This window comes from Acanthochromis polyacanthus, chromosome 18 (genome assembly GCF_021347895.1).
Source record: "Acanthochromis polyacanthus isolate Apoly-LR-REF ecotype Palm Island chromosome 18, KAUST_Apoly_ChrSc, whole genome shotgun sequence".
In the NCBI taxonomy this organism is placed as follows: Eukaryota; Metazoa; Chordata; class Actinopteri; family Pomacentridae; genus Acanthochromis; species Acanthochromis polyacanthus.
The window spans coordinates 32,022,788-32,311,145 of record NC_067130.1 but is presented as its reverse complement, the minus strand read 5'-3'; the positions used below and the strand labels follow the sequence as shown (position 1 = coordinate 32,311,145).

The 288,358-nt window shown below is 38.4% G+C and overlaps 5 protein-coding genes and 1 long non-coding RNA gene across 10 annotated transcripts; 3 read left to right on the top strand and 3 right to left on the bottom strand.

The window, feature by feature from the left end:
- The first annotated feature begins 25,994 nt into the window (after positions 1 to 25,994).
- On the top strand, positions 25,995 to 27,828 carry LOC110969481 (uncharacterized). The gene is made up of 3 exons (XR_007937473.1): positions 25,995 to 26,073; positions 26,309 to 26,489; positions 26,731 to 27,828. It is a non-coding gene; the product is annotated as an uncharacterized LOC110969481 (long non-coding RNA).
- A 42,962-nt stretch (positions 27,829 to 70,790) lies between these two features.
- LOC110966005 (WD repeat-containing protein 7) lies at positions 70,791 to 196,389 on the bottom strand. 3 transcript variants are annotated; one of them, XM_022215222.2, is made up of 31 exons: positions 196,207 to 196,389; positions 194,077 to 194,248; positions 193,880 to 193,986; positions 192,700 to 192,778; positions 192,203 to 192,377; positions 191,842 to 191,918; positions 191,484 to 191,603; positions 190,245 to 190,390; positions 190,052 to 190,154; positions 179,874 to 180,021; positions 178,017 to 178,132; positions 177,272 to 177,404; positions 176,648 to 176,868; positions 175,730 to 175,925; positions 171,032 to 171,246; positions 161,534 to 161,767; positions 160,664 to 160,957; positions 159,401 to 159,597; positions 151,694 to 151,791; positions 143,919 to 144,038; positions 139,496 to 139,614; positions 138,723 to 138,846; positions 129,788 to 129,901; positions 106,592 to 106,819; positions 98,349 to 98,535; positions 88,154 to 88,271; positions 87,749 to 87,898; positions 87,538 to 87,620; positions 86,103 to 86,202; positions 75,667 to 75,771; positions 70,791 to 73,684 (listed from the first exon to the last, which is right to left on the bottom strand). In XM_022215222.2, exons 2-31 carry the CDS (start codon positions 194,233 to 194,235, stop codon positions 73,481 to 73,483), a joined length of 4,470 nt encoding a protein of 1,489 aa, XP_022070914.1. In that variant the 5' UTR covers positions 194,236 to 194,248; positions 196,207 to 196,389; the 3' UTR covers positions 70,791 to 73,480. The 3 variants fall into 3 exon arrangements, with proteins under 3 accessions (XP_022070914.1, XP_022070915.1, XP_022070916.1); XM_022215223.2 differs by having other exon boundaries at positions 191,857 to 191,918; XM_022215224.2 differs by lacking the exon at positions 143,919 to 144,038.
- A 10,637-nt stretch (positions 196,390 to 207,026) lies between these two features.
- On the top strand, positions 207,027 to 239,565 carry taf1c (TATA-box binding protein associated factor, RNA polymerase I subunit C). Of its 3 annotated transcripts, none has more exons than XR_007937454.1 (16): positions 207,027 to 207,473; positions 208,332 to 208,443; positions 209,693 to 209,742; positions 209,962 to 210,057; positions 210,993 to 211,060; positions 211,131 to 211,375; positions 212,854 to 212,982; positions 213,065 to 213,182; positions 214,247 to 214,318; positions 214,409 to 214,544; positions 216,354 to 216,482; positions 216,895 to 217,084; positions 217,335 to 217,472; positions 218,890 to 220,277; positions 221,777 to 222,135; positions 239,459 to 239,565. XR_007937454.1 is itself a non-coding variant. In XM_051938300.1 (15 exons), the coding sequence occupies exons 1-15, from the start codon at positions 207,357 to 207,359 to the stop codon at positions 222,032 to 222,034; spliced, it is 3,246 nt and encodes a 1,081-aa protein (XP_051794260.1). In that variant the 5' UTR covers positions 207,027 to 207,356; the 3' UTR covers positions 222,035 to 224,057. The 3 variants fall into 3 exon arrangements, 1 of the variants encoding a protein (XP_051794260.1); XR_007937455.1 differs by lacking the exon at positions 239,459 to 239,565 and adding an exon at positions 228,689 to 229,523; XM_051938300.1 differs by lacking the exon at positions 239,459 to 239,565 and having other exon boundaries at positions 221,777 to 224,057.
- ccng2 (cyclin G2) lies at positions 226,224 to 235,277 on the bottom strand. The gene is made up of 8 exons (XM_022213481.2): positions 235,145 to 235,277; positions 233,561 to 233,719; positions 233,341 to 233,478; positions 232,968 to 233,218; positions 232,490 to 232,568; positions 232,256 to 232,354; positions 230,546 to 230,745; positions 226,224 to 227,096 (listed from the first exon to the last, which is right to left on the bottom strand). The coding sequence occupies exons 2-8, from the start codon at positions 233,663 to 233,665 to the stop codon at positions 226,964 to 226,966; spliced, it is 1,005 nt and encodes a 334-aa protein (XP_022069173.1). The 5' UTR covers positions 233,666 to 233,719; positions 235,145 to 235,277; the 3' UTR covers positions 226,224 to 226,963.
- A 999-nt stretch (positions 239,566 to 240,564) lies between the features above and the next one.
- Positions 240,565 to 266,474, top strand: ccni (cyclin I). Its single transcript, XM_022213474.2, has 10 exons — positions 240,565 to 240,813; positions 243,236 to 243,395; positions 254,874 to 255,008; positions 256,928 to 257,002; positions 258,159 to 258,299; positions 259,776 to 259,904; positions 260,188 to 260,289; positions 262,383 to 262,512; positions 262,783 to 262,991; positions 264,994 to 266,474. Exons 2-10 carry the CDS (start codon positions 243,282 to 243,284, stop codon positions 265,201 to 265,203), a joined length of 1,245 nt encoding a protein of 414 aa, XP_022069166.1. The 5' UTR covers positions 240,565 to 240,813; positions 243,236 to 243,281; the 3' UTR covers positions 265,204 to 266,474.
- A 7,737-nt stretch (positions 266,475 to 274,211) lies between these two features.
- On the bottom strand, positions 274,212 to 288,004 carry LOC110964683 (ankyrin repeat domain-containing protein SOWAHB-like). The gene is made up of 5 exons (XM_022213476.2): positions 286,193 to 288,004; positions 284,032 to 284,259; positions 282,738 to 283,141; positions 281,192 to 281,382; positions 274,212 to 278,644 (listed from the first exon to the last, which is right to left on the bottom strand). Exons 1-5 carry the CDS (start codon positions 287,922 to 287,924, stop codon positions 278,173 to 278,175), a joined length of 3,027 nt encoding a protein of 1,008 aa, XP_022069168.2. The 5' UTR covers positions 287,925 to 288,004; the 3' UTR covers positions 274,212 to 278,172.
- Between the last annotated feature and the right edge of the window lie 354 nt (positions 288,005 to 288,358).

Sequence of the window (288,358 nt, the reverse complement as noted above, 5' to 3'; positions counted from 1 at the left end):
AAACTGAGGTGCAAATGGACAAATTTAATCAAATATTGGCAGTTCTGTATTTGTATTTTTGACTCAGGTGAGGCCTTCAACCCAATCATCATTCATCAGTTTGTAGTTACTTTGTGACACATCATGAAACTGAAACTTTATAGTCCTAATTGGAACTTGCACTGATACTCTCAATTAGTAATAATAAATATCAATTCCACTTAAAGAAATCCGCTTTAAAACCATGATTTTTAAATGCACAGTTAAAAATGTACCGTCTGCTAACCACCGCAACGGCCTGCAAACACATGACTTGCTAAAAGTAAGTGGATTGGGCTGCTGTCAGTAGTTAGTGTTTTATTTATTTCCCGTTTGAGTGCAGATGTCAGCTGAGCGAGTAAAGAACAGAGCGAGTGTAAACGACGCCTCGGCTGAGTGTCCAAGGTCACATTGAAGAATCCAGTTTCCACATTTCATAAATCACGATCCCAACCTCGAAATTGAACCTGTTCCTCTCCGAAGATGAGGTGTGTGTGTGTGTTTGTGTAAATGGACTCGGATGCAGTGCTTTGTTATGTCCACTGTATCGATGGAGGACAGCAGATAGACTGTACATCACTCATAGTTCAGACAGCAGATGGCAATGGACTCTGTACCTCTGTATATTTATTTATTTATTTATATATACGTGTGTGTGTGTGTGTGTGTGTGTGTGTGTGTGTGTGTGTGTGTGTGTGTGTGTGTGTGTGTTGCTGTGCGTTTGCGTCTAGACAGCGTTTGATGATGGCACTACGAAGCCAGATACATAAATTGACCCCAGTTTGTTCATGTTGTGACTTAAATAATGAGCTTCTCATTTCAAAATCTCTCTTGTGTCTTTTTAAAATTCCTGTAAAGGATCAAATTGTGGCTCTACAGCACCAAAACTGATTCCACAACAAATCTGAACTCAAATTTCAATGTAGAAAACAAAACGTGCGTCCATAATAATAATAGTAATAATAATAACTTTATTTATAAAGCACCGTTTATACAAGACTGCACCTCACAGGGCTTCACAATCATAAAATACAAACGTTAAAATCAACTAAAACATTGCTATCATAGTGAATAAATATAAAAGTAGGAAATGCAATAATAGAAACAACAAACAACAATACAATAAACAGTTTTAAAAAAGTATTTAAGAACAAATAAAACAAATTAAAATAATAAAAGACCTAACTATAAGCCTTAACAAATAAAAAGGTTTTAAGCCTGGTCTTAAAAATAAAGACGTTATCAGCCTCTCGAACTGAAGGTGGGAGCTGGTTCCACAAGAAAGGAGCCTGCAGCTGAAGGCTCTGCCTCCCATTCTATTTTTTAAAATTCTGGGAACCTCCAGTTAGCCAGAATGCTGGGAACAAACGTTTCTGCAGGGATGGTATGGGGTTATCAGGTCTTTAATGTATGATGGGGTTAGGTCATTAAGCGCTTTGTATGTGAGAAGAAGAAATTTGAATTCAACTCTGGATTTTACAGGGAGCCAATGAAGAGAAGCCAATATGGGAGAAACATGATCTCTTCTGCTAGTTCTTGTCAGTACACGTGCTGCAGCATTTTGGATTAGCTGGAGGCTTTTCAATGAGTTATTAGGACATCCTGAAAATAGAGAGTTACAATAATCCAGTCTAGAAGTGATAAATGCATGGACAAGCTTCTCAGCATCTCTCTGAGCCAACATGTTCCTAATTTTAGCAATATTTACATAGCTGAAGAAAGGCAGTCTTGGTGACAAGACTGTCGCCAAGGAACACTGTATTTAAAATAAGGAGGAGGTCAGGGTTGATGGATGGGTTGACAAAACATTGGGGGCACTGCTGTTTGTTTCCTGTTTCAGTCAGCTGGGGTCAAAGACTTTATTAAAAGCATTTTAGTCACAAAATACTGGGAAACACTGAACTTGTTTTTTTTGTTTGAGTTTTTTTGGACATGTTTAGGTTTGATTTTGATCCTGATTTTAGACCTTTTTAGGATTAGTTTCAGACTGTCTTGGGTGTTTTTTCTTTTAACCCCATGAACACCAAACCTACCATCCAGCATGGTGGTGGCAGTATCATGCTCTGTGGAACTGGAGCTTTACTCAAAGTAAATTCAAAAAAGGAAGGAGGATGATTACCTCCATGTCCTTCAGGAAAATCTAAATCCATCAGCACAAGGTTGATCTTGGATACAGTTGGATGTTTCAACAAGACAGTGAGCCTAAACACACATCAGACGTGGTAAAGAAATGGTTCCATCAGGCTAGAATGAAGGTTTAAGTCCTGATTTAAACCCATCAAGAACCTATGGACTGATGAAGAAATGAGTCTGAGACAACAAATTTAGTTGAACTGCACCAGCCATCTTTCAGTCTCAGACTTTAAAATGATAGTATAATGATACCACCACCTCCATGCTTGACGGTAGGTATAGTGTCCAGAGGAGTCAAAGATAAACCAGAAGTTTGAAACCAAAAGAACCAAACTGAGGTGAAAATGGACAAATGTAACCAAATATTAGTTTGTATATTTCTGACCCAGGTGACACCTTCAACCCAAAGAACACCAAACCTACTGTCAAGCATGGTGGTGGCAGTATCATGCTCTGAGGCTGTTTTGCTGCCCATAAATCTATGAAGTAACCAATATTCAGGATTTTTTTTGGTGACAAAGATTCCAGTGTTTTCTAGAGTTCTAGGAGTCGTTGGAAACTCTCGACTGTCATGATTATACGTGGTCTCCAGCCGGCTGAACTCGGCCTCTGCAGGGCTGAAAGGTCAATTTCTTTCTATTTGGGAGCGAGCAGAGAAGATAAATGGGAGAATTAGAGGAGCGGAGATGGTCGCTGTGCTGCAGAACGTACACCCCTTCCTCCTCCTCATCGCTCCAGCCTCCCATATTTTATCCCCTCCGTCCGTCTGTCGTTCATCTTTTTCCTCTTCCTCCTCGCTCGCATCCAGCTTCTGTTGCCAGGCAACCAGTGTGGAGGAGGGTGCTGGGGGGAGGAGATAAAGGGTGGAAGGAGGATGATGATGAGGAGGAGGAACGAGGCGGCGGTCACTGATTGCAGGAGTCGCTCCGGCCAATCAATAGCAGCAGAAGCGTGACCAGAGCTGACCAGCATCAATCACAAACACAGGGAAGGAAAAAGTCATTCATTACTGGGCGGTTTGGGACGGGAACAGGAAGAGGAGCAGAAATAGTGATGGAGGAAAAGAAAGGAGCAAGGAGGACGGTTTCAGATCAATGTGAGCGTCTTAAAATTTTACTGCTGTCATCGAGCTGAACGCTGCAAACTAATTCAGTTTATGTTTAATCAATGGCAGCCATAACTATAATACAGTCTGCATTAATAATCAGGAAGAAAGAGAAACATAAAGTTATTGGCAGGTCGTAGATGTACACTCTAAAAACATTACTTAAATTTTTTTTTTTAGAAAATTTTCTATTAACTTCAGAGATAACTTGCAAAATCACCGACAAAATTATTAATTTACTTACCAAAATTGTAAATAATAATAGTTGCTTTTGTTTTTCTATACAACATATGAGCATTTAATTATCTGTTTTTACTGTGTTTAGATCAGAAAAAAATTGCCAGGTATTTGCCAATATTTGAAAGGAAAATTATGTATATTAGCAATTGAAAAATGCTATTTTAAAATCTAAAATGGTAAAAAAAAATAATAATAATAATAAGTAAATAAATTAAAACTGTGATTTTACAGGTTTTGTCTGTTTTGGTGAATTAAAGGTAATATTAAGTAAAATTACTTCAAAAAATATGTATAAATTTATATATACACACGTGGACAAAATTGTTGGTACCCCTCAGTTAAAGAAGGAAAAACCCACAATTCTCACTGAAATCACTTGAAACTCACAAAAGTAACAATAAATAAAAATTTATTGAAAATTAAATAATCAAAAACAGCCATTACTTTTGAATTGTTGATTAACATAATTATTAAAAAAAACAAACTAATGAAACAGGCCTGGACAAAAATGATGGTACCTCTATAAAAGATTGAAAACTATTTGACCAGAGTGACATGATTAACTCAGGTATGTCATTTAATTGACATCACAGGTGTTTCCAAACTCATAATCAGTCAGTCTGCCTATTTAAAGGGAGACAAGTAGTCACCCTGCTGTTTGGTGAAAAGGTGTGTACCACACTGAACATGGACAACAGAAAGCGAAGGAGAGAATTGTCCCAGGACATCCGAAAAAAAATTATAGACAAACATCTTAAAGGTAAAGGCTATAAGACCATCTCTAAACAGCTTGAAGTTCCTGTGACAACAGTGGCTCATATTATTCAGAAGTTCAAGACCCACGGGACAGTAGCCAACCTCCCTGGACGTGGCCGCAAGAGGAAAATTGATGACAAATTGAAGAGACGGATCGTTGGAATTGTATCCAAAGAGCCCAGAGCAACCTCCAAAGAAATTAAAGGTGAACTCCAAGGCCAAGGTACATCAGTGTCAGATCGCACCATTCGTCGTTGTTTGAGCCAAAGTGGACTTCATGGGAGACGACCAAGGAGGACACCACTGCTGAAAAAAACTCATAAAAAAGCCAGACTGGAATTTGCAAAAATGCATGTTGACAAGCCACAAAGCTTCTGGGAGAATGTCCTTTGGACAGATGAGACCAAACTGGAGCTTTTTGGTAAGGCACATCAACTCTATGTTCATAGACTCAAAAACCAAGCATACGAAGAAAAGAACACTGTCCCTACGGTGAAACATGGAGGAGGCTCAGTAATGTTTTGGGGCTGCTTTGCTGCATCTGGCACAGGGTGTCTTGAAAGTGTGCAAGGTACGATGAAATCTGAAGACTATCAAGGCATTCTGGAGAGAAATGTGCTGCCCAGTGTCAGAAAGCTTGGTCTCAGTCGCAGGTCACGGGTCTTCCAACAGGACAACGATCCAAAACACACAGCCAAAAACACCCAAGAATGGCTGAGAGAAAAGCGTTGGACTATTCTAAAGTGGCCTTCTATGAGCCCAGATCTGAATCCCATTGAACATATGTGGAAGGAGCTGAAACATGCCATTTGGAGAAGACACCCATCAAACCTGAGACAACTGGAGCTGTTTGCTCATGAGGAGTGGGCCAAAATACCTGTTGACAGCTGCAGAACGCTCATTGACAAATACAGAAATCGTTTAATTGCAGTGATTGCCTCAAAAGGTTGTGCAACAAAATATTAAGTTATGGGTACCATCATTTTTGTCCAGCCCTATTTCATTAGTTTGTTTTTTTAAATAATTATGTTAATCAACAATTCAAAAGTGATGGCTGATTTTGATTATTTAATTTTCAATAAATTTTTATTTATTGTTACTTTTGTGAGTTTCAAGTGATTTCAGTGAGAATTGAGTTTTTCCTTCTTTAACTGAGGGGTACCAACAATTTTGTCCACGTGTGTATTACTCAGAATAAAAACATGGAAATAATGTCTACATAAAAAAATCTGTATTTTTCTCAATATTAATTTGGTATTTTTCAGTTCATGGCTCTATTTTACTGTATGTACATCAGCTAAATATAATTAATTTTTAATTACAAAATTATTATGAAAAATTCTGAAAATAATTTATATTGATTGAAAATGGTAAACATTTTTTAAAATGCAAATTAAAAATAATATTCAGTTTTTTAAAAACTAAATATATAAATATATAAATATTTATTTTTTTGTACTGAGAAATTACAGTTTTACTGCATTGAAATCAGATATTTACTGTGAATTTCACAAATTTTAGTGCAGGTAGTTGCAGACAGAGTAGTTCCAGTAACAACAGGACCAATAGTAGAAGTCAGTAGGAGCTACAATGTGAACCAGACTTGGTTCTTTAAAGTGATTCCTGATATAAAGAACCTTTTAGAAAGAGGTTCTTTAATGACACGTTCACATTACACAATATGTGAGTCGATAAGATGCTCACTGAGTCAGATCTGGTGATTATAGTCATAAATTCTTGCTGTCAGACGTGATTGTTTGCACACCGTCTAATCATAACTCACTGTTCTTCATGGTCAGACTGAAGTCTTTGGAAATAAAGTGTCCAAACTGGTTCATGGTTTAATACTTGGATATAACCAAGAGAATAATATGGACTGACTGTGTTGTGTGTGGAAAAGAAGAGAAGCTAAAATAAAATCTGACTTCTTCAGATCTTTGTGAGGCGTCTCAGAGGTGACATCGGTTTTTGTCCACTATGATCCACTACCTGACCTGAATCAATCAGTTTATGACCCAAACACTCATTCTGGGTTCCTCCATCCTTCAGGTTGGACTATTTTCATGATGCAGTGTGAACCTAATCTGGAAATTTAGACTTAAAGAACCATTAAAATGGTCTTTATTTTAACCAAAATCCTTCAGTCAAGAACCTTTTAAGATGTTCTGCAGTGCTTCAGCAGGTAATAAATGATTCTTTAACAACATGTACACACGTGGACAAAATTGTTGGTACCCCTCAGTTAAAGAAGGAAAAACCCACAATTCTCACTGAAATCACTTGAAACTCACAAAAGTAACAATAAATACAAATTTATTGAAAATTAAATAATCAAAATCAGCCATCACTTTTGAATTGTTGATTAACATAATTATTTAAAAAAACAAACTAATGAAATAGGGCTGGACAAAAATGATGATACCCATAACTTAATATTTTGTTGCACAACCTTTTGAGGCAATCACTGCAATTAAACGATTTCTGTATTTGTCAATGAGCGTTCTGCAGCTGTCAACAGGTATTTTGGCCCACTCCTCATGAGCAAACAGCTCCAGTTGTCTCAGGTTTGATAGGTGTCTTCTCCAAATGGCATGTTTCAGCTCCTTCCACATATGTTCAATGGGATTCAGATCTGGGCTCATAGAAGGCCACTTTAGAATAGTCCAACGCTTTTCTCTCAGCCATTCTTGGGTGTTTTTGGCTGTGTGTTTTGGATCGTTGTCCTGTTGGAAGACCCATGACCTGCGACTGAGACCAAGCTTTCTGACACTAGGCAGCACATTTCTCTCCAGAATGCCTTGATAGTCTTCAGATTTCATCGTACCTTGCACACTTTCAAGACACCCTGTGCCAGATGCAGCAAAGCAGCCCCAAAACATTACTGAGCCTCCTCCATGTTTCACCGTAGGGACAGTGTTCTTTTCTTCGTACGCTTGGTTTTTGAGTCTATGAACATAGAGTTGATGTGCCTTACCAAAAAGCTCCAGTTTGGTCTCATCTGTCCAAAGGACATTCTCCCAGAAGCTTTGTGGCTTGTCAACATGCATTTTTGCAAATTCCAGTCTGGCTTTTTTATGAGTTTTTTTCAGCAGTGGTGTCCTCCTTGGTCGTCTCCCATGAAGTCCACTTTGGCTCAAACAACGACGAATGGTGCGATCTGACACTGATGTACCTTGGCCTTGGAGTTCACCTTTAATTTCTTTGGAGGTTGCTCTGGGCTCTTTGGATACAATTCCAACGATCCGTCTCTTCAATTTGTCATCAATTTTCCTCTTGCGGCCACGTCCAGGGAGGTTGGCTACTGTCCCGTGGGTCTTGAACTTCTGAATAATATGAGCCACTGTTGTCACAGGAACTTCAAGCTGTTTAGAGATGGTCTTATAGCCTTTACCTTTAAGATGTTTGTCTATAATTTTTTTTCGGATGTCCTGGGACAATTCTCTCCTTCGCTTTCTGTTGTCCATGTTCAGTGTGGTACACACCTTTTCACCAAACAGCAGGGTGACTACTTGTCTCCCTTTAAATAGGCAGACTGACTGATTATGAGTTTGGAAACACCTGTGATGTCAATTAAATGACACACCTGAGTTAATCATGTCACTCTGGTCAAATAGTTTTCAATCTTTTATAGAGGTACCATCATTTTTGTCCAGGCCTGTTTCATTAGTTTGTTTTTTTAAATAATTATGTTAATCAACAATTCAAAAGTGATGGCTGATTTTGATTATTTAATTTCAATAAATTTTTATTTATTGTTACTTTTGTGAGTTTCAAGTGATTTCAGTGAGAATTGTGGGTTTTTCCTTCTTTAACTGAGGGGTACCAACAATTTTGTCCACGTGTGTAGTGGAAAACAGGGACCTGAAAATAACATTAAAAGGCATTTTATTGGTACATATTAATCAAATATGTTCCACAAAATCAGAAAAAGAGCACAAATACTTGTTATTGTTGGTGTGTACACATTTATATGTTACAATTCTTATGCTGCTTATTAGTTTTGCCAATTGAGCTTTAATAGCCATGCAGATTACTGTCTTTTTATCTTCATCTAATGGAAAACCAGCACAGAAAATACAGTTTCTACACTATTGTGCTGTTTCTAGAGGGTCTTTAAGAGCATAGAAAGCAATGCATAACCTGCACAGACTGGAATTTACCTTCAGTTTGTCACACTAATGTCAGGAATCAGACATAAACACTCATTTCAAAGGTGAAGATATCAGGATTTTCCCTCCAACTTGCAACCTTCTGATTTCTGGTCAAAGTTGTCCAACTATATCTTCTACTGACGGGTTGGAACTTTATGTTTTTATTCCGGTTGGCTCTTGAAATTTTAAAATCTCTACAGTTGTTGAAGAGGAAATACTTTCAACAACAAGAAGCTAAGTACCCAAAGGCAGTAGTAGAAAACAGAGCTGCATCTAGAGCTAATTTTCAATAATAACATGAGGTTTTTCGGTTGGAAATCAACGAAATCGGTACAAGAAACCCATTTTGTACTGTTAGGATGTGAATATTTGCAGCTTCAGAGTCGTCACCTATTAAATTAACATCTGGATTGCCATTATTAACCATTTTTATTATCACTTTATTTACATTTAACCTGTACAGACGAGAAAAAAAGATATTCAAAGTAGGATTCCTGTTAATTGCAGTGGTTACAGTGGTCGTTTTGCATAATTTGCCAAATTGAAACTTCTTTCTGTGCATAGTTGAGTCCATTGCAGTTTAAAATTGTACATAAATATCCTACAAACAAATAGAAGAAATCAAATTCACCAGTAAGTACCTGCAGACTCAGAGTTGCAGATAAAAGTTCTTCCTCTCCGTCTGTCTCCGTCTGCATCCTTCATTAAACTTGAGGCTCCCAGACATCAGAACTCGCCGGTTTTACTGATCAGTCTGTCTCTAAACACTATTGATCGGTCCTTATACGAGCCGCCATTGATCTGATCTGTTAGGATGATTTTACCCCATGAGATGAACACTGTAAAATATGACAGGAGTCACAAATCATTTTACTTCATCTCAGACTGTAGTCAGACTGTTAGAGATGTAGAAGACGGAAGCAAACGCTCCAAACTGCCTCCAAAAGTTGGGTTTCTCTGGCTGTATGGTGCATTTGAAGTTATTTGGCGGCGTAAAAGGCTCCTAAAACAAAAATCCAATTCATTTTTGGTCATTATTTGGTCATTTTAAGCCTTACATGAACAACTGAAGGGAAATAAACTCCAACATCCAATCAGAGTCTAAAACTGGTTTAATCTCAACCTGAACTCAAACCTACAAGACCGTTAATAATGGAAGATTAAACAATTCTATTATGACAGTGTCTAAAAAATGGCAAAGTCAGTAGTTTCAGGTTTAAAAGAGGTCAAATCTATGCTAAATAAAGTTTACGCGGTGGAACTATGTTCTTTTTTTGCCAATAAATCCCTCGAAAAGATCAAAACCACCAAAAAGATTGTCCTCGTTTTTTATGCAAGCAGCATTTCGCAACTTATCCTCATATTTTAATGTTAAGTGGCCTCTAGTGACCACATAAGGGAAGTGCAATTGTTTTACAAAATGCCATAAAACAGCAGATATTAGCATTGAAGCAACAGCACCCTCTGGTTCTGGTAGAAGGAACTAAGGGATTGAGGTGATGTTTAGGGCCACAAATCCATTGTAGGGAGGGGATTGGGGTTGATGGATGGGTCATTTGGGTGACTGCTGCTAATTTCTGGCTTCAAATTGAGGTTCAATGCTGTTGTTGAACCAATAATAAACATCCATGGCTGTTCTGTGTTTATTGTTGTGGCTATTAAAATAAAAGCACTTATTTTAACAAAAAACTACTTGTTTTTTGCCAATAAATCCCTCAGAAGGACCAAACCATCAAAAAAAACTGTCCTCGTTGTCCACGCAAGCAACATTTCACAATTTATCCTCATATTTTAAAGTTAAGCGACATCTAGTGGCCATGTAAGGGAACTGAAATTGTTATGTAAATGCCCCAAAACAGCAGATATTAGCGTTAAGCAACAGCGCCCTCTGGTTCTGGTAGAAGGACTGAGGTATGTTGTTACAGGGCCACAAATCATTGTAGGGAGGAGATTGAGGTCGATGGCCAGGTCATTTGGACTACTGCTGCTAATTTATGGCTTCAAGTTATATATGTATTTATTTATTATTATGACTATTACAATGAAAGTAACAAAAAAAGTGCATATTCTGCAAAAAAATCTCTTTTTGTACATTCCTTCCTTACCACAAACAAGTAAACAGTTTCACAAACTATCCTGCTGCAGTAAACACCCACTAGAACACCAAAAGTAGGTTATTTCTGAATTTATGTCAGAATTTCTTTCTGTTTTCGGTAATTTTTGTTGAAAAAATGGTGTCACCATCTCCACTCTTGCTATTTACTGTATTTGAGTGGTTCATTTTTTTTTTTTACAGTGCTGTGACTTCAGAGGCCATCAGGTGGAATAAACAGGGACGGTCCAACAAATGAGGCAGAGTGACGGCAACTCAGTTCATCTCAGAAAATGTAATCTGGGATGTGATTATGAAATGATGGAGGCAAAAATGGAAGTAAAATGTGATTGAGAGGGGAGAGAATGATTCCCGGGAAAATAGATGGTGGCAGAGACACAACAGAGAGGAGCTGAAGGCATTCAGTGATTCACATTTTGTTAAATTTGCTTCATTTCCATCGAGTATTACCCAGAATCCCAGAAGAAATCCGGTCATATTACAAGATGCAATCAATTTCAGTTTGACCAGAATACATAATAGTTGATTAAACGGCTGAATTAATTTAAATTGTGCTACAAAACCCTGCATCTTTTTACAGTATTACCTCATAAATACAGAAAGATACTTGTGCTACTTGTACTCAGGGGTCTTGGTGATTTGTTTTTGGTTAAATTAAACTATTGGAGTTTTCATCACCACATGCAATGTAACTCACTCACAGGGTAACTTCTATTTGCTACAACTTTTAGCTAGAGCTTGGAGTTTGGTACTAAAAATTGCAGCCGTTAATTAAAGTGAAAGTTGCACCACAACCACCAGGATGAAGTATGTTTGTGGTATAATCCAGGAAGCAAATATAACAGATTGGAATTGGTGTATTATCCTTAATCCTACATGTTCACCATCTTGGTTTAGAATGCTAGCATGCTATCATTTGCTAATTAGCATTAAGGAGACAAACTACAACTGAAGCCAATGGGAATGTTCCAGATGTTCCAGTTTGAAGATATATCATTTAAAATCTGGACTTTTTATGTCAACCAATATCCAATATGTATCAATATTTTGCAGATTTGTGGACGCTACCTTCAAAATGGGAACTTCGCAAAACGTTTAACCATTTCTTTACCACGTCTGATACGTGTTTGGGATCACTGTCTTGTTGAAACATCCAACTGTGTCCAAGATCAACGTTCTGCTGATGGTTTTAGGTTTTCCTGAACAATGTGGAGGTAATCCTCCTTCATTATTTACTTTGTGTAAAGCTCCAGTTCCACAGAGCATGATACTGCCACCACCATGCTTGATGGTAGGTTTGGTGTTCTTGGGGTTAAAAAAAAAAAGTCTAAAGTCCAGCATACAGTCTGAAACCAGTCCAGACGTTCTTCTAGAAAGCTCCAGAGCATGATACTGCTCCCACCATGCTTGATGGTAGGTTTGCTGGTGTTCTATTGTTTCTAATATAACTTAATTCTGAGACTGGTGATCTTTTGTCCATCTCCGGACATAAACTCTGGTCTTCAGGGTGAAAGTCCAGTTGCTGGTTTATGCCTCCAGTCGTCCATTCAACTTCCTAACTTTTGCTTTGTCATTTTTTCAGACTGGTTGCCTTTGACACCACATTGCAGGTCACAATTTCCGTTTATTTTAAAACATCGTTGCTTTGTTGCTAGGTTGCTATGTAAAACTGTCTCTATGAACGCCTAACCAAATATGTTTCCATACCGCTAAATGGATTTTCACAATGTGGTCTGTTCTTTCCTCAATTTTAATTGAATGTTATAGAGGTTACCGTATATTGAAGACGCTTTCAGCTACGTATTTATGTCCTCCAGTACACTGACGTCCTCAGAGGCCTCGTCAGCCCGGAGGTTAGACATCACAGACTGTGGGCTGCAGGATGATTGAGAAACAGACGTATTAATCATCTTCAGAGGAAATGACCTGTAAAAATGACAATCAATATCTCTCACTGCTTGGACTCCCAGACTGAACTGTTTAATCATTGACTCGACTCTGCGGCACATTTTAAGTGGATTTCACTCAGAGTTTGTCTTTTCTGTTGACTCACACACCCTGCGGTAGATAGTTCCTGGGTTCCCAGTTTAACCATTGATGTCCGGACTGTTTACTGACTATCACTGTCTTCTAGAACAATGGACAATGGTTCATCTATTTTAGATCCACTGTGGCTCTACACTGACAATATCTCAGGTCAGGGCATTGAAAATGTGTTTGAAGATATTTAGTTTAAAGTTTTATCGCTGTTTTGGTGACGGTGAGCTTGAAAACCATCCAACTATCCAACCACAGACTCAGATATCAGAAGGAACGATGAGAGGTCGACTTGAAGGCCCGAGAACTCGACACTGTGACGGCAGGAGGATGAGTTCAGAGGCGCGAGTGTAAAGAATTTCCTCCAGTCTGGCTGGACGGACCATTGTCCTGAAACATTCATTGACCCAAACAGGCAACCCGTCAAGCAAAGCTTTTATCAATGACAGAAACTGGAGAGTCTCAGACCGAACATGTCAGCCTGAAACTCTGCAGAAAACAACCTGGAACAAGAACAAGATCTTAAACATTTAGTTGTGTCAGTGGATTGTTGACTGGATGCAGCAAAGAGCAATGCAACCAAATGTCATAAAAACTTTATCACCTCTTTGCCTTTTACGTATGCTCATCAGGAAAAAGGAGATTCTTGTATAGAATGACAAAATGTTCGGACAAAATTAGTTTTTAAAAAGCTCTCCTTTGTCTATTTATTGTTTTTTTAACCTTAAATCCAAGCCCAAAGTAGCAAAAAATCCAATTTAGTCAACTGTTAATTGCTTTTGGAGGGAACTTTACATCAGTTTAGCATCTACATTCACCAGAAACAGTATCTTCTTCTTGATTTCTTTTTAGAAAAACCGACACCATCACAGCAGTCATGTGAACCGAATGTTAATTTAAAGATTTTAGTCACAGCTGCTAAAGACTTGAAATGCCTCTTCTAAAGTGTTTTCTGTGTTTATTGTTTATTTAAGCACATGAACCTTAAACAGTCAAATTAAGAGACATTTTTGACGTCCTAACCTTTGTTTTGGTCCTGTAAATTTGTTTTCAATGTTAAAAAGCCAACTTTCTGTCTTCTGACTCTACTTAGCATTTTTACAGTCATTTCTACAGTCAAGGTGTTGTCATTTACAGTATTTTATGTCTTTGTTGTCATGATTGCTGCATGAACCAAGGATGGATTACAAAATGGCTTTACTGGATCTTCTGGTTCTCTGTCAGGAATGACCACTGATATGTTAGTTTCTGTGTCTCGACATTTTCTCTCCTTTTCTGTCTTCTGTTTTTCCACCTCTCCTCTCGGTTACTTTGATTTCTCGTCCACACTTCCTCCCTCTGCTGCTGCTATGTAGTAATATGTAGAGATGATGACCTATTGATTTCTGCTGGGGGGATGTTTGACAAGCAGGCGGTAGCTGGAACACACTCGGCTTGTAATCTCACTTGTTCAGTAATTAGCGGTTGACTTATTACGCGGAGACGGAGGCGGTGACTGCAGAGCTACAGGCAGCTTCTGACTGATGGCTGCTTGTTTATTTTATTTCAATTCTGGAGATGTAAGAAAGGAATCCGTGGCTTCGGTCTATAGCTTTTAATTCTACAAAAAACACAAATTACCCCAATAAAAGATTCCAAAACTCTCCATTGAAACCCAGATTACAATGCTACGGCTACAGTTATACAAATACTGTCACAAGTCCTGCTTTTCCAGCTCCGGATAGTTACTACTGACCATGATTTACTGCTTTATTCCACTACTTTAATGTATTTTACTTATATTAAAGTGATATTTGTCAGTTTAAGTCAGTTGAACCACAACCAGCTCCTCTGTTAGCATTTAAACAGCAACAATCATCTGATGAAGGTGGAGCCACTCAATAAAAATTAATATTGCACTAAATCTGGATGTGTTTTGGTGCAGTTTCCTGTTTCAAATCAACATTTTAGTGTTTTTAAAGGCCATGCTCCTTCCAAACTGCACTCAAGTCCTATAAACTGCTTTGAAAAGTTTATCATCGTTGTTGCTATAATTGGATCTTGCAGGATAACAATAGAAATATGTTTTCACCAAACTTTTGTGGACACCTTTTGGATTATTTTCAAGGAAAAGACACTAAAAAATACTGAAAATTTCACAATTATAGATTTCTAATCAGACACAATCAGTCTCTAAATCATTTTAAATTAACTGAACTTCGAGAAACCTTAAAATTAAGCATTCAATCGTGATAAAACATTTTGCAACTGAATTTTTCACCTGATGATTGTTGTTTCAGGTAAATTTACATTTATATTCAAAAATACAGGAATATAGGAACCAAACTTCTTTCTGTCTGCTCCCTTAAATGTCAGCCTCATGGTGGCACTAGAGGAAAAAATCTGGAAAAAGTCTAGAAGCCAGTAATGTGTGTCCAAAACCACACCAGATGTTGAAATATATTGACCCAGATAAGAAAACGGAACAAAAAATGTCATTTTTCTCCTTTAAAAACACATTTGCTGTAGCATTGTAGTATTATTTGGACCGCTGCTGCTGCTGCTAATAGACGTAACTTCAATTTACTGTAATGTTGTGTGTGCGATCTATTAGAGCGATCTATATAAAGTGATGAATAAAACAGAGTCCGACCACATCAAACAGAATCATTAAAGTCATTACAGCCTCTTCATTGACAATTAGGGCAGACTTGTTGTTAAATTAATGCCGAAAATACATTATGGGATTTAAATACGCCATCGAGTGAGAGTTTATTCTCTGAAAGCAGAACACAGTGTCTGTTACTGATAATTAGACACATAAATAAGAAACATACAGGAGGTGAATCTGAGAGGAGTCGAGCTGTGAAGATGAACATTAAAGTGACAAACGGAGTCACGCCAGCTGCACGCTCTTCATTATTAATTTATACCTGATCCTGTCGGCCGAAACTCCAGAGACCGACACACATAAATATATATATAAATATACAGTAGACACACACAGGGCTGAGATTAAAGCGCAAACCAGCAGGAACACAAAGACACTGTGTGTGTTGTCCAAGAAATCTGAATTTATTGTTCAAAATCTGTATTATCAGATGGTTTTGCTCAACACTAGCCAATAAAAGGGCTTCATTAACTCATAATAACAGTACAAAAGCCTCATTTTTCCCTGCTATGAACATAAAATATTAACAAACTCATTGAAAATCCCTGAAACTGAGGCAGCTAAATGGAATTCAGCCATTATTTATTCTATTATTTACACCCAAATCTTACTTGTACCAGAAAAACAAACTGAATTATGACTTTTATTGATTTCAGTTATGTAAAGTCACATCTACAGTCTAGTTCAATGCTTTTTACCTGTTTTACTGTTTGTAAATACAAGAATATAACATATTTACCTGTTTTATTGTTTAAAAAACAGCTGAAATGTTGGTTTTACTGCCAAGAATACAACATATTTACCAGTAAAATTGGAGCAAAAATGGATTTCTGCTGATATTGCGTCATGTAGGATGGATTCATCTGAATATTCACCCAAGATAAACTGTTATTTCAACATGTAATGCAAAAAATAAATGTTTTAGGTTACCTTTGGACTTCATAATTATGACTTTTATTGATTTCATTTATTTAAAGTCACAACTACCGTCGAGTTAAATGTTTTTTACCTGTTTTGTTTGCATGTGAGATGGTGGTTTTACTGCCAAGAATGCAACATATTTACCAGTATTATTGGAACTAAGGTGGACTTTTGTTCATACTTACTACAACGTGTATGGCGTGTAATCTGGAGATTGTGACATCTTTTTATTTGAACATCCACCCAACAAACGCTTAAAAAAAAGTTTTTTTCCAGCATGCGATCCAAAAAAAGACGTATTTTTAGGTTACCTGTAGACATAACAATTAAGACTTTTATTGATTTACGTTATGTAAAGTCACAACTACCATCGAGTTAAATGGTTTTTACCTGTTTTGTTGCTAAAAAGCATGTGAGATGGTGGTTTTACTGCCAAGAATGCAACGTATTCATAAAAATGGAAAAAGAAAATGGACTTTTGCTGATAATTACTCCAACATGATTGTAGGTTACCTTCAAGTGAAAAAAACTCCCTTGTGGACATAAGAATTATGACTTTTATTGATTTCAGTGAGGTAAAGTCACAACTACAGTTTAGTTAAATGGTTTTTGCTTGTTTTGTTGTTAAAAACATATGAAATAGTGATTTTACCACCAAGAATACAACACATTTACCAGTGTAGTTGGAACTAAAGTGGACTTGTGCTGCTGCCTGTAGTTTCCCCGTCGCAGCGGTTGGACTAAATCATGACCACCGCACTAATGACACATGTTCACGTGCACACCAGACAGTGCATGTGTGTGCTCTAACTAAATGGACGGGTCTAATCACCTCAGAGGGAGGAACCTCTTCCCCTTCCGCCGCCTCTTAACATTAACGGATATTAACGGCCCCCAACGCTCCAGCAACGTTTCCTACTGAGAAATGAAATACATCACTAATGGTTTATCACAAACACGGCTAATGCTTTACGCAGACATCTTACCATTAATAAATGATGGCATGTAAAGGAGGGGGAGGCTTGGATCGGTTTCAGATATTAAACAGAAAAAAAAGAGGGAGCGCTTGATTTGTCTCGTTTTGTGGCAACGAGGTGATTAAATCTTTTTCTCTCCTCGGTGGCTGCAGATTTTTTTTTACAAATCTGTGGAGAATTCATGTAAAACTAGCATCACGTCTGATTTATGAAGACAGATGGTATATTAGTATCATTAAATCAACATGTCAAGTTGCATTTCCCTTTAATTACCAGGATGACTGTGTTTCATATTTTTCAGAACGAGGAAAACTGTTAAAGAAGGAATTTGGTCAAAATTAATTGAAGATAAAAAACTAAATACATTTGAGTCTTGTTTAATGCTCGTAAGGAGCAGAAAACTCCAAGAAAATGTTAATCTGAGGTCAAAATCATCAAGATCTTTTTATTTTTTCACCATTTACCACAAAATTGTCTCGTTCTTGCTTGATCATTTCCCCATTTTTATGCCCAACTTTACGGTTTGGTTTCTTGTGTTTTACATGTTTTCTTTTTAAATTTATTTTAAAAACATTAAATCCATTCCAAAATTGTTTTTTATGTTACCTTTAAGTGAAAAAAGCTCTCTTGTGGACGTAAAAATTGTGATTTTTGCCTGAAAAAGTTGTTAAAGAGTAACAGCCCATGTAAGGAGGAGGTTGGGGTGGATGGATGAACCAACAAAACTCCTACCAACAGTCAGTATTGGTTTATATGAACCATTTGGTCCAACTGTAATATCAAAGTTAATATAAAAACAGTGCTGACAAGGCTGTAGTTACTAAAATGTTTCTTTAACACTCGTCTGGCTGGTTTTGCACCTAAATGTCACCAAACTGTACTGTATAACATTAGTAGATGTTCCTAAGTAAAACTTCCTCTTTTTTTGTTTATATTTTGGCAAATAGTGACCTGGGAATTAATGTAGAGCCATTTGAACACAATATTTCTGACACCAATCTTGCATTTATTACAGCCCGATCTCACGAGGATTCGTGAAACTGTTACGTAAATTTTTGTTTCGGTTTCGTGCGCACCAACACGATTTCGTCATGTTTTTCGTGCCGCTCACCACGAAATGCACACCAATGTATTTTAAACGGCGGACTTTTCGTGCCACCCAGAACGTATTTCAAACGAATGTGTGTATTATATTTTTAATGTAAAACCATGGCGAATCCAACGCTATATTTTGCATGACATCGTCCCTAACCATAACCCTAACCATAACCCTAACCATAACCTAACCATAACCCGGTGGTACACTTACCAATTTGCATAGGAATTTAAAGAATGTCCGGCGGCCGGCGGCCGCAAACGCGATCACACAAGCAGTATACGCCGATGGACAGCTTAGATCGTCATGAATCCGCTGGTATAAACCACTTTCAGCTGTGATTACCACAGCGGGTTTCGTTGTGAGCAACACGAAAAACATGACGAAATCGTGTTGGTGCGCACGAAAAAGAAACAAAAAATTTACGTAACAGTTTCACGAATCCCCGTGAGACCGTGTTGTTTATTAACATCTTCCATAGTTTTATGTCAAAAAAACTAACTTACAATCATATCTTAGTATATTTTTTTACCACAAAGTTACAAAAATGGCCATAAAAAAGAGCTTTAAAAAATAAAAGAAACAGTGAATGCAGATGTAAAGTGTCAGCACATCCTCAAGGAATTCCACTAAACAATGCTGCCATTCATCTCGAGGCTTTAAATATACCCAGAGTTGTTTGAGATTTTTCTAATTCTGACAGAGTACATTGGATGTGCCTTATTTTCCATGAGCCACTTGATCAAAATACCGAAGAAACTCGTCCAAACCTGTACAGTTTATCAGCATAATCGGTGAAATCTGTGAGAGAGAAAACGTTTTATTCTATTGGGGTGGTTGAGAAAAGATAAATAGTCCATCTATTGGTGCCTCTTTACCTTTTAAACCATCTTTAGGGTGGTTTAAAATTCAGCAATGAGTCAGTTTTACTTTGGAGGGTCATCAAGTTACTCATGGACGAGTTAGTGATGATCTGAAGACTAAAAGAGAAGAAAGAATGGAAACAACATCACTGAGCTGAGATCCTGTCCAATCTGTTGAAATCTAGCTCAGCTGTTGTGAAAAGCATGGAATCTGTCCAAATAAATGCAGCTCTTATCCTGGTGGAGCTGGATTTTGTGCCCACACAAAGACCCCGTTTGGCTCGGTGTCCAGCTTGCTCCCCAGTGTCCTCATTAACCCAACCTCGGAGGCCGCCATTCATCTCTGGGCTCGCTGTAATAACGTCCTCGCCCCGCCGCCTCGTTTAACTTTTTCAATTAAAAGAGGAGGACCGCTCTATTAACCCCGAGCCTCCTCCCGCAATTTTTCCGCTCTGACGTTGTTTTGGAGAGGGCCGCGGGGACGAGGACGCCGGCAGTATTTCACCGATAAACCGACGTGGGTCCTGGCGAGCTGACAGCAGGCGGCAGGCGTGGAGGTGAGTTATGAAGGCCGGATGGAAAAAGGGCAAATCGTACGATGGAGCCTCGTCCTGGAGATGAAGGACGACGGGAACATGAGGAGACGCTGCAGAGGTCAACATCTGGACCCGCTGCCTCTCCGGTCCGTCCACTGCTTCCGCTTTTACTGCTTTTCTTTCTTACTTCACCTTTGAGTGTTTTTTTTCTGACTTTTCTGAGCACATTTCTTCACCTTTTAGGCCATTTTCTCCTCCTGTAACCTTGTTTTTCCTCATTTTCTGTCAATTATTACAATCTGCAGCTGTTTTTCTTCAGCTTTCCTTTTACATCTTTATCTTCTCTGCTACAAATTGTGAGTCTGGCTTGTTTCTTTACATCACAAATGTAAGAAAACATACTAGACAACAAGATGTTCTTCAATAAAATAAACACTTTTTCATTTAACGTTTCATCGAATATTGACCTAGAGTCACGATTCTGTTGACAGAAAGTCGTATCCTCTTTTTTTTTCAGAATTAGCCTTTCATTTAGTAACATCTCCAATATTGTTGAAAAAAGTTCCATAATTTAACAGTTTTAAAAAACAGACTCACAATCACATCTTAGGATGTTTTTTCAACTGCTTGTCAACAAAGAATCTTAAAAAAAAAGATTTATAATAATAAAAACAACAATAATAAATAGTTTTTTTACTCTTCACGTTTACCACAAAGACACAAAACATCTTGAAAAGGTGTAGAGACATGAAAAAACTATAAAGACACAAGACAACTACAAAAACATGCAGCGCAAGTACAAAAAAAACAACTAGAAAGACTCAAGGGTGCTAAACAGAGATGCTAAACAAGTACAAAGACTCAAAACAGCTCAAAAAAAGATGCTAAACAACTTTTTTTTCCTGTTTTCTATGATTATCTTGCAGGTTTCTTGCATTTGTTCATGTCTCTCTTATTTTTTCTGACTTATTTTAACACGTTTCCTCTCCTTTCGAGTCATTTTTTCCTCTTCCTTGTTTTTCCTTCTTTTCTTTCATTCATTACAATCTGCAGCTGTTTTTTTTTCATCCACTTCCTTCTTCCTCTCTCTCTTTCTCGGTTACAAATTGTGGGTCGAGCCCGAATATCTGCGATGAGCTGCAGTTATTAAAAACGTCACCTCGCAAATTACCTCTTTCCTGATAGATGACATCACCGTGACATCACCATGTCTGACGGTGAAGGTCACCTTGTTTCGCTTTGGACAAACTGTCTCATTTCTGCAGCAACTATTTGGAGCGACAGAAACCTCCTGATTCAGCTCTGAAGGTCGCTGTAAAAACTCGCCTTTTGCTTTTATGTGGGGGGGAAAAAAACACATTTATGAGGCGTTTAAAAACTAGACGCATGTAAAAGCAGAAGCATGCCATGCTGGTTTTATGTAAATGGTTTTAGTCAGATTTAGATTCAAATGTTTTAAATCTGAACGTTTTTGGTATATACATAAAATCCCAAAAATACAAATCTGCCTCTCCTGAACATCTGGAGACAAAAAGTTTGTTCATTTTCATCACATATTAAGTTTTTCGAGAGTTAAAAGGAAACAAAGAGCATCACAGTAACTTAAAGAAGTTTCTTCCTGGTGGTTTCAGCCTCCTGTTACACCACGGCAACATATGAGATGATAGAAAAAAGAAAACAAACATTGCAAAATTTATTAAATGAATCTAGTGCTGGTTTAGAACCCAGGTTAAAAACTGTTCAGTGACACTTTTTAACCGACAGTCAAAGTTGAAACAGCTACAACAACACAAACAGCTATACAAAGATGCAAAATCATGACTGATACACTATGTTGCCAAAAGTATTTGCTCACCCATCCCAATAATCAGAATCAGGTGTTCCAATCACTTCCATGGTGGCCATGGAAGTTTGATTTGATACACCATGGAAGGTGTATCAAATCAAGCACCTAGGCATGCAGACTGCTTTTACAAACATTAGTGAAGGAATGGGTCGCTCTCAGGAGCTCAGTGAATTCCAGCGTGGAACTGTGATAGGATGCCACCTGTGCAACAAATCCAGTCGTGACATTTCCTCGCTCCTAAATATTCCACAGTCAACTGTCAGCTGTATTATAAGAAAATGAAGGTGTGTGAGAACGACAGCAGCTCAGCCACCAAGTGGTCGGCCACGTAAACTGATGGGGCGGGGTCAGAGGATGCTGAGGCGCATAGTGCCAAGAGGTGGCCAACTTTCTGCAGAGTCAATGGCTACAGACCTTCAAACTTCATGTGGCCTTCAGATTAGCTCAAGAACAGAGAGCTTCATGGAATGGGTTTCCATGGCCGAGCAGCTGCATCCAAGCCGTACATCACCAAGTGTAATGCAGAGCGTGGGATGCAGTGGTGTAAAGCACGCCACCACTGGACTCTAGAGCAGTGGAGACGCCTTCTCTGGAGTGACCAATCAGCTTCTCCATCTGGACATCTGATGGACCAGTCTGGGTTTGGTGGTCACCAGGAGAATGATACCTGTCGGACTGCATTGTGCCAAGTGCAAAGTTTGATGGAGGGGGGATTATGGTGTGGGGTTGTTTTTCAGGAGCTGGGCTTGGCCCCTTAGTTCCAGTGAAAGGAACTCTGAATGCTTCAGCATACCAAGACATTTTGGACAATTCCATGCTCCCAACTTTGTGGGAACAGTTTGAAGCTGGCCCCTTCCTCTTCCAACATGACTGTCATCCATGTCTTTATGGACCTTGTTTTGTGCTCTGGTGCACAGAGTGTGGTGTGGATGAACTGGACTGGCCTGCACAGAGTCCTGACCTCAGCCTGATAGATCACCTTTGGGATGAATTAGAGCAGAGACTGAGAGCCAGACCTTCTGGTCCTCACAAATGAGGTTCTGGAAGAACGGTCAAAAATTCCCATAAACACACTCCTAAACCTTGTGGACAGCCTTCCCAGAAGAGTTGAAGCTGTTCTAGCTGCAAAGGGTGGACCGACGTCTTGTTGAACCCTATGGATAAGGAATGGGATGTCAGTTATGTTCATATGAGAGTCAAGGTAGGCGAGTGAATACTTTTGGAAATACAGTGTACAAAAAGAAAACCCACAGAGAGAAAATAATAAAAAACTGCAACTTTGCAAAGAACTCTACAAAAATAGATACAAAACAACTACAAAAAGAAACAAAACTGCAACAAAGAGATGCTAAATAATTTTAAAATATGTACAAAAAGTAAAAATAGAAAACACTATAAATAGGGATGAAAAACTACAAAAAAGATGCACAATAATTTAAAAGAAACAAAGCAACTATAAAAACGCAAAATAACTACAAAGAGCAATAAAATGGCAGCAAAGAAATGCTAAGTAATTTTTAAAGGATGTTAAACAATTACAGAGACACAAAACTTTCAGAAAGATAGGGGGAAAAATACAAAGGGAAAGAAAACAACTGCAAAAATGGAAAGAAACTACAAAAAGACACCAAACAACTACAGAAAAGATGTTAAAAAAATCTACGACACAAAATAACATAAAAAAGGGGCAAAACAACTACAAAGTAATGGAAAATAATAATAAAACAATTCGAATACCTTCAATGCGATGCAAAAATGACCACAAAAGAGAAGCTCCTGCTGCTACAAGAGACTAAATGAATACAAAACTGAAATTTTAACATAAAAATTAATTCAACACATGTTTAAAACAAAATCACATGAATTGCTTTGTAACTTTTGCTTAATATCTTTGCTTTAATTAAACTTGTTAGTAATGCTAGTAAAAAAATATTGATTACAGCTGTTTTTTAATGTTGTTGTTTTCCAGTAAATCCTATCTGAAGAAGTTCCTTCATGACGGGATGCAGCAGAACTCTCCATATAGTCTGATTTTACCTCCACAGGTTGTTTCCTGTGAGTTTTACTGCAGTAATTTAGTAGAAAAACCCAACAGAAACTCTTGAGTCCAACATAAACACTCTGTTCTCTGGTCGTTCTGAAGAGATTCTCCTCAAACAGTGAAATACTCCCACATCGATGGAAGTAAAAGTACACAAACCCCCATCCGTACTGTGTATATTCACAGTTAAAGCTGTATTTCTGCTCTCAGACCCAGTTTGCAGCTGAGAGATGCAATTAGGCGTCAGATCCATAGTATCTGAGGCCGTATGGAGCTCAACATGTTGTCTATTGATCCTGCGGTGAGAACAGACCAGAGGCCATGTTCAAGAGTGAACCGGTTCATGAAGCAGCAGAGATGAAGGAGGAAAAACACAATCATGTATGAATAAAATGCTGCCGTAAATTCACAGACAAACTTCCTGTTTATGTCTCTGATAAGACTTTCACTTTGTGTTTACTCTAAGTTCATTCACTGGAAAAAACATAAAATCTATTAGAAAAAAAATGTCAGCGAGGGTCATAAAAACATGTTTAAACTGGTAGATTATGTTATAAAAACGTCACAGTTTAGTATGTTGTCCAACATGTCACAAAAACATCATAGGTTCGTATGTCGTTCAACATGAAGAAAAAACGTCATAGTTTAGTATGTCGTCCAAAATGTGGAAAACAAACATCATAGTTTAGTTTGTGGTAGAAAAAGTGCCACGGTAGCTCTACCTGGCTCCTAATCGACCGTCAAAGCAGCCCATTTCTTGCCAATCACAAAATTCGCCAGCTCCATTTCTTACCAATTCAAACAGTGCTGTCTGTTCCGCCTTCCATTTCTTGCCAATCAAACGAGACCCCCTCTGCATTCCTTACCAATCATGAAGCTTGGCCTGCCTTTCGCTTGGTTCGACCAATCACATGGCTGTTGCTACCTGTTTCTGTCGCAAGCTGGGGAAGTGAAGACGGTCAGTATACCGACATCTTCACGGTGAGTAAATCAAAAGTCATTTTGTTTATTCGTAGTTTCTTTATGCAAATCTCTGATATTAAACTCTTCAAATTGTAATGTAATTGATTTCAAGTGTTTGCCTGTGCTTCCCTACAGTTAGCTAGGAACCCGAGGGCGACTTTACAACTTAAACGTAACGTAACGTTATTGTAATTTATCGCAGATGTACCGCCCTGCAGTGTTTACATTTTTAGTTCCTAGTTGGACCTGTTTAAGGGACGGACCAGTTCGAGCAACAGCAGGGAAATCATAAACGAGTCTTCTTCATAACGGAGTTTGGTCAAATCTCTGATATTAAACTCGTCAAATTGTAATGTAATTGATTTCAAGTGTTTCCCTGGTTGTCCCTGCTGAGGAGATTCGCCTCTGATGCTGGGAATAGGTAGCCTAGCCGCGCTAGACAACCCACGGCAACGAATTTAATTCTCTGCCAGGGTGGGTCTTGTTACCCTCCATAAGGCTCGAGGTTGGATTCTCCTAAAACTGGCCGGACCAATCACCATGAAGTGTAGAGTCAGAAGACGGGTGTAACTAAGTGACGACAGAGGTGTGACGATTCTGACAGAAACAACCGGAAACAACTAGCCTAGCCGCGCTAGACAACCTACGGCAACGAATTTAATTCTCTGCCAGGGTCGACAACAAAAAACGACAACAGTCGTTGAGCTCCATTAGCACCGACTCTGAATAATCTTTCTGTTAACATGTCTGTAATATACTTGAGCTTCACCCATTGACTGTATAAATAAGGCTTCACCGAACTACCGTATCCTCTGATTTCCGGCGCTCTAGGAGCCTATTCGTTGCGCTGATTGGTTGTATACCTACCCAATTGCTGCAGAGTGATTTGATAGACAACCTTTTAGCCCGCCTCCCCCCCGTCGAGTGTGCCTAGAGCCTTGCGTCTTCAAAGCATGGGTCTAGCGCGGCTAGGCTCGGGAATAGGCCATCTCCCAAACAAAAAAGTGGCATGACCTGTGTCATAAGGTATAGCTTTGTGACAGTATCATCAATTAATGTCATGTATTCTAGTTTTTAATTTTTATATTGATTTGTTACAGATAGAAAAGTGTCCACTGCAGCATGGAGGGCAGATGTCTCTGTTTGGTGGACCACAGGTTTGCTCATGTGGATTTCACATCAAGAAGGTAAACTAAATTGGGATACTTTAATGATTAAGCTAAACAAAGATGTTAATATACACCGTGAAGTTTAACTTATATTCATGAGAACGGGTTGTGTTGTTGTTGTTTATTTATCAGACGGCACCACCCACATCTGGTTCATCAGTGTGTTTAGCTGCAGCATTTCCTGCCAGTGGTGCTGCCGGTTCTGTTGGTCAGGTTGTGAAGCCAAAACTCAGCCTTGAAATGGTATGAAGCATTATGTGTAATGACAGATCAAACCAAAACCCACAATCTGCAACCCCTATACATCATGTCCCACACTAGGTTTTTCATGTATACTGCTTTGACCTTCATTTAATTTCTGACATTTTATCTTGATCTAGTTTGCCAAACCACGATTTGGTGGCTCACTGAGCTCAGCAGTGAAGGCAAACCTCAGTGTTGCCCGAAAACCCACTCAGGTATAATTCTGCTATTGTTTGTTTGTTTCAATTTCTATGAATCTCAGAGTGGTTTCCCTTCATTTGATCATCGCAATTCCATCTCTCCAGTGACATAAATGGTGATAGATATGATAAAAAACAATGTTGAGGAACTAAAATTATATTTCTTTGTGAAACACATTTGTTTGATTTTACTTCTGTTTCTCTTTTTATGTAATACTGTATTGTACATGTCATTTCTCTTTTCTTTCAGCTTCTTTCCAGCACAGTCACTGCCTCGTCTGACAGTGTGAATATGGCCACTCTGACTATCCCTGCATCCACATCACCAGTAATGAGGACCATCTCCCCTCTCTCTCTCCCTCCTCCCTCCTTCCTCTGTGACCATCACCAAGCGTCCCAGCACTGACATTTCCCCAAGTCCTCCTGTCTCTGTAAGTTTATATTATTTCTTGATTCATATAGTAGAGGCTTTTATTTTCTTATGTCTCACCACACTTTGTTCACTCATGCCACCTCTTTCACATCACTTCCTCTCCTTCACCCCTTTACATGAACAATAATTCACTTTCTAAAGTACTGAAACTGATTTGCACTTTCTTGCTCTCCCTCTTTCTCTTTTTGTGTTTGTCTGTTCCACTTTGAATTTGGATGAAATTGCCTCACCTGTGCCAGCAGTGCCTTTGCCTCCATTCAGTAATCCACCTACAACCAGTCAACACTGGTTGCCGGAAAAACTTAAAAAAACTCTTCCTGTCCAAGATCAGCAGTGGATTGCTGCTGCATTATGGAGGAACCAGCACCTCCGTGACGACCTCAGTTTGTGGTATGAACCACCAAATCCATCTTTAATCTCCCACCAGGTCCCCACTCCAGAGCACTTTTTCTGCCACCGGCTTCTTTTGTGGATGCCATACCACCTCTGGAGGGTTAGAGTGTTCTGCCCCAGATGCAGTGGGCACCTCACAGGAGGGGGTGTTCACAAAAGAGCACGTCAGGTGTTGGACATTGACAGGAACTACATAATGATCACAGAGACATTGAGGTGCAGTAACGCTGGATGCAAGGCATCCTACCTGTCATCTACCAGTGCTGGACTGGATCAGCTGGACCTTCCTCATCGGTCGGAGTTCAGGATCATAATGACACGCAAGTGAGCTGCTGTCATCACATTTGATCTATGCACATATTTGATTTATCCCAAATTCTTTTCAAATTCTATTCACACACAAATTTTGTGTCATCACTAATCTGCTGTAGGAAGATTTTACTGGATATTAGTCATAGTGGATATTAGTCAAACACATATGCAGGTACACTGTTGCCCCTCTTGCCCCAGCAGTACCTCCCCCTCCTGCCAGTGCTCAACCTGCCTCAAAGGCTAAATTCAACAAAAGGAAGGTTGAGTTTAATACGTGAAAATGTGGACAATTTAGGACTGCTGAGGCTGGGCACAGCCAGTATCGTGGCATTATCTACTGCCCAAATACAGAAACGGTCACGAAAGAGGTCTGGTTGGAACAGATCAAAAAGTCCTGAAGACATGAAGTGTAAATATTACAATGCATGTAAATAAGTTGACGTTGTAGTGTGAGTGTGTATAGTTCTTTTAAAGATTTCTACTGTTTTCTGTTTCAAGCTATTTTTTAAATTAGTATTTTCATACTACAATAAGTATATAATTTTGTTTTGTAAATATCTAATACCAAGCATGTAAATAAGTTGTGATGTTGTACTATGTGTCGATGTAGTGTTTTAAGGATTTTTAAGGAGTTTTCTATTTGTTTTTAAGCTTGTCTCACTGCAAAAAAGTAGTTTATTTTGTTCAGAACAATAAATAACTTAATGGCAGTATACAGATTCAGTCTTTGTCTTTTTTTTCAGTCTGTGTATTCTACACAATATGTTGCAGCAGAGACTGTGCATCTACTGATTCTAATCTACATACTTACCATGTCATTCAGATTTCAATGAAATGAAATATTCCCTTGTGGTCATATCACAGTTTATCATACTAATGATAAAAGCCTGGGATAGATATCTTTAAAACAAGATGTGTTTACATCAATATAAACTTCATTGCTATATATAAGAAGTGTTATAAAGTGAAGATAAAATTTATTTAGAATTTGTTAAACAGCTTCAAAATGTAAATGAATACCTCTGTTCCAGGTGGGAATCGAATCTATGACCTTCAGAACTGCATCACGTACCAATTTTTATCTAAAACTGTACAATTTGGGGAATTAAAACTAAATTCCACTACTTAGCAGCTATGAAACAGTTAAATTTAATGCAAACTTCAGCCTCGCACTCATCTTTTCTCCTTTTTTCCCTTTTCCTCATTTTCCCTCCCTTTTCTCTTTTCCCCCTTCTTCACCTTTTTTCCTTTTCTTCCCCCCACGTACAGACTATTGTTCCCCAGCTTATCAAGACCCACCACTGGCATTTTTCTTTCTTTGTCTAAGTTTTTCAAAAAAATTAAGAAGGATCTGGTCTTGAACCAGTGACCTGCAGCTCCATAGGTAAACCCTTAACTCACTGAGCTACAGATCAGATAAAAAGAATAAACCCGTCGTCCCTTTGACATCGTAGTTTCTGTTCATAATAAAGTGACCACATGGGTGGAGCCAAGGCGGAGTCTGGGTGAAGTCAGGGTGGAGAGTAGGAGGGGAGGTGGGTGGCGGCCTCCCCCCTCTACCACCCACCACACCTTCCCCCGCCGAACAGTTTTTCGAAAATCCGAGACTCGACGGGTTTTCCCGAGTTTTTGGAGTTTCCACCAGGTCGGAGGCAGAACAAGTTGTCATGAAGAGGTGTTGAAGTCGGCGAGGATGGAGTGACTTTTCACAGCGACTAGAAGGAAGACGACTAGAAGAGCAGGTCTTTAACCAGCATCCCTACAATCCATGGAGTCGCTCCAGAGAAATGAAGGGAGGTCAACTTTTATCAGCCTCCACCCAGATGTTCAACTTGATATCTTTACTTTGACATTTTTAGCTCCACAAACCTTTAGTATCACACTTTATGATCATTTATTAGGACTTTAATGGAATCCAGCAGCAGATTTAGTTTTTATTGACAAACTTTATTCTTGTCATCGTGGGACCTCATGTTTATGAGTTTTAGTGCAGAAAGTTATTTTAATTGTCTTTTAAAGTCTCTTAAAAACCAAATAATGAATTGGATTAGTCAAGAGGTTTAAATTTCTTACTTTGTCATATTTTAAATATAAAAAACAATGTAAAAAATAAGGGGTCTTGAGACAATTTGCCCTGTAATTTGCATTCTATTAAAAAAAAGAATTTAAATTGTATGCATCTTGTAATGTTGGAGGAATTCAGCCATATATGTTGGAAAACACATTTTCTTTGTCCATTAATCTGTTGACTGTTTTCTCCAGTAATTCATTTCTTGTTTTGGTTTATAAAATGTCAAACCCAAATATATTCAGTTTACTGTCATAAAAACCAAAAAGATTTGCATTCATGATGCAGGAATCAGACAGTTTTTCACTTTTTATCGTAGTTTAGTCACAAAGATAGTTGATAATGTGTGAATTGTTGCAGCTTGTGAGCCGTAAAAGGTTTTAATCTTCCTTTCTACTTACCTATTGAATAAAACCAACAAAAGGGCCCAAAAAAAGTCAAAGGATGTCATCCAAAATATGGAAAATAACATCATAGTTTAGTATGTCGTCCAAAATGAAGAAAAAACGTCATAGATGTCAAAAAATAAAACTACAGACAAAACAATGACTTAAAGATGCAAAATAGCTGCAACAACATTGAAAACAGCTATAGAAACACACAAAATGATGCAAAACAACTAAAAAGAGACACAAAATAACTACTAAAAGACACAAAACTATTACAAGAAGATGCAAAACAACTGCAGAGACAACAAGAATTACAAAATTATGCAAACCAGCCAAAAAAGACACCAAACAACCAAAAAGACATAAAACAATGACAAAAAGATGCTAAATAACAGCGAGGATACAAAACAACAACAACAAAAAGATTTTTGTTTAAAAAAAGGATTTTAAAAAGATGCAGTACAACCACAGAGACACAAAACAACACTAAAAAGTTGCAAAACAACTACAAAGAGCCACAAAATAATTATAAAAAGATGTAAAACTTTTACTAAAAGACACAAAACAACATCAAAAAGACATAAAAAAATATATAACTACAGACAAAACAAAGACTTAAAGATGCAAAATAGCTGCAAAAACATTGAAAACAGCTATAAAAACACACAAAATATCCACAAATGACACAAAACAAGTCAGAAGAGACACAAAAGAACCACATAAAGATGCAAAACAATCACAAAGACAAACAAAACAACAATGAAAAGATGCAATAAAACTCAAAAAAGACACAAAACAACAACAAAAGATGCAAAACAACGACACAAAATGACTAACAGACAGACACTGCAGGAGGGTTAAAGAGATGCAGCAGCTTCCTGATGATGATTTTTAGTTTTAACTTTCATCATTCTTTAATGTTCATCAGTTAATGTCGACTAGTGGTAGAAAAAACAGATCACGGATTAAACCGAGCTCACATTTACCCCTTCCTCCTGTATGTTTGTCCTCAGAGAATATGTACGAGCAGTCAAGTGTTTCATGGAGGAGAATCTTTGAGTTTTTTATTTGTTTACACGAGTTTTTTTAACAAGTCAGAGTGTTTTCAGAAAGATGAGGCATTAGGAGGTTCAAATGAAGGCCTGGACGGAGACAGAAGCAGAAAACAAAGGAGGAAGAAACCTGCAATAATACCATCAGTGTGTGTGTGTGTGTGTGTGTGTTAGTGCGTATAGAGATGGGCTGAAAACAACAATGGATCAATAGGTTTACTGTGGCCTCTAGCCAGCGGCTCTAACACTCTGCTGCTGTGTGTGTGTGTGTGTGTGTGTGTGTCTGTGTGTGTGTGTGTCTGTGTGGTTTTTTTGTGTGTGTGTGTGTGTGTGTGTGTGTGTGTGTGTGTGTCTGTGTGTTTTTTGTGTGTGTGTGTGTGTGTGTGTGTGTGTGTGTGTGTGTGTGTGTGTCTGTGTGTGTGTGTGTCTGTGTGTGTGTGTGTCTGTGTGGTTTTTTTTTGTGTGTGTGTGTGTGTGTGTGTGTGTGTGTGTGTGTGTGTGTGTGTGTGTGTGTGTGTGTCTGTGTGTGTGTGTGTCTGTGTGTTTTTTTTGTGTGTGTGTGTGTGTGTGTGTGTGTGTGTGTGTGTGTGTGTGTGTGTGTGTGTGTGTGTCTGTGTCTGTGTGTTTTTGTGTGTGTGTGTGTGTGTGTGTGTGTGTGTGTGTGTGTGTGTGTGTGTGTGTGTGTGTGTGTGTGTGTGTGCGTTACATCAATACTTCCATTCGGTGGGCCCGAGGGCCCCGGGCCCCCCCACAGTGATCACATTTATTTTTAGAGGCCGACAGAGTTTCTCTGCAGGCTGATCAGAGCTGCATGTTTGTTGAGCAGCTGGACTTTCTAGTCGATGGACAGAAGCTCTGACGTGTTCAGAACTGGATCCATGTAGAGGAGAAGGAAAATCAAGCTGAGAGGAGGACAAGGTTCTGACCAGTCCCTGGTTCTAAAGGTCATTGGACGGGATCAGAATGGCATTGTGGACAAATTTCAATCAGGCTTCAGGTCGAGACATAGCACAGAGTCTGCACTGTTGAGGGTCCATAATGAGATCTTGGGAGCTCTGGACAACAAAAGTTCTGTCGTCTTGGTGTTGCTAGATCTAACCGCTGCCTTTGATACTGTGGATCATACCATCCTCATTTCCCAACTTCAACACACTGTAGGCCTGCAGGGTTCGGTTCTCAGCTGGTTCTCCTCATATCTCTCAAACAGGTCCTTTGCAGTACATATAAATGAGTTCGCCTCTTCTGTTGCTCCTCTCTCGTCTGGAGTGCCTCAAGGCTCCATTCTTGGTCCCATTCTGTTTTCACTGTATATGTTGCCACTTGGTCAACTCATCTCCAGTCACAACATCCAATTTCATTTCTACGCTGATGATCTCCAAATCTATCTTCTGGTTATCCATAATGATCACTCTGCGCTAGACCCTCTCAATAACTGTCTCCACTCCGTCAAACAGTGGTTGTCCCAGAACTTCCTCCATTTGAATGAGGAAAAGACTGATTACATTCTCTTCAGTCCTGACCCAACCCGTAGTTCCCCAGATTTTGGTTCATTCACACCACAATTTGCTTCTGCTGTGAGGAATCTGGGTGTAATTTTTGACGAGGGACTTAACTTTGAGAAGCAGATTAGTTCAGTTGTAAGGATGAGCTTTTTCCAACTAAGGCTCCTGAGCAGAGTTAAGCCATTCCTGTCCCGGGCAGATCTGGAAAAGGCTGCTCACGCTGTCATCAGCTCAAGGCTTGATTATTGTAATGCCCTTTACGCTGGACTTTAATCACTCACTCCTCCATAAACTTCAGTTGGTTCAAAACACAAACAGCACACCTCATCTCCAACTCCTCAAAATACTCACACATCACTCCGGTCCTTCAAGCGCTCCACTGGCTTCCGGTGCGCTTTAGAGTCCAGTACCAGGTCCTGTTGTTCGTGTTTATGGCCATAAACGGGCGTGCCCCCGCCTACATCTCAGAGCTGTTGGCAATTTACCAACCTGTCAGGACACTATGCTCCTCTAGCCACACCTCCCTGGTTGTCCCCAGGGCAAGATATAGAAAGTTTGGTGACCGCTCTTTTGCCGTTCTTGGCCCTAAGCTCCGGAACTCTCTTCCATTGCACTTACAGTCCATCTCTGAACTAAATGTTTTTAAATGTCGTCAGAAAACGCACCTGTTCCGTGTAGCGTTTGAGGCTTAGCTTCTTTTAGAACTCTGTGTTTCTTAAAATGCTTTTACTTATTTATTTTATTTTACTCTGTTAAGCGCCTTGTGCTCCTTTTGGCGGTTGGAAGGCGCTTTATAAATAAAATTTGATTGATTGATTGTTTGAATGAATGGTCTGACCCACAAAACATGCAAACTGATATAATTTTATCAGAGTGGTCTAACCAGTAATCCAAACATAGCGTAACAGTCGAATGTTAGACCATTCTGGAAAACACAGATTTTTATCCAAAACTACAGAAGGTGGGTCAGACCGCTCTGCTACCAAACCGCTATTGTCCAAGACGCTTCAACAATGATCCAATATGACTCAAAATCTGTTCAACATGACTTGAAGATGACCCAGAATGGCAGAAAAATTTTCCAGAAATGATCTAAAACAACAAAAATGTGTTCAGAATGACATGAAAACAGTCTAAAATGACTAGAAAATATTCCAAAATCAGTCAGAATTTCTCTCAAATGCTTAAAAATGAACCAGAATGACTGAAAATTTGTCCAGGATGTTTTAAGGATCGTCCAGAATGACTCAAAATGATCCAAAATTGCAGAAATATCCAGAAGTACACAAAAGTTTTCAGAAATGACAGAAATCTTCCCAAAATGACTCAAAAATTGTCCATAATTACTTAAATCTGTCCAGAATGAACTGAAAATGACTTTAAATGACTTAAAACATTGCAGAATGACATAAGGGTGTTGGAAGCAGAGAGGTCTAACCCACAACAATACAACGTTACAGTGGTGCTTCCAATGTCAGATCATTCTTGAAAACACAAATTTTCTCAAAAACTACGGAAAATTGGTCAGACCACTCTGCTTCCAAATCCTTATTGTCCAGGATGCTTCAGAAATCATCCAAAATTATCCAAAATGATTCAGAATGTGTCCAAAATGACTGTAAAATGATCCAAAATCAGTCAGAATTTTTCTTAAATGATTTAAAATGATCCAGAATGACTCTAAATTTGTCTAAAATGACTTGAAAATGATCCAAAATTGCAGAAAATTGGTCCAGAATTGCACCAAAGTTGTCAGAACTGTCAAGAATCTTCCCGAAATGACTCAAAAATCTACCAAAAATATTTATTAGTTATGAAACGAAACTAACACGTAAACAAGCCTAATTTGCATTTTCCTTTACTGTTTTTCTGGTTTGTGTCAGCAGTTAGTTTTAAATTTGTCTGACAATTCTCATAATGGAAACTCAGTCATAGTAAAATGTTCTAATACAGAGTTTTTTGTTTAAGAGGTTTGCATCAATTCCCCATTTTAGTTGAGAAGATTATGTTTAACCCTTAATGCTTCATGTGAAGGCTGTTTTTGTTGAAGATTGCTAGGAATAAACATTTAGAAATCTGTTTTTCTAACATAAAAACACCAAACTTGTGTGGACAAAATGAGAAATGAAGGTTTACAGGCTGCAGATTGTGAGTTTAGAGGTTGTATAAGTACATAAGTTTATTCATTTTACCAATTAAAAATAACAGAAACTGTATGAACTGGTGGAAACACGGTGATTCAACAGCATTTTAAACTAATTTAAAAGTAAAAGCAGACCAGTTCACTCTCCTACATTCTGACTTCCACACAGCGACGGCCAGAGTTTCACCCCGAGTGGCTCAGGATATTACCTATCAACTGGAGCTTGATTAATTAGTCCTTAATTGGTTGTCATGTCACTGACCAATCGTGTGACAGCACCCCCGAGGGCCGGGTGAGACAGAGGACAGAGAACGGGGGAGACAACGGGGGAGAGAGGGGGAGTAAATGTGTCCTGAAGGAGGATAAAACAGCAGCAGCACAATCCTGATGCAGAGCGGACTCAATAGAAGCAGAAGAAATTGAAACAAAAACTGTTTTATATAGAAATAAAGACAAGCTAACGTCGTACAGGAAGACTAAAACCTGTAATGTAGAGGTGAAATGAGGGGAATAAGTCGCTCCACAAGTAGTCTGAGCTTCCTTAACTTCAGCTTAACTTCTCCAAAAATCACTTTAAACATTTGTTTTTGAGTCTGTCGGACAGAGAACACAGAAGGGATGTGACGAGGTGTCAAGATTTACTGGGTTTCAATAAAAATACACAATACTAACATGCTAAAAAGGACATTTAATCTTCAGTCTGCAGTAAACTGAACATGGTCCAGTCTTAAAACAGAACAATATGTTATTTACTGCTCCATGCATCGTCATAAAGAACGAAAAGATGTCAAAAATGTTGTTTTGTTGGTGAAATATGTGTCAGAGAAGAGCAGATTGTTTCACATAAAATGCAATAAACAAAATCTATTGGCAACAACACTTAAGTACTTCTGGTATACAGAATATTCCAGCTAAAATCATCCCATTTTTGGTCCACCAGCTCTGATTTGTTCGAAGTCATTATAGCATTAAGTTTACATATTTATAAAATTAGCTGTGAAATTTTAGCTTCATAAATCAAACATTTTGTGAGATAATCTACTTTATGGATCTACTTTCAGCCATGTTTCCCCCTCACATTGAAATCTGAATCTCTTTGAACAACAATATCTGAGGAACTATTAAAGATAAAAGAAACTTGAAATTTTCACTTCCTGTTTCATGGTGAAACATCCAAAATGGCCGCCATTGATGCTGCTTGCAGAGTTGAACAGGCCCTGACCACCAGGCCGTACCATGACTGTGAGTGTATTTCAGCGTATGGACGTGATGAGGGTCGGACTCTGATCACACATGCCAACTTTGAGGCAGATTGGAGCGTTAGAGGCTAGTTAGACAGCACTTCCTGTTTAATGGTAAAACATCCAAAATGGCCGCATTCCGCCGGTCACCATTTCCACACCCTCAGGCTTATGTGGAGCATTCTGATGTACATCCTGGCCAAATTTGAGCTCTCTCTCAGGGTTACTCTGTTTGAGTTTGTAGCTTTTAAAAATGTCCAAAAATAACAAAAAAATGTCCAAAATATGAATCATAATTAAAAATGGCCGACTTCCTGTTGGGTTTTGGGTATTTGTGCAAGAGGCTTTTTGTGCGTCCTGATGAGGTACATATGTGTACTGAGTTTCATAGCTGTAGGTGAAACGTGGTTCGGGGGCTGAATTTTCATAATATTGCATTGAGCCATTTTCCCCTAAAATAGCAAGTTTTTGCTGGTCCTGGCACGTGTGCAAATTTTCACGCATATTTGAATATTTTCAGGGTGTCAAAAATGTATTTCTTTCATCCGTAGAATAAAGTATAATAATAATTCCTTGCGTTCCAATAGGGTTCTCACACCAACACGTCATACCAGCAACCAAAATTGGACTCTTTATTACAAAAATCCCACAATTTATTGCAATTTTAAATCCATATTATCCCTTTTATGATAAATTCTAAACAACGCCAACACATGAGGCTTGAGAACATGCAGGTGAAAGCAGATAAACCACATGAGGAACCTGCTCAGTGCACCGTCCAGGTTCAGTTTATAAGACTGATGTCTATTTTTTGTCTTTAATCAGTGTTTTTATGCCTGTAATGAAAATGGCCCTGCAGGGAGACATAAAGTCTATTGACCTGAATTGAATTGTTCTTCTCTGCGATCTCTGGCTACCAGGCACAGACAGGCCGTTAATAAAAAGGCTATTTGTCAGTCTGTCAGCGCTTCACTCCTGCAGTCAATGAAGCCTCGCCGAGTCTGTAGACGACAACAAAGCAAAGACGAGGCGGCGAGAAAACAACCACAAACACCCAACACAATCACCTTTCCTCACAACCGAACAGCATCCTGAAGGGAATGTTAGTTTATTTTGAAGTAACCGTTATTTGTGATGTTTATTCTGGTGGGAAATGCCAGTTTGAAGGAGCAACAAAGACCAAGTTAGAAGGTTTTAGGTGTGATCTTCACTTAAACCAGAGTTTAAACTTTCTCCCAGATGACTAAAGTGTGTTTCTTCTCTTCTCTCAGTATTTACTTTCCGTTTTCACCCGCTTTCTGGTTCAGTTTAGGAAAATATCACTCACTGTTAGAAATTTTTACATGCTAGAAGCTTGGTTAAGGTTTGCCACCAAATTTACTTGTTAGGGATCAGAAAAATGTGATGTTTTGGGTTAAAATACAACTCTTTCGCTACATGTTCTCTGTTTTTTGGGTTTCTGGCAAAGGGACTAGTGAGGAAATCCAGCAAGACAGTGTAGTTGCAGTTCATATTTAAGGTAACGTTGTGGAGACTGAGTTGTAAGAAAACGAGGAGGCCTAAAGAAACCATGAAACTTTGTAGACAACAAAGAGGAAGCATGGAGTGAAAACATACAAGAAGAAGACAACATGTATGGATCAACAATGAGGAGTAAACAAACAGAAGAAGTCAAAGACAAAACAAGGTGGAGGTTACAGATAAACAACAAACAAGAGACGTCAAGGTTGAATCAACAAGTGGGAAACAGAGATGAGGAGAAAACAAGGACGAGTCGAACAAGAAGATGGCAACGGGAATAAGAAAAACAAGCACAACAAAACAACAGGTCACAATCCTGCAGCATCAGGAAACGAGCCAAACTAAAACAACTTCCCCCTCCGTCTATACAAACTACACACTGTTAGGGTGGATGATGGGTAAACAAAGTGCAAGACTTCAATGCTACACAACACAGGGCTTTGTTTTCTATGTTGAACTGACACCATCATAACATCCTGTCAGTGCCTAAACGTGTGATTCAGTGGTATTCAATTCAATTTGATTCATTTTTGTAATATAGCGCTAAATGATAGCATGCTATATCAGGAGAGTTCACACAGTAAAATGAAGACTTTACAGACTTTATTACAGAGAGACACAAGAACAACTGAGCAGCACTTGGTGACAGTAGGGGGGTTGTTTTGTTCAATCAAAGATAATAAGCAGCAAAATCATAGAAAAAAGTAGTAATTGACCTGTTACCTGTTAAAAACTAGCAGAAAGCTAATGAAAGGACGAAGCCTGTTAATAGCATCTTCATCAGAAATGAGTTCTGTTGCATTATTTGATTGTAAAACTGCACTGCTTTTTACTGTAAAACGTTTAATCAGCTAAAACATAACTATTTTACAGCTACTACAGGTATTAAAAAGAAAAATTAAGTAAATTACAGGAAATATTTAGTGAAATCACAGAAAAAAAAGTATTAATTTATATGTTGGCTGTTAAAAGAACAAAAGAAAGAAACAAAAAACTAATCAAAGGATCAAACCTGTCAAAAACATCCTCATTAATTTTTTTTACTGTATTTAAATCAGCAAGAGTCTAATTGAAAGAAAACCAAAGATAATATGTAGGAAAATCAAATTAAAAAGTATCAATATACACATTGACTGTTAAAAAACAAGACTGTACAAATTCTACATTAAAACTTCTTATTTTTACAAATAGTACATGTGATCGTAAAATTACACGGTTTTACTTTAAATAAATCAGCTAAAAATATCATCATTTCACAGATATTTGCTCTTATTTTGAAAGTTTTGACTGTTTTTTGAATGTTACAGTGTTTTAACTTTTCTCCTCTTTCATCCTTGCTGCTAGATTTTCACTTTCAGCATTTTTTAAAACACAAAAACTGAAGCAAAAGCAAAATAAATGTGACATTAAGTCTCATGAATGACAAATGTGCAAATGTGTTGAAAGTGACAGATTTCCAAATTGGATTTTTTTCACAGTTTTATGGTTTTTATACAAACTATAAAACCAAATATTACGAGGAAATATGACTACAGGCCTTAAAATTGAAAGAAATCAGAGCTTTAAAATGGAGAGAGATGAAGGAGGAAGAGGAGGAGGAGGAGGAAGAGGAGGGGGGGGGTGTCAGCAGAACAAACTGAGGGAACGAAATCCCAGGAAGACTTTCTCTCATAATTAATAAATGAAAGATGTTGTTAGTGCATCTGATCAATAGAGTTGTTAGGGAGAGGGAGCAATTGATCGGACTCCAGGATGAAGGATGGAGGGATGAGGGGGGATGGAGGTGATGGAGGAGGAGGAGGAGGGTTATACGCTGTTCGCTCTTGTGGCTGTTTCGAATTTTCACCCTCATTGAGAACAAAGGAGTCTCCTGAGCCTCATCAGCACTGATAGACACTTAGCACCATCCTGACCTTAATAGGAGGGAGGCGAGGGAGGCATGGAGGGGAGGAAGAGGAGGGGAGGAAAACCATGGAGAGAAGGGAGGAAACACCGAGAAATCGAAAGGAGAAGTTCTTCTTAGAAAGTGTAAGAAAAAGAAGGAGAATAGAGCGAAAAATGGTCGCAAAGGGTGAAGAAAAAAGCAGGGAAAGACAGAAAAGGAAGATGGGAAGAGGAGGAGGGAGAAGTAAAAACAAAAGAGTAAAGACAGAGAAAGGAGGAAGAAGACAAAGGACAAAAAGAACAAAAAAGTATGGAAAGGTAGTAAACAGTGATGAGAGAGCTGATAAGGAGGAAAGACAGAGAGCAGGAAGATGGGAGGAAGAGGAGGGAAAAGGAGGGAAAAGTAAAAACAAAAAAGTAAAGACGGAGAAAGAAGGAAGAGTGGGGAAGAAGACGGAGGGCAAAAAAGGAGGGAAAATGGCAAAAAGTGATGAGCGAGATGGATAAGGAGGACAAATGAAAACTTAGAAATCAGAAGGAGAAGTTTTTCTTAGAAAGTGTAAGAAAAAGAAGGAGAATAGATTGAAAATTGGTTTGAAAAGATAAATAAAAACAGGGAAAGACTGAGGAGAAAGATGGGAAGAAGAGGAGGGAAAAGGAAGAAAAAGAAGAGGCAGTGGGAAAGAAAAAAGGAAAGACGGAGAAAAAAGGAGGAAGACTAAGGACAATAAAGAACAAAAAAAGGATGGAAAAATTGGTCAAAGGTGATGAAAGAGTTTCGATGAGAAGGTGGAATGAAATCCGAGAAATCAAAAGGAGACTTTTTTTTTTTTAGAAAATGTAAGAAAAAAAGGAGAATAGAGGGAAAATTGATTGGAAGACAAAGTTGGAAGAGGAGGGAAAAGGAAGTAAAAGGAAAAACAAAAAAGGAGTGAGGAACGAAGAAAAAGTAAGGATGGATTAAGAAGGAAGAATGAGGAAGGAGACAGAGGACAAAAAATGAGGGAAAAGTGGTAAAAGGGGATGAGCGAGATAAGGAGGTAGATGAGAACCAAGAAATCAAAAAGAGAAGTTTTTCTTAGAAGAGGTAAGAAAGATAAAGACAACAGAGCAAAAAATGGTTGGAAAAGGTCAAGAAAAAGCAGAGAAAGACAGAGAAGGAAGATGTTAGGAAGAGGAGGGAAAAGTGGCAAAAGGTAATGATAGAGATGGATAAGGAGGCAGAATTATGTGGAGTAGAGGAATCAAAGAAGAGGAGAGAATGAGAGGGAGTGGGGGAAGAAGGAAAGAGATGTGGAAAATGGAGGAACATAAAGGTAAAGTGGGAGGAAGAATGGAGACAAAAATGGAGGCAAAAGGGGATGAAGGATGACGAGAAAGATGGAGGAGTGTGAAAAATGATGTGGAGGAGAGAAATCAGGGGGAGGAAAAGGGGAGAGAGGAGAGAAGAAAACTAAGTGAAGAAGAAGAAGAAGAAGAAGGAGGAAGAAAAACTGAGAAAAGGGAGAGAAGAGAGAAATCAAGAGGATGAGACAAGATGATATGTTTTTCTTAGAAATTGTAAGAACATTTGAGGATAGAGAGAAAATTAGGATTATAAAGGAGGAAGAGGAGGGATGGTGACGAAGACAGGAAAAAGACTAAATGAAGGAGAGAATGAAAGAAAAATGAGGAGGAAATAAAGGGGTAGAGGGAGGAGAGAGAGTAAGACGGTAAAAGGTGAGTGAGGGAAAACGACAAAGGAAAGTCTGAGAAAGAAGGGAGAATTGGGAAGAAGACAAATGACAAAAAAGGAGGCAAAAGGGGGCAAAAGATGATGAAAGATAGGACAGAGGTCAAGAAGGAGGTGGAAAGAAATTATGTTAAGGAGAAAATGAAAGACAAACGGAAAATGATAGAAAAGAGAAAAAGTGAAGGGATGGTGGAAACGGGAGGAAAGCTGAAAAAGACTGAAAGAAGGAAATGAAATGAAAAAGAAACGGTAAAAAATATAAGATGAGAGGGCATGGAAGTGGAGGAACATAAAAGGAGTGATGGAGGGATGAGACAACGGAAAAAGAAGATAAAGAGAATGATGGGAAATTGGGGAAAATATGAAGGAGAAAAAAGGAGGGAAAATGGGTAAAAGGATGAAATCTGGAGGAGGAGGTAAAGGGGGAAACAAAATTAGGGAGAAAAGGCAGGAAGTTAGACAAGACAGGGTAAGTTTTTCTTACAACTTGTAAGAAAAAAGGAGATTCAAGGTAAAATTGGTTGGAAGATGGGAAGACGGAAGATGGGAAGAAGATGAGGAAAGACGAAAAAGACAAAAAGATGGAGAGAATGAAAGAGAAATGGGGAGGAAATAAAGAGGTAAAGGGATGGGAGAGGAAGATGGTAAAAGGAGTGACTGTGGAAAAACTAAAATGGAATGAGGGAAGATAGCAAGCTAAAGTTGGAGAAAGAAGGGAGAATCAGCGAAAAGACAAAGGAGAAAAGAGGAGGGAAAAGGGGGTAAAGTATGATGAGGAGAGGTGGAAGGAAAGTATGTCGAGGAGGAGAGGACTGAAAGAAGATGGAGAGGAGAAAGGGAAAGGGAGGAAGACAGACTGAAAAAGAAGGAAGGTGGAAAAAGCAAAGGAAGGGGAAAATAAAAAATCAGGTGGAAGGAAAGAGGTAAAAGCTTGGATTGGGGAGAAAACAAAGGAGAAAAGAGGAGGGAAAAGTGTGTTAAAGGGTGATGAAACAGAGGGGAGAGAATGTGGTGAAGGGAAATGATGGGGAAGAGAGGTGGCATGTAAAAGGGATGAAGAAGGGGAGAAATACTGGAAAAGGCTTCATCTTCATCTCTAAAAACCAGAGATGTGATTCTGAGGTTCCCAAATCAAACATCATCCTCAACCTGGCAGCACCTTGAGATCTGGTCCATGAATGTAACAAAGAGAGACAAAGGGCAGCTGTGACAGAGTCCAAAACCCACAGGAAGCATGTTGGTGTTGAGGATCGGATGGTTTGTAACGGTCAGAAGAGTTTTCCAAGTTGAAAAACTGGAAGGGATGAGGACCTCAGAAAGTCTCTGGCATCCAGGTATGCCCCAGAATGGGAGTTACTGCACTCTAAATGTGGTTTTTAAGTTAAAAGTGACTGTGTTGACAAATAATGCAAGAACAATCTTTATCCTGTGGGGAGGTCGAGAACGTTTTGTTCATTTTGGTTCATTTCCTGTTCTGTTTGACATTCCCTGTTCTTGTGTGTCTCCTAGGTTTTGCTCAAGGTTTCTTACTGCTAAAAGGGAGTTTTTTTCTGTCGCCTTAGGGTTTGCTCTGAGGGTTCAGGCCATATGGGTTCTGTAAAGCGTCTTGAGACAATCTGAACTGTAATTAGTGTGATAAAAATACAATTGAATGGAACTGAAATAATTGTTGTTTTACTTCCTCCCTTTGTCTCCTTTTCCCTCCTCTTTTTGATTGCCATGGTTAGTTTCACCTGTGTCTTTTCTCCAATCAGGGCAGTTGAAGAGGAGGAGGGAAAAGGAGACAAAGGGAGGAAGTAGAACACAGTAATAGTAACCACCGGAGGCTTTTTGCACACATCTATTTTGTATGTAGCTGTCCAGAGAAGGTCCAGCACCAAACAAAAGTGGAGAACCGCTGGGTTAGACGTTCATCCTTCGGCCCTGCGGGTCAAAGGGAGAGAGTCTGCAGTGTGCTTGTGTTTGTCCATTAACAGCTAATAGCAGCTCCGTTTCCCCATTATCACTAATGGATGGAACCCTGTCTGCTGGGACCATTACTTACTCTCTCATTCCCATGCTGTCAAAATTAGCCATGCAACATAAAAACTGCACACAAACACACACAGCTCTCTAAACGTCTCAGCGGGCAGGAAGTGAGGGCGTTAGGGCAAACAAGGAAGTGTTTCCCGCGGCAACCAAAGAGCTCGGTGTCTGGCCGTCCGTCTCACTCCGCCTGTAAACGACGAGCGTGATGTGATGAGGAGATGCTGCCGAGGGAATCCAAAGTGCCTGTTGACTGTTTTAATTGTCTTCTCACCTCCTTTCCCTACGGCATCCATCCATCCATCTGTCCATCCATCCATCCATCCATCCATATATCCATCCAGTTCTACTACATCCATCCATCCATTCATACATCCGTACATCCATCTAGTTCTGCTACATCCATCCATCCATCCGTCCGTCATCCATCCATCTATCCACCTATCCATCCATCCAGTTTTACCACATCCATCCGTCTATCCATCCATACATACATCCATCCATTCATCCATCCATCCATCCATCCATCCATCCATCCATCCATCCATCCATCCGTCCGTCATCCATCCATCCATCCACCTATCCATCCATCCAGTTTTACTACATCCATCCATCTGTCCATCCATCTGTCATCCATCCATCCATTCATCCTTCCATCCATCCAATTCTTTGACATCCATCCATCCATCCTCTCATCTTTCCTTTCCTTCTTCACACCTCTTTATCTCTCTTTCCTCCTCTCTAAATGCTTCCTTCTCTTTCTTTCTCCATCATCCTTCTTTTTCCTCTGTCGCATCTCCATCATTTATCATTTATGTTTACTTAAAATACCACCAATTGCCATTTCCAGGATTTAATTGTAGTAGTAAAAGTGTTTTGTTTTTCAGTTGTATTTTATTGCAACCGTTAATGTTTAACTAATTACAATAGAATATGAGGTTTACTGGTTAATACTCTAACTTTTACAATAATATATTGTGTTTATATGGTGTTAAACTGTAATAAACATTAACTGTGTCTTGCTTGTATCATTTTGTGTCTCCTTTCTTGTTGTTTTGTGTCTCAATTTTGCCATGCTGTGTCGGATTTTTCCTTTGTGTCTCATTCATGTCATGTTGTATCTGGTTTTTGTTGTTTTGCATGTGGTTAGTCGTTTTGTGTCTCGTTTGTCTTCTGTGTCTTGCTTGTATTGTATGATTTGTCTCCTTTCCAACGCCTTGTGTCTCATATTTGTTGTTTTGTGTTTTATTTTTCTCTTACATGTTCTTTGTGTCATGTTGTGTTGGGTTTTCATTGTTTTTGTATCTGGTATGTTTCATTTTGCGTCTCATTTCTCTGGTTTTTCTTTTGTGTTTTCTTTGTATTATTTTTACGTCTTGTTCTTCCTCCTTTCTACCATTTTGTGTCTCATTTTTTTTGAGCACCTCACTTTCCTTGTCGCATTTGTGTTTTAGTTGTTTTGTCGTTTGACTGCTATGTCTTGTTTTAAACTGCCATTCTTGTTTTTTGGCTCCAAAAACAAGCGTTGGATTTTAAACAACAGAACGTCACTGTTAGAATTTATAATATGTTCAAAAAAAGCAAAACAAAACACTGTAAATTATTGATATTTATGTCCGTGAAGTTATCAGTCCTGCAAAGGTTTCAGACTGCAAAATAGAAAATAATGCAGTTTTCAGTCATCAATCTAAATCCCTGATTTTAGAAAACAACCAAACACATTAAAACACAACCTTAAGGACTGATTTTTGTGTATCTGTCACAGTTTGTAAAAGCAGAGTAGGAAGAAGTGCAGAAAGGGCCAGTCAGACAGAAGCTGCTGATGGTTTATTTGACGGTAAAATTAAGGTTTACAAGCAGGCTGGAAACAGAAAACCAGAAGAACCAAACAACAAGAGTGAGTGATGAGCTGCTGATGGATGACGGCAGTCTGGCGGGTTTAAACACACCGAGGTTCACTGGGGAATAGAGAACAGGTGAGAGTCAGCTGACAGGAAACAGGAAGAACATCAGAGGACGGATGAGGAGAGACAGTGAAAAGTGAAAACGAAGCCGAGTTCAGACAGAAACTGTGACAGCTTCTAACTCCTTTAATCGAAGGTCTTAAACTGCTGCAGGTAAGTTAGAATTAGTGGTTCTGTTAGACGCAGGCGTCTGTAATGTACTGAAACTGTTGAGTTTAATAGAGAACTCTGATCATTTAGGATGAGGACGACTTTCAGATACGTTAACCATCAACTGAGGGGGGAAAAGTGCACAAAAAAATCACATTTTTAATGTACTTGAAACAAATTCCTGACCAGAACGATTCATATCCAAACAGGAAGTTGGCCTTTAGGATGATAATGACAACCAAGATGACAGTCTTTCATTTGTGAGTTGCTGTAAGGCTTTGTGATTTTCTTTGGGTTTGAGCACCTTATAGAAAACAACGTCCACTTTGGTTGCAGTATACGACTGCGGCAACAATGCTTCTTGAAGTGATGAAAAAGAATTTAAAACGGCGGCAACAGAGATGAAGAACTGTACACAAAACAGTGTCCACTGTGGTTCAAGAACTTGAAGACTTAACGGAGGAAAAAGCTAATAACATCCACGTTTGCGGTGACATTTCATATCTATTAGGAGTTCTTTGCTAATTAAAGCTATGTTTTTGTTGGTTAATTGAGCTTTTGAACATTCATGCTAATGGTGTGCTGGTATCACAGCTGCAAACTTATGGCCACGGTTTGAGCGCTGTTTCTAGAGATCTTTACTAATGGTTTCACAACAAGATCTCTGTTGTCTTTCACTAGTTTGGTGAGAAGACTTTCCACTCAGCCAGACATGAAGAGACTGTTGGTATCTAGGCTTACAAAAGCTTAGATACCAACAGTCTCATGCTTCAAACCAACACAAGTGGTTGGTTTGAAGTGGAGAGACTGTTGGTAAAGTTTACAATATCAGGATACACACGTGGACAAAATTGTTGGTACCCCTCAGTTAAAGAAGGAAAAACCCACAATTCTCACTGAAATCACTTGAAACTCACAAAAGTAACAATAAATAAAAATTTATTGAAAATTAAATAATCAAAATCAGCCATCACTTTTGAATTGTTGATTAACATAATTATTTAAAAAAACAAACTAATGAAATAGGGCTGGACAAAAATGATGGTACCCATAACTTAATATTTTGTTGCACAACCTTTTGAGGCAATCACTGCAATTAAACGATTTCTGTATTTGTCAATGAGCGTTCTGCAGCTGTCAACAGGTATTTTGGCCCACTCCTCATGAGCAAACAGCTCCAGTTGTCTCACGTTTGATGGGTGTCTTCTCCAAATGGCATGTTTCAGCTCCTTCCACATATGTTCAATGGGATTCAGATCTGGGCTCATAGAAGGCCACTTTAGAATAGTCCAACGCTTTTCTCTCAGCCATTCTTGGGTGTTTTTGGCTGTGTGTTTTGGATGGTTGTCCTGTTGGAAGACCCATGACCTGCGACTGAGACCAAGCTTTCTGACACAAGGCAGCACATTTCTCTCCAGAATGCCTTGATAGTCTTCAGATTTCATCGTACCTTGCACACTTTCAAGACACCCTGTGCCAGATGCAGCAAAGCAGCCCCAAAACATTACTGAGCCTCCTCCATGTTTCACCGTAGGGACAGTGTTCTTTTCTTCGTATGCTTGGTTTTGAGTCTATGAACATAGAGTTGATGTGCCTTACCAAAAAGCTCCAGTTTGGTCTCATCTGTCCAAAGGACATTCTCCCAGAAGCTTTGTGGCTTGTCAACATGCATTTTTGCAAATTCCAGTCTGGCTTTTTATGAGTTTTTTTCAGCAGTGGTGTCCTCCTTGGTCGTCTCCCATGAAGTCCACTTTGGCTCAAACAACGACGAATGGTGCGATCTGACACTGATGTACCTTGGCCTTGGAGTTCACCTTTAATTTCTTTGGAGGTTGCTCTGGGCTCTTTGGATACAATTCCAACGATCCGTCTCTTCAATTTGTCATCAATTTTTCTCTTGCGGCCACGTCCAGGGAGGTTGGCTACTGTCCCGTGGGTCTTGAACTTCTGAATAATATGAGCCACTGTTGTCACAGGAACTTCAAGCTGTTTAGAGATGGTCTTATAGCCTTTACCTTTAAGATGTTTGTCTATAATTTTTTTTCGGATGTCCTGGGACAATTCTCTCCTTCGCTTTCTGTTGTCCATGTTCAGTGTGGTACACACCTTTTCACCAAACAGCAGGGTGACTACTTGTCTCCCTTTAAATAGGCAGACTGACTGATTATGAGTTTGGAAACACCTGTGATGTCAATTAAATGACACACCTGAGTTAATCATGTCACTCTGGTCAAATAGTTTTCAATCTTTTATAGAGGTACCATCATTTTTGTCCAGGCCTGTTTCATTAGTTTGTTTTTTTAAATAATTATGTTAATCAACAATTCAAAAGTAATGGCTGTTTTTGATTATTTAATTTTTAATAAATTTTTATTTATTGTTACTTTTGTGAGTTTCAAGTGATTTCAGTGAGAATTGTGGGTTTTTCTTTCTTTAACTGAGGGGTACCAACAATTTTGTCCACGTGTGTATCCATTTGTCGGTAATAATCCTCCACACAGTCAGACGATTTTAATGTATATGAATCAAAGCCACAAACTTTACAGAGGAGTCCAGACAATCATAACATTTTGAGAAAGTCTTGCTGCACTAGATGTCATTTTGGATTCGCATATCATCCAACATGCCGGTAGCTTCTCATAGGAAGGAATGGAGTTCAAGTTGATTCGTATACAAATGAAGAGACAAAGTTTCACAGTTTCTTACAAAATGTTTGTACAGTTTGGCATTATGTGCCTTTTGACAATTTGTTTTTGGGACATGATCTTAAATTTCAGCCTGTTTTGCAAAAATCTGCAGATACACTGTGGTGTTTGACAGATTTAAGGTATTCTGATGTCAGACTGCATCTCTGATTTGACATCAAGTACAACTTCACAGTAACTGAATGAAAAGTGGGCAGTTTTTGTCGGGCCTCAATCTCTCTCAGCCACTATACTTCATTCTGTGGCTTACCAACAACCACACATTTGTAATTCTGAGGACATAACGTGCCCTCTGGCCCTTCACCCCCATTATACGTCACATAAAACCGTTAAACTTTAACCCTCACACAGCAAAGACCACCCAAAATGTCCCCACTTTCCTCAAATGTCCCTCTAAAACTGAGACTGCCTCTCACTAAAATGCAAACACACACACACACTCGGTCCTTCCAGTCCACTGCTTCTTTCTGTCCGATCAATGCAATATTAATGAGCCACAGCCCTGCTGGATGAACACTGGATGTGTGTGAGCGACTGTATGTGCACGTTTTCATCTCTGTGCAACAATCTGTATGTGTGTGTGTGTGTGTGTGTGTGTGTGTGTGTTTATGTGCATTACCGTGCACTACACACTCATGGTTGTGTGCATGTGTTAATGTGTGTCTATGTGTTTGTGTTCATGTGTGAGTGTTAGTGTGTTTGTTCCCCTAAGCTAAAGGACAGGCCTAAGGCTAGAACTCTGTCAGTGTCAAGGTCACACACACACACACACACACACACACACACACACACACACACACACACACACACACACACACACACTTTGTATTCCTATCCTTGTGGGGACATACCATTGACTCCCATTCATATCTAACCCCTAACCCCTACCCTAACCCTAACCTTAACCCAGACCAAAACAATGCCTAACCCTAAAGAAACGTTTTTGCACTTTTACTTTTTTCAGTAACAACAACATGGCGAAGAAAAAAACACTGTTTCCCCCCGTGGGGACCCAAATGAGATCCCCATAAATGACATTTCTTTTGGTTTTCCTATGGTTGTGAGGACATTAGGTCCCCACAACCCCTATAATTACCCGCCCACACACACACACACACACACACACACACACACACACACACACACACACACACACACACACACACACACACCAACTCTTAACTCCTTTTCCTGTCTTTTGTGTTTTCAGTGTCCAAACTGCTAAAAACAAACACACACACACACACACACACACATATGTACACACACACACACACACACACACACACACACACACACACACATATATATATATATATATATATATACAGTATAAGATGTGGACGTTTTAAAAAGTCTAAGGTAAATCCAGAGTTATGTAAAATGGTCCAAGAGCACCGTATTATCATTCTACTAGAGACTTGGAAAATTGATCTGGATTGTTTGTGTTTCTTTAAACTGATTGTAGTCGCTTTGGATAGAGCTCAGCCCAGGATGGAGCAATGGTGCCCCTCCAGAATAACATCAGTGACTTTAAAATGTCCACGATTAGTCAAGTTAAGTGAAGATAAGCTAAGATAAGATAAAATAAGCAAAACTAAGTTAAGACGACCCAGGATAACCAAAATAAGCTAAGCTAAGCCTAGATGAGATAAGACAAACATAGCTCAGGTATAAGCTAAGATACAGTAAATTGAAAATCATTAAATTCCACTGGAGAAACAACAACACAAACAGTTTATTCAGATATTCGTATAGCATTCATGCTATCTCAGAAAATATCACACATTTAAAACAGCTAAAGTTCACTGCAGCCTTGACTTTATCTTCTAGGATTTTTAATGACCCAACCCTAAATCATTCCTTCTTTCTGTGTTTTTCTTTTTTAAATTTTTGCTCTACATGTTGTCTAAAATTTGATTTATTGGACCTTTGTGTCAAAACACAGAAATTAGCAACCTGGACTGGACATTTACGTTTATGGCAGAACCCAGTAGAGATCTCCATGCAACCAGCTCTTAAAACAGATAAATCCATCCATCCTCTATACACCGCTTTATCCTCATTAGGGTCGCGGGGGGAGCTGGAGTCTATCCCAGCTGACTCAGGTGAAGGCAGGGGACACCCAGGACAGGTCGCCAGTCTGTCGCAGGGCTACATACACAGACGAACACTCACACTCACATTCACACCTACGGGCAATTTAGAGTACTCAATTAACCTCAGCATATTTTTTGGACTGTGGGAGGAAGCCGGAGTACCCGGAGAAAACCCACACATGCTCAGGGAGAACATGCAAACTCCATGCAGAAAGATCCCAGGCCCACCCCGGGATTCGAACCAGGGATCTTCTTGCTGCAAGGCGAAAGTGCTAACCACTACCCCACTGAGCAGCCCTAAAACAGATAAATGTAATAGCTAAATAACCTTAATGGTCGGTCTAAGAAACAAACCTTTAAAACGATCCACGTAAAAGTCCCATTTTTAACCCAATGTTTGCTGTTTTGTGTGACCTGTTCCCTCCAAAATTCAAAGATAGAATCACCTACTGAGTAACAATAAACACATTAATGAGAAATACAGCAGCTCAGAATAACCCAGAATTATCCTTTAAGTCCTGAGAGCAGCAGATCATCAGATTTTTAAGGATTATCCGGACACTAATCCAATTAGAACACATGATCCCCTTTCACTCGGGTTTGAGGGTCACTTCAGTGGGATCTTGACGACTAATAGCTGATACCATGAAATACGAATAAAAGTAGCTTTTAGAGCATCTTTATCTGGATCACTTTTGCTTGAATACATTCATGAAGTCTACAGGCCTCTGAGAGTTTACATTTTACTTCTTTTTCATTTTCTTTGGTTCCAAAATTAATAACTTTCCGTTCTAACTTTAATTCTGGATGACATTATCCTCCGTATTAAGAAAAATTGTCGAGTTTTTCTTTCTAAACAAACAAGAAGTGGTGCTAACATCTCAAGTTTTCCACTAAAACACATGATGCTTATCCCTGATGTCTAAAAAATGTGTTGAATTTTAATTGTAAAGTTGCATTTTTTAACCATGCTAACTGGCAGTCTACCTTTTAATGTCACCTTATTTTATTGTTTGGCAAGTTGTCGCCATCTGTTGATTAGTTGAGTAAATGGAAACACAACTACCACTCTGTCTATTGGATGTTACATTCATGTATAGCTGAACTGTTTTGCTCAATATACTGTAATCTGGAACTGAAGTCGCTCATTAAAAGTTTTCAAACTACTGATTTTTGTTGAAGCTGTTTTGGCAGCAGTTCCACCTTCCAGTGTTCTTGGGTACGTCACTATACGGGTTGTTTATCTGTATCTGGACAGTTTATTACATTTTTCCGGGCAAATCCTCTCCAGCTCAGTCGGATCGAATATAAAGTGTCCGTAAACTGCCATGTTTTGGTCTCTCCACTGACGTTCTCTAGGGTTTAATTTGGAGCTTTACGAAGTTAAAAATGGCACCTTCTTGGCTGACAGGTGAACCATCACCTCAGTCTTGGGTTGCTGCACTCTGGAGAAGGTTCTATTGAAGAGTCCCTCTGTTTTTGGCTTCATTACTTCAAGTCATTACTGCTGAGAAACACTCCCAGAGCTGATGATGATGCCGCCGCCATGCTTCACTGGAGGGATGGCATTAGCAGGTGAAAAGCAGTGCATGACGTTCCACAGATACTGCTCCTAGAGTTCTATCCAAAAAGCTCAGTTTTGTCTCATCAGACCAGAGAGTACTTTCCATTTTTTTTAGTTTTTTGACTCTCATTTGGTAAATAAGTTCTTCTGGCAGGTTCTCCGATTTCTGCAGAAGACTCCTGAAGCTCTGACTGAGAGAATGTCGGTTTCAGGAACAAATCATTCATCATTATGGAGTTTTAAACAGAGTTTTTGGGAGGTCATGGGTTGAATTTACTGCTATGTGGTGTGAATTGTGGGTTTGTTATGCACACGTCTACAAAATGTTTTAATTAGTCACTGATGGACTCAAGTCAAGTTGTAGAAACATCTCAGCATCACTGAAGGAAGCAAAATGAGCCAAGATCACAATGTGGGCCCACAGGAAAGTTCTGAAAACTCTCAGATATTAAAATAATAATATTAAACATACGATCAAAAATAATGTCAGATAAGAGAAATGAGGTATTAAAAGTGGAAAAACAAGAGTAATATGTGACATTTTGTTGGCATTGTTTTCTGTGAACATTTTTGTCCTTAAGTAGTTTTTTTTTCTAATGTTGCACTGCCTAAAAATATTGTTGGTGCTAATCATTAACACATACCGGACAGTGGTTGACAAAAATAATTTTCTATTTAGCACTGTAATATGAAAAATAATTATTTTTTGTGTATTTGTCATTTAAAAAATTAAAACAACCCAATGTAATGCAAACCATATGGCTTTTAAAGGGTTAAAAACCTGAAAACTAATGAATATTTGGTTGATATGATCACAACAGATGGAGATTAAAAGAAATAAGTCATTGAAAAGGAAAAATAATAAATATTTAACATTTTGAGGCTTTGTTTTGGGACATTTTTGTCTTTAAGGTCGTGAGAGTCACTTGTTTAAATGGACACCAGATTGTTAAATGCTGTACAAAAAGAAAACTTTATCCATTTTAAAGCAACAACACAGTAAAGTCTGTGTGGATTCATTCTAAGTTACATGAAACTCTGGAAAATCGAACTTCACTTCAACTCTTCAGGTTCATATTTCTTTCTCAGACTCTGCCAGCCATCAGAACTTCAGAAAGAAAAGCGAGGCGATAGAGGAGAGTGACAGAATTCCTCCTGCATCTCCTTTTCCTTTGTTCCTGCAGTAATCACACGTCTGTCCGACGTCCAGCCCTCCGTCCGTCCGGGCTCCGAGCTCATCGATCCGTCCGCCCTCCAATCTCCAGCCTTAACCAGTCGATGCTGCTGCCGGTCACATCCTGCCGCCTCCTCGGCTCGGCTTCCGGCTCTAATAGACCTGAGGAATCTGGTGTGGAGGCGATTTACGGCCGTCAGGTGACCCGGCTTCGTCGTCTGCTGTTGTTTGTCGAAGGTGGAATTGGATGTGGTGGCATCACTTGAATTGACATTTGACATTTAGCGGAGAGGAAATGAATCTCTGCTTCCTTCTGGAGCTCCTTTATTGTCAGTATCTGTGATGTTTCTCACCTGAAGTTTTTACAGCAACTTTAAACGTTCAAGTCCTGCATACAAACATCCATCCATCCATTCTCTATATACCACTTTATCCTCACTAGGGTCGCGGGGGGTGCTGGAGTCTATCCCAGCTGACTCGGGCGAAGGCAGGGGACACCCTGGACAGGTCACCAGTCTGTCGCATACAAACATGAGACGTCTTTAATGTTGCATAACAGGCCTCGAATTCTCGAAGAGAAGTTTGAAATGGAAATTAAACAAAATAGAAAGCCTTTTTATTATCATTTAAAAAGTACAGGGGAATTTAAAGAACCACACCAACAATATACACAATAAAACTCTTTAAAACTCCTTAAAACACTAAAAAGACACAACTGTAGTAGCAGCAGTAATATATATTAAAATATATATATGGTGAGTTGGGTGGATGTTTGTGAAAAACTTCTGTCGCTAAAATACAAAATGCTCCTTTAAAGCTCGTGTCTGGAGTTTGAATCGCAGCGTCTCCCAAAACACTGTTGGTCCCTCCCTCTGATTTCGCCCCTTTATTTGTGCACGCGCGCAGTACATGAGAGGAGTGCCCGGAGTGCTGCAGCATCTCACCTGTTTTGCTGTTTTCCACTCTTCTACATTTAGTACATTTAGTAAATAATAAAGGAATTACGTTAGAATGCTGTATTGAGTCTAACTTGTCCTAATACCAAAATAACATGAATCTGCTCGGACGAACGAGTAAAGTTTCAATATGTGATTACACTCGTGTATCCCTCTGGATGACGTTGTTTATCAAACTTAGTGCATTTACGCGTGTATATGTGTTACATTGTTTATTTATTTCTATCTAGAGTTCAGAATTGCATGACTCCTCTGACGAAGAGTATGTCCCAGACGCCCCAACATCTTCCTCCAGAGGTCGGGCATCTAAACGAAGCCGTCAGGCGGGCTATGGAGGCCGTGGTCGGGGAGCGACGCGAGCACCCCGAGCCAAAAAACGTCCTGCAGTCTCTTGGCCTGACAAGCCGTGGGATTGGTAACTTTTCTGGAAGTTGCTGAGCCCTGATGCTCTCTCCTCCACAAGCAAAACAAATGTGCGCGCGGTTGCGTAGCACGTAGCTCGCCCACCTCTGCATGGGCTTGCTTGCTGTGTGCGCAACCGTTGATTGACAGCATGACAAAGCTGAAGCTCGAACTTGATTGGTCGGCAGCGACCGGCGCTTTTTGGAATAACATGGGGGTCTATGAGAGGAAGGCGGAGCTCAGGAATAAATTTTCATATCGCGTTATACTAACTTTATATTATAGTATCGAACTAGACTAACACATTTAAGCTTTGTTAAACAATGATACAGAAATTGAAAACAAACGGAAACTCCGGACACGAGCTTTAAGGTGCAGTTTCACATCACATTTCTCGCACAAAGTTGCTTTCCTAATGTTGAATGCAATCTTTTTTATTGTCCATTTTATTCATTTTCTTTAAAAGGAATTAAAGATACAGTAATATTTTAACCAGTTTTTATTGTTCCTGGCAGCGTCCACCTTTCTTTTCATTTCTTCAACAACATATCCTGTGGAGGTGGAAAAGATGTTAATCTTCTCAGAAGGGTCAAATTATTGGCCTGCATCAAGCAAAGAAAACAACTAAGGAGATGAAACAACTAAAATCAGGTTAAGAACCGTCCAACACATCATTAAATCCTGAAGAATAGTGGAGAACCATCATCTCTGAGGTACAGATGCGATCGGAACAAACTCTTATATGATCGTAAGAAATCTTTAGTAAAACTTTGTGTTTAAAAGTGAAAGTAGGAGCATTTCCACACTCACAATGTGAAGGGAACTCAAGGGATTGGGACTAAACTGCTGTAGCGCTAAGAAAACCACTGATCAATGAGGGTAATCAGAAAAGAAGGCTTCAGGTTACTAGGTATCATAAAGACTGGACTCCAGAGCACTGAAATGTAATTGATTGGATTCGGAAAGTGAAACGAAAATGGTACTACGCCCAACACAGTAAGATTGCAGGTGCAGCTTTTATGACAAACAATTCAGACATGAAGCTAACATGTTGAGTTGCCTGAATGCAGATCTGAAAGTGGTTTTAGGTAATGAGAATCAGACCTGAATCAGTGAGCAGCTCTCAGGTGTTTGGTTTTTCCACTCATGAAACCAACTCCAGTCTGAATCCAGTTTAGGATCAGGACTTCTCTTTGCACTCTTTGTTAATGATTCAGATTAGAAACTTAGTTCAGAAGTTTTGCTTCTGAGATGTTATAAAGTCTTTTAGGTTTCTAAGCTGATCTGCTTTTGAATCAAACATCCTTTACTTCCTGTTTAAACTGTCAAACCTCCACATGAGTCCTCTGACCTCCAAGGCTTTAACCTCTGACCTCTGATCTGAACACCACTGTGAGGACGAAGACGAGGAGTTTCAGGAAACATCCCATCTGTCCCTGTGAGGACACACACGTCTCTGTGCTGTCTTTGTGAGGACCGTTTGGACATAATCCTTTAACCGGAGCTCAACCCAAAAAAAAAAAAAGTTTTAATCTTCAAGAAGCTCTTTAAAAAGCAGGAAGTGCTTCAGTTTTGCATTTTTATACACTCTAAGGAGCATTTAGATGAATTAATGTAACCAAAAATACATTTAATGCTCCCAAAATGACAGTTTAATGTGTGAGCTTCATTGGTAGTCCCTGTTTCAAAAAGGCTTCTTTGTTTAAAATGTGTTTAAAAGGTCAGCCACGACTCATAATTAGGTGGTGCTCATTGTGAGGTATTTTACTGGGGGTGTAACGAAATGGTCAACTCACAAAATGATACGAAATACGAAACAGGGCTCACGATACGAAATACTCACGATACGAAATAAAGATTAAAGAAAATCCCCAACAGTAGGAAGTATGCAAAAATCTCATTTTCTTTATTTTCTTCCTTATGCAGACACAAAAAATAATGCTGCATCAGGACAAAATAAATAACCGATTTATTTGACAAAGGAGCGTCGGTTAATTCCTCAGCCTCGTCTTCCTTCGTTTTGAAGCGAGTGTTTTGCTACAGTAGGAGAGGAGGGTCAAAAATCATCAGACTCAGTGGTGTGCGGCGCCCCTTCGCGTTTTTTATTTTGTGCGTCTTTGAATTTTATTTCGTCAATTTTTATTTCGCGAAATTTCGTGGCACAAAATTTTGTTGCACCCCTAATTATTACTGTATTTTTGCACATATTTATAATATTTACTACAGTTTGGTCAACTCAGGTTGCTTTAAAATGTATTAAATTTGACTAGATTTTGTCATTCTAACGATGTGATTATAAGGCATATTTTGCACTCCAGAGTATTTTGAATAGTTTATTCATTTAAAAACGCTGTGCAACATCAATATTTCTACATAAATAAGAATCTGTGCAGTATCAGTATTTCTTATATCAGTGTTTCTGCCCATGGAACAAGAAGAACCTTATTAATATCTATATATATATATCTATATATATATATATATATATATATATATATATACATACATACATATATTCTGTTAATTTTCATTTTTTTAATCTACTAATGTTCCATACATGTTTGCACTGCCCTTTTAGCTGCTTTTAACTCTGCAAATTTCCCCACAGTGGGATTAATAAAGGCTTATCTTAACATATCTTATAAGGAATACTTTAAAAAAAAAAGTACTGAAATTCCTTTCTAGTAGTAAAACTGCTAACTAAAACCATGTAATTAATGGATAAAAACATCAAAGAAAACCCTGGCTTTGTCCTTTAATGTTCCTTCTGGATCTTTTGTTCCACATCTGTGTTTTAAATTCAGTCGCGGGATTAAAACTTCTCACCATTTGCACGTCTTTATCCCTACAAACAGTTTTAAGTAGTCCACTTATCCCGCTGCATCTTTTCTTCCTGACAGCATCAGCATCAGAGCCTTCAACCTGCTAAGTTCCCTTTAATCCTGAGAAAGTATCTGCGCATACTTAAACGTGGGACAAAGTCCTGCGGTGTCAACGCTTAAAGACAAATACGAAGGAAAGTCGATGTTAAGTGCGGCAGCGAAGGGGAGATCAAAACCGGGACGATGTGTGTGTTTAGCTCCGACAAGCCTGGAGTTAGTTGGAGAAGTTGGCAGAGATGGAGAGAAAAAAAGGTGAAATCTGGGGTTGGATCACATCTTAAACAGATCGAGGTTGAATCCACACTAAAGACATGCAAGCAAAAAATAAGGACATTTAGTCTGATCAGGTTGTTTCTAAACTTGAATTACAACCATACAGTGTTGTATAATGGGGCTTTAAAACTCCATATATCAGGTCTGAAGCCTCCAGGAAATAGCCATAGACCTGCAATTAAAAGTCCAACATACCACAAGTGTCCTTTTATTTCGGATCTGTCTATTTGCTGGAAATGCCCATTTACCCCAAAGAGTCCAAGCATGTTTGTAGCAGCTGTTTACTGGAAAAGACTTTTTTCTTTACATTGAAATGGGGAGAAAAATGGCCACAGATTACTTAGAATAAAGCATAGTAAATAAAATAAGACTAATGTTTCCAGACTCTACAGCTTCAACTATGATAGCTATAAAGAAAATGTTGCTTTAGGTTGAAAGAGGCGACATTCAGATCTGAAAATGTTCACAGGACTTGAAGGTTAGTTTGTTGCTTCTGACTGTTTAGGATTATAGAATTCTATATGTTTAGTTTTGTATTACTGTGACCTGCAGCCACCTGTGGTTCAGAAAATATCACTCGTTGACTTCTGGATTATCTTTTTTTTTGTTAAAATTAGCTTAAAGATGGAATTTTTTATCACTGACTTCCTTTTTTCATATTTCAGCTCAACCATAATCATAGATTATTTGATCTACTGTTCAATATTACAAATTCTGAATCAATGACATGACGAGAAATTACAGCAAAAATTTCAGGTTTTTATCTTTAATAGTGCCTCAGATATTGTTGTTCAAATGGACTCAAATTATTCAAAAAATGTGCTTAAAGTTGGACGCTCAGTTTTTAAAAATACATTGATCTCAGAAAGTATTTGATGTATTAAGTTAAAATTTTACAAGTATCTTTAAAAACATCTGTATCTTATGGTATGAAATTTCAAGCAAATCAGAGATGGTCGAGCATAAATTGTTCCAAAAAGTTGATGATAAGTTAGGATGGATGCTAACAGCTAAAACACTGTCTTCTTAGCCTTTCCCTGCAGAATATGTGACTGAACGCTGAATCCTTCCTCATTGCTGATGAGTTCTTCTGGATAAATAACTCTTCAAGACTTGTGGAAGATGTTTTCCTCTTATCTGACAAATTTGTCTCCCCTTAAACAACATTTTCAACATCTTTGTGGACTTGCATGTAGCAGTAAATAACACACTGTGCTGTATTTAGACTACACATCACTAAACCCTACAGTGAAGCATGGTGGTGGCAGCATCATGCTATGGGAGTTTTCAGGTTAGAACTAAGGAGAAGGATGACTGAAGCCAAAGATATATCCCAGAAGACACGAGCTCCTGTATGAACATGCTGTATGGGTTGCTATGGTGACAAGTCCCTCTAATGTATGACTGGTTCCCTGTCAAAGATACATTGATTGGAAACGTTACAAACTAACAGTAAGTATCTTTCCAATTGAAAGGCGGTTTAGTTGTAGGAAGGTCAGTTTATCAGGACTAAGTTGGGGATTCAGAAAGTGAAAGTGAATTAATGATTATATTCCGACGCTGCAGCAGCTTTCCCTGAGCAAACCACAGACACTAGAACTTGTTTTCCCATCAGAAACGAGCAACAACCTTCCATTTCTGTGTTTACATCATGCTCCGCTTCGTGAACGAGATCAATAAGTTCTCGCGTTTGACGAATTCTGCTCTTAACCGCCGTGATTTGTACACCGGAGGGCATAACTGATTGATCACGTTTCCAAACTAAGAGCCGCTCGGTAATAAATATTTCATCGGCGCGTCCGTCGATAAACGACTCCCTAACAAACGTAAGTCGCTGTGAACTGGACGCTGCCTATCGATGGACTGTTTATGGGCGGCTGATGGGAGATGAATTGGTTTTGTGGTGCGGCATCCGCTCACTGCTGCTCATAATCACATCTGGATGACTGACAGGAGGCGTCTTCAGTCAACTAGAAGGAAAATACATGAAAACACTCCAGTTTACAAGAGTTCTGGAAAATATGTGGAGGCTTTAGAGGCCTGAAAAAAGTAGTTTGAGTTTTGTCCAGTTTGAGCGAGTATTGACATGAATATTGATATATTTTGGAAGAAAAATACAACATAAGACACTTTGACATGTACATTTTGTGAGTTCTTTACTGTAAAAATAACTTTATTTATTTAGAATGTTTTCAGACAGAAAGAACAGGAAAAGACTCAGGAGGACCATCAGTCCAGAGAAGGAGACGCTTGAAACGTGTTTAGAGTTAAAGACTCCTATTTTATCCCTGAAATAGTATTTTTGCGACTTAACTTTAACCAACATAACAACATGTGAAAAAGACGGATATTTTCCTGAACTGAACCACATAGTTTCGGTGTCTAAACAGTAAATTACATCCACATAAAAAAATCTGCATTCTTAAAAATCATGATTTGTTTGTTTACAATGTGTGACAGTAAAACTGAGCTATTTCAGTGAATTTAAATCTGTTAATTTCAATCAGTTTGCCTGTATTTTCAGATTTAAATGTGGCAGTATTCTACCATTTTTAATGTTTTTGTTTTTAGGATAAATGCTGCCAGATTTTAATAGTTTTTATGGGACTTTTCATCTCTTTGAACAGCATTAGAGAGGCTGTGGTTGATGATTCATGGAAAGTTGATAATAAACAGATGAAGAAACTCCACAAATAAAGGCTCAAAACAGTTATTACTAATAAGATTGGTTTAATATTAGTCATTAAATATTTTTAGAAGGCCAAAAATGCCATTTAAGTGCCATTTTTAACACTTATTTGCAATATTTAGTCGATAAATTAGGAATAAACATGTACTTTCTTGTAATTTAGTCATTCTAAGGATAGTTTGTAATTATATACTCCTTTGAGAAATACACAACTCATTTTCTCTGTCAGGTTTGAATACAGTTTGATGAATAAATTGTGGAGGAAACTCAAGGATGCTGTAAGAAGTTCAACATCTGCACTAGAGGAAAAGTCCAACTTTTTCATTTTCTCCTGAACTCGATGTAAGAAAAAGAAGCGCAGTAGAAGCTGATGAACTTTGGTTTCTGTATGATAACTAACGAGGTCAGGAAGATAAAAACTCCTCGACGGGAGGCAGCGCTGCGTTCGATGGAGAAAAGCCTCCACGCCGGCTGATGAAAGGAATTAAGCGAAGCGGAGTGAAGGAACGAGGCCGAAATTTGCTGCAGAAGTAATTTTCGATCAATAAGTAACATTAGAAAGTTTGTTCTCTGAGGCGCTGCTACCTTTCATCATGAGAAGAGTTCATCAGTGTGGACGGTCAGAAGACTGTGAGAAGTGACGAAGTTCAGAGGTTTGAACCAAAGTGAAGATCACAAACATCTGGATTTTAGTCCTGAAACACCTCATTTTAAAGGACAGATCAGACAAAAAATAGTTTCATTCTAGAACTTAGATGACTTTATGAAAAATTTTCCATGATGGGTTCATTGAAACACGAGTCTTTGTCACAAAAAACAACCACATATTTTGGTTCTTGCACAGATTTACTGTAAAACGTCTGGCTCAAAATATACATACAACTTCAGTAATCAGTTTTGTTGGTGTAGAAAGTTCTGTTAATCAAATTTTCTTAGTTTCGTGGCCTTTTAACTTCTCCCGAGTGATTATGTTTGACTACAGCTGCTGACTCCTCCTTGTCAGAATAAAGTTCATGGTCCAGTTGTGTTACTGCCACCATCAGGAAGAAAACAAACTATCACCTGCTGCTGAGAGACCATTGGTCAGGATGGTCAAGAGTCAACCAAGAACCATCGGAAAGCAGGTCTGAATGAATGAGAAGCTGCTGGAACACAGCCGTCAGTGTCCACAGGGTTTGACATCAATATGAGCTGAGAGGATCCATGAAGAAGGAAGTTCTTCCTCTAGAGCAGAACCTTAAAGCTCCACTCAAGTCTGCTGCTGATCACATGGACAAAGAATAGACCTTCTGGAGGAAAGTTCTGTGGTCAGATGGAAGAAAAGTGAAGGTGAGGCCTTTAACCCCAAGAACAACCATCCAGCATGGTGGTGGCAGTATCATGCTCTGTGGAACTGGAGCTTCACACAAAGTAAATGGAATAATGAAGGAGGATCACCTCCACATTCTCCAGGAAAACCTAAAACCATCAGCAGAAGGTTGATCTTGGACACAGTTGGATGTTTCAACAAGACAATGAGTCCAAACTCACATCAGACGTGGTAAAGAAATGGTTCCATCAGGCTGGAATGAAGGTTCTAGACTGGTCTCCCCAAAGTTCTGACTTAGAACCATCAAGAACCTGTGGACTGATGAAGAAACAAGTCTGAGTCAGAAAGACGACAAATTTGTCGTATTTCTCTCTCATTCTTGAGTCAAGTAAGTTGATAGTATAATGATACTGCAACCAAACTGAGGTGGAAATGGACAAATTGAAGCAAATATTAGCATTTCTGTTTGTATATTTTTGATTTGTCAGATTTTGTCACATTTCCAGAAGACTTTTAATAAATCTATAAAAGAACCAGAATGCAGGATTGTTTTAGCACGACAAAGATACGTGTTTTAGAAAATCTAGAGTTCTAGGAGTCTACAGAGGTCTGTCTAAACTGTAGACGTTGATTAGAACCACATGTACTCTAGCAAAAAGTATGTTTCCCCAAAAATGTCAGATAAGAACACAGATTGAAAAGGAGTTACAATTTGAACCCGTTTTTTCTTTACCTCCCGTTCTGTTCTCAGTTTTCAGTCAACGATCGGAGCGTTAAATCGTCTCAAGGCCTCATAACTTCTCCGAGTGTTTCCTGATCTCACTTCCATCCCTAAACCCCGGCGTCTTTACCTCCGTTAGTAACCTTAAGCCGGCTCTAAGCTGCAGCGCGGCTCGACGCTGAATTGATAATTGAAAAGTAAAGCGGCGGCGATTAATTTTTGACAGCGTTGTGGGTTGTTTTTTGTGTTAGAGGCGGCAGCCCCCCCGGCTCATGCAGTGGATGTGAGAAACCCCGGTGAATCAAAGCTCCGGCTGGACTCTGGGGGGCTTCATCCATCCATCCGTCCGTCCGTCCATCCATCCATCCGTCCACCGCTCGGCCGGGTTTTAATGCCCACCTGAGGGACCGGAGGGGAGGGAAGCCGAGGTTCTCTGACTCCACATCGATACTTTCTCTCTCCAGCTGAGCAGAATCACAGCCTCTCTGCTCTTAACTAATCGAAGCCTCGACTCCCCTCCTCCATCCTCCATCCTCCATCCCTTCGTCCAACTTCTCCAACTAACTCCAGGCTCGTCGGAGCTAAACACACACATCGTCCCGGTTTTGATCTCCCCTTCGCTGCCGCACTTAACATCGACTTTCCTTCGTATTTGTCTTTAAGCGTCGACACCGCAGGACTTTGTCCCACGTTTAAGTATGCGCAGATACTTTCTCAGGATTAAAGGGAACTTAGCAGGTTGAAGGCTCTGATGCTGATGCTGTCAGGAAGAAAAGATGCAGCGGGATAAGTGGACTACTTAAAACTGTTTGTAGGGATAAAGACGTGCAAATGGGGAGAAGTTTTAATCCCGCGACTGAATTTAAAACACAGATGTGGAACAAAAGACCCAGAAGGAACATTAAAGGACAAAGCCAGGCTTTTCTTTTCATGTTTTTATCCATTAATTACAGGTTCTCAGAAAGAAGTTTTAGTCTCTCATCTAAAATAGCACCTCGTGTAAGTATTCCTCTTAAGACATGCTAAGCTAAGCCTTTATTAATCCCACTGCGGGGAAATTTACAGCATGAACAGCAGCTATCTGAATTCAAAACTAGAAAAAATATTTATTATTCTAATAAAACTCTAACACTTATGAAGCTCTTGGGATTCCAATGGCCTGAGAGTATAAACAGGTCTACAGTTGGAAATATTTCAGGTTTTTGTGTAATTTCTGTCCGTTTTAGATTACTACACACATATTTGAACATTTTGGAACTTTTTCTGATATTTTCTTTAATTGAAGAAACATTCAGGAAGAAAGTCAGTCTTTTGCTCTTGTATGGTGCGTTTGAGGACTCGTTGAAACTCACAACTTAAGGATCGTCTGACAAGGTTTAAGCACAGGTTTACCAGAGACACACACAATTAGAGCAGATTTAAAGTTCGAAAGTCATTTTTAACAAACTTTCTTAATAATATTACAGGTTGACAGAGTCCTTTGAAGCTTTATTTCTCAGACAAACTTTCCATCCAGCGGTGCTCCACTTTCTGTTTCTGGGTCGTATCAAACCTTTGAGTTTTTATTCCGTGTTTTTGCCCTGAAACTCTCCCGTCCAGCTGTGAGATGGCATCGATCACAAACAACTGCGGATCTTTTGATAATCTTTTTATCTTGAGGAATAAAATAAATAAGTAAATAAAAAAATCACTGGCAGCCAAAACGCAGGAACTTTTGGGAACATCAATAATGGATAAATACACGAAGCTGCAACGAGACGAGTTTCTGATCTCGACAAAACTTTCACATCCACGGCAACTTAAAGAAAGAAAAAAACCCAGACCGATGGGAAAAATACGGTCTGATACCTTTTACAATAAAAGCTGGGAAATGACTCGGATTTGTGTTATTTCTTTTGTATAAGGACGAAACAAAGAGCGATGTAGTAAAAGGCTGTGAAGAAAGAAGTCGACCGATCAATAAGAGAATCTGAGACCAAAGAAACTCAACCTCCTGCTGCTTTTTACACTTTGCTTTTTTCCACATTGACCCTGAAGGAGGTTTGTGGACAAAAGGAACAAAAGAAATGTTAATAAAGTCAGTAAACAGTCAGACTTGTTGCCCGGTAATGAGAAAATACATTAAAATACAGAAGAAAGCGCTGAATAAAATATGTTCTACAGTAAACCTAAAACACCTGATTTAGACTTTATCAGCTCATTCCTTTATAACTGCACGTATTTACTGTACAATATGAAAGGACAAATCACTAATTTGACATTTATTTTGCTTTTTAAATTCTATCTTTTTCACTGCATTTGTGAAATACATTAAAATACTAATAAAACTTCAAAAACAGATCCCAAATAAGATGTCCAGTGATAACATAAAGAAATACAATCTATGATATATTCAAGCTTAAAAATCATTTTATACCCGTTTAAAAATGATTGAATAAGGGAAATGCAAATCAACTCATTTTTACAGTTGGTGTTCCAACTTTTAAACAGTAAATCGATTCAATTTAGAGTTTTTTTTGGGATTAAAAAGCTGTGAAATGCACAAAAGTTTTCTTTAAAAGTTACATGTAAAAGCTCAAATTACACTTAAATGATCCAGAATTAACATTTTATTATTGTAATTATAATGATGAGTGTATAATAACGGCAGTTTTCCTATTTTTAAAGGCGGATCATTTAATTTTACATGTACTTGTGGATGTACTTGTTTTAACACTTAAAATCGGTTAAATAAACAAGATTTTCATGTAAATGTTTTATGTAAACAGCCTTATTGTCTAAATTAACAGTTTGTTATTGCAGTTATAATTATAAATGTTTAATAACGGTGGATTTATACATTTTCGACGGTAAATTAATACATTTTACAGAGGGACATACTGTTTTTAAACAATAAAAATCTGTCAAATACACAAGATTTTTATGTAAAGTTACAAACTGACAACAAATATAGGAGCAGGTTCTTGCCGTTTGAATCCAAAATATTAGTTTAGCAGCAGCATGTTAATGTTTCTTTACAATATATTTAATGGAAAATTATTTAGAGCCCAAAACCTGGTTTAGTTTCAGGCTTTAAACGTGTTTATTTTTGCTGTAAAGTTGAACTTTTTAACATTAAGCTCTATGGGGACCGACTGTCTTTTGTAAACAGCCTCTAGTGGACATTTGAGGAACTGCAGTTTTTAGTTTTTTTCTTATTGGCTTCATATTTCAGCCCAAAAGATTCCCATTTTAGGAAAAAGAAGAATTACAGAAACAGGTAAATATGTGTAAATAAGTTGATGTTTCTTCACAAGTTTGTTTTATAAATTAAAGTTCTGTTGGACATTTAGTAAGCTGGAGCAATTTTTAAAAGTTATTTATCATTTTTAAAAAGTCTTTCTAATGTAGTGTGCAAAGTAAAAACTTCCTCAACTAAAGAAGTTGAAGTGACAGAATTTTATCACTTTCTTTCCTTGAAGGCGTCTGAAGAGTCACGAGTCAAAGAAGAAACTTTTCCTGAAGCAAAGTTTTCACTGTTTTCAAAGAAAAATGTTGAACTGTGACTGAGATTGTAGCTCTGGATCAATAGCTGAGAATGTTCAATATGAAAACCGATTAAAGACACTAAGAGAGGAAGAAACTGAGAAATCCTGAGAGTTGTGAGAACAGTAAGACAGCAAAAGACACAGACTGATGGTGTTTCTGATGGAGCAGCTGGAGGTTCAATATACGGGAAATAATGGAGAGGACTGCAAAGAAATAACGATATTAATACAAAAGAGACAGAAATGACAGTTCTGGACTGTTAAAAAATTAAGGTTTTTAACAGTTTTAACCAAAATTTAAGACAAGATAAAGCTTTGAGTCCTGAAACATTACAGAAAATAAAAATACATAAGCTAAAGTAATCTAGAATAGAAAAGTAAGAATACGAGCAATGACACTGAGATACTAAAGTAATGTTTAACATGGTAATGAAATGTTGCACACAATTCACAACGTATTTCTTATAAATGTTCTCTGATGTTTTGATACAAACACTAAACATGTTCATTTATCTTCTTCAAAAGTCAGATGGGAGCAGAAAAAATGAAGAATAAATGAAATTTTCAAAAGAAGAATAGAAGTGTTGACGTCTATGTGTCATATATAAAGCATCATCATCTGCAAAGAAACGCACAATCCTGCAAAAAACAGAAGACAAACCGCAGCTGTTTGGAACATTTCAAATAAGTTTTAATAAAATTACATTAAAAGGTAATAATTTACATGCTTTTCATTAAAAAGGACCAAACTGTAGCTAATATTCACATCAGAAATCTTAGAAATGTTAACTCCTGACTGAAAAATTACATTTTTTCTTTACTGAATTTAAATCTGCAAAAATATTATTTCACAGATATTCTTCATTATTTCAAATAAAAACGTGTATAACAACAGTTGATAAATGATATATATATGGTATATATGGAAGCTTCCATAATTATTGGCACCCCTGGTTAAGACGTTTTCTTCAGCTTCTAATAAATTCATTTTTTTCTCAATAATAAACGACCACAATGAAAAAAAGAGGAAAATTCAGCCTTTAATTCAAGTCCATTTATTCAGTGGGGAAAAAATCACACATTAAGAAATAACTATTTTACATCAAATCATGTGTGCCACAATTATTAACACCTCTGATGTTAATACTTTGTACAACCTCCTTTTGCCAACAGAACAGCACCTCAACTTCTCCTATAATACATTTTTCTACAATTTTTATTGTGGAAGCATATTTTCAACACATCTAAAATTTTTAACTATATATAATTTAACTATATATATATATATATATATATATATATATATATATATATATATATATATATATATATATAGTTAAATTACAGATAATCTGAATAAACTGCTTTTCTCCATATTTCATACACGATTAAATCTGACACTTCAAAGTATAAAATCAGTCGAGTTTTATTATGAAAATTACAATTTAAACTGAATAAAACATTTTTTTCAAATACATAAAACTAATAACTTTATGAAACGCTGCAGTTGTATGAATCCTGAAACCCTCCAGAAATCTGCTGTTTTAATTTGTAGATACGAGACTTTAAAATGTTAAAAGCAACAAAACAGAAAGAAACTGAGATGAGTCTGTATTTAATTGCTGTTTTTACAGATTCACTCTTAATGTTTGATACCACAGTTAAAAGTGAATTATTGAACACACAGTTAAGTTTACATGCAGAACTACAACTTTAATAACCTTCCGCCCCTAAATTATGAACGCGCTTCATGTTTTTAATGTGGAGGAGATGAACACATGAGGCTGAGCTCGACTTTCAGATGGATGGAAACAGAAAGTGTCAGATAGTTACAGAGAGCTGAGATTAAAGGAAGGAATTGATCTGCTGCTCGCACATCAGAGGCTCATTAAACAGAATGGTGGTAGTTAAAATACAGCGTTTCTGTGGTAAAAGAGCATCTAATGAGTCTAATGAGGGAGATGAGCACAAAGAGATGATGTTCAGAATTCTGTGGCTGAATTTTAGATCAGGATGTTCACACTTTTTTTTTTACTTTAAATCGATCATTTTTACATTTAATTAAAATTTTAACTCTACATGTTTGAGATTTACATCTTATAAATGTCTTCTATTATTGTTGACCTGCATGTTTTTAACAACAGATATTAATGCGTAATAAGGTATTCAGTGATTATCTCTACATACTAGTTTTCACCTTTTTGTCTTTAGTTCAAACTGCATTTACACAGAAGCTATTTACAGGAAAATACAGGAATAACTCACTGAGACACAGAACTCATTTACTGAATATGTACATTTATCAGAATTAAAGCAAGATGGGAGCAGAGTAAATTAAAAGAAAAGCTGCAAGAAAAAGAGAATCGTTCCCACCTACGGGTCAAATATAAAGCGTTAACATCCGCAAAGAAACACAATCCTGCTAAAAACTCATGTTTGGAACATTTCCTTCATATGTATAAAACTTAGATTGTTTTTTACATCTAGAGGAGGACAGAAACTCCAGAGAAAGCAGAAATAAGTGATAAAAGAAGTGTTTCATTGGGGGTTTTGATGGATTAAACTAGTTACTTCTTTAGATCGTATTTTCCATTGTTAGCAGTAGAGTCCAGCATGCCCACGAAGAATTCAAAGTGCCTTCACAAGCATTACGAATTGACAGGAAAATACATCAAACAGGATTACAACTTACATCTATGAGTCAAATATAAAGCATCATCATCTGCAAAGAAACACACAATCCTACAAAATTAGACCTTGGAAGATTTCCTTCTACCCAAAACTATTCAACACAAGATTGTACAGCAAACCTACAGATGTAGTCTCTCTATGCTACTCAAATAATAAATAGACCCTCCTGAAAAACGCGGGCTAAATCCTTGATTATGGGGGCTAAAATCCTTGATTATGGGGGCTAAAATCCTTGATTATGGGGGCTAAAATCCTTGATTATGGGGGCTAAAATCCTTGATTATGCGGGCTAAAATCCTTGATTGTGCGGGCTAAAATCCTTGATTGTGCGGGCTAAAATCCTTGATTATGGGGGCTAAAATCCTTGATTGTGCGGGCTAAAATCCTTGATTGTGCGGGCTAAAATCCTTGATTGTGCGGGCTAAAATCCTTGATTGTGCGGGCTAAAATCCTTGATTGTGCGGGCTAAAATCCTTGATTGTGCGGGCTAAAATCCTTGATTATGCGGGCTAAATCCTTGATTATGCGGGCTAAATCCTTGATTATGCGGGCTAAATCCTTGATTATGCGGGCTAAATCCTTGATTATGGGGGCTAAAATCCTTGATTATGGAGGCTAAAATCCTTGATTGTACGAGCTAAAATCCTTGATTGTGCAGGCTAAAATCCTTGATTATGCGGGCTAAATCCTTGATTATGCAGGCTAAAATCCTTGATTATGGGGGCTAAAATCCTTGATTATGCGGGCTAAATCCTTGATTATGGGGGCTAAAATCCTTGATTCCGCGAGCTAAAATCCGTGATTATGCGGGCTAAAATCCTTGATTATGGGGGCTAAAATCCTTGATTATGGAGGCTAAAATCCTTGATTATGGAGGCTAAAATCCTTGATTGTGCGGGCTAAAATCCTTGATTATGCGGGCTAAATCCTTGATTATGCAGGCTAAAATCCTTGATTATGGGGGCTAAAATCCTTGATTATGCGGGCTAAATCCTTGATTATGGGGGCTAAAATCCTTGATTCCGCGAGCTAAAATCCTTGATTATGGGGGCTAAAATCCTTGATTGTGGGGGCTAAATCCTTGATTATGGGGGCTAAAATCCTTGATTCCGCGAGCTAAAATCCGTGATTATGCGGGCTAAAATCCTTGATTATGGGGGCTAAAATCCTTGATTATGGGGGCTAAAATCCTTGATTCCGCGAGCTAAAATCCGTGATTATGCGGGCTAAAATCCTTGATTATGGAGGCTAAAATCCTTGATTATGGAGGCTAAAATCCTTGATTGTGCGGGCTAAAATCCTTGATTATGCGGGCTAAATCCTTGATTATGCAGGCTAAAATCCTTGATTATGGGGGCTAAAATCCTTGATTATGCGGGCTAAATCCTTGATTATGGGGGCTAAAATCCTTGATTCCGCGAGCTAAAATCCGTGATTATGCGGGCTAAAATCCTTGATTATGGAGGCTAAAATCCTTGATTATGGAGGCTAAAATCCTTGATTATGGAGGCTAAAATCCTTGATTGTGCGGGCTAAAATCCTTGATTATGGGGGCTAAAATCCTTGATTGTGCGGGCTAAAATCCTTGATTGTGCGGGCTAAAATCCTTGATTTTGCGAATAAATATGCAGGGTTTTTATGCCATTTTATGCAGGGAAATTGCGGAAAGTTGCAAAGTATGAGAATAGTTGTGAAATATGTAAAAATATGGGCGATTCATCTGCCGTCTGGCCGTGGAGTGATGTGTCCTCTAATCAGACACTGGGACTGCTGTGGGGTTACTGGACTGACAGCCTGTGCTTTGAGAGGGGGAGAAGCTCACAGCAGCACCTGATGCTTGTTGAAAACAGTAACTGCAGAATGATCAGAGTTTTCCTGTCAGTCTCCAAAACGGCAGAAAAAGTGGCTAGATTTGTGGCGAGTCACTTTAGACAAAAAAAGTCGCTAGGAGCTTTGGAAAGTCGCTAGATTTAGCAAAAAAGTTGCTAAGTTGGCAACACTGGCGCCGCGCTCCGCATCAGCTCGTGCTTCCAGTGTGTGTGTGTGTGTGTGTGCGTGAATGCGCGAACTGATGACGTCAGGCCGGGCGTCACATAAAAAACTCACTCACAACTCCATTTATATTGGTTATATTTTTCTCATTTTATGCGGAAATTGTGAAATCAAGCGGGACTCGCATATTTCTCTTTTTTTTCGTGGAAATGTGAGATTCTTGCGGGAATTATGCGCTGTTTAGCGGGGATTATGCGGCCTTTTGGGAAATAATTGACCCCCGCATAATCAGCGGCATTTTGGTGATTAATGCGGGAATTCATGTGATCGCATAATCCCGTTTTTCTGGAGGGTCTAAATAAAGGATAATTTCATTAAACTCAAAGTCACACATTTAGTCTTATTCTTTGAGCTACTTGGTGAGGTTTTAGGAGCAAGTCAAGAACAAATACAAAAACATTCAAACTTAAGTGCATTTACTGAAGAAGTACGGCTTTATCAGTCTCTGTTTTAGGGTTCTATTGATAAATAAAGGCCAATAGAACAATGAAGTGGGTTTGAAACCCCAGAATTATCCCTGAACTATTTCAATAACCTAAAATCCTTCTTTGTATTACAGACATCTGGACTCTACATTTACCCACCTAAACCGAGCTGACAGTTTGGAATGAACTGGAGCGTAAAGTGAAGGAAAAACAACCAACAGATGCTCAGAATAAGAAGGAAGTTCTTCAGGACTGTTGGAAAACCTAGTAGGAACCTCAGTACATAACTCAGCGTCTTGATGTCTTCGGTTTTGTTGAATAATGTTGAAAATACATAAAAGTCCGTATTAAGACTGAACTGAATCCAACATTTCTATCTAAACAACCTTCATGTGGGTGAAAATGCTGTAAAATGCATCAGAAAACAGTGAATAAAACACAGATTCCCAAAACACACTGTCTCACTTCAACTTTATTGGACACAAAGTCAACAACAACAACAACACGTTTCAACACAACACACGTTTATGATTCAACCTGCTCTGTGTAACATCAAGGGAAGCTCATATACATGCAGTACTTCACTTAAATATGTAGACTGAGGTTACTGTAAACAATAAATACAGAAAACTAAAGCAGGAGGTCCTTAGCGATCACACCGAGTACGAACAAAACGAGGGAAAGGGAGCTAAAATCAGTAAAGAAAAAAGTAAAATCTTGACATGAAACAGCTTCTTAGTGTCAGAAATAATTGCAGATCAATTTGCAGCTTTGTGGATGTTTTCAGGAACTGCACCACTTGTTGTCTGATTTCTTTTTTGTTTATCCCCTGAAGGTACTTTTAGACATTTTGCTTCACTACCTCGACCACAGCAGCGGCTTTTTTTCTGGCTGGATGAGCCGATCTTCCTCACTTCTTACTTACTCTTCAGCTCTCCCTTATTTTTTCTCACCCTCCCTCCCCCGGGAGGCTGCCAAAAACATCTTCTCGCAAACCGTTAAGGGTGGCGGAGAAAACGAAAGATTAAGATCTCAGAGCTGTCAGGAAGCCGTCGGACCGGACGTGTTTGTGTGCGTGTTCTCAAAAACCCTCCCGATGAGACGTCGGATGTTTTTTTCTTTTATAAGAGAGGAAGAACTTGTGAAAAGCTTTGACACACTCGGGCTTACAGGTGTGTAACGGTGTTAGAAGCTTTCTGACAGCACTAATGAAACTGACAGAGGAAGGACGGACGAAGAAACACGGACGCAAAAGCGAGGGAAGAGCCGCACAACATCACATTTGATTTATACTTTATATATAACTCTACATAATACTCTCTGCATAAAACTCTGCTAAAGCTAAAATTTAAACTCGAGACCAACATTTAAGGGATAATGTGCAAATATGTGTCATCAACCGTGAAGAAAAACGCATCAGTAAGCTAACAGCGCATCGACTGCAAAAACAGAATGTTGTTAAGCTGCTTTTTAAACAGATGTTTAAACAGATGTTCCTCCTAAAAACGATGGTTCAAGCCTGGTTCTACTCCTGTTGTTTGCTAGAGACTAATCAGTTCTAAGAAATGAGACAAATAATAGAAATCTGTCCCTTCTAGAAGCCTTTCTTCAGCTATTTTTATTGTTATCGTCATTTTGGCTTTTTAAATTAGGCCCACTGATACTTCTAGTTGAAAGCAAACTTCTCAATTTCCAAGCAACTTGACAAAAAAAGTCCCTAATAGTTTGAAAAAAAAAAAGAGCTCACACAGGTCTTATTATTGATGTAATTTCACTCCTCTGAAGAACTAGTCGGTGCCAGGCAGACGGCCAGCAAACCGGATCAGAGCTCACTGTACAAGATGAACACACTGCATACATTACTTCAGCTGAATGTGGACATTTTTAATTCCTAAAAGACACATGAATGAAAGAGAAAAGCTGCAGGAAGAAGAGAAGTTTTCACATCCATGAGGCGAATAGAAAGCGTCATCGTCTGCAAAGAAACAAACAATCCTGCAGAAAAATGGGAGTTTGGAGAATTTCTTTCACATGTTCGAACCTCCAGGAGGTTTTTTAGGCCCAGAGAAAGAAAGATAACAAAGAAAAGGCAGACATAAGTGGCATAAAGATGTGGTTCATTGGGGAGTTTGGACTTTTTGTGGGAAAAAAAACAACAACACGAGTTCTGCAAGTTTACCTCTAAGGCTGAATAACGCTGATTTTCTAATGTACATACAGGTCAAAATCAAGATTTAAAGGACTGCATACTATGAAAATGCACTAATTAGACTGATATTAAGAGAGACCAATGCATTATTAAGCATTATTATGGCTAATCAGTGCATCTAATGGGAACTAAACTGAGCTGAAGTCGCTTCTTTTTGATTCCTGTGATGATCAGTGCTTCACAGCATCCAGTTTAATTATCCAGAATAACATCCCTGTGTCCCCTGGTGACTTTTCTTCATCTCTGCACTGCTTCACCTGCAGCATCTAAAGGCTTGGAGCTTTTAGGACGAGCAGCCTGAAGTGAGAATGTGTGTTTAACAGTGAAAATACACTTGGGTGCAAACACATCTGTGTGAAGCTCAGAGGATGGAAAAGCTCTGAAAGGTGTGACAGAAGTAAAGGCAAAGTACCCACACACACTCACATTTATGCAGTTTGAAATGTGGAAAGCTTGTAGTGGTCGGAGCAGGAAGTCACCACAAATGATTGAGTCCAGCAAAGAAAAGACGGAAATTTACACGTAGCCTCCAAAATAAACACAACTATGTTTTAATCAGTGTTTCTGCAAATTAAATCCTCAAATTACTGCGATATGTAGAAAACAATTAAAATGTTTATATAGAGAATCGGAATAAACTAAAAACTAGACGAGAAGCCAAATGATTGCAACTACTTGAGAAGTGTGACGTCCAGAAGAACAGCAAATAAATAAGAATGTCAGGATGGAAGGGTCCAAAAACACATCAATGCAAATCAGAATGTAAACAAGCCTTCTGTCCTCACAGTGGAGGTGAAACTCAACCCAAACCTGAGCCTGAGCTGGGTTTTTACCTCTCCGTACCACTGATCAGATCCAGCAGGAGAATTCAGAACCTGCTTCAGAGCCAAAAACCCTCCACAGGCCCAGGTCTGTCAGTGGAGATGAGGTGGAGCTCAGACCATGAAGCGATGCTCTTTGCCGTCGTGGGCCATCAGGATGACGTTGCGGTTGGAGGTCCAGATGAGTCGGGCCAGTTTCAGGTGGTTCTGGGAGCCCGGAGACGCCGGCTGGACCGGAGGAACCTGGTAGGTCTTAATGCAGCGGAGCTGAGGAGCCGAGTTCAACATGCCGATGCTGCCCAGCAGACTGGTGTTCATCTGAAGACCAACACATCAACGTTATCTGTCAGTACTGGGGTTAATCAGACTGTGAGGGGAAAAACCTGGAAATGAACCGGCAAAAACATCACAATACTGTACAACTAATGAACTAAAGCACCTCAAACCTGGACAGTAACATACCAAACTGTAAAACATCTTAATATTAGTGTCAAAATTCAGAATATTAACCCACATCGCCAAAAACTTGGAGAATAACAAATAAACCGTCACAGGCCTCAAGATGAACACAAAACTGTCAAAAACCTAAATGTTTACACAAAAGAGACAAAATCCTGGACATGAACACACAAATGTGACAAAAAAACTGATGTAAGACACAAAAATGTCAAAATCCCAGAAATTAAAACTAAAAAATGTCAAAAGCCTCGAGTTTAACTCTCAGAAACCTCAGAAACCTCATCTATTAGCAGACAGAAGGGAAACCCCGGATACTGGATCATAACAGTGTCAGAATCCTGAATATTAACAAACAAAAGTGACACAAACCTGGATACGAAGACACAAAGGTTTTAAAACCTGAAAATTAACACAAAAGCCTCAAAATGCAGAATTTTAACAGAAAATGTGTCAAAAAAAACTGATTTAAGACCCTTGAGTGTCAAAAACCTGAATATCAGCATTCTAAAGTGTAAAATCCTAGACGTCAAACAAAAGTGTCAAAAACCTGGAAATGAACACACAACAGTGTCAGAAACCTCATATTACCAGACAAAAGTGTAAACCTTTTAACATTAGAACACAAAAGTGTCAGAATTCTGGATATCATCACTAAAGTGTCAAATCTGAGATAATCAACAAAACAGTGAAAAACCTAAATATTAACAAACGCATCAAAAACTTAACATGAACACACAAAAGTGTGAAAAACCTGAATATTAATGAGCAACATTTTAGTACATCTGGAGTTCCACTGAAAAACTACGTCTACACATTTATAACTCTATTACTATTTATGACCACGTATGATAATAATTACATTTTGACTCAGTATTTTCTAATAATGCTTTTATTTTTGGACATTTTTCTATTTAGATTCATTTCATATTTTTGTTGTTCTATTACATTTTGTTTTGAAACATCCATTTAAAAAAATTCTCCATAAATAAAGATTTTTGTTGTTATTAACGCTGATGAAGACGTCTGCTGCAGTTTAACCCCCGAGACCTCCGAGTCCAATGACGACGGCCTGAAACTGGACACAGACACAGTGTGTGTGTGTGTGTGTGTGTCTGTGTGTGTTGTGTGTTGTTGTGCAGCAGAATCTAGATGGTTTCCTGAGACGCCGCTGCCCCTCCCTCCAACACACCGACAGAGCGTCTGCCAGCTCATTACCACAGCAGCCGTCCTGCCGGCAGCTAGCAGCGGTTTATGCTTACAGTAATGCCATTAGCATGTGTGTGTGTGTGTGTGTGTGTGTGTGTGTGTGTGTGTGTGTGTGTGTGTGTGTGTGCGCGCAGACAGTCGTGTCAGAGGTCGTAAAGACCTTTCATTCAAAATAACAGTTCTGGGAAGCAGATAAGAGGTGTGTGTGTGTGTGTGTGTGTGTGTGTGTGTCTGTCTGGGTGTGTGTTTATCGTTTACACATGTTGTTGTTTATTTAGATGCTAACGTGTGTTTGGTTTGTGTGATTAAAAAATATCCAGCTTGTGTTTGAGCAGCACAAAGTGGGAACACACAAAAGTGTAACAATCATTTTATGAACCTAAAATAGTGCTTAAAAAACCTGGATATTAACACTATCAATACTATCAAAGAAATGGGACATTAAGACAAAACAGTGTCAAAAACCTCAATTTAAAACACAAACATGCTAAAAACCTGGATACTATGCGATGAAATCCAAAGTGTCTGTTCTTCATGACATGATTAAATCCATGAGGTAAACCAGAAGTAGTCATAAATAACCATAGGAGGTTCTGTTACTTTCCCAGAGTTCACTGTTACTGAGAGTTTCGTACCTGCCAGAAGGAGATGTGGCTGTCGGCGTTGGAGTAGGTTGCTAGGTAACGGCCATCAGGGGCGAACGACACCGCTGTGATCGGACCTTTATGTCCGTGGATGTTCTGCAGAGAAAAGAGACGAATCAAACGACTTCCTGCAGGAGATGAGCTCAGCTGTTAACAGAAAAGTCCTTTAACGGTTCTCTAGTGGGGCTGAAACTAACGACGCCTCGACGAGTCGTCTGAGCACGATACGTCATCAAAAGCAGAAGTGAGCGCGCAATACAACAGAAATTCCTTTCCGACCGGAGCGCGGAACATGGACGAACGGATGTCCGCGTTCTATCGTAAACATGGATGTCAGCGTTTACTATACAGCTGTATCTAAACGTGGAAGTCTGCGCTGCAGCATGCAGACATAATACATGCACGATGCAGCGCCGACGTTCGTCCGTGTTCCGCGCTCCGGTCGGAAGGTGATTTCTGTTGCATTGCGCGCTCACTTCCGCTTTTGATGACGTATCGTGCTCAGACGACTCGACGTGTCGTTAGCTGGAGCCCTATTCTCTAGAAACGTTTTCTTTCAAATTAAAGCTTTTTTGTGGGGAAAAAAAACAACTTTCAGCAAAAAACAGTGAAATGAAGCAAAAACAAGAAGGAGGCTGAATGCTTCAACTGGAGAAAAGAAATAATCAGATGTGGGTGCAAAGGTGAGTAACAACTGGTGTGATTTTAATCATTAATGAAGTATAAACTGATCAATACTTTGATCAGAACTGATTTGGATTTAAATGCAGAAGAAGTTTCTCTGAGAAAGTGTTAAAAAACTTTGACATAAAGAGTAAAAATATTTAAAATTAGCATATAGAAATGTTAAGTCTGGACACAACACCAAAAGTGTCAAAACCTCTGTACTAACACAAAAAAGAGAAAAAAAACCCTTGAGATCTATCACACAAGTGTTAAAAGCTGCACATTAATGAGCAAAAGTGTCAAAAACTTGGATTTCAACAAAGGGTCCAAAAATTGGACATTAATGAACAAAGCTGTGACAAACCTCTAAATTAACACGTTAAAATGTCAAAAAGCAAGATATTATGTAAACGAAAGTGTCAACAACCTGGATATTAACACAAAAATAATTTTAACCCTTTACGCTTCAGTGCGTCGTAGGTGTACCGCCGGCGGTACACCTACTAATTTGCATAGGAATTTAAAGAATGTCCGACGGCTGCAAACACGATTATACAAACACTATACGCCGATGGAAAGCTTAGATTCTCATGAATCCGCCGGTATAAACCACTTTCAGATGCGATTACTACAGCGGGTGAGAAAAACACATTTGTCCGACAAAAACGAATATCCATCCATCCGTTCTCTATACACGGCTTCAACGCACACAGCGCGACTCACATTTCCGGGTTCATTATTACACACAAAAAAAAAGATTCCACAAAAAACGGTCATAATCCAACCTTTTACATCAGATGACACAAGCCAGGAAACTATTTTGTCCAAAACATGTCCTGAAGTCGTATAAAATCCCTGAATCGGTCATTTTCAAGGAAATGCACCTCGTGATGCCCGTCCAATATTCCCCGTATTTTTCGTAATTTTTTTATTTAAAAATAGAATATTAGCGATTTTTTGTACTGAAAACGGCTGGAATTGACTGAAGCTTAAAGGGTTAAATAACAAAACTGTGAAAAACCTCGATATTAACACATGAAATTGTCCAAAAGCTGCATATTATGTGAATGACAGTGTCAAAAACATGGACATTAACATGCTAAAGTGTCAACAAACTTGGATAATAATGCAAAAGGTGACAGAAAACTGGACATTAATGAACGAAAGGGTCAAAAAACTGGATATCAACACAAGAATGTCAGAAACCTCTATATTAACACACTAAAGGCTCAAAGACCACGACATTAACACACAGAAGTGTTCAAATCCTGGATATGAATGAATGAATGTGTCAAAAAAAGTGTCATAAGTCAACAACACCCATATTTTTCTTGGGGTATGTCAGTCTGTGCAGCACTTAACCCACAAAAACGATCCATTCCATCAGTTTGTTGGGTAAAGCAGAGTTATTGTTTTACAGCAGCGGCAGCAGGCTGAACAAAGCACCACTTTAAGCTATCAAAGTGTTTTTATCCAGAAAAAGAACCCCTGCAGTGTCTGTGAAGCAGCTCCAGATCCTCCCTCATCACCCTCAGCAGCTACAACGAGACTCTTCCAGGCGGTTCGTCGTCAACAGCTGCAGCTTCGACGCCACTTCAATAAACTCTGTGATAAAGTGCGATAAGCCGCAGACTAAAAACAAATTTCAGGTCCAAACTCGTGGCGTTTGGTCGGGACGAGATAATTCCATCAGATGAGTGGCAGCTTCTGGTCCAACAGATGCTGCCGCTCGCCTCCAGAACTCAGGGGACAGAATATATCGCCGCGCGTAACGCAATAAACCGTCCCACCAGATGCAGGCTGTGTAACGCAATAAACGCCCCCCTAGAAGAGCCGCCGCCTGCAAGTGGGATTACAAACTCTCACCTCCAGATGAGATTAAGACGCGTCGCCTCGGGCAGCGAGACCCTCAAATAATAACCCGTCTGTGGCGATTAGAGCTGGAAAAAAAAGTAATAACACAATGAAATGAAAATTTCATCTTTTTAATTCGCTCACTCCCTCCTCCTTTTAGGGCAAATCCTATTAGATTCCAGCAGTTTTGGCTGAGAAGAAAAAAAAAAAGCTGAATTATTTGGATTTCTTTCCAACCATCCGTCCCCGTTTTTCTTTCACCTTCTTTCCATCCTTCACCTTTGTCTTTGTCCTCCATTGTTTTCTCTTTGGAGACATCCCAAATCTCATTTCCAATCAGCCGTTAAAGGGAAAAATGATCAGAAGGCCAACGGAGTGGAGACGGAAAACAATCATCAGCTCAAACTAAAGAACCCTGAAGGAGGAAACACAACAGAAAACATCCAGTTTCTAAGAACCTTAAACACCCTTTTAAAAATCTGTATTCATTGGAATAAGTTGGTTGATTAATTTGCCAAACATGGACACTGCAGTGTCTTCTTGATGGCAAAAACTTCTATACTAACACATGAAAGTGTCAAAATGAATGAAGTGTCAAAATCCCGGATATTAACATAATTGAATACTAATGAACGAAACTGTGAAAAATCTGGATAAACCAACAACAACCAACCAACTTTACCATCTAAACTGCTGTTTGATTTTTGTGGATCTTTATGAATTCCTTTGACAGCCAATGAACAGAAGATTTTCATTCTTCCAGTCAACAGACTATTCCAAAACACATAAAAAATGGACATTCAGAGCTTCTGTTTCTGCTCTGCGGGTTGAATTTGATGCTTATAAAAAAACCTTTCATATTATTTAACAATTCAATACAACTATTAATTGATAAATGAAACAAAGAAACAGCAGAGAGAACTATTAACAGGAACTAGGGATGCAAAATGTAACTATTTCTGTTAATCAATAGTCAATATCAGTGCATACAGTAGGTCCTCGGTTTACGATGTCCTCGACTTACGGCGTTAAATGGTTACGTCGCCATCTTCCATAAATGTATTAAGAAAGTCTTGTTCCATCATTCTGAAGTACGGCGTTTAAAAAAATTTGGGTGGGAACTAGTTGGCAAGCGGAGCGGATGAATACATCGTGACATGGCGCTATATGAGGAAGAAAGCTTTTTTATATTCGCCAGTTGTATGCCACATTGGACTACATTAGTTTTCTTTTGTTTGTGTTGTTTTTGGAAACTTTTGTCCTTCATTATGGCTCCCAAGTGTAAGTCAGACTCTTCTGATGGCAGTGCTTCGAAGAAGAGGAAAGCCAGTGACATCGGTACTTATGTACACAAGAGTTCCGCCTCACAGTAAAAAAAAAAAATCACCTTACGTTGCGCCGTAAGAACCGAATATTGACCTAAGACCCCTGTAATCGATTAATCATCAACACAAATGAAGCCCAATTTGCGGCATGTTGGTAGAACTACTTTAAATCAAATAGATAATACTGATCATAAGACTCATCGGCTGCTTAATCAATCATCTCATCGTCAGATTCGCTAGAAGTCATTAACCACCCCAGAGGTCTTTGTCATGGTGCCCGTTGACTTTTTACATGTTTAAAATTCATGTCTTGGTTGTTCCTCCAAATTGTTGGTAGGTTCCTGGAATCACCAATAGATTTTTATCAGACTTTTGTTTGAGACTTATTAAGGACAGGACAACACAATTTAAAACTATATATTTGTACATGAGTTTATGAACGAACCACTTAAAAACAAGGAATTTAAATCAAATTAAAATGAACTACAATTTATTATTTCTGCATAATTTAATCGAAAAATCAGAAAATGGAACTGTCTTTATTATTCATAGGAAGTCGGGATGCAAAGTTTTACTCATTTTTCAATCAATAATCAATCAATCGTCAACACAACTAAAGAACAGAAGGTAATCTGTGGTATGCTAGTGAAACTACTATAAACCACAAATACCCAGAAACATTTAACAAATCCGTGGATCCAGACTATAAGCCGCATCGCAGCCAAAATCTAATCACTTGGTCCTTGTGTCATTTCTGATCTTCACTTGAGTAACGGTGCGAACAGACCGAGACCAGCCAACACTCATCGTCGCATAACTCCATTGCGTTCCTTTGCGGAATAATACTTGTTGTACACATGTACTCTAGGCTTTAGCGAGTTTAATAATAAACCAGTTAATAGCAATATCAAATTGATAATCAATATACTAGTTTATTAGAAAGAAAGCTTATGATTAAGATAGTAAACAAAGCTGCTAAAGTGCACATTAAAACAGTTTTATAGACGGAGGGCAGGTTTGTAACAGCATGCTGAGAGGTCTGTGAATGAATTTCTACATTTAATTATATTTACAGCATTTAAGAAGATTAAGATTTAAATACTGTCTTGACTTTGCAGGGATCTGACAACAACGTGGTAAAAACACAAAGTCAAAACAGAAATAAAAAGCCTCCATAGAGAGAAACAGGAGTCCAGCTGTTTAATGTGCATTAAACATTGATGCTTTCATATATATTATGATCAGTGTGTGTGTGTGTGTGTGTGTGTGTGTGTGTGTGTGTGTGTGTCACAGTGCACTGCATACCAAATCAATCAGCCTATCAGAGAGCAGTGAAGCAAACTGAAACCATTTACAGCACTCTGTACCTCCATACACCTGACGCCTGGGGACTCCACTGTGTGTGCTATTCAGTGTGTGTTTGTGTTTTTGTGTGTGTTTGTGCATCACACAGATGCTTCATCCCAGTTTATTTTCCCATCTCCTCTATGCCAAGACTGACAGCTCATAAACCCCGCCTCCTCTGAGAACGTCAGCCAACAGAAGTCTTTTATTCACAGGAAGTTGACTCATAATTTTTTATTCCATTTTTTGAGATTGCATTTCTGCTTCCACCATTAGGAGGCGCTATAACAGCAGAGTCTAGTCTGACCAAACTTACAAACATCCATTAAACCACCTGCTTTGGTTTTATTCAGCGATGACATCAAACATCTATAGTTCTGAAAGGTTTGGCTACTTGGACCTGCCTTCTGATTAGCATGATGGCAGCTTTTTGCTAACACATGTGGAAGACCAGTAAGCAAAGGGCTGCATCTGACTGAACTACACAACATTAAAACCACTGACAGGTAAATTTACACAAAACAGCAACAGCAAACCCTCTGTTCACCATAACTGCTGTTTTCTATCATGGTAAATAAAAGACACTAAGTAGGGATGCACATCATTAGCGTTGGAAAACGTACAATTCTGTTGGAAAATATTAATAATAATACAGATAAATTCTCTACAATGAGGTGGAAGAGGCACGAGAAACTGGCCAAAATATCGGCATGTTGGTAAAATCCAATAAAGTGGAACCCTCAACTTAAGTATCATAAATCCAAAGTCTTGGTGCAATGAATGGATGAAACCATGTGCTTGGCTAAAGACCTAAATAAGCAGTTAACATCTTGCACCCAGTCTCCACAGAATTACAATCCTCTACAGCTGAACTGCAATCCAAATAACACTTTAAAATGTAATTTCGTTTTGAAATGAACGTAATTTGTGAGTTGTGACGCAGTTGGAAACAAAAGGCTGGGCTTTCGCTCAGAAAACCATAGTTGAGACCATCAGTCACAGAATTAAATTACGTTTTCTGTTTACTTTTGTTTTTAACTCACTTTCTGGTTCAGTTTAATCACCAAAACCATGTGGTTTGGTTTAACAAATTATCCCACTTTGTTCTGCAGCTTTACATGTTTGAAGTTGGTTAAGTGTCTGCTCCAAAACTGCTTGGTTAGAGATTGGAAAAAAGTCATGGTTTGGGTTAAAATAAGAGTCTTTCGCTACATATCTGAAGCATTTTCTCCATTTTTTGGGTTTCTGGGAAAGAGGCAAGGGAGGACGACCACCAAGACACCTATGACTCCCTCCAGAAGTTGGGAAATGGTAGTATTCACAAAAATGTTTTACGGATGCTTAACCCTTTAAGCTTCAGTCAATTCCAGCCGTTTTCAGTACAAAAAAATCGCTAATATTCTATTTTTAAATAAAAAAAATTACGAAAAATACGGGGAATATTGGACGCGCATCGGGAGGTGCATTTCCTTGAAAACGACCGATTCGGGGATTTTATACCGACTTCAGGACATGTTTTGGACAAAATAGTTTACTGGCTTGTGTCATCTGATGTAAAAGGTTGGATTATGGCCGTTTTTTGTGGAATCTTTTTTTTTGTGTGTAATAATAAACCCGGAAATGTGAGTCGCGCTGTGTGCTTTGAAGCCGTGTATAGAGAACGGATGGATGAATATTTGTTTTTGTCGGACAAATGTGTTTTTCTCACCCGCTGTGGTAATCACATCTGAAAGTGGTTTATACCGGCGGATTCATGAGAATCTAAGCTTTCCATCGGTGTATAGTGTTTGTATAATCGCGTTTGCACCCGTCGGACATTCTTGAAATTCCTATGCAAATTAGTAGGTGTTCCGCCGGCGGTACACTGAAGCTTAAAGGGTTAAAGTGTGTCCTCAATTTTCTTGATTTTTGGGAAAAAGACTAGTAAGGATGACCACCAAGACACATATGACGTCCTTCTGAATTAGTTACAAGGTAGTATTTACCACCATTCTTCACAGATTTGTGAAGTGTCTCCTCCATTTTTGTGGTTTTTAGAAAGACATAGTAAGGATGGCTACCAAGACAATTATGATTCTCTCCTGAAGCACGTAGGCGATGGTATTCGCTACTATGCTTGATAGATATTTGAAATGTCTCCTTCATTTTAGGGTTTCTGGGAAAGAGACCAGTGAGGACGGCCACCAAGACACCTATGACTACCTCCTTAAGTAGCTACAGGCTGGCATTAAACACCAGTCTTCATGGATGCTTGAAGCGTCTTGCCATTTTCTGCATTTTAGGGAGAAAGACGAGGAAGGACAGCCACCAAGACACCAATGACTTCCTCCTGAAGGAAGTACAAGCTAGTATTCACCATGAGGTTTCATAGATATTTGAATTGTGTCCTCCATATTTTTTTGTTTCTGGGAAAGACACTAGTTAGGACGACCACCAAAACACCTATGACTTCTTCATGAAGTAGATACAAGCTAGTGTTCACTACTATGCTTCACAGGTATTTGAATTTTCTCTCCATTGTCTGGCGTTTAGGGATAAAGACTAGTTTGGACAGCCACCAAAACACTAATGACTCCCTTCTAAAGAAGATACAAGCTAGTATTTACTAGGTGTCGCCTCCATTTTCTGGGCTACCAAGGCGACAAGTCCCTCCCCATCTTATATCTGATTGGTTGGTTGTCAAGGAGCTCCAGTGAAGCAGTAAAATACATGCTAAAGGTGCGCTGATTACAAACAGTGTTGTGGTTATTGGTTTCAGGTTTTGTGTTGTTGGGTGTGTTTTACTTCCCTCCGTTGTCTGTGTTTCCCTCCTCTTTTGATTGCATTTTTTTGGTACAGACAAACGTAGCCGAGAATGAAGGTCAGCTGTATAGGAACATAATTTTCTAGAGACTGGGTTTACTATAGTGGTTTTATTCTGGCGGGACGTTCACCAGGAAGTACAAACTGTGAGGCAGAATTTCAGCTTCAGGATGTTTCAGTGGATACAGGAGGAAAGAAAAATGCAGAAAAAAGAAAGATCAGTCAGATTGTTTCTTTGTGTTCAATTAGTAGAGACTCAGTAGAGTCTGTTAAAGAAGGAGAGCTAGCAGCTGGACGCGCACACACACACACTTATACAAACACACACTTACACACCGTAATGCTGCTGACAAAGGGCTGTTCACGGAGGCTGATCAAAGCTGTGGCAGATGGTCATGCAGGCACTAGCTAGCTATGGTTGAAAACACACACACACTCACAACGATGGATTATGAACAAAAATTCAACCTCATTACTTCCATTTCTTCTTCTCTTTATCCTAAACTTCCCATTTAAAGAGCCATAGAGTCCATCACCTTGAACCTTGTCACTAATACCAACAGTCGCCCCTATCAAGACACAAAGGTTTAAATCAAACTGCTCTTTTTGGGTAATAAATGTGCTGCTGACTGAAGATCAAGATGTTAGTTACTCAAAAGTTGCGAGACTGGTTAGGTAAGTTTCTTTACATTATTTTCAAAAAAGACAAACTGACACCTGACGTTTAAAGTCTAGAACAGGCAAATATTAAATAGATTTTGGATGAAGCATCACCAATAAGAAAACTAACAGAACATTAAGTAGGAATAAGAACATGCTTCGAACAACAGTAATAACATGGTTCTAACAGCCTTTTTTTCCACTTAGTGTTGTGTGTCAATACAGTAGCTTGGTGTACAATGAGTAGAACTGGTGACCAAGATAAGAAAATTACAGGTTACAGAACAACTTGTTCCTTTTAGGAAAATAAATATTGGTCCAAAATTCTGCGAAAACTTCAACTTTGAAAGTATTCTGTTTGTATTTGGAGGTTGTAGCTGGTGACAAGTCACATTATTAATCAAAATCAGATCAAAAACAAGCAACAACAACAACAAAAAAGGCTAAAACTCATAAAATCAATTCGTAAAACCAGAAAAAAGTGTAATAAGGTGCAAGAGGACAGCAACTTGTAAGATATAATCCTAAAATAAAATAAATCGGCAAAAAAACATTGAAAACACGAAAGATTTAGTGGCATTTAGCTGCACATCTGCTAATAACCACATTTGTTTCTTGTTTAATGTAGAAAATGCAGTAAAAAAAAAAAAAGCCAGATGCACAGATTTAATTACAGCTCCAAGAATAAATAAATTATAAGAAAGAGTGCTCTGCTATGACTGTAATGTTGCCTAAATGCTGATATGAGGTTTGGCCACCATTTCAAAGAAGCTAAAAGCTGATAAACATGTTTTTTTCAGCATGTTTTCTGGCTGAAGTCGACACTTGAAGGCAGAAATAACCATAAAGTGGCAGAATCAATACGAAGAATCAGACCTTAAAGATTTTGGACTCTATTAATTAAGACGTTATTTTACATTTCTATCCTGTAAAGACACTATCTATTAAATGTTAATTACACGCTGAAGTCCACATAAATGCCCGACAACCACACATACACTCGCTCCCAATCCAACCAGATGTTGGGTGAACCGGGCCGAGCTGTTATCAGATATAAATGACCCCCTCCACCAGACTAGACTGCTCAGGTTACTGCCAATCAATACGCTGCAAATTACCAACGCACACACAAGAAAGCAGCGACACACAAGCAAACACAAACGTGGCCTCAGACAAAAACACCACGAACAGAGTCGTGGCTTCATCATTAATCAATTACAGAGGGGAAAAAAAGTCGAAGCTACAGAACTCGTCTCCTCCTCCTCTCTTTTCTTTCCTCCTCCCATCTTGTTTACTACTCTCATTCACACCCCGCTATTTTTTTCCTCTCACGTCTTCTTCTACTCTATTACAGGTGTTTCCTCATCATGGAAGAAGGAAAAAGTAAAGATAAAGAAGGAAGAGACTAAAGGAGATTGATTTGATGATGAAGGACTGGTGGATGGATGGATGGATGGATGGATGGATGGATGGATGGATGGATGGATGGATGGATGGATGGATGGATGGATGGATGGATGGATGGATGGATGGATGGATGTGGAAGAACTAGGTTGGTTGATGGATGGATGGATGGATGGATGAAATAGCAAATAATAGACAAAAATGGGTGAATAAACAGTTGAACAGCTGAAATGTATAACGTAGTCTGGAGAGACTGAAGGTTGGATGGAAGGAACATTGGTGGATTAACTGATTGAAGGATGGATCATGGATTGAATGAAGGGTTACGACTAACCAAACAGCAGAGCAGCAGAGATGCAGTTCCAAACTTACCTGGCATTTTCCAGTACGAACATCGTAGAGAGCCACTGAGCCTTGGCGAGCTCCAACGGCGATGCGATGACTGCGATCACAGTAACCAACCATGTAGAACCTGGACAGGTGGACAAGAAGACATTCATTAACATTCAACAAAGTGTAACTCAGTTAATCGGCAGAGAATGAAGGAAGATGTAACAAGACAAAGAACTGAATAACCCTGCTGTTACCTATAAGCACAACCAAACTGACATCAACTTAAATTTACACAAGTATTTTCTAGGATGGAATCACTGAAACACGTCGTCACAAAAAACAATCAAGCATTTTGGTTCTTTTATCGATTTTTTTTGAAGGTCCACTCGTCTTGACAGGATTTGGTCAAATAGGATTTTTTTTCAACTACATGTCTTGTCTTTCTGACTCAGACTTGTTTCTTCAGGTTCTTGATGGGTTTAAGTCAGGACTTTGGGGAGACCAGTCTATAACCTTCATTCCAGCCTGATGGAACCATTTCTTTACCCCGTCTGATGTGAGTTTGGACTCATTGTCTTGCTGAAACATCCAACTGTGTCCAAGATCAACCTTCTGCTGATGGTTTTAGGTTTTCCCAAAGAATGCGGAGGCAATCCTCCTTCATTATTCCATTTACTTTGTGTGAAGCTCCAGTTCCACAGAGCATGATACTGCCACCACCATGCTAAAATCAGGACCAAAATCAAACCAAAACCAGTTCAAAAAATGTTCAGAACCAGTCAAAAAACAGTCTGAAACCAGTCCAAAATTGAAACTGAAACTGGTTTGAGAAACAGTTTAAACCAGCCATAAAACAGTGAAATACCAGTACAAAATGGGGACAAAGCCAAATCTAAACTACTCCTGAAAAAGTCCAAGACCCGTCCATGCTTCTAGAGAAAGAACTTCCTTCTTCATGGATCCTCTCAGCTCATGTTGACGTAAAACCCTGTGGACACTGACAGCTGTGTTCCAGCAGCTTCTCATTCATTCAGACCTGCTTTCTGATGGTTCTTGGTTGACTCTTGACCATCCTGACCAATGGTCTCTCAGCAGCAGGTGATAGTTTGTGTTTTCTTCCTGATGGTGGCAGTAACAAAACTGGACCATGAACTTTATACTGACAAACACCGCTACGAAGAACAAAGCTCACATCTAGTACAGAAGTGTCTTCATTGTGTGATGTTGGGATGTTCATATATTTTCATGCTACCACAAACTGACTTGCTGCAGTTACTGATCTATCCTCCACACAGATTAAGCTGGTTCATCCACCAGTCTTCTGCCTGCGATTTGTCAACCTCTGACCTTTGACATCATCAAAGAGAGTCAGGGGTCAACTGGCCTTAACTCCTCCCACTTCACCCCCTGCTGACCTCATATGGAAGCAGCGTAGGGAGATAGGGGCTTGTTATCACTTTCTAAACACACTTACTTGCAAATAGCAGGGAAACACTCCTGCAGGCCTTTTTTCTTCACCAGAGAACCTTCAATACAGTACATGATGATGTCCATCACCTGAAGAAGAAGAGAAGAAGAAGGAGGAGACGACTCTAGTGTTGTAGTTTTTGGTAAAATAAGTAAGTTTGTCTCCTTTACTGGGTGTATTAACAGAAAACAAAAAAAAAAACATCTGGTTTGTTTACTTCAACCAGCAGATCCACGACATCTCCAGGCATCTTCTCGATCAGGATGTCGATCACTCGCAGGATCTCGGTTTTGGCTCTGGCCAGAGTCGTGGTGTGAACGTTTTGCTGCGACTGAGAATTCGCCTGGGCGGCATTGAACCGATGAACCTGGAGAACAAAAATGTATTTCTGTTAACACTGAAGCGTATGTCTTAGCTAAGTTTAAAATTAGTCATTCCAACTGAAAACAATTTCAGATTCCATTCAAAATATTTATAGTTTATGATTGAAAAAACAAGCAAATTAGAGATGGCCGAGCAGAAGAAAACCCAGATGATTAGAGATGGAATAACTTATTTGTGGAGGACTTTCTGAAGCTGCCGTTCAAATGTTGGTAAAGATATCTGAAAGTTTTCATCTCACCTCTCTGGCGATGGTGGTGATGAAGGCCGGAGGTCTGGCGGTGGCGATCAGAGAGAGGGCATGGCGGGCAGAACGAGCTGAATCTGCCGGAGGATTGAGCGGCAAACCCATCGTGATGCTTTGGAAGGTAGAGAGCAGAAAAGACATCTAAGTCAAAAACCCTGAATCCGAAATACAGACAGAAACGGAAAATTCAGAAACAGAGAAAGAAAAAACTGAAGGTAAGACAGAAAGAACAAGGAAGAGTAACATCCTCTGTTGCACTTACTGCAACTAGATAAAAACTTCAACCCTGACATAAGTTTAGCATTAAACTGAAATTACTGCCTCACTGTTGGACGTCCCAGCTGGCAAGCTAAGCTACAGTTGATGTGATGTTTTGTAGACGTAATTATCATGTGGTTTCTTGAGTTATCGTAAACAAGGTGTTTCATGAGGTCACGTTGGTGCCAAATTTGAGGAAGTTCCCTCCGGGTGTTGAGACCTCTTGCTCATGAACCTGAAACTAAATGGACTCCAGCCTTAAATAATAAAATCTTGAGTCTGACAGAAATAAAATTCAAGGCGGCTCAGAATAATGAAGTTTTTCTGAAAAACATCAGGGAAAAAAAACGTAGCAAACTTTACTGAAACAACAACAGAACAGAAGAAGTGAAAGACGTGACTTTATTGTCCTAAAAGTCACAAGTGAGATTCAAATGTTGGCGACAAGATCAAGATCAGTATTAGATCAAGACCAGAATTAGACCTAGACCAGAATTAGACCAGGCCAAGACCAGAATTAGACCAAGCCCACACTTAAACCAAGACAAGACCAGACTTGGATCAAGTTCAAGATCAGAACTAGACTACGATCAGAATTAGATCAAGATCAGAATTAGACCATGATCAGAATTAGACCACAATCAGAATTAGGTCAAGACCAGAATTAGACCACGATCAGAATTAGGTCAAGGTCAGAATTAGACCACGATCAGAATTAGACTATGACCAGATCAAGACTAAATTACATCAAGACCACAAACAGACCAAGACCATTTTAGCCCATAACCAGAATTATACCAGGACCAGACTTGCATTAAGACCAGAATTAAAGACCAAGATCAGACCTAGACCAGAATTAGACTAAGACCAGAAACAGATCAAAACCATTTTTAGCCCAAAACCAAAATTAGACAAAGACCAGAACTATACGAGAATTAAATCAAAACCATAATTAGCCTAAAACCTAAATTAGACCAAGAACAAACTTAAACCAAGACTAGACTTCAACCAAGACCAGAAACAGACCAAGACAAAGACCAAAATTAAACCAAGACCCAACTTCGACCAGGACCAGAATTAGATCAAGACCAGAATAAGTTCAATATCATAATTAGACCAGACCAGGATCACACTTAGATCAAGGTCAGGATAAAATCAAAACCAAACTTCAACCAAGATCAGAATCAGACCAAGACCACAATTAGACCAAATCAGGACCAGAATTAGACCAGGACCACAATTGGACCAGGACCACAATTGGACCAAGACCGCAATTAAACCATGACCAGAATTAGAGCAGACCAGGACCAGACTTTGACCAAGACCAGAGTTCAACCAAGACAACACATAGACCAGAATCAGATTAAGACCACAAAGAAATCAAGACCACAATTAAACCAAACCAAGACCAGTATTAGATGAAGACCAGATCAGACATGATTGGTTAATCCCACGGTGGGGATATTTGTCATGCAACAGCAGCAAAGGGAAAAGTGGAAAAACGGCGGAAACGTCTGTAGAAAAAATGAACAAAAAGTATACCTAGGTGTTGATTGTGCCACATATGGATACTCAGACGCTGCAAAGATTCCTCTGGATGTGGAAACAACAGCATTATATCACACTGATTAGAACGATGCTGAAGAAAATAAAGTTTATCTGCTGCAAACCTCTGTTTATGTTGGAGAGTCCTTTTTGGATTCTGTGCATTTATTCAGCAGCAGATTCAAGCAGGATTTACATTAAACTGAGTCCAAATCTCAGATGTGTGTTGTCATGGCAAATAGAGATATAATAATGCATATCTGCCCACTAAAGCTTCTTTCAGTCAGATATATTCATCGTTGGTTTGAGTCTTTTCACCAGATCTGCTGACAATAAGAAAAACACACAACATCAGCGGGCTTATCCTTGAAAGGGAGATTTTTTTATTTAAAGAAAAAAAACCTTAAGAGGCGGTGAGACATTTAAATGGAGCACTTGAGGGAGAGGCGAAGAAAACGAGATAAATCTGAGGAAAGCAGCGCAGAGATTGAGTCTTACTAATATATGGAGTGAAGAGATTAGCCAGCAGCTTATAATGTCAAGGCCGAGTCAATGGGAGCCATTCACCAGACCATGGCATAATGGACTCCCACAATGCAACAGGAATTAGACACACACACCCCAACAGCTGGCCGCACACGCCTCACTGTGTGTGTGTGCATGCGTGTTGGTGTGTGTGTGTGTGTGTGTGTGTGTGTGTGTGTGTGTGTGTGTGTGTGTGTGTGTGTGTGTGTGTGTGTGTGTGATGGAGAGAGAGCGAGCAACAAAGACGGAGAGGGCGAGCGAGGCCACCTTGTTAACAAACGACTCTGGGGAGGCCGAGGGGAGGCGGCGACGGCTGGACGAACGGCCGAGCTGCACGATCCATCTCCTCTGATTACCCACGGATACGCCAATTAATACCGGTAATATATCGGCAATACATCAGCAATATTGGAATGTTTAATTTCGCTCCGAGAAGGCGGCCGTAATTGGAAACAGTCACGGCGTTGATATAAGGCGACGGGAGAGCAAAGAGCTAATTGCACCAAGGCCCGCTGAGGTTAATAACCGGCGTTTGGAACATGTAATGAAATAATCTAGATTATCATTGGAGTCACCGAGGAGCAGAGACACTGTTGAGTGACACATTAAACTGTTAAATATCCCCTGCAGGCCTGAGCAGGAAGATTCAAACTCAGTGTTCCAGCTTTATTAAGAATTATCAGTCTGGACCACAGAAATACACAGAAATCTGAGCCAAAACAAAACTAAAAACTAGTCTTTTAATAGAAAGTAAGAATAAATCTGCATTAAAGTGGTTGTTCTGAATGGATTAACAGTTCCGGTGCTGCTGTGATGGACTTTCACTGCTAAATGTGGAACCGATGAGAGGTGGCTGTAATTGGAAACAGTCAAAATGTTGATGTAAGACAGCAGGAGAGCAAAGAGCTAATTGTACTGAGGTCTGCTGAGGTTAATAACCAATGCTTAGAAGATGTCATGAAACACATTAAACTATTAAACATCTCCTACTGACCTGAGCAGAAAGATTCATACACTGTGTTACAGATTCTATAAGCAACTATGTTCAGTTTGATCAAGACTCCACAGAGATCTGGGCAAAACTGAAACTAAAAATTCCATAGTCCCTACTAAATAAAGATAAATCTACAAAAAAGGTTGTTCTGGATGGATCATGATTTCTGATTTAGCTGTGATGGATTTCTTAAACTGTGTGAAATTTGACCAACAATCCACAGAAATCTGTGCAAAACTGAAACTAAAAACCTGTTGCTCCCTTTGAAAAAAGGAATAAATCTGTGTAAAAGAGTCTCATCTGAATGGATTATGAGCTGTGATTCCACTGTGATGAACTTTTGCTGCTGAAAGGAAGCCAGCTCAGGGTTCAGTGTGTGTCAGTGTGAACCTGGCAACACGACTGCATTCACAGCCAATATCACGCTGACATTATCCAGTCAATACTGAGTCACACACAGCGAGGACTAGAGCTATTGATTTTAGTGTGTGAGGGAGGAGTGAATAACCTCAGTCACATGATGAGAGGCTCTGCTGCAGGAAACCAACGCTGTGTTTACGGCTGGCTGGCTGTTCAGGGACCGACCGACCTGCTGATTGGTTTTTCTCGCCGAGCTGAAGACGTGGAAACGGCAAGATTTGCTGACGGGCTTGAAGGCCAATTTACTGACTGGTTTTCTCCATTTATACACCCCATGCTGGCTGATGCACAGATGGGAATACCTTTAAAAATACCCCAAGTGAAATCTGATTTCTACAAAGTAATTAAAAATATAATGTGCTTGCATAAGTACTTACCCCTATGAAGTGACTAATTGAATTGAGGAGCAGCCAGTTGGTTCTAGAAGTCGTCAGTTAGTGAAATAAAGACATCTGAGGTCAGTGAATGTGTCTCAGTGAATGTAATTTAAAGACTCCCGGATCTGGAAGGTCCAGTCTCTGGTAGATCAGAACTCCTGGACAGAACTAAACCATGAAAACTACAGAACACTCCAAGAAACTCTGAGAAAAGGTTGTTGAAAAGCATCAGTCAGGACGATACAAGAACATTTCCTGAAGATCTATTGGAGTCCAGTTAAATCCACCATTAAGAAATGGAAGGAAGATGGAACATGAATAAACCTGACTAGAGCAGGACATCCTCAAAAACTGAGAGACTGAAAAGAAAGACTAGAGAGGGAGGCCACCAAGACTCCTATGACTCCTATGAAGGAGTTCCAGCTTCAGCAGCTGAGATGTTAGAGACTGTTCATCCAACAACTGTTGTCTGTTCTTCACCAGTCAAAGCTTTATGGAGACAAAGAGAAAGACTGATGGAAAAAGCTCCAATTAAATATGGACTAGAGTTCACCAGAAGACATGTGGAGAATCTGAAGACACCTGGAAGAAGGTTGTTTGGTCTGAGGAGACCAGGATGGAGCTTTATGTCCATCAGAGTAGATGATATGTTTGATGCACATCAAACACTGAACATCATCACAAACACACCATCCTCATTGTGAAGCATGGTAGTGGCAGCATCAAGATGTGAAGCATGGTGGAGGTATCATGATGTGAAGCATGGTGGAGGTATCATGATGTGAAGCATGGTGGAGGTATCATGATGTGAAGCATGGTGGAGGTATCATGATGTGAAGCATGGTGGAGGTATCATGATGTGAAGCATGGTGGAGGTATCATGATGTGAAGCATGGTGGAGGTATGATGTGAAGCATGGTGGAGGTATCATCATGAGGTGAAGCATGGTGGTGGTATCATCATGAGGTGAAGCATGGTGGTGGTATCATCATGAGGTGAAGCATGGTGGTGGTATCATGCGGTGAAGCATGGTGGTGGTATCATCGTGAGGTGAAGCATGGTGGAGGCAGCATCATGATGTGACAACTGATTGGAATCTGGTGAGTTCTAGTTAAAAATGGTCACTGAACTTTTAACAGACACACATATCCATGCATACATGTGCACACACACGTGCACGCCTCCATAGATCGGACCAGCAGCGGCTTTGACCTGCAGTTTTCTGATTATTGTTTTTCTGTGTTGAAACATCCCGTTGGCTTCATGGTGACGACAACATGGACTTATCACCGCACGGCGCTCAGATTACACAAACATTCATTCAGCTCTGCATGACGACTGAAAACACAACATAAAGAGATGTTTATCCCTGCATGTCCATCACAGCCTTTATTATGATTATTATGTTTATCTCTGTGATGTCTGCAAACACATCACACTCTGATTTGACAAACACAGGGAGCAGGAGGGAATCCAGAAGTCGTAAAGTTTTCCAAACCCTTTTCCAATATTAGCAGTTTTCTTGCAAAACATGACCAAAGCAGATAATAATATGACCCCGTTTACATTTATTTTTGAATTTGGGAAAAGAATCTGCATTCAAATACCAAATACGAGAGTTAGAAACTAATAACAGTTAAAGATAAGCTTCGGCATTCTGGAAAACTCCGTTTCTGAAAAAAAAAAAGACAGGAAGGTGGATCTCAACCATGTATATGTTTTTTTTTTTTTTTTTTACGGCGGCTGACATTTGGCCTTTTTATGATTATACTTACTACTTTTATCAACAGATTATCGCTAAGCACTTTGGCTTTGACATCACTAAGCTAACGCTATGAGGTTTTCTATTTGGAGTACCGCAACATCTTTCCTAAAGAAAGATTTAAACCATCGCCAATAACCGGCACGTTAGCCTCTTTCACAGCGGCTAAAGCTAAGCTAACGGCTAGCGGCTAAGCTAGGAGGCAGCACAGGAACACCAGAGATGTATTCGTTATTTAACCGTTTATTTTGGCTCCATTGGGGTCGACTCCAACTATGTCTGAAATCAGAAACATACATTACTGTAGAAGTTTCTGTTATTTGGTTAATTTATAGTGTTTAATGGTTTATTACAGAAATCTGATGACGATTTGACAAGTGTGTTTTAATTTGTGCAATTAGAGTCTTAAAGCTAATTTCTCATCATCTAGTTGACTTGTAGCTTCTCATACAGCGATGACCTTCACGTACAACCAACCAGGTTTTTATCCAGACAGGAAGTGAACAGGTAAAACTGATGTCATGGTTCTTTTTAAGGGGTTGTTGCCTCAAAAACTGTGCGCCGCAGATGGAAAACTCACACTGAGAGCATTAGTTTGTGTGTGAAGTGTCAGAATTTTGAGTTTTTTGTCAAATCTCTACCTATTGAAAAGGGATTATCACACGCACACACAACAGACACGCACATGGCTCGGTGAGGAGTGTATTGACGACTGGTTGGGTGCAAAAAGCCTCTCTGCAAGTCAGCTGCATGGAAATACATCCTGTGTGTGTGTCATTGATCAGCCCTCGTGCTGTTTACATTAACAACACCAGGAGGCAACAACACACACCTGCAGCCACACAACATTAATTATACGTGTGTGTTTGTTTGTATAAATGTGTGTGTGTGGTTCTAGAATTTATTCACTTATGAGATCAAAGACCTGACTGTACTGCAGCACTGATGCTATTAATATTACTACTTGTACACACACAGTATTATCTCATCATCGTCACTTTGCGTCTTGTTTTTGTCGTTTTGTGGCGTTTTTGTTGCTTTATCTCTCAATTGTTTTTTGCATCTTGTTTTTGTTGTGTATTGTTTTTGCTGTTTTGTCTCATTTTTGTTTTGTGTTGCACTGTATCTCGCTTGCATCATTTTGTGTCATTTGTATTTTTTTATGTCTAATTTGTGTTTTGTGTTTCCTTCGTATTGTTTCGCATCTGTATTTGTGTTGTCTTTGGTTCTTCAGCATTGTCACGATATTTTTGCTATTTTATGTCTCGAGTTGTGTCTCATGTATTACTTTGCATCTCGCTTGCGTCAATTCTTTTGTCAAGTTCGTTAGTTTGATATCATCAGTTTTTACAGCAGCCTGTTAATTTTTATCCTCATTTCAACATGAAAAAATATTCAAATTTTACCGTTTTTAACCGTGTTTAGGAGAAGAAAAAACACACTGCTGTTAGGAAAGAAGAAGGAAACTGCTGCAGGGTCTGACAGGTGATGAATGGAAAAAACAATCCACCGATTCCAGTATTTTTATTTGTTTTTACAGTTATGGGTTCTCATGTTTACACCAGACGCTGTAACTCTGTTGTTCACTATGTTGTGTGAAGTTCTCTCGACTTTCCACTAAAATGTGATTGTGTTGTTTTTTTTTCTGCGCAGCGGCAGCAGCAGACATATCTATACTCATTTAACCCGACTGGCTGGGCTCCAGTTTCAGCCTTAATACGATCAGCTGGAGGAGGACACAACAACACAAACATGAGGAGAAGCCACTGATCAGCCTCCTAATGTGACCCGGAAGAAGAAAAGACGGCTGTGATTCGATGAATCCAGCCGTGACCTCTGACCTCTGGCTCTGCTGGTGTGGACGTTTGTGGTCAGACGCCATCTTTAAATGGGTCAAATCGCCGAGTCACTGTTTAGCGATCGATTTATGCTCAGCTGGTCACTTTAAATGTGAAAAACATGATGATTATAGTAAGCGCTACTGTTTGTGTTGTTTTGTGACTCATTTGTTTCATTTTGTGTTTTGTTTTTTGCGTCTTAATTTGTGTCTTAATTGTTTTATCTTTGTTCTGTGTCATTTTTGTGGCTTTGCGTCTCAGTTTGTGTCTCGTTCTTGCCATTTTGTGACTGTTCTTTAGTTAGATTAGTGTCTTGTTTGTGTTATTTTTTGTCTGGTTTTTGTCATTTGGTGTTTCGCATCTCATTCTTGTCATTTTGTGTCTCATTTGTGTCATTTTATTAATTTGTTTCTATTTTGTCTTGTTTTTGTCATTTTATGGCTTGTTTGTGTCAGGTTTACATCATGTTCACATTTTGTGCGATTTTGTGTCATTTTCTGTCATTTTTGTTGTTTTGTGTCTGAATTTGTGTCTTATTTTTGCTGTTTTATGTTTGAATTTATGTCTTATTTTTGCTGAGAAAAGCTAATTAAAAATTTTATGAGTTCATCCTCTGAGGAGCCAGACAAACTTCCTGCTTGTTTTCTGGATAGAGATGAGTCCTTTATTGATCTGGCAGCAGGGAAATTTTCAAATGGAGCGACAGATTTAATCAAAAACTAGAAATAAATTTGAAAATAAAAGATTTTACGGCAATGCGAACATGAGACAAACACTACATGAGCACACAGACAGAGGACTCATGTCATGACAACACAGACGTCGTTACATCACCATAATGTCTTGTAATCCGATTACTGCCGGACCTCCATAACTCACCGAGTCTCTATAATGTCTAAGTCTTTCTGTATACATCTGTTTCTATAAGGAGGCTGCTGTCTGCATGGAGGAATCTGAGACGAATGACTGAACAGACCAGAATAAATTAACTGGAGAACACAGCACTGGTTGCTTCTATGGGTTTTTCTGCTTCATTTACCTCAGAAAAAGCCTAATTTTAATGACATATTCTTCATTTACTCGGGTTAAAGCAGGTCAGAACCTCAGATTTAAATGTTTTTGTTTTCAAATTCAAAGTGTTGAATCTTGTTATTGAAAATTTCAAGTCAGATTCTTGAAAGTCAATCCAAGTCTACTGCAAAACGAATCGAGACAAAACCAAGTTTCAAGTCCTCAATAGTACAATAGTACATCAAAAAACAGAAATGATCAAACTCCAGTCGGTTAAAGACTAGATCTGGGGCTTGACTTGGTCCATTTTAAAGCACCAGAGCTAGCTTTTAGTCTGGTTAAACGTCCATCAGCCTTAAATCTTTGTTAAAGTCAAGACAAAGTCAGGTCAAATTTCAAGTCCTTGAATGAAAATCTGTGTTTTTTTTTTTCTTTCTTTCTTTTGTTGTTTCTGATTAAATTTCAATTTCAATGAATAAATTTGAAATTTATTTTAACAATCAATAAAACAGATTGTTAAAAAAAAAAAGAGACTGGATTTTGGGGTTGAATTGATCCATTCCAAAGCAACAAAGCCAGTTTCAAGTCAGGTCAAATGTCTTTCAACCTCAAATTAGGACAAAGTCAAGTCAAGTTTCAAGTCCTTGAATGAAAATCCAAGTCAAATGCCAAGTTAGTCAAGATGAAACAAGTTTGAAGCAAGTCCTAAGTGTAATTACAGATAGGATAACACATAAAAACTGACAGTGACCAAAAATGATCAAACTCAAGTTGGTTAGAGACTAGATCTGGGCATTGACTTGGTCCACTCTAAAGAACTAATGCTAATTTCAAGTCAGGTCAAATGTCCTTTAGCCTTAAGTCTTTGATAAAGTGAAGTCTGCAGTTTTGTCAAAGTCAGTCTCAGGTCAAGTCTCTTTACGCCTCAAGTCACTGACGGCAGGTTCAAGTCAAATCTGTAAGTTCATCAAAGCCAGTTCCAAGTAGAGTTCCGAGTGTTTCACTCTGAAGTCTTGATAAAGCAAGTTCAAGCCCATTTAAGACAAAGTCCAAGCTAAGTCTTCAGTTTTGTCAAAGCCAGTCTCAGGTTAAGTCTCAAGTCCATGGCGGCAAATCCCAATCACGAGTCAAGAAACGTCATATCCTAGTCATTTGAGACCAAGACAGACGACTAACTCAAGTCTTCAGTCTTGCCAAAGTTAGTCTCATGTCAGGTCTTAAGTCCTAGAGGGGAAAGCCAAGCCATGAGTCAAGAGAAGTCATATTCTAGTCACTTGAGACCAAGATAAACATCCCATACAAGTCTCAAGTCATTTTCTCAGGTTTTCTTTTACATGTGTTCTTATTTATAAATGCGTTCATAGAATCTGAACAGGGTTAGTTTGTGAAACCGGTTTGTAATTAAAAAAAAAACCGCCACATTTAACTCCGTATGGATGTTTTTTTTCTGTGGACTCACTTCGCCAGCTGCTTCTCGGCGTCGGCACAAAGCTCCAGAAGTCCCATGAGCACCGCGGACACGTCCATATAAGGCTCCCACACGGTGAAGCCTCGGCCAATCAGATCGATGGCGGTGCGGCGGATGGTGCTGTGGGGGGGCAGCTTGGGGCTAGGGGGCTGCAGCAGCAGGAAGGTCAACGCTTTACCTGCAAACAGGAAGTCAGAGTGGAATTAGGTGGAGATTCACCTGGAAACGAGCAGATCGAACATCCAACCAATAATCTGTTTTATTTATCCATTAATTAACTGGTAGGAGTGAATAATATCAGGATAAAAAGGGAATTAAAGTGTGATAAGGTTCTTTAGACAAGTTTAAAACAATAAGAAATATTAATTCTGTATTTTGATATTTTCTTTATCCCATAGCCATATCAGTACTTTAAGTCTTCACATATTCACAAATGTTCATAAATGTGCAGTATTTATTCATTTTTCATTCCTCATTCTTATATATAATTGCCATTACAATTAATATCGTTACTGTACATATGGTTAGTGCTGCTCTGAAAGATTTTTGCTTCTGTAACAATGGAAAATCCCTGACGTGGCGAGTAATAAAGAATTATCTTATCTTAATATAGGGAAGTTTGTCTACTGTTTTTATTGTTCTTAATACTGAAAATAATCTATACTTGTGTTTTAATAGACTATACTTCTACCTAAATAGAATAGAAACCACAAATAGAGAAAAATGAGCAGAAATATCCACTAAAGTAAAGCAAAAAGAGAGAAGAAAAAGATATGCAAGTACAAAATGCACAATAAAGTGTAAAATATGCTATGATTAAGGTGAAAAATGAATTTAAAGTCATTTCCTGTTTTCCTACTAGGCTTCTATGTTTGATATCTACACATTTCTTGCTGTACTTTTATAAAAATTTCTGTTGTGAAGTTGGCTTCAAACACCATCATAGAGAGTCAAATCCAGTCCCATTACTACTACTATGAGGCTGCACCGAGGGAATCATTAGAAACAAAGACATTTTCCATACAGAAATCATATCTTCTTATTAAGAAAAAGTAATAAATCCCAACATCGCGAGGGTGGAAACGATCCAACTCTCACACCGGGAGGATAAAGACGGCAGGCAGGATGGAGGTCACTTCATAGCCGACCTGACATTTGAGCCGGTCTCTGCGGGGACGGACTGACCATTAAGACTCCAGAAAATATCCCCCCACCCCTCAATAACACCCTCCTTCACCCAACACACAGACACCGCTTCCTGTCTGTCTCTCTTAGCCTGTCTCACCCACAGAAGCCTGAAATCCATAGATTCAACACAAAAATCGTCCATTTTTGATCAAACTGCATCATAAGGTTTTTTTTACGCATTCGGTGTCAACTGAGCTACTTGGAGACTCAAGATCGATACATTTGGTTGTGTTTTCGCTCTAAACAGTCCTAACACAAAGGTACGCATGATCCAAAGCAGATCATTTGCTTTAGTTAAAACCTCACGGTGGCTCTAAAGGTCCTCCGGTCTCCAGACAGATAATCTCATCACCCGGATCTCCTGGCATTTCATCATCAGCCCGCCTTAAATGGCAAAAATCCCCCTTGTCCTTATTGGTTTATATCCACACACACAGATACAGCCTATAGATGGGGATATGAAAGATACTGCTCGAAGCTAACCGTGTTAGCATAAAGTGGCAGTGACAAACAGAGTGGTAACCACGTTAGCATCGCTGCGCTAGCTTGTTAAAGCTGCCACAGACTGGAAGAAACAGGAAAAATGACTAAATGACTAAAAAGAGACATAAAATAAACACAAAATGATGCAAAATGACAAAAAATAGAACAAAATGAGCACAAAATAAGACATAAAAGGACCAAAAAACCCAGAAAAAGACCACAAATTGATCCAAAACGATCAAAAAGAGATAAAATTATGCAAAAAGACCAGAGACATGAAAAGACCAAAACAAGACACTAAATGACCACAAAATGCTACAAAATGACATATAAAATGACCAAAAATAGACATCACTACAAAATGATGCAAAAGTACCAAAGACACACAAAATGATCTAAAAGAGACACAAAATGTCCAAAATTAATCCAAAAATGATAAAAAAAATAGCCACAAAATGACCACAAAATGCTACAAAATGACCAAAATTAGATATAAAATGACCAAAAATAGAGACAATGTGACCAAAAAATGATGCAAAAACACCAAAGAAACACAAAATGATTAAAAAGAGACAAAATGTCCTCAAATTGATCCAAAAGAGAAAAAAATGACCACAAATTGATCTAAAATCACCAAAGTGAGGCACAGGCTGCCTTAAATGACAAAAATCATCCTTTTCCTTATTGGTTTATATTCACACAGATACAGGCTATAGATGGGATATGAAAGATATTGCTCGAAGTTAACCGTGTTAGCATAAAGCAGCATTAACAAACAGAGTGGTTACTGTGTTAGCATTGTTGCACTAGCTTGTTAAAGCTGCCACAGACTGGAAGAAACAGGAAAAAAGCAGGTTTAATGTTGGCAAAAGTCTGCAACATGCAAATGAGGCGACTTGTTAGCATCTTGTGACAAGCTGAACTCTGACCCTCAACACCAACAAAGCAAACACTGGTCCGAGCTAAAATCAATCATGTTTTTGTTGTGGGCATCGATAAACGAACTGACAGTGGATCATAAATATCTGCAGCAGCATGAACTCTGACCTTCACTCAGTTATTACCAATCAGGACCACACACAGATCAATTACAAGCAGTTAGATCATTAATTTAAGCCTTTTCTCCCCTCTGAATACTTCCTTATTTACATGCATGTTCTGCTTTACTGTCTCAGCTTTGGTTTTTGAACATCTTTCAATTAAATTACCTATAAACATGAAGATATTAAGTAAAAATAATAGCTAAAATGAAGCTTGTGGACAAAAAGTAACTCCATGTCAAATAAAAACAAAAAAAAACCCTAAACATTCCCAGAATGATGCTGCACTTTTCAGAGTCCAACAAGAAGTTTAACCCAACAGTTTGCCTAATTTTTTACTGTTTATGACAACTTTTAATAAAATTATGTTCAACAAACATCAAATTGAGTTCAGTGAGCTTTAATTATCACCTATTTAATGATTTTGCAGGACGAAAAGCAGTTTTTAAGTTGATTACTCATAAAATTTAAGCTGTTCCAGTTAGCATTTCCATGGTGTTTAAAGGGAATGTTTAAGTGTAATGTAACAATTAGTGTTCAGGTGGAAGAGGAAAGGACTTGAAATCCTGACCTCGAGGTTAGAAAAATGTAATTAAGTCAATTTGAATTAGCTTTAAATAATTGAATGCACAGTTTTTAGTTGACATCACCTGCAATATTAAATTGATGCAACATTATTGTGAAAATCTCATTATAAATGATATTTACAACTTTAAGGGTTCATCTAAATCATGAGACTTGCATTTTTATCTTGCAGCCATGCATTGAATTCAATGGGAATAGGTTCCGTCTTATGAATAATCATGTTTTCACACACCGAGCTGTCGACACTTTAACCCCCAAATGTAAAACAGCTTTCAGGGGTCAAGAGGCCAAAGTTTGAAGGTGGGTGGGCGGATTGTAATGAACCCGATGAGAGTTTAATCTGACACATAACCTCGTTTTTCCTCTTCTACTTTTATTTGCTACACAATTAAAGACGGCCATTAGCAATCAGTGCCGCAATTGGCTGGAATCGAAATTCAAATTTACGGCCACTCCCCCTTCATCGAAGCTCCGGTGCTCATTCCTCTCTGTGGACGTTTTTGTTTAAAGGCGAATGAAGCGATAGCTATTGACAAAGCATCAGTGGGCCTTAATGAGCTGTTAGTTAGGGCAGTAAACACGTCACGTTAACACAGCGAGGGCGATTACAGCAGCAGGAGGAGGAGGAAGAGGAGGCCCAAAAAGGAAGTAGAGAGTGTGAAATAGTGACAGATCGGTGACGTCTAAAGTCCACCAGGCCGAAACCACCGCCAGCCGGCCGGCTTTGTGCTTCTCTTTTCCACCATCTGCCCTCCACTTTCCTTCCTCCTCTTCCTCCGTTTGTGCTTAAATGAGAGGTGAAGGTAAATCAATGCCGGGGACTTGGTTAGTGGATGAGAGCTGGATCGGACTGGCTGCAGAGCGAGGAGGGAAAAAACAATAGAAAAGAGAAAAAAAAAACGAGGAAAGTAGGAGTGTTTTAGTGAGGAGAGAGAAGAATGCTGCGTGCTCTATGTTTCTATGGAAGAGGAATCTGACGCAAACATGAAGAAAACTGGTGTCATTCACAGCTACCAAGTTAGCTAAATTAGTGAGCTGTTGTATTGTTTCACCCTATAACAATTCTGACTAATCTGCATGTTTGTAGGAGTGTTTTTAAGTGAAATGATCAAAAAAGGACTAAAAATAGCCATAAAATGCTACAAAATGACCAAATATAGACACAACATGCATACAAAATGGTGCAAAAAACTCTAAGATACATAGAATGTCTAAAATGAGGCACAAAATTATCACAAAAGGATGCAAAATGACCAAAAAGAGCTAGAAAATGATCAAAAAGAAACCCAAAATGATCACAAAGACAAGAACGTTGCCCACAAATTGATCCAAAAATGACCAAAATGAGACACAGAATGATGAAAAACTTTTAAGGAAATGGAAATCACCAAAGGGGAAAGGACCAAATTACCTAAATTAGCAACACTATCACAATGCATTTCATGGTAGCTAACACAAATTTAAACTTAAGATGATTTCTCATTATGGTCATGAGCCCTAGCCCTAACATTTAGGGCTAGGGCTCATGACCAAATTACCTAAATTAGCAACACTATCACAATGCATTTCATGGTAGCTAACACAAATTTAAACTTAAGATGATTTCTCATTATGGTCATGAGCCCTAGCCCTAACATTTAGCTAATTCCTTCAAAGCCAAAAAAATTGTCAGTCGATGCTTCCTGCAGTTTAGAGGAAAACAAGAATCAACTCGACCCCGTTTTGCTATTTAGTGACGAAAATGACCAGGAAAATCAAAAAGAAACATCCAGAATCTGTGTTCTTTTTAGGTAAACAACGGCTAGCTCAAGTTATTCTCGGACGTTTCTGAAAGGGCTGGATCACTCTCGATGTTAATTTGGAAGAAAAATGTTATTTTTTGCAGCGTCCGCCACCTGCTTTTCCCCTGTTGATTGTTCAATAAGACAAAGTAAAACTCAATTTCCAATCAGCTCTCATGAATGTTTGAAAATGCCACGGTTCAGACCGGCAGGCCTCGGGGTATTTTGACATTTACCGCCGGCTTCGTCGTCCAGAGACCAAGCGGCGACGTTCAGTTTCTCTCGTTTTATCTGCCCGGCAGCATCCTCCCTTCCCTCCGTCATCATCCGTCCATCCATCCATCCTTCCTTCCTTCCATCCTCCAGCTCCATCTCCTCCCACATTTCCCCCCCTCACTATATGAAAACATCAATCCATACTCTGCTGTATAGACTACTGTACCGTCTGCCTCTCTGGGCGGACAGCTCTCATTCATCACTCGCCGCGCTGGATGCCAACAACACCGATCCATCTTTCAATTTCATAACAGAGTCCAAGGGGTTGGAGGAGGGGGGAGGAAAGAAAAACAACAAACTGAATGAGAGCAGGAGAGAAAAAAACCCAAGGAGGAGGAGAAAGAGAAGGGAAACCATGCAAACGGAAAACAACACAAGCCTTTTACAATCATTTGTAATCGTCCGTTGGAGGTTTTTATGAAGCTGTAACACGTTTTAAAGGGTTTAGGGAGAGATTTTTAGTTAGCAGAGACTCTCCTAACAGAAATGACACTTGTTCAAATGCCTAAACATGACCTGTGTGTGGATTAAAAAGGAAAATGACACTAGGACAAAGGCAGGAGTCGTCTAACGTCATAGCCTCGAAATCCTATTAAGGAGGAGGATGGGGTGGATGGATGGGTAAAAAAAAAAATTGGGTTATGAAACTGAAATCTTTGCTGCTTGACCAGCTTGGTACTGCTTTTAACTTGCTTTTATCATGAACTATGGATATGTAAAATGGAATCTGAAATTTTATATTGATTTATCAAATATTCTAAGACTTTTTTGGAAACTTGCACATTAACCTGCTTTCAACATTTTTTTTGCGTATTGGAATTTAATGCTGTTTGTTTTACTTGACCTCAGAAACAATAAATGATGATTGAGGAAAAAAAACTTTGTTATATTTTGAGAAAAACCTCACTATCCTAACAGATTCATGCATTTCGTCGTGGTTACATTAGAATGCCTAAAATTATAGGGAATTAATTAGACCCTAGAACTCAAAAACGATGATGTCTCAAATGGATTCACAGCATCAACACTGGACTGATTACGGTGTTTTGATTAACAGTTATCACTGACAAACTGGTGATGAGATCATAGATAATATTCTAAAACCAAATGTCCCACATCAGGACAATTAAAATAATTCTTTTTCATTTACAGATGATGAGTTTTAAATTGTAAGTAATTGTTAAAACTGATCTAAAATCCCTTCAGAGATGCCAGCGGTCAGTGGAGCTCGAGGGAATCAATTAAATGTGGAGTTGTTTCCATCTGACGGTATCGGCTCGGTGTTTTCTGGTGTGTGTACTGACACAGGTGAGCCGACTGCTGGGTTCAGGTCCGACCGAGAGGCATCACGCTCCACGGCCTATCAGCGAGAGCACAGGCCCTGTCGCTGGGCGGATTCCCCCCGGAGGCAGCCAATCAGATCTCAGGGGCAGCGGGACGGAAGAGCAGCTCCGCTTAGTGCAGGTTTGATGCCCGCCGAGGCCCGGTGCTGCAGGCACAGCGTGGTACCGGCTGGGTGGGTGGAAGTTGGTGCCAAGCTCCTTAAGGTGTCAAGCTTGGCGGGTGAAAATCGATCCCATCTCTCTGCTCACCTCTAATCCAGAGCTGAAGTTTCTACTTTGTTAGTTATGGAGTTCTGAGCTTGGAAAAACGACGACTCGGGACCAAAACATGAACCTCTGAAGGAGTTTTTAAAACACCAACAGTCCTGAGAGGCTGCAAATACTCCATGAAACCAACATTAGCATGCTAATCTCACTAATAAATGAGGTAGTCCATGTGTGTGTGTGTGTCTGCGCTTCACTTTGCTAGACAGATGCTCATCTGATCTATTTTAAACTTGGCTGGTGTGTTGTTGGGAACATAAACAAGTGCAGTGTTGAGTGTGAAGCCATTAGAATCAATATTCTTCTAATTTTGGCTTTAGTTTTTGCAACTCAGCAAAAACTTATCGCTCTCATGAAACTTAATCTTTGGCAACTATCACCACTATCACTATCTGTTTTATCACTGCAGAGTCAATGTCTGTTTCTGAGTCAAGCAACAAGTTAGCATTAGCTTGGTTAGCACTGGCTAAACTAACTAAGAATACTAAGTACTATGTATAATATCCAATAATGCTATGTGTGTATGGAACGAAACAGCTGAATCCAGACTGTTCCCTTATTGCTACACAAATGTTCACGAACATTGTTGTAAAACCTAAAATATGTATAAATATAAATATAAGCATGTCAGAAAATATCATCAATTAGTTGTAGTATCTGGTTGTCTTTTACTTTTTAATACTGGAAAGACCCAAGGAGACGGTTCATGAGGGCAATCAGAGAGCATTGTGGAAGTTTAGCTAGCAAAGGGGCACCATGACAAAGACTTCTGTGACTATTACCGACCTCCAGACAGAGCTAATGTGATCAGGAGGAGCAATGATTGATTAGCAGAGTGTTTCTAAGTCACAGTGGAATATGTAACAGATAAATGGCCACAGTTTGCTGCTATTAAGTTATTAATTATTGATTACTATTGAAGAAATTGATTCAAAATTTGCACCTTCAGCATCCTGTGTCTTTGCCTTTATAACATGTATATGGCAGCGGACATAAACAAAAGATCAGGCTGAGACTTGTGCTGATATTTCCATTCTAGAGGTAATGTTTTGTGTATCTTTCATGTTGGTTTAGCAGGTATAGCTCTCTTACTCGTCCAATTGTGAATTCATATATCTGTAGTTCTGGTATAACTGCTTATATTGCAATTTCTATGGTGAAAAAAAAACAAAACACTTGTGGCTCTCCAGAATGTAAACATGAATGGTTGAATGAGATCTCTATGGTTTCTCTCTTCAGAAAATGTAGGGTTTATGTCTTTTTGATGTACTTACAGGTGTGTCTGGCCAGTGAGTAGTTGGACGACCCTCCGCTCGTCAGTCCGAAACCTTCAGGCGCCTGGCCACCAGCTCGGGCCCGAGCGGAACCTTTAGGAGGTTCGATCTCGGCGCCGAACTCGGCTCCGATGACTCCCAGCAGCACGATGGCGGTGGCCTGTTTGCGACGCTCCTCGTACGAGTTGGAGATCTTCTTGGCGTTCGGTGGAAGGTTGGACAGACAACCTGTAGAACAAACAAGATTTTAACATTGACCCAGTTATTCCTTCATTACCACACTTAAATCTCCTCCATGACAACTCAGATGAAACCTCTAGCAGTTGCAGAACAGTGGTTCATTTTGCCAGTCCATAATTAAACAACTATTCTCACGCTTAACACCGAAATAAACCTGATAATCGCTCTGCTAAAGCTCTGACTCACAAGCACAAATGCATTTAGAAATATTGTTTTCTAAAATATCACCCTACTGCCCTTTAAACCCAGGACTTTAGGGCTTCTGGCTTTGATCCTTAAACAGTATTATTAAATATTTGGACAAAAACACAGTGTTACCATCCGGTTATAAATGATCATAAACCAACTGTCAGATGCATTAGAGAATGGAACCATAAGTCTGAATAAATTTTGGACATAAGCTGAAACATTTTGGGCAAATTCACAGATTTTTCTCACAGATTTTGCAGATTGTGCTTTTATTTCTTAAAGCATTGGTTCAGTATTTATTCTATAATAGATTTAAATCATGTCATGAATAAGTACCTTTTTAAAACAACAGGATGAGAACTTAGCAGATCCTTCCACCACGTATTGATTATACTTTCTAAATTGGCAACAAAGATATAAAAGCTGAACTGTTTTAAGTTTAATTAAAAACACTAATACAAAAAGTAACATTTCACAAAAGAGAAACTTTAGGTGAATTCACACTGATGTTACATGAAAATAAGACATAATAAATATAATACTGGGTCAAACTTATATAATAATTATATTATTCAGAACTACTCAGAATTTGCAAACTGCAACTTTCAAAGTCGAAATTTGTCATCTCTTGATATATTTTATATAACTAAAACAGATTCTAGTACATTTAAAAAACAAAAACATCTATTATGCTGTAAAAGACTGACTAATTTCATTGCAAATTACAATGACGAAGATCTTCTCTTCGATTCTATTCCAAGCTAATGCAAACTTTAATAAAAGTTTAACAGTGGAACGTAAAATAAAATTAACAACAAATTAGCTTATTTTGATCAAAGTGCACAAGTTCTGTGCTTCTCCATTTGCCTTAATTTCCAAATCTGTCTTTTTCAAACATGAACCATGAAAAGTCAAAAATAAAAGTTAAAAATAATGACTTAGTGCCTGTCATGTGATAAAAAGAGTCTTTTAAAGTTAATAAAAGGAAGCAAATGTGTCTTTCAACACACTTCACTGCTTTATTCAGATAGATTACTTAAATTACTTTCCGTCCTGATTTTCTGACACATTCAGCGATGTTTAAGATAAACAGAAAAAGAGTTTGTTGTGTGGGGAGAGGGGACTTTTTTCCTTTTCTTTTACTTTCCATTTCTTTCTTTCCAGGCTGAAAGGTGGTTTAAAAATCAAAAAAAAAGAAAGAAAAGAAAGAACAGCAGCAGGCCTGTGAGTCTCCAGTGAGCCGATAACAAGTGAACGGGCACACTTCTATTGTCCTGGTATTAATCATCGCTCACACACACACACCGACACACGTCTTATTGTCACGCTGAAAACCTTTAGTCACACTGCAAACACATTTACACACAGACGGCCGTGTTCACAGACCTTTGCAGGGATTTTGGACACGTGCAACTGTACAAGCTTTTGTGTGCACGAGCGTAAGTGTGTGTGTGTGTGTGTGTGTGTGTGTGTGTGTGTGTGTGTGTGTGTGTGTGTGTGCGTGTGTGTGTGTGTGTGTGCGTGTGTGCACGAGTGTGGGCGTGTCCACTTCATTGTGTTCACAACACGACCCCAAAATAACCTCCTTTGTTGGCGCTCGTGCGACACGGTCGACTCAGTGGGGAGCTGCTGAGTGGACCTCGTGTGTGTGTGTGTGTGTTAGTGTGAGATAAAAGTGTGTGTGTGTGTGTGTGTGTGTGTGTGTGTGTGTGTGTGTGTGTGTGTGTCGCAGTAGGAGATGAGAGTCCACACACACCTCGGATCAAAGGCCCAATAAGGACGACATAAAGGCAGAGTGTGTGTGCTGTCGAGCCTCCCAGAGTCTGATTTCTGAACGAGGGATTTGTATTGCAGGAGGGAACACACACATCTACACAATAAAGGACACACACACACACACAAAAGGATGCACACACATTTGTTGTCATGAATGGAGCATCTTCTTCCTGTTCACACATCACCTGATCTCTGATAATTATTTTTAAAAAACAAAGAAATCTAGATTAATATCTAAAATCCTCCTCTCCATCTAGTCACTGCTATACAGAGAACTACTGGAGCTACGTTTGTTTTATCAGTTAGGTCTCTGATGCTCAGTTCTCATGGATTTGTCTCATGCTACACACGTAAAAAAGATATGTTTTGTAGAAAATACAGACCTCAATTGGCTTTCTTGTCATTCTCCAATGCATGATGGTTCGTATTGTTTGGTTAGAAATCTTTGACTGTACACTACTTTTCCTGGTGCATTGTGGGAAACTTTGAGGGTGTAAAAACTGGAACTTAACATTCAGGCAGCGACTGATTTCAGACTGATTAGAGTGTCTACGTCCTGCTCCTGAAGATCATTAAAAGCCAGATCAATCCATAATACTGTTTAAAATCCTCCACTCACCTCTGTCTAGTTACTACTACAGTCAGCTATGTCTGCTAATATTTTAGTGATTGTGGTACAACTTCCCATCAAACCTGCTCAATCAGTTGCTTTCTTTTCCATTTTTTTTATGAAGTATTTGCTATTAAAGTATTCTACATGTTTAGTTTTGTATTATTGTGACCTGCAGCTACATTTGGTTCAGAAAATATGACTAGCTGACTTCTGCATTTCAGTTTTTCTTAATTTGAGCTCAAAGATGGAACATTTTATGACAGCTTCAGTTTTTTTCCTATTTAAATTCAGCCATAATCAGAGATTATTGATCTACTGTCCAATATTACAGACTCCAAATCAATAGCATGATGAGAAATAAGAGAAAAATTCAGGTTTTTATCTTTGATACTTCCTCAGATATGGTTGTTCAAACAGACTCAGATTACAATGTGAGGACAAAAAAAATGCTAAAAGTGTGTCGACGGGTGATGTTTCAAAAAGTGTTAATCTCAGGAAATATTTGACATATTGGGGTAAAATTTCACAAATATCTTGATAAATATCCACATTTTATGCTGTAAAAATCTCAGGCCAATCAGAATTGGTGAAGAAGAAATTATTCTAAAAGTCAGCTGATTTGAGATGGAATCAAAAGTCATCTGAGCTCATTGTAACTGCATCCAAGAAGCATCTAAAACGTTGAAATCCAGCTGGTGTTTAAATTCTTCAGTCTTTTTAGGGAAGCATCAATGATCTTTAAACATCCTGAATGTAAACCGTCGGCCCAGAGTTTATTCGATGTGAGAATGGAGCTGAAAACACACTGAAACCAGCCGTTCGTCTCGGTGATTTAACCACATTTGATGGATCCAGGAGCTTTAATGTGACTCCTGATCAGCTCCGGGTGTTTGAGAGTTCATAAAAAGACTCGTCCTCGCTTCTCCATTGTGTCCGTCCCATCGGCCTGTCCCTCCCCCGCCCCCCATATTTCCATACTATACCCTGGTGCTCCTTATAATGAGATTGCTAAAGGCCAGCTGTCATTTGGAAGAAGGCCCAGCGGCCGGCTCTGATAAATGGATTACAGATGGCATCCATCCCCCGGGCCAGACTGGGCCAGTAGATAACAGAATTAGAGATAGACTCCCCAACCAGAATCACTAAAAAGTTCAGATTTACAGAAAGTGAAAGTAAAAGACGGAGAGACACGCGGGCTATCTGGAGATGTCAGAAGAACACAGGTCTGATTAGAAGTGAAAGTTCTTCCTAAAGTGGCAAACGACATAAATCAAGGGATTTACTAATTATTGCAGTTACAGAAGTCAAGCTGCAGTACGTGTCGCTGGTGTTTTCATGACCTCAAACACTTTCTGACATCTGATTGGACGAGAAGCGGATGGCTGGTTGTAACTAAAGTCAAACAGAAATACACTGGAGGACGATGGCGTCACAAACTGGATTTTAGTTTTATTGATTGATTTTTTCAAAGAAGTCGAAAAACAAAGAAAAAATGGTTTATTATTTTAATGCTCTCCACTATTTTGTTAAATTTGATAATAGAGTAAAACTATTCAAAAACTAACAAAAACATTAATTTACACACCAACAGTGAAAATAAAGCTGAAAATTGTAAACAATGTTGGCATAAAAAAAAAGATTTTTAGAACTTGTAATTAATTCTGTTCCATTTTTTATTCTATTCAATTTAGAAACATATAGCACTATTTTAAACATTTTAGTTACTATTTGTAAAAAACTTTTATTTTAGTGATTTAACCTGTTTTGATCAATTAAATGCAATTTCTAGTAAAATTACATAAAAACAATCAAAAACGATATTAATTTACATGTCAACCCTAAAAATAAAGGCTAAAATTGTAATAAACAAAAAATCTGTGTGTGTATATATAATTACTTTAAAGTATATTAAGCACTTCCACTTTATTGATTTACTCTTTTTTGATCAAATAAAGATAATATTTAGTAAACTGTTTTATGATATAGTGAGAGGATGTAAACAACGGAAAACCCAAAAGTTTGCATTTTTGTAAATAGTATTTTATGTTCCAACATTTGCCGGTAAAATTACTCTTACTGTATAAGTCTGCAAAAATATTATTATTTGTCAGATATTGGGTATTATTCAAAAGAAAAATATATGTGTTAAGAAGTGAAAAATAGAAAATAAAAGTGTGTTTTGGCTTCTATTTGTTACACTACAAATAATATCTAGTAAAATCACAGAAAAGAAAGTATTAATTTACATGTTGACTGTAGAACAGAAACAGGAAAAATGTTCATAATACATCAAGAATCTGCATTTCTAACTTTGTTGTGTACATTGTGTGTGACTGCATTTAAACTGGCAAAAAAAAGTTGAATTATTTTACAGAATTCTTCAAGTTTTGTTAAATTAAAAATATGCAGTAAAGTGTTTCATGTTTTGGTGAAATATTTTACAAAATGTTGTAAAAAGGCCAACACTGTTCAAAGTTGTAACATTACACTATTTAAAACAGCTACAAATATATTTTACAAAATGTAACAGTTTTGAACGTTGTAGTATTCTATCGTTTTTAAAACAGTTTTCCTGCCACTCTTGCTGCCACATTTTCAGATTTTTTATCAGATTTTTTAAAAAGTACTTATTATTTTCAGATCTGTTTGTAACAAAGTTTTCTGCAACTACACTTTTGTCTGTTTGTTATTCATGCAGCTGGTATAAACAGCCAGCTTTAAGAAGATCGTTTAATATCTAATTCTACAACTGTAATATAAAAAGCAAATACAGAAACAGAAGACAACAATTCTACTGTTTTAATATCTTGATGACTGAAAAATGGTTTTATAAGTTGAATTTTTTTCCTATTTTTAGCAGTGATTTTGAAGTTTGACACCAAAAACGTCAGGATAAATGATAATAAAGTGCAGAAACAGAAGTGCAAACACTAAAACACCTCCTCTTTGGTCCCTTTAGAGCCTCTAAACTGAAATCCTTCCTGACAGGTGAGGTTTTGTGCGGACAGCCGGCAGGTAGTGTCGTCATCTCGATTGATTTTTGAAGCTGATCGATCGGCTTCCTTGGCGACCGGCGGATCTATCATAATTTCATTGTATCTGAATCCTATTTGTTGCTCCCAAACGTAACGCAATAACCTAAAGAGGGGCCGGCTCCCCTTCGCCGCTCGGCTGGATCTTCATAAAAACCCAGAAATGGACGGAGATAAAAAGCCTCTCCGGCTGAAATGACATTATCCAGGAGAGGAGGAATGTATGAGAGGAGCAACCTGTGGAGTCATTAGAGCATTAAAACAACAGAAATGTCAAAGCAGCCGCAACCTTTAAGACCGAGCCTCGTTTCAGGAACAACAGCTACAAATATCACCTAAATGCTTTTATTTTTAATCACCCGTGACATTTTTTAATGTATGTTCTGGTTTGTGCTGCACTGGAAGGTCCGACTTCTTGTAATTAGATGTAAAGATTTTCTCTTAAATAAGTGAATAAAAGAGGGATGATTTATGACAGAGCAGAAAAACGAGGACGGAAAGAAGCACAAATATAGAAAAGTAAAGAGAAGAGGCAAAAGAAAAGGTGGAAATGAAGAAAAACTAAGAAGGATAAAGAAGTCAAAAATAGATGATTTTTGGTGTTGAAAATTGGAATTAGTTTGTAAATCTGCTACATTTTCAGGTGGTGCAGCTGCTAAAAGATGTTTTTATTGCTTTAAAAAGGAGCTCAAAACCACAATTTACAAATGAACAGATCCTCACATCTAGAGTCAAATTCAGACGGATAAATGAACAGTGAGCGGAATCAATTCAAACCAGCAATTTAATTTACTCATAGCTACATAGACAGAATCTGGAAATATCTGCACCTTTTGCATCTTTAACACTAAACCCTCACATTGTACTTTTCGTACACGTTCAAAAGTTTGCAACATCAGGAAGTTTCACTGCAGTATTTTTGTTCTTAACACAACAAAGAATCTGTAACTGTTTTCAAAAACGTGCTCCTACGTATCATTTTTCTAGCATATTTTTATATTTGTATATTTCTTACAAATAAATATTTGATTTTCTGTGGATTAAATACTAAAAGTGACTAAATACGGAGTGAAGTGAAAGATCAGAGAAACGAAAACAAGGAATTTTAGAAAGAAAGAAAGAAAGAACGAACGAACTAAAAGAAAGCAAGCAAGAAAGAAAGAACGAAAGAGAGAATGAATGAAAGAAAGAAAGAGTTTTCCAGCTCACTTCAATTTGCAGTTTTCCAGATAATGAATCTTTTTCATTCATCCTAAATATTTAATTTCATTATTTATTAATTTATATAATAAATAAAATCATTTTAATAAAAGTTTTCAGAATCAGAATTTAACCTTCATTGACAAAGCACTCTGACGGTTTCTTAAGATTGTGAACTCAGAAAACAGCCAGATGGAGTTGATTAAAAGTTAAATTACTGATGAGAAATGACAGTAATTTGAATTTAATGTGGAAATAGTTTAATTAATGACTTCTTCCAGTCAAGCAGCTGATGTTTAAACTAATAAAATCTAAATTTATCTGACAAAATCTTCATCATTTGGTCAATTATTATTGTCATCAAGCTGCAATTAATGCTAGATATAACATTTTTATTATTTTATCCACTAAAATTCACTGACGACTAATTATTAGTTACAGTAAACATCAAATATATTATTGTGTTATGAATGAAAAATAGATGAAGTAAGCTCGATAAACTGCATTATTTTGGGGTATTTATGTCTCCATCTGGATGATAAAAATGTATTTTATTTCTTTATTTCTGTGGAGGAAATCAGCCCCACCACCTTCCCATCATGCACCTCAGCGCTGCCTCCATTGGTAATCAATGGCAGACTGGTAAAACCCGATCACCGGGGACCGAGGGAGGCGATCGATAGCAGCAGGAAACCGTGTGAGAACGAAGGAGAGTGTCGGTGGGAGAGAAGATTTCGACCCAAAAACCCCCAAAAAAGAAGCAAAAAACTGCAGCGAACCACTTCATTTCTCTACATCAGGAATAAAAGTTGTGGTCGTCGGAGGAGGGAAAGAGGTGAAGCGTCGTCCTTACAGCAAATGTCAGGAGACAGAAAATCTGGGGGGGGAAATAATTGAAAACACAATTAAGTTGATAGAGAAAAAAGATTTGAGTCCCCAAACGGTGGCTGCCCTTCCAACAGCGGCGTCCATCTGAAGGTTAAGTGTATTTAGCGTCTTAAGACAGACGGAGCTCAGCTATCGGAGCTCAGCGGGAACACCGGCCTCGATTAGACGACATGGACGAGGTCAGGAGGGTCCAGGAAGACACCGCAAATACAGCTGGACACGAGTTTATAAAAGAAAACTACCAGAAAAAAATGCTTTTGCATCCAGATTCTACATCTCTGATCAGCAGCCATCAGTTTATACGTCGTTTTCCTTCCATCACTGTGCAAAAAAAATAAATAAATCACAGCTTCCCACAATAAAATGAACACTATGGGCAATGAAAACAAAGGTAATGTTATCAACCCTTTAAGCTTCAGTCAATTCCAGCCGTTTTCAGTACAAAAAAATCGCTAATATTCTATTTTTAAATAAAAAAAATTACGAAAAATACAGGGAATATTGGACGCGCATCGCGAGGTGCATTTCCTTGAAAACGACCGATTCGGGGATTTTATACCGACTTCAGGACATGTTTTGGACAAAATAGTTTACTGGCTTGTGTCATCTGGATGTAAAAGGTTGGATTATGGCCGTTTTTTGTGGAATCTTTTTTTTGTGTATAATAATGAACCCGGAAATGTGAGTCGCGCTGTGTGCTTTGAAGCCGTGTACAGAGAACGGATGGATGAATATTTGTTTTTGTCGGACAAATGTGTTTTTCTCACCCGCTGTGGTAATCGCATCTGAAAGTGGTTTATACCAGTGGATTCATGAGAATCTAAGCTTTCCATCGGTGTATAGTGTTCGTATAATCGCGTTTGCACCCATCGGACATTCTTGAAATTCCTATGCAAATTAGTAGGTGTACCGCCGGCGGTACACTGAAGCTTAAAGGGTTAAAAACATATTAAAATAAGTTTATTTTGCACAGATTGATCTGTAAATTGAACGTTGGTAATTAGAGCATTTCAAATGGAACACCTCCCTGTAAAGTGATCGTATTTAACTGGAATTGCCACTGTCCGAGAGGCAAATTTAAGCTAAATTTTGACCTACAAATATGCACCTTCGATCAGTCAGAGAGTTCAAACACTGAAAGTTGCTGCAGTTTATTAGCCACGCTGCACTGTCCAGTTTTAGATAATTTATTGGTGTCGGATTAGTAAAGTCTTTCACTAAAGAAACTTGGTTTATGGCAAGGTATGACCAGGAGACAACAGTAAACGGAGAACCTATGTTCCTGTCAGCAACCAAGCTAGCAGCAGCAGCTGGAAAGTTTTCTAACTAGCTAACAGCTAAGTTGCTAGTTAATAAGTTTGTAGAAAGAAAGAAAGACTGACAAAGTTCAGATCAGAGAAGTGAAGAAAAAAAGCAACTTTAGATGTGAGAGACAGACAAATTAGAGACTAAGAAAGAAAGAAAGACAGAAAAAGACTGGGGTTAGTTAGTGGCTAGGTTGCTAGCTGATATGTTTGCAGAAAGAAAGAAAAAAACAGGAAACGAAAGAAAGCAAGAAAGAGAGGAAAGTTACAACGAAGAGACTTCAATAAGCAAAGATTCTTCACAAACCTATGGACCTGTTAGCAATAAAGGTAACAGCAACAGCTAGCAAGTTTGCTAAGTAGGCTAATTGCTAAGTTGTTAGTTGATAAATCTGCAGAAAGAATAAGAAAAAAAGATTGGGGTTAGCTAACTAACTCCTTCAGAGGGAGTCATAGGTGTCTTGGTGGCCTCCCTCATTAGCTTCTTAATTTCCATACCCACGTTCCATGTTCTTTCCATATCTTAATGTTAGATTTAACTGGACTCTGAGAGGCATTCAGTAACTTTGAGTTGCTTGAAGTGTTCTTTTGTCAAGGGGGTGAGTGTCTTTCATAGGCACTGTTGAAACCTAAAAATATGCTTGGCTTAATGTCTTGTTCTTAAACTTCGAACATCCGAAAAAACAGATAGGGTTCATCCGAGTGATTGTCAAAGTGAAGAAGTACAAGAAGCCAACACCAGGAACGAGAAACACCATAAAAATCTGTCTTTTTTCCCAACTGAATGCTTGAAGACGATTCTCTTTCTGACACATTCTCAGTGGACATTAAAACGACAAAGCAGATGTAACCGAGCTGGAACTAAACCAGAACACGATACAACTGGAGCACTAGCGTTGCTGCGCTACTTCCTGTTGATACTGATCCTTTAAAAGGCTTGATTTAAATATAAAATGCAGCAGCATGTAGAGCTGAGCACAAAGTTCAGCTACTGAGGTTCATCTTAAAACAGATAAAACAAATGCCTGTGGTCTTTAATGAACTCTTACAGGGTCTTCTGGCGTCTTCATTCAGTCTTCTCCTAAAGGTGTTTGAGTTGTTGAAAGTTGTAACTTTTAAATTTTTCTGCTCAAAAAATATCCAAAAATCAAAGTGGGCATCACATTTTCCATTGAGAGCACACTGAACTACATATTTCGGTGCTTTTCCTCCATCAGAATAATGTTATTATTGCCATTTTCCGACGTTTAATCCTCAGTGTTTTTCTTCTAATAGGCTTCATTACAGCAGGAATAGAAGGCGGCTGCAGAATAAACACATCAAGGAGGACTTCTGCCTTCAATCACATTCATTTTTCTGCGCTTCATATCACAGTAATCCTGTGTGAAGGCACAGCTCGGCGATATTGAAAGCCTGAGGTCCTATTTTTTTTCTATCCTCCGTTATCTATTACGTGTTTGTTTTGCAGTTTAATTTACCATCCGACAGGTTTTAAATACAGCTAATATTTTCGGCTGTCGCATCGGTGCTGTTAATGGAGCGACCTGATAAATGACTCTGGATGTTAATTTCACTAATGCAGAGGCGGCTTCTTCATGAAGGGGGAATTATTTGTTATTAAAGCCACCGTGGTTTAGTCACACTCTCCTCTCACTGGCGGAATCACAGACATCTGACAGAATTAGATTCCAACTCTGGCGGCAAATGAAAAGCATCACAACTCTAGAGTGAGAGGCGAAACGAAATGGGTTTTTTTCCAACAAAAACAGAGAAAGAGAAAAGAATTTGAGGTCAGGAGGGATGAAAGAATGAGAGGTAAAGATGGACAAACTGTCAATAAACAGAAGAATTTAAAAGACAAATTTATATTTAATGCTCAACTTCTAACTCATTAACCCAAGATTGTACAAATTGTTTACGCAAGAAAACCTTTATTTAGGTTCTTATGAAATGCATTCTGTAATAGTCTCCTACATAGTTTAATCTTCTTATAAACTGTTTGCTTGTTTTTATGAAGTCCTGTTTGGCATGAAAAGTCCCCTTCCAATCAACTTCTTTCAAAGAATAAACTCGAAACAAGTTCCAACAACAAACTAGGGTTAACAAATCCACTTCTAAAATGAAAATCTAGTTTAAAGGACATTTCCAGTGTAGTCTAACTTGGTGTTATTCCCATTATTATGGCTCAAGGGGTTAAAATAGTGTCACATTTTTAACTTTGCTGTAGAAATTTGAGAAAATGGGTAAATATTCTAAATGCAAAATGGTCTCACTTTGGTTTCCACAGTCTGAGCATCATATCCTCACATCTCCAGACCTAAAACATCCACAATAAAACTTGTTCTTATTTTTTTAATCCATTCACAACAGTGTTGGGGCAAAGGTAAGCCCGGGATGGAGCAACGATGGCCCACAACAGGAGGAGCTGAAATGGAAAAATGGTCTTATTTGGGTTTCCAAAGTCTCAGCACAGCAGCCTAGCATTTATAGACCTAAAACATCCTAAATAAAAGCCTGGTTTTTATTTCATTTTATCAAATCACAACTGTTTTTGGAGAATTTAAGCCTAGGATGCCCCAACAAAATCATGACAGGTGGAACTGAAATGCAGAAATGGTCTCATTTCTGAAGTCTGACCATTGTAAGTTTGCATTTTCAGACCTAAAATACCCTAAAATAATACCCATTGTTTGAATTTCTTTTATCGATCAGAAATGTCTTAAAGGGGACATATTATGCAAACCTCACTTTGTGAAAGTGTTCTTATAGTAGTGTGTGTTGCAGTAGCCTCATTATAAGGTTCGAATTTGAAAACTGTTTCCTCCCTGCCTTGCTACACCACATTTTGTGAAAATGCCTGCTCAAACATCCGATTTTGATTTGGGTCCGCTTATGATGAAATAAGCGGATTTAACTCCTCCCCCTGACTGAATTTTTCGACCGCTGAAACTCCGAACAAAGGATGATTTTGGGGCGAACAAACTTAAATACTGTGTTTTTGGGCTTCTGAGACCTATATGACGTGACTGAAAAGTAGCATAATAAGGGACCTTTAAGAGGAGTCTAGCCCAGGAAGCAGCAACGGTGCCCCAAAAAAAATCACCACGGGGAATCGCAATACAAATATGGTCTCATTTGGGTTTGCAAAGTCTGAACATTGTAATCTTGCATGTTCAGATCTAAATACCCTAAAAAAATGCTCCATCCTGTTTGTACTTCGTTTGTCCCAATCACAATCGTTTTGGGTGGAGTTAAGCCCATGATGCAGCAGCGGGGCCCCAAAAAATCATGACGGGGGAATTGTTCAGGTGGAACATTTGTAAACCCGCTTTCTTCACAGCGGCCATTTTGTTTTCTCAAAATTGGCCAATTTCAATGTGTAGCTTAGTGTCTGGAGGTTGTTTTTGTTGTGAAAGCGATTTAAATAATGAAAAATGCATCAAATGTATTTCCAGAATGAAAATAAAGTTTATATCTGGGGAATCAAACCATCCCGACTATACTGTTTGTGATGACTTCTCCATGACCTCCTTACTGGACACAGAAACAGTAAATCAGCTGTATATTACTTTTGTAGAGGGGAGAAGAAGCATTTTGTTTCCATAAATGCCACCGCTAAAAGAGCTGGATTGCTGCCGGATCGCCGAGAAACGGAGCAGAAATAAGAGAAAAGCTTGATGACAGATTTATAGTTTGTTGTGTCGACTCTAAAGCACTGAATCAATTCAAGACGTCTGACGGTTTATCCGACCCGATTCTCACAACAAGCAGATGCGAGCGGTGAAAACATGAATTATCCGGGAGCGCCTGAACTCACCATTGTCCTGAACTGAATCACTGCTGACAGCAAAGCAGAAGAAGCAGAGAGACGAGAGAGTGAAAGTGAAAGTAATGGACAGCAGTAAAGACAGGACAGTGAAGAGGAGATATAAACACTGATGGAGGAGGGGCGGCAGATAAAAATGAGCTTTTATAGATTTAAAGGGTTTTCAACACTGGGGAAGAAAAAAAACAGGCAAGAAAGGAAGCAACTCTAAAAGCTGCTCAATTAACTGAAGTGCAAACATTCAAGAGGACTAATCAAGTACTTTGGAAGAGCATAAATTCTAATATGAGACAATAACTAATTCAGGTCATTTAACCCTTTAAGCTTCAGTCAATTCCAGCCGTTTTCAGTACAAAAAATCGCTAATATTCTATTTTTAAATTAAAAAAATTACGAAAAATACAGGGAATATTGGACGCGCATCGGGAGGTGCATTTCCTTGAAAGCGACCGATTCGGGGATTTTATACCGACTTCAGGACATGTTTTGGACAAAATAGTTTACTGGCTTGTGTCATCTGGATGTAAAAGGTTGGATTATGGCCGTTTTTTGTGGAATCTTTTTTTTTGTGTGTAATAATAAACCCGGAAATGTGAGTCACGCTGTGTGCATTGAAGCTGTGTACAGAGAAAGGATGGATGAATATTTGTTTTTGTCGGACAAATGTGTTTTTCTCACCCGCTGTGGTAATCGCATCTGAAAGTGGTTTATACCGGCGGATTCATGAGAATCTAAGCTTTCCATCGGCGTATAGTGTTTGTATAATCGCGTTTGCACCCGTCGGACATTCTTTAAATTCCTATGCAAATTAGTAGGTGTACCGCCGGCGGTACACTGAAGTTTAACGGGTTAAAAGCACAAATGTGAAATTTAAGAAACGGAATCTTTAATTCAGGGCACAAATTAAGTAATTTCTATGCATTTTTAAGGTTAGAAATTAGGTAATTCAAGACCAAAAATGTATTTAAAATCCCTATTTACGAAATAAATTCTGTTCGGTTATCTCTGATTTGTTTTTACAGCATAAAATATGTTTATTTATGAAGACTGTCTGAAACACACGTTTTTTTCTCTGCATTTTTGCGCTGTGCATTTTGTAGCCTAATTATGTAATACCAAGGCTGAGTTAAGAAAAACTTCTGCAAACAGGCAATAAAACCAAATAAAACCCTAATAAACACTGACTTTTTGGGGCAATTTTTACATATTTTTATTTCCATGTGAAAAAAAACCATTCATTTTTGTGGTACAACTTGTCAAACCTACTCAACCAGTTTAAAAGTTCAATGAAAACAACTTTTTTGTATTTTGTGACCAAGAATTTCTAATTAAAGTCTTCTATAGGTTTAGTTTTGTATTATTGTGACCTGCAGCTACATGGAGTTCAGAAAATATCACTAGTTGACTTCTGGATTTGTATTTTTCTGCTAATATGTGCTGAAAAATCACATTTTTTCACAGTGGCTTCAGTTTTATTTCTGTATATTTTAATTTGCTCATTATCAGAGACTATTTAATCTACTTGTCTAATATTAGAATATAGGGACAGAACATCGGCAGAAAAAGCGTTCCAAAACATATTGTACATTAGCAGTAATATCTGGTAGAAGAACGGAGCCGTTGTCCAAATCTTAACGTACAGGAATGTATTTCTAACATCATAGCACTGCAGAATGTGAATCAATGACACGATGAGAAATAAGAAAATTTCTGGTTATCTTTAATAGTGTCTCATATTGTTGTTCAAACAGACTCAGATTTAAATGTGAGAGAAAAAAACCCAGCTGAAAGTGAGTCGACGGGCAGTTTTTAATAACTTTATCTTGTAAAGTATTTGATGCATCAATCCAAAATTTCACAGATACCATTTTAGATATTCATAGTTTGAGTATTTGAAAAACAGCTCCAAGCAAACCAGAGATGGTCGAGCAGAAAGCTGCTGATGATTTTGAGATTAATAACCAATTTTGACCCGTCCATCCGCCCCATCCTCCTCCTAACCCAACACTCAAACCACTCGACAAATCAGCCAGAAAAGACAGAGAGACGGTTATTCAAGAACCAAGCTGCTGTTAGTAATCAAACAGGAAGTCAGGAATTCGGACGGCGACCCAGAAAACGGCTGCTAAACTGGTCGGTCAGTCACTGTGAGCAACACACACACACACACACACAACAATACACAACAACACACACACACCCCAAGGCCAGCGCTTTATCTTTGTGACACATTCATAAACCCCGACACACACAAACACACATGTACACACTGCCCAACCCCCCCTACATGCACATTATCACACTGTCCATTCAACCACAGGACACATGTACTACACAACACGAGGACATTAGGTTCCTAAATACACTACAACACTGGGAGAATATAAGATAATTCATTAGACCGACTGTCCTCAGTAAATCACGTCAGGATACAACTAAACTGTAATTTCTGTTAGGTTTTGGGGAGATTTTGTTTTAAAATAAACATAATTTATGCAACATGTTGGGGAGAGTGTCTAATTTGAATGAAAGTCTCATATTAGGGGTCATTTTCTCTTGACGTTTCTAGTTCAGTTCAGGCACCAAAACTTGTTGCTTTGACATTTTTACGGTTATGTTTAGAGGGAAATAACACAATTACACAAGATTCTGTTGCCATTGCAACGTACAGAGACTGGGCTGAGTAAACACGAGGTATACTGAACATTACATCGCATATCTGTCAATAGTAATTTAAGCAGAACAGTTTTTCAGTAACTGATACTGTAAAATCTTGAGAAAGGTGTCTTATTTTGACAAGCGTTTGCCGTACCTTAGATGCCATGTGGTTATCAGGATGTCACCAAACTCAAGCAGAGTTTACATCCTTCTGGGGGCTAGCTAGAACCTAAAAAACTTAATTAACCCTCCTGTTGGCCTCATTTACAGGCATCAAAAAATAGTGTTTGCCTGAAAAAAGAAATCAAAAGAATTAAGCCAAAAAATTCCCTAAATTTCTTAAAATTTGCAAAAACTTCACAAAGAAAATTCCAATAATTTTATAAAAATTAAAGGATTTATTCAAAAAAGAACATTCTTGTAAATATTTTCAGAAAATGAGTAAAAATCTTGCAAAAAAAATCCTAAAAATATCTAAAGTGATCACATATATATCAGTAAAACTTCTAATATTTTCTTTGAGAACATTCTCCAAAAACAAAAATCTACCAAAATCCTGTGAAATTTGCTGGATTTTGGTTGATTTTTTTGGTGAATGTTCTTAATCATTTTTGACATTTCTTTTCTCCACCAAAAAATGTTCAAAAATTTCCCAAAAATGTTGAAAATCTGGACATGAGAGGTTTCACTGTGAAAATATTGTTTTCCCCCACATTTTCAAACTTTAAAACGGGTCACTTTTGACCTGCAGGACAACATGAGGGTTAATCATTAACATTCAGTATGCTATCATAACAAACCATTCAGCTCACCTTACCAAACCATACACTGGTCTATACTACAGCACACTGTCCTACTGTCATTTTGCTGTTTTCTGTCCCAGAGTCACCAGAAAGACATTCCTGTACATTATTAACATTTGTTCAATAGCTCCACTCTCCTACCTGTAATACAATAATATTCCCATACACCAGCTGGGTCCCTCACGGTGTAACTTGGCAGAAACACAATCATGTGGAACAATCAGAGCGTTTGGAGTCGCGGCTCACAACATTTATCTCTCCGTAAGTTCAATCTGTTCTGAGGAGAAATGTGATCTGACCCAAACGACCTCCGGGCCTCGGCTATTAGATTAGTGATGGAAGCTGGCGTTTCAGCTAACCAAATCACAGCCGGGCTAATGACACGGAGAGGTGAGGGTCAGCGTGACCTTTGACCTCCGACCCCCGACGACCCCTCACAGCGGGAGAGACGCTGAGATGAGGCAGGAAAAGAGGAAGGAAGAAATTTATGGATGCAAAAATATTTTATAGGATTGCTTCTTGTTGTGGAAACACACAGGAATCTTCTGATATCATCTGCAGGAACCTTAAAAGAGACATATTGCTTCACTGTCACTCATTTGCTGCCAAACCAATCACATAAGAAGAGGCGGGACTTAACTTGTCGGATACTCTTACCCTTTGTCTGTTTTCCCTCTTTTAGAAAAAATCCTCATTAAAACATCCAAGTCTCGACAAACCCGTGTTTTTATACAACTAAACTACGTATCACAATTACATTTCAAATCAACGCATCTTCTATCTTATTGTTTCTGTCACTACTTTTCAAACAACCAATCACATATTAGAAGAGGCGGGACTTGGAAACTTATCAGATACTCTTACCCTTTGTCTGTTTTCCCTCCTCTTTTGGAAAAAATCCTCATTAAAACGTCCAAAATTGTGTTTTTAAACAGCTTCACTGCGTTTTCAACACGTATCAAAATTACATTTCAAATCAACTCACATTTTATTTTACCACTTCACTGTCATTCCTTTTCAGGCAACCAATCAGAAATTAGTTGGACTTGTCACCACGGTAACCCAAAAATGGAGGACACACTTCAAACGTGTATTTTAAACCTAAACCACAACATCTTCTGCTGTACGTTTGGTGTTTTAACTTAACCAAGCTTCTAACATGTAAAAGTGTCTAACATTGCTGATGTTTTCCTAAATCTATAAACGTAGTTTTGGTGTCCAAATCAAACCAGAAAGCAAGTTAAAACAGAGTCAATAACAACAAAACACTTAATTTTAAGACATTTGGTCTCTTGTCCGTCATGGGACAAACTCTGCTCCTTTGGTGGAAAGCTTGGTCATTGAAAGCAAGAATCCCTCCATTACTTCTTGAATTTCCGGGCTTTACTTCCTCCCTACAAAGAGAGAATTACTAAAACTAAAGCTTGTGCTGACTCTGTGTATTGGCAACATTTAATTAAGTTCTTTAGACAGGCAAAACTCACTGATTCATAAACTGAAAAATGTTTAATAGATCTATTAATCATATATTGGATATGTCACCATGGTGACCCAGAAAATGAAGGGGAAGCTTCAGATATGTCGTGAAAAAGTCAGATTTTTGCCAAAACCATGACATTTCTCCAAACCCATGACATTTTTTCTCAAGATAACCAAGTAATGTTGGTTCACCAAGCTTCTAACATGTAAAGGTTTTGAACAAAGTGTGATAATTAAATGTAACTCTGGTCTTCTAGATGATAGTCTGGTCACCGTGGTAAACCAGAAAATAGAGAGAAGCTTGAAATATGTAGTGCACGAATTGTACTTTAAACCAAAACAGGATATTTTTCCAAACTTCAGCGAAGTAATTTTGGTGTCAAACCTAAAAATAAGCTTCTAATGTGTTAATGTGTTGAACAAAGTGGGATATTTTTATGAAATCAAGCAATGCAGTTTTGGTTTCTAAACCGAACCAGAAAGGAAAACAAGGACAGAAAACGAAACTGAATTCTGAGACTTTGCCATCATCCTCCAGTCCTGCATACAAACGTGGACTCATTCTGTCAAACGAGGTGCTTTTACCACCACATGACATTATTTAAACTCAAAATAACATTCCCTTTTTTAAAAACTCTTTATTTCCATGGCATCCCTTCGTCCCTACAAACCAATTACTGCAACTAAAGCTCTCTTTCACAAAATGTTCAGGAAACTCAACTATTATTTCTTGTGTTGATGTTGAGAAACCGGCAAAGCTCAGTGATTCATAAACCTAAATCTATCGTTCGCACTGATTCATGTTGTGTTATTTCAAACCTGGATGGAAAGAATCAGCTGGTATTGTCTGCAGGAATCCTGAATGAGACAAAAAATGCCTTACAGTGTGAAGAAGGGGGTTGTTGGCTTGTTGGGGTTGAGTCTAGCAGAGACCTTTGACCTCCCTGAGGTTACCTTCCTCCATCAGAGGACTGAGGAGGTGTTTGGTCTGCTGATGGAGGTAGTCTTCACTCTAGTGTAGAACCACATTACTGTTCCACAGATATGATCATATTTAAACCAGGAACCTGCAGGATTTATACTGAAGTAGATGACAGCTACCAAGTCACCAAAACAAAATGCAGAGTGCTTGTACCCCTTTAAATTATTTTAAACAAGAGGTTATCTGTAATTTTGCACTTTCAACAGCGAGTTCTGGTACTTGATTCAAACACCAGAGATAAATTTAAGCCAATAGAAAGCAATAGCCCAGTGCAGCACCTAATTTTAACTAAATATAAGAAGAAACTAAGAACATTTGGGCTTTTTACAAAAAAACACAACAATAAAACAAACAGAAAAATGTATTTTTCCCCAATATGACACATAAACCAATCAACTACTGCTGTGACATGCAGAGGAATTTGCCACATTCTTAAATAAATGGCACTGGACTGATTGTATTATTTTCTTCATTGTAGATTAATACTAGAGATGAACACTTTTTGTTTACAACATAATTCCATCTGTATAAAGTTTTGATGCTTTCAGTATCAATTTACACTATAAAACAGTTAAATGCAAACCAAATGAATGAGAAGGTGTGTCTTCTTCTGAATAGTCGTGTACATGTCCTAAAATAATTCACTTTGATCCTAATAGCTTCCTTCAGAGGTGGTTGAGCAGAAAACGTTCTAATGATTGGACCCTCTTAGTGTTTCTCATTTATCTCCATCCATGTCTCTGTAATATCTACCAACACTTTAACTGTTTAGGAGCCTTTTTCCACTGAAACGTCACCAACCAGCTGAATTAGAGTGTGTGTCTGGGCGTGTGTGTGTGTGTGTGTAGTAGGAGTGTGTTGTGGATCCTAATGACATCCCCTGACACTGCCATGGACATAATTACAACACACACAGACACACACTCGGAGCTTTCTACCAGGGAGCTCTGGTCTGGGAGGTTTTGCAGCTGTGGCACCGAGCAACAAATGTTGTCACCTGCACATCCTCAGCTCAGTGTGCGTCGGTGTGTGTGTGTGTGTTGCCGTTGTGTTGGTGTGCGACAGGGGAGACGGCAGACTGATGTGATGAGTCTATCGCCGTGGAAACAGCCTGCAGCCAAGTGATTCTGTGGCTGTCGACATCTTTTTTCCTTTGTCTCCTTGTTCCTTCTTATTTTCTCTCGTCCTGCGAGGCGCTTTAGTCTCATTTTAACAAAGACTTTCCTCAGATAAACATCTAAAACTAACATTAACCGAGCCCCTAAGAATATGTTAGTGACTGTTTTAATTCAGTTGGTCCTGATGCTGACAGCTTTGGGTCAACTCACTCTAGTGTGATAGTCTTCATTTTTGGTGAGTTTTGGAATTTTAAAGTGTGTATGTGGACAGATATTTATGTATTTTCATTCCTAAATTTATGTTTTTTATGGTTCTTTTACTTGAGCTGATTCATTAAAGGCACTTTTTGGGGATTTTTGTGGGGATTTTATGGCTGTTATTGATCCACAAGTGGGATGTTTGGCTTCTTTTGTTCAGTTCAATCTAAAATAAGATTGAAAACAGGTTTAAAAATGCTTATTATATTTCACACGTAATACTAGTTTAAATAAAAATACAAAAACCAAAGGGACTCTTCACCTATCTATTACATGAGGTAAATGAGATTAATTTGCCAGATTAAAGTTTAGCATCAAAATGTTGTGTTAATTAATCTATTTTTCAAAGTTAAAAGATGCAAGAATCTAATAAAGAAAAAGACAAAGTGATTTCTCTTCATGTAAATAGATTTTTTATATTTTCTTTCTTTCTTTTTGGGGATTTTTGTGGGGATTTTATGGCTGTTATTGATCCACAAGTGGGATGTTTGGCTTCTTTTGTTCAGTTTAGTCTATATAAGATTGAAAACAGGTTTATTTTTCAGACCATTTTCAATATCTAGGACTTCTTTAAACAGAAATTCAATCATTTATCGATCTAAATGTCATTTATTCTCTGTCAGCAGCTTCTACAGTGTCAGAATTTGCTGTTTTTTCCATTTAACATGACTCAAACTTGAACTTATCGTAGCCGGGCTGATTATCAGGTATGACAGCCAATATTTTACAGTTTTTGGTTTCATTGTTTCTGAAAAATGAAACCAGTTAAAAAATGCTCTGCTGTGGCTCTGATGCATGTTAGTTTCAAATATTGGTTATCTGATTGATTACTGAGAATCTGGATCGTTATCGACAGTGAAACACACATTAATCGGTTCAGACGTGTTGGAGTTTTGGTTTGTCCTGATAGTTTATGAGCTAAAGAATCTATTAGTTTTCAAAAAAAATATGGAATAATCACTTGCAATAATACTAATTACTGTCAGATTGAACTCTGTTTTTATTGAAATTATGTTTTTTCCCCCTTGAAACAAACAGTAGTAGCGCTAAGGGTACATTTCTGTTGTGTATTTCACACAACAAGAACCTACAAGCTCAAAATTTGATATTTTGATTTAGAGAGCGTAAATAAAAAAGACCTGATCAGCTTTATTTTTAATTTGTTGGGGAATTTAAATGACAGTGATTGCCTCTTCACATGCAGATGTTCAAGTACAATTCCCCCTAAAAGCCGTTTAGTGGGGCACCATCCCTGTATCCTGGGCTGAGCAACGCCCAAGACAACGGCGATTAAAGAGTGAAGTCCAAACAATTCTGGGTTTTTTCTTCCACTATATCAGAACAATGATAAGGTGAATTCTCCAGCAGTAACACAGTGCTGAGGAGATAGTTCTGGATGTGCAAAACTGTGAAAAAACCCACAACTGTTTGTTAAAGTTGTGACTCTTTAGGTTTCAGGTTGGAAACAACAAGTAGAGCTCAACACTACCGCTGTTTACAGCTTATAATATGACGCAGAAGTGCATTATTCTATTTATATTAGTAATAATTTCAGATTCAAATGTGGTAAAATGGATTTACCAGAAAGAAAAGTTCACAATCAGTGAAAACTTGGAGAAGCTTCAGACTTGTGCTCAGTGTTTGAGGTGTCTGCTAACAGATTTAATACTGCAGAGACTGAATGGAGGGAAGAAAAAACATCACAGTGCTGTCAATAGGAGAAAAATGAGCTGTGAGGAATGATAAATTGTCAGACACATCTGTGATATTGACTGGTCTGAGAGAAGGATGGAAGCAGGAGGAAGGAAGGAAGGTGATGCAAGAAACAGCCAGAGAATCTTAGAGGCTGTTTAGCTTCACATTTACACAAGAATTTCCCTTCAGGCGCAGATTTTTAAGTGAATCTGGGATCGACCAACCGTTTATAACTAGAACCGTATACAGACATGATCCTGCTATTATAATGAATAATAATACATTTAAATTTAATGAAAAATGTGCCTCTTTGAGTGCAGAAAATCTGTTTTTGTCACAGTTAAACTTTCAGAAGAATGTGACAAAGACCAGTGGAGTGGAAATGATGTCATGTGTGATTCTACCTGCACAGGTGTCAGTCTCTCTCACCTAGAAGACAGTAAACTGCTTTTAACGCCACACTCTGCTGTTACACTCCGATTAGAGAAACCACACTCTGTACTTAACCCACATTCAGACTCGGAGCAAAACGCCTTCATTCAAAATGATTCCTTCATTTTACACAAAGACGTTTCACAGCAAGTTCAAGGAGAAATGTGACCACAGAGGTAAGATTGTTTCAGTGATTTGACTGATTCCAGTTGGTTTATTCCACCTCAAATCATCAGGTTCAATCTGCTCAACAAGCTCTGATTTGATAGAAATTGTTACAGCAAAAATCTGGATATTTATAAAGATAATTGAGAAATTTTTGCTACATATATGGAACGCTTTGTGGGAAATAAAACTTTTGTGTTTTTAACACATTAAATCTGAGTCTGAACAAAAGCGTCTGAAGAACCATGAAAGATAAAAACCTGACATTTTCTCTGTTATTTCTCATGTCACTGATTCAGAATCTGTAATACTGGACAGCAGATCTTTCTGTATGTTCTGTTTGCAGAAATATGTAGGGGAAAGCAGCAAAACTGATCCAGCAGAAGAAAAGATTCCGGTTTTTTCTTCTTCTCTGACAAAACCTACATTACCCACGATGCAACTCATGTCCACAGCCACTGATTTCGTTGCAGATTTGGGTTTGGTACGCTAATTAAACCCAGATTCTGTCATTTCCCGAAGCTTTCATTGGTCCTACCTGCAGTGATGTCGTCGTCGGTCACGTCCATTTCCTCCTCTGGAACTTTGGTTTCTATTGGCTGAGCCTCTGGAGGGGGCGGAGCCGGCGTCGATGGCTCGGTGGACGCACCAGCTGGAGACAAAAAGAAGGAAAACTGTTGGTAAATATTAAATAATCAGCCTGTTTGGCTGCTGCTCCTCGTTATCGGGCTAACCGTCCTGCTTAAGCAGCTAATAAAGCTTTACTGGGGCTCCTCGTTATCTGGACAATTAATGGAGGCACACAAATAACACAGCTCCCCTCTCTATATTTAGTGTTTTCATTTCGCCCCTTATCTCCAAGTTGCCAATTAACGGTGGCTTTTCATTAGCGGCTAATGAATGGCGGCGCGCTAATGAATGCGGCGGCTAAAGGTAACGGGGGCTAATCTCAACACTTAATGGATTACACAAACATCCTCACCGCCTCCCTGTGCAGAAAAAACACACATTTTTAGAAATTACAAGCAGTTCAAACAGGAAAAACCCACATAGAGGGTCATACATGTGCCAATAAAGCAGCGTAATCACGGCGGGTGTAATTACATTGATTAATCCTGGTTACCATTGTGCTTCATGTTCCAATTAACCTGCTCAGCTCCACATAATGACTTTACATCACACACACACACACACACACACACACTCTGACAGGAGGCCGATAGCAGCCCAATGCTCCATTATACGTCTCAACATTACAGTGATAAAAACTTAATTGGGCTTAATTAAAACATAACTGATGTTTTTAGGGTTGGAGAACAGTCGGATGCTTCGGGTCCACAGATTAAACGGGAAGTTATTTGGTGTTTAATTAGCCAGATGTGGACGCTGTGGCTGATAACGTGCCAAAAACAAAAGAAAGAGACAAGAACGAAGCTTGATAAAGACGGTTTGTGCATTTAATTCAGTAAGAAATGAGCTTTTTTATTTGTAAACCACATATTGCTTTATTTATTCTGTCAGTTACATATAATACGTGCATCAGAGCTGCTGTATTTGCATGTGCTGCTGCAAAAATATGGAAACTCATCCATGTGTTGGTGGTATTTTATAGTATTTTCTGTCTTACTGGTTAATACATTTGGAATTGGTTAAATTATTATTGTAATTTATTATTACAACTTTTTATCTAAAAAGTTGTTCAGAGCAGTGCTGGTAGTGGTTGTGCTCCTCTCTTCTCTCTCAAAAAAGGTATTTTGTGTTACGTGTACGTTGTAAATGAGAACATTTAATAATTATTCTCTGTCATTTGCATAAAAATTTAATTGAACCAGTCTAAAAAAAAATCTAAATTAGGCAGAATTTAATTGCTTTAAGATCAAAAGAAGAACAATCTGAACGAGTACTTTTGGATATGTTTTGTTACGTGGCAGAGTAACAAAATATTATATAACGGATTTGGATGAAATTTTCAGGGAAGGTCAGAAATGACAAGAACCAAGTGATTAGATTCTGGCAGTGATGCAGCTTATAGTGTGTATCCATGGATTAGTTAAAGATTTCTGTGTCATTGTGAGATAGCGGCACAGCATCACTGTAACCATGACAACAAGTGAACACATCAGCTGCCTGCTGACGATCACATGATTGTATCCTACTACAAATCCACCGCAGAGGACTTATCCATCGGAAATGAAACGACGACTGAGCAGCCTTGGAGGAGTCCTGCTCTCTGAGTGTTTTTCTTGTTCATCATTATTTTGCGACTGATTTTTCTTGAATGTTTGCACTATTGCTGCTGCTGCTGTCAAAACACAAAGTCACTACTGTAGGACTAATAAAGGCTGATTGTAACTCAACACAATGTAACATAACACAACACAATGAAATGCAATGGAACAAACACAACAGAGCAGAATGGAACATAATGCAATTAAGGCAACGCACTGCCAGTAACGCAATGCAACTAATACAACGTAGCACAACGTGACATAACAAAACTAATGCAAAGCAACTAATGCAATGCAACCAATGCAACACAACACAATGTAACTAACAAAACAGAAAGGAACACAACGGAAATAACGCAACGGAATGCAACGCAATGAGCATGACAATCCAACGCAATGGAATGTAACACAACTAACATAACGCACGTAACCCATCTAACACAACAGAACGGAATGCAACTAACATAACGCAAGTAACGCAATGGAACGCAACAGAACACAACGCACAATGTTGTGCTACGCTACGTAGCATAATGCAACATAGCATAACACAACATACTGAAACATGTGTAGTATTCCACTTTCCTGTGCTGCATTTTGGTGTCTTTTAGGCCGCTGACTTCATAGATTAATTGCTTAACCCTTTAAGCTTCAGTCAATTCCAGCCGTTTTCAGAACAAAAAAAACGCTAATATTCTATTTTTAAATAAAAAAAATTACGAAAAATACAGGGAATATTGGACGGGTATCGCGAGGTGCATTTCCTTGAAAATGACCGATTCGGGGATTTTATACGACTTCAGGACATGTTTTGGACAAAATAGTTTACTGGCTTGTGTCATCTGGATGTAAAAGGTTGGATTATGGCTGTTTTTTGTGGAATCTTTTTTTTTGTGTGTAATAATGAACCCGGAAATGTGAGTCGCGCTGTGTGCGTTGAAGCCGTGTATAGAGAACGGATGGATGAATATTTGTTTTTGTCGGACAAATGTGTTTTTCTCACCCACTGTGGTAATCGCATCTGAAAGTGGTTTATACCGGCGGATTCATGAGAATCTAAGCTTTCCATCGGCGTATAGTGTTTGTATAATCGTGTTTGCAGCCGTCGGACATTCTTGAAATTCCTATGCAAATTAGTAGGTGTACCGCCGGCGGTACACTGAAGCTTAAGGGGTTAAACTTTATTCTATATTTATATCGTCTACTGACCGATATCTGAAACGAAGCACCCAACTAATCTTTATAAAACCAGTATTTTCTGTCTGAACGCAGCAGATTTCAGGTTTGCTCTTGTTGGGTTCCTCTTCACACATACATGGACACCATCAGAGCCGATAACCCATAACTCAGCTGTCCTGGTGGATGAAAGCGATGGAGATGCAGGAGCTGAGGGAGAAGAAGAAGAAGAGGAGGGGAGGAGGCGTTCTGCTTGGCTCCAAGGTCAAGCTTGTCATGTCAGCCATGACACATAGCTCCCAGCATGCCTTGTTAACCTCCAGGACCTCCTCCTCCTCGCTGCTGTCTGCTGCTGTTTAAAACACATTTCCTGTTCTTCAAAGAACAGCAGGGTCTCCTCTTTTTCAGTTCGCTTTCATTTTAAACTGTTCTTTAGTGCTGCCTTTGTATGACTTTATTCAAGTTTCACAGTTTCATTAAAATAAAGCCTTGTTATTTCAAGTAATTTCCATAAAACATGAGGAAAGTTTTTTATGTCTTTATTATTTGATTTCAATTCCTTAAAAATGCACACAGAGCATTTTTACTTTTCTATTCAACCTTCCATCTGTCCACTATCTGCGTTTATTAACATAATTCTACCATGTCAAATCTTCATTGCATGCTTCTTTTATTTAGTTTGTATGTTTTATTCTATTTATTTAAAAACAAACTAATGCATAAAGTGCTCAAAACGTTCAACTTTACCACTCAAAGCCAGAAGAACAAACAAAATGCTGCCTCTATGCAGACGACACCCTGATATATCTTTACATTTTTTTGGTTTTTCTTTTGGATGGAACAAAACATTTTTCTTTCATTCTATTTATTCTTTTTTTTGCTCTTTTCCCGTATATCCATTTTTCCCTTTGATGTGTTCAGGCATTTTCAGTGTATTAATTTATTTATTTCTATAAATGAATGGTGGTTGTGTGGATATATATTTATCTTAAATTTCTATATTTTGCATAATTTTTGCTTTTCTGCTCCTTTTCTTCTGTCTTAATGGCTTTCCTCCAAAAAAAAAAAGTGATTAGTCTATCAAACTATTTTTAGTGCTACTGATGAAGGTTTTGTTTTTACGTATCAATCATTTCACTACCCAGGTATAACTACTATGTTTGTATTTTATTATTTTTTAAACTTTTTTCCAACAAAATGCATTCATTAAAATAGTTTTTGGCTGATTCATCCTCCTCTTTCCTTCTGCATTTGTATCTGATCTACCTGAGAGGTCATTTTTTAACCGTTTCATTTTTATTTAGCTTTGTTTTTATTCACTGTTTTCTTTTTTCCTTAACTATACAGGATTTTGGTTCAACTTTTGCTGTTATTAAATGTGCTTTATAAATTGATGTAAAATAGTGAAAAAAACGGATTTAATTAAAGAAAGCATTAAAAAAAGTTTCCTGTGGGAGTTTGTCATTCTGAATGTAATTTTTACTGCAAACCTGCAGATATTAGTCCTATTGATGACTAATAATCTTTACTGATATCAGCCCTGATGAGACTTCGTACTAAAACAGAGCTTCTGCCTCCTCGGCTGATAAAAGGTGAGAACGATGCAATAAAAGGATGTTTAACGACAGCAGGTTGACGATGGGATAAAACCCACCAAAGTGGGCGATCGACACTCGGCTAAACGCAGAGAAAAGAGAGCGAGGAAGCGGCGACTGCTGTTCAGTGATCAAAGAAAACAGCTGCTTCACACATTTAGAGGCGACCCTTCAGATTGTGTGATCAGGCGTGTGTGAGGGCGAACAAAGCTGCTGCTTAATCGACTGTGTGCGTGAATATGAGCGTTTCAAGTGTGTGGTTCTTCCTCCCATCGCAGCTCAGGACGGCCAGGTTTATTGGTAGAAATGCTGCAGTTCTACAGTCAACTACCGTGTTCAGTTTGTCCTGAAACGCTGCTGCTTTTGCTTTTCCTTTTCCTAAACTTACAGACATGAAGCTGATAACTCGTATCTTACAGGAACAACGTAAATGAGATCACACTATAAGAAAATTACTGTTGACAAGTTTTTAAACACAAATATTGAACAATCTACTGTTTTAATTTTTTTAGATTTTCCATGTTTTGTCTAATCAGATATCTGATAAAATCATTGATAAAAAATATTCATTTACAATTTTGCAAATTTTTCCTGTATTGTACCAAATACTAAATATCTACCAAAATCACTTTTAAAAAAAAGCTTAATTTCTGTGTTAACAAAAAAATAAAGATGAGCTTTTAAAAAATGGTCAAAGTTGTAAATAATCTGTAAAAACATATTTTGTATATTAACATTTATATTTACATAAAATAATAGTCATTTAAAAGAAAAAAGACTTTTTATTACCAAACATATACATATAGTTACTTTACAGGTCTTCCAGTTTTTGTTTTTTTTTAAATGGGCAAAACTGTCAATAATATCCACATCAAAAAATCTGTATTTTCATAATATAAATATATGTTGTAAAAATATATATTTCTACAAATTACATAAATAGTAATTTGCTCTTTCACAATGTGGGACTGAAAAATTTGACTGTTCTATTGTGTTTAAATCAGCTGAAAAATGAGAATTATTTTAACCCTTTAAAGATATCTGCTGTTATTTAATAGAAATTCAAACAACAAATACATATATCAGGAATTGGAAAATAAATAATTTCTTAATTTTCCTATTTTATTAAATTACAGACAATATGTAACAAAATCAAAGAAAAAAACATTAATTTTTATGTTGACTGTCAGGAAAGCAGAAAAAAATCTGCAAATAATGTCCATATTTCTGACACAGTAATTAAAATATTAGTATTTTTTTTACAGGTATTTGCTGTTTTTCTACAGCTGTTGAAAGTTGGACCATTCCTTTATTTTTCACTGTTTTCTTACCAGATTTTTTCTTACAGTGTGTTTCCCAAAACTCTAAAGCCGTCCCTTCAGGTATAAATCAGATAATCAGACTTGCAGCAGTGATGATGGAGACGGTGAGGACAGTTTACGACCCTCTCTTGCTCTGAGTGGAGGTTAACAACTGCCGTTTCCTTTGTGTTGAAGCCTTTTAAACACCTCCAGGAGAGCTGAAAGGTCAGCCGTGGCCACCGCTGTGTGTTGTCTAGTCAGCCCCACGCCGCGACTCGGGGACTCTGCCGCCGGCTCGCCTCGCTGACATTTTCTCGGCGCTAAAAGCTAATGGATAAATACAGGTGTCTTTCTTCAAACGGCAGCCACTCTGCCGCTGGAAAGCCGGAGGAGAGAGAAGCTCCAGAGGACGGCTGAGTGGATATTTGATGTCGGTGTCAACAGTGTGAAATAAGTCCAATCACTCCACTTATGCTACACTCGGCATCCCACGAGGAGGACGACTCAGTGAGAGGTGTTGTAATGTAGAGAGCAGGACTGTATACAGACAACCATCAGCCACAACATTCAAACCTGCATCATGGTGTGTTTAAGCCACAGACTTCTGTAGATGTCCTATAGCATCAGACAAGAGTAACGTTGATTTTCTGGGTCAATATTTGGCATTTCTATTAAACAATTACAGATAAAATAAAAGAAATTCACTCCTTTAACTCTTATGTGGCCTCTTCTTTATCTGTAGTCACTCTGTGGACACAGACTGCTACCAAGATACAGTACTATTCAAAAGTCTGGGCTCACTTAGAAATGTCCTTATTTTTGAAAGAAAAGCAGTTTTTTTTTTCAATGAAGATAACATTAAATGAATCAGAAATCGAGTGTAGACATTGATAATGTGGTAAATGACTATTGTAGGTGGAAACAGCTGATTTTTAATGGAATACCTCCATAGGGGTACAGAGGAACATTTCCAGCAACCATCACTCCTGTGTTCTAATGCTACATTGTGTTAGCTAATGCTGTTGAAAGGCTCATTGATGATTATAAAACCCTTGTGCAGTTATGTTAGCACATGAAAAAAAGAGTGAGTTCTCATGGAAAACATGAAATTGTCCGGATGACCTCAAACTTTTGAACAGTAGTGTACATTACCCACAATGCAAAGCCTATTTGGGTTTGTTCTGCTAATAGCAGCTACTGCATCATAGGCAGCCTAACATGCAGGAGGACCAACCATGCTTGTTGTTGCTCGAAGGCTAATTATTAACGAGGAAAAGCATTGACAGTAGGTAAGAAATCAGGAGAATTTTGTGAAATGTTGTCATGCTCCGTTTCAAAGGGAGCAAAAAGTTCGACATCAGAAATTTTGCGGTAATCACATATTGTTGTTTAAACGAAAAGATCCAGCGTCCAGAGGGTTTGATCACATCTGTGAGCTTCCCCGAGATATTCCAGGATTTCCAGAACCAGCGGGAGTCATCTTACCGCCTGTTCCAGTCCTGCTGTGCAGCACACGGATCAAATTCAATGACCCTTTAACCTCCCTCTATCTGCCTCCCCCTCCGTCCCCTGAGGTCACCGGTCCATCATTCCCTCCTGCTCCTCCCCCCTCCTCCCCGACCTGCGGTACTGCCGTGGTAACACAACACTGACCGGTGCCCGTTTCCATGGCAACCGTTCCCCTGAGAAACCCCCCAGCATCCTCGGCAACCACAGGGCGACTCCCGAACACACACACACACACACACACACACACACACACAGAGCGTTTCAGAAGGGCTGCTTCTTGTAAAAGAAGGTGGAGATTCACCTTTCTTTCCCATCAGCAGGTCTAACTATAGCCGGAGAGGAAGGCCGAGGGAATAGACAGAGCAGGAGACAGACGGACACCAAGAGGAAACAAAAACAAGCACCGAGCCGAAGAAAGAGAAATAATAGATGCTGGGTGTGCGTTTCTATCTTTATGAGGACCGGGCTGGGTTTTAGATGATTCTCACGTTCCTTCAGAGGGCGGTCTGAGGGTTCAGACTTTGTTTTAGGGTTAAGAGTATAACTGGGTTTGGGTTAGGGGCACGAGGCTGGGTGAGGTTTTACGTCAAAGAAAGCCAAACATGCATTTGATGTGTGGCAACGCTTCCCTCCGAGACAAATGAGCGGTCAGAGGTTTGTATGTGGGATTCAAAACAGCAAACATTGGTCAGAGAGCTTCCTGTCTACATCCACAGCTATGGTGAGATGGACGAAGCTGTGCAGACTTTTCTAAGTCGCCTTATAGATGTAGTGTAATAGCAAATATTGCAGTTTATCGAGCATTCGAGCTCCTCACGATGAAAGTAAGTGCTGAAGGTCTGGTAAGCTCACTTCCTTCACACAGAAAATGAAATATTCTATTTATCTTAAAACTCACAGTTTTTAGCCCAAAATGACGCTAACTTAAGTGGCATCACTTGCAAACATCTTGCAGATTTTACAAAGCTCCCTCTTGAGACTTTGTTTCTGCGCACTAACACTCCCTAAGACCTGGAGTGTAGCAGCAGAGAACTGCAAAGCTAACACTGCTAGCCCTATATACTGCAGTCAATTCCACCTGAAATTTCTACTGATGATGTACCCAAAGTAAATTGAATGCTGTTCTTGAACTGCTTGGAGTACATGCATGGTTCTGGTGCCTTTTGGTTCATCGGCACCTGTCCTTTAGCCATGGTGAGCTCCTTGTGGAGGAGGAAGGCATTCACAATGGCGATGTCCAGAAAATGATAAAAGAATGTCTTGTACCACTTCCTGGTTTTGTGGAGGACCTTGTAGAACCCTATGAGGGCATCCGACAGGTCCACTCCACCCATGATGTCTTTCACTTCCCACTGTTGTTGTGCTGTTTACGTTATTTGTTGGACAAATGTGTTTATATTACCCGCTGTGGTAATCACATCTGAAAGTGGTTTATACCGGCGGATTCATGAGAATCTAAGCTTTCCATGGGTGTATAATGTTTCTATCATCAAGTTTGCAGCTTCGGTCAATTAAGCAAAATACTTTTGCACATCTCAAAACGGCCCGAATGCGGGCCGCTGAAGTTTAACGGGCTAGCATGTGCAGAGTTAGCATGTTTCAGAGTATTAAACAGAAACTATCACATTAGAAACCAGTAAAAAGCAGCAGTGTGAGGTACTTACGGGAGCTGACTGTATCCACGTATTGAGGCAGGTAGGGAGCCCACATGTCGATGGTGTCCTTGCGTCCTGATTGGCCGATCCTTCTCAGCTCAGCCAACAGAAGAGCTTGAGCTGCTTCTCGTACCTACATTAACAAAGAGGTCAAGTTAGGTCTACACATGTTGTGCTACACATTTTTTAAAGACTTCAAGTGAGCAGCTGTTTTCACTTCAACAGAAATGAACAAATTGTCAATTTTCATGTAATTCAATTCATTATTTTTATATCAAACGCACAAATTACAATTAAACGTACAAAAAAGGATGAGTAATTATAGAGTTTAGTTTGCAACTAATAATTTAATCGCAAACTGTATTAATAATCTTTGCATTGGTTTCAGTCACTTTTAAAGACAGGAAGTTGACATTTTTTATTTTAGCTTCTTAAATTTGAATGATTTCTGAATATATTTGGTTTGTGGACAAAACAAGACATTTGACGATTTATTCTTTGGTTTTATGCAACACAGACTTTTAACTATTCTATGACATTGTGTAGACCAAACCATCGATTATCTTTCAACTGAGAAAGTAATTGACAATTAAAACAGCTTTTAGTTGCATCCCTTAGTAACTGTAGGTAAAATACAGATCGTGCATTGACAATGAAAAACGACTCAATAATTACACTAATTGAACTGTTTCCTTCATATATTAAACAAAAATGTATTCAAGGCTTTAGGAGCCATGAGAGCCATGGCTGATCTAAAACACCCATCCTGCAGCTGTAGATACCTCCAGACAGCGATCCTGCCACCTTCTCGCCAACATCTCCAGCAGCGGAGGTCTGAACTTGTCCAGTCCGAGGAGGTCAGGTAGCATCACACAGTGCATGGCTGCCAGCTGACTCCATCCTGCACATACACACACAAAAATATAGTCAGAAAACACTACAAAAAACAACAAACGAGTCTACACACACACAAAAAAAATCTCTCATTCTCATACACCAGCCTTGCTGCCGTCACATAAAAACACAGCTTTTAGCTTCATGGTGCATCTCACAGGATGGAGTTTTATTAATGTAGGTTCTCTTAAGCTATAAAAAAAAGCCAGTTTTGCTTTAACTCTCACGAAACAAAAACATCCCGACATGAATTTAATATAAATCTTTTCCAAGTGCTCATGCTATAAAGTGCATTTTAAATCACCATCGTTGCACATTCAGGCTGAAAAATGTGTTCTTCAGTGACTTTTTCACATCCTCGCACATACATACTGACTTAAACAGCCCCCGAATATAAAAGTCACACTAACAACAGTTAAACACAGGATGGGAATATTACCGACACGATTCATTCTGCAGTCTTGGTTAGAGCAAAGTTGTAGTTTCTGCTAACCAGAGTCTGTTCAATGGTGTTTAACAGGTAAATGACAGATAAACAGCACTGCCAGGTGGGTCGACAAAAGCCTCACAACGATACCTTGGCATGATGAATTTAAGTGTTTTATTCATTTACCGTACCAACACTGTGTGGGTTTATACTTAAAAACTGTAGAACAAACCAAGTAGTTGTCAGGATAACTGACACAGATGGTTTTTTTCTGTATTATCCTGAAGATGAACATTCAAAATGTCTTGGTATCGCTTTAAAGGGCCTCAAACCTGAGCAGAAATAACGCCATAGATTTATATCTTACACTAAACACCAGAGAAATATACACCAGCTTTAACATGTCACTGACAAACGATGCACTGAGATACTTATTCGCCGATACTCAACATAAACCAAGCACCTTATTCACATATATTAGTTCAATATATGGTTTCCAGAGGAGATGCATGTATGTGAAATGTACTTGTGTGATGGACACTGAACAGCTTTTAGGCAAGGAAAGAAATTTCATACAAATTTCTTTGCCGGGGCACCATGTAAACTTACCTCCGCCAGTGAAACACACAGAGAAAACTCAAACCGTTAGGTGTTTTACAGGATTATTCTACATAGAAGTTGACAGATTAATTGTAATCGTAGATCTTAAAACCCAATTTGTCTCAGCCAAATAATCCATCAACCTCTACTTGCAACACTTGCATCACTGTCTTGCAGAAACCTCAAATATCAAAAACAGGAACGTGAATGAGCCATTTGTTGTAGATTAGTTTTTGAAATCTCATTTTGAAGTGTTACCTTCCTACACCAATGTTACTGTGGGGTAAAAACTGGCACTTTGCTTTTGAAATTCATACTGGGGAAGGACAGAAAACCAGTCAATCCAGTTTACAGCTATTTTTCCAGCTGCTATAAGCAACTACTACGACGACTGATAACAAGTATGTCTGCTAGAGGTTGTACAATTTTTGATGCTATATGCTAATTCTGCAGCTGGTTCCGCTAACAGCACCCACTACTACCCATAGACATAATAAAGAGCAGACGCCGCATCGACCGCTACTGCCTATTGGGGCTGATGAGCGGTGGGGCCGCCATCTTGGTCCGGTCAGCTGCTCCACTCAGCGCTGTTTGACAGTGCATTTAATCCATCTTAACTCTGAATATTAAACTGATTTTCACGCGTTTTTTATTTTTATTCATAGTGGGATTAACAGTAATAGAATATTCTGATATTAAGCTCGACTGTAGACAGGTATTTTGCAAACACTGTAAACACACACACACTAATATATGTTAGAGAAACAGATAATGGCAGTAAAGTTAATTATTTTAATAATTTGAAGAGACAATATATGATTACGCTATATATACATAAACAAAAGACTGACTAATGAACACATATTTCTATTTAAAACTATAGATAGAAGTTACATATCAGAGAAAATTATTATATATAAATCATATATAGACTATCAATATAATTCATATATTATATTAAAAAGATATATCAGAAAATGATTTTATATATAATATATATATATATATATATATATATTATAGAAATATGTGTTCATTAGTCAGTATTTTGTTTATATATGTATATATAGCGTAATCATATATTGTCTCTTCACATTATTAAAATAATTGACTTTACTGCCATTATCTGCTTCTCTAACATATATTAGTGTGTGTGTGTTTACAGTGTTTGCAAAATACCTGTCTACAGTCGAGCTTAATATCAGAATATTCTATTACTGTTATTATTATTATCTATTATTCCCGCTATGAATATTAAAATACGCCGAACCATTTGTTCTGTATCATAGCTACATGTATGACGTTTGCAGCAAAAAGATAAAAATAAAAAACACGTGAAAATCAGTTTAATATTCAGAGTTAAGATGGATTAAATGCGCTGTCAAACAGCGCTGAGTGGAGCGGATGACCGGACCAAGATGGCGGCCATGTTTCTCGCTGCGCAGCACCCCGAGCAGCGTCTACTCTTTATACATATCTATGCTACTACCTGCTAATACTATAGCTGCTGCTAATAACTACAAAGCAGTACAGCTGGTAGCATCTTATACAGCTATTGCAACTATTTAATTATTGTTCCTCCCACTGAGATGCGACCGGTTTGAAAAAGAACCCAAACAATTAGCAACACAGCCATATGCATTTAGCATGAATTTTTGAGACACATTTCCCTTCACTAATAAAACATTATCACTTTTAGAACAACAAGCAGCCAACAATCAGGAGACTTTGGTTTCTGCAGGGCAGTGTTTTGCGAATAAACAAATCTACTACAGTTGCTGTTTACCGCGACAAAAAATCAGAGGTAAGTTTAAATATTCCTACATGTACTGGAAAGGAATGAATCTCTGTGTGCATGCTTGCTGTTTCCCATTACAACAAAGAATAACAAAATCCTGAACAGCTCTGTTCTAGTCCCTGGAAACTAAAGGTCATCAGCTTTGGAAGGCACTTGACTCCCCTACAGAAACCACAAACGTGGAACTGTTTCCATAACCTGAGAGCACATTCATTGTAAGTTTGGATGGGGCAGCAAGCCTCCAAGGTAAAAGCAACGTCCTGTTAAAAAAAAAACAGTTTGTAACAGAGGAGGGAAGCAAGCATCGGGCTCCAAGACCGACAACAAAAAGTTAGAACAATTACGCTTCATCACTGATTTTAATAAAGCAATTAATACAGAACGGTATTAAGTCGTCTGCAGGTAAAACAAAAGGACAGCTACATTTTAAACAAAGGACACGTTTCATTTGTTGCTAAGCACATATTATTATTATTATTTTGGACTTGGTTGGTTTAAATTGTTTTTGTTAGGCCCCACCCTCCACAGTGACACATTCAGGTGGAAATAGCAAGCATGCAAACAGTGAGCACAGAGACACTAAAACGTCAGGACAGACAGGTAGACAGAAGAGACAGGGCAGGACTGCACAACACTGCCAACAAGTGGAAAAAAAGACAAGAGACCAAGGTCTAAGGACTGCTGTCAGTACACTCTCAAATGCATCAGCTAAGTCAACCTGTTTGCAGACGACACTGTTCTTTATATTGGCAAATTTAGGAAACTGATCCCAGGTGATCTGGAAAGTTTCAAAGTGGAAAGCTGCTGGTATATTAGGCAATCCAAAAGCATAGAGTATTTGTTGTAAATATCATGACCAGCAATCATTCAATTTGCTTTTTACTTGTGCTTGTACCTCATAACGTTGTATTGCCAGATTTTTTAAACACATTTTAGAAATATATTGGAAATGAAGCAAAACTTTAGGATTTGTTTAACTCAGAGAGATTTTGTAAATTCTACTCCATCAGTTCTGCAGAATAAAATTAAAAACCATCCATCTCTTCAACTGACAGGACTGAAAGTGGACTGAAGTCAGCGATGACAGACAAGACAGATAAACAAACAGCGCTGTAGACAGAAACAAGGACAAAGACACTGCAATAAGACACCTGAGATGAAAACCTAATACCGGCTGCAGGGAAAAACAAGACAGATGCAAGAGAAGAGAAAAGAGGCGACCAGATCCAAGGAGGAAGGAAATGATGAACAGGGGGAGGAAGTCAGGAGAACATAAAAAAAAAAACAGGAAAAGAAAAGTATAGTGTAAAAATAAATAAAACCAGAAGGGTGGGATTGAGAAACAAAAAGAAAATGGAAGAGAAGAAGGTAGTAAAGAAGATCTAGGAACCAGAAGATCTCCAAAGATAAAGTTCATTAACTGAAAGAAGAGAAAGAGTATGGCTGCGAGACTTTTCCTAAGTGAACCCGTCAGTTCAGTCTGTACCTTCGTTGACTGAGGGGATGCTATGGGGGCCGGGGGAGCCAGGGGCCCCCTGAGGAGGCATCCGAGGGGCCCCCGGAGCCCCAGCAGAGGCAGCAGTGCCGGTGCTGGCAGCTACAGCAGCTTGTAAAGGAAGAGAAGGAGAGAAATAGTCAAGAAGGAAAGAACAGGTTAGAAAGATTTTAATATATACAGTACCGAATGGAGAGAGGAGAAAAAAACATGTAATTATAACAGAAAGAAGAACAGAAAAGCACAAAATGAAAGAAAAAAATAGAAGTAAGATGTTAGAAATGAACAGAGAGAATTGGCTTTTTAGAAAATGCAGTCATGTTAGGTTTATACCAAACGTAAATAGAACATGGACACATTTCAGTTGTCAGTAACGACAGAAAAATCAATGGCAGAAAGAGCAAAAGACCCAAGAACAGAGATTTTAAAACGTTGAAGGAACTGTAAGGAAAGCCCATCATTGTCTACCCACAGCAAGCTGTTTTACCATTTAACATCCAGACTGGATTAGTATACATATTCCAAGTCTAAAAGAATATCTCAGATCTCCATAACATCTTCATTCCAGGACGATGACTTCACTTTAACACGGTCTCTCATTGAAGGTAGCTACAGCTCTGCTGCACGTCTACTGCAACTAATTTCAATTCAGTTCTGATTTGACATAATTGCAGTTTAATATATTTTTAGCTATCCTCAATTCAAGATATTTCCATTGTCTTGATGAGATATCGTTAATTTTTTTATGACTAACTCTGCAATGTAACTTAAAATGCCGTTGTTTTCTGACTTCTGTTTTTGATCTTTTTACTGTTCTGACCTTTTTTTAAATGACTTTAGAAATGTTTTCTTTTGTTTTTCTTTTTTGTGTTGTCATCTTCAGTCTTACTGTCTTTGTAAAGCACTTTGAATCGCCTCGTTGTTGAAATGTGCTATATAAATACATTTGCCTTGCCTTGCCTCAGCTGCTTGAGGTTGTCAAACTGACGTCTTGAATTGGAATTATGAGCAGCCAAAATGTAATTCCAGACATCTTGAATTATTGCTTTGACTCGGCTAAATGACATTGAAGGTATTTGCTGCTACATTACAAGCTATAGTGAGTTTTTACTAAGGGTTTTTCAATCTAACATGTAACAATCAATCAATATCTACCACAACTGTCACTACTTTTGCTAACACTGTTCAAATATTTTGCTGGGGCAATATCCAATGGGAAACACGGCATGAGCGGCATGATGCACAGCTGTTTGGACTGGTCTTACTGGTGTTTGGGATACTGGTCCAAAGTTAAATTACAGATAGCTTAAACTATGTTGTTGCTTTCTATCATTTTAAAGCCATGTAGAAAAATTTGGCTATCAAATGTGAGAACATTTGCCATATTTACAACTCTCACTACCGCACCATTTTTGTCTTTTTACAGTTGTCAACATATGACATACTCCTGTATTAGCAGTCATTGTCAGCACTTTGCCAAATGATCCAACTGCTGCATGGATGGACAATCTGCTAAAGGAGTTAGAGAAAACATGGGTTGAAAAAAGTCCAAATCTAACCTCTTAAGACCTGCCGTCCACATGTGGACATGTTTTTGTTTTTTGATTATTTTTTTTCCCTAAAGGGCATATTGTTAATACTAATAATAATACTAATATTACTACTTCTACTACTACTACAAATAATAATATTTACAATCTAAATCTAGTAAAAAAAATATTTTATATATATATAATGTAAATGTAATAAACATAATAATCAGATATTAGATATTATCCAGTTATTATATTTATTGGTTACTCCTTATCCCAAGTAAGTAAAAAAAAAAAAACTAAAATGCAAACCAAACCAAAGCTCGGGTCTTAGGAGGCTAAAGCTTACGCCAAACCGATGCATACTCATCCACGTATAATAATGTTAGCAACTAGCTATGTCATGTATGATAACTAATATTAGTAATTAGTGCAATTGAGTGTTTGCGTCCAAACTTGGACTACTTCTGTAAGTTGGGGCTGGTAACAAGTCTGAATTATTGTCCTTACTGTGGCTGTTTTAACAATTAGACTCACCACAAAAAAATATTAAAAATAATGTTAAAGAATTAAAGTTTAAGACTAAAAATATACTTAATTACCATTTAAAGATAGTCTGTGAATATGCATAAAACTGCAAAAAGCTCCACATAACCTTAAGTTGTAGCTGCTTACATTAGCGAGACTTGAAAGCTAAGTCTCAAAAGAAAGACTTGCATCATAATAACTGCACGAGAAACAAAAAGCAAAACAACAAAATAAAACGAAAAGGAACCCAAAGCTGAAGGTGAAAGTAACAAAGAGATATAAAGGGAAGTTCCTAAAAGGCACAGACACAAAGATGATTCTTTATTTCCCAGAAGCACTTGGCAAAGAGATCGAAATCAGGTGTTAGTTTGGAGATGACAAACTACACCTGAACAAACCACAGCTAACAGAAAACCAGCACAGACAAAGGTTTCAGATTGTGGCATCAGCAGTATGCTAACAAATATCAATTAGGAACAAATGAAGAAACTGATTTGCACTGTAGTAATACAGAATCTGCCAGAGCCACAAACCTGAAACCTTCATACTGTGGAAATCACAACAAACTAAATTCTTTTAAAGATTACATTTTAAAACATATACAATGTGAAAAACAATAAATCAGTGACATTTTGCATATTTTTTGACAGTTCAAAACTGTCAAACACATTTCAAGCCCTTACTGTTGACATGAAAGGTACAAATTTAGAATCTGTCAATAAAATAGTTGAGCTAGCACAGAGAAAACATGTAGCACAGAGACAACAGAGAAAACAGTTACAGCAACATCACATCAGTCGGTGGGAAAGAAAGAAAAGGGAAAAAAGAGAGAAATAGTGAAAGAAAGGACTAACACAAAAGAGAGCTTGAATGGACATAAGTGAAAGAAATATCGAAGAAAGTGGTGTTTGTGGTGCAGATTTTCTTTTCCCCAGAGAACAGGCAGCAGGCTGAAGCCATGCAGTGACCGACAGAGTGAAGATGAAGAAAGAGGAGAGAGACCAGAAGCAGAGAAGTGATGAGAAAGAAATCAGAAAGAAAGAGCAAATGGCTGTGGTCAGTCGACAGCAGTTCGCCAGCATTGGTGCAGACAAAAATGTCAAACAAAAATTTGCTGTGCGAGGAGGATTAAGCATAATTTTGCCATTTTATATCTATTTTAGAAAGTGTAAGATGGTGCCACCAATACCTAGTCTTGATGGTTTGGCATGTCGGTGGTCTCATCATAAGATATGCGTATATGCAGACGATACTTCACTATTTATGTCAAGTCAAACACTTAGCCGTCTTAGCCAAACTTCTGAAGATTTAGATGATCTTTTAGAACACAGACTGAATAATCCAAGAGAATAAAACCACCCTTGTGGATGTATTGTTATTCCTTAAATTTTGGGCTAACTGAGACCGACACCAACCGCTCTGTGATAGTGTCGCTCCAGGTCCACATTTGTGCTCAAAGCTTAACCCTGGCAAAAAAACACCTGAACCAAATCATTGAAATGATCTAAAATCGCTAAAATATAAAGACAGGTATGATTATAGTTCAGTAAATGTTTATTTTTTTAAGTGAGACACCCAAATCTCAGTTTATATGTAGGAGCAGCTCTTTTCTAAGCCCAGTTTACAACCTTAATGGTTAAAGGAGTCCAAACCTGCTCTATCAAATGGATTAAAGTATATTGCAAATGTCAGTTTTAAAGGTATTACTGTATGTAATTGTTAGCAGCAGTGTTGTGAGAATGCTCTGCTGCTCTTTGTAGGTAGCTTCTTTTTTTTTTATTATAAAGTAGCCCAAGTGGGGAAACTTAAACAATTCAGTGTTTTCCACCCAGATGAGGTGAGATGCTCTAAAAAGCAGCAAAATCCAAGGTAAGAGTAAGACGTGGTGTTGCAGTGGGATGAACACGTCCACTTAATATTTTTATCATTTTTGTGTGTTTGAGGAGTGTGTTTAGCTTGTTTGTCTGGCGAAAAGGTTTTCCGAGAGAGACGGAAGCGCTGCAGGAGGAGGGCTACATTTTTAAAATGTTGTCACTTTTTCAAATTATTTTTGCCTTTTTCACATTTCTACCTATTTAAGAGATTTAAGAGATTAGCTATTGTTGGTTAGCAGCTGTAGGTACAACGCTAATGAGCAGAATGTGTGGCTGTTGGTGGCTCCACCATAAAACAATTCAATATGCAAATGATGCTGTACTATTCCTGTTTAACACAATAACTGAAGTATTGAACTGATATTAACATCTAAACAGTTCAGATCCTGTCCACACTAATGCAGATGAAATATGTCATTCACAGTGAAATGTTCATTAAATAAAGTTTAGCTGAAGTAGGATTAGACCAACAATGGCAAAATGTCTGAACAGAAAATGGTCAGTACAGAACCTTTTTAGATTAAAGCATAAGATAAACGAGAAATAACCTTAAAGTGTGATTTTAAATGCATCAAAGCTCCTTGAATCTACACCTTGGATGGTGATTTGAACATTCTTTAAGTTCATGTCCATCTGACATGAACACACAAACAGTACTATCCGATCAGGCGGAAGGATGAAGAAAGTGTTTTTGACCAACATTCCTTATTCTTGGTCTCAGCAGGTTTATGGTACATTCTAACTTGTCCAACTCACTGTTTTTTATTTGGTTTCAGGAAAGCCAGTCCTGCTCCTATAAAAATTCTGTGCCCTAATAAAATAGTGATTGGATGGAGGTTTAAAAAAATGAAAGCTTTTATAACGTTTTTTTGTCAAGGTAACAGCTCAAAACCCCCAGAGGTTATCAGTTTATCAAACACAAAGACAAACTGTGAACTGGCACAACTGGGAGGCTGAAGTAAAAGCTGGCTTTTTTTTTAAATGAGAAAGTCTGACATTTGTGATTGAGATTATGGACAAAACTGGACCCATGTATCCTTTGTTCTCGTGCACTTGGGGAATTGTCTTTCTAATTATAGCTGGACAAAAGCTTGAAACATAAAAATGAAGGTATTTGAAAACTTTCCTGTATCAGTGTGGACATGATTGTAAAATAATAACTTGGGGATGCTTTTTAGGTCCTTTAAATGAGGTGCAAACCGCCTGCTCGCTCCGTTGTGAACTGCTGCAGTATATTAGAGGGGCCTCCTCATTTATTTCCATGTGAAAGGAGCCGGTGAGCAGGGTTAACAGCACTCGGCCTCACAAAGCCCCTGACAGTCGCACACACATCGCGGTATCTGGCTGAGCAGAGGTCACGGCCGAGCGTTCCCTCTGAATGCTGCTGAATAGGCGTGTGGCGTGAATAAGTCCACGCGCTTGTCACGCTTGGCCTCCATTAAGGCGTGACAATAGCTGCTAAAAACCCCGCCTCCACCCGACACCCGAGGGTGCCACTTATGGCCCACGAGTGTGTGCGTGGACTTGGTTTTTGGGAGTGTGCGTTTGTAGGTGTCGGGCTTGTTGCAGTGTGGTAGGTAGTTGTGTGTGGGTGGGGATCGGGCAGATGGTGACGGCTGGTTAAAACATCCCCGACAGCGAACCAGGGCACGTTTCTGTCTGCAAAGAAAGACTCAACTTCCACAGTTTCACCTTTACGAAACAGTATTCTGGTTTCTCTATCAGATTTGCTTCATCCAACACTTGTTCCTGGTACATTATATGTAGATTGCACAAATATTTTGCCATCAACGCTGCAGAAGCATCACATGAGTCAGTAAGATAAAAGAAACTAATTAAAGTTGTCTTTGCTGGGGTTCATAAAGTTCATTTTCATGCACAAATTCAAAGTAAAATCTTCACTGCTTTCCAAAAGGAGTGTTTTTGATCTGGTTAGACAGGATCTTTGAAGTTGGCCATCATTGGTGTGGAAAAAACAGAAATTTCGACGATAGCATCGTAGTTAGTAACACTGTAAAATATGCATATATGCAGATGATTCTTTGCTACTGATATCATTTATTGCAGCTAAAATCAATAATAAGCCTGGAAAAACTTCAGATTTAGAAAACTTATACTAACCCAACTGACAGAAGTTTAAAGCTGTCCGAACACTACTTAAAGTTAATATTCAAGCAAGACTATTGATTTAAAACGTAAGAACAAAGTTCTTAATTCCTTTCCAGTATGAGTGTTTCTGATCTGGTTATAGACAGGATCTTGTCACAACTGCTTACTATAAAAAAATGTCTCGTCGTTGTTGTTGTGTTCAATATTTGGCTACTATTTAGTAAGTTCACTAGCACTGGTGCAGATAAAAAAACAAAAGGTTCAAACAAAGAGTGCAGGATGTACTACCAACATCCCAGTCCTTTATGGCTTGCATGTTAGTGGTGTCATCATAAAATATGCATATATGCAGATGATACTTGACTATTTATATCCAATGTTGCACTCAAATTAAACACTTAGCCACCTCAGCCAAATTTCTGAAGATTTAAATGATCTTTTAGAACAAATATTGAATAATCCACAAAACAAAACCACCATGTCATGAGTAAATTAAAGAATGTGCGTCTGTTCTTTGACCACTAGTCGCCATATTTGGCAAGTTAATTGATGCAGCTCTTCTGAAGTGCAGTGTCGAGTTTGAAGTTGTTTGGATAAACAGCCTTCTTATATTTGCTAAAAGTTATTTTTGGTTGCGCCAGATGCAAACCTTGGGAACAGGCAAGACAGAGGGCTAACAGACTGTATTGGACAACAGAATTCCCAAGTCTGGCGACCTCAGTGATCACAGCTTCTTCCACCTGAAATCACCAAAGCACAATCTGCAATGACAGTTTAGTAGAAAACCTCTCTAAAGGGGCCCTGTTCTAAGCTAGTTTTCTCGAAAGAAGGTAAGAACGAAGGCAAAAGGAAAATGTTTTATTGTCTACATTGGCAGCTCCTTCCATTTTTGGATGTTTTTGGATTTGAATGAAATTTGGTCACAGCTGTTTGCCAGCTCTTGCAAAAGTTGCTATCAGGGTAAATTCTGAACAGACACATTTTCAATGGGCTCTGTGCTAGCTTTTAAAAATTGCAATTGCAAACTGTAAGAGCATTGAAACTACAACACAGAACTAAAGAAAAATGGACCCACATCAAAGTTAAACGAGAATCTATTGTAAGATCTACCTTAAAAATTCTGTTACGTCAAGTTTGTTGAAATGTTAAGCCCAAAAAATTGACCTTTAGATCTTAGAACAGGAAGTCACAAGAACTATTGGTGTAGCTAATGTTTATTTCTTTGTTCCTGGAAAGCAGCAGTTCACATCCCTTGTCAAAAACAGAGGTGGCTCAATATTTCCAAAAATAATCTTTGGACTTGTGGCAAAAACTCAAAGTGAAAGTGAATCAGTATCTTTCCCACAAAAACTCCCATTAAAGTTTCACTGACCTCTGAAATCCACCTATAAGAGCCCAGACTGAGGTTCCTAGCAGTAGCATCTGAAACTGCTTTTTGTTTTCTAGATTAACTCATTTAAAGAGGGAACTTCACAGCTTCGTTCTCCAGCTGAAGTTCAACAACAACTCCACCCTCATGTCAGGAACAACAGCAGCCCTTTAAAGACCTGCTGACCTCGGAAGCGGCAGCAGCTTCCTCCTGTGATACTTTTGCTTCTTTTCTTTAACCCTCTGTGGGTTTTATTGCCGGTGGGCTGCATTATCAAACCCCACCCGCCCCCTCCTTCCCTGCCGCAGGGCCCCAGGGGTGTTTGAAGCGAGCGCCCCCTCCTTTTGTAGTTACCTTGTTTGATCTGGGCCTGTAGCGCCGGGTTGGAGGGCTGAGGGGGGACGGCAGGCGTCCTGCGAGGAGTCTCCGGGGTTCCTCCTGGTCTGGGAGGCCTGGAGGAGGATCACAAAGAACAGGCATGAAATATTAAAGGAGCAGAGAGGAGGGCCGGCGCACACACAAACACACATCGACTACAATACAAAATTCAAAGGAACGCACCGGTAGAAGCACATACATCCATAAAAACCAGGAGTTCACACAAAACAACTTCTGCTTCCTGCATCCAGCTGCTGGAATATCAGTGTTTGAGTGTTTTCTCAGGCTCCAGCCTATTGGATTCCAGTCGGGTCCTCTCAGAACAGACTGGAGGCGTCTAACTCTCAGAGACACACAAACCCTTCCAATACAACGATCGATGCGGTGATCAATAAGGGTTGCTGGGCGACGAATCACTGCCAAGAGATCCTCAGTTTTTAAAAAAAAGCCAAAATTCTCCTATGAAGACGGGACAACCGTAAAGTTTTCAGATGGGATGAAATAACACATAAAATGCAAAAATCACAGCCTACGTCACTGGTTCCCAACGTTTTTGGTCACAAAAAGAGCAATAATGATGTCAAAATACGGGAAAGTAAAGCTTTGCAAGGAGTTTCTTTTCAAAGAAAACACATTAAAAAAAAACTGAAAATCAACATTAATGCATTGCTGAAACCAAGAAAAACCTGAAATGACAGCAGTCTGACACTGAAAATGTGAAGCTTTAAGACAAATATTCACCAACTCATTCCAATTTATCCTATAATGAGATTTAATCATGGATCAAAATAGCTAAGAATCAATGTTATACTCTTTTGCTCTCATGAAAAATGCTAATTTAGTTATTATACCATTTTCTTAATTGCATATTATTATACTAACAGTCATTATGAGTCATTTTGATGGGAAATAAATGTTTGATGGATCACAAAATAGCATCTTTCTTAAAAGAATTCAACTACCGCAACTGGATCAAATGCAATTATTCCTAAATGTTTTAGCTAGCGTGGTAGCTCGATAAGCTAAGAAAAAGCTAGCATAACTGTGTTTTAACTACTAAAAGAGAATCGCAACTACAATAAAAGCTCCAGCTAATTATTTGTAGCTGTTAGGTCTTCTAACGTTTACTAATCTCAATTTTAATACATTTTAAAATTATGAACATATTTGAGCGAAGAAACAAGTCAGTTTCTGGTCAAAACAGTTTTAACGGCCTAGTTTGACTTCAAAATTGAAAAAGCTGAATATTTTCCAACAGTTCACATCGGTATTTCAGTTGCGTTGTATTTTCATTGTTTGGTTATTTGAAGGCAGTGAAATGTTGACATATCTTCTTTAATTTCTCAGTTTGTCACAATAAATACAAGGTTCCCCCTCTTAATTTTGTTTTACATACATCAACACTGAAGTCAGAGAGTTCATTGTTTTAGAATTCTATAATTTTGTGAAACTACTAACTTACTGTTAGCAGAACAAAGCTGCAGAAGAAGCTTACATAAGAAACATGTTTTAATTTGAATTTTCCCAGCTTTAAAGGGCAGTTTTGTGCAAAGACTGAGATCCGTGTTGTTGTAAAATCAACATTTCTTGCTTTAAATAGTCAATATTTTATGAATAAATCATGGTATGCTCATTTCTGTTGTTCTACAGAGAATAGAGATATTTAAATGCATACCATGATTAATTTAGCACATAATCCATCAATATAAGTTGCTTTCAACTCCTTTCTTTTCTGTTTTTTTTACCATGTTTTTATTAGCACAGCCTTTATTGGTTGGTTCTGGTCGTAAACCCAAACGGAGAATCCACTTTCAAAACCCTCCAAGGAGAACAAAAACGGCAGCACAAGTGGAAGAAATGAACTCATGGAATGCAGCGGACATCGCAGACCGACAGTAGCGTCCTTTCTCTTTAAATTATACAACACACAACCACAGAAAAGACTCGCCGTTCGGAACAACAGAAGCACAAGAACACCTGCAAACTCTGCAGCCCCCGACCAACCGACACCTGCCTTTTTCACTGTAACACACACAAAGACTCACACAGTCATCTTTAGCAGCGCACAAAGAGACGCACAAAGTCTAATTTAGCCACAATACGTCCGGTCTGGAGAAAAGCTTCAACCTTTTTCAGATCTATCTGCGGGGAAACTGCGAGTCTACAACTGAGCGGAAGCTGGAGGAGATTACTGAGCATTTATTCTATAAAACAGACAGAAAAATCTATTTATCTTCACAGTGAATTAGGAAATGTTCAGCCAATACTCTGTTGTATGTGCTCAAAGTTGAGTATTTACATTAAAGGAGGAGCTCAGTGCAGATGTTTGTCCTAAAAGGCTTCCATACCGCCATGAATCGAATACAAAAGACGCCAAATGTCAGCGTTTCAAGGCTGAGGTTTTCTTGACATTCTCTAAAATAAAACTGGGTTCTGAATTAAGTTGGACCATAAAGCTGAATAAATCCTCTGAAACTTTAGGAGTCTGTGAATTTTATTTGTGATCAAGCTTTATCAGGCTAAATAAATTCAGCATGCAGGTTGTGATGTTATAGCTTATCTCACCAAAAACTCTGGTCAAACATCTCTGATCTGCCTGATATTTTCAAAGCACAAAATGTGGATATTTATAAAGACATCTGTGAAATTTTAGATTGGTATGTCAAAGATTTTTTGGGATAAACCATTTTTAAAAACTGCCTGTCGATCCACTTTCAGCAGTTTTTTTTTTCACATTTCAATTTTCTGTTATTTCTCATCATGTCATTGATTTAGAATCTGCAGTACTATGATGTTAGATTTTGCTGTTTTTGCCCCAGAGTCACCAGAAATACACTCCTGTACATTAACATGTGGACAGTAGCACCACTCTTCTACTGCTAATGTACAATAGTTTTTCTAACATGCACGACTTTCTTTTTCTGCCTTATCGGTAAAATTAATAACTAATTAACAATAATCACAACATCCATGTACAGTATGCTACTGTATCTTAGATGTTATTTTTCAGCACATAATAGCAAAAAACTGATAATGCAAACTAGTGACGTTTTGTGAACCACATCCAGGGCGTCCTTGACTTACATCAGAGTTCCGTTCCTACAGCCAGACGAAAGTCTATTTTCGCCGTAAGCTGGAACTCCGGTGAAAATGTAAATGTTATATGCATCACGATATCTGTTCTTCAGAGAAGCCTTGAATACCAATGACTTTCATGCATGTATGAGTCATTTCACAAGAAGAATAGAACAAAATATGTTGTACAGTTTTTAGAACTTCATCTACTTGATCACACTTGGGAGCCATAATGAAGGGCAAAAAGTTAGTGAATGTAGCACAATCCAAGGTGGAGTACAACCAGAGAATGTAAACAAAGCCGTCTGATAGCGCTGAATGACGACGTATTCATCCGCTCCACTCGCTAACTAGTTCCACATAATCAGTTCTGACTTAACGACGAAACGCCGTCGATCGAGGACGTCGTAAACTGAGGACCCCTGTATGTTTGTATGTCCCAATAATACAAAACTAAACATGTAGAATAACTTCGTATGAAATACTGTGCGAAAAAAAGTTACTTTCGTTTGAAATTGTGGAGCTGATTCAGCAGGTTTGACAAGTTGTACCACAAATAGTACAATATTAGTAGATAGTCTGATCCAAGTAGAGTTCTGGAGTTTCAAAATGGTTCTCCAAGACAATTTTAGAACCCCACTTTGTAGCCTGGAGAACCTGAGTGAAGTCATTTACTTTTTGAATTGATCGGTTCCTATTAATCCGCATGTTCTCACACTTTATTATGTTTAATATTTCTGCAGATTTTGTTGTTCAAACAGCCTCAAATTTCAACAGGTGGAAGTAGGTCAACAGACAGAAACGATTTGATTTATCAGTCTAAACTTTAATATACACCATTCTGAATATCTATAGTTCATGATAAAGATGTTTTACGCAATCAGAGATGATTGAGCAGAAGGTTCCTCGTGATTGGAGCTAAACCCTTTATCTAAAGGTGGAAACTGTCTTCACCTGGTCTGCAAATGCTAAATCCTATGGAGGATTGGAAAAATCTTTACAAATCTGACTATTAATAAAACAAAGACCTTCAAATTAAGGCAACATTCAGACTGTAAAAGTGCTGACCAATGGGTAGTTCACTACATCTCCACAACACAGTAAGAAAAACAGGAAATACGTGACAGTTCTGTAGAAGGAGCTGGGGAGTCCGACAGAAAGCAGCTATCTTTAAAGACTGAGATTAAGAAATGAAAAGCAAATGGTTTTAGTCTCCACTATTTCTCCAAAGGGACAACTTCAAGCCTTCAGCCGACACAGGAACCACTGCTGTGATTGTTGTGATGAAATACTAAAACACTAGGAGTTCTTGTTCTTTTCTAACTCCAGCAGCACAGAGATGGAAGCTTTTCCACTGTCATAAATGTAAGATGGGAGACATGAAAAAGCCAAAAACCAAAACACCTTCAAATATTCACAACTGCTGGCTTGGAGTGTCGACATTTGAGTTTTACAAAGAAGTCTTCAGCTGCTGTCTGAAGCCTGATATGGGCACACTGAAGAAGAAGAACAAGAGTTCTTTGCTTCTGACAAAGTAATGAAAAGTTTCCCAGGCTACATGGTGTTTTGTGGTTTTCTGTGGTGGTGCTTTAAGTTTCTGATTTTACAGCTAAAACTTTCTTTTCATCTGAAAATTGTACTTTTGGTTGAATTCAACCCAATAATCACAGTCGCCACCATGACTAAAACCTGAAAATGTGACATTGAAATGTTCATGCAGCACACAGATCCAAACATTTGAAAATGACTTGAAATTTGCGAAAGAGAACTTGACATAAGCTTGTTTTAAAAGAAAAGAACTTTGACTTGACTTTTGGTCTTGATTTCCTTCAGACTTGGATGGAATTTCTTAGAACTTAGTGACAAGACTGGATTTGAACATAACTTCAAGAACCTCAAACTGGAACTGAGACTTTCTTTAAAAAGACCTGAGATTTGACTCAGGCTGGTCTCAGTTGACTGAAGATTAGAATTTAGACTTGAATTAGATCTTATCCACAACCATCTCTTTAAATGACTTAAAAAAAATGCTTATGATAACTTGATCTAAACTTTGAGTTCGGTCTCGACTTTTGGATGTTTAGTCTTGATTTCCTTTCAGACTTCAACTGAATTTCTCTACAAATACCTAAATTGTGAGTAACTTTGCAAAGATTTTGGACTCAGATTTGACTTCAATGCCGCTTCAAGAACCTTAAAATGGACTTGAGACTTTCTTTAAAAAGACCTAGGACTTGACTCAGACTGGTCTCAGTTGACAGAAGACTAGACTTGAGACTTTAATTAGATGTTTTATCTAAACAGACTAGATTTAGACTTGTCTTCCAATAAGACTGTCTGAATTCTTGCTTGTGTTGTATGTCACTTTGGACAAAAGCGTCTGCTAAATGAAATTGCAGAATTGTAGAAGAATAGTTGGTACTCGAGGGATTTATTTTTATTGACTTTAGAGCTGCCTTGGATGGAACTTGACTTCCTCTGTGGGGAAAAACTTGCTGAAATTGAATTGACGGGCAATTTTTAATAATATTTACCTCTAAATTTTTGCAGATATCTTGGAAAATATCCAGTTTAACTTTGAAGCAAATCAGATGTACAGAAGGTAAACTGCATTTTTATTCCAGGTTTAATCATTTTATTCAATAAATAAGATAAAAAATCTAAAGAGAATTAAAGAGTGGAACCAGAAAATAAAGTCTGATAAAAACCTCTCCTCTTTCTCTGCATTTTATCATTTGTGCTTCTACCATGTTTGGCCTCCCTGCAGGTTTATCCTTGAAGCTGACGAATGGACGATGAAATGTTGTGTTTGGTATTACAAGAGCAGGACCCCTTGACCTCCACGTTAAATCTTTCACCGCACAATGAGAGCTCACACAGACTAAACAATCAGCCACGCACACAACATAACACAACACTCGTTATCCTTGTATACGTACTGAGCGTCTGTGCTTTGAATTCTGGCTTCTTTTCCAGCTTGTTTAGTTTGTTTTTGTGTTTTCCAGCTGGAATCACTGATGATCTATGAAGTGCGTTCTACCAGATATGTTGAGCTTCATTATGAGTCCATAAAATGCTGTAGCTAAAGTATTTCTTTCAATTAAACACCTTAAATGCCTGAAATATAAGAATCTGTGCCATCCAAGTTTGTACTACGAAGGCTATTGAAGTCATTTCTGGTTTATCTACGATGGAAGTTATATCTCTGTAGTCATTTATGCTGAACTCTAACAAGCTCCAAAGCAGGTTGTCTTCAAGATAACAAATAATTAAAAAACAGATAACAGCGGAAGGTAAGAGTTTTTAGAGCTGCAAGCGATTTTTGATGCCATTTCATTGTTTTATTAAGCGATAACCCTAAGACAGAAGCCGATAAAGCTCTAAAGCCTGGTACTTCTTGACTTTTTCAGATTTGCAGTTAGTCTGCTTATCAGTTTGAATTATGTTTCTGCATTAGTTCTTTACATCGCTCCCAAAACGCCACCAATTAGCTGAAAAAATGAGGCTAAAATTCCATAACAATGAGACTGAATGTGAGAATTAATCCTCCATATCGCCATGAAGTTAGCTTAATGTTATTACTTCATCATGTATTTGTGAAATAATTGGCCTTTTTTGTCAGCAGCGTAAAGGGACTACATGTGCTTTTTGTTATAGAATCTATGATGCATGATGGGAATTAAACTGGATTTTAAATACTGAATAAGAAACCTTCATCGAAGCAACTTATACACAAAATGGTTGGACTTCGGCTGCATTTTAGCCTGTTTGACACTTTAAATTCCACTGTTTTGTTGAAGATCTTTATTTTTTTTGCTTGTGAGAATATATAAAGATGTACACATTTACTTTATAGCTTTCTATACAGTATTAGAGTGTCTTATTTGAATTATGTTCATTTTTTTACATCAAGGTTGTAGCTGAAACAATAAACCTGTTTTATACACCGGAAGAAACATCTACGCAACGTGTTCATTCAATGGAATAGACAGTTGTATTTACAATCAGATCTAATCGTACCATAATAACTTGGTAGTAACATCGATAAGCCGGTTAACATTCACATATTTTGAAAATGTGTTGCTGCTGGTCTGCATTATGTATTTAAAAGCTTCTCTAATAGTATAATTTGCTCTTCATTTGTAAAATATTCTACTCAGAGAGCCAATAGAACTGTCCAGGTTTGTGAATGTTCATCGGATACCAACTCTTTCATGTAAGCTCATATCCAGATTGACTTACGAAGTTGGTAACCACCTATGTGAGACTGCGGTTGTTCAGTTTAGTAAAGCCGGATACCAAAAAGATACGCTGGATATGTGGACCTTCCTTTAAACCAGACATAAAAATTCTGAATCCTTCTAGGTAGATTCCATCCCTTGATGTCCAATAGTCTTAAAAATAATGGACAGATTTAGAAGTCTGGCAAAAAACAATCAGGACAGACTGAAGTCAGAGAACAAGTATGTTCAACTGAAGCTCCAATAATCGCTTCTAGAGAGGGTGTTTTATTACTTTATTGGAGATAGCTGGTAAAAATACTGTATTGTCAATATCTAGACAACTTGTAGCTCAGATTTGGTTTCAAAAAAGTGATTTTTTTGTTACCTGGCCGGTGCTTTCTTCATGTGTTCTCCGACGAAGGTGGCGTTGGTCATCCCCATCAGGGTGTTGGCCAGAGAGATGACGGACAGGAGGTGTTGGGTGGTGACGGCCCTCGAGACGCCATACGTCCCTTTTCCGACGATGTCTGACAACGTGAGCTTCAGACCCGTCGCCAGGGACAACTGACGCAGCAAAGACTCCTGGGAGTCGGACAAAGAGGAAGGTTGTATGTCTTTAACACCGGGGCAGAAATCCTGTAAATACTGCTCTGTGGCATCAATTTAGCAGCTATCTGAGCTCTAGAATGTACACTGTCAATTCAATTCAAGCAACTTTATTGATAGAACTTGGGGTAAATCAGTTGAAGCAGCTTGTTGTGGGTCAAAAACTCACAAAAAAGTATACGTACCCACATAGATGCAGCCCTTGATGCGTACATGTACAAAGCTATATACATCTACAGAACTAAAAACATCATAATAAATAAAATTCAACACTGTATTGCTGTATTTGAAGTATTTAAAAGACGAATAGCAGGAGAAATGAATGATTTACAGTGTCGGTTAGTGTTTGAGTGAAGTTGACTGGAAGGACATGTTGAGGACAAGCAGAATGTTTGATGTTTTCCTAAGGACTGGTTGGTTGCAAGAAAAGTTGAAGAAGTGACTCTGCTTTACCCCAGTGGATCTTAAAACAGATTTTAACAGTGTTCTTCAGACTATTTCTGCCTTTTTAATGTCAGAAACTAACAAAAGAAGAAAAAGTTAGGAGAGTCAAAAGATGAAGACAAGATGGACTTTCGTTGGCAAAGACGGTGAATTCACTGCTGCTTCACGTCAAAAGTGCATCATCACATCTATTATCGATTCCTTTTGCTTTTTAAATATTTTTCTCCTTAGCCATAGTTTCATTTTATATCAGTCGGAACTCTCTATTAATTAATTTATTTGATTTATTTCAGACATGCCAAAGTCTCAAGGCAAAACAAAAACCAGAATATTAACTCCTACCAGCTACATGTCCATGCATCTCATATCTTTCAATGTTTAGGCTTACATACATCTTTAGAAACCTCAAGAACACCTTTACTGTTCCTTTTGTGGTATATTTCCTTAAATTGTTTGTCGTTAAACTCATATAGAGATTTTCGTCCAGACTGTTCCATAAGTTTACCCCACAGGCTCATGGTGCAAGAGCAAAAAATTAGAATGTCCTCTTATAGTTTCCAGAGTCAATTCTAAACACTTGGTGACAGCAGACGTTTACCTTGAAGGTGGGCAGCATCAGGGACATGTGACCTCCTCTGGAGATCAGGCCGAAGGAGATTGGACAGTGCGGTCTGAGCATGCCCAGTCGGTCCAGACAGATGCCGTCCAGCTGTTCGTTGAGGCCCCAGGCGTGGAGGCAGGACATGAAGAGCTTGGCCGTGTCCATGGTCAGGTTGTACTCCAGCAGACTCAGTGACTTGGACTTCTCCTCGCGCCTCCTCATCTCCTCCTCCTCCTCCTCGTCTTCGTCCAGGAGGTGCTCCTTGATCGTCTCCTTCACGGTTTCCTTCACCTGGTTTGGACGGAGACGGTTTCCTTAATTTACCAGTTCAGCCTCTCCTCAAAACACCAAACCTGGACAACGTCCAGCTTCCATTCTGATCAAAGACTCTGGAGAAAGTTCTCTACTCTCAGTTACTCTCTTGTATAATAATGCCATTTTTTAAGATTTCAGTCAGGTTTCTGGCCTTCCAACAGCTCTCAATCTGCTCAACTAAAGGTTAAAAACGACTTTTTAGACTCTGAAAATTGCTCCCTTTTAATTCTTTAAGATTTCTTTCAATCAAGTGGTTCTCCTTTGATATTTTCAATAAAAACCTCAAGATGTAAATGTTTTCAATGCCTTTTGGCTACTCTCAATGCTCCTAATACTCATTTTAATTTTAAAAATTAATCTTACAAGCTGCTGTCCTCTCTTACCAGCTATACAGGCTTTAATATTGTCGAACACTGTAATACTAGAAACTGTAAAACTGGTAAAAAATATCAGCAAACATCTGTAAAATAATGGCTTTTTAGCTACTTTAAATCCAGTAAATTTTATGTTGTAAAAGAAGACGTTAATAGTGTATAAAAAAGGTTTTCTGACCTGTTTGAAGAACTTGTTGGCCAGGAGGGAGCCTCCCTTGTCGGCTCCAGCTTGGCTCTTCTGCAGCGTCTCTGGAGACACCAGCGTGGGATTCGGTCTCTGGGCTTCTTCAGTCAGCAGCTGGATGATCACCGCCTCCACGTCAAAGAACAACACGTGCATGTCGGGGTCCGTCAGGTTGGTCTTCATGGCCTGGACCACCAGGGCGTTGTGGGAGTATTTCGGCAAGTTGCCCTGGAAGACAAAGACAAGAGATTTATTCATAAAAATACAACTTAAAGGGTAAAAGTGGTGGCTTTTAGTCAGTTACTGCTAGAAATTCCTAAAACCTCCAGTTGAGTTTTTAAGCATCTTTCTTTGACGGGATTTTATCTTTGTAGAAAGAAAATGGAACAACCACAATGAAAATCTGCACATTCTTCATGTTAATCTAATGGCGTTTTCACATGTAAAAGAAATATTTAGGGCCTGAGAAAAAGATTGTGCACAAATTATGAGCCAAAAAAAAGGAGCTTAGCTGAAAAATGAAGACCTTCAACCGCTAATATGCCTCAAACAAACATACCAACTCCTACACTTGAACGTCTTCATTACTTCTGAATCAAACCTACAAATTTGTGGGTTTTTGGGAGTATTTATGAGGCTAAACAAATTCAATACGTGGTCCGTCGGTTCAGCTTGCGTACATAACTATACACATCTACACAGGCAAACACATAATAAAATGTTATGCTGCATTGCTGCCTGTGAAGCATTTAAAAGACAAATCCATCCATATTAGCTAAACCCGATTCGAATCCAATTCACGGAAAAAAATCTAAACTTCACACATCTGGACTAAAGCACTTAAAATCTACAAAAATCTTATTTTCCACCTGCAAGTCAAACTAAATGCATTAAAAGTGTAATGATGGGACACAAACATTTGGTATTTGTATTTATTAACAAGTAAATCTGATATCTTGGGTTTGAAATCGTTAAAAGGAGTGGACAAACTAACAGTTATTTATAAAACAAGCATTTAATACTTTAATATCTTCATTTTTTAAATTAAAAACATATTAGGTCATCTCCTCTGCTCTCTGTATCAATTAAAGGCATAAAATGTAAAAAAAAAATTAAAAAAATCTCTAAATCACTTAAAACATGAGTTATCATGGAAGCCTGCCAGCAGACACACACCGTCTGCTGTAATCGGCGCTAATACAAACACGCTAACGTCGATGTTAATTAAATTAGCAGCGAGACGAAGACGTATGTAGAACAGCCGCCGTCAGTTTCCACGTTAACGAGGTGACGGCTGCAATTAAACCGAGATCCCGTTAGAGAGAAACTGGAGGGAATGAAGAGCAGAGAAAAGGGCAACGCTGGATATTCTGGGATGTGTTAGGAGTCGGAAGGTCTGAGTTATGTTTAAACTGCTCCAAATGTAAGTTTGCCTCCTTTATTTCACCTGTAGTTTAACCTCACAAACCTGAAATGCTATAAAAAATAAACAAACATCCAGATAAAACTAAAAAAGGTGCCAAAAAAAATCAGTTCTTAAACGGTGGAAAACTGCAGTGTTCAAAAACTGTAAAAAATAACCACAAATGTTTGCAAAATAATATGATTTTCAGCTGCTTTGAATGCAGTAAAACCGTTTCATTTTATTGTTCAAGAACAAATAATAAAAACGCAGATTTTCATGTAAACATTTGTTTGTTTTTTTCCATCTGTGATTTCATTACTTACCATTTTTCAACTCCTAATATACATAATAATTCTTTCAAATAACAGCAAAGACGTGTAAAATTATTTTTTTGCTGATATACAATTAAAAATAATTAATCAGAATTTAACTAAATGCTGAAAAAAAATCTGAAAAATAAAATTTAAAAAATTATTATTTTTTAAAATCCTTAATATGTCATTTTATTTTCCAATATACATCATAACTGCAAAAATCTGTTCTTTTTTGCTAATTAATGTACAACTAAAAAAAATTATTTCTTGATTTCACTAGATATCACTTGTAACTTAAACAGGAAAAAACTAAAATATAATTTAGAAATGCTTTTACATTTTTATTCATTAATATTTGTCATTTTCCTTTTAAATTAAAGCAAATATCTGCAAACTAAAGTGATGTATGGGTAATTTAAATACAGAAAAAAACAAGCAATTGTAAAAAAAATTAAATATCAAAAATCTGTAAAAATATGTTGATTTTTTTTAATTTACATTAAAAAGATTCAACTAGTGATTTCACTAGATATTATCTGTAATTTAAACAGAAAAACCAGTAAAATAGTATTTTAAAAATAATTTAAGTATTTTTTCTTTCAAATTAAAGCAAATATCTGTTAAATAAAAATAAATTGCTCATTTAAATAGAGAAAAAAAGCGATTGTTAAAGAAGTAATACAAATACAGATTTTTGATGGGATACGGACAGTTTGGGTTGTTTTTCTCTCTAAGGTTCATGTAAAATAAAACATTTTTCTGTGATTTCACATCGTGGAAATCAAACAAAACGAGAAATATGTAAAATAGCAATAAACTGCTAATGACAAAAAAATGACGTGTAAAACTATTAAAATATATTTGTACAGTTCATGTTTTGACATTTTAGAGGCTTCACACGTTTCTGTTGTTGTGGTATTTTGTCTGTATGTTGTTAAATCTAGCGTGCTTTCTACACATTTTAATTATTTCTGTCGCTTTTTGTGGCTTTGAAACACCGTTTTCTAACAGAACTCAGTGAATGGAGCTGAATGTCGCCGTGTGGAGGAGGCTCGCTGAAAACAATAATTATCTGTAGAAACACACCTGCAGCTGCGACACACAAAGACACACAACATCACAGCTTCAACAGCAAAGTCCTCCCTCAGGGTTTATTGTTGTGTCTGAGTGGAGACTGGGGTTAAAAAGCATCAGCAGGCAGCAAACACATGCATGTTTGTGCTCCAAAAACAGGTAAACACGCATGTTTTTTCATTTTTATTATGATTTAGCTCCGTTTTCAAGCTGGTTATTCATTGTTTTAACGACTAAATGGTTCGATTTGAGCTCAAAATGCTGCGTTTGGTGTCAGAAATGTGATAATTCAGGCACAAGGACAAACACTGAAGGGACCCGAGTGAACGTGAAGAACACAGCTTTTGTTTACTTACATGACTTGGTTTATTTTGTGCCTCGTCCATGTTTCAGCATGTGTTTGTGTGTCATTGTGTGGCTGAATGTGTGTCGTTTTGGTGGAGAAATACTGCCATCTAAAGGCCACAAGCAGCATTACACACACATTAATACTGCCAAGTATTGCATCTACAATGAGGTCCAGAACACACCACAAACCTGTCATACTGTCAAGATAACTGGTAAATAATCAACAAGCTTACAAGATTTGGAAACAAGAACTACCTTTAAACAAACACTAATAAATGGTGAGATACTGTAATGTTTCAAAATTCTAAAAACTGAAAAAATACCAGCAAATATCTTTACAATAATGAAATATTTTGCCAATTTGAATACAGAAAAATAACAAATAGTGTAACTTTAAAGCAAAGATTCAAAGTCATCAAAGATTCTCAACAAATTTACAGTTTTTTTAGGGTTAACATGTAAAATAATACTTTATTTTACCATCGGTAATTCAACAAAACTGGGAAAATCCATTAAATAGCAATAAACTGAACTGTTAACGTGTTAAAAGATCCACAACAAAAATCTGTCATTTTCACATAAACTGGTAAATAATCATTAAGTTTAAAGATCTAGAAAGATTACAAGAAGCTTTAAAAGATTTAAACTGTAGTAAAAATGATATTTTAAATAAAGAACATAAGATTCCAATCAGGAAAAGTTCTGTTTAAGGATTATTTAGGGTTTCTAAACTACTTTTCATGATGGAAAACACTAGAAAAGAAGTGAAAAAAATCAGCGTTTTACAGTGAATGATGGAAAAAGGTCTTATTTTCTTATAAATCTTAGTTACAGATCAGTAGCTGCTTCCTCTAGTTTGCATCTTTATGGAGAAGAATTCATCCCGCAGCCCAAAAAAACACCTTTAAGTTTTGATTTAAACACCAAAGAAGATCTGACCGAAACCTCTGAACCGAACCTTAACTTGAAGACCGAGAAAGATCCTGACGGGACAAGAACCTCTTTAAAAAGTTGGATTTAATGAATTTTACGTGGATTTTAAATCACATTTTTACTCACTATGTTTATTACCTGTATTGCTGTGGCGATTCAGAAGCCTGGAAGTTCCATTCTGCTTCGTGTCTTTTGCCAAAAAAAACGAATTTTGATCTTTAGTGCTGCTGTCATTAAAGTACAACATTAAGATTAAAATAAAATGCTCTGAAACTCGTTTAAACTGTGTAGAATTCCCTCGTTTCAGCCAAAATGTCGAGCTCATATGAACACAAACAGACGTACTTTCACTGCGTGTATAGAGATTTATCAATATATTTATGTATTTCATGCAGTTTAGCTCCTGGGCAGCAGGTCTAAAGGTCATCGTCCTGCAGGGCCCTTCTGGCAAACACTGGAGTCGCACAAACATCCACAGGCACACAACGGCGCACAACATGATGGAAACTCTTGACGCACAAGTTTTCACTGTTTGACTTCAACTGAATATTCTCCATCTCAGAACATAAAAACAACGTGATGCTCGTCTGTGTGTGAGAATCTATGTGTGTCTACTCTCAAAAAGGTTCAAGTCTTTATTGTTCATGAGAAAATCTAAGTATATATACACTCTTAAAACAATTCAAGTCTTGTTCTATGAGAGAATCTAGGTATGTATATATATATATATATGCTTACAACTGTTCAAGTCTGCTTTTTATCGACGAGAATCTAGGTATGTTAAAACGGTTCAGAACCTAGGTGTGTATATATTAAAACGGTTTGACTCCTAATTGTTTATCGATGAGATAATCTAGGTATGTACACGCTTAAAAATGTTCACTCTGTTGTTTATCTATGAGACTCAAGATGTGTACTCTTAAAATGGTTCAGAATGTAGGCGTGTATAACCAAAAAGTTCACGTCTTTTTATTTACCTATAAGAGAATCTAACTATGTGTACTCGTAAAACATTTTACGCCTTCATTGTTCATCTACAAAAGTATCTAGGTATGTACACTCTCAAAAAGGTTTGACTTTTAATTGTTTATCTATGAGACAATCTAGGTAAGTATACTCTGAAAATGATTCAGAATCTAGGTATGTATACTCCTGAAACAGTTCGTCGTTATCGTTTTCCTATGAGAGAATCTAGGTATGCATACTCAAGATATTCAGTTCACATAAAACAGAGCCAAACAGAAAATGCTGACATTTTCCCATCTTGTTAAATGTCTGACACCATTAATTGCTCGTCAAAACTGCAGCTGATTGAATTTTCTGTTTACTGTCTCACGGTTTCGGCTCTAGTTTCTATTTTTCTCCACGTCCACGGATCAGCACATTCAGCAAAAACCTCCAGAGGACGAAGTCAAAGTCGCACATCGACTACCCTCAAACACTGAAACCTGAGCAACAAACAAACAAACACACATGGACGGAGGCTGAATGTTTGGCTTGATCGTCTGACATTTCACGGTCATCATCCGTCATTACTCCCAGCAGGCCAGAACTCACACTTACAGCCCACAGCGGTGCTTCAGAGCTGTAATTTGAGTGGATATCAGGGAGAAACGACAGCGAGGAGGGCGGCACAAAGGAAGACGACGACGCATTTCTGATAGAACGATTGTACCTGCAGTGTTTTGGCCTTTTTACAGAAAAAGAAAAAGCTCCTATTGTGGCAGGAAAACCCCCACAAGACATTTACAGTAGAAAAAAAACAAAAGAAGCAACACGGAGGCTATCAGGTAGAAGGAAACAAGAATGAATCCCAAAGAAGAAACCACGGGAGCTGAACGGCTTCCTGTAAAAGTGAAACTGTAGCAGCAGGTGAACTAAACGATGCTAAATAATTGATAGCGGTTGTTTTCTGAGCATGGGGGCGGAGTTTTATCTCTCAGGATAAATCGCATCAACGAAAAGTCTCTGATCCCCTGAGAGGCCAAAACATCTCTAAACTACCAAACGCACATCTGGAAAACACTGAGAGCTGATTTCTAACATTAAGTCAGAAAACCTCGTTTCCTCAAGAAAAGCATGAATTCTGAGATCACTTGTTGCGCCAAAACCACTCAGAAAGATGCAAGTTCATTGAGAAACATCTGGTATAGTGCATGAAAAATGGGTGGCTTCACAAATCAGAACTGTTTGCACATTAATTCATCGATTATTTGGTTTGTACAAAGCTAACTGCAGAGTCTCGTCCTGTATTTCACACAAATTCTGTCTTTAACCTGCAAACGGGCTTGAAATGCAAAAAAATAAAAATCACTAAAATAATGCCATATGTTGGCTGCTAACGTAGCTGAAGCAATTAGCCACTTGCTTGAAGCAGCGTTGAATTAGCGCACTTCAGTTAGCTTTAGCCGGTAGCCATTAAGCATCACAGGACACTTTCTCATGGTTGCACTTTACTAGCTGAACTTCCACAATTCAGTTTGCTTGATAATATGGAAAGATATTCAGTTTTTAATCCTCTAAACCCCAGAACCTACAAACAGAACTGCAAATTTGAAACACGTTATCTTTAAAGCATAAAGAAACACTAAAATTACACCATTTATCGGAACCAGAAACTGTAAAATTACTGGACAATTGACCAAATCTAAGCCTCACAAAAATCACTTTATTTAGCATGTCTTGATTGGAAATTCACCAAAAAACCATTTGCTCCAGACGCAAAAATAACTACGTTTATCATCACAAGTAAGAAGCTGCGAGAAATTGTCAAAAAATTTCAAGGCCTTTTTGTTTAAACTGCAGGCAACGTTCACACTAAATAAAGAGACTGACAGTAAAATAAATAACATTAGATGATTAAAATAAATGCAGCTGAACATTCAGCACGTTGAAATGTCTTTCTAATGTACGGAGTAGAGAGAAAAAGCTACTAGAGGTTGAAAAGCCTAAAAATGACTCATCAATTAGTCGATTTTTGACAATATTTTTTTGAAAAAAAATGTCCATGTTGAATCCAGGTTTTATTAATAAACTGAGAAATGCAACTGATTTATGGCACTTTAACTGCTGAGAAAACATTTTAATCCATTTAAGGTTCTTCTGTTTCCATAAAGGTGCAGGACTTCATATCACAGTGAAAAATTAACCCACAAAGAGGTAAAATATGACAGCAGCAAGAAACGATTAGAGATTGAGAAATAAAGCTGCATGATCTGTTTTTTTTTCCATTTTTATTCACATATTCCTTGCTTTCATGGCCAACTTTTTTGCTGGATGCAGGAACAAAATAAATATCCTAAAACTTTAAAGATGTTTCAGTCACTGACAGTTTAGAGAATATTCTAATAATCTGAGATCTTGGATTTCCGATTTTCATGAATTGTAAGCCATAATCGACCACATTTGATGAATTAAAAACAACATAAAAGGCTCAAATATTTCACTTTATGTCTAGAATATATTAGAGTTTTATTTTATTCAATAACTGATAGAAAATACTCAACTTTTTCCTGACGTTATGTTTTTTGAGATGCACTATTACAGTGCAGAAGCAAAAATAAACACTATTTCTGTGGAGACTGATTCTTCTAAAAACTGGGTGGATTTATTCTTAAGCTTCTCTCAGGAGATTCAAGCTTAGACAAGAGAAACGCTTATTTATTTTTCAACCATTATGACATTTAAGATGATCCTTCCCTGAGACACAACCACACAAACAGTGGACGTACTGTTGACCTTTAGCTCATCTCCAGCAGAGTTTTAATTGGACTTCAGCCATCTGACCGAGAGGACCGGTACATCTGAGTGTGTTAAAGGTGTTGTAGGTCTGCTTTTGATTTTAATGAATGGGAAAGGAAAGAGAAAGACGGTATATGAAGAGGACGAGCTTCACTGAACATCAGATCTGACAAATCTGCAGTCACTGGTTGTGTTTGTTGTTTTGTTTTTGTGAAGTTTGATTATTAAGGCAGCTGTGGGAATGGTAAAGGTGGAAATCAGGAATTACTGGGCTGATTTAAATAAAAACAATTGGTATTTAATGACCATGCACTTCAGTAAACAACATTTGTCCCTGATTCTGATCGTCTTCAGTTCAATCTGTTGATTTTTTTACACTGTCACACCGAGCAAAACACAAAACTCCCTAAAAGAGCTGAAGTTTAATCGCTCAGGAGCCACGAATGTTACAAGATTTACGACAAATTTAAGGTTGTTTGAGACTTTTACAGCCTTTAAATTACCCTTTGCCATGGAAGTAATTAACTGTGACACAGTGGAAGTCACCATTGATTAGCTGCTATAGCTAAAAGCTACTGGTTTCACTGGTCACTATAGTGGTTCAGTACAATCAGCTAATCTTTTCTTAAATTTTGAATGGGACCAATTGCAACGCAAACTATTTAAAATCGATGAAGTACGTTCGATTCTGATTTTGTCTGGTTTCCAGAGAGCAACCAGAACAATCCAAGTTAACCGAAACATGCTAAAAAATATGGTAAAAATGACTTGCTTATTTAGATCAAAGCACGTAAAAACATCTTACAGTGCTGCTAGCATAACCTTTGTCTTGTTTAGTTTTAAAAATGTCAAAAACATACATACAGGTTAAGGGCGCTAACATGCAAAAAAAATAAGGAAGAACTTAATTGCTTATTTAGATCAAAGCACCTAAAAATAGTCTTAGTGCTGCTAGCATGACTTTAGTCTTGTTTAGTCTTAAAAATGTCAAAAAAAACTGTGAAGAATTTCCATCAAAGTTTACCCAAATACTTCCAAGAACCCTCAACTTACAACTACATTAAACAGAAATACGACAAAGCTGTAGATTAGAGAAGCTAGAACCCAAGAATGTAGGGACGTTTCCTTAACCAATACTCTGCAGGCTTACCCATCCATATTTAATTAATCAATAACACCAAATGAACCCAGTATACACCATTTTAAGTCCTACATGCAGTCACGTAATACACTGGCTGCTTAACCAACTGATAAAATTGGACACTTGCTTGATGGTGAAATAATAGCGCCCTCTGTTCACTGGAAACAAAAACTTTTGCTAGTAGCTGTTAAGTGTCACAGGATACTTTCTCATGGTTGCACTTGACAAGCTAAACTCCCACAATGCAATCTGTTTGCCAACACAAAACTGACAGAAATCTGAGTAAACAAGTAAAAAGTGCTGAGAGAAAAAAAGTTCCACCTGGTGGCAAAACCAGGTATTACAGGAAAATACATTTTCTGACATGTACGACCTTCTGCCTGATCAGTTAATATATTTTTAATTGGTTAACATAACCTCTACAAAAATGTTTGGTATTCTTCTGGTCAAATGGAAGCTGATTAGCAAAATTATTAGAGATTCGGTTTCTGTGTTTTTAACAGGTAGAAACGTCGGTCGTTCGTGGTCGTCCTTACCTTGTCGGCGTTGTCTGCGGCCAGCAGGTTGGTGGCGAGCGTCTGCAGTTTGTGCTGGGCCATGTTCTTCAGCGCCGCCAGGCTGCGACGGGTCATTGCCTGCTTCAGGTTCACCGCCGAGTGGCTCAGAGCGTCAACGGTGGCCGGAGCCAGTTCGTCGCAGGCGTTCAGGATCTCTACTGCGGTTATTCCCATCACACAGCGGTCCAAGGCTCCTGAAAACACAAACAAGTTGGTCAGACTTACTTCAGGTAGATGCAGTTATGAGCTATTAGTATTCTTTGATTCAGATTACAACAACATTGGCACAGCAACTGAAAATTTCAAGTTGTGCAGAGGATTTAAAAAAAAAAAAACGTTCCGTTTGACAACAAGGCATCCTTCGCTTAGCCCCACCCACAATTACTGTTTGTTTTTCCCTGATATAGTTGAATAGTACAGTGCAGTCAGACTATTCTACACCACAGAACTACAAAAAAGTAAGCAAACCCGTGTTTAACCTCAGTGTACTTGTGTATTTCTTGTCCTGTTTCTTGATCCGCTTCATTGGCATCTATATGTGGATTCCTTCAATGACTTATCGATAAAGTTGATCTTATGTTATCTTATAACTGCGCCATTCTGCACATAATACATTTGAGTTTTCTCTACCTATAGTCATGGTTTTCCTGATTCAATGGAGGATTCTATACTACAGCGAAAAATTTGAAAAAAAATGTGACAGGAGATGAAGCAAAAGCTGATTGGAGTTTGCAGGGTTAAACCACATTGCCATGAAGTTCCCTACAACATGAAACCAAAGCCAGCTCTATAAAGAAATCATCCTCAAAGTTTGGTGAGAAAGAACCTGATTTCTACCACATCCAGCCCCTTTGGAAAGAGACACTGATCTTTGTTTCTCTTCATTCTCATCACACACTTGCTCTGTGTTCCCATCAGCCCTTTCTCCTCTTTACCCTTGCTCTCACACTTCTATTTATATCAATCTTCCAATCTCTCTCCCTCTCGGTTTGTCTCCAGGCTCAGCATCATCATCTATTGTCTCTTGAATATGATTCAGGTCACAGACAGGCCTCTCTATCTCCGACTGCGGCCATTCTCCGGCTTCACAGAAAGACTTTAGAGAGACATCATTAGCTGCAGACAGAGCTGACATCGGTGTTGGTTCAGGTATTGAGTGAGAGGAGAAGTGGCACCATTATACCTGTATGTGTGTGTGATGAAGGGCCGGTGAGCCATGGCCCTATTACATGTCCAACGCCTGAGTACACACTCACCTTCCTTAATTTCACACTTAGCTACCCTGCAATCTCCCAGCACTACAGCTCATTCAGGTCGGCACCACACACACACGTTTGTTTTTCTATACCGGTGGGGACTTACCATTGACTCCCATTCATATCTAACTCCTAACCCTTACCTTAACCATCACCAAATCAATGCCTAACCCTAAACAAACGTTTTTGCACTTTTACATTTTTTATTAACAACAATATGGCCAAGAAAACGGTGTTGCCACCCGTGGGGACCTCATTTTAGGTCCCCACCGTAAGACAAGTCCCCACCTTTATAGCAAATAGTCAGGTCAAAGTCCCCACCGGAATAGCAGAAACAAGTACACACACACACACACACACACACACACACACACACACACACACAGATATATATGCACCCACAACTGGTCTTTTCCAGTTGCTGGTCATCACTCAGCCTAATGCTACGTCTACTATATGCTGCACCAAATACAGTTCAGGTTTAATCCAAATGTAGCCTTCTTGGTAATACCATCTTGATTTAAAGAGCTTCTTCCAAATTTCAGGTGCTTCATAAAGCATGTAGATTACTTAAGCTATCCGTGTGTTACCATTCTGTTTGCTATGGGAAACAACAGCAGAGCAGCAATACTAAAGTTGGATTGCAGTAAGGCAGCTTTGCTATTTTTTGTGGCAAATTATCTATTTTAATCACAGTATTCATCTTCCTGCATGGAAATATATCACCACAACAGTCCAAGCCCTGATTATTTTGAGGAAATACCAAAGATGCTAAGCTCCGCCCATGACAACTCTGATTGGTTTAAAGAAATACAAACGGGAGCGTTTTTTCTCTTATAGCAGAATGATACTGAGGTGCAGTCTGACCATTCTACACTACAGAACTACAAACAAGAAACCTGCCAATTATTGTAGATATTCATGTTCCTCAGAACAAATCAATAGTTTGTGTAGACTTCCTTAGCTGCTGATGATCAGAATTTCAGATGAACAAGAACTGTCAGAACTAGTGTAGGATGTCAGACCATTCTACACAACAGAATAGCAGGCAAAGCAAAACTACAAACAAGAAAAACTGCCTCAACAAATATTGTAGAATTTATGTTCCAAAGAGGCTATATCATCATGGTTTTGTAGACTTTGAGTTTTTTCTGGTGTTGTCACTTAAGCTCTCAGAAGGACAAGAAGTGTCCAAACTATTGGTCAGCTACTGATCACATTAGGGCTGGGCGATATCACGATAGATATCGTCTGGACGATAGAAAATGTCTATGTTTTATGTGAAGATCCTATCGTTTATATCGCAGTGTCGCAAAACACACTTTACGGCAGTATTTTACATCACCGACGTGCCTTACGGCAAGCCCAGGCACGCGGCAGTGTTGCCCACTTAGCGACTTTCTTGCTAAATCTAGCGACTTCCAAAGCGTCCTAGCGACTTTTTTTTGTCAAAAGCGACTCGCGACAAATCTCGCGACTTTTTCTGCCGTTTTGGAGACTCTGACAGGAAAACTCGGCTCATTCTGCAGTTACTGTCCTCAACATGCAGCAGATGTTGCTGTGAGCTTCTCCCCCTCCCAGAGCACAGGCTGTCAGTCCAGTAACCCCACAGCAGACCCAGTGAGAGGAGGGGGAGACCCACATCACTCCGCGGCCAGACGACAGATGAATCGCGCATGCACAAAGTCACTACAGATCCCATCCAGACTTACGGAGCGGAATATAAATGAAAATGTTTCTTCCTGTCATGCTAAAATAAACCACAGCATTTAGCCTCTAGTTCAAAAACAGATTTTGGGTGTTTTATACTCACTTTTTGGTCTCTTCCACAACGTTATTCCTCTCTCCTACAACGTTGATTACAATTACATGCAAACTGGGAAATATGCACACGAACAACCAGCTCAAACCGACGAGCTTGTACCTAAAAGAGGGGGAACTTCTGTCATATGGCGTTGGTTTGGATTTAAAAAGACCGACAAGGATCAGACTACCGTACTTTGTCAGGTATGCCGCTGCCCGGTCCCATTCATTCATTGAATTTACCAAAAATATGCTATATTGTTATCTATATCGTATCGGGATATAAAATAAGCTTTATCAGGATATAAAATTTTGGTCATATCGCCCAGCCCTATGCATTTGCAACGTGAAAATGTAAAAGTGAAAATTTGGGTTCGGGAAACTAAAAGAGGACAACATCATGGAGAGAAAGAAACACTTGAATTTTCCTTTTCATACTTCCAACGTTGAAATTTATTGTGAAGCAGCTGATAAAAAAAAAGTCAGTGTTGTTTTGGTGATTTGTGTGTGAAGACGTTTAACTATCGAATAAAACTGGGCTCAGTTCCATTTTTTATTGTGACCTTTACTTCCACAGCACATGGTGATGCCACAGATTGAACACGATCTTTAGGGACGCATTTCTGAGCAGACGTAGTAAAAAGCAAAACTCTACGACAGCGTTTAGACGTCAGTTTATGAGTGAGATCAATGAAATAGCTGCTTATTTACGTCCACCTAGTCCATGGATCAATCTTGATCTCCTGAAACAAGACTTGAGGAATATTCAGTCGGTTTACCACAACATATGATTCAGACGTTCTTTAAGAACAAGAATGAACCTGTTGGAGCTCAAACAGGTTGCACTGTTGCTGAAAATTTGTTTATTTTCCACATATTTTCATATTATTTAACCACTTTGGAAATTTGGCCACTGCCTTCTTGGCGTTTTTGAAAACGGATCCGACTCAGAACTTCTACACCAACCGATACAGTTTCAATCTGTCAAATAAATCTCATTCTGCTTTATCGTTCCTTTTTTTCCAAAGAGGGCCATATTTTTTAATAACTACACTATGTAGCATTCAGAAAGACTTAAAATAGGAACTGAGACCACAAACTCTTTAGGAAAATGTTTCCCAAGTAACAAGTCAGGTCATTTTCTCAGACTATTGGTAACTAACGCACAGAATCTTTACACAACCACCCACATGCTGATTCAGCTTCAGTCCCAACACACATGAATTCTGTTATGACAAGCACTGAACAACAAGATTAGAGTCTGCAGCCAAGCTAGCGTTTTAGAAGATCCTACTCTGAACTAACAACATGCTAACTACGAGTGATAACATGCTAATGAATAGCAGGTACAGAGTTAGCACTAAAAGTACACCTGAGGCTGATGAGAATGTCTCCAGTTTTGGAGGCATTCAACAAATCAAAACTATAAGACAAGACGTGGGAGCCACAAAATACGGTTCATGACTAAGAATAATGAAAGTGTTGGGGATTGTACCGGTTGTAATGCTGACGTAAGTATGTTTATTTTCAAAAGTGATGAAAAAGTATCGCTTAGCACATTTCAGAGGTTCAAGGACACATGAAAAGGTGTCTCCCGTTGAAACAGAACGCCTCTCACCTGTATCCATCTGCCAGACGTAGACGGAGCCGTCAGAACATCCCACCACCAGGTAGTCGTCAGCTGGACGCCACTTGATGACCTGGATGGGGAACAGGTGTCGGGAAGCCAGCATGATGCACTTCCTCTCCCGAAGGCTGAGCAGGCCGACGGAGTGATCGCTGGCCACCGAGCAGACGCAGTGCTGCACCCGAGTCTGAACAGGAAACAGCAGGAGGTGATGAAAACTCAAAGAAAAGAAGCTAAAGAACACATAACTGAATCTGAATACTTGAGCTTTTAAAGGCTTTAAAGCATGGAAAACTGTTCACAAATGGGATTTTGCTACAATGTTGGTTGAATGTAAATTCAATGAAGTCTCTAGACTGACCTTCATGCATCAGTAAAGTAGGAATTACAGTTTTAGAGCCAGTTCTAAGACCAGGTTTAGTGAAGATATTTTCCCTTTAAATGCCACATTTTCCTGATCCAAAGACATCGTTTCCAATTCTCCTGAAAGTTACATTTTTTTATCACGACTGAACTCGTCAAAATTCGTAACAAACAGGAGAATCCATGTCACAGTTCTTGTTAGCCGTAGACATCAACTTATTGCTTTTCTTTAAGGTTTCATTGATTAGATTTTTCTTAAATGAAAGCAAAAACACTCCATTAAAGCTTGAGGCAGGTCATCATTGTAGACTTCAACATCATGAATCTGATCTCCATGGCGACAGCACATTTACCTTAATGTCATTTTAACAAAACAGGCCGAGTCTCAGAAGTCCTCCCAGCATTAGTGTGACCACAACAACATAATGGTACTAAAGTTATTTCCACAGCAACAACCTGATAACATTTCAATCTAATGTCAGACAGACGGAGACAAAACAAGACTGAAAAAATAAAAAGTATAAATGAATGTGCTGAAGGTCTTACGCTGCAGTTCTCCGGCGGTACGATGAGCTGGGTGATCTCCCCTCCATGGACACAGAAGATGTGCTTCATCTCTCCGGTGAAAATGTCCCAGACGATGACGGAGAAGTCGACTCCCCCGGACACCAGGGAGCGCTGGTCGTATCGGGGGGAGATCTGGTAGGGATACAGGACGCAGGTCACCTTGTTCCTGTGGCCTCGGAGGGTTCGGTGTGGAGGCCAACCTGGAGGAGAAAGACGAGATGTTTGGATGTCATGTAGGAAAGAACAATAAATACAGTGGAGATGAAACTTTAATCCAATCATTACAAACTACAATTTACTCTGCAGTATTTAACCAAACAAAGTAACTTGTTTCTAAAAGTGATGAATAAACCCACTAGAGGAAAAACAATATTTCCCACTAAAAGTTTGTGATGGAGAAATATGAGCAGTACACTCACGTAGAAGTATCCCAGAATTGTGCATTAATACCTGAATAATTTATACTTTCCACCACTGAATGAGCTTTTGTTGAACTGTTCGATCATTGTGCAGCTTAGGAATTACAAGGTTACTGGTTTTTCCTGTCAACCATTTCTCCTGCTGTAAAAAGCTTTAATGATATTATTTTCTTGGTTCTCTCACCTCTCCTCAGCATGTGTTCGCCCTGCAGCAGCTGGACGATGGCGGTTTGAGTAGCAGGAACCAGGATGATGCTGCCGTCTTCTCTGCCGCAAACCAGGCGACCCTGAGACGGGATGTAGACGCTGGCCGTCACCTGAGGAGAAAAAAACAGTCAGGAACACAAATACAAAAATATAAACTCTCAGGAGTCATCTTTAGAGATTTTAATCCAAGTCAGAAGAGCAACAGGTGATCAATTAGCTAAATCTCAAATCATCTGATTTGCTTGAAACATTTTTAGCATAAATATCGGACATTTAAAATGGTATCTGTGAAATTTTAGCTTCATATATCAAGCGTTTGCCAAAAATTCTCTTTTCAAATCTTCCCATCGACCCACTTTCAACAGGTTTTTTTCTCACGTTGAAACCCAAGTCTGAACAATAATATCTGAGGAACTATGAAAGATAAAAACCTGAAATCCTCACTGTTATTTCTCATGTCATTGCTTCAGAATCTGAAGTATTTCAATGTGTGGAAGCGGGTCAACAGGCAGTTTTGAAACCAATTTGTCTTGGACAGTAGTTGATATATGAAGCTAAAATTTCACAAACATCCTCAGAAATATCAATATTTTATGCAATAAACATGCGAGGCTAATCAGAGATGGTCAAACAGAAACTTCAGATTATTTTTGCCATATCAAATTCTCATAGTATGTAAGTATTTTTGAACATCTAAGTGAAGTATTTCCACGTGTTCAGACCTTGATGGGTTCCTCTTTCCCAGGCATGACGCTGAGCTGGTCGATGATTCCTGCAGACACCGGGATCAGCTTATCGAACGCCTCCTGGAGACTGATGGTGGAAGAAATCTGCAGCTCTGCACCGAGAAGAACCAGCCGTCCATTAAAACCACAGCAAATGTAAGTAAGTAGAGTGTCAAAGGAAGAATCTCCAGAATGCTGAGTATTAATGTGGTGCCGATAAGAGCTTTCCAATAATGTGGGATTTTAGATTTATTCATCATACTGGTTCAAAATCAGCTCTACTGTCTGGAATTCCAACCAATAACTCATTGTCCATGTTCGTCAGGGGTTTAATCTGTCTTAGGTCACCTTTTTGTAAAGTTTCTTTCAAAATTTAACTAAAAAAATGTCATGAAACATTGAACTCAAAGCTGAAAACAGAAGCAAAGGCAGTATTTCATGCAGAAAATACCACAAACTCAAGAATTTGATGATTTTTCAGGCCTTCAAATACGTCAATGCATCACAACGTGAGATACATCAAAATCCTTAAAGGGTTTCACCAACTCACATGGGAATTTTGATATGGGTTGAAAGAAAAAGGTTAAAGGTGTAGTATTGTTACAATCCAACCTATAGGGAGTGGCTGGATGTAACAAAAATAACCAGAATGTTGTTGGTTTAGGTGAAGGGATTTATTGCTTAGTGGCAAAGGAACATAAAAGTGACAACAATGAGCACAAGACTGGTGAGTGCTGCTAAATCAGACAACAGAATCTAACAAAACGAAGGCTAACAGGGTTCCCAAACCTATCTAAACCCAAAACAAAGCAACTGAACTCCCTAGCCAAACATGAGTACAACAGCAACACCCACCAGCAACAGAAACTAATACAAAGAGTGCCAAAACGAACCAAACAAAACTGGTGCCTCACACTCACTGGTTACACAGTTCACAAAAACTCTAAACAACAAATGGCTTCTTCACTAAGCCCACACCGTCTGTAGCACTCACCACAAAGACCCAGCAGGACACCACCCCAGAACCCAGACGGCACACCAATACTGCTGGCCGTAACAGTATCGTCTCTTGCTGCAGCCAGAGTCTTCAAAATGCATATTTTTCTATTATGACTTCTTGTATTTCAGTTCACCGATTTTGTGCTTTTGTTTTTTGTTGGTTATGTTTCATAAAAACGTATATTTGGTTTATTTATTTGACTTAAAATAATAATTTTGGTCATTTTCTTGACATTCATGCCTCATGTGCACCACTAAACATTTGGCCACTAGGTGTCGCTATGTGTCTGTTGTATAGAGATTCAGTTTGCTACCAAAACCTGATGTGAAAAGACAGATATTTAGTTTAAAAGAATTGGAGCCATTTATATCTACAAATGTGTACACTATATGGACTTAAATGACAATAAAGAACAAGAACAGATACAATTTCATGTAAACTGCGCTTTTTCCCAATGCTAATTTGATGTTTGTGTTTGAAAAGTGGTTTCGAATCGCACCACTTCTGTCACATTTGAAGCTATATCCACACTTACTAAACCAAAGGCAAATATCTGTATCAAAGTCCAAGAACAGAACTATGATGATACTTTCCGATTTCACTGATTTTTTTGACTTATATTTTCAATTTTTGTATTACTTCTGTTTGAGATATAGCTGGCCTTGGATGTTGTGAGAATATAGTCCCCATAATCTGATGGTTTAGAAGATGTTTTTCTTTCACTATGGCTGGTTTGACCTTTATAAACAGGAATATCCTTTTCTAAAAACACTACAACAGCAAGTGGACTATCTCTGTAGACCGACAAAGGTCCGATTCTCGATATTAACGGCATCACATGACGGTGTTTTTACCTGAGGAGGTGGACAGAGGCTGCAGAGGTGAGGTATCCGGGATGCTCCACAGCGACAGTCGACCGGCCGAGTCTCCCTGGATCAGCAGCTTATGGAAAGGCTCTCGCCGGCCGAAGAAGAACCGAGTCACCGGAGGACAGATGAGGAGCTGGAGGAAGGCAGGACGGGAGAAAAGATCAGTACCTGGAAACCCAAATCTCCAAATCCCGGCTGGTTTCATCAGTTTTTTCCCCCCTCTCAGGGCTCTGCGGTACAATCAGCCGAATAGTTTTGAAATGGTGGGTGTTGCTCTCTGGTTGTGGTCTTCAAACAAACTGCAACAACATCATCACACAGCAAACTGCAGAGAAGCAGAACCACAAACCTCTGATTCACCAGGACGCCAACATGAGAAAACAACAAACCATCCGATAGCAGAAACTGGCCGAGTCTAACATGCCGTTTTACTCTTATTAGCAGGAAAGTTAACTATAGCCACTGTAGAAGCCAACTGGCTGGTGCCAAACAGGTGGTTTAGGAGATGATGAGAGTCATGTGACTGAAGGCTGAAGGTACGATCCACTGATAGCAGTCTAAGATTTAAAGGATTTTCAAACCTATTTTTGCTCACTTTTTTTTTTTGCATACTTAAAGTCTTCCCAGTTTATATCTTAGCTATCTATATGATATGTTATGATTAGACTAAACTGAAACAACATGAACTGTTTTTTTGTTTCATGAAGTGTATTTGAGGCCTCCTTATAAAAAAGAAATCTCTTTCCAGATGAAATTGTTGCACTTTTCACGAGGATGCTCACGGGTTTTAAAGACATTTATAAGAATGGACAGAATATTAATTACTTCCTGTTCCACTGGCATATTTTAAGTCTGTCTAGTCTGTTATTGAGCATTTTTTTTCATCAATCAACACATTGCTAGGGTTCACAATAACCAGGTTTTTAGAACTTTCCTGATTTTTTTTTCTGAAGAAGTCATGTTATTGTTAATGTTCACACCTCATCTAAATCTGTCAAACGGTAGCACCCAACCAGAGCCAGTCAGTTACATGACGTTCATCGTATTTGTCTAATAAATCAGGTGTCTTTTACACCGGCTATAACTGTCTACTAACAGGTGAGTTTCCCTTCGATCGTCTGAGCAGCGATGTGAGCTGAACTGTTCGTCCACTGCAGGAAATCATGGACAAAATCAAGAGCCATAGACATGGACAGCTGTGTCAAATCTATCACTCTGGATACATGAGAGTCTGATGGGTTTTAAACATGAGGCAGGAAACTCACCAAAGTTAAAGCGGGACCGAGTTAAAGAGGCTTTTAGGGTGAAACTAACTACAAAATTAGTTATATTTTGTTAACATTATATATTTTAACAACCAGTTCAACAGTTACTGAAGAATAATGGAAGTAGGACAGTAGAGTTGTTTTACCAAAAAACAGACAATCCACCCCAAAACAGAACTGCAAATGTTATCCAGTGATTACTAAAGGCTCAAAAGTTCTGCCACAACTCAAAAGTATCTTTGCTTTATGAGGGAAAATTACAAATTTTTATATAAATGCAGACAAAAACCAGTTTACAAACCAAATAGCGAGAATCCAGAGTGCCCACCTTCTAGAATATAGTTTTAAAACCAGAGAAAATGGTTTCTTAGCTGGTGAGCAATGATGACAAGCACCAAAAAAGAAATGCAAAATCAAGATTAACAGAAATCCTGAGGGATACTACTGCTTTCAAAGTTGCATACTGTCTAAAAAAAAACACTGCAGAAACTCCAAATGTAGAGAATCAAAACAAAAATCCTGTCAAATAGTTCCAACAATATCAATTTAGAGCTAAATTAATGTATAATAATGCTTAGTTGAGTTCTTCTTGTGTATACAGTGTTTAAGCCTGCTCTGGAAGGAAGTACCACTTGATAAGTCTAATAAAGATAAATACAACAACCAATTTTTGACTCTTCTTGAAGGCATTAACGGTGCTGTACTCCATTTAACACATGAAAATAAATGGAAGTAGTTGGAAAATTACATTATGTGGCCAAAAAAAAACTAGCCAGTTTAGTATACAACTACAGTAGCTTTTACCTGGATCAAACAGTCATAAGTAGAGAAAAAACACATTTTTAAACTTTGTAATCAGGCAGGAGATGTAAGATTATACAAGAGATGCCACAATTAATTGACCAGTTGTCAACTATTAACCCTTTACGCTTCAGTGCGTCGTACTACTAATTTGCATAAGAATTTCAAGAATGTCCGACGGCTGCAAATGCGATTATACAAACACTATACACCGATGGAAAGCTTAGATTCTCATGAATCCGCCGGTATAAACCACTTTCAGATGCGATTACCACAGCGGGTGAGAAAAACACATTTGTCCGACAAAAACAAATATTCATCCATCCATTCTCTATACACGGCTTCAACGCACACAGAGCGACTCACATTTCCGGGTTTATTATTACACACAGAAAAAAAGATTCCACAAAAAACGGCCATAATACAACCTTTTACATTCAGACAACACAAGTAAAATATTTTATCCAAAACATGTCCTGAAGTCGGTATAAAATCCACGAATCGGTCGTTTTCAAGGAAATGCACCTCGCGATGTGCGTCCAATATTCCCTGTATTTTTCGTCATTTTTTTAATTTAAAAATAGAATATTAGCGATTTTTGTACTGAAAACGGCTGGAATTGACTGAAGCTTAAAGGGTTAAACGAATCGACAACTATTTCGAGAATTGACTAACTGTTTTGACTTGTTTTTGAGGGGGGAAAAGTCAAAATCTTGCTAAATTCTACAATTTTCTGGGCTATTGATGTGGAAAAACAAGACAATTTCAGTCGGTTCTTGGGTGTTGAGAACCGCTGATCAATATTTTTCACCGTTCTCCCACGTTTTATAAACCTCAGAACGAGTCTGCTCATCTAGAAATGGTTTCCACTTCTTGCAACCTCAGCTGGAAGGCTTGATGACAGTAAATCAACATGGCAGTTCTGCTTCAGGGTGGGCTTCCCTCTTCGTTTTTATTAAATAATCTGGACTGACAAACAGCAGCTGGATCTCAGCAGTCAGTTAGCTTCACACTGTGTTGGTTGTCAACACCCTGATTATTACTCTGACAGCTCTGTGGCTTCACTTCTGTCTAGGTTACAACCTCGCTATGATCCAAAGATTGAAGAAAAATGAGCTCATGTGAGGACAGAATGAACTAATCCAGGCTAACAGCTTCGACAAATGCTAATGGAGCCACATTAGCTTGCATACTGGAAGGAGATACCTACCAAAGACCAAGAACAGTGGTTTATATCCTATCAAAAGACCTTAAGTTGATCTAATATCCTACGAATTCAATCATTTGTGTGAAGTTTTAACACTGCCTTCAAGGATTTGCAGCAGGTGGAGGGTTGTGATGGCCCGTCAGTGGTAATGATGAACGGGGTGGAAGCCGGTGAACCTGCCGTCGCCACAACAACATTCAAAGAGGTAGAAAAAAGCGGGAAGATGGCTGAAGTGTGTGGAACAGTTGGTTAGTTCAGCTCATCTGAACGCCGTGGACGAGCTGAGAGGGAATGCAAAGTGCCGCCAAATACCACAATCACTCAAACCAACACACAAACCAAACCACATCTTCACGCAAGATGTGAACCTTTTGATCCAACACCGGCATAAAGTGTTGAGAAAACAACAGCGGGGAGGCAGAGAGAAGACAGAAGATATAAATTCAGGGTGACTTGAAGAGTTTTATAGTTGTTTTTAAGTTTCTTTGTGCGGAAGACAGGTGAAGATTTCTAAATTGAGAAACAGTTTAAAAGTATTTTTTGATAAATTTGCAAAAATGTCTAAATGTTTTTCAATTAGTCACTAAAGTCTATTGAGTAAATAAAAGCCTCTGTTCCTTTAAAAATTAAATTTCGAACACAAAGTATGAAAAAAGTGAAGTGTCGAAGCTGTTTCTTGTTTGTAAAAGTTTTGGTTTGAGGTTAACATATATTTATAATTTTGATAAGAAAAACACTGTGACGTCTAATCTAATAAGGTTCATGAGTCTCTTTTAAACTACTTAATTACAACCTTAAGTAAAGCTCTTATAAATAATAACATTTAGAACATATTTTAGCTGGTATTTACTAAGTCACTCCATTCTTTTTTATTTAGATTTTTCTTTAAAGTGACAATAAGCTACACTTTCTGACTGTTTCAAATAAAAGCCTAACAAAAAAAGCAAGGTTTGTTCAGTTGTTAGCGAAGACTGAACAGAAAATATCAACAAATCTTCCGAAAAAAATTAAGCCAAAGTGGAAATGCCATAAATTTCCATTTTTTCTACCAGCCAACAGGGGGCGACTCATCTAGCTGCAAAAACAATTCAAACTGTATAGAAGTCTATGAGAAAATTAGCCGGCTTCTAACTTGATTTTCTACCTCTATAAACATTTTCCTAATTATTTTATGGTCTCAATCAATAAATTAAGGTCTCCTTCAATAAAGCATGATTTACATTTAGTAAAATATGGTCCCATTTTTACAAAAATTTATAATAAAGGAGGGTACTTATCTAATGATTGAATGGTTGCTACTCTATCACAGTGTAAAGAACTTGGATCTCTAAGATTTTAAGCCTCTGACAAGTCTTTAATGTGACACATCAGTGCAGAAAGTAAAGGTTCACTGGAATTATTCAGCGGCTTAAAGCTGTATTGTACACACAACTTTCTGTGATTCTGTTAAAGCAATTAGTTCTATATATTCGTAAATGTATATTATCCGAGATTTGTGAAGTACTAACGGACAGCAAATTATTATGTCTCTAATATAATAAAAATTGATAAAATCCAGACAGTTTGGACAGTAAAAGCCGACCCATAAGGCATCCAAAGAGGGATAAAACATCCGGTAAGCTTCGTTAATATTCATAGACGAGTGTAGAAGCTTTTTGGTGCCTTGTGAAGATAAGAAACCAATTTTAAACCAAAATGTCACCATTTTCCTATCGCTTCCTGTCGCGTATCTTTGGTTTGTCACAAACTCCTGCGTCATTATTTGGTTAAAGAAGCAGCTCGGGGGACTTTGCATGCATCTTCATCAGAATGAAGACAGATGAGGAGGGTGATGGTGCTTTTGGAGGAGGAGTTTTGTTTTAGTGGGAAGAGAAAATGAAGCCAGGTGAACCAGAGTGAGTTCAGTCTGTCGGTCAGTCAGGCAGGAAGGAAAACAAAGAGTGGAGCAAACAAAAACCGTCGGTTCGATCCCGCCGACGTCGACTCAGCGGCTCACAATTCCAACCAACACCAAAAACAACTTTACTGTCAGTTTTTTTGTTTCTTTAGCAAAGTGAGAGACAATAATGCTTCCATTTTGTCCAATAATTATCATGCTATCTTATTTTCCTGCAAAATTCACAGTCTATATTAACCTGAAATACAAATATATTGATTAAGCTTCAGGGAGGCTGATCATACGGCACAAACCAGGTATTCAACGACACAAGGGGTTGTTCATAAAGTTACCATGTAACCTTCACCCAACCAGTTCCAGGCAGACGGCTGCCTTCCCTGAGCCTTGTTCTGTCGGAGATGTTTTCTCCCTTCCTATCGCACAGGTTTTTGCGTTACTTCCCACCATTGCTCACAGGGAATCCAAAGGCATCTTTGGATTGTTGGGTTATCTGTTCTGTACTGATCATTCGTAAGGTCTTTAGCTTACCATGCTAAGAGCTTTGAGATGACATGTTGTGAATCTGCACCATATAAATAAAACTGAATTGACTTGAACGACGCTGATGATGTGATGCATCAGGATCAATCTTTTTGGTAACTTTCATTGTTAAAGAAAATATAAATTTTTGCATTGTTGGGGAAAAAACCAGCCAAATTGTAAAGAGGTATGAGATAAAATAAACCCTTTACAGCTAGTTTGAAGATGGTGTAATCAGGACTGGGACACAATACTGATATTCATCATATAGTGTGCAACAAATTAAAGTTAGTTTAAAGTTTTGACCAACTAATAACATCAGAAATGACGGCAGTGGAATATTTTCACAACTTCTGTTTGACTGTAAAGACAGTTCTGCCAACTTCTCACTATAATTGTACTTTTCTCTCATGAGATGATAAAAATAATAATAATGTTTAAACAACAGAAAAATTACATTTTAGGCATTACATTTTAAATTCAAATGATTATTTTTTGTTTAGTTTAGCATTAATCCTTTTAATGTACTATTTTACCAACTCGTACCATAAGTGGTAGCATACTATATTTCTCAGTTGTAATAATCTGATCTTTTATATACGGTGCAGTCATCTTCCTCTCAACCCAACCTGGGACTATTTATATGTAGTACTTCAATCCTAATAATAATAAAATTGAATTTATTACTTCCTGTTTCCTGCCTCAGTTAAATCAGGATTTGAGCCACTGAGTGGACGTTGGCGTTTTCACCGTTGTTCTCACAGTTCGCTCCTCTCGGCGAGTCGCCACTTTCTGGCTGAGCTGCAAAAGTCACGACATCAAAGAAAAACCCAAAACTATCTCTAATTAGTATTTTCCTCCCCAAATTCATCTGAATGTTTTAACTTCATTTGACTGGAGCCTTTATAAGTGACACCAGTCTTTCTGAAAAGGACCATACTGCAGTTTTTTCATGCATTTGTACTTTATATTCCTATCATTTCTGATTTTTGGAAGCTTAAATCTTGCTGCAGTGGAATAATCTGTAACAATCAGGAGCTGATAACTGATTTCACTCAAAAGCAAAAGCGTCAAATATTCACCAGTTTTAACTTCTCCGATGTGAATATTTCTGTCTTCTCTCTGTTTTATATCATCGTAAACATGCTAGCACCAGTCGACTCCTTCTGTTTCCTCTGTACTGGCTTGTGTTTTCCTTTCTTGACTTTTTGATTTACTATTCTTTTTTTTTATTAAAAACAAAAGCTTTCTGAACTAACAAGCCTGCCAACTTCCATTAGCTCATTGGCTAACAGCATAATAAGTGCAAGAGTCTGGTTTGGTACCATCAACTGCCATCTGTCTGTAAACTCTTTGGTGGAACAATTTTCCATTTTAGATATAAAGACTCTTCGGTTCTTCGAAAGTTAGCACTGTTAAGACGGCTTAAAGTTAATAAAATTTGACCTCTAAACTAAATATTTGCACAGATACTCACAAAGTCTTCATATTATTTATATAATTTTTATATTTAATACAAGAAGTAACCAGCCAAATTCACATGATCCTTATAAAGATGTCCATGTTTGTTTTGGGATTTATTTTTACAAATGTGAGAAATGTACATATTTAGTATTAATAAAAATACTAGAAATGTGTAATAAATTGGCTAAAACATGCTAAAGCTCCAGTATGGTCCTTTGAACACACTAGACTGTGCTTTTGCAGGGCAGGAAACCACTTTTGGAAACGCTACATGTCAACATCTGGTTTGATTTTGTTGGTGCAAGTTTGCATTAAATGACTGATAATGTTTGTTATGAAGAGAATATAAGCAGCTAAAGGCCATAATTTGCAGGGATTATACCCGGTTTGCAGCTCAGTCAAGAACGTGAGACTCTTCTTCTTCCTGCCTGTAGTTCTCGGTATGTATTTTCTGGGGCTTACAGGCGCCTCTAGAGGCCGGTGTCGGTATTGCACCTCGGGGGTGTACAGCTGCAGGTCGAAGCCGCTGGCAGGGAGGCACATCACCTCCACCACCAGCTCCTCCTCCACCTTACCTCCATCTGCTGCCCTCTGAGAGGACGAGGAGGCAGCGGTGAGAACGACAAAAGGAACAGCAAAAAACAACAAAAGGACACACGACAAATTATACACAAAGAACAGCAACAACAACAAGAAACTGAAAGGCACCAAATGAAAGTTTAACACAAAACACTGCGGGTCGAGTTCACACACATGGATTAAAGCCTGATTTTTTACCGTTTGGTTTAGAGATTCTCAATACAATCAAGTAGAACTCTGTCTCTATGGAGGTACTAAGTGAATAAAAACAGCTAAAAGTAATGATTATTACTATTCATGTTAACAAAATTTAACATTTCCTGCAGTTCTTTCAAATTAACCTCAAACAGGAAGGAGTCTACCCTTTAAACTGTCATGTCATTGATTCAGAATCTGCAATGTGACAAATAATCGAAAAAGTCATAGAAAGTTCCAACTTTCCGCTCATATTAATAAAAAATTATCATCTAGAAGTCAATTAGTGATTTCCTGAACCACATGTAGCTGCAGGTCACAGTAATACAAAACTAAACATATAGAATACTTTCATTTGAAATATTTGGTCATAAAAATGACAATAAAGTGTTATTTTTGTTGTACTTTCATAACTGATTGAGCAGGTTTGAGAAGTTCAGCCACTAAAACTAAAATATTGGTAGATAGTCTGATCCAAGTAGAATTCTGGGTTTTCTAAATGGTTCTCCAAGTATAATTTCTATTATTTTGGCTGCAGAAACAGAGTGAATTAATAAACTTATTGGAAGAGATGTTTGGAAGTAAACTCCTCCATCAGTTCCTATAAACATTCATGCTCTCACACTTTAACTTCCTGCACAGAGTCCAGCTGTGATTAGTTCATTCTCAATTAAACGCAGAGCAAGACAATCCATTTTTATCCAATCACAAAGTTTCCCCCATAATCAGAGATTCTGAATCAATGACATGATGAGAAATAACAGAGAAAATTTCAGGTTTTTGTCTTTAATAGTTCCTCAGACATTGTTGTTCAAATAATTAAACTGGCATGTAGAAACAGAATTATTGAACCTTGTTTCATCTGTTAAGCAGTTCCTTTCTAAATGTCCACATTTGGGTCAAAAACCTCCAATGAACTACTTGTTTTTACAACTTATTTCTGTTTTCTCTGGCGTTTCTGTCCTTCTCTGGATGCAAAAACTCTCCTAGAGGTACAGACATGTGAAGGAAATGTTTCAAAGTTGAGTTTTTAGCAGGATTGTGTGTTTCTTTGCAGATGATAACGTTTTATATTTGATTCATAGATGTGAACACTTGCAACTTTATTTATTCTGCTCTCATCTGTCTTTTTAACAAGATAAATGTACATATTCAGTGAACTGTCATGTAGAAACATAATTAATTTACAGAGCCAAAATTCAGCGTGAGGAAAAACCTGTTGAAAGTGGATCAACGAGATATTGTTTTTAAATGTATCTCAGAAAGTATTGAACATATGAAGCTAAAATTTCACAAATGTCTTTATAAATATTCAGAGTTTATGCTATCGATTTTTCAGGCAAAATACAGATAGTCTGATCAGAAATGCATCAATCCATGTGTCTGAAGTGAGCCTCGATCACAATAAATCAAATACCGTCACAAACAAAACACTGAATACTAATGTAGTACAAATACACACAGCTGTCTGTACTCACTGTACACTGTCAGTCCTACAGTTACTGCGTACTGTACTGCAGTAACTGTTGGCAGAATCTACCTTGATTGAACTAGTTTTTTTTTTTTTTTACGATATTTGAACCATCGCATCAGGTGTTTGCTGAAGCGTGCTAATCAGTTTAGCTAAAGCTGTTTTGGGAATCATCTTTTTATGACACATTACAGATTTTCAAGCATTACTTTGACTGTAAACTAAATGGACAACAATATTTTGTGGTTCTTGAGTCAGAAATACATCACGACATCTAAATCCTAACAAAAGACATCGGTGTATTATTTTCATCTACGCTGGAAAGAGAAGAAGTAAGGGTGTAAAATATCAACATATCCTTAACAAGACATCTGTAAATGAGATAAAACTATTAAATATTCTTGTTATGTTTTCACATATTTAGCAGGAAGGTGCAGTTTTAACAAAAGTCCTGTCAGAATAAGAAGAAATTTACCACTTTTGTCCTCTACTTTGGAAAAAAAACACAGAAGAAAAAAAACACAGAAAAGACAGACTGAGAATACAACCCCATGAGGATCCTGTTGGTAGTGTTGTATGTATGTTTTTGTTGTTACTTTAAATTTGAATTAATCAGGTACGAAAATGTTTATAGTATTAATGCTGGATATTGCATTATATAGTATGAAACCATTTTGTGAGCAGAAATCAGGTGATTTTCTCTTCCGTTTAACCTTTACATTCCCATCCATCAGTTTTGTTTTAAACACAAGTGAGAAGACTCACCTGTTTGTCGGTGCGATCTGCAATGCTGTAGACCAGCGGAGGGATCGAACCTTCTTTAGTTTTCCCAACATCACTACGGAAATGTTCACTGGCAGACAGACAGCTGAGGAACACAAACAGGAAGTCTAAATCCTCTGTAGACTTTAATACAGCACAACTGTGAATCTTCTTCTGTGGTATTCGCTCCATTTACCTGGCCGGCAGCTTGTAAATGTAACTGCAGCCGTCCTCGGTCCAGATGATGACTTTGTCGGCCGCGATGAACTCTCCTCCGGTCCAGGCCTGGTCGTTTTCGCTGGGCACCGAGCAGAGCAGCGAATAGTCGCCAGCATCGAACACCTAAAGCACAAACAAAACAAAAAGCAACAAACATCTATATTTGTAATCAGATAGTAGTAGTCTCAGATATGCCCCGCCTACAGCTGTATCTGATTGGTTACATGTCACAGGTCAATCAACCAATCATTGAAAGCTATTGCTTACACAGGGAGACAGAGGAGCACTTCTGCAGAAACAGGATAGCTCCAGGGAATTAGCAAAGCTGTGTTTCAAAAACGTAGTCACAGATGTTGATGAAGCCGTAAATATCCACGACAAACTTCCACAATTAGTGCAAGATTCCCATGAAAATGCCAGAGAAATTCACTTGTTGGTGTCAGCACAGCTGGAAGTTATTTTGCTCACAGTGTAAGGCTGACACCATGACTAATAGAGTTTGCTGTACATCTTAGCATGTGGCTAATGCTAACTATAACATCTTTCTCAGGTAAGATTAACTTTAATAATCTGCTCTAAATGCCAGTAACATCTCTCTAGCAGAGAAATAACCTACAAAAACTGAACAATATGCACAAAAAATGCCACAAATCAGGAAATTAGCTATTTCGACAAAGGCTAAGGCTATTCTAATGAGGTTAGCGCTCAGGCCCATGGCTAATGCTAACCCTAACATCTTTCTAAACTTGGATTAACTTCAGCAGCAATTTACTGTAACTGCTAGAAACATCTCTGGAGCAGAAACAAAACCAGCAAAAACTGAAGACACACAACCATCACCACAAATAAGGAAATTTGCGATTTGCAACAGTGGCTAAGGCTACGGTAACAGCTAAGACAGCCACAAATTAACTTGAAACTGTGTTCTGGAAAGCAAAAACTAATAATGTTTTAAAATTTGGGCATTAGTGGGCAAGAAAAGTGACAGAATAGAGGTAACTACAACAGACAAACTGATCAATCTCAATGAATCAGCCTAAAAGTAAACGAAGAATGTCCTAGCATCACGACGATCTGACGCCTTCACTCCTATTGTTCTGGTACATTTTCAGTTCTAATAATCAGGTTAATAATCAAATGTTGCATGCTATTACTATGTAGCATTTGATGTATATTGGTTCCAGATATCGGTTAACCCATAATAATCTGTTCTTACCCTCCAGTACTTTGAGCAGACGACCAGCAGGCTGCTCTGGGTGAAGGTACAGAAGGAAATACTCTGACAGCCCTGACAGTAGATGGGTTTGGACTCTTCTTCAAACACAGGATCCAGGTCCTGATCACACAAACAGACAACATATTAGAACCTGCAACATACATATCAATACCAGACAGTACGACAAAGAAGATAATAGTGCATCAGGTAATGTTAGCGTTGATTTGCTGCTTGATATTCGGATTTTGTTTGACGAAGTGTATTAATACTGACTTTTTCCAGCTGTTTCCAGACGTGTAGCATAAGTTTGATGTTTGTTTTTAACTAAAAGAAAAACAAACATCTGTATGGAGTGTACCTGCATCTTGCTGACCTCAGCTGTTATGATCCAGACCTTCAAAATGCCCGTCACTGATACCGCCACCACCGTGTCCTCTGTAGCCACACATGGAGACGACAAATTTAACACTTAAAAGTTTGAACAACAGTAACTCAGGCACTATTAACGATAAAAACCTGAAATTTTCAGTTATTTCTCATTATGTCATTGATTCAGAATCTGTAAAATTGGACAAGTAGATCAAATAATCTCTGTTTATGGGTCACCTGGCTTAAAGAGCAAGTGCTCCAAACAACATAAAATAAACTCCTCGTCGTCTTTGTAACATTAACAACCTCCATCCTCTCCTGGATAAATAAACCCTCCAGCTGTGTCTCACCTTGTGTGCGATGGGATCTGATGATGCTCATGGAGCTGATCCAGTCAGGAGAGATCTTAGACACCAGCGAGTAGAGAACCTCCAGGCTGGTGGCGTCGACCACAAGGATTTCTGGGTAATGTCCATTACAGAGCAGGCGGCCTTCCTTCTCAGTGCCGATGGTGAACTGATAGAACTGCAAAGGCAAGAAAACGGGAAAAATCAGAGACCAAAAATCTAGTCACAAACAAACCCTTTTGTCTTCCAGCAGCTCAGAAAGCAACATTACTGCACTGGTGTGATTTTAATCAAATAAACATCGAAGCCATTTGAAATAATTAGTTAATGAAAAAAGCATTTGTGTTGAAAGAAGCAAAAGGCGAATTAATGCTGCGAAATGTACATTATACTAGTTTTAGCATCTGTCTTCTTTGTGTTTTCCCCCATTTCTTAGTGTATATGAGTAAACCACTATTTAAATCTAAAAAAAATGTACGTTATGTGAATTCCTGTCTTACCTGAATACCAGTGTGAGCACAGGCCAGCTTAGTGAACTCAATACAGCGTCCATCATTCACATCCCATAAGCACATCTCCCTGGAAACACAAACAAACTCGTATTAGGTGAAACCTGTGTTTCATCTCTTTTATTCGAAAGAGTTTTTTCCTCACAACTTTTATACGTTATATAATATTTAAACTGCAACAGGATTGTTGCATCTTTACTGTTGGACCAAATGCAGGTTTTGCATTAGACTCAATTTCAATAAGCCCATAATTGATCTGATTCTTGATTATCCATGAGATAAATACCAGAATTTATCTAAGAAGATTCATTTTTTCCACAAGTGAACAACACTCAAATAGAAAGTCTAAACTGTAAAAACACATTTTCCACCTAGAAATTAAATATCCTATTACTGTAAACACAAATGGAGCACAAAGGTCAAGTTGAACAAGACCTTTAAACTAACATAATGTTTTTACACATCTTGTAAGGAGTGGATTTCTGCAGTGCGCTCATTTTTATACATCATGAAGTCCTAAATGAAGTTCTCACAACAAGTAGTTGCTGCTTATATATAAAACATGTAGGGCAGATGCTGCATATTTTACTAAAAAAAGGGGTCAAATTTACAATCAATTTTTGGATTTTAAGACTCAATATTGCATCATTCTAAGAAATACCGGATTATTCAGATTGAAATCAAGCTCGACTGTAACACAAATGTTATTATAAGACACTAAGTGATGGAAAAAAACACCTGATAAAGTAACAATAAAATAATAATTGAAAGATTCTCATCTTCACTGACATCTTTTTAAGTTGTAACTGAGTCTAAATATGTGTTAACAGGCCATTCTGCTTTGGCAAGACCAATTAAGGGAGCACTAGTCTCACTTATTGGGTTAATTCTGCAGAACAGAATGGTCTGACTCTTCTTATCTTTTTATAAGTCTGTTCTCGTTTTATTTCTTTAAATATTCACAGACATTGAAGGTAGAGTTAAGTGAAACGATGATGCTTCGGTGTTAGTTAAAAGTAGTTTTGTTGGAACATTTATACTCAGAAAATGGAAATAAAAGCGAGTAAGATCTACCCATCCTGCCTGACTGCACAATCCAAATCCTTCCACCTGTATGAAACTTGTTTTTAATCAGAAAACGTGTGTGTTATTTAAATAAAAACCCACTCACCCGCTCTCTGAAGCGCTGACGATGTACTGCTTGTCGCTGCATGCGCTGGCCTTGGACAGGCAGGTGATGGAGGCTGTGTGGCCAAACAACATGGCTCTGGGACAAATCTGAGCAGAAAAATAACGAGACGATGAATAAAAAACACCACAAACAGGCGACAAACACACCACCACCACCGTCCTCCTCCTCGGCTGTACCTCCAGCTCTGGCGTCATGTCCCAGAGGCAGATCTGTCCGTCGTGGCAGCCGGTGATGATGGTGCTGAAGTCGTCCATCACCAGGAGGCTGCTGATGCAGTGGGTCGGCGCCATGCGGCCCCAAAGCACTATGGGTAGAACCAGGCTGTTCCCTGACATTATGGCAGCAAGTCTGGAAGGAAAAAGAGGCAGTTATAGTGGAAAAGCTTCAGCAGAGTCTGGATTCTATGGTTTAAGGTGGCTGCATCGCTTCTTGGTGAAGAAAAGAAGGATGAAGGATGTTTGTGAAGCTTCCTGACGGTTTGTTGTTAGAGTGAAGTTGGCAGGTTTGGTAGCATTTTACTTAGACAGGAAGTACAACTAAAACCCATCAACTATATATGGCTACAGACTGTAACTGTACAGAAACAGTGCCTGGATGAATAAACCGCTGTTCCTTTTATTCCATAGAAACCAGGTATGACATGTTACGTAGTGATCTCAGAGTGGTCGGTAGAAGAAGAACTGTTGTTCCGCCTCCAAGGAACAGTGGAGTCATGTGACGACTGGTGTACGTTTGTTTGTCTGTCTGTCAGCAACATTACTCAAAAACAGACTAACAGATTTGGATGAAATTTTCAGGGAAGCGCAAAAATGACACAAAGACCAAGCGATTCAATATTGGTAGTGATGCAGGTTAGAGTCTGGATCCACGGATTGGTTAAAGATTTGGACACGTGGACTTCTCTTGTCCGTGGTAGTCACAGTTTTGATAGTATTTTAAATAGTAACTCTATGATATGTTGTGAACCTACTATACAGTGGACATTCACTTCAACAAATTCCATTGACTATTAATTAAAAATGACAATATCTGACAGAAAAACCGCAATTAGACATTTTATCCAAATTGTTCAGCTCTGGTTTTGCGATGGTCTCCCACCGTTACACTATTGATTCATAAGCAAATATTTTTACAAAATGAAAATAAGATGATGAGATATTCCAAATGTACATTCAGCTTGTTGAGTCCATAATGAGTTCGACTCTTGATTATTCAGTTCCAAGAGACAGAAACCAGAATTTAGGACCCATTGAGGATTAGTTTTTTCCTACATTAAATAACAATACTCTTTTATTTCTAATCATAAAACAATGGGTCATTACAGATTAAACATCTTATTACTGTAAGACAGAGGGAGCTTCTATGTTGATTTTTAACTTAAAATGTTTTTTGCACATCTTGTAATAACCCAGTGATCATGAAGTCCTAAGTAAAGTTGCTACAACAAGCTGCTGTATATATATGACATTTAGGTTATTTAATGAGAAAAGACCCACGTTTAAGAACAATTATTTGGCTATAAAGGAGGACAAAATAACCAGAAACACCTGTCAGGATGCAGTTCAGGAGCATCACAAGCTGCAGTCTCACAAAAATGATCACACAGATGAAATACTGCCTCTGCAAAACATATTTCCTAATAAAAACGAAATATTTAAATCCCCCATGTGTATGAAAATACATCAGTTTTAGATGAATGGATCCAATAACTACAAGACGTTGGCTCTATGGGATGCTAATAGCACGATAGTATGCTAACCTTTAGCATTAGGTCACCTTCTCTGGGATAAACACAGTCCAGTATGTTAACCTGCTATGGTTAGATCATATTTATAATTTAATACACAATCAGTAGGTCTCATTAATCAATATACTGGTGAGGTAGCTGTGCCATTGGCGCAGTTTGGTACAACCACACATTTACTGAGTCACGAATCAGACAGGACTTAAAAACAGGCACAGAAACATCAGTTATTTACATAAACAAGAACACATGTGTAGGTAAATTTGTGTTTTAATGCAGTTTTTCCACCATTAACCTTCATTTTTAGTGTGTTTTTAGCTGCGCAGCTTCGTTAAAACTGCGATATGTTTATGAATAATGATAAAGTACACAGCTGTGAGACAAACACAGGGCAGAATAATGTGGACATTTAGTCCAGCAGCGGACTGCCAGTGCTTACTGAGGACAGATTAGCTGCTCGCTGATGTGTGAAGAGCTAAATGCTAACCTAGACCTGCAGCGTCTTGTTAGCATGGCGGCTAAAGGAACCACAACACGGTCCCGAAAACCCGCAGAAACGTACCGGAAACAGCGGCTGCTACTGGGGCACCTTCCGTTATCAGAGGCCGAGAGAAGAACGAGTCCCTCCGGGGAGGATAAATCCAAGAATCGGTTTCCTCTCCGCTCGTGTCGCTTCCAACCGACGAACCGAGCTAACCGGTCAGCTGATCACGAGACCACCGACAGCTGCGCAAGGTGTCGTGATTTCAAAGTAAGAGCCTGTACTAACGGTCTGTATATAAAATAATTTAATAAATAATAATAAATAAACGAATTGATAAACAACAAACCGAATTCAGTATTCATTACAAACAAAAACATACGCAAACCTAAATAATTTCAAAAACATCAGCAGCAAAAATAAGTGCAAAGAGAAAAATAAAATAAATCAATTAGTAAAAAATAAATTAAAAATGAATACAAAAATTTCATCTAATATCAAATATCCATTAATTATTTTTCATTTTCATTTATTTACGTTTGTTGTTATTGTTGTTGTTGTTGTTTCAAATAATAGTGTAGTTTTATTATTATTGTTGTGATACATATTAATATTCAGTTTTTTATTATTTTATTTTATTTGTTTATTATTTTATTTTTATTAGTTGTAGTAGCAACTGTAGTGGTTAATAATCATAAAAAATAATAGCAACAAGAAAAAGGCGAATTTGTATATTCTTATTATTATTATTACCTCCGCCAAGGAGGTTATGTGACACCCAGCATTTGTGTGTCCGTCTGTCTGTCTGTCTGTCTGTCTGTCTGTCTGTCTGTTAGCAAGATAAGTCAAAAACGCCTGGGCAGATTCACATGAAACTTTGAGGGGATTTAGACTATGGTAAGAGGAAGAGTTGATTTAATTTTGGTGGCAATCCGGAAAGGATCCTGGATTCTGGATCACTTTGAATTTTTTAGTATGTTTTAGTATGTGGTCCAAAATAGGACAAAAACATCATAGGTTAGTATGTCGTCCAACAAATTGGAGCAAGGTGTCCAGATAGCTCAACTGGTTAAGAAGGTGATTCATAAACAGAACTGTGTCAGAGACGCAGGTTTGATTCCAGCTCAAGATCCTTTACTGCACAGGTTTCCTGTTTTCCTCTCTATCCTTGGCAGAGGTCTGCACTCTCTGAGTACTTTTCTCGTTCACAAGCTGTCCCTAATTACCTGCTGTACCGAATTATGTTTGTTAATTGTCATGCCATGTTTCAACTGTATTGAAGACATGATTTGAAATTCATGGAGAACTTCAGAGTCATGATATAAGACTGTAAAGTGGAGGAAAAGCACCAATGTGGAACAGGGAGGAACCTGACATGACAAACCAGCTCAGGAAAGGCCTCCCATCTGAGGAAACAATGAGCTCTGCTAAAGTAGCAACAATAAAAATGGAAGAAGGATTACAAAAGGTTAGGATTCATAGTTTGGGGACTTGTAAGTTGCAGGTTGAAGGAAAAACAACTGATTGTTCATTGCAATGAGATACATTTATCACTTTCAACCCTCTTAACACCACTGTGCTTCAAAGGCTTGTTTTCTTTATTTAAAAAAATCTCTAAAATACACATATTTAGAGCCAAAAACTGTAAAAAGGAAAGAATGGTTCAACTTTCAAACTGTTTGTAATAAATACCATCAGTATTATCTGGTTTGATAGAGAAATATGATTTATATTAATAAATAAGCTTAAAATCATATTTTATTGTAGTCACTTTATTCAAATTGTGAAATGCAAAAATTCACCAAAAATTATGTGTTTTGCACTTAATGAAAGTTGCATAAAACCCAAAAATTTAACTGAGACGCCATGACTGACTCAGGGCAGCTGTGAGCATCAACCATGTGACCAAAATCCAGACACTTTTTAAGTGAACCTTTCAATTTATTTTCAGTAAATTTTATTAACTGTTTCAAATGTGTCATCTCAAGACACTTCAGTGAGAAAAGTGAAGACAAAATTATGGAGAGAAACCCAACAAATCCAAAGTTTTCTTTGGATTCCCCGTCTGAGCAAGCACTTGGCGACAGTGGGGAGGTAAAACTCCCTTTTTCAGGAAGAACCCTCCGGCAGAACCAGGCTCAGACAGGGCGGCCGTCTGCCTCGACCGGTTGGAGTGAGGGGAAAGAAGAAAGAGATCAGGACAGTCAACAGAAAACTCAAGAAAACAATAAATCCTGAAGGTTACTGAGGTCACAAATTGTGAGTCTGAAAGTGAATCCGGTCCATTAGTTCTGCTCAGTCCATCCCATCAGACACACAGCAGCAGCAGCAGAACTTCTTCTTTATCCAAGAGAAGACATGCTGGAAGCAGTTCTTCTTCTTCTTTGCCTTGCTCTGCTCCTTCTCATTGTCCTCAGCAGCTTCATTATTGTCACTGGCCTTTGTGTCTTTATCATCATCACTGTCCTTGGTGTCTTTATGGTGGTCAGTGGCCTCAGTGTCTTTATCTTCACTGTCCTTGGTGTCTTTATGGTGGTCAGTGGCCTCAGTGTCTTTATCTTCACTGTCCTTGGTGTCCTCACACTCATTGATCTCCTGTTTGACAGGTGTCGTATTGTCTTCACTGTTCTTCCTGTCCTGGATGTTCTCAGGATAACCATCCTTTTCCTTCTCAGCCTTGATCTTTTCTCTGTTCTTCTCCTCAAAGTCTCTGTCCTCATCAGGCAAGCCTGTCAGGTGACTTCTGGTTTCAGGGTCTGCAGGCTTAACCATGGTGGACATGCTGGTGGAGTGTTTAGGTTCATCACTAAAAAAAGGAAACATACACTTTTGAGTTTACAAGCAAAACATGTAAACATGGAAATCAGCAAAAGTCCGTATCAGTCTTTTGTCACCTGCTGGGCTGCTAATGTCTCACATCCTGTGTACAAAGTAAATAGAAACACACTTACCAACTGCTGGTGGGGGAGCTGCTGTTGATGTAGCTTCTGGTGATGAAGGGGTGGTTGAGGATACCACTGGGGGTGATTCTGTTCTTCTCATCCCACTGAAGCATCGCCTCCAACAGCTCAATACACTCCCTCCTCTCATCAGCCTCTGCTGGGTTGTCCGTCTCAGAGCACACCTGGTGCAGAAAACATTTGGAAAGTCCAACAGTGGTCAAATCACCTTCCACCGTCAAATGTGAATACAATAAATGAGTGTGTCTTTTCAGCAACTAGTTGCTGCTTCCAAAACTACCTACCGTTTTCATTTCATCCAGAGAAGGGAAATTGTGGCTTGCATAGTGGAAGTTATATGTCCCAAAATACTCTCTCTGTGTCTGAAAGAAGAAAACAATGATGCTTACTGAAGTCTTCATCTTATTGAGGGAGTAAAGGTCAGAGAAAAAAAATCACAGTTGGACTATTGTACCTTCAGCCGCCACAAACCACTTGGCATTTTCGTGAAAAAGGATCGTGATTTCCGGCCAGCATCGATGAGATGTTGTGGCGGCAGACCCAGCAGACAGATCATTTGTTGGAGCTGCAGACAAAACACACCACGTTAGACCTGAAGCTATTCCTGTGACGGCTTATAATGTGTTTCAGCTACAGTAATTTACTCACTATGCCGTAGGTTGAGTCTGGCATGAAGAGAGGAGTATGAGCCACCATCCTGGCCATCACACAGCCTAACGACCAAACATCGATGGCCTCTGAAAACGGCAGGCCCAGGAAGATTTCTGGAGCTCTGAATGTGGAAAAAACATCAAATGAAGATGTGACGCAGTAGAGAGTAAGGAGACAGCACTGAACTAAAGATGTCTCAAAACTTATCAGCATTTCATACCTATTTGGCGGTGTTTGGAGAAGCATTCCTGCTCTGGCTTCGGACGTGTGCATGGCCAAACCAAAATCTATGAGTTTTACCCTGAAGGGCTGCTTCACATGATCCACCATCATGATGTTATTGATCTTCACATCAGCGTGGATTATGCCGGCACTCTTTGTTGTGTTCAGAGCTACAGCCAGCTGTAAGTAACAACAGAATATTTATCAGGAGTTTGTTCAAGAAGTCTGTCATATGACAAAAGTAGAAGTTGGAGATAAACATAAGGAGACAATAGAAGGTCACACCTGCTGAATAACTGTACGGATGTTTTCCAGTTCCATTGGCTGTGATAAACTTCGCACATATTCCCACAGGTTTATGTCCAACTTTTCCAGCACCAGGAGCCGCTTATTTTCTATGAGGACATCTCCTTTGAACTCGATGATGTTGGCTTCGTCCGAGTTGTGGCGCTTGAGCTCTTTCAGGATTTCCGCCTGTGGAGACAGAATATGTTTGCTGAGCGGCATCATCCAAGCAGTTCTTCTCAACAACTATAAAGTACATAGCATGACCAGTAACACTACTGAGAGTCTTGTGGTGGTACTACCTCTGTTTAAAAAATGTTTTTTTTGTGTAACTGTTTAGCTAAAAGAATACATTCTGCACCACTCCTTACAACGGTTATCCCACCCAAATAGTATGTTGACTTCATTCTGCTCAAAAGGCTATTTTCTGTTCAACTATATATAGTTTTAAAGGTATATTCTACCAAATATACAACTTTCTGAAAGTCAGTTAAAATCAGTGTCCTACCTCGTGGTCCAGATTGTCCATTTCGGACACCTTTATGCCCACGTGCTCTCCGATTTGTTTTCTCCTGCATTCCATCACCAATCCAAAGCCGCCTTTTCCCAGGATTCTCACAAACTTGTATCCTTTTGGGACTGGGACCCACGACGGCTTTTTGGTCCTCTTAGGGGGCGATGATGAGAGTAAACGTTCAAGGCACATTTTTATCTTGTAACAGAAGACTGAAAGGGAAGCAGACACAAAAGAGAGCCATGATCTATGGATGTCCTGTTAAACCGTTGGTAATCTACCACACTGCTGTGATCTCAGTTTTCAATCAAATTTGTTAAATCTTGAGCCAGTTGTCACAAAACAACAGCAGTGAGTGTTACACCCTGTTCTGAATTGTGCTATAAGGCATATTGGACAGTACTGTAGCAAAATTACATGGATGCTTCCTCAGAAACTCCAAAGTCTTTACTTCATTCAACAGAAGAGTGGAGTTACTGACTTCACAAAAGTTTGCTTTTCTGGATTTTGTTGAAATGTGGATGTCTCTGAGTTTGGTGTTAAGCTGATCTCACTAAACTACTCAAACTAATAAATAACTGAACAAAATAAGATGAAAAGCTGATTCCACTCTGAGTGTGTTCAGCAGGAATTCTACAATGCCTTTAAAAACAATCAGAAAGCGTTGTATATTTTTGAATACGTCGTGTTAAATTACAAAAACTGGCCCTGCTTTTCTCATCTGTCTGCACTTAATAACCTATAATGACATGCTCTGATTAATGTTAGTATAAACTGCTGAAATCTTAAATTTGTTTGAATATTTTCTGCTCAACCATGTCTCATTTGCATGATTTTTTATAGCACAAAATATGGACATTTAAACCTGTATTTGTGTTTACTTTTCATTGATATCAAGTACTTTCAGATAATTAAAAAACATAAAATGTTTAAATGACAGTATCTCAGGAACTAAAACAGATAAAAGCTGAATTTTTCACTATTATTTCTCATCTACTACAGGACAAGTAGATGAAATAATCTCTGATTATAGTTGAATTGAAATATGAAAAACAATTGAAGCTGTTCAGGAAAGTCCCATCTCTGAGCACACATTACCCCTAAAAAATATTCGACCAATGATGTTTTCTGCCACGTGTAGCTGCATGCCAGGATAAACAAAACAAACAGAATCATTTTTTAACATTAACTGCTTGTTCACAAAAATGAAAAAGAAAATGTGACGAACTTCAGTAACTGATTGAGCAGATATGACAAGTTGTAGCACAAAAAAGAAAGATATTGCTGGATAGTGTAATCCCATTTCATTTTTCTATTCCATGTTGTAAGCTGGAGAAACAGAGTGAACTGTTACCTTATTTATTACACTTATTGAATTAATTTTCTTAGTGGAAGAGAATTTAGCTGAAGTCTTGCTCACATCAACACATCAGATTATCATTAAATACTCCAATATGAATATTTCCCAGTAGAAAAATCCTGCTATCCCAACATATCTATGCATTTGGTCATGGTTATTCCAAGTTTGCGGCTTGAAAACCAAACTTTTTATCAACAAAAAAGTGTTTTTCTGCACTTTACAGGAGTAGTGGTTGGTTTTAATTATCCAGTTATGACCAAACCTGAACACATCACTTACCTAGCACACTGTTGAAACCTTAGTTTTTCATAAAAATATGTTCATAACTGTAACCAACTACAAGACAACAACAAAACTGAGTGTTATCTTGTTCTGACTCACATTTTTAAGTACAAATTGGACAGTATTGTTTAAAGAAAAAACTGATTTTAAAAATGACTTCTGAATGTTTGCTCTGCAACAGAACAGTGAAGTTCCTTACCTCAAAAATGCTCGCTGATTTTGTTAAAAGGTTGACGTCGTTGAGTTTAATCTCAATGTCCTGCTACTTTCAATGTAGTCCTGTTGTCCTGCAGAAATCTGTAAGACACTGTTCAGAACTGCCTGCACACAGAGATTTAAATGCTGCAAGAACTCTAGAATGTCTGTTTAAATGTAAACAAATGCATTGAAGGAAAAGAGAAATGTTGTTATTGTTTAAACTTTTTAACTGCCATTATTACAATCCAAGGGCTGCACAGTGCAGTAGTGGTTATCACTTTTACCTTGCAGCAAGAAGATCCCCGGTTCAAATCCCGGGGTGGGCCTGGGATCTTTCTGGATGGAGTTTGCATGTTCTCCCTGTGCATGTGTGGGTTTTCTCCGGGTACTCCGACTTCCTCCCACAGTCCAAAAACATGCTGAGGTTAATTGATTACTCTAATTTTTTTAATTTATTTTTTTTTAACTGTTATAGTTTATATCACTTTGTTCAAGCACTTTGGGCTGCATTTTGTGCATGAAAAGTGCTCTATAAATAAATTTTATTATTATTATTATTAAATTGTCCGTAGGTGTGAATGTGAGTGTGATTGTGTGTCTGTATATGTAGCCCTGTGACAGACTGGTGACCTGTCCAGGGTGTCCCCTGCCTTCACCTGAGTCAGCTGGGATAGACTCCAGCACCCCCCATGACCCTAGTGAGGATAAAGTGTACAGAGAATGGATGGATGTTACAATCCAGCCTCTAGGGGTTGGCTGGATGCAACAAAAAACCAGATGTTATTGGCCAAGGTGAAGGGAGTTATTGCTTAGTGGTGAATGGAACATAAAAGTGGTAACAATGAACACAAAACTGGTGAGTGTTGCTAAATCAAAGAACAGAATAAAACCAAATGAAGGCTGCCCACATCTGTGGCATTGTGCTGTGTGATAAAACTGCACCTTTCAGAGTGTCCTTTTATTGTGGGCAGTCTAAGGCACAGCTGTGCACTAATCATGGTGTCTAATCAGCATCTTGATATGGAACACCTGTGAGGTGGAATGGATTATCTCAGCAAAGGAGAAGTGCTCACTATCACAGATTTAGACAGATTTGTGAACAATATTTGAGAGAAATGGTGATATTGTGTATGTGGAAAAAGTTTTAGATGTTTGAGTTCATCTCATAAAAAATGGGAGCAAAAACAAAAGTGTTGCGTTTATATTTTTGTTGAGTGTATATGAATGTGTCTGATAGGTTTTTAGGCTGTATTTACTGTTTAATAATCATATTTTTTTATTTTCATTTTATAATTCATCATTTATTTATTTTTGCTATGGTCCGCAAAAGTCTCCATCACAGCAAAATTAACATCCTGTCGCTTCCGGCAAAAAAATAAACATTATCTTACGATCCATCAATTATGATCGGTAATATGTTGGTGAATCATATTATGTATGCGGATGATCTTGTGATCTTCAGTCCCTGCAGTGCTGGTCTCCAGCAACTTCTTAAGGTCTGTTCTGAATGTGTTTCTGTTCATGACATGAAATTTAATACAGATAAGAGTGTGGTCATGATTTGTAGAGCTAAGGAGGACAAAAATCTAATGTTTCCTACTTTCAAATTGGCAGGTAATAATTTTAGAGTTGTGAGCAAAGTTAAGTATCTTGGGCATTTCATTACCGACCAGCTGCAGGATGACCAAGACATTTACAGGCAATGCCGGGCTTTATATGCTCAAGCAAATAGTTTGCTTCGCAAGTTTGGGGCATGTTCAGAAACAGTGAAGGTGGCTTTGTTCAGAGCTCACTGCACTCCTCTCTATACTGCCCACTTGTGGTCTAATTACAGCAAAGCAAGCCTGCGTAAACTCCAGGTTGCTGATGAGAATGATGCCATGAGAATGCTGCTGAGAAGCCCACGATGGTGTAGCGCCAGTGAGATGTTTGTGGCTGCAGCTGTTAACTGGCTTTCTCAGAGAGAATCATGCAGAACCCAGAAAATTGTTCACATGACCATCATCGATTTTGTTCTAAACTTCCCCAAATGTTCAGTTGACTAAAAAAATAGATTCTATCCAAAAAAGAGTGTTGTGTTTTGGTTATTCTTTGACTTTTGTCACTTTGAAAATTGAGCCTTCTGAAGTCAGTTCAGGCCCTTCAACATTGAAATAATAGGGGAAATCCTTTCACTTTGACAATCAAAATCTCTCATGGGGACGCTTCCTATTTCTTAAAACTAAGCTGAACTTACCGCTAAGACAGTTTGAAGTTGCCTTCTGCTAATTTTACCTAAGGATATGGCGTAAAATATACCAAAAATTGATATTTTTTCCATACAGATTTGGATGCGCGTAGCGTCGCCATTTCTCACCAGAGGGCGACAGCTGCAAGGAGAGAACGAGCACAAGACAGAAAACTGAGTGCTATATAAATACATTTATTTATTTTTAAAATTGCACGTTTTTAGAACCAAACATAAAATACGAACAACTTCCTGTCTCCCATGGAGGTGACGTGTTTCCTGTCACCCGTGGAGGTTGGAGGTCTGCAGCCAGCTACTCTTGGCTGCAAGTCATAATTCATAACATATGGTGCGAAATATCTGCTATGCTTGGGCAGAAAATTGTGATAAACTCTTTAATCGTAAAAATATATACTACCTTGATAGCAGTAAATAAGCATGGGGAAAAAAATTATATTGCTATTTTGGTGCGACCCTGTTCCTTCAGCTGCAGACAGACCTCAAGATCAGCTGTCAACTGTCAACGAATTTGCAGACAACTCCTATTCGTTTTTTTTTTTTTTTTTTGGTAAAGATCAGAAGATGGCCTGTATTTTTGAAGGGGTTTATGGGAAAGACTGTGGTGGGCATACAGTTTCACTTTCTTCATGTGATGCTGACACCTCCGGACACCTGTTCACTTTGAAGATCTGTTTGTTAGTGGATGTCTAACTCTCACTACTTGATATATACATATATATGTTTCGCACTGAATTCATCTTCCTTGGATATGGAAAACATAACCATGTTGTCATGTAGACTTAGTGTTTATAGAACATGCAGTGTCTTTCTTCTCAGTTTCTTTGTTCATGCTGCTATAGTACAGGACTACCATGACGTAGATGGCATATGTATGTATACATGTTAGTTAGTTAGTTAATAGTTTATTTCAGGCAATGACTTTCAGACAACATGATTTCAATGCAGGTATCATTTACACAACAGTAACTGGACAGGTAATACATGTGCTCACATAACCCATAGAGTGCCTGAAAGGGAGTGGGAAGAAGCGAACTTATTTAATCCCACCCCCTTTTACATAAATTATAGACATAATATCAATGTAGCTTCCTGTTCATTTCTGTACAAGAAACATGTGGATATATGATGATATATGATATATATAATAACTTCTACATAAATATATAGATATTGACAAAATTTGATAAATATAAGATTTTCATTGGAATTTATTCAAACTAGGCTGTTTCATTGGAATAACATTGACTTCAAAACTCAAGTTTTCAAACGTATGTGCCATGAAAATATTAAATTTAGAAAATCAAAAAAATTTTCTCTGTCCCAACATCCTTGGGTAAATATCCTTTTTCTGTGAACAATATCAATACTGTTAGTGGTTTGAACTGAGATATTTGAAATAAAGGTGACCACATCGGAAATACATTGTCTCATATTTGTTGCTATTTTCCATGATTTGCAATATTGGGAGATATCATATTTTTGGCATGGTGCCAAATATTCCATGAAGTAGTATATCCAAGCAAACTTTACCTTTTTTCAGTCGGGGAGGGACTAAATTTCCACAATATTGCCAGATATCATGCTTGCAAATACAACATACAGCTTTTCTAGGAGTTGGAAAAAGTTGTCCCAGAAAACATGAGTTTTTTTTGCTGATCTCAGCTCATAATCACCCGAATCTTCTAAAGTCTGTAAAAGAAAATATAAAAGAGATATGGCATTTCTGATTGCAGCTATGATGGTTTAGGGGTTGGACCTCTGCATGTGCCAAATTATAAAAAAATCTTAGTTGGTCATGTGAACAGCCCTGCATGATTCTCTCTGAGACAGCTAGTTAATACGCTGCATGCCACACTGAGGAATTCTATGTATAAGTTTATATGTTGACTGAATAACTCAGAGAACAGCATAATTATGGCATTGACTAACATCAAATTTAGCTCTACACGCTATCTGTCCAAGATATGGAAGCATTGGTATAGTAATCTCCTCTTAGGTAATTGATTTTTATTTGTTTTTTAATTGTTCTTTGTGTATATGTTGTGTTTTTTTTATGATGTACTGTTTTTTGCTCTTATCTGGACCACTGTGTCTGTAATAAAGTTTATAAAAATAAAAAAAACGTCTCTTTTGAAAAGAAAATACCAACCGGAAGTTCCGGTTCGCGGTTGTTGTTGTTGTCGCCCCTCATTGAGTCTAACTTGACTCCTCGTTTCTTGTTTCGGGTTTGTGCACGTGTTGCTCGATTCACTGAACGTTCCGGTGGATTAAACGCCGCTTTTATTTTCTTTTCGGACCCTTTCTCGTCTCTATGTGTAAATACGGTTTAATGTAGAGCAGCTGAATGTGTGTCATTGTGTTTAAAGCGGGACAAACGGCTTTATTCTAGCATGCTAACGTTAGCAGCTAAAGGGAACAACATGTCCAGACTTGTTCCAGACGGAGGAGAACGTGGACGGAGGGGAACCAGGAAAATTAGCGTTATTTTGATTAATTAACGCCAAAATAAGAATGGATTACAAGTTCCCGGAGCAGCTTTTCCCTTCGTTTTACAGCTGCGGGCCGCCGGACCCGGTCCCCAGGTACTGCGCCAGGAGCTGGGGCAGCTATGACCGAGTCAGACCGCAGGTGAGTCGGCTTTGAGCAGGAGGACGGACCGGTGCAGAAAAACCATTATTATCCAGTTTATTTACATTTAAAGCTGCTTTATTGTTGTTATAATGGTCAAATATTTAAAACCGTATGTCTCTGGTGATATTTTAATGTTTCCTTTAACAGAATATTTGCGATTAAAGCTGAAATATAGTGTTTTTTTCAGGCGTAATATTTATAATTGTTGGCAATATTGTTGCATTATTTCAGATGATTAGGCTGTTTTTGTTTGGTTTTTGCAAATTCGACTTTAGTCAGAATTTAGATAAATTTTTACGTTAAATTAAAGGAAATCTCACTTTTGCAGGATATAATCTTCAAAATATGACCCTAAGGAGTGAAATCAAGTCATTTTAATGCAAAAACTGCTGGATTGTAGGTAAAATAATGCAGATATATAGAAACAAAAATGCTGTTTATGCAAGAAACTGTGTCACTAGTGATATTTTACTGTTTCCTGTGGCAGAATAATTGTGATTAAAACTGAAATTTGTGTTTTATAGAGTTTCAAGGCATAATATTTGTTATTATTGGCAATTATTTGTGATGTTTCGGCTGTTTATGTTGAATTTTGCTAACTAGACTGTAATTAACATGGTTTACAGATTCATTTTTTCCTTAAAATGAAAGAAAATCTCATTTTTGCAAGCTTTAATCTTAAAAATATGAATGATATCAAGTCATTTTAATGCAAAAAGTGCTGGATTGATGGTACTTTAGGACACAGCAGGTAAAATAATGCAGATATATAGAGACTGAAATGTTATTTATCCAAGTTAAAGTGCCTAACCAACGGCTAGATGCAGTTTTTCTTGACGTTTGTTGTATTTTCAGGCCGGTTCTGGTCCAAACTCCAGCTGGACGTTTACATCCAGACATCAGCCCAGAGGGGAGTCGTGGCGTCACGTCGAATCGGTGCCGGTTCCACTTCTGTCGCCAAGAAACGGTGAGTTTCTGACCTCATTTAATTCTAGTTTTCCTCCCGTTAAGATCTAGAAAACTGAAGCAGGTCAGAGACTCATTTGACGTAATTTTACATAAAAATACAGGATTAAAGTTGAGTTTTTTGAATGGTTCAGCAGATTTTTTTTTACTGTTTCTGGTGTCAAATACAACATATTCAAGGTCCAATGTGGTTGAAAATCCATTTTTATTGTGTGAAAGTGTAAAAAATAATCACTTCTGGCTTTCATAAAGCTCTTCAACATCTAATTGTGCTTCTCAAATTATATTTTTTATTTTTATTTAACATTTTTATTCCAAGAAAGTACATGTTTTATTATACTCTAGACTCATTACATGTAATAAACTCAAATATTAAAATTGTTGTTGTTGATGATTTTGGCTCATAGCTCCTCAAAATCAGAAATCCAATATTTAAAATTATTAAAATATTTAATTTTGAGTTTGAATGAATTTTCTTGTCTTTATTAAAACAAATAATGACAGCAAGAAAAACACCTCAAATATTTTACTTTACATGAAATTAATATAGAATATATAAGCTTAAATCTGAAAAAGATAATGTGGGGAACATGATAAACTTAGATTAAATCTCTGAAAAATGGAGCAATATATGATGTTTAACTGTAAAAACTTTGGAGTACGTTCATATATCTGTTTTAAAATTGGTCCAGAATATTCAGTAGTGCTTTCTGTCGGCTATAAATGCAGTATTTTACCCTTAAATATTTTGATTTACAAAATAATTTCAACATTTCCAAAGGCAGAAAACAAATAGAAGGAATTCATAGAATAAATTACATTTCTTTCTGATTAAATTCATCTGTCTCTTACTTTTGCATATTTACTTAGTAAAATCTCTATTTTATTCTTCTTTATTATTATTCTGCCTGAACACCAGATATAATACTATAATATTTCTTAAAATTCCTTTAATTTTTGACTAAGCTGTTGATTATTTTCTAGATTAAGTAATTAGTTGTTTTGAAACTGGTGAAAAACGTCTGGTTTTCTTTTTCCACAGCCCTTAAATGTTCAGTTTACTGTCAAAAAGGAGGAAAAAACAGGAAATATTCACGTTTAAGAATCTGGAATCAGAGAATTTTTCTTTTCCTTTTTCCTTAAAAAATACTCAAAGCAGTTAATCTATCTTTTAAAAGTTGACACTGATGAATTATTGATTGCAGTTTTAATTCTTCCTGCATTAAAATGTTTAAAATCATCTTTTCCAGCTTTCGTTTGGCCTCTAAAGCCTCCAAATCCAGAAGACTTCACTAAACATGTGAGTAAAACCAAAAATCAAATCATGTTTACAAAACTAATTTTGCTTTTTTATTGTTTCCTGCAGTTTTTTGCTGATTTTGTAATATTTTTTGCTACTGCATTTCATTTAAACCATTGATTTCCTCACCAGGATGCTGCAGATTATCCGTCTGGTCAGTTTTACTTGGATTAAATCTTTTTAACGTCAACATTTCAACCTCTTTTTGCTCGTATTCAGATGGAGAACTTCTACGTAGATCACTGCTTCCACGCCTTCGGCTGCATGTCTGAACTCCTGGGAGAGAATTTTGACTTCAATGGAAACAGCAAGTCGGTGAGTTTCAGCTTTTATTTATTTTCTGTGGACGTAAATTAAACATAGATTTAGATTGTAAGCAGTAAATGTGATTCAGAGCGGATTTTCAAAGGTCATCTCTGTGAAACGATCAGTGGGTCGAGTCTAAAATCAGAGGTTTTAGTGGCAGGAAGGTGGTTCTCTCTTAACCTGGCCAGATCTCCATGGTAACTGATGCTGTGGAGCTAGATCTCCATGGTAACTGATGCTTTGGAGCTAGATCTCCATGGTAACTGATGCTGTGGAGCTAGATTTCCATGGTAACTGATGCTGTGGAGCTAGATCTCCATGGTAACTGATGATTTGGAGCTCGAGCTCCATGGTAACTGATGCTTTGGAGTTAGATCTCCATGGTAACTGATGATGTGGAGCTAGATCTCCTTGGTAACTGATGCTGTGGAGCTAGATCTCCACGGTAACTGATGCTGTGGAGCTAGATCTCCACGGTAACTGATGCTGTGGAGCTAGATCTCCACGGTAACTGATGCTGTGGAGCTAGATCTCCATGGTAACTGATGCTGTGGAGCTAGATCTCCATGGTAACTGATGCTGTGGAGCTAGATCTCCATGGTAACTGATGCTGTGGAGCTAGATCTCCATGGTAACTGATGCTGTGGAGCTAGATCTCCATGGTAACTGATGCTGTGGAGCTAGATCTCCACGGTAACTGATGCTGTGGAGCTAGATCTCCATGGTAACTGATGCTGTGGAGCTAGATCTCCATGGTAACTGATGCTTTGGAGCTAGATCTCCATGGTAACTGATGCTGTGGAGCTAGATCTCCATGGTAACTGATGCTTTGGTGTTTGGAATTAGATCTAAATCTTGATTATTGTATCAATTAAATGCAGCTTCTCCAAGCCTTAGGCAGCGTTTGTTGGTTTTAATTTTGTTTTTCTGAATGTTTTTTGTAGCGTTATCGGAAAGATTCGGTCCTCATGGGGAGAGTGAACAACGACCTGCACAGACTCGACTTTAAAGTGTGAGTTAAAGATTTAAAACCAGACATAAAGTCGTCGTCTGAGTGGCCTGACGTTTGTTTTGTTGGTCAGATGTCAGCAGTCGTACAAGTGGACGAGGATGAAGCGCTACGCCGGCCTGATGTCGGACGTTCTCCATGAAGTTCCTCCTCAGCTGCTCGGTTCTTTACTGCATGAAGAGCTGACAGATCAGACGGACCGGCTGCTGTTTCCTGAAGCAAACACAGGGGGCGCTCTGGCTTTTATCCCGTTTAAGCAGAGCGACTCCCAGCATGGCTGCCTCCTCTACCCAGGAAACCCGGGACTGGACCTCCTCAGTATCCTGAAGAAAAAAATAAGTTTTAAGGCAAAGATTCAACTTTTCTTTAATGTTCCAGGTGTGAAAAGTACAAAACGTTCAACTACGAAGAAATTTCCAGTAATTTGTCGTAAAACATGTTGGAATTTCTCGAAATTAAGGGACCGCCACAAGTATTCTGTGCTTTAATATTGATCAGCTTTCATAATATCTGCAGTAGTTGTTATAAAATTTACAAAATTATGTAAGATTTTGTCATTTTTTTAGCCAAAAATGTTGATATTCTGATTTTTATCACCCCTCTGTGAGGGTTTGCTGCTCCTATCTGATGGAGATTATACAGATTTTTAAAATTATAGTAGATAATACCAACAATTTAACAATTTTAGTCAAAATATCTGAACTATGTGCGCTATAAAACCTCTTTATTCAGAATGAGAATCTAACTTGTGACACTTCTGAGAGCGAAATGATGTTTAATATCTTGTTTTGTCCAAAAACATTCAGTCTACTGAGAAAAAACTGACAATACTCACTTTGATAAGCTGCTGTGTGAGAATTCACTGTTTTTATCAAAAATGAGTCTGGAATTATCAGAATAGTTGGTAAATAATTGAAAAGTTGAAGATGGTTGTAGCTCTACTTATGTCGTACAGTAAAACCTTCTCAGGTCTTTTGACCTTTTAAATGCTTGTGAATCTTTAAATTTTCTGATTTCTTTTTTCCATATTTGCATCAAAAATTGACAAAGTTTGATGTTCTCTAGCACTGAACTTGACTTTTTTGCCCTGTTTCCTGGAAAAAAACTACAAATGTGAAGAAACCTGAAAATTGTAACTCAGATTGTGTAGAGGAACTCATCGATTTACCAAAAAACAGAATAAAAATGACGTTTTTGCTTGAAAAACAACTGAAATGATTAATCATCGTTTCAAAATTGCTTTAAAACCATTTTAAGAACCTCAATTAGTCATTCTACATAATAATCTCTTTACACTTTTAAAGTTGCACCTTCGTTCTTTCACCAAAAACAGCGAATCTGAAGCATCATCTTAGCCTTTTAGAAACATATTTAACCTGATATTTTGTAGAGAAAACCATCAATGAACCCAGAAAACAACATTTATATCATTGGAAGTAGGTTCTGTACTCAAATAACTCGTAACTAACACTTAGTTTGCTGTCATAATGGCAAAGAAAAGTCCCAAAATGACAGATTTTGCTCAAAAATCTACTAAATCTGAGCATTATGTCCTATTTAAGCCATTTTAAAAAACTTTAGTCAGTTAACTCTTTGATTAATCTTTTCATTTGTGGAGCTGCTCCTCCAAAACAACAAAAATCATGCCTGAAAGCAACAATTTTTCATTGCTTCAGGTACCATCTTGGCACAAAATGGTCAAAATGCCATTTGTTTCTTGGCGTTTCACAGTAACATCCACGTTCAGTAGATAGGTGTGTTTTTCCTGTGGTTTTTTTCTTAACACAGTACCTCAGCCTTCCACCAGGTGGCGCTGCAGCACCAGCGAGGCGGTTCATCCTCTGTGGACACCAGCAGGAGCTCCTTCAGCTTCCAGCTCAAAGGATCCATCAGACAGATCAGCTGCAGCTCACTTTTGACCCAGTGTACGATTGCTGGAAACGTTCAGGAGTGAATTAGTTGTAGAGTTTCGTTGCACACATCTAAGGATGTTTTTGTCGTTTCTAGGCTGCGTTGGCGTTCGATCGAATTACTTCTGTGGAGTTTGGAGGTTCAGTGAAACAAACGAACCTCGTCTGCTGCAGGTTGTTAAAACTGCTGAAGTGTCGACGTGCATCAACGTCAGGTCAGTGATCAGGACAGAAAACTGGGATTTACATGAAATTTCTCCAGCACAAAATACAGATGTTTATTAAGATATCTGAGATTTTAGCTTCATATGTAGAGTATTTTAAAAGATACATCTTTTTCAAAATCTGCCCGTCGACCCACTTTCAGCAGGTTTTTTCTCACATTTAAATCTGAGTCTCTTTGAACAACAATATCTGAGGAACTATTAAAGATAAAAACCAGAAGTTTTCTCTGCTGTTTCTCTTGTCATTGATTCAGAATCTGTATAATCGGACAAATAGATCAAATATTCTCTGACTATGGTTAGGTTAAGTGAACAGGAGCTGAAGTTTAGTTTTTTTGCTTCCAACTGTTTAGGATTTTTTCCTCTGAGTCTGTATGGAAGTTCTATTGAGCTCTAATTATTACCATGAAAACCATCCGTTGCTGTTGAGACTGTCTACTAATATTTTAGTTCTTGTGATACAACTTGTCAATCCTGCTCTATCAGTTTAGAAAGTTGCTCGAAAAGAACCTTTTTTTTATTTTTCTGTCAAAGTATTTAAAATGAAAAAGTATTCTACATGTTTAGTTTTGTATTATTGTGACCTGCAGCTACATGTGGATCAGAAAATATCAGTAGACTTCTGGGTTTTATTGTTAATTTGTGCTTAAAGATGGAACTTCTCATGACATCTTCAGTGTTTTTTGCATATTCCAACTCCCACAATAGTCAGAGATTATTTGATCTGTTTGTTCAGTATTACAGATTCTGAATCAATGACATGATGAGAAATAACAGAGAAAATTTCATGTTTTTATCTGTAACAATTCCTCAGATATTGCTGTTCAGATTCAAATTTACTTGTGAGAAAAAACTGCTGAAAGTGGTTGGAAATATAAAATTTCCCATATACAGCTTCAAATATCCATCATTTGTGACAAAAATATGATTGAAGAGCATCAGAGATGGTCGAGCAGAAGATCCCTGAAGATTTGAGATTGAAAAACCCATTATGAGTTCTTCAGAACTGCTCCAGCTGAGGTTAAACTCACGTCCTCCCCGGTGTTTGTGTTCAGTCCTCATGTTTTAGGTGAAGTTCTGGTGGCCAGTGAAAGTGGAGCCGTGAAGCTGTGGACCGTCGGTAGAGGGTGAGGAAGTCGAGTTGACTGAAGAAAGATGTAAGGTTCGTCTGTTTTAGTAAACGAATCTGGAAATAAAGAGACTTTGTGACCCGTCAGGATGCAGAAGGTTCGGACGGAGGAATCCAACCTGTACTTCAACGCCAAGTCGCCATGGAGATGGTGCGAGTTCTCGGCCCATCCGAGGGTGATGCTGTACGCCGACCGGACCGGGGCGGAGCTCACCGACATCAGGGTGAGTCCAGAGGTCGAGGGGAATCTGGAAGTTGTGTATTTTTTTATTTCAATGAAGAAGATACATGAGTCCAGCTCAGGTTGTAGCTGTAGCTGTCCTGACGGTTCTGAACTTGGAAAACAAGCCAGAAGTTGAACTGTTCAAAATGGTTTTGAAATTGAACAAAAAGTTCCCTAAATGAAATCTGAAGTCACTTTAAACACGTCTACAATTACAAAATGGATCCCAAATGACATAAAATTGTCTGAATGGGTTCAAAGTTTATCCAAAACTAGTCAACAGCTTCAGGTCCAAGCCCAACCTCAAAACTACAAATCTGAAGTATCATTTGAGGCTTCAAGAACCTCATTTATCATGATATTTTAAAGTAAAAACCATCACTCAACCAAAAAAAAGATCAAAATCATTGGAAATAAGTTCCGTACTCGAATAACTCTTAAAGGGGAACTTCGTTTTTTTTCAACCTGCGGTCTGTTTTCATGTCATTTCATACATGTGAGTGATGGAGAAATGAATTTTTGACATAGCTACAGTATTTAGCCAGGCAGGCAGCTCAGCAGCTCAGCTAGTGAAAAGTATGGGGCAACTTGCCCCCCCCCCGCTTCAAAGTCCGCCCTAACGTGCTTTTTTTCCCACACTGACCGGCTCAGATAGTCTCAATGAGTGTCCCACAACATACTAGAGGTGAGAAGTGAACGAAAACCTCTACATTACCTGGCGATCCCTTTTTGTTGTGGTCTGTATCCAAATCTCAGGACGCTAGAAAGCAAATCTAGTTCCGAAATCGCGCAATAGCTCGCACCAAAACAACGAGATTTGCTTTCTAGCGTCCTGAGATTTGGATACAGACCACAACAAATAGCGATCGCTAGGTAATGTGGAGGTTTTCATTCACTTCTCATCTCTAGTATGTTGTGGGACACTCATTGAGACTATCTGAGCCGGTCAGTGTGGGGAAAAAAGCACGTTAGGGCGGACTTTGACGCGGGGGGCCAGTTGCCCCATACTTTTCGCTAGATGAGCTGCTAAGCTGCCTGCCTGGCTAAATACTGGAGCTATGTCAAAAATTCATTTCTCCATCACTCACATGAATGAAATGACATGAAAACAGACCCCAGGTTGAAAAAAAACGAAGTTCCCCTTTAAGTAACATTCAGTCTAGTATCATACATGATAAAGCAAAACACTTAAATGACACATTTTTGCATAAAAATGTGTCATTTAAGGTGCTGAAATAACCGTCAAATTATTTTAAAACTATTTTAAGAACCTTAATCAGTTGATGAATCTTTTCAGCTCTTTAGACTTTAGAAGTTGCACCTTTGTTCTTTAACCCAAAACAAAGCATCATTTGAGGCTTTAAGAAACGTATTTAACCTGATATTTTGTTGAGAAAACATCGATTAACCAAAAAAACGACACATATTGGAAAATAGATTCTGTACTCAAATAACTCATAGCCAGCACTCAGTTTACTGTCATAAATGGCACATGACACATTTTAAGAACATTTAAGAACCTCAGTTAGCCAATTTAAATAAGAATATTTTCATTTTTTTACTGTTTAAAAGTTGCATCTATGTTCTTTCTCTTAAAACAATGAATATGGAGCAACTTCTGAGGCTTTAAGAAACTTATTTAACCTCTAAACTTGAGCTAAACTTGGAAAATGAGCCACACAAAGTCATTTATTGGTGTTCATTTAGAGACTGATTTCCTGTGTTCTCCTCCTTGTCTTTGTCTTTATACCTTTCTGTTAAATCCTTTCTTTCTTTCTTTCTTTCTTTCTTTCTTTTTCCTCCTCTCCAGGTGAACCCAGTCTCTGGTCACACTCTGTTTCGCATTAGCAGTGCTTCAGAGTGTCGAAGTGGAGAAAGACTCATTTTATCCAAATATCTGGGAGACGCTCACAGCTTCCATCATCTGATAACCACACAGGTATGATTATATTTGATCGCTGGTGGACGTAAACCTTCTTCACAGTTTGTTCTAACCCACAGAACTTCAGTTTAAAGCAAAAAGTTGGGAGCTCAAGCCAAGATTTTTAGACTTGCAGTGAAGTACCTGCACTTCACCACTAGATGTCAGGATTCCCACAAGTGCAAGTCAGTTATTAACAATGGTATGTCAGGACTTGTTTTATTAGGTGTTTGTGCAGTTAAAATTATTAGGATGTTGCTTTAACATTTAACAAACAACATGCAGAACATGTTGAGACAAACTTACTAACTGTAGAACACAGAATAACCTCGACTTAAACACGTTTGACTGATTTATTCTGCTAGATGTTTAAAGTTTTTGGGTTCTTTTTTAGTCAGACTGAACCTCCCTTTCTCGTGTTGTCCATCAGTACTCGGCCTACATCATGGATGAGCGTTTCCCATGTGTGCCCATGTTGAAATGGGATCACATGATGGAGTCTCCACCCATGTCTTGTCACATCGTCGCTGGTTCTGCTTCCTCTGGATCGGAAGAAAGAACCACTAAGGTTCTGCTGGGGTCCAACGTCTCCCAGGAAATCACGATGCTGCAGTACTCAGGTCAGAGTCCTGAAGTTTGGACACTTTGATGAACTGATATAAGTTTAGATTTAGTCTATAGGGTTAGCCGTAAGGAGCAAATAGTGAAAGGTGACTTCTGTCGAGGATTCTCTTACTTCAGCAAATTTACGAAGCCGGTAATGTTCCATATCCCAGGTCTGAAAGGACTTCAGTGTTTCAGGATGTTTGTCTACTAGTAGTATGAAGAACGTCCAGGTATCTCACTAAAACTTACTGTTCATGTATTCAGGAGGCAGAGCTGAAGCTTGTTCCAGTCGAGGTCATCCTCAGGCTCTGCTCAGACCCAGAGAAAGTCTGAAGCATCTTCCGGCTCAGATCCCTCATCGCCTGGAAACAGCAACCGACAGACTGTCCTCACCTGCCGCAGGTAAGGACGGGTGCTATGTGTTATGGTACGTGTCCACTGGATCTGTTTTTCCCACATGGAAACACGCCGCATCTGAAAATCTCCCGCGTGGTGTTTGGTCAATAGTGGGCCACTTGTCGGTCACATGACATCGATTCATCTTCAGTCTGGTAGATGCAACCAACATGGCGGCTCACTCACAAACTTTCTCTTTCATTTCAAAAACACTTCAGCGAAAGCATTTCTGAAAGCTTTTGAGGTGAGAAAAATGCCATTCAGTAGCTGAATCTGTCCTCGTTTTAATTCACCAACGGCTCGTTTAGACTTTTCGTGATGCGTCGGACCTCCACTGCCCGCATCAAATTTGCATGAAGTAGAAGTCAAGCCTACTTTATGCAAATGACCTCCAACGAGGAACACCACAGCACAGCTCTAAATGCACCGCAACAGATCCAGCATGCAGTGCGGTGCATTTCACACAGACAATGAACGGGATGTTAGGGAATTTATGGATCCAGTGGACATACCTTTAGTGTTTGGTCCTGCAGCTGTTAGATTAGAGGTGTCATCATATACCAGCTGTGATATTTCTGCCTCACATAGATTTAAAAATGCTATGTGTTTTTTCAGCTGCTCAGGATCCGACATGTTTCTGGTCAATTTTACCTCAAAGTCTGGTTTAGTGCTCCGTAAAGTCAGTGGAACCAGCCCCACAGCTGCCAAATATTAAAATGCAATTCTGTCTCAGGCTCCGTGCAAGATCTGGTGTCTAAAGAATTGAAATCAAATTCTGTTCTGTACTCTGATTCAGTGTATTAACTACATAATAGAAGTAATTACAGCAGGTTAGTTGATGAACTGAAAGATACAGGGAAACAACTCTAATATCCAGGCATTTTTCAACCAACAATAACTGATTTTTGGCCACTTGGGGGCAGCAGATACGAATTCTGTTCCCATTATCGATGTGATTTGTCAGCAAAAAGCACTTAAAGACCCACGTTATTATTAATCTGGGCTCATGTCTGTCCAGTATTTCCTCTCTCTTAACTCTGATGTTGGTCTTTTTCTGTGAAGTGTTCCTCTGTGTTCACCAGCTTGGCTCTGTATTGGTTTTTAGAGTTTCTTTGCTGAGAATGGCGACTTGCTGTACCTGAAACTAGGTTATGAGGGCAGTGAGAATGAAGCAGAACAGGAAAGGTAGCAACAGAACAAGTAAAACGTGAGACAAAACCTGTCAAGTTTCTTAGTTCATCAGGTTTTGCTTTAATTTAGTTTTTCAAAGCTCAATGACACTTTGGATTAAGTTCTCTGTAAAGTAATAAATGTGTTGGTTTTTAGAACTGCAGCAGCAAAAATGTAAGCTGGAGAAATGGGGACTTCAGACGCCAACAACCAAGATCCAACATCTAACGTCTAACTTTTTTTTTATCATCAGGTCTGACTTGTATCCAGAAGAAATCGGGTGACGACGACTGTCTGTGCGTCCTCCAGCTGACAACAGCAGGAGATATTTTCTATCAGATCCTGGAGCCCGAGCAGCCAAACGCCGACACATGTAAACCTCCAGCAGCAGAAGACGAACATCTGCACCAACCAGCAGCCACAGAACCTCTACAACCGGCTTCTTCAGAGACAAAAACAGCAAAGCAGCTTCCACCAGAGCCGGACGTATCAGAAACGTCCAGCGATGAGGATGTAGTCGGTCCAACTCAGAACGTGATGACACAGAGGGTTGTACCAGAAACACCAGAAAGAAACCCAACGCCGAGCATGGACTCTGAGGATTCAGAGTTTGAGCCCCAAAGTCGATTCCTGAAACGTCTGGCTCTGCAGGTTGTCGTCAACGATGACCCAGAACTGGACAGAGGGAGCGATTTGGACACAAGTGTGACAGAAAGTGGAAATGTGGCTGAAGATGTGGCTCAAGATGCCGTGGAACCGAACAATGTGCAGGAAACTGTAAACGTCTTGAGTCGCACTGTTGCCTCTCCAGTAAAACTCAGCAGCACCACTCTGGTTACATGGAAACACTGGCTTCAGAAACTGATGCACATAAGCAGTGACAAGAAGAAACGCTCAGACAGCTCGCCGTACTTCAAAATCCAAACTGAAGGTTTGCTACAACTGCCTGATGAATGTGCCTCAGAGAAGGAACACGTGCGAAGCTTGAGGCGAGATCTGAAGTCGTGCATGTCCAGACGCTCGCTGCTGGTTCACGGTGACACCTCGACCCCCTTCAGAACTCCAGATGTGGTTCCTCTACCCAGCCAGGTGGACACCGAGGCCTGGACGGATCGGCTCAACCAGCGGCTGACGGCGTCCTGGCAGGGCGAGGAGGCGTGGCGGTCATGGTGGAAGGAGGAGCTGGGGATGAACAGGGAGGAGAAGATGCATGCGCTGAGGAGGAAGAGGAGGAGGCAAAAGGAGGCGAAAAGAGCCGCCGGCGATCGATTAAAGCTGACCGGGAGCTTCACCTCGTCTGTCAGCTACCAGTCCGGTCTGGACGACTTCTCCGATCTGTCGGGCTGGTCGTCTGCTACGAGCCAGAGCGCCTGGTCGGACTGGGAGGGTCGGCAGGTGTTGTCGCAGGTGTTGTCTCAGGAGGAAGATGTTTTAGAGTACGCAGCACCTTCCACCGTTCAAAATGACACTCCAACTCCAACCCCAACTGCCACTCCTCAAAGACTTAGAGATGGACGAGGTGACCGGCAAACTCCGAGCAAACTCAATACCTTCTCTGTGCCCCAGAAACAAACCCAAACCAGTCAGAGGAGGAATAAACGCTCAGCAGATGGTTACCTCAGCTCTCTGTTTGCACAACAGGTATGTTCAAGGTTTAGGTTTTTTTATAGAGTGCCAGTTCACAAGATGAGGCACCTCAGGGCACGATTCCCAGAGCAGCGATTGTCTTGTCATTGGCTTGTAAAGACAGTGACATCCAAACGTATGGAAAGGAGCTCGGTGCATCTTGGGAAGTTCCTCTGCAGTCTAGGCCTATATAAAGATAACTAAGACATGGTTCAGGGTCACGTGAGCAGCTCTGACTATAAGCTTTATCAAAAAAGAGAGTTTTTTCTTGAAGTGTTCAGTGTGGGAGCTGATTCCATAACAAAGAAGCTTAATTCTACTTCTGGAAACTCTAGAAACCACAAGTAAACCTGCAGTCTGAGAGCAAAGGCCACTGTTACGATGATATCAGCGCTCGATTTAGACGGTCGCCAGGTTGCCGCGAGCGCCGGGAATGATAGGAGGTTGATGACATCATACAAAGTGGCTGCCTCCATGAAGAAAACATGATACACGGTTCAGCTCGATCGAGTGCTCGATTTGGACGGTCGCCGGGTCGCCATTTGCGACTAAAAACGTCGCAGCATTTTGTATCAGCTGGAGGTCTGTAGATAATTATTGAGACAACCTGATAAAAAGGAGTTGCAGTAGCCCAGTTCAGAAGTTACTGTGTCACTCTGAGACAAGATGTTCCAGATCTGGACGATATCTCATGGGTGAAAGAAGGCCGTCCTGCTTCATGTGTGAGTTATATAGATTAAGAGTAGGGTTCTTAAGCAGTGGTTTGATTATAATGAATTTTAAAACCCGTTAATAGAGATAGTGGTGTGCTTTCAGTAATTTGTCGCATTGGTTCTCAACTAACTTATACGTGAAGAGGAGGATTTTAAATTCTATCCTGGATTTTACAGGAAACCAGTGAACCATGAGAAGAACTGAGCAGCTTTAAGAGGACATATTGTGCTTTTTGTGGTTTTCTGTCATTTTTTTAAAACAGCTCTGTTATCATTAGCTGACGTAACTGTACACTTTTACATGGGATGCAAATTTTGAACAATTCTCTCAACCAATAATAGGCAACCTTGTCAGTCAATAGTCAATTAATCAATGACACAAATTGAACTCAGTGGACATTATTCCATGTCCTGATAATGCTGTTTTAAACCCACATTTAGCTGGCTTTCAAACTAGCAGCTCTGGCATCAAGCGTCACAGAAGACTTTACTAGCTAAACTCCCACAATGCTCTCTGCTTCCCAGAGCTTAGTCCAACATTTTGGGATAACCCAGCCTCTTTTCCAGGATGTTAGCAGCTTCTTTTTTTAGAAAGGATCTCATCATTTCCGTACACGTATACACTGTTTTCGTTTTAATGGCTGTTTCTTACAAAGGCGGAGTGCCTCATGTCCATAGAGGCACCACAGTGAAATCAGTCGAAATTATTCTTTGCAGCATTTTAACAAAATTGTGCACCTCAAGCCACAAAGACAGACCACTATCTCTTACATTTCTACTCACGATGTCTGATGTTTCCAGGACAACCCATCACAACACGACTGTTACTACCTGGATGAAGAAATCACCACGAACCCTCCACCCGTCGCCTCCACCTCCTCTCAGTTCCGGAACTCCCAGTCGGTCCCTATGGGGAGCTTCAGGGCGGATCTATCCCAGGATTTCTTCTCTGCCTCGGGTTCCTCTCAGTCCCAGTTCATCTCCCAGAGTTCTCAGAGCCGATGGGGTTCTTCTCAAGCATCGCAGCCCAAGAAGAAGAAGTCTCGAATGGGATTTTGATCGATTTAATTGGTGGAATTGTATCATTTTTTTGGTTCACGGATCTGGATCTAATCAAGAAGGATCTTTGGGCTGAGGAAGGTTACCGGCACACTGGTTTGGTAGGACCAAATGTAATTTATTATTTATGTCTTGTGGTGGTGGTTTTTGTTGAGTTTGGTGATTTTTTTTTTTTGTGTACATCATAAGGCATCACACTGGCAGCTGGCTGGTTGCTGTTTCAGTCATTTCACTTTCATTTCACGCCAACACCGAGCCGTAAAGACGATTTACCACAGCTGATTCAGTGAAATGATTTAAGGGTGATCTTTCTGAGACAAAATCCGAAAAGAACTGAGGGGTTTTAAAGAGGACATGTCGGGCTCTTTGTGACTTTCTGTCATCTCTGTACGGCTCTGATGTTATTTATTTGATTGGACATTCTTATTGGGATTGCAAATCTGGAGCAATTGTTTTTGAATCAATCGAAATGAACACAGCGGAGATCATTCCATGTCTTAATGTTTAAAACGTTGATTCAGCTCGCCTTAAACTGAGAGGCATTACTCGTCACAGAAGTCTTTATCATGGTGGCCTTTTCTAGCTAAAAACCCATAATGCTCTCTGCCAGTACTCCAAGTGTTGCTACAGTGTTAAACAGTAAGAGGAACCAGGTGCTACAGCTAATGTACAGTCCTTTCCCTTAAATGCATTTCCTTTGTCTTCTGCCGTATTGGTTAATTTAGTCAAAAAAAAACAATTAAATTATCATCAGCAATTAATTGTCAATCATTAACGTTGCTGGTTAGCAAAGTTCACAGCCTCACAGTCTTTGCCGCTAATGTTTAAGGATAATTCAGTTCAATTTCCACGAGGTTTGTGCCTTTTATTAGCTGGGATTTCGCACTTCATGCTCCCGTATACGCACTTAAGTTCCCTTAAATCACGCTGAAATAAACCGGAATTGTCCTTTATGGCTGTTAAATAAGTTATTGTTCAACATTTCAGGTCATTTTCAGGTTTAAATACGTACAGATGTATCTGAGAACCAAACATTCTAAGCACGGATCAAGAAAAGAAGCTAAATCTGACAAAAACAGCTTCCAGAGGCTGACCAATCAGTGCAGGGATGTAAATCTCATCATCAGCCAAAGTCTACATGTGGAATATCTGCAGTGGAAGCACTCTGACTGAATAGAAAGCAGGAAACAAATGCTGCTGAGAACAAATGTTTGCTATTAACAGATTTTCCCTCTTCCACGTGTTTCTAATTAATCATTTAAAGATGTAAACTGGACAGATTAAACTTTGGTGGAGATTTGATTTGTACGTTTTCCATTAACATGCCCAAACTAAATTCTAAATTCTCCAGATATCCTGTGCTCTGTTTGGTCCAACTCAGGAAGAATCAGTTGAATCGGCCTTTTATAGAACAGAAGTTAAAATGTCCTGTACACATAGAACTACGAGGTTACACAAAGCACCAGCATCAAAAAGACGATGGAGTTTATGAATTTTTTTTGGATCATGCCAAGGTTTATACAAGAAGAACCTCAGGATGCGAATACATCCAGTAAAATATGTTTCATATGTCCACTTTAAAGCTGAAATCCTAAATCTGAATTCAAAAGAAAAAGGTTTTACTCCAGATGTTGTTCCTCACGCTGTGAAATGTTGATTTGTTCTGAGTAGCATCTATGCTAACAGGCAGCAAAAGTGATGTTGGAACCAGCTGGTTGGTTTCAAATGTGCAGAGGGAATCTACAGTTTTACTTAGAAGAGACTTTCAAACCAGCATCCGTCAGATAATAACTTTACCTCAGTGTTTACAGTGTTTGTATGTTTTGTTAAAAGCTGTGAAATATCTATTTTTTTTTAATCAGAAGTCTGAATGTTGGTGGACATTAATCCTCATCTTTTGTTACTCAAACAGTGTTACAGCAAAGACCTCAGTCACTGTGATACATTATTTTTATAAAACGTTTCTACCACTGCTTTTCTAAACTGAACATATTTTCTCAATAAAACCACGACTTCATTAAAACTTGGGTTCTTATTGGAAAGCAAGAGAAAAACGTTAAATCCTGGAAGTTATTATACTGGTTACAAAAAATAATCTACTGTATGATTGAAACCAAAGTTTTGACAAAATATACATGTATTTCCCACGAATACTACTTTCATATTCAGCAGTAAGTCTGCTTTCTGTTTCTGTAAGTACAATGAGGAAGTTGTGAGAGGGGAAAAACCGGGTTCTCAGATAAAAGAGTTGGCATGTTTATAAAGAAAGGAAGGCTGTCTATTTAGAATTGTTGCAATTTCCTAAGAAGAGGTTCAATCTTAATGAAAGCAGAGAGCTTGTACAAGAAATAGGCACAATATCTGGAATTAAATCAGAATTTTTGGGGTAAAGTGAGTATTTTAGAAATGAAGTTGTTAGTTTGTGTCACAGTAGATGGATGGAAGCAGTTTGTTGGGTTTTACATGGAGCTTCTGGAACTAAACTGGCAAAACAATCTGAAGAGTCGATTCTAACGGGGAGAGTTAGACGTTAGAGCTTTTATTGTGTGCAGACGGTGATTTATAAAGCGGTTTAGCAGCTTCACAAGTCTGATAAGATGGTGTCAGATTAGCTGATGGGAGTCAAAAAAATCTTAGAAGAGAGACTCTGCAGACGTTCGTCATCGATTGAAGTTAAAGGGGAACTTCGGTTTTTTTCAACCTGCGGTCTGTTTTCATGTCATTTCTTACAAGTGAGTGATGGAGAAATGAATTTTCAACATAGCTCCAGTATTTAGCCAGGCAGGCAGCTTAGCAGCTCAGCTAGCAGCTCAGCTAGCGAAAAGTATGGGGCAACTTGCCCCCCGCGTCAAAGTCCGCCCTAACGTGCTTTTTCCCCCACACTGACCGGCTCGGATAGTCTCAACGAGTGTCCCACAACATAGTAGAGATGAGAAGTGAACGAAAACCTCCACGTTACTTGACAATCGCTATTTGTTGTGGTCTGTATCCAAATCTCAGGACGCTAGAAAGCAAATCTCGTTGTTTTGGTGCGAGCTATCGCGCGATTTCGGACCTAGATTTGCTTTCTAGCGTCCTGAGATTTGGATACAGACCACAACAAATAGCGATTGCCAAGTAATGTGGAGGTTTTCGTTCACTTCTCATCTCTAGTATGTTGTGGGACACTCATTGAGACTATCTGAGCCGGTCAGTGTGGGGAAAAAAGCACGTTAGGGCGGACTTTGACGCGGGGGGCAAGTTGCCCCATACTTTTCACTAGCTGAGCTGCTAAGCTGCCTGCCTGGCTAAATACTGGAGCTATGTCGAAAAGTCATTTCTCCATCACTCACATGTATGAAATGACATGAAAACAGACCGCAGGTTGAAAAAAACGAAGTTCCCCTTTAAGTTATCGAGAACACGGTGAAGATGAACCACCAGAACATAGACAAACGGCCTCAGAAGAGACCAATGAAACAACTGTAGACTTTTCTTTTTTAGTGCTTCTTGTATTTAAACTCTCTGGCTTCACTTTGGTGTTTGTCAGGTGTCAGTTGTAGTTAGTTGTGGAACCTTAGATGGGACAAAATGGTGGATTGTCGTACCTTCATGCTCAGGTTTCAGCCCCAACGCACCACTGAAACTGGTTTATATTGAGTTTAATAGAACCTGAAATGTACCTTTTACTTCATCTGCATTTAATGTAGCTGCAGTAAAAACAACAACAGTTCTTGTATTAAATATAGAAACAGATTTCAGGAACTTTGAAGGTAAATTGGTGTGATTTGCACACAGTTCATACCTCTGAACATCAAGCTTTTTTTTGCTCGTCACATTTGATTTTTTGTTCATTTGTCACTGCAATATAAAGTCCCGTATCTCTAAAGAAACAGGAAACCATGGAGACAAATGTGCAGAAAAACAGAGATTTAATGCCAGTAATTATGAAAAAAATGAAATTGTATGTTCAGTTTTCATCCACGTACCCTCAGGTGTTACCAACACTGGGGGAAAAAGTGTGTTTCCATTTTTACAGCCTCTACTACCCTGTCATCATCTGTAGAAAGATGTTTGATCCTTTGAGTCAGTCAAACCTGCTCAAAAATTAGTCAGTTCATATTTGACTTGTTTCTGACTTAAATCTTCAACTTCAAGTAGCAGCTTCATGTGCAGTCAATTTTAGAAAAGAAAACCAGCAGACAACAGATTTAAAAATAAGACTTTTTATAAGATTTTCTGTTTTCATTACAGGTGACAAAAAAGAATAAATAACTCGATATCTACAAAGAACTATTAACATTTTTTTGTACATCATTTACAGTTTTACATGTTTTTGTATGAACATTTTGTATACATTTTTGACATTTTTTTTGACACTCGGTCAGAATTATTTACTTCATTCTTTCATAACACCACAGACTCTTTTTTTTAAAGCTACATCCTAAAATTGGCAACTTGAATACGTACACACACGTCCACAAACACGCGCTCGGTAAATGTTTCTGAACACTCCAGAACCTCCAGTTCCACCAGTTAACACTTGAAGTTAGATTTAAAAAAATAAAAGTGTGCAAATTAAATAAACTCCTCCTCTGAGATAACAACAGTCTTAGATTAATAACAGTCAGAAACATTCTATTAAATAAACACCACACGTTTAGGCGACCATCCGCTGGTCTCGTTTGACATCTGAGCACCGAGTTTGTTGGTTTTTCCAGCGTCCGTTAGCTCGAGACCAAAATGTGACCGCTCTATCCTGGAATGTGACGTCAACATGCACCAAAAAACACGTCTAAACAAACTAAATCTAGTGAAGAAAGATCTACCAGGAGGAGTCGGGATCGCTCAGCTGCCGGTTGTTGTGCGATCCTCCGCCAGCGCCGGAGCTTAATGGGTAATAAATTAAAGACGGCAGGTGAAGGGAGGCGGGCGGAGGCGGCCAAGGCTTCAGGTGTGGAGGTACTGGCGGTGTTTTTGGCGACGGAGGTGGAGGGGGAAGAAGGGGCCTTCAGCATCGCTGCCCAGAGAGCTGCTGAGAGACTCTTCACCTGAACTCATGGCGTCCTCGCAGGAATCCTCGCTGTAGAAAAACACAGAAGGCACCATCAGTACACAGTGAATTACAGCACTACTAGTATTAACAAGCTCTGGTTTACAGCATAAAACACGGATATTTATGCACATATTTGTGAAATTTTAGCTTTGTTTATCGACGCTATAATCGCCACTTTAACAGCTTATTTTCTCGTGTTAGTCTGAGCAACAATATCTGAGGAACTATTAAAGATAAAAACCTGAAATTATTATATTATTATAGGTTATTTAAGCTAAAATTTAAAGTAGTGGTAGATGGCCTGATCCACGGCTGTCCAAATATGCCTAAGAACATTTTTGTTTTTTCAAACATACAGGATTGTTTCCATAGTTTAGGATTAAATAAAAGGTGAGATAAATTGAGAGTTGATGGAGCAGAAGGTGCTGATGACTGGAGATGATGTAACTCAGGTGTGTTTGGTTGTCAGAGCAAATATTCAGGTGTGAAGGAGTGATGTAGTTTCAGGTCACGTCTGCTCTGACTCACTGGGTGGAGCTTTCAGACTGACATTGATTACTAATGTCTGGCACCATTTTCCTCCTCAAGTCTTCAAAATACCTTCAGTGGAAAAAAACCATCTCTGAACTTCAACCTTTACGCTGGAAATGACAGGTTTAGATAAAGATATGACTTCAGTAAAAGGTTGGAAAGATCATCTCCACGCTGACGTCCATATTTGACTGTTTGTTTGATTTTTTTGTACCATCAGTGTTCATTTATTGCTCTTATTTAACTGGGGCAGCAGCAGTACATCCTGGGCTGAATCGCCCCATAAATACAACTGAGATTAGTTTAAAAAAATAAAACAAACAGCACAGAGCTGTTTCTCCTCCTACAACAGGATGTTTCTGAGGTGCAGCAGACCGTTCTACAGCTGAACAGGTTTATACACACAGAATGAGGCCGTGTCCTGGGAAATAAAATCCAGTTTCTCAGTGTGTAACGTGATAACAACTGAATCACTGGAGAAAAAAAACAACTTTTTTTTTAAGTCGTCATCAGAAGTGCAGTTTAACCAGAGCAGCAGAAAAACTAACTGTTGACATTTTTCATCTGATTTCAGGGTTTTATCTCACAATAACTGATACAATAATGACGATTTCAGTTTGTCTCATGTTTAAAGAAGTGTTACAAATTATAGTATGAATAAAGAAACAAGGATTACTAGTGGAAAGAAGCATTACTTTGAATTTTAAGGGTTAGATATTTCTTGAATTTATCATTTTGTTTTCGGTCAGACTGGGATAGAAGAGGACAAAAAGTCTTTTATCTCACAATAACTGACCATGAATTAACAAAGAAATGCAATTTCTGTCACACTTTGTTTATAATTTCTTACATTTAAAGAAGCGGCATGAATAAAACCGTGGATTAACGGTTAAAAGACGCAATCATTTGCCCTTTTCAGATTATGTATTTCCTGAACTGAACCCAGCGATTCTGTCAAACGAGGACAAAGACGTCACATGATTGAGCAAAAAACAAAAAGACAACTAGACAGTCAGCGGTTTGGATGATCAGATGTCAGCTGATGTGACGTTAAAATGTGACTAACGAGTTGAATTCTGAACTTTCAGGTCTGAAACTGAAACTTCCAGCAGCTCTCTGGTTAATGATCTGTTGACCAGCTGCACGTTCTGTTCCTGTTTTTTTTCTTTCCATACGTCGACTTGCATAAAGCCGAGGCTTCGTCATGGAAACGTGTGTGTCAGTGGACGTGACCGGCGGCTCGCACACATCCCATAATAATCACCGTGGAGATATGAGAGGCGCTGGGTGTGACGTTGTGTTACGACACGTCAGAAACTCGAGTGTTGCTGCTCAGCTGGTTGCTTCAGATCACTTTGGACTTTTAACAACAAAGATTTCTTCAGCCGGTTTCACAGTCATTCGGGAGTTTTTTTTCTGAAAAAGCGTTGAAAACTAAATAAACTTCAGCAGATTTTAAAAAGCTTGAACTGACTCCGACTGGGATCATCTTGCAGCGTTACAACACACTTTTTTTTCCTTTTGCAGTGTTGTGTTGCTGTAGAAATATGCAGCGTGTGGTGACACATCAGGTGTGTCTGTTCAGCGGTTTTCCTGCTTTTAAATGGAAACTCATCCAACATTTCACTTATTTCTACTGTTTGATGTGTGTGTACTAAAAACCGTCAGCTTTTCTCTCATCTGTTTCGGCTGTTGTTGATCAGTGCAGACATTTTGCAGCTGATATACATTAAACGTAATGTTTCAGGCCTCTTCATTACTAATTCTGACTAGAACTGAATATGTAAAATAGAAACAGGAGCGAATAAATTCACCTGTTTATGTGGGATCAGCTGAGATTGATCAGTTATGTTCTTAATATTTCACTGTTTCATCCCTTTTATTAAGTTTCATATATTGAAGCATTAATTGTTGTCTTCCTGTTTCAGGTTCATCTGTTGCCGTCTCCTAGCTTAGCCGCTAGCTGTTAGCATAGCTTTAGCCACTATGAAAGCAGCTCATTTCCTTGTTCGGTTTTTCTCTGTTTGAGTCGTTTCTGAAACCACAGAGTGACGACAGACAGAGAGGAGGCTGCATCAGACCTGAAGTTAAATTTATCAATAATCGGTCAATAAAAACACTGATAAAGACAATCAGGAAAATGATAAATATGTAAAACAGAACTAGGAGTGACTGAATTCATCTGTTTATGTGGGATTGACGAATATTGTTGCAGTTATGTTCTTAATACTTCACTGTTTGGTAACTTTTGTTGCCCACTGAGGTCCAATACTTGAAGCATTAATTAGTGTCTCATAAACTCTGTTTCAGGTTCATCTGTGGCTGCCTTCTAGCTTAGCCATTAGCTTAGAGAGCAGCTGATTTCCTGGTTTGTGTTTCTTGTGCAGTTTTTCTCTGCTTGAGACATTTCTGAGACCACAGAGTGACGACAGACAGGCTTGGTTAGAGAAACCTGAAGTATTTATCAGTAATCGGCCGATAACGCAGATAATCGAGAAAAAATGCCAAATATATAAAACAGAACTAGGAGTGATTAAATTAGGACATTCTCTGTTTATGTGAAATAAACTGTAATTGATCGGTTTGTTTACAGGAGTTATGTCCTTAATATTTCATGGTTCTACTGCGGTCCATGACTTGAAGCATTAATTAGTGTTTTCCATTGTTTTACAGAGACCTGAAGTATTTAATTTAGCAATAACTGGCCAATAAAAAGCAAAAAATCGGCCAGGATAATCATCTCTCCCTACAATTTAACGTGATGTTTGCTATTTTTATTCTCTATTCTGTTTGGAAAAGAGTGTTTTTAGTGTGAGAACGAGTGTTTATATCTTGTTAAAGTGTGTTTTTGGAGTTCTAACAGTGTTAATATCTTGTTCAGGAGGGTTTTTGGTCCTGACAGGTGAGTTCTTTCGTTTTTTCTGGGGTGTACTGTGGCCTCTCACCTCTCGCTCTCGTCCCAGCAGCCCTCGGGGATGGTGGGCAGCTCGGGGACGCTCCGGTAGCTGTGCAGGTTCTGGGCGGTCCGCCGCGACACGATCCACTGCAGCTTCCTGTGGTTGGGTTTGCTGCACTCGGGGGAGGCGTAGTCGGACAGGCACTGAGCCACCCGGTCGCTCCACAGCAGCAGCTCGCCATCGGCAATCTGAAACCAAACCACGGACACACTCAGTTCAGGCGCTCTGGCTCGACGCCCCCGATCTCTGGCAGACGTCCTCGGTGTTTAAAACACTCCGATTACTTAACGGTTCATCAGCGCTGCCAGAAAAGAGCCAGTGTAAACAGAAACCTGGCTGCTTTTCCAGGTTAGGAGGTTAAAAGGAAGCAGGTCAGAGGAGCTTCAGGGAGATTTGTCTTGAAACCCGAGGAGCTGGTCACCAAACACCGCCAACATACCGACATCTAAAATCCTCCTCAATGGAAATACTGCTTATTTGGAAGCTTCTGTAAAAGTTGGTTTTCTGAATAATCTGAAGATAAGACCTGAAAAACTAACTTTTGTAGTTTATTTCTAGCAGTTATCTTGCAAAAACTGACCCTAAAATCAACGAAAATTGCAAATTTAAAAGTCTTACCTTAAGATTTAAGGTCATCTTAAGTGAAATTAATTAAACTACGAATAAAGAAGCAAGGATTAATAGATCAGCTTTACAACATTTGCACATCTGATTTACGGTTTTTGTTTCCTTTTGCTGGGAATTTCAGTCACAAAACAGTTATTACGCCGTTTTATCGGGGCACCAGCGCTACATCCTGGGCTAAAACAACTGAGATGAGTCAAAGAAATACTAATTCTTTTACCTTTTAAGGACCTGATATTTCCTGAACTTTTCTGTTAGACTCAGATAGAAGAGAACTAATTATTATTATTGTTATTATTTGGAGGCTTCTTTAAAAGTAGGTTATTTGAATAAACTGAAGGCCTCAAAAACCTTTTTTTTTTTTTACTCATCGTAAATGCAGATTGTTTTATAGCAGAAAACTGATTGTTGACACTTTTCACACAATTAAGGTAATTTATTTTGCAAAAACTGTTCCTGAATGAACAAAAATTACAAATTTAAAAGGTGCATTTTAAGACTTAAGTTTTAAATACGGATTAATAGTGGTACAAAGCATTCCTTTGCCTTTTAAGGCTCAGATATGTTCCAAAGTTAGCATTTCTGTCAGACTGGGACAGAAAAGGACAAAAAACTCTGATTATTTGGAAGCTTTTTTCAGAGCAGGTTTCCTGAATAAACCCATTTTCCTTCATGTATTTGGAGTTTAGCCGTCACAACATAAGACAGCCGCTTACGTAACGGCAGACATCAACAGGAGAAAGAAAAAAACTGTTTTGGATCAGAGCTTGGCTGAGAATAAACAAACACCCGCCCACTAGCGCTGCTATTCATATTTCCATCTCCAACCCATTCAGCGCCGAGTTCACGCCTCTTTCGATTCAGCCAGAAACTGGAATCTCACCTCGCAGCTGTGAGCCGGATAATAAAGCGTCTGTCATTTTAATATCTGCGGAATGTGCAGAGTTTTGCTTCCATTTTTAAGGAGCCTTTAGAGTCGCATTTCCTCTAACGTTAATATAATCTGAGCTGCTCTCTGGTGGGGCTTCATGACCACAGGTGTTACTTTCTCGTCCCATGCGGCGTTTGTCGTACCTTCAGGTGTCTCTGGATGTGATAAGCGATCTCCAGCATGTCCTCCGACTGGATGGCTTCGATCTCCTGCCTCAGGAGGGACAACGCAAGGACGGACGGCTGCAAGAACAGAGACAGAAGGCTTAAGTTTAACCACGGATTTGGCATTGTTGCCCCAATAAAACTAATTTGCGGGGGACTCGTTAACCCGCTGAGCTGCTGTAATCCGGACCGACCCCTGCAGAGAATTCCTACCTTGGCTTTAGAGAAGGAGATCCGACACAGACAGGCTTTGAGTTGAGCCTCCAGCTTCTCCAGACTCAGACTCTCCTTCCTGTTCAGGCACAAACACAAACACTGGTTCAGGAAAACAACATTTCTGACTGAATCAACTCGTTTTTATTTAATTTATCATCGTTGTTTGTGCACTAAAGCTTAAAGTTTGACTCTTCACTTGTAAAATCGACCTCACTAAACTGCAGTAACCTGCTGTGTTGTCGAGCAGCTGACTTGTTCAAACACAACACTTCAGGGTTATGCAAGTACAAGTCTTATCGGTGAACTTCAGTCAGACGCCCCACATAACTTTTATCTGACAAGAGTGGAAAATCTCTGCCGATCAAAACACAGCAAAAAAGTGAACGCTGGTTTTCAGACACAAATTAAGATACTGGAAACAAGTCCCTACATGTCGCTAAACTAAAAGTGATCGATGTAAAACTGGCCCACTCACCTGTCGGTCGAGTGTGAAAGTGCGATCCGGTGGTACAGGTGCAGAAAGGTTAAGGCAGTGATGGCTTTGGACTTGAAGTTGAGCTTCTCGGCGACGATCTTCTCCATGCGGCTGAGGTCGGACACCGTGAAGCGGCACTGGCCGATGCGGATGAGCTCCTCAGTGGGCGTCAGGTTGCACTCGTCCTCCGTCACTCTGGCCGCCATGTCCAGGCAGCTGAGGCTGACGCAGGACAGGTGCTTCGGCTGGATCTGGAGGGAGGCGAGCAGAGGTGAGTAAGAAACCGCTCAAAGGAGGACTGAGATGGAAGCTGTGTGTCACCAGAAGCTGCTAAAAGCCTCAGTGTCTCCTGTCAGGTGTTAACATCTCGTACCCTCATCATGGCCAGGAACCTGTCCAGCAGGTTGACAGCCAGGACGAAGGTCTGCGTTCTGTAACCGAAGAAGCTGGTCAGACTCCACAGATCCTCCACTTTGGCATCTCGGCACTTGGCTGAAATCCGGCTGTCGTCCTGGAAAATAAAAATGAAACACGTTGAAGACGCCTGCAGTCTGATGAGCAGAACAGAATGAGTCTACCTGTGGAGTTCTCACCTGTGTGGTGGACTCGATGAGGCTCAGGCCGGCCTCCTTAGGCTGATAAAAAACCTCCTGCTCGTAATTCAGCCTCAGCTCCTTCATCAGCTTGAAGGCGTCCATGTCTCAGTTGGCACTGGAGGAAGGGTTGCTATTGTTTGATCCACAGTACTGCCACTGCAAGGCAAGAAAAACGGTGTTTAATGTGTGTTTTGTTTGTGTTTTCACTACAGAGCAGAAGAAAAGTACTTTTTGGGGTTTCCCTATTTCACTTTAATAAGAGAAATCCCCTTAAAATGGTATAAAATACAAATAAATCAGCGAGAAAGTCTCCAGATATTAGGTTACATCAACTTTTATTCCATTTTTATCCAATCAAAAGTATTTTTTCTCCGCTTTCGGTTCCTCCTATGAAGAGGAAAACACCTAATGACATAATCCTGGGAGTGTCTGAGGTGATCTGTGTAGGATATTTCATGGAGCTGGTTGCTCAAATTACTTATTTATTCATTTATATATGAATTATTCAATATATTATGATAGTTATCGTTGTTTTTAGGCCAAACAATTAATAGAATATACCTGAAGTTCAACAGAATGGTTCGGAAATAATGTTTAAAAATAATAATAATTTGGTAGTAAATCTGTCTATTATAGGTGAATTATTGATAATATCTCTATTGTGTTATTGTAGTCTGGCCTGCTCCGGTTCTCGGTCCTACCGGGGGTCAGCTCGGAGCCCAGCCCACTTCCCTCAGCTGGGCTCCGGTGTCAGGTTTCCTCCGGTAGACGCCTTCTCTGTCCTCTGACCGACAAAACAACTGGCCTTTTTTTCTCCAAGGTTTTCTGTGTTAATAAACGACTAAAAAACCCACACAAGCACAAAAACTCGACCTGAACGGACGGACTTGTTTTAATTTTTTAACATTTCCTGTCGGTTGTAGCTTGGAAGCTAACGGCTACTAGCTTTAAATCCTCGGAGCGGGGGGAGGGGTCGGTTTAATCGTTCCTCGGACGTTAAATGTCCAATAAATTACACCGTGAGACCCGATTAACAACACAAAAACCTCACATTTAGATCAGAAATCACAATACTGTCATTTTAACCTGATTAATTCTCTTTTTATGGTTTGTCGTAGTGAAAATAATTGAGGGGAAAACCATTTACGGGGAAACCAACAACAACAGAGCAGAAAACTAACCTCTGGACCGACGAGATGTACGTGCAAACTGATTTTAAACACTTCCAATTTTAAACCCACAAAAGACAGAAAAGACAAAAGAAAAAGGCTCAACTAAACGACACTAAATCCTCACAGAGAGTGAAAATACACCTTAGCAGTATTTAAAACGAGTCCAGTCGAGATTTCGGTGAAAAATCTAAACAAAAAACACCCAAAATAGGCATTTTTGATTAACATTAGCTTCAGTTAAATTACTGTTTAAGCTGATTTAACGTCCCATTGTTGATGTTTTACTTTGATTTTTCTGGTCATCCGTTGTTTTCCGTGTTATAACAAAAACACAAATGCAGTTCAGTAAGTACAAACGTTAAATATAATATAAGTGTTGTTGTAAATGTGTTTTTAAAGGTGTATTTACCTGTTATTGCAGCTTAAATCCACATATCTCTGTTGTGTTGAGCTCTGGATTCTCTCTCGTCTTCTCTCGTCTTTCTCTCTCTTTTGTTGATGTCCACAGCAGGTTCGCCCACACTCCAACGTCACACGCAGTCGACCAATCACGAGCGTAGATTCGATACTAGCCTCTCCTCCTTTCGGGTTTAACAGAACAAACTAAAGCCAACATTTACAGTTTTTGTGTATTTCTTAGTTTAATTTCAAACTAAATGCTCATATTTAGCATCGATCATCTTTAATCAATCGATAAATGTCATCGGATTGGGGAATAAAGCGTGTCTTACACGAGACAAGCCCCCTCCGAATGACGTTCCTGTTACCCAATCAGCGAGCAGCTCTTTGACTTGTTCAAAAAGTCCGCCCAAAATGGTGAGTTCTGATTGGCTGACGGCTCCGCAGAGTCTTGACGCACTGGTAGCATTACGTATTGCTTTTTGACAGCCTTTTATTCACTGTCAAAATGTAGAAACAGCTGCTAAAAACAGGGAAATAAATACAGTTTACTGAAGCAAAGTTGAGTTGACACTGTTTTAGTCGTTTTAAGGTGATCATTGATTATTACAGATGCATACTTTATTGATTTCTTGGAGAATTTATGAATCCAATAGCTTAAAAATGGAAAAAAAAATATAACTAAATAATGAAGAAGAGTGTACTGCAGGGTAAATTGTGGTACATACACAGCAGTGGTTATGGTGTATATAATAATAATAATTTGATTTGTACAGTGCCTTTCGAAAACAGCTACACAGTGCTTTTCAATAAAGAAATAAAATTAGAAACAAAATTCAAGAAATAAATGAGATTGCAAACAATAGTCAAGTAAAAATGAAAATTAATAGTGTTCTAAAGTAACCTAACAAGACTAAAAATTGCATTTAGTGTTATTTAAGGCATGAACATACCCGAATGAATTACATTTTTTGGATAAAACCTGCAAAAATGATATAAAAATCTACTTTACTAGAGTATAGTACATATTAAGGTGAGACTACAGTGTTAATTATTTACATGTAACTATATTATTGTAAATGTCTCAGAGTGTGAATCTCCCTGCCATCGTTGTGAGGTGTTGTCGAGACAAATGGCCAGGGGGAGAAAAGACTTTGTCTTGTCATAAATGCAGTGAAATCATTTCCTCAAGCGATACCCATCTGCAATAAGTCAGAAAAGACATCAGCGTTTCCTCAGGAGTTCTGCTTTACTATCCCTGAGTTACATCAGTCTCAGTCTGACTCAGAAATCAACCGTTTACTTGTGCAAACTGATCACAACTCACTTGGTTGAGCTGGGAAACATAAAACAACCAGAGAAAGACACAAAAATGCTGCTTATTCTCTTGTTTTAACCACATAATTGTCCCTTTCCCCTCCATGTTCCCACATCTGTACACAGATGGAAGCTTTGTTCTGTTTTCTTCAACAAACCATCTGATGGAGTAAGATCAGTCAGCTGTGAAATCCTGTTTTTCTCAGGGTTGTGCCATCTGTGTTTCTGCAGTAAATGTGGATTCCTGTTAGTCGGAGGGTTTGCAGACTCTTTTTCATGTAAAGTTGTCACAAAATGCAGTTAATTGGGCTTTCATTGGTATTGTTACGGACACCTTCATGGACGGTGATAGAGTTCCGTCTTGTTTCTTTGGTGGACTTTGTGCAGCATCAGTGTAGAGACTGAACTGATCAGTGGAGAGTGGGGTAAAGAGAACCAGTTTTTGCTTGAGGTGTAATTACAGTGAAGACATGACATCCATCCATCCATCATCTATACACCGTTTATTCCTCATTAGGGTCATGGGGGGCTGGAGTCTATCCCAGCTGGCTTAGGGTGAACGCAAAGAACACCCTTGACAGATCCCCATTCTATCACAGGACTACACATAGAGACAAACAATCACACTCACATTCACACCTACAGACAATTTAGTTTAGTTGTGTGAGGAAGCCAGAGAAAACCCACCATGTACAGGGAGAACATGCAAACTCCATACAGAAAGATCCTGGGAAGACAAGGAGGCATGACAGTAAAGTCTAAAAATAAAACAGGTACATATATTTCAGGATGTGGGGCATCCATGGGAATGATTGGTTTGTATCTAAAATAAACTGTTTTTAAAATATTGCTTTCTTGTCTCAACGTACCCCCTGCAAGGGGCAAACTGAGTCTTTGGAGAAAATGCATCGGGGTCAATTGCGCGATCAATTATGTTAAAGTGAAATTGAAAATGTTATACCTCATACAATGAAAGATCTGTCTCCATTTGTTCATCTAAGACCTGGTGGGCAGATCCTGTTCTCTTCAACTCTGTTCTGGTTACTTATCGTTTATTTTTTAAAACTATTCTTTCCTTCTTCATCTGCCTCCTGACTTACGTGACTTACGGACTTCCCATCCTTTACTTCTCTTACAGCTCCCCATAAACCCTTAAGAGAAGCTGAATCCATGTCTGCCTTCCACTGGCCTCAGAATCAAAACAGTTTTGGTTATAAAATGTGAAAAATCCAATATAGAATTACAGTAATGTCATTATTTACCAATAATCATGGGTAGCCGAGGCCTTCATTGCCACCATTTTTACGCATTTAAGCGCATCATCCAGGCAGTTTAGAGCTAACTTCATGCTAACACTTTAGCCTCACATTGTAGCTCACTAATGCACTAACACATATGTGAAATAGTTCCAGACGTCTCAGTAACCATTCAGACTCAACACTTATAAAACTATAAACATGAAAAATTGACTTTGAACAGCAGAAAACAGTTTTGTTAATAAAAATGTGCTCACCTCTTCCTCCATGTACTCCCTCTCTTCACTGGGAGAGTTGAATGGAAACCTCTTCAAATATATTTGGACCAATTTCTCCCCTGGTTTTCTAGGAACAAGCAGTGGCTCATGTTACCCCGCTCTACCCTACAGCTGGCTGAAGACCTCCAGAGCTCCAGACATCCTCCAACAAGACCCTGACAATCACCACACCAGAAATAATCCCTCAATCAGTCTCTCAGTCGGGAGGCAGGGATTTAACATTAATAGTTTGTCTTGGTGTCTCTTGTGTCTTTGTGATTGTTGTAACTTTGGTTGGTCACTGCTAGCTTAGTATGGAAGTTACTCGATTCTTGGTGATGACTTTAGGTAGGTAGGTAGGTACTTTACTGATCCTGTGGGAAGACAAGGAAACCAGCAGCAGATTAAAAATACAGAATATAAGAAATAAAAGCAGAGCACACAGGGGATGTAGGCATATAAAAAATATAAAGGCATAATAATGTCCAGAATATGCATACTAAAGCTAAGAACTAAGAACTCAAAACTGTGTAGATGGTCTACGTTGACTGTAACTTTAGTTCCTCGTGTTCTGTAGCCTCTGATGCGAGGTGATTCACGTCTTGTGTTTTCTGTAACGTGTGTTTTGTTTTGTTTCTTTTGCTGGTTGTGGGTGTTGCTATTGTGTTGATGTTTGGCTAAGGAGTTCCGTTGTTCTGTTTCTCTTTAGCTAGTTAGAGAACTCTGTTGGCCATTGTTTGGCATCCACCAGATTTTTTTCTATCTATCTATCTATCTATCTATCTATCTATCTATCTATCTATCTATCTATCTATCTATCTATCTATACATGTATATATACATACATACATACATATATGTATATGTATATATATATATATATATATATATATATATATATATATATACACATATATGGATGTTGCTTTATCACAGGAGTGCATATTTAAATTGTATTTGTAGCAAAGCACAGCAATATATTTATTTTCTTGGAGTAAAAACATATAAAACGGTCTAGAATCAGTCCATGGTGCAGTCGTCTCTGCTACGTTTCTGTTCTAACACCGTTTCAAGCTGCATTTACTGACAGAAAACTTTGTCTCTTATTTTATTTTTAGAATATCTTTTTATTTTTCCATCAAACAGATGATTCAGATTCCCACAGGCTCAGACTGAACAAACTGCAGAACTCTTTTGATCTTTGTTGTCTGTCAAACTGTTAAATCACAGAACTGGTTTTAAAGTCAGCCTCAGTGGAGCCTCATCCCTGAAGACACTCAAGATGATATATTTTATAGATTTCTTTTGCTGTTTGGTCAAATGCTTGTTTTTTTATTTCTGTGAAACAGAGAGAAAAACAGAAGAATGTTCCGATAAATCAACTTGAGGTGGTTCTAAATGTATTTAACAAGAAAAAAAGAAAAATAACTACAGAAAAGTCAAATAATATGATGACTTACTGTTACACAATTGACAGAAATTTCTATATTATAGACTTTTTTGGAGGCTGCAGCACCCCCCGCGACCCAAGTGAGGATAAAGCGGTGTATAGAGAATGGATGGATGGATGGACTTGTTTGGATAAAAATGGTGACTTTTCATCTAAAAAATATCCTTTTTCTTTGAATGTCAGATTTCTGTAGAATGTAGAAAGTGAAGTCTAATGTTCATCATACATGTTATTTTTACTAAAATATTTAGAATTCTGTTGTGACAACACATGGATTTTTAGTCATACTATTAATTAAGATCGTGTTTTTGGATTCACAGTATGAAAATTTCAGCATATTTTTAAGCCAAGTCAAATTTTATATATATTTTAAATTAACTGCTAACTAACATATCTCTGCAATGAAATGCTATGTATTACACTGTATGCTTAGTCTGTTTCCTTAGGAAATGCACATTTTACATTTATGCAAGTACAGTTTGTACTTATGTTCATAGTTTTTGAACATTTGTTGTACTTATTTTTATATTTTTTGGGACATATTTTGTGACTTATGCTAATATTTTTTGGATATATTTTTCTACTTATTTATTTATTTTACATTATTAGGACATATTTTTCTACCTATTTTTTAAAATATTTTTTGGAACATATTTTTTTACTTATATTTATAATGTTGGACATGCTTTTCTAGTTATTTCTTATATATTCAGGACATATTTTTCTAGTTATTTTTATATTTTTTACAACATTTTTATTTATTTGATTACTTGATCTATTTATTCAGTATTACAGATTCTGAATCAATGACATGATGAGAAATAACAGAAAAATTTATATTAAAAATATTGCTATATAGACTATTTCATGATTCTTCAAATATAAAAAAATTTAATTATCTTTTTTTTTTAACGTGGACATATTTTTCTGTAAACTTATCTGCATTTTCTCATGTTATTTGCACATTGTGTCACTTCTGTATATTTTGTAGATATTTTTCTCTATTATATATTATATATTTATGCATATTATTTAATTTATTTTTTTTAATTTAACTTTATCATTAATATATTTGGTGAATTTTCTAGTTATTTTAATGACGTAATTTACCGAGGGGTGTGATTGTTTTTTCCACCCGTTCCCCTCCAAGGTGGGTGGAGACTGTCGCTCGCTCTTCCTCCCGAGTCCCCTCCTCGGAAGTAGACGTCTCCGTCTATATTCCGTTCTTTTATTTTTATATCTTTTTTACAACAGCCCCTTTTCCCCAAAAACTCGGCCTAATGGAAGCCACGATGGACGACTAAAGCTCCCGGCTACCCGATTCCGCCCCTTTTCTTCACCCTCGGATCGAGTGGACCGGATGAAACCCAACTGTGGTTTTCTCCGCTTCGCAGGGGAGGTAAGGCTCCGTCTACCGCCTGGCTCCGACTCAGCCATTTAAACGTCCTCACCGTGTTGTTCCCGCAAAAAAAACACCACAAACACACCGCTGCTGTTTTAATTAACAACAAATAAGAAAAACACAATATTTTTACACATTTTATTCTTTAAAAATGTACTAATTTGTGCACGACGTCACTGCAGCTAGCTAGTTGCTAGCGACGCTACGCTGTCAAGTTAGCTCCGCTCCGGGAGATAGACGGACCCGAGATAGCAAGGGAAGTTTGGGTAACGTAACGACCTGCCGCTGGAGTCCCGGTGGTTCCCGAAAAGGTGAAACCTGCCGGTAGAGCTTCCCGGTAGTTTCCCACAAAGAGAGAGGTCATTTCGGTTTCACTGAATCACTCATTAGACGGTGACTGATGCTAGCTTGATTCAAAGCTAACTTGTATGTTTAGCTGTCCATTGTGATAAACAAGCTCACAGTTAGCTCAAAGTTAGTTGTTTGGGAATTTTTACAAATCATTTTTACCATTTTTGATGCCTCAAATAAGCAAATATGACATTTATCATGTCATTGTTTCATTATTTAATCACCAGCATCACGAAAAAACAGAAAAGCTAAGTTTATTTCAGTCTTTATTTAGGAACTTGCCATAATTATTAGCTTTATTGCCTATAAATCTATTTTTTTCCATTGTTAATAAGTTGTTAAAGGTCCCAATTTAAACTCCGCATCTAAATATCTTGTTTTCCCCAGATATATATTCAGTTTTCTACCAATTATAAAAAAATGTCATCACATACTGAACATTTATTTCCCTAACCTTCAGCATCTAACTGACCTATAAAGCCTTTTGTTTTGTGTATAAATAATCAGGACAATTAGTGTAATTTTCAGTCTCCTGCATAATTACAATCATAATATCTTAGCTAACAAACATTGAACCACTGCTAGTCATCTTTTTGTTTTACTACCAACAACACAGGAACACAGAAAAGCTAATTTTATTTCAGCCTTTATTCAAGAATTTGGCATAATTATTAGCTTTATTGCCTATAAACCTATTATTTATTCTGTCTGTGCATTGATAATAAATTCTTAAAGGTCCCATTTCAAACGTGGTATATGAATATCTTGTTTTCCCACAGATATATATTCAGTTTTCTACCAATTATAACAAATATCATGACATATTGACCATTTATTTCCTAAACTACAACATCTAACTGACCTGTGACATTCCTTCGATTATATTTTCCAGCTATTTTGACAGATTTTGAGTTTATTTTGAGTGACTAATCGTCAGATCTTGTAATATTTCTTCACGGTTGCAGCTCGTAGTGCGACTCGCTGTATCCATGGCAACACACTTCCTGTATCGTGCAATCATTACATCACGTTACATCAGGCAGCGGCGGCGTCTTCTTCAGCAGCATCGACTGATAACCACACAAACCTTATAGGTAGCAGGTCATAAATACTGTTTTAGCCTTCACTGGTGACAAAATCTTCTGTACAATATATAGAATATCAAAAATAATATGTTTTCTACATCAGCAAATTAAATACATTCATGAAATTAGTGCAAAAATGACATTAAAATAAAGGAAAAAAGGTCAAGGAAGCTCAGTGTTGCTTCATTTTAAGGGTCTGAAAGCTACAAAGTGCCATTTATCATAACAACCCAGCCTTTTCTCACATTCATGAGCTTGTAATCATGAGATAGTCGGTCATAAATACAAGATGTTGTACGATAAACTGCGTTTTCTAGTCGTTTTATGCCTTGATTGAGAACTGGTAGTGGCCAGAATAACCACACAAGATGTTTAATATTCAGATAATCTAATTTAAGTCCAAGAGCATCATCAAATTAGTGCAATAATGACATTAAACTAAAGGAAAAAGGCCAAATAAGCTCAGTGTCAATCATAGACTGTAGAAAAAACTAGCACAAATGTATGTTTACATCTGATATATAATGCTTATTTGGCGTTTTTCTTGTTATTTATAGAACAATTTCACCTTCTCAGGCCTCTATAAAGTGTTAAATAATCCTATTGTGGGGGAAACAATACTCTGTGGCTCAATTTGTAAACATGCACACGAAGGTTTTCCTTCATTTTAAGGCTGTTCTAGCCAAAAGGAAATGCCTCTGATCACTCCAGCTGGCTCTGGGCTCCGTGTGCCATCTTCAGGAAACATTCTCCATAAAAACATCCCACACTACAGCATCGTGATCGCCTCCTCGTCATCTCTGTCCCTCACACATGGAGGAAGATTTGCATTTTTCATCACTAGAGAAGCTGCACAACTGTCTCCTACGACACAGATATGCAAATGTGCAGCCGGCTCCAATCACACGTTAATCCCTCGTCTGGCTGCGTTAAAATGTGGTTTAAAGGTGATGATGTTTGCTGCTGTGATGTTCTCTGTGCAGGTAGCTGTATCCAGTGGGGAGGTAGGCTCAACCAGGGGAGGACAGAATGAAGTTCATCGAACCCTGGGGAGGCCAGAGGCTGTCTTTTCTCCTGGAAAAGGCAGCCTCTAGGGAAGCCAAGATGTGGAAGGTCTACGTGCCAAAGAAGCCCTCCTCACAGGTGAGCGATCACACCTGGACGCCTCTGTTCACTGACTACAAACTACATCATAACACCGACTATCCCTAGTAGTTTGGTTTGTTTATGTCAAAGATTAGCACAATTTTGACATGACCAGGTAGTTTTTGTTATTTTATTATAAGTAGAAGCAGAATAATTTGGATTGTTTTTGCATTGTGTTTCATTTTAGGTCTGCAAAATATTAAAAAACAGAAAAAACTGCATGCTTGTTGCAGAAAATTTGTAGTTGTCTGCAGCTTTAGATGAAGCTAAGGCACTAGAGAAAGAAACTGCTCAAAGAAACAGTTTAAAATAGAAAAAAATATTGGATTTTTAACTTTCCAATGGTACAGTCAGCCATGAAATTGGAAAAATTAACCAAATGTTTACATTGTTGAGGAAGAAACTGTAAAAACACAGAAAAAATGTAGGATTTTTAACTTTCTAATTATATAATCAGCTATGAGATGTGTAGAGTTAACCAAATATTAACATGTTTGAGGAAGAAACTGTAAAAACAGGATAAAAAATGTTGGGTTTTTAACTTTCTAATGGTATAATCAGCCAAGAAATGTGGAAATTTTACTAAATATTAACTTTTTTGAGGAACAAACTGAGGATAAAACAAGAAAAGAAGTTGGATCTTTAACTTTCGAATGGTACAATCAGCTGTGAAATATGAAAAATTTAACAAATATTAACATTTTGAGGAAGAAATTGTAAAATCAGAGGAAAAAAAGAGGAATTTTTAAGTTTCGAATGGTATAATCAGCTATGAAATGTGAGAAATTTCACAAATATTAAAATTTTTGAGGAAGAAACTGTGAAAACGTGGAAAAGAAGTTGGATTTTTTATTTTCTAATGCTACAATAAGCCAAAAAAAATGTGCATTTTTCACATTTTAACCAAATATTAACATTTTTGAGGAAGAAACAGTTTTAAACAGAAAAACGTTGGATTTTTAACTTTCTAATGGTACAATCAGCTATGAAATGTGACAAATCGACCTAATATTAACATTTTTGGGGAAGAAACTGGAGGATAAACACTGTAAATGAACCTGCTGACAGCAGGGTCAGTGTGTCGCTGCACAGAACAGATTTTTCAGTTATCTGTGTTTTCTGTCTGTTGGAGCAGATATGCTGTTTTCCTCACGTGAAATGCAACCCAAAGCACGTGTTTCTGATTCTAGCTGCAATTCTTCAAAACATGTTGACCCACAGTTACATACTGAGCCTGAACGCCTCCTGTGTAAACCCAGCAGAGCACCAGAGATGCTGCTGTAAACGTAGTGGTTTAGTTTAAAAAATGCTGCAAATATTGATCGGTGTTGGTCCACAAATGGAAAACGTACAGTTTACTGTCGGAGAGGAGGAAAGAAACGGATAATATTCACCTTTAACAACTTAGAATCAGGGAATTTAGACTTTTTTCATTTAAAAAACACTCAAATTGATATTATTATTTATGAAAATAGTCGTAAAAATCCTTGCAGGTCTAGTAGCCATAGTGTTGGCGTTAAATGTAGTAGAAATGAAGGAGTTAACGAGAATCTCAGTCAGAATCTTAAATATTTAACAGCAATATGACCGCTTATGTCCACATTTATATATGATAATTCTAGTTTATTCTAATTTAACTTATTTCCTATCTACGTGGCTGTTATACCCTGTGTTACTGGCATTTAACGAAACACAAAAATGCATGTAAACTCGCTATAACCTCACAGACAGCTTCACTTTTAATCCATTCTGCAAACAAAACCTAGAATCAAGGAATTTAGACTTTTTTTGTAAATGAAAGAAATACTGAAATTGATTGTTTGCTCATCAAAATAGTCGTAAAAGGTCGTGCTTGCAAATGAGAGCTGGTTCTTCAACGTAAAAATCTAAAATCAACGAGATGAAGAGTCAGATCACATTTGGAAATTTAAGATTTAGATGAACAATATTATCACACGAAACAACCTGCATCCGCTTCAGTGCTGTCAGATCAGTTTAGTTGAGACTTTTGTTTACAGAAAAACACCCAAACAACATTAAAAATGGTTAACCCTTTAAGCTTCAGTCAATTCCAGCCATTTTCAGTACAAAAAAATCGCTAATATTCTATTTGTAAATCAAAAATATGACGAGAAATACAGGAAATATTGGACGCGCATCGTGAGGTGCATTTCCTCGAAAACGACCTATTCGTGGATCATATACCGTCTTGAAGACATGTTTTGGACAAAATAGTTTACTGGCTTGTGTCATCTGGATGTCCAAGGTTGGATTATGGCCGTTTTTTGTGGAATCTTTTCATCTGTGTGTAATAATGAACCCGGAAATGTGAGTCGCGCTGTGTGCTTTGAATTTGTGTACAGAGAAAGGATGGATGGATATTCGTTGTTTGTTGGACAAATGTGTTTTTCTCACCCGCTGTGGTAATCACATCTGAAAGTGGTTTATACCGGCGGATTCATGAGAATCTAAGCTTTCTATGGGCGTATAGTGTTTGTATAATCGCGTTTGCAGCCTTCGGACATTCTTTAAATTCCTATGCAAATTAGTAGGTGTACCACCGGCGGTACACTGAAGTTTAACGGGTTAAATTTAACAGCCAAGACATAGGAAGCAGCGAGACCCAGAATCTTTAATATTTAGCAGCAGAACGATCGCTTATGTCCACATTTAATATATGATCATTCCAGTTTCTTTTAATGTTGCATATTTCCCATTTATGTGGCTGTTGTTTCCTGTGTTAATGACATTTTAGAAACACAAAATTGTGTTAGAACTCGCTGTAACTTCACTAAAAGCTTAATTTTTAACCTGTTTTTTTAACTGCGTCAGGTGTTTTTATCCACACAGGCCTGTTTGTTTATGTGGTTTAATGAGAGATAAGCTTTATGTCATTGCTGGGCATGTACAGCCGGTTATTCTGCCCTCGCTGAGGCCTCTAATGCCGACACTAAACGCTAAACTATGTGGTTATACAGCTCAGTTTACCACAGAGCTTCTCCAGTATTCCTGTTGTAGAAGCGAAAATGAAACGGCGGTGGAATGCAGCCTTGTAAACGTCAACATTCAAATACAGAAACAACTGTTTTCTGAACTTGTTTAGATGAAAAGTCACAATTTTTAAGCTAAAATGAGCCTTTATTAATCCCAGAGTGGGGAGATTTACAGTTACAGCATCAAAGATGGTGCAAACATGTCGGAAAAATATCAAAAATATTCAAAATAAACCAAGATAGACACAAATATATGTGCTGGTGATTCTTACATAAATGGAAATATTGACAAAAGTATTAATGTTGCACAGATTTGGTCTAAAAAAGTGAGATTTATGTCATTTTTCTAACAGTAACTCATCATTCTATTCTACTTTTGTATAGTTATTTCTCTTTCTCTCATGAAATACATGTACAAGCATCTCAGGCCGATTTATAAACGCCATCGGTCACAATCTGCTGCACCAAAGTCATTAAAATATTATTTTATCGCCTCTATCAGCGTAGATGGAGGTTGAGAAGAACGGCTGACGTGCGTCCTCGGTTTTATTGTTGGCATTTAAAATGGATTACAGAAGAGTTTAGAGACAAATAAAGAAGAACTACACCCTCAATTATCAGATTAGAATCTCATGGTCCTCTGTCAAACTGAAACTCAGATTTAAGCGTTTTATGAGTTTAGGACGTGCAGGAATTTAAATGTTTAGTAAAACATCAACAGAGGTGCTAAAAGCTAAAAACTGTTCAGATACGATGATAAATTTAAGCACAGATGGACGGATTAGTGGATAAATACGAGTGGAGCTCTGAATGTTCTAGAAGAAAGAACACAGACATGAGAACAGATTAGATGTCTGACTAATTAGTTAAAGAATCTACAGAGCAGTTTCTGAGCAGACGTGACAGCTGGTATTCACCTGTCAGCTGTAATCAGGACTCAGTGAGTCACAGACTGGGAGGTTTTGTTTCCTAACATCAGCTGGTTTGTACCTGAAGACGCATCATCAGCTGTTCTCTCATGTGATCTTTATTGTCTGTGAAGCTCCTTCACTTTCTGTTTCTGAGATGCTTTATAGCTTCACTAAACAAGGACTGTGTTTATTGTGTGGTGCTTTTCTGTCGACTTTTATTGTTTTGTTTTCTTTTAAATGAAATTTAACGTCAACGGAGCTTTTTTTTGTTTAACTTCATATCGGTAATATTACTCTACCACTTATTCAGTGTGTCGTTTATTAATCCAAATAATAAAGTTAGTTAATAATAGCTTCATTTGTATGGCACCTCTTAAAAAAACAGTTTTACAATTAAATGTCAAAACAAAAAACGATGGAAAACATGCAACAAAAACAAGATTAAACAGTTTTATACAAAACATCTAAGAACAGCTGCTGGATCAAAACATCCAGTAAACAGTTATATAATAATAATAATAATTGTAGTGTTGGAATAAATAACACTATAGAGTCTCAATGCAATATTAACAAAAATTAGTAATAATAATAATGTTGTTAATATTAAATAATAATAATAAAATATTCTTATTAGGATTTGATAATAATAATTGAGTATTACAAACATTGCAGTGAGACCCTGTAGTGTTATTTATTACAACACTGCAATTATTAATTATTATTAGTAATAATGATAATAATAATAATAATGACAACAATAATACATACATAAACATAATAAATATTGTTGTTATTGCGGCTCTGCATTTTAGCTGTTACTCTCCTATTTTATCAACAATAATGTGTGTGTTTATGTATAAAATTTTATTGTTATTGACACTTTTTTGGTTTATTATTGTTGTACAGCACTCTGTGATTTTATATCTGTGAAAGGTGCTAAAACACATTATTATTATTATTTTTTATTATTGCAGTATCATTTTACTATATAATGTAATCATTGTAGTGTAACAATAAAATATTAGATTTGATAATAGGAAAGTAACCTATCAGGACCCTGTTGTGTTATTTAAGGTGTTATTATACCCGAGTAATTCAAATGTAAGGGATTAAACCCTACAAAAATTATATATTTCTAGGTTTTATGTATCTTACTGTACTAGATTATATTACATACTACCCTACAGTAGTATTAATTATAGAGAATAATCTATTTAATGCAATAATAAGCTCCTTTTTTGTTCTAAGTTACAGTATTTAAACTAACAAATGCAAATATTATATCTACAACCTTACAGTGTTATTAGTTTAGGAGATTCCCTGACTTTATTTTTTTGTAATGATACAATTTTCAATGTAAAAGACTTTATTTCCTTCTTTGAATGAACCCAGTGACCGGTCACCATGTTTCCGCCTTCAGGTCGTGACCCGCTCCTTGTGTTACTGACACACTGTGGTGGGTGCTGTTTCCATGGTAACGTCATTTAAAGATGGCGACCTTCCTGTGATGTTTTTATTGTTGTCTCTGTTCTCAGGGTTTTAACCTCACCTTTAGTTTCCTTTTACATAAGATTATAAAGTCTATTGTCTGCTAAATGTTGATACCGGCGTCAGTATACACCCAGAGAGCGATGCAGCGGTCGTCACGGTAACATAACATCACATGCAGCGGATTAGTCAGGTGTTTTTGTTTCGTTTGCGTACAGTACAGCAGGAACACGTAGCAGCCAAAAGTATTTGGGCTGGAGTCGAAGCGCTAAATCCAGGATCACGGTACAGGAGGTTAAAACAGGTTTTCAAATCAGGTTGCATCTCACATAAGGAGAAACATTCTTCTCTTTATTCTCTCATATATTCCCCATTAAGTGTAGGAGAATTTCACATTACAGGACGCTATTAAGATGCCAGAAGGATAAATTATGGAGCAGAGCAGCACCTCATGGGGAAACAGATGCCAACAGAATGGAGACTGTGGTGCAACAACTAGTTAATAATAAAAAAAAACTAGAGTAAAAACCGGACAAAACCAGACAGCTGAACAAATAAACAAGGAAACACACTTTGTTTTTGTGTATTTTGATATTTAAAACTGTTATCTTCAAGCGCTTGGAATATTTTCAGTTGCTCAGCACCCATTTTTTGCCTCTCAAGATGCTAATGATAATCTTAAAATCCAGATTGTATCATAAATACCAAAGTATTCCTCTATGATACATGTATTTTGAGATGTATAAAGGAAACTGCTCATATTACCAAATATTCTGATCGGTTCAGACCGGATGAAACTGGAGTTAAGCTATAGTGTGATCCAGGCTTTAGTTGATTATTTTTTTTAGGTTGATGTCATCAACAATTTTGACTATCGATTAATATCTGAATTTAGTGATATTTCAGTCGTATTTAACTGGGACTTTTCCAACCTCAGAGCTGTAGCAGTAGCTCGATCAGCTTCCTGTTAAGGCTTAACTGTTGTTCCTTTTATATAAGCTACTGTTTTTTTCTGTATTTTTTCCTGTTTTGCAAAGAAAAAAAGAATAATTTACATAGTAAATGGGGGTGGTAGAGAAAGAAAACAAACAGTGCATAAGAGAAGAATAAACACTTTAAAAAGTCAGTTTGGTTGTTAACACCAGAAAAACCTGCAAAAAACCAAACAGGAAAGAATGCAGATAACATCCACATCAAATGTTTGTTTTACTTTTAAAATATTTGACCATCAAAGTACTCAATTTTTACTGTTTAAATCAGCAAAAAATCATTAATTTGCAGATATTTATGTTAATGCAAATCCTGCATCTTAAATATTGAGATAGTTTGATAGTTTGGTTAATTTAGAGAAAATAATTATAATAATTAAGTCACAGAATATAATAATAATAATTTACATGCTGACTGTGAAAAAACACTCACCAAAATGTGCATATTCATATCCAAAACAAAATAAATAAATGTTTTACAAATGGTAATTCATTCTTGTGCAGTGTTTGACCATAGTATTACACTGTTTTTACACCGTTTTACTGTATGCAGCTAAAATAATCTTATTATTTGCCATTATATTGATAAATTTCACCATTTTTGAATATTACATCACTCTGTTGGCTATTTAAAACAGTTTTCTGGCACAGTGCTTTGAAATTAGCCATCACTGATACATGTGCCTATAAACCCCAATGAGTTTACATAATATATAAATGAACCCAACTTTATTAGTGCAACAACAAATGTCTCTGTCTTGGAGCTCAAAGGGATCATCTGTGGATCGAAGCTGAGGCCAATAAAAAGCAGTAAACAATGAGACAGCGAGCTCGCTTATCAGCGCCTATAGCTGAGTTTGCAGGCATGTAAAACTGGTGCAAGAGTTCAAGGAGGCAGTTTATCTTGTCAGAGGCATATAAACAACGGTCTTGTTGCCGGGTAAAATGCAGTCCTAATGCAAGCACTGCAGCCTCCATCAAACAGGGATGGGATGGAAAAGTTTGTCCAACCGTTGCGTACGCTGTCTTTGGTCCGCAAAGAATCGGCTTTAGTCGGTCCGTGAGCAAGAAGTCTGAGGAATTGAACTCTTTTTTTTTTTTTTTTTAAGAGTCTGTTTGCCTGTAAGAGTAATTCTGAGTAGATATTAGTCAATTCTAGGTGATTAGAGGATGTTTGTAGAGGCTCTAACAACAGAGGAACATGTAAAGTGTGTGACTGGACTTAAGTAGTAGGTATACACTGAACTTAAAAAATCACAGGTTCAACCAATAACACTAAAAAGCAGGTTATTGTTAAGGAAATTTGCTTGTATGGCTTGAAGGTCGTTGATTCGTTTTGCAGCAAAGAAGGCCTTAAAACTGAAGAAGCAGTCCTGCCAGGCCTGATTAGCCCAGAGGAGTCCTGAAACAGATCGCAGATGTGGTTAAAGCCAGAAGAACAAACTAAAACTCCAGTGTGGAAGAAGCTGACGTTCATTCAGTTGACTTATTCACTAATAGTCCCCATCGCACCTTTATTTTGAGAAATTAAGAAGTTTTACTTGTCGAATTGGAAACCTCAAGTTGTCAAATATGAGGTGAGATCTAAATAAGATTAGGAATCCTTTTGGGAACTTGGTTCTTCATATTTCAGGTGTAGTAGTGTTTCAATTTACAGGTGGTGGAAGTGGTTTTGAAGTTGATGTATAGTTCCTTTGAAATATTGTCACTTTTCTTGTAAGTTTACCCTTTTTATTGATTTTAAGCATTGCATCATGGTCAATATAATTTGGGGTCTTTGAGAAGAATTTGCAAAAAGAACTACGTAAAATACTCATGTCAAAGTCAAAACAGATTTCTTCAGAGGAGTCATAGGTGTCTTGGTGGCCTTACTAGTCACTGTCTTGCTCGGTCACTCAGTTTGTGAGGCAGCCCACTCTATAAATTTAGATTATGGTCAATTATGCTCTTTCGGAGGGAGTCATAGATATCTTGGTGGCCTCAGTAGTCTCTTTTTTGGCCACTCACAGATTTACACATTTGCAATTTCTCTTACATTTCTTAATGGAAGTTTTAACTGGACTCCAAGGAATATTCATTAACTTGGAAATTATGCTTTTCAGTCACCTTGTTGGTGTAGTTCCATCCAGGAACAGTGATTCACCAGTGACTGGACCTTCCAGATACAGGAATCTTTATACTAATATCACCTTAAACAATATCCCTCTTTCACAAACTAATTGATGCTACTTTGTAGAAATCCACTCATCACTGAAGAGTCTTGTTTTGTAAATTCTTGTCAAAAAATCCAACTTATTTTCACCATGATTCAATGATGAAAGGCAAAACCCTGCTCTAAATACTGACTTGCACTGAGGAGGACTTCTTACCGCTGCAGGTTTTAAATGTCTGGATCACACTGCTGAGCCTCTCCTTTGGCAGATTTAGTCTTTTTGGTTCAGCGGTGGAAACAGGTTGGAATTAGGCCTGCTGTTTTTAGTTTCGACAGTTGCGAGCCGAGAAGCCAAATGGCGTCAAGTTGCAGGTTAGCCAGTCAACGAAGTCGGTCGATCTCCAGCCTTTCGCCTCTGCTGGCAGTCCAGTCGTCCACATTCCTCCCTTTGAAGCAGTGATTTCAGCTCCATGACCAATCGGAAAGGACTTAAGAATGCATCTGAAGCCTGGATCGTGTTCACCTTTCCTAGAAAATGCCACTTTTTATAGCAGTTCAGTGACTCAACTCCAAAATACTGCTCCTAAATTACAGGGATAAGTTTTCTAATGAATGTTGTTTAACGAATTTACGTCTACGCCGAGTAAAAGTCAATTCTGGTTCAACATTATTCTGTTGTGAGGCCAGAAAATAAACACTTTCATGAACACTTTAACTTGTAGGTTTGAGTTTTTCCTCCTCAGCATAAACTCTGACATGTAACCGACGATGATCTGTGGTTATTTAAACCTGTAGTTGGTTGTTAGAGCAGTGAAAGTGTCTCACAATTCAGCACTGAAAGCAGCTGTGGAAGCTTCAGTAATCATCTGTCTTCAACCACTTTCCCACACAAATGAACATTAAATCCATACTTATCGTATTCACACTAGACTTCTGTAATAAAAACTGTAAAATGTGACGTTTGTGCTTTAAAGGGATCGTAGTTTTTGGAAAGATTTGGGTTTTTAATTGTTATTTATTATTGTTTTTTAGCGTTGCTGAGGAAATTTCCACTTATCTCAGTTGTGTTTGGAAATCTTTGTATGCAACAATCCCAAAACATTTCCAAATAATACCATAATTTCAATGCAATAGCTGTTAGCAATTAGCTTAAAATGTACTGAAACCACACCTCTGGATTCACCATCCAACCTCATGTAGTTCAAGGAAGTACTTTTTGATTAAATAGTTCTCACCCTTTTCTTTTTTTGTTCTTTTTTTTAACATATTCTTATTTCAAAGCAAAATTTACGAACCATTTAACCATTTTATATCACAATTTTAGCACCGTTGTCCATCTTTTTAGTCAGTTTGTTTGCTATTTCTGGTGCGACTCGGGGAAGTTATCAACCTGATTTTGAGCTTTTAGTGCTTTAACCTCTCTTATTTTCTATCTTTTCGTCAGGTTTATGCAAAAACTTGCACTCTGCTGTTGTGTTTTTCTGTATTTGAGGAGAAATTGTGGTTTAGAGGGCGACAAATTACTGCGGAATCCATAGCAGGGTCCAGCCATTTCTTTTTATCGTTATAATAATTGTGTCGTTGACTTGTGTTCAGGCTTTCTGAACAAAACTGAACTGTATTCTGTAATTCAGACCCACCAAATCTGATTCAGCTGACTTTACAAACTACAAAGCTGCAGTTGTCATGAAACTCTCCTCCTGGAATTTGATATTTCCGCTCGATAGAAACTTGTGAAGAGGACACGTCAGCGCTGATGAATTCCTGGGATGTTTTTGGGGCAGATCAGATCAGGTTCTGCTTGTCGAGCTGATTTAGGAAGATCATGTTTTAATGCGTCGAAGTACAGAAGCTTCCAGCAGATCCTCGTTAAATGACTGAAACTAGGTGGTTCTGTTCTGTCGGATAACTAAGTCCTGTCTAACCCTGTTTGGCCCGACGGTGGAAACCAGGCCAAGTGTAGCCCTGAAATAGAACAGCAGTCTTAAATGGGGAAGAGAGGCTTTATTTCTTTGTTTTGTGTGGGAGGATTCCTCTTATCTCAGAAACAGTTTTAGGTTAAACACCTGACAGTCTGACTGTTGGACTGGACTCCCACAGCGATTAAAGATGGAGTTTCATCATCATAAAGTGAGTTTGTTGTCCTGAGAAAACATTTCCTCAATGTAGGAGATAATCGTTTCATGATCTTGTAAAAATAAAAATCCTCACAGGTGTTGTCTTGTGACAGATAAAAAGAAATCATAATGAAAGCAAAACTAAACATGTCAGTAGACGTGAAAAAAAAACCCCAGTTGTTGTAGAACATCTTTAATTATCACAGGGGATAATATAGTAAGTAGTACAAAAGATTAAGTTAAGGGGAAACATCTTTTTGTTCTGGCCTGTGTCGTGAGTTTATTTTTTAAAATAATTCTGTTTAACCACAGCTCCAAAGCAATGTCTGATTTTTATTGGTTAATTTTCATAGAATTTTTATTTATTATTACTTTTGTCAGATTCAGATTGTTTCTATGACCATTGTGGGTTTTTCCTTCATTAACTGAGGGGTTCCAACAATTTTGTCCAGGTGCATGTGCAATATAATAATAATATAATAATATAAGCATATGCAATATAGTCCAGCAGTATAGTACATGTATAGTGTAGTACAGTGGTATTGTACATATATAGTATCATACACGGGCATTCAGGTAAAACTAAAGCCATTGGAATCATTTCAGCCCTAATTATCGCCTTGCAGGATTCAAACTACTAAATCAATTAATGGTGAAATCAGCTGGTGTGTCGCTACAGTGATCAGAGAATTCATGTCATGTATGTGGAAGGGTTCAGGAGGGTTACGGTGTCGTATTTATCGTCCTAAAGCTGAAGCACAAACAGTAATAATCATTTCAGTCAACAGTGGTGTTATCATCGCTGTTTGTCTCGGTTGTTTTCAGGATACAGACGTCTCCCCGGCCCAGCGGGATGAAGCCGTTCGCTGGCTGACGGAGCTCCACAGCAGGTTAAAGCTCTACCCAGAGACCCTGGTGTTAGCCGTTAGCATCCTGGACCGCTTCCTCGCTCCCATCAAGGTACACAAATAACACCGGCTACACCTCTTAGAGTACAAAATATGAACTGCACGTCTGCTTTTAGCTCTTATCAGAACCAGTGAAGCTTTTCTGTTCATCGTAGGGATTGTTCTAATCGCTCATCATGCAGAGAAGAAGAAATAAATATGAAAAAAGTAAAAATAGAACCTCAAATGTAATCATAAATACACAATATGTATGTACAAAAATGAGCAGCTCCGAGTATTTGAGCAAAATGTACAAATTAGAATCACAAAAAAGAGTTTTGTCCGGTGTCATGACATTAAATTAGCCGAAAAATAATGAAAAAAACACTGGATTTCAGAGTGAAACAGTGGAGGATGTAGCCAAGATGGCCGACAGGAAGATGTAAACAACATTAAGATGGTGATAAATGTGTTGGAGAGGTCAGCCAACATGAGACAGATTTATAGTTTTACAAGTTTACAATCTGCAGTTCATGTTCTGTAGTTTCTACACTTTGAAGGCCAGATTGGACCCTCTAGAGGCCGCATGGATTAGGGGGATGTAGAAACAGGCTGTCTACAGCGGCCTGCATTTAAACAGTAGCAGGAAGTTGTAGTTCTGGATGTGCTGACACTCAGGAAGCAGCTGAAGGAATAAAATGTTCCAGGACTCTGTGTAATTCTGATTAGAAACACTGTTTAAAGGCGTCTGTGTGTCTGTGTGTACTTGGGTTGTATCATCGACGGGTCAGTTTGGGTTTTAGACCTTGGAAATGAGGACGACATGAAGGTTTTATGAGGTCAGTGAGAGTCCAAGTGGATACATTTATTTCTGCTTGATCAATAAATCCTGTTAAAGTAGAGAGCAGACTCATATTTCCTTGATTTTCTAGAACAAAAATGCTGATTTCATGTTTTAAATCGTCTGAAACAAACTGAATTTTTATTTTATATGTAAAACTTAAACTGCTAACAGTTGGAGAACAAATTAGAAGTTTTGCTTTTGTCTAAAATTTTTAAATTTGAGGCTGGAGGATGATCTTTTTTTGTTAAATTGATGGGACTTTTCATGAGGGCTTTGATTTTTGTTTTTCATCTTTCACAGATTATTTGATCTACTTGTCTGATATTTCAGATTCTGAATCAATGACGTGATGAGAAATAAGAGAGAAATATTTCAGGTTTTTATCTTTAATAGTTCCTCAGATATTGTTGTTCAAACAGTGTGATAAAAAACCTGCTGAAAGTGATATATGAAGCTTCACACAAATCTTCATAAATATCTGTATTTTATGCGATATAAATTACCATAAAACTGAGCAGGAACTGTTCTAAAAATGTGAATGATTCTTATAATAATAATAATAATAAACTGAGAAATAAGAGAGGGATGCTCAGGAAAACCAGTAAATTACAGAAAACCAGTCAGTCTGAGCAGAAAGAAAATAGAAATTTAAAAAAGGAGAAAGAAATGGAGCTAAAAATGTACAAAATAAATCAATATGACACCAGATGAGCTGATAAAAGCACCAAAAATACCAAATAGACAAGTGGAATTAAACAAAATACAGGGTGAAACAATAAAGAAAAGGCTTAACGTAAAGGTAATAATAGTTTAGTGTGACTTTTTCATGTTATAAACTTTGACTTTTCCGAGCAGGAAGTGGAGGTGAAGCTGTCAACGTTAACGATGCTTCAGTTCCATTTAGTTTCTCTCTAGTGGACAAAACCAGGATCTGAAAATAACTCCACTAAATGGACTGAAGCTGTGATAAAAGGACCTCTTAAAAACACAGCTGAGGGTTTTCAGGGACGTTTAAGTGCAGATAAATGTTTTCACATGTCAGCTTCAGTGGAGCTTAATCGTCTCTTATCCTCCAGCTGCTGCTGGAAAAGCTGCTCTAAACATTATTGATTTATTGATCGATTGATCGGATGGTTTCACTGTTTCAGGCCCGTCCTAAGTACCTGCGCTGCATCGCCATCGCCTGCTTCTTCCTGGCTGCCAAGACCTGCGAGGAGGACGAGGTGAACAAAACAAACACTTAATAATAATACAAATGTAATGGACCATTTTGCTGTTTTTTTTTAAATCGGCTGCTTTTAATTGATCAGTTTTATTTCTTTCAACATAAACTCACCTCCTGTACTGTCATTAAACATTTCTCTGCTTTTACTTCAGTTGTTTTTTTACGCTTTTTCTTTCACACCTTTTTATTTTTGTCGTCTTTCATCTTTTTCTGCCACTTTAGCCAATCAGGTTTAATTAGTCTATAAATTTAATGTGCACTTTGGTTCACTTCATTTTATATGTTGATTTGTTTATTTTTGGGTTTTCCTATTTTTTTGTTTGTTTTATTTTTGGGTTATTTTATTTAGTTTTTATTCTTGTGGTTTCCTTATTTTTTGAGGTGGTTCCTTATAAATTATTTGTATTATATCATATATATTATATATTATTTTCCCTATTTTTTTGGTTTCCTTATTTTTATTTTTGTCGTTTCCTTATAAATTATATTTTCCCATTTTTTGAGTGTATTTTTGTTTGTGTTTTTTCCTTATTTTTTGTTTTTATTATTTTATTTCATTTATTTTTTTATAATTTCCTAATTTGTTTGAGTGTGTTTCTTTATAAATTATATTTTGTATTTATAAAGAATTATTTAGGTTTCCCTATTTTATTGAAATTTTTTGTTTTTCTTAGTTTTTGGTTTCTTTACATTTTTTTATTTAAATTTTTTGAATTTCTCTATTTTTTTATTTCCTTTTTTTTTTTTTCAAATTTCCTTATTTTTTCTTACATGTAACATGTGCAAGCTACTTTAAAATGCCTAGGGGATGAATACAATATCTCTCTATCTCTGTCTTTATTCAACTTCTTTACACTGTTTTTTAAATTTATTTTTTCCTGCTTTGTTTAGTTTTTTTTTTTAATCTTTTACATGATTAAATACTTAATCTTTCTCTGTACACCACTTTAAATAACCTTTGTACATAATAAGGTGCCATTTAAATATTATTTTTGCACAGTAACATTCAGATATGTGGTGACTTTATTTGTATATTTATTGTAAATTGTGTTTATATATGTATGTGTTTATGGACCCCCTTGAAAATGAGATGCTACATCTCAAGGGGCATTCCATTAATAAACTTCAAACTTCAAAACATTATGTTATTTCAGTGTGTTCCGTCTCTGAGGGAGCTGGTCGCCTCCAGCAGCTGTGGATGTTCTCCATCAGAGATCCTGAGGATGGAGAAGATCATCCTGGACAAGCTGAACTGGGATCTGCACACCGCCACCGCGCTGGACTTCCTGCACATCGTACGTCTGTCAGACCCCTCACTGCTGTAGGATTTCTATTTAAGAGTAAAAACACTGTTGGTTAGATACAGACTGAACATTAAACCCACATCAGCTCCGCTGCTGACATCTGGTGGCCAAAAGACGTAATTATTTTTGCTCTATTTTACCTCTTAGTGTTTATTTTACTTAAATACAGGCAGTTCTACATTATTTCACCATTTTGAAACATTTTAAACCCACTTATTAGGAGAGTTTTCTCCATTAAGTTTTACTTCATGTATGATTTTACAAATCAGGTTTAATAGTAAAATCTGCAGTTTGTTTTAGAGATTTTTTTCAATTCGGACAGCTACGTTCTTGCCTTTTTTGCAGGTTTTTTTACACTTTATTTGCGTTATTATAAAAACTTTAGAGACTATGCCTGCATTAATATTCAGGTTTTTAAGGATTTCAAATTAATATCCTTTTTTTTTTTTTTTTACACTTTATTTGCGTTACTCATCCACATTTTTGGCACTTTTTTGTGTTAATATCCAGTCCTTTTTCTTTTGCTTTTTGCATTAAAATCCAGGATTCTGACACTTAATTTGCATTAATCCCCAGGTTATTTTACACTTCCATGCATTAATGTCCTTTTTTACACTCTGTTTCATTAATAACTATATTTTTGGCTTTTTTTTCATTAAAATCCAGATTTTTGACAGTTTGATATGTTAATATTCAGGTTTTTTACACTCTGTTTGTATTACTTATTAATTAAGTTCTTGACTTTTTTAAAGATATCTAGTTGTGCTTTTTTTTCTTTATTCATTAATATCGTAGGTTGTTTTTTTTTCGTACTTTTTTGCATTAATGTCCAGGATTTTGACACTTTCTTTGCATTAATCCACACATTATTTTGCACTAATGTGTATTAAAATCCATTATTTTGAAATTTTCTTTGCATTAACACCCAGGTTATTTTACACTTCTCTCCAATCTACATTTCATTCTTTATTTACAAACATATTTGTGTTCTTAAACGAATCAATGAGAGCTTTATTTGTTCCTACGAGAGCATCGGTGATCTCTGATGTTTATTTCTGATGCAGGATTGGCTTCAAATACTTTGATAGACTTAAACTTTTGCAGTGGGTTAAAGAGAGACTGGACTATGTGTAGCTGAAAAAATGAAAAGCTAACAGGCTATTTATTTGATTAACATGCAAATTGTGTAAATCTATAGTTGGAAAATACATAAAAACATATGCTAGCTTGCTCCTGTAACCAAAACTGGATCCACATGTGGCAGAATAGCCTTCTTTATCTCCATGTAGTATTAGTCCTGTTCTAGTAGCAGTAATACTGCATAAACACTGATTAGCTTCTTCCACAGAGCTGCTTCCATCAGTCTGTAATTAAACGCCGTTCCTTGTGTTGAACACCAGGGGGCGCAGTCTGACTTATACACATTTATGGACAAGTCTTCTACCTTTTCTCCTCCATTTCCCATAGTTCCATGCGATGGTGTTGTCGTGTCGGTCCGGGTTTTTGGACTCCATGTTGGTACTGAACCGATCTCAGCATCTGGCCCTGCTCACCCAGCGACTCTACCACTGTCTGTCTGACCACACCCTCATACAGGTAAACACCCATAAAGGTAAATAAACACCCATAAAGGTAAATAAACACCCAGACAGGTAAATAAACACCCAGACAGGTAAATAAACACCCATAAAGGTAAATAAACACCCATAAAGGTAAATAAACACCCATACAGGTAAATATAAACACCGATGCAGGTAAATAAACACTTTTACAGGTAAATATAAACACTCATACAGGTAAATATAAACACTCATACAGGTAAATAAACACCCATACAGGTTATATTTACACAATGATTGTCCCTCCTGTGTCTCCGTAGCTCAGAGGATCCATGCTGGCTTTGGCTCTTCTCACCTTGGAGCTGGAGACTCGCTGTCCTGATTGGCTGGCTCTGACCATCGACCTGCTGAGGAAGGGACAGGTAACACCCTGTCTGGAGAGATAGACCTGTTTCTGCTCGATCATCTCTGATTTTATAGCATAAAATATGGATATTTAGAAAGATATTTGGGAAATTTTAGCACTCTTTGAGACAAAAAAACCCCAGAGAAAATAATCCTAAACAGTCGGAAGCAACAAACTAAACTTCAGCTCCTGTGAACAAAACATACCGTATTTGATCTACTGTCTGATGTTACAGATTCTGAATCAATGACACGATGAGGAAAAAAGAGAGAAAATTTCAGGTTAGCTCCTCAGATATTCTTGTTCAAACATACTCAGATTTAGTGCGAGAAAAAATGCACTAAAAGTGGCTTTTTATTATTGTTTAGCTCGTAAGACTCTTGATAGAGCTGAAATTCCACACGTCACACTCCATTTTAAGTATGTAATGTTAATGATAGCAAAATTTCAGGTAAATCTGATATGATCAAGTAGAAAGATGAATTAAGGTGGAATAAACCAATTAAGCAAAAATGTCTGTGATTGGCTAAAATCTAACATCACCTCTTAGACAACTTGTAGAACCTGAAAGCAGATAACTAATTTTCTCTCAGATAACTGGAATTAAAACCTGTTTAGAGAATTTCTTTTTACCCAATGATGCCAAAAATACTGATTATTTCTGTCAAGTGTTTCCATTTCTTTCTGTAAATGTTCAATGTGGATCACGAGAAGCAACAAAAAGCAAATGTGGAACTTCAGAGAGGAGCAAAGAGGAAACGTTCTGCTCGTCAACTTTTATTTGGTTCCTCAAAACCAATCAGATTGTGAACAGGAACGCTGATGTGAACAGCTGCACCTTCTGTTTCAGGTTTTTCTTCTTTTTAGTCCACAGAATGATTCAGATTAAACGAGACGATTCAAAGTGTGTCCAGACAGATTTTTACTTCGTCCAATATTTCTGCTCAAATAGAAAAAAGGGACTCTTTTCATGGTTATCATTCAAGTATACAAAAATAGTAAAATCTGTCTCCTTAAAACATACATAATAACATAAGGAGTCAGCACACCAACTTTGGTGTTGATAGCTGTTTTCCTTCTGAAGATATTTGTTCCACAAGATTTTTTGTATCTCGCCAAATCTGTTGCTATGGAAACTATAAAATATGGCAGACTTTAGCTAAATGTAAAATGCTTCTACTAAATCTATCTTTCTTTGTGCCAAGTTTTGTGTTGATTGGTTGCATTGTTTAGAAATTATAGCAAAATAAGTTGTTTAATAAATTAGGGTAGACTACCACCTTAAGAGGAACTAATGTGAAGGTTTTATATCAGAAATAAAAACGCTCAAACATCACGAGTTTCTCTTTTGAGCGACTCACTTATCAGTCACATCACAGATAAAGAAGTTTACTTCCAGATTATTTCCCTCCACAAAGTGACCCAGCACGTATTAAACACAGAACGTTTGTTTTAACTTTTAGAACGTCTTTAAATTCACTTGATTGTTTTGGAAAAATGCTTTTAATTAACCTTCTTCACAATTCAGGCTCCTCACAGTTATTTACAGGCAAAATGTGAGCAAATAAGATTAAACAATGAACTTAATTTGCAAATCATCTGCAGTTTTCTGCTTCAGTCATCTCTGATTGAAACTTTATTATCATAAACTACAGGTATTTAAAATGATATCTGTGAAATTATAGCTTCATATTTCAAACACTTTCCAAGATAATACAGTTCCTAAATCGACTGTCGGCAGGTTTTTCCTCACATTAAATCTGAGTGTTTGAGCGAGAATATCTGAGGAACTATTGAAGATAAAAACCTGAAATCTTCTCTTTTATTTCTCATCATGTCATTGATTCAGAATCTGGAATATTGGACAGTAGATCAAATAATCTTTGGTTATGGCTGAGTTGAAATATGGAAGAAAAAACGGTTCCATCTTTGAGCTCAGACTGATAATAAAACTACAGTGTTGGTAGATATCTGATCCAAACTCTACAAATCTAACTAGAAAAATGTCTTCAAATGGGCTTTTTTTCTAATTCTGGAGCCCATTTTGTCCACCAAGTCTTGTTTGATGATCTGAAACGGATTCTCTTTCTATTTCCTTTCTTCCCTCAGATCGACAGCTCTGAGTTGATTCGCAGTCGTGAGCTGGTGGCTCGTAGTCTGTCCACACTGAGAGCTTCCCTGCCTCCAAACACCGTCTACATCTACCACCCCCTGCAGCCTGCGGCCCTGGACCGCACACGTATGTTACGTTTTACATGTCAGCGGGCTGAATGAGGAGAAGAGCTTCATGTGGTGCAGATAATAAATGAGATGTTAGCAGACATCCACAGCCCAGAAACTACGCTAGCTGCTGCTAGCATAGCACAGCTAAATGCTAACTGCATTGTGGGGAATGTAGGCAGCAGAAGGAGCCATATCCAGATGTTCTGCAGCAGTTTTTATGTCCTTGTTATGTGTCTGCTGTGTTTAATTAGATTTGTTGACGTGTTTGTGGTTCCTCCTTCTTCAGGGACCACCACCTCCACCTCTGAGTCTTCCAGGGACCACGTCCTCACCGTCACCCAGCCTCAGACAGCTGCTGGTGGGGGAGAGAAGATCCAGCAGCCCTGCAGCTCCTCAGCAGACAGCAGCATCCCGGCTCTGCTTTCTCCTCCACTCCTCCACCCCAACCACCTGCAGAAGGTCACGCTGCGATGCAAGGCCTCCGCCAAGCGAAAGGTAACACAACAAGAAATGTAGGGACTCAAGTAGAGGTGAAAACCAGGAAGTTTCTGGATGTTTTGTGTGATCTGAAGTCCTGCATCTCAGTGGAAACAGAACAATGACTAGAAACTGAGTTCCTGGACTTGTACAACAGTTTTCCTTGTACCCACATATGTCACCAATCCCAGAATAGAAACGTGGCCTCTACTTCTGAAACTAGTGCATCTGATGTTCTACTGATTTGAGATGCCAGATTTCTAAGTGTTCATGCGCTAAAAGCTACAATCATTAAAATTAACACAAAAAAGGCGTGAAATATTTCGCTTAACATGTACTGAAGACAAAATATACTGAAGTTCACTTTTTGTTATTTAAAAAATGAACTTTCTTCATGATCTACCTTCATTTTTTTCAGATGTTTCACAGCTTAAACCTTTAATTTGTTTCCGTACACATCTACTGTAAACAGCCGAGTACTCACTGAATTTTTGATTGTTGGTCGCTGCGCAGTCACTCAAAGCTCCTCGGTTAACGCGTTATATTTAGGGTTTTTTCATAGAATATTGTGCAGAGAGTTACTTTGCTGCATTTTTAAAAAATAAGACATGTAGACTAGTGGGATTTTTATGAATTATTATGACTTTAATCTTAGTTTAGGTAAAGTTTTCCAACTGGTTCGTCTGAAATCTGTAAATAGAGTTTCTGGGGCAAAGGGTGCACTTATGGCAGTTTTTAAAAAAATGAGACGTGCAGAATAAAGCGATTTAAATGAACTTTTATGATCTTAAGCTTAGATTTATTGAGGTTTTCCCACTGATGAGTAGTTCAAGGACAGCCGGAAAGTTTAAAATCAGTTTCTACAGTTTTCAGTGTAATTTTGGTGGTGGTTAGGCTTCTTGAAGACCCTTTCAGTGCATAATTTTAAGGTTTTTATAGAATCCGGTGCAAAAGGTTTATTTTTGGCCAATATTTAAAATCAGACACGTAGAATAAAGCGATTTTTGATGAAGTATTATGAGTTTAAGATTAATCCAACTGACTGGCACAACTAAGATGAGTAGTTCAAGGACTGTCGGAAAGTTTAAAATCAGTTTTACAGTCTCTGGCTCTATTAAATGGTGGAATTTGGGCGTTAAAAGCATGTCATTCTAGTTTTTTATGGAATCTGGTGCAAAGGGTTCATTGTTGATGATTTTTACGTTTTCTTCTCCAGTAACTCTGTAATTTGTTGTTTTTAAAAAGCATTTTAGATGCATAGTGTTTAGTTTTTTTAAAGAATCTGGTGCACAGGGTTCATTGTTGGTAAATTAAAAATTTAGTTTATTTTCCTGAATAAAGTGATCTTGATAAACTTCTGCAACTTTAAACTTAGATTTGGTTAAGTTGTCCAACTGTCAGCAAACTTAAAATCTGTTTTTATGGTTTCTGGCTCGAATAAATGATGCAGTTAAGTCGATCTTTTTTTGGATGAGGGCGCATAGTTTTAGTTTTTAACATAATGTGGTTAAAGGGTTTATTTTTAGGACAGTTTCTAAATAAGACGTAAAGCGATTTTGATAAATTATTATGATTTAAACTTTGATTAAGTTTTCTGACGGACTGGCAGAGGAGTAGTTCAAGGACTTTTTCAAGGACAGTTTTTACAATTTCTGGCTAATAAATGTTAAAATTTTGCTGTTTTTTAGGTTTATTACAGAGCCTTTCAGATGTATAATTTTTAGGTTTTTGGCAATTTTTTCAAAATGAGACATGAAGAGTCCACTGATTTTGACAAACGATTATGGTTTTAACTTTATATTTGCTTAAGTAGTTTATGGAATGTTCACAATCTGGATAAATGGATATTTTTATAGGATATTTTTCAAACCTTCAGGCTGGTTTTGGTACAGAACGGTTTGCTTTGTTCTTTTTGGTCACTTTATAAACCAACTACTTCATGGAGCGGCTCCAAAGGCCACCAGCAGACTGAATAGAAACGATGCTTCTCTCAACAATAAACGTCCGTCTTTATCTTTAGGTGGAGGAGATGGAGGTGGACGACTTCTACGACGGCATCAAACGCCTCTACAACGAAGACACCACGGCCGTCCAGGAGGGGGCGCCGCCTGCCACAACACCAGGTGGAGGGGCAGGAGGAGGAGGCCTCGGCGTCTGCAGTGTCCTGTTGCCCCGACAGGAGGGCAACTCCTTGCCTTGCCCGCCTCTGCAGCCCGTCAGCGCCTCCTAGAGACCAAACTGGAAGCTGCAGTCCGAAACCGCCTCGACACCGACGACACCTTCAAATTAAACTCGAAAATTAGCGACATCGACGGGCAACTACCTCAGAAATAAATAAAACGAAGACGGAGAAAGATATTCCTTGTATAAAAATCGACACAGTGGCAGCTCCGAGGCAAAAATGTTGCCCAAGAAATGAGAAAACAACGCGGCATTAACGCTGGCGGCGGTCGAGGCGGTTCCCGTGGAGCTGCTGTCAGCTCCCATCAGCCCCTGCAGCCGGAAAACAGAGCGCAAAAAAAACAAAACATTCAAAAAGTTAAAAAACCTGCTGCTGCTACTCTCATTAATTCTATTTGTTGAACACAAAAGGTTTAAAAAAAATACATAAATAGAAAAATGTTACCTTAAAAAAAACAAAAAAAAACCTAGAATTGACTTCTGTTCCTCGTGTCTCACTCACCGCCCCGGTTTATTTAAACGTCTTCATCTGTCAACTTATTTATGTCTTTTCTTTGTTTCCTTTCATATGTTTGTGTTTTTTTCTGTCCTCTTTCCCTCCTCACTCTGCACGTTTCAGACCTCAACAGGAAGTGTGACTGTGAATAAATAGACGATTATCTGCAGCATTCGCCCAGATAAAAGAGAAAAGGTGTTGCTTTTTGTTTGTTTTCTGTAAATGAAGTGCCATTTTCTTGTTAATAAGATGCTAATATAAATCTCCCTCCTTTGAATCCCATTTTTCCTCTCTAAAGCTTTGTTGTGGCGGCTCGACTAAATGAAGTTTCTCAGGTTGTTTTATTCACGAAAATATCAAAAAAGTCTCTTTAAGTTTGAAGCTTGAATCCAGCTGTGTCACGCAGATCGTTTCCCGTTTGTTTTCTGGTCTGGTTCACATTTTCTAAAAGCTCCTTACCTTGAAAAGGCAACAGTTGGTTGGTTCGTTATCTAGAAATAGCAAAAATAATCTTTTTTTCTTCTTTTTCCTCCTTTTTAATCAAATCCAGCTAAAAAGATCCTGTTAACTCTGACCCTGAGGTTGCATTTTTTGGTTCAAAATTAGAAAAATAAAAAAGGTCAAAACTTAAGCTGATAGACAGAAATGTGGTTTTCCAGCAGAAAGAGACTAAAGCTACAACACGCTCTGTTTTTATCTCTTCAAGTTCTGTTTAACATATTTTTTTCTATGTGCAAAAAGCTCTGTTGTTCCTGCTGCAGGGAGCCGCTGGAGGCTACCGCAGGTCCCTGAACGCACCACTGAATAAAATATATGAGAACTGAGAGCTCTTGTTTGTCCTTATTCCCACGTATGAGCATGTTTTACATAGTCGATACTTCACTGCGTCCAATAAGAGGACAGTTTCACTTCCTGGTTAAGATAACATGGAAATAGGAGGATTTCACTTTAAATGGCAGCAAACACATCGTCCTGCCACAGTTAGAGAAACATGTAAAGGAATGACAGCGTAGAAAGGTTGCCAGATTCACCAAAAGCAGCATTTTCTCATGCTATTTTCACCCCCCAAAAAGGAAATAACCCTGAAGCAGCTCGTGTTAAGTGTCGTCTTCACATACCAACTGGAACATTACTATGCAATTATCAAAATTAGCAAATCACAAAGACTTGACCCAGCTTGGTGCTCTGCATTAGAAGCTAAAAGTACCTAGCAAGAAGAAAAACAATAGAAAACCAATCAAATAAAATAAATGTGGTACTCTACTGTGGTCTAAAACATGCCCAGTTTCATTTGTTGACAATGCAATGCTAAGGCTATCACCAAGAGGTTAGCTGTGCCTCTTAGCATGCGGTTAGCACTATATGGAGTACTGCCATGTCTTTCTAAAGTAAGACTAGCTTTATCAAGCTGCTTCAACGAGCAAACACTTTAGCTGGAACACAACCTGTAAAACTTGAACAAGAACAACTGCCAACACCGCAAATCAGGAAATTAGCTACTCTCACAGTGGCTAAGGCTAGCTGCTAGCTTAGAAGGCAGCCACAGATTAGCTCAACACAGAGTCTGGAACACAAGAATTAACAAGGCTGCTCAGCTGACGTATCATTTCCAACGAATCTTTTCATCCGAAATCTTTTCAAGAAGTGTTTTTCTAAGAAGTGGTTTCTTAACCTACAGGGGCGGATCCAGATTTATTTTAGAGGGGGGCACAGGGGGTACAACCAGGCGTGAACTAACCGTGACGTCACCCGTTGGTTTCAAGGCCGAGAAAATGAAGCCCGGATTTTGCTACTTCCTGGTCGCCATTTTGGATTTTTTTGGAGCCAGTGACGTAAAAAGCGTCATCAAACAGGCTGGACCGGAGAGCAACTAGGGGCAGGACCAGTCTATGGGACTGTCAATCAAGTATAGCCACGCCCCCTGGCTTTGCCAAATTTAACGATTTATTTAAAATTCAGTATTGATTTATTTTAAGATCGGCCACCTGAGCTCTCATTTTGACCATGAAAACTAACGGGAAAAAAATCCTGAGCTGTAGAAAATCAGTCTATCAAATTTTATTTTTTCCGGTGATGAATTGGGGTCTATGGAGCAAAAGCTTTTTGGAGCCAACCCTAGCGGACGGCGTGATATTGCAAGTTTTTGACACTTCCGGGTGGGCTTCATTTTTTGGAGCCAGATGCTACGTCCATCTTTTTATACAGTCTATGGGTACAACAGATATTTTGGGGGGGAAAATGAAAGCGACCGACCTCTCACTTTTACAAAGTATTTTTCTTTTTTTCTTTTTTGGCTCTTTAACCCAATAGGAAAGCTGTATATGACCTTTTAATTTTGGACTGTTAACATTCAAATTATGATGGACTTGTTTCCTTGTTTATGTGAATTAAAGCATCATCAGCTGCAGCATCTGTCTGTTATTTAATACTAGTAAGCTCAATGACAGACTCCTGAGGGCAGTTAAGGGACAAATGTTGTGTAAGAACAGCACTATATACAACCCTGTCAATTTCCACTTCTTAGAATGTTTACTGACAATTATCACACCTAAAATAAGAAAAAATATTCTGTACTTTTAGCAGCTAGTTCTCAGCTGTAAACCATAAACATCATAGGGTTCTGTATACTAATCAGTCTCAATCAAAATGAGTACGATCCAATATACAGTGAACAACAACAATCTGTACCTTTGATCTGTGGTAAAATAATCTGAAATGTTCTGTGCAGGAATGTAAATTTTAAAATACAATAAAATACAGTAAGTATCACTCTGTACATTTAACAGTAAACCTGAGAACAATAATAAACAGGAACAATACTCCATATTCTTAAGTCATTTAGTAGTGCACAGCTCAGCAAACATCATAATGTTCTGCATAGAAATCACAAAAAGCTGCTCTCAGTAATCTTTCCCAGTGAGCAGATGTTCTTGTGTTGCAGGTCCATGGTCCAGACGTGGTCATTGAACAGGTCGGGGGGGTCTGGCACCATGGACTTCCTAGAACACCTCCTCTTTTGCATTCTTCATATGGGATGGAAATAAAGTAACGTTGGTTTAGCACGTCCATCAAAGGTCTCTAGGTGTGAAGCAGGAAGCCCTCCACAGTGAGGATGTGAGGCTCCTCCTCCTCCTCCTTCTTGTGATCAGACTTCAGAACCATCTCTGTGTCCAGGGTGTTATTAACACAATGAAACTTCTCAAACTTCACCGGGTTCTCCAGCCATGCGTAGATCCTCCTCATCATGGCGTCCATGTCCAGAGCAGTGATGACATCGTACTGCTTAAAGCCATCTTCACCAACTTCAATCTGATCTTGGGGCTTGAAGAAGTCATCCTGATGGACCAGCAGCAGTTGGGCAGGTTCTTGATCAGACGGTTGGTGAGGCTGGTTTTCCCTCCATCAGTTACGCCGCCGATGCCGATGATGTACTTCATGTTCTCAGATTGGTTAAAATCTTGACAGAAATATAGATTAAAGAAATAAACTACATTAAAAAAGCAATTAAATCAAAGGAAAAAACATTTAAAACAAAACTTTTAAAAAGAAAATCAAACATTAAATACAATTAAATGATCTGAAACGGCAAAATATTTAACTGGATAATTAAATAGAAGATACAAAACGTGTAATTATGAAATTAAACATTTTTCAACAAAAATATTAAACATTAAAGATGAAATACTTTTGGTAAACATTTAAAAAATTAAATTAAGAAGAATAAACTTTAAAAAATACAAAACATTTAATTAGATCAGTAAACCTTTAAAAAGACAAAACATTTAATTAAAAAACTAAATGTTTAATAAGAAAATTAAATCTTAAAGACAATAAAACTTTAAATTAAACAGAAAATACAATGAAGCATTTAAAAAGAAAATTAAACATTAAAAGGTGATAAAACATTTAAACTGAAAAAACAAAGATTTAATCTAAAAATTAAACATTGAGAAAGAAAAATAATTTTTTCAAACAAGCCAATAAAACATTTGAAAAAACAACAATTAAACATTAAAAAGACAAAATATTTCAAAATCAAATCAGACATTAGAAAAGAATAAAAGGTGAGAAAAGAGCCAAACTAAACATTTAAGAAGAATCAAACTAAAGACAAAACATTTGAAAAGACACCAGTTAGACTTTAGAAGATCAAATTAAACAGAAGAGACAAAACGATCAAAAAGAGCAAAAACAGATAAAGGTCTTCTAGCGTCTTCTATATTAATTATAGATTTTTTTAACTCCTAATAAGGTAAGCTAAATCTAACATTATTACAGACACATTAGGTTTGCTTATCAAGAATTGTATTTTTCATGGTTTCTTATTTTATTCAAAGGTGAGGTGTTTATTGTGTGTCAAAAAAAGGAATCATTTAAAACCAGAAGCTGTTGAAAACCTGTTACTTCTGAATAAAATGAATAAAATCTCTCCTTTCCTGTACATCCTTGTCTAAGTTACACAAGCATATTCAGTACACTCTTCCTAGTTCCACAAGCACTTTCACTGTCCTCTGCCTGCATAAGGCCATGCCATAAGGTGACAGAAAGACATTATTACACAACCTGCTACATTATATGATACTACCATTTTGGGGAAATTTACACACACAGAATACATGAAAATATATTTTATTATACACATATGTGATCATATCTATAGAAATTATTTGATGATACATTTTTTTGTTTTTCATAGTCATTCCCTACTGCCATAATGAACAACGATTCAATGACTGAAGCATGTGGTTCAGATACAGCTGCCTGTGATTATACACTTGATCAGTAGGTGGTTTCGTGTGCTCATGAAGCAGGAAATGAACCCTTTCTCGAACCAATTGGCTCAAGTGGTTCAATGCCTCATGAGGCTTCATCTCACCATCACTACCCAAAAAGTTTGTTGCATGAGCTCCAACAAAACCTGTCCAGGTAGAAGGCCACTTTGACAAACAGGAAGTGGAAGATTCCAAGCAGATTTCTAGAAGGGGGAACCGGACTGTACTAAGTGTGGTCCAGTATAGAGGGGTGTTTTGTGGGGTTTTAAGGCTGATAATGATTATTAGTGAGACATTTGGAGGAGATGTTCATTTGCAGTAAATGAAAGTATTTAAAATGTTAGAGTTGATGACATTTTTTCATACCAAAGGTTATACTATGATGTATACTTAGAGACATACTATGCTACTCTGTTTGTTCTGGCTCTAGGCTGCTGCACTCCTCCTCTGGTGTTTTCTGGATTGTTCTCAGCTTCATGCCTTCGTCCACCCGGCCTCCATTGAATCGTCCCACCTGCCGTCTCTGAAGCTGAAGCTGGATTGGATCAGATCAAAGTACCGTCCAATCACGATGCCAGCTGCCTCTCAAAAGGCTCCTTCATCTGGCGGCACTTCTTCTGAGGGGAAGCTGAGCTTCAGCAGAACTTTGGAGATGTGTTCCAGTGGTTGGTGGATGTGTGATGAGATAGAGAGGGACCTTTGAATTGTTCAGAAAAGAAAACAGAAACCCATTGGTAGTTTTAGCTTAGGGTGCGACTGCGGTGTGTTTTTGGGTTTTAAGGGGAGTACAACTCTGGCTTAAGTCCTCCGTGGCTGGAGCATCAACTCAAACACCAACGGTCACCATGATGTTTTTGTCACATTGTGGACGACATACTAAACTAACATTTTTGTCATATTTTGGACGACATACTAAACTATGACTTTTTGGGACATTTTGGACGACATACTAAACTATGACGTTTTTTTTGACATTTTGGACGACATACTAAATTATGACGTTTTTATCCACATTTTGGACGACATACTAAACTATGACGTTTTTATCCACATTTTGGACGACATACTAAACTATGACGTTTTTATCCACATTTTGGACGACATACTAAACTATGATGTTTTTTTTGACATTTTTGACGACATACTAAACTGTGACGTTTTTTTTGACATTTTGGACGACATACTAAACTGTGACGTTTTTTTTGACATTTTGGACGACATACTAAACTGTGACGTTTTTTTTGACATTTTGGACGACATACTAAACTGTGACGTTTTTTTTGACATTTTGGACGACATACTAAACTGTGACGTTTTTATCCACATTTTGGACGACATACTAAACTATGACGTTTTTTTTGACATTTTGGACGACATACTAAACTATGACTTTTTTTTGACATTTTGGACGACATACTAAACTATGACGTTTTTATCCACATTTTGGACGACATACTAAACTATGATGTTTTTTTTGACATTTTGGACGACATACTAAACTGTGACGTTTTTTTTGACATTTTGGACGACATACTAAACTGTGACGTTTTTTTTGACATTTTGGACGACATACTAAACTATGACGTTTTTGGGACATTTTGGACGACATACTAAACTATGACGTTTTTGGGACATTTTGGACGACATACTAAACTATGACGTTTTTGGGACATTTTGGATGACATACTAAACTGTGACGTTTTTTTGACATTTTGGACGACATACTAAACTATGACCTTTTTTTTGACATTTTGGACGACATACTAAACTGTGACGTTTTTGGGACATTTTGGATGACATACTAAACTGTGACGTTTTTTTGACATTTTGGACGACATACTAAACTGTGACGTTTTTTTTGACATTTTGGACGACACACTAAACTGTGACGTTTTTGGGACATTTTGGATGACATACTAAACTATGACGTTTTTGGGACATTTTGGACGACATACTAAACTGTGACGTTTTTTTTTGACATTTTGGACGACATACTAAACTATGACCTTTTTTTTTGACATTTTGGACGACATACTAAACTATGACGTTTTTGGGACATTTTGGACGACATACTAAACTGTGACGTTTTTTTGACATTTTGGACGACATACTAAACTGTGACGTTTTTTTTGACATTTTGGACGACATACTAAACTATGACGTTTTTGGGACATTTTGGACGACATACTAAACTATGACGTTTTTATCCACATTTTGGACGACATACTAAACTATGATGTTTTTTTTGACATTTTGGACGACATACTAAACTATGACGTTTTTGGGACATTTTGGACGACATACTAAACTATGACGTTTTTATCCACATTTTGGACGACATACTAAACTATGATGTTTTTTTTGACATTTTGGACGACATACTAAACTGTGACGTTTTTGGGACATTTTGGACGACATACTAAACTGTGACGTTTTTATCCACATTTTGGACGACATACTAAACTGTGACGTTTTTGGGACATTTTGGACGACATACTAAACTGTGACGTTTTTGGGACATTTTGGACGACATACTAAACTGTGACGTTTTTGGGACATTTTGGACGACATACTAAACTGTGACGTTTTTATCCACATTTTGGACGACATACTAAACTGTGACGTTTTTATCCACATTTTGGACGACATACTAAACTGTGACGTTTTTATCCACATTTTGGACGACATACTAAACTGACGTTTTTATCCACATTTTGGACGACATACTAAACTGGGACGTTTTTGGGACATTTTGGACGACATACTAAACTATGACTTTTTTATCCACATGTTGGACGACACACTAAACTGTGACGTTTTTGTCATATTTTGGATGACATACTAAACTATGACATTTATCTACACTTTTAAAATAGTTTTTAATAAAAGCAAATTCATTATTCCAGTTTTTTTCTTTTGTACTATTATACTATTACTAGTGTACTATTCAATAACTGGTCATTAAGTTTTGGCAATATCATAGCATTTCCTGCCAATAAAGGGTATAATTTCATATGACAGACAGTGTGCTGTTATGCAACTAATAAACTACATGACCAACTGGTTGTTTCAGAAAAAGAAACACACCTTTTTTCATACACAACCTCTCCAGACACAAATAATTCTTTTATACGTGTTAGAAACCTCAGTTACATGATCCCAAACCCAAGTTTAAACCACAAAACAGCCTTTTGAAAGCAGAAGCAGCAGATGAAATGTCTTGTCATAAGGTCTAAAACTGCTTTCCTCAGTTGCCATTGTACATACAAACACAGAGTCATGAACAAACTTGTCTAACAACCTGCAGAGCTTCTCCAGTCTGATTGTACAAGTTGTTACCTGTTTTACAAACCAGCACCAAGAGCATTCTGCTGTGTGATCCACTGAACATGATTGTTAAATTATATAATGGAGCGATGCGTCATGTAGTTCAAGGGCACACAGTAAACTACTAAGAAAAGGCAGAAAAATCACAGAGAAAATAACAGAAATGCTCAATATATGCCCCATATGATTATATGGAAGTACGTCATCCAAAATGTAGAAAATGTGTGGAAATGTAGAAAATGTGTGTTTTATGTGTGGAGTCCTCCACACATAAAACACACAATTCCTTGTTTTGTTTCCCCCTTTGATCAAGAAAAAGTGTCAACAACAACAAAAACAATCCCAAAAATTCAACAAATGTTCCAACATTTTAATTTTTTTAAAAATGCAATCAAAACAGAAATCCACAGAATGATACTTTTTCAAACTCATATTTGGAAGAAAGGAGAAGGGAAACTGAGATAAAAATAAAGAATATTTATTAAATTTATCAAAGGTGACTAAAGGGAAACATAAAACCTTTGTTTACCATTCTGTTTAAATGATCACATACTTGTATAATCTATTATCGCTTTTGGTTCTCCATAAAAATAAAGTGAAATTATAAATGATAAGAATGGATCTGAGAGAAAAAGCATCAAATTATAGTCAGTCTCTGCATATATATGAAAAATTAAACAGTGTTTAAAGCTACAAAATCCAAACACCTTCAACTGTGAAACACATTTAATACTCTTTGACAAATGTTGTGAAAAATACTGTGAATTTTGTAGAACATTTCAACCCCAGTAAACATCACACCAGAACTACGTACAAACCAAAAACACAACATTTTTACCATGATGGTGTTAAAGAATAATACTTGTGTTTTACACCATTAAACTCCAAATCCTGTACAATTCATTTCTGTTGATCACTTTCCAAATCCTCCAGCAGTGTTTTAATTGATTCCCGTCCTTTTTAAGCAACACTTTCTTCCAGTTTAAGTTTACTTAAAATGACGTGTGTTAAGTTTTATTTTGCTGCTGAGTAGCTCACGAATCTGACTTCAAGGTTTTTAAAGAAAAATAACTAATGGGAAGATTGTGGCAGTTGTCTAGTTTATTTTATTTTTATATTCAACTCCGCTAAAACTGTAGTAACCAAAGTTAGCTGACATTAGCTAGAATTTGCCACCTTCAGTTAGAGGTCGTACAAGGCTAAGACTGTTGCACCAAAGTTAGCTAAAGGTAGCTAATACACGCCACTTTGGTGTATTGGTTGGTGATCAAAGTTAGCCTACTAAAATAACTATGTTGTGACGATAACATGACAATTAGTATATAAAGGGGCGGACAAAATAATGCAAACACAACACCCCGACACCAAATGTTTCTGTCGACTTAGCTCTAAAATTAGGAGGAATCTGTGTGGCGCTAATGTTTACAAGAACGACCTCCTAATCAGCCCTTGGATCCAACAGCTTCAACCACAATGTTAAGTCTAACAATGAAAAAAAATAACTTAGTGGACATAACTCCAGTTGTATGAGGATGTAGAGGTTAGTCTTGGACAGCCAGACTATTCTGTAGCACTGACACAGCGCTGCACAGAATGGTCCGACTACACTTCACTGTTGTTTCAGTATAGCGGGGAGAACAGCTCGGCTCGTTTGTATTTCTTTAAACCAATCACAAACCCATAAAACTAGCAGGGTTGCTTCATTAGAAATCAAAACCTTTCGCGAAACTTGAAATTTTCGGTCAAAGATGTTTCTTGGAAGTGATAGTCATTGATATTTATTGTGTTGAGGAGAATTTGGAAAATCACAACACATAGATTTGCAGGTTTATACTCACAGTCTACTTCCAGTCAGTCAGACTATCTGACCTGGTGAATGAAGACGACGATGTTTGAGCGAAGGCTGCTAATTGACAAGGATACTGAGACTTCATCTGAGTTTAACCAATCAAACTTCAATTCAAGATGATAATACAAACAGTTCAACATTACCGGAAATGTGCTGAGTTGTATTCTTGTTGAGTGCTATATGATAAGGTGGACACTGTTCTTTTAGCTGTATGATTAAAACCAGCTACAGCCAGGAGGTGGTTAGCTTAGCTTAGCACAAAGAGCTGACCGGGCTGTGCTCAAGTCTAATGAAATCCACCTTAGATAAACTCTAAAGCATCATTTTCTATTAGTTTTTTCATGATTTGGATTATATTGTGCAGGTGTTATTTTGTCCACTACCCATCTAACTCTGTATCGTACTCACTAAACGCTGCCTAAAAGGATGGAAACAAACAAACTGATGGATGGTTTGGAACAGAAAGAGGAATGTAAAGTGCACTTTAGCAAAGCAGCAGTATGTTCTGTTTTGTCTGACCTCTGACCTCTGGATGAGTCTCGGCGAATGAATCGGTTTCGGGCTGAAACTGGAGCTCTCTTTGGCTCGTGGCTCGTAAACTTCCACCTAATTCTTTCCTCCAACAACAATGACATCAGACAGTCATGCTGAAACCCTGGCTGCTTTGCCAAGTGCCTGTAAATCAGCCCCTGCTCAAAGCGATCACACGCCTCAGATCCAGCATTCTTTGTGACACAGTCTTTTCTTTGGCTTTCGTATCTGCTGAACCTGTTGGCTCAGCTGGAGGAACTCGTGCTCCCTTTTTGTTGCAGTTGTTTGGACTGAGCTCAAGGATTTTTTGAGCTGAGAAGGATGACCACAGTTACAGTGTCAAGGTTTCTGCTGTTTCAGAGCAGGACATTTAGTTTTAATCAAGCGTAAATGTAAAAAGTTGGTCTAAACTGTGAGAAACTCCTTAAAACTAAGGTTTTACAGTTGCGTCATGCTTCAGAAACCTAACAGAACAATGTGGAGGCTTACAGGTGCGGTAAAAACCTCAAAGTTATGTAGCTCTAAGAGAAACAGCAGGACAAATTAGTTATTATTCTTATCATGTCCTCAGTGGTATGCTGCTTTAATCCACTGCCGCTCACATTCCACTGTCAGATAACACTCTCCACCAACAAAGGCCACTTAAAATACTTTGTAGTTCCATCATTAGACAAAGACAAACTGGTCATCATGACTTGGGTGCCACGAGATGCTTAGACAGTGAGCTATAGTAGCTAGCAACAAAACTAGCCACACGCTAACAGGAAGCGACTGAGTTCTGTTTGTAGAGGAAACAAAACAATTACGTTAGTTGTTTTCCTCGCACTGCATTTGGTTGAAAAAACTGACATAGGTGCTGGTTACATGCTAGTTAGCTTGGACCGGCAACTAAAACAAGATGGTAGATAACAGCTAATACAAACAAAATGCGTTCTCTTCGCAGCATCAAGACTGTTTTACGTCAACGAAACAAGTCAAAGTTACGTTGATGGCACCACGAACTTACAAATACACAGATAAAGTAATTTTTGGATAAATTGTTAATACTGGTCTGACAGAACTCTTACACCAAGAGGGCGGACGTTATGCTAATACTAAGCTAGCAGGGCTACATTAAAACATGCTTTAGTTCTTTATGGTTTTTCTTGTATTGTGTTTGACTGATAAAATGAAATATTTTCTTTCTTGACTGTTTTCAGTCTTCTCAAGGAGGACATGATATGAAAAGATCTGAGAACTGGAGACTTTAGCATATCAGTACCAACAAGCAGAATGCTATAAATGACAGTGGAACACAAGTGGCAAACCACCTTAAGACTATTCCATCTAAAATCTTTAGGGGCTTCTGCTCAACCACCTCTGATTGACTGAAACTTTTCATACCTTAAACTTTAGCTATGTATAAAGATACTTATGACATTTTAGATTTATGTGTTAGCTACTTTCCAAGAAAATGTTTTTCAAACATTGCCCGTCAACCCACTCCTCACATTGAAATTTGAGTTTGTTTGAACACCAATATCTCAGGAACTATTAAAGATGAAAACTTGAAATCTCTAATATCGGACAAGTCGATCAAACAATCTCTAATACTTTTTAATATCAAATACTTGAAAAGTAAAGAGTAAAAAATGATTTTAGTTGAACCATTAATAGCGGACTAAGCCGCCCAATCCTAACAGAAAGGAGTTAGATCTCAACAATAACAACGAAAGTCATTTGCATATTTGCGCAAAAAAAGTGCTACAAGTTGGTTGACAGTTGCTAAATTAAAAAAAAAAACTATTTCTTGGAAAATATTCGATATATCAAACTAAAATTTCAAAACACACATATTTTCTGGCATAAAAATTTCACTCAAATCAGAAATGGTCAAGTAGAAATTGAATTACCCATGAGCCACTTTGTAGTTTGGCCAAGATTTAACCTGGACTGGTGTCAGTGAATCCAGAAAAATATCACCTGAGTTCTCCAGTTAAGTTCTCCATAAACCCGTCAGGCTGTAGTAGTCTCCAAATGAAGTTAATCCAGAAGTTTTGGTCTTTAAAGAGGAGAGTCAGGCTGATGTCCGTAGAAATGATGCAATGATTTGTGTTTGAGGAAGGCGGCAATCGACGTCGACCTTTTCACCTTCGTCGTTCCCTTGTACGTCAGTGGTCGTTGTCCGGAGGCCGAGGAAAGGCGGTGCTGGCGACGCCGTTTCTGCTGCTGCTGCTGCTGCTGCTGCTGATGCTCCCAGTTGGAGTCGACCTGCTGAACTCCACCTTGTCCGGTCACAGCAGCTCTGGCCGGAGCTCCCAGCAGCTGGAAGATGTCCAGCGGGGCGGTCCGGCTCAGGTACTGCCAGGGCTTCTTCCCCGCCATGTCCCTCAGCCGGATGTCGGCGTTGAACTTGCTGACCAGCAGTCGGATGATATTTTTGTTGTTGTGGATGGCGGCCACGTGGAGAGGAGTGTGGCCGTTGGTCGCCCTGGCATTGATGTCGAAGGATAAACCGGCCTTTTCAACGCCGTACCTGAAACCACAACCAGAGAGAGAATTTAGGTCAAATCAGCAAATCTTTAGTGCAGTTTCTGCCCCGACTATCTCTAATTTACCTGAAAATGTTTTAGAATGTTAATATAGATATTTATAAAAGCATTTGTGAAATTTTAGCTTGATATACAAAATGTTTTTAAAAATCAACCCACTTTCAGCAGGTTTTTCCTCATGTTAACTTTAGCCTGTTTGAACAACAATATCTGAAAAACAATTAAAGACACAAACCTGAAATTTTCTCTGTTATTTCTCATCATGTCATGACTCAGAATCTGTAATATCAGACAAGTACATAAAGTATTCTCCATTTATGGTTTTGTTAACGGGAGCTGAAGTTTAGTGGATCGGTTCTGACTGTTTAGGACTACTTCCTCTGAGTCTGTATGGATGTTCTATTTAACGCAACGTCTCTGAAGCAGATCAAATAATCTCTGATTATGGGGGAGTTGAAATATAAAATATTAAGCTCACATTAAAAACTAATAATCCAGAAGTCAACTTGTGATATTTCCTGAACCACATGCAGATTCAGGTCACAATAATATAAACATATAGAACACTTTATTATGAAATTAATTATCTTGATTTTTGAGAAGGCGGCGCGTAGAGATGCAGCGGCTCAGCGTGCAGTGACAATAAAGACATTCTGATTCTGATTTGGTCACAAAAATGGAACAGAAACGGTCAGGTTTCCCCACAGAAACTAAAATATTGGTAGATTCAACTAAAACGGAGTTCTGGAGTTTAGAAAGGATTCTCAAAATATAACTAAGGAACCTTATTTTTATTTAATATTGGCATATTTTTCTTGTTTAGACCCACTTTGTCAACATAAACTTTAGTTTGGAGGACACTTAATTCTGTTTAATTTCTTTGTAAATTATCGCTGCAGATAGATCAATATAATAACATCAGCATGAACTAGCCACAACAAAATACATAAAGAAATACTGGACAAGTTGATCAAACAAACTTTGATTATGGCTGAGTTGAAATGTGAATAAAATAGAAGCTGTCATTCCAAGTTCCATCTTTAAGCAACACTATCAAAAACATTGTCAACTAGTGATATTTTCTGAACCACATGTAGCTGCCCATGGTATAAAAAACAGTTATAATTAAAGAAGCATTTTTAAACTCCAGACCTCTACTTGGATCAGACCATCTACTTATATTTTAGCTTTTGTGGCAAAACTTGTCAAACCTGAAAATCAATTTTGTGTCAATTTACTGTCCCAGAAACCATCAGAATTCTCCAGTATTTAATAATATTTATCTTCTATATGACATTATATTGTGGGATAGTAGGAAATGTAGAAGCAGCAGGACACAAGATGAGCACCTGTAATGTTACGCAAATACTGTGAGCCATGCAGAACCTGCCAGACAGCCTTGTAGGGATTTACAGTGTTTCAGTTCAGTCTCTACCTGCTATTAAGTGTTTTCTCAAAGGGAATTGTTGGATTTCTCTCTATTATAATATGCAGAGTCTTGACTTTACTGTTTGAAGTCATGTGACAGCAAACGCTACCGTTGAAAGGCTTTGAGTCACTTAGAAATCTCTTTATTTTTGAAAGAAATGCAGTTTTACCAATGAAGTTAACATTAAATGAATGATAAATTCAGTCTAGACATTATTAATGTGGTAAATGACTATTCTAGCTTTTAAACGGCTGGTTTTTAATGGAATATCTCCATAGGGGTACAGAGGAACATTTCCAGCAACCATCACTCCTGTGTTCTAATGCTACATTGTGTTAGCTAATGGTGCTGAAAGGCTCATTGATGATTAGAAAACCCTTGTGCAGTTATGTTAGCACATGGATAAAAGTGGGAGTTTTCATGACAACCCTTTAATTGCCTGGGTGACCCTAAACCTTTGAAGATTAGTATTTGTTGCAAACTGGCGCAATATGAATGAACAAAGTTGATCTGAATTTGTAAAAAAAAATTCAACACAAACTCCCACTAAAGGTTGGAAACAGTCAAATTAGTAGGAATTTACCCAGCATTCACTATGAGGAAGTTGCTGATGACTGTAAGGGTTCACATAAAGTACTGTACCTATCAGTCTATTTGCTTTGGTTGGTCTTTCTGTTGACTTTCTATTTCATTTCTATGCTGCAAATAAAATGGTTTCACTTTCTGTTTAAATGCGCCTTCAGAACTGTGTCAATAGTGGAGCTAAGAATGTAAAGTATGCAATGAAGGAAGGCAATAAAACGTGAAGGGTTCATCCTGTATGTGGCAGGAATGTGATCAGATTATCCACCGGTTTTATTTTAATACCAGTGTACCCATGGACACCTTCCCTAGTGTAGAGTTAATGGCAAGAAGTTCAGAAAAGCTGGGATTGGATTCCATATCACACTATTAAGGCCGACAAACATAAGAGCGCACCGTCTCAGTGGTAACGATGTAAACAGTTCATCACTGACACTGCACTGTTCAAACTAATCCTCTCTGGTTTCAGGACGCTTCGTAAACCTGACCGTCCTTTTTTACAGAGCTGTTGGTCGCTCACCACAGAGTGTTGAGGACTCGGTGGTCGCCGTGTTTAGCGATCCAGTGCAGCACAGTGAAGCCGGACATGAAGTCTCGCTTGTTGAGCAGAGACGAGTCCTCTCTGAACAGAGAGTAGATGTCCGGCCAGGCGCCCATCGCCCCCTTCACCAGCCAGGCGTGTTCTCTGGGCTCCAGGGGAAACAACTGCGACTGAAAACAAGAGCGATTATCATCAATCAATCATATATCATACGTAGGGTTTTCAACCTAAAGATAAGAGTTTAGAGACAGGAAGAAGTTTGCAAGCAAGGAACAGGTACCAACGCAATACCAGACATTTGGGAGCAACATTTGGTCAAATATCCTGTTTTAAATGTCTACAAATATATTGTTGTACATACATAATTTTTACATTCAAAGTATTTCTTTCAAATTTAAAGGTCCCATACAGTGAAAATGCATTTTTGTTGTGTTTCGTGGTTGTTATGAACTTGGATGTGTAAAATTAAAGCTGTTCAGATATGAAGTACTGTTTAAAATGAGTAATAATACACACCAGACTAAGAATCACAAAATAAGTAAAGATAGAATATAGTCAGACTTTGAATGTCTATTTGAAATATTTGATAATACGGACGCATTCTGGCATTCTGTCCTAATAACATAGATGTACTAGTTTCACTCTAGCAGTTGCCACCGTGCTTCACATCATGATGCTGCCACCACCGTGCCCCACAGTGTGGATGGTGTGTCTGTGATGATGTTCAGTGTTTGTGACGCTTGGAACTCCTTCAGAGGAGTCATAGGTGTCTTGGTTTCCTCCCTCTCTAGTCTCTTTCTTCTCGGTCTCTCAGGTCTTGAGGACGTCCTGCTCTAGTCAGGTTTATTCATGTTCCATCTTCCTTCCATTTCTTAATGATGGATTTAACTGGACTCCAAGAGATCTTCAGGAACTTGGAAATGTTCCTGTATCGTCCTGACTGATGCTTTTCAACAACCTTTTCTCAGAGTTTCTTTGAGTGTTCTTTAGTCTTCATGGTGTAGTTCTATCCAGGAGTTCTGATCCACCAGATACAAGAGTCTTTATGCTACAATCATTGAGACACTGAGGCTCAGATGATCAGTTTGATTACTGGTTGTGCCGGTGTTCAGTTAGTCACCTTTTAGGGTGTGTGTACTTACGCAAGCACTTACTTTACATTTAATATTTTTAAATAATTAGCATTAATTGTATAAATCAGTTTTCACTTCATCAAGGAGTCTTTTTTGGTAAATTATGTAAAAAAAAAAATCAATTCTAATTGACTTCCAAGAGGGTTGAATACTTCTAATAGGGACTGTAATTATTTATATCTTAAATCCTTCTTACAGAAGATGAAAAATACATACATCATGGATACGTAGATAGACAGTAATCAGCAGTAATGTTCACATTCATAGAACCAACACCATACTAATCATTTTAAATCAATCCAGGTTACAAAACCAAAATCAACACAGTATTTTGATCTTGGTTGAGGAATATCTGGTTTCTGTGAGTAAACTGTTCTGTTCTTCAGTCTTACCTGCCGACTGCGGCCTTCGTGCTGAGCAGGTGAGGACGTGGAGGTGATGGGGAGGCTCCTCCTGGCGTCCTTCTTCTCGACTACGTCCACCAGACTGCCGACGCTGTCGCATCGAGGCGGTGTGCAGCAAGACGACAGCGAGGAGGTCGACAGGTTGTGGCAAAGGCTGAGCGACGAGGAGATCCGGTGGAGGCGGTTCAGCCGGGCCGCCTCGCTACTCCCTGGTCCGACACCTCCAGCCTCCTCCTGGAGAAGCTGGTCCAGATCGGCCCCCATACTTCTGCACATCCGGCTCCTCAGGCGGCTGCTGACCCGCCTGGCGACGGTCGGACGCTGCCTCAGCTGTGGGGACGACGTGGAACCATCACTGGACTCTGCGTCCTCACGGTCATCACAGAGGTCACCTGAAGGACGGAGGGAAGAGTTCAGTAGGTTTCAAACAAGATGGTGCCACAAAGGGTCACCTGGGATAGAATAAAAACATTTGTTGTCCAGACAAAATTGAAAATGCTTCTAGAGTGCATCCACAAACACATTACATTCATTTAGGTAACAGCAACTCAGCTGCACGGATAGAAACATGTATTAAACTGGTCCACATTGTGAGTGTTTAAAGCTGTTCTAACTACAACTGAAAATGAGCGAGTACTTGTGGTGTCTATTCAAAGGCCTCAACATGAGAAATGAGAGATATTTGTGTCCAGAATGAAGCCAAGAGACGAGATGAAACCTCGTGTGCTGCAGTAAGTGTCTGTGTTTGTACGATCGTTTGTTTTACAAAACAGTTGGAAACTCCACACCTCCTGATTCCACAAAGGACGTGGACAGATCCAGTTTCAGTCGCTGTTAGACGATCCGACAGGCACTTTGTCTGAGCAAACCACTGATGGTCGAAAGAACAATCTGTTTCTTCAATCTAGTTTCCATTAATACAAATGTATCTGAGCAGATATTTGATATTTTACCTTTTTCCAGTCTGGAAAAAGTCCTCTCATTTTTTCGATCATAGATACTTCCCTCCCAGGTGTATTGGCCACAAGTTGAACATAAAAGCTTGACACTTTGCAAAACTGTCACAAATCACCAGAATAAATCATCTGATCTCTTTTAATTGGTTCCAATCCCAGTTAAGGTCTGTCCTATGAAGGAAGCTCAACAAATCCAGGACATCTTTTCGTTTTCTGGCTTAACTGAACCCAACAACCTCCTGAAGCTGGTCAACCATCAGACACCAGAAAACAGACAAACATGGACAAGTCCGCTGGAATATTTTACAAACTAAAACGCTACAGACCTGTAGAAAGGTGCCACGCCATCACTCGGCCTGCAAACTTCTGGTCGTCATGGAGATGGTTGGGGGAGTGATGCAACGGCGACGAATGAGCTGAAGGCTTCTGCTCGTCAAGGAGATTTCCCGTAGAATGATGCCACGGTTTGGTAGTTTTATCGTCGCCGTGGTGCATTACAGGCTCAGGCTCTGGTCCTTGGATTCGCCGGAGCGCTTCTTGGATTTTATCCTCAGCTAGAAATCAAACCACATTCAATACACTTTACTGCATATAGTAGTGATTTCCTTGCCTGGAGACCAGACAGCCTTTATATTGTGTATTACAAATACACATAAAGTCAGTCTGGAACTGCTCCATTGAACCAAATCGAGCCCAGAGGCGGGACTACCGATCACAGCTTGAATTGGAGAGAGCCAATCGGCGTAACACATGTGTGACACAATCACTAAGCGACCTAACAATTGCCTTTCCGCCATGATGTTTTGTAGTTTTAACAGCTTCCTTCGCCGTACAGGGGTCCTGAGGAAAATCTAAGCTCTCCCTTTCAACAGTGGAGGGCAGCATCACGCATTCTATCGTACAGCCTGCCGGAATTAAAAATACATCCTTTTTAAAAAGAAAAGCTTTAAGAGCTGCTTCTTGTTGAGGTTTTAAGGACAAATTCAGCCCGTGCAAAACAGAGGAAAGCGCACGAGAGAAACCTCGCTCTGTTGCGGTCGCATCGTTAACTCCCGCCTCTGGTGCTCTGATTGGTTCGGTCTGATCTGCTCGGAGCTTGACAACCTGTCAAAATGTGTCAATGGAGGAGGGCTAGACCGTATTCCCGTATATCCCTTATAACGGGAATACAGTCTAGCTAAGCTAGGCTAGTGAGTTCCTTCTTCTTCAGTTGTCCTTTGAAATGGAAAAAAAGCTGCAGTTCCAATAACACTGATCGAAAGGTGATGCAAAATCCAGAACAAAAAGCACTAGAAAGGTAAGTGACTGAAGAATAGCAGAGAAATCGAAGGATTTCAAGAAACCTTAATGAAATCTGCTAAAAAAAAATCTGTTTCATTATTTGAATGAGACAGAAATTAAATATTAAAGTTACATTTTGAAGCAGGTTTTTCAGTATGTTTGACATAAAGTTTGGAGTATTGTTCGACTCCACATCCCATTTTTTAGGTTTACTTTTTGGGCAGTCCACAATCTTCATTATTTTACCTCTTATTTGCCCCTTTTTCCAGCCAAAATTGTTTAAAGATGTAGTTCAACTCATATAATGCAGATTTCAATTTGCTAAATGAGTGACTGGCGCTCCCGCATTGTAACTGAAGTGATTTAATGAATCAATCATTTCACACACAAACGGGATATTTTTAGCTCACAAGATAACTGCAAAACAACTTAATTTTTAAAATAAATCATCTTAATTACAGTCTTAATAATGCTGGTAATCACACCAAACACTTACAGCCTAAACACCAGAAACAATACTTCAATACTGCCTATAATCTAGAGCTGAAAATACCCATAAGTTCCATTGTTGATTAATCTGTTGATTGTCTTCTGGGTGAATAGATTAGTTCTTTGGTTTATAAAATGCCAGAAAATGGTGAAAAATGTTGATTACTGTCTCTCAAAGCTCAGAATAAAGTCCTCAAATGTCTTGTTTTGTCGACAGCCCAAAGATATTTAGTTGACGATCAAAGGGAAGTAAAGAAATCAAGAGAATGTTCACATTTAATATTCTGCAGTCAGAAAAATTTAACTTTTTTCCTTAAAAATAACTCAATCCAGTAAGCGGATTATCAGAATAGTTCATTTAAAAGCTGACAACTGATCAATTAACAGTTGCAGCTCTGTGTATTTGTGAGTTAAGACTGTTTAAACAAGATAAAAACATCTATAGATGAGAACACCAGTAACTACTAATGTAAATAAATATCCCAAAAGTTGGCTGTTTCTTTCTATAGTTACATAACATTTAAACTGAGGACAGTTGGGTACAACAGCTGCTAATTGTAGTTTTTAGCAAATGTTCCTCACACAAGAGGAAATAGAGCTTTAGTTGGGGACTATTTTCAGATTAGTACACATTTGGTCCTCAAGCTGGCGTTTCTTCCCCTGTGAGTTGAAATAAACTCCAGTGCGTCTGTTCTGAATCTGTTCTTGTTAACGTACCTGCTCTCGCCTGCAGATCCTCAGAGCTGCTGTTCCACCTCGACGCTCTCGGGGAACCAGACGGAGGAAAGACATTGCTGGAGAAGGAGGCGTCAGAAGATGGGGGGAAGATGCTGCTGTAGCTGGATGAGAGTCTCTGGGTGGGATGTGGTTCAAGCCTGGGCTCCACCTGGACGCCTCCTGGCTGGAAGTACCGGAGGTCCTGGTGGACGTTGTGGTGCGACGGCGCCTCTGCAGCTTGACGTGGAGATCCAGATCTAGATGCAGGTTCTGACCTCCTTCCTGGACCTCGAGGAGTCGACACCACCGGGTCTATGTCCTGGATGCAGATCTGAGGCAGCTTCCTCTCTGATGAAGGCGAGGACGGAGCAGGTGGGTCCACGATGCAGGGCGACGAGGCAGAAATGGCCCTCAGAGTGTCTCCGAGGGGTGCGTTCAGGGGCCACACACCTCCTGATGAACCTCGTCTGACCGGGACCTCCTCATCTTCCTCATCGTCGTCATCATAAGAAACAGCAGATTTGTAGCTCGGCCGGTGTCTGATGCGACGTGGAACGACATGATGCTGCTGAGGAAGAGGAGGCTGCTGAGGAAGAGGAGGTTCTGGATGAAGACAAGGTTCTTGATGAAGATGAGGTTCTTGATGAAGAGGAGGCTCCTTATTAAGAGGAGGCTGCTGATGAAGATGAGGTTCTGGATGAAGAGGAGGTTCTGGTTGAAGAGGAGGTTCTGGTTGAAAAGGAGACTGCTGACGTAGAGGAGGTTCTGGATGAAGACGAGGTGGTTGATGAAGACGAGGCTCCTTATTAAGAGGAGACTGCTGATGAAGACGAGGATCCTGGTGAAGAGGAGGTGGTTGATGAAGACGAGGTTCTTGATGGAAACGAGGTGCTTGATGAAGACGAGGCTGCTGATGAAGAGGAGGCTGCTGATGAAGATGAGGTTCTGGATGAAGACGAGGCTGCTGATGAAGAGGAGCCTGCTGATGAAGAGGAGGTTCTGGATGAAGAGGACGTTCTGGATGAAGATGAGATTCTTGATGGAAACGAGGCTGCTGATGAAGAGGAGGCTGCTGATGAAGAGCACCCTCAGGCGTCCCCATGAGGCGTTCAGGGACTGGCTGGCTGGTTCCTGATGTGGTACCGGGACCAGAACTCGCTCTCTGCTGCCCCAGTCTGGAGCTGTGAACCGGGGCAGCAGGTCCAGCCTTCAGTCCAGGTCTCTCCGGGCTCTGACTCTCTACCTGAACAGGTGAGCTGTTTATCTGCGGCTGTCTCAGGTTCAGATTCGTCTCCACATTGTTGTTGTTGTTCAGCATGATCCCCGCTGCAGGTAGGATTGTTTTCCGGGTGGTTTCTCCCGGCGGGGCGGGTGTTGTCTCCTCCAGTTTCTGCCGAGGCTTTTCCGCGGTCGTACCCGGGTTTCGGCGAGCGTTTTCCGGCGTGCGCTCGCTCTTCTTCCCAGTGTGCAGCCACGGAGCCCCGGAGGACCCCCCTTCACCGGGGACATGACCTTTAAATTTCTTCCTGAGAACCACAAAAGAAACTCCGTCGATCTGTCTGACGGTGGCCACGGAGTTGACGAACTTCTTGAAGAGCTCCCGGTTCCGGTCCCGGTCCGCATGGTCCCGGAGGAAGGGCCGGAAGTGAAACAAGAGGTCGGAGTTTTTCACCGAACCTCCGCTGCTCTGGAGGAAATGCAGCACCGCGTCCTGAGTGATGTCCGTGTCCATGCTGAGCTTCACTCTGCTCGGTCTGAGAGGCTCCGTCTCCCGCCCCGCTGGGCTCAAAGGTCGGAGCAGAACAAGCCCCGCCCACCGTAGGTATTTAACACCTGACTCACCTGCCGCATTCCTGCAGGTAACCCGGATGTGCAGCGAGCAAACAGCTGCAGGTACAGGGACTCAAAGGGCAGTAAAATTCTGCATCACAATCACAGTGTATTCTATATTAGAAGCTTTTTGTTACATTAAAAACAGGAAAACTGAAAATCTTCTGCAAGTTTCTCTGAAGCAGATCATAAATGTCCTGTATGTCTGAATAACGGAGACGACAAAATAACCTTTAATGTTCTGCATAAGATAAGATAAAACAGAACTTAACCCCAAAGTAAATCCTTGTTCCGGACATTCGAGAGAATTAAATGACATAACCTGGGAATAAATGC

What these genes read in the sequence shown, in the direction of transcription:
- LOC110966005 (XM_022215222.2), bottom strand. Translation starts at nt 194,235, where the DNA reads ATGTCAGGGAACAGCCTGGTTCTACCCATAGTGCTTTGGGGCCGCATG. An exon ending in CCAACAAGTTCTTCAAACAG is followed by an intron (nt 160,958 to 161,533) that starts GTCAGAAAACCT and finishes CGTCCAAACCAG; the next exon opens with GTGAAGGAAACCGTGAAGGA. An exon ending in CGTGGATACAGTCAGCTCCC is followed by an intron (nt 129,902 to 138,722) that starts GTAAGTACCTCA and finishes TTTTGTCTCCAG; the next exon opens with CTGGTGCGTCCACCGAGCCA.
- taf1c (XM_051938300.1), top strand. Translation starts at nt 207,357, where the DNA reads ATGGATTACAAGTTCCCGGAGCAGCTTTTCCCTTCGTTTTACAGCTGC. An exon ending in ACTTCTGTCGCCAAGAAACG is followed by an intron (nt 208,444 to 209,692) that starts GTGAGTTTCTGA and finishes CATCTTTTCCAG; the next exon opens with CTTTCGTTTGGCCTCTAAAG. An exon ending in TCAATGGAAACAGCAAGTCG is followed by an intron (nt 210,058 to 210,992) that starts GTGAGTTTCAGC and finishes TGTTTTTTGTAG; the next exon opens with CGTTATCGGAAAGATTCGGT.
- ccng2 (XM_022213481.2), bottom strand. Translation starts at nt 233,665, where the DNA reads ATGGACGCCTTCAAGCTGATGAAGGAGCTGAGGCTGAATTACGAGCAG. An exon ending in TCTCCTTCTCTAAAGCCAAG is followed by an intron (nt 232,355 to 232,489) that starts GTAGGAATTCTC and finishes CTGTTCTTGCAG; the next exon opens with CCGTCCGTCCTTGCGTTGTC. An exon ending in ACATCCAGAGACACCTGAAG is followed by an intron (nt 230,746 to 232,255) that starts GTACGACAAACG and finishes GTTTGGTTTCAG; the next exon opens with ATTGCCGATGGCGAGCTGCT.
- ccni (XM_022213474.2), top strand. Translation starts at nt 243,282, where the DNA reads ATGAAGTTCATCGAACCCTGGGGAGGCCAGAGGCTGTCTTTTCTCCTG. An exon ending in AGACCTGCGAGGAGGACGAG is followed by an intron (nt 257,003 to 258,158) that starts GTGAACAAAACA and finishes ATGTTATTTCAG; the next exon opens with TGTGTTCCGTCTCTGAGGGA. An exon ending in ACCTGCTGAGGAAGGGACAG is followed by an intron (nt 260,290 to 262,382) that starts GTAACACCCTGT and finishes TTCTTCCCTCAG; the next exon opens with ATCGACAGCTCTGAGTTGAT.
- LOC110964683 (XM_022213476.2), bottom strand. Translation starts at nt 287,924, where the DNA reads ATGGACACGGACATCACTCAGGACGCGGTGCTGCATTTCCTCCAGAGC. An exon ending in GGCGTGGCACCTTTCTACAG is followed by an intron (nt 283,142 to 284,031) that starts GTCTGTAGCGTT and finishes TCCGTCCTTCAG; the next exon opens with GTGACCTCTGTGATGACCGT. An exon ending in CGAGTCCTCAACACTCTGTG is followed by an intron (nt 278,645 to 281,191) that starts GTGAGCGACCAA and finishes TTGTGGTTTCAG; the next exon opens with GTACGGCGTTGAAAAGGCCG.